This window comes from Mesoplodon mirus (genome assembly GCF_964341445.2).
Source record: "Mesoplodon mirus genome assembly, chromosome: 8".
NCBI lineage: Eukaryota > Metazoa > Chordata > Mammalia > Artiodactyla > Ziphiidae > Mesoplodon > Mesoplodon mirus.
Window position 1 is genome coordinate 117,408,720 of NC_138984.1, and position 288,358 is coordinate 117,697,077.

The window sequence follows — 288,358 nt, forward strand, 5'->3', positions numbered from 1 at the left end:
CTTACTACAAGTCACGTGATTACTTCTAGACTCATCTACGGTGCTGCAAATGGCATTGTGTCCTTTTTTCCCTTGGCTTCTCTTCTGCCTTAGCGGGGTCCATTTTCAACAATGTGATTCCCTGAGGGTTGTGGATTAGCTGACCTGGGCCGCCTTACCCTGCCGGCCCGCCCTCCCCAGGTGTGCCTCGTTGAGGTCAATATAAACAGCGCTCCAGGCAGCAATAGCCCCTGAACCTGTGCCTGACTCCATATTCTCTGCCACATCAGCAGTCTCGGGGCTGTGCTGGTGGGAGGGAGTGAGGGGCCACAGCTTTGTGGGAGGCCCGGTGTGAGTGGGGTTCTGCTGGCCTTTCTGCAGGAGTTGCCAGGCTGACGCCTGTAAAGAAGAGGATGTGTCACCCATACCTTCCGCTGGACTTTCTCTCCGGACAGAGGTGAGGAAGGAAAAAAGCAGTGGGGGCCGGGACAGGAGGGGTATCTCAGGCAGGGCAATGGAAAGCTTCTGGAAGAGTGCCCGGGGCCAGGACCACCCTGGCTGGCCTGCAGTCACCAAGTTGGCCTGCGTGCTGTCGCTGGTGTGGCTCCACGGTCCTTCCTCTAGGCTTTCAAGCCCTTGTACATATTCAGGTGTTATACCTGGAAAGGGTGGGAACAGTTCAGCAGCAGCTGGCCTGGGGCTCAGCTCACGTTTACTCACAGATGCCTCGGCACGGTCCCCCAGCTTTGCAATGAGGACGCTCCTTGCATGGGGGGTGGTTTGCTGGCTGTATGGGAGATGATTCCCCACCTCTGACCAATTTCAGAATTGTTTACCACTGGAGCAAGTGCCCTGATAGGGTTTTCCTCTGTATAACTCGTGGGTTCAGGTTTTTTTTTTCTTTTATGGTTCAAGTTAGATTTTATTCCTCTTTTATGTATTTATAGATATAAGCATGGAAATAATTCATTCCTATAAATACATCTGTGTGACGGGAAGAATTTATTCTGTTTTATTTTTAAATTTTATTTTTTAAAATTTTGAAATTTAATTTTATTTATGTTTTTATACAGCAGGTTATTATTAGTTATGTATTTTATGCATATACATGTATACAGGTCAATCCCAATCTCCCAACTCATCCCACCACCACCACCCCATGGCTTCTCACACTTGGTGTCCATACGTTTGTTCTCTACCTCTGTGTCTCTATTTCTTCCCTGCAAACCAGTTCATCTGTACCATTTTTTTAGGTTCCACATATATGCATTAATATACAATATGTGTTTTCCTCTTTCTGACTTACTTCATTCTGTATGACAGTCTCTCGATCCATCGATGTCTCTACAAATGACCCAGTTTCATTCCTTTTTATGGCCGAGTAATATTCCATTTTATATATGTACCACATCTTTATCCATTCATCTGTCTGTGGGCATTTAAGTTTCTTCCATTACCTGGCTATTGTAAATAGTGCTGCAACGAACATTGTGGTGAATGTGCCTTTTTGATTTACGGTTTACTCTGGGTATATGCCCAGAAGTGGGATTGCTGGATCAGATGGTAATTCTATTTCTAATTTTTTTAAGGAAACTCCATACTGTTCTCCATAGTGACTGTATCAATTTACATTCCCACCAATAGTGGAAGAGGGCTCCTTTTGTCCACACCCTCCCCAGAATTGGTTGTTTGTAGATTTTCTGATGATGCCGATTCTAACAGGTGTGAGGTGATACCTCATTGTAGTTTTGATTTGCATTTCTCTAATAATTAGTGCTGTTGAGCAGCTTTTCATTTGCGTCTTGGCCATCTCTGTGTCTCCTTTGAAGAAACGTCTCTTTAGATCTTCTGCCCATTTTTTGGGGGGTTGTTTGTTTTTGTAATATTAAGCAGCATGAGCTGTTTATATATATTGGAGATTAAACCTCTGTCCATTGATTCGTTTGCAATGATTTTCGCCCATTCTGAGGGATGCCTTTTTCCATTCCCGTTTTTTTTAACAAAAAAGGAAAGAAAGGAAAAGAAGCAGAACACTAATGTGCCTAAAATATGCCTTTTGAAATGGTCGTTTTGAAATATGGACGTCCTTTAAATTTTTGGTCGATATGTGACCCCAGGATTTGTTTTCAGGTCAGGTGTCATTTACAGGCCTGCAATGATTTTGAATATCAACTGACCATTAGCGTTGGGATTAAAGCTGCTGTTGTGAGAAACGGCCACAAGGTGGCAGCAGTTCACCCTTACCAAATCTGGTTACTAGGGCAAGAGAGCCTCAGTGGAAGTGGTGTTCTAGATTGGAGTTTAGAATGGAATGTGCCAGGAGAAAGCCCCTCACGTTTGTCTCACTACTTCTTGTTCGTGTTTTTAATTTTATTTTTTATTACAGCAAGTTTGATTACAATGTTTGGCTTGTTGTAGGTGTGGAAGATGTGGTTCTTTTACACATATACAGATGACTGTTCTTCCTGGGATCCTTTTCCCATGTACGTTATGACAGAATGTTGAGTAGTCCTCTCTTGGTATTCTGTAGGTCTTTGGTGATTATATATGTCACCTGTGTTTGTATATGTCTGTTAACCCCGATATCGTAATGAAACCAATCCTCACACCTTTCCATTGGTGAACCATAAGTTTGTTTAATGAATCTGTGATTGCCCTTCTCCGTGGAAATATCTGCCCTGGTATCCATTTTTAGGTAACACCTATAAGTGATATGATATGATATGTGTCTTTCACTTTCTGACTTACTACAAGTCACGTGATTACTTCTAGACTCATCTACGGTGCTGCAAATGGCATTGTGTCCTTTTTTCCCTTGGCTTCTCTTCTGCCTTAGTGGGGTCCATTTTCAACAATGTGATTCACTTAGGGTTGTGGATTAGCTGACCTGGGCAGCCTTACCCTGCCGGTCCGCCCTCCCAAGGTGTGCCTCGTTGAGGTCAATATAAACAGCGCTCCAGGCAGCAATAGCCACTGAAGCTGTGCCTGACTCCATATTCTCTGCCCCGTCAGCAGTCTCGGGGCTGTGCTGGTGGGAGGGAGTGAGGGGCCACAGCTTTGTGGGTGGCCCGGTGTGAGTGGTGTTCTGCTGGCCTTTCTGCAGGAGTTGCCAGGCTGCCGCCTGTAAAGAAGAGGATGTGTCACCCATGCCTTCCGCTGGAATTTCTCTCCGGACAGAGGTGAGGAAGGAAAAAAGCAGTGGGGGCCGGGACAGGATGGGTATCTCAGGCAGGGCAATGGAAAGCTTCTGGAAGAGCGCCCGGGGCCAGGACCACCCTGGCTGGCCTGCAGGCAGAAAATTGGCCTGCATGCTGTCACTGGTGTGGCTCCACGGTCCTTCCTCTAGGCTTTCAAGCCCTTGTACATATTCAGGTGTTTTACCTGGAAAGGGTGGGAACAGTTCAGCAGCAGCTGGCCTGGGGCTCAGCGCACGTTTACTCACAGATGCCTCGGCACGGTCCCCCAGCTTTGCAATGAGGACGCTCCTTGCGGGGGGGGGTGTTGCTGGCTGTATGGGAGATGGTTCCCCACCTCTTACCAATTTCATAATTGTTTACCGCTGGAGCAAGTGCCCTGATAGGGTTTTCCTCTGTATAACTCTTGGGTTCAGGTTTTTTTTTCTTTTATGGTTCAAGTTAGATTTAATTCCTCTTTTATGTATTTATAGATATAAGCATGGAAATAATTCATTCCTATAAATACATCTGTGTGACGGGAAGAACTTTTTTCTGTTTTATTTTTAAATTTTATTTTTTAAAATTTGGAAATTTAATTTTATTTATTTTTTTTATACAGCACGTTATTATTAGTTATGTATTTTATGCATATACATGTACACAGGTCAATCCCAAACTCCCAACTCATCCCACCACCAACACCCCATGGCTTCCCACACTTGGTGTCCATACGTTTGTTCTCTACCTCTGTGTCTCTATTTCTTCCCTGCAAACCAGTTCATCTGTACTATTTTTAGGCTCCACATATATGCATTAATATACAATATTTGTTTTCCTCTTTCTGACTTACTTCATTCTGTATGACAGTCTCTCGATCCATCGATGTCTCTACAAATGACCCAGTTTCATTCCTTTTTATGGCCGAGTAATATTCCATTTTATATATGTACCACATCTTTATCCATTCATCTGTCTGTGGGCATTTAGGTTGCTTCCATTACCTGGCTATTGTAAATAGTGCTGCAATGAATATTGTGGTGAATGTGCCTTTTTGATTTACAGTTTTCTCTGGGTATATGCCCAGAAGTGGGATTGCTGGATCAGATGGTAATTCTATTTCTAGTTTTTTTTTTAAGGAAACTCCATACTGTTCTCCATAGTGACTGTATCAATTTACATTCCCACCAATAGTGGAAGAGGGCTCCTTTTGTCCACACCCTACCCAGAATTTGTTGTTTGTAGATATCCTGATGATGCCGATTCTAACAGGTGTGAGGTGATACCTCATTGTAGTTTTGATTTGCATTTCTCTAATAATTAGTGCTGTTGAGCAGCTTTTCATGTGCGTCTTGGCCATCTCTGTGTCATCTTTGAAGAAACGTCCCTTTAGATCTTCTGCCCATTTTTGTATTGGGATGTTTGTTTTTTTAATATTAAGCTGCATGAGCTGTTTATATATATTGGAGATTAAACCTTTGTCCAATGATTCATTTGCACCGATTTTCGCCCATTCTGAGGGATGCCTTTTTCCATTCCCGTTTTTTTTACAAAAAAAGGAAAGAAAGAAAAAGAAGCAGAACACTAATGTACGTAAAATATGCCTTTTGAAACCGTCGTTTTGAAATATGGACGTGCTTTGAATTTTTTGGTCGATATGTGACCCCAGTATTTCTTTTCAGGGCAGGTGTGATTTACAGGCGTGCAATGATTTTGAATATCAATGGACCATTAGCGCTGGGATTAAAGCTGCTGTTGTGTGAAACGGCCACAAGGTGGCAGCAGTTCTCCCTTACCAAATCTGGTTAAGAGGGCAACAGAGCCTCAATGGAAGTCGTGTTCTAGATTGGAATTTAGAATGGAATGTGCAAGGAGAAAGACGCTCAAGTGTGTCTCACTACAACTTGTTTATGTTTTTAATTTATTTTAATTTATTTTTTATTACAGCAAGTTTGATTACAATGTGTGTCTTGTAGTAGATGTGGAAGATGTGGTTCTTTTACACATATAGAGATGTCTGATCTTCCGGGGGTCCTTTTCCCATGTACGTTATGACAGAATGTTGAGTAGTCTTCTCTTGGTATTCCGTAGGTCTTTGGTGATTATATATGTCACCTGTGTTTGTATATGTCTATTAACCCCGATATCCTAATGAAACCAATCCTCACACCTTTCCATTGGTGAACCATATGTTTGTTTAATGAATCTGTGATTGCCCTTCTCCGTGGAAATATCTGCCCTGGTATCCATTTTTAGGTAACACCTATAAGTGATATGATACGATATGTGCTTTCACTTTCTGACTTTCTACAAGTCACGTGATTAACTCTAGATTCATCTACGGTGCTGCAAATGGCATTGTGTCCTTTTTTCCCTCGGCTTCTCTTCTGCCTTAGTGGGGTCCATTTTCAACAATGTGATTCCCTGAGGGTTGTGGATTAGCTGACCTGGGCAGCCTTACTCTGCGGCCCGCCCTCCCCAGGTGTGCCTCGTTGAGGTCAATATAAACAGCGCTCCAGGCAGCAATAGCCCCTGAAGCTGTGCCTCACTCCATATTCTCTGCCCCGTCAGCAGTCTCCGGGCTGTGCTGGTGGGAGGGAGTGAGTGGCCACAGCTTTGTGGGTGGCCCGGTGTGAGTGGGGTTCTGCTGGCCTTTCTGCAGGAGTTGCCAGGCTGCCGCCTGTAAAGAAGAGGATGTGTCACCCATACCTTCTGCTGGAATTTCTCTCCGGACAGAGGTGAGGAAGGAAAAAAGCAGTGGGGGCCGGGACAGGAGTGATATTTCAGGCAGGGCAATGGAAAGCTTCTGGAAGAGCGCCAGGGTCCAGGACCACCCTGGTTGGCCTGCAGGCACCAAGTTGGCCTGCGTGCTGTCGCTGGTGTGGCTCCACGGTCCTTCCTCTAGGCTTTCAAGCCCTTGTACATATTCAGGTGTTTTACCTGGAAAGGGTGGGAACAGTTCAGCAGCAGCTGGCCTGGGGCTCAGCTCACGTTTACTCACAGATGCCTCGGCACGGTCCCCCAGCTTTGCAATGAGGACGCTCCTTGTGTGGGGGATGGGTTGCTGGCTGTATGGGAGATGGTTCCACACCTCTGACCAATTTCAGAATTGTTTACCGCCGGAGCAAGTGCCCAGATAGGGTTTTCCTCTGTATAACTCGTGGCTTCACTTTTTTTTCTTTTATGGTTCAAGTTAGATTTTATTCCTCTTTTATGTATTTATAGATATAAGCATGGAAATAATTCATTCCTATAAATACATCTGTGTGACGGGAAGAACTTTTTTCTGTTTTATTTTTAAATTTTATTCTTTAAAATTTTGAAATTTAATTTTATTTATTTTTTTTATACAGCACGTTATTATTAGTTATGTATTTTATGCATATACATGTATACAGGTCAATCCCAAACTCCCAACTCATCCCACCACCACCACCCCATGGCTTCCCACACTTGGTGTCCATATGTTTGTTCTCTACCTCTGTGTCTCTATTTCTTCCCTGCAATCCAGTTCATTTGTATCATTTTTAGGCTCCACATATATGCATTAATATACAATATTTGTTTTCCGCTTTCTGACTTACTTCATTCTGTATGACAGTCTCTCGATCCATCGATGTCTCTACAAATGACCCAGTTTCACTACTTTTTATGGCCGAGTAATATTCCATTTCATATATGTACCACATCTTTATCCATTCATCTGTCTTTGGGCATTTAGGTTGCTTCCATTACCTGGCTATTGTAAATAGTGCTGCAATGAACATTGTGGTGAATGTGACTTTTTGATTTACCGTTTTCTCTGGGTATATGCCCAGAAGTGGGATTGCTGGATCAGATGGTAATTCTATTTCTAGTTTTTTAAGGAAAATCCATACTGTTCTCCATAGTGACTGTATCAATTTACATTCCCACAATTAGTGGAAGAGGGCTCCTTTTGTCCACACCCTCCCCAGAATTGGTTGTTTGTAGATTTTCTGATGATGCCGATTCTAACAGGTGTGAGGTGATACCTCATTGTAGTTTTGATTTGCATTTCTCTAATAATTAGTGCTGTTCAGCAGCTTTTCATGTGCGTCTTGGCCATCTCTGTGTCTCCTTTGAAGAAACGTCTCTTTAGATCTTCTGCCCATTTTATTGGGGTTGTTTGTTTTTTTAATATTAAGCTGCATGAGCTGTTTATATATATTGCAGATTAAACCTCTGTCCATTGATTCGTCTGCAACGATTTTCGCCCATTCTGAGGGATGCCTTTTTCCATTCCCGTGTTTTTTAACAAAAAAGGAAAGAAAGGAAAAGAAGCAGAACACTAATGTGCGTAAAATATGCCTTTTGAAACGGTCGTTTTGAAATATGGACGTCCTTTGAATTTTTTGGTCGATATGTGACCCCAGGATTTGTTTTCAGGGCAGGTGTCATTTACAGGCCTGCAATGATTTTGAATATCAACTGACCATTAGCGCTGGGATTAAAGCTGCTGTTGTGTGAAACGGCCACAAGGTCGCAGCAGTTCACCCTTACCAAATCTGGTTACTAGGGCAAGAGAGCCTCAGTGGAAGTGGTGTTCTAGATTGGAGTTTAGAATGGAATGTGCCAGGAGAAAGCCCCTCACGTTTGTCTCACTACTTCCTGTTTGTGTTTTTAATTTAATTTTTTATTTTTTATTACAGCAAGTTTGATTACAATGTTTGGCTTGTTGTAGGTGTGGAAGATGTGGTTCTTTTACACATATACAGATGACTGTTCTTCCTGGGATCCTTTTCCCATGTACGTTATGACAGAATGTTGAGTAGTCCTCTCTTGGTATTCTGTAGGACTTTGGTGATTATATATGTCACCTGTGTTTGTATATGTCTCTTAACCCTGATATCGTAATGAAACCAATCCTCACACCTTTCCATTGGTGAACCATAAGTTTGTTTAATGAATCTGTGATTGCCCTTCTCCGTGGAAATATCTGCCCTGGTATCCATTTTTAGGTAACACCTATAAGTGATATGATATGATATGTGTCTTTCACTTTCTGACTTACTACAAGTCACGTGATTACTTCTAGACTCATCTACGGTGCTGCAAATGGCATTGTGTCCTTTTTTTCCTTGGCATCTCTTCTGGCTTAGCGGGGTCCATTTTCAACAATGTGATTCCCTGAGGGTTGTGGATTAGCTGACCTGGGCAGCCTTACCCTGCCGGCCCACCCTCCCCAGGTGTGCCTCGTTGAGGTCAATATAAACAGAGCTCCAGGCAGCAATAGCCCCTGAAGCTGTGCCTGACACCATATTCTCTGCCCCGTCAGCAGTCTCGGCGCTATGCTGGTGGGAGGGAGTGAGGGGCCACAGATTTGTGGGTGGCCCGTTGTGAGTGGGGTTCTGCTGGCCTTTCTGCAGGAGTTGCCAGGCTGCCGCCTGAAAAGAAGAGGGTATGTCACCCATACCTTCGGCTGGAATTTCTCTCCGGACAGAGGTGAGGAAGGAAAAAAGCAGTGAGGGCCGGGACAGGAGGGGTATCTCAGGCAGGGCAATGGAAAGCTTCTGGAAGAGCGCCAGGGTCCAGGACCACCCTGGCTGGCCTGCAGGCACCAAGTTGGCCTGCGTGCTGTCTCTGGTGTGGCTCCACGGTCCTTCTTCTAGGCTTTCAAGCCCTTGTACATATTCAGGTGTTTTACCTGGAAAGGGTGGGGACAGTTCAGCAGCAGCTGGCCTGGGGCTCAGCTCACGTTTACTCACAGATGCCTCGGCACGGTCCCCCAGCTTTGCAATGAGGACGCTCCTTGCGTGGGGGGTGGGTTGCTGGCTGTATGGGAGATGGTTCCCCACCTCTGACCAATTTCAGAATTGTTTACCGCTGGAGCAAGTGCCGTGATAGGTTTTTCCTCTGTAAAACTCGTTGGTTCACTTTTTTTTCTTTTATGGTTCAAGTTAGATTTTATTCCTCTTTTATGTATTTATAGATATAAGCATGGAAATAATTCATTCCTATAAATACATCTGTGTGACGGGAAGAACTTTTTTCTGTTTTATTTTTCAATTTTATTCTTTAAAATTTTGTAATTTAATTTTATTTATTTTTTTTATACAGCACGTTATTATTAGTTATGTATTTTATGCATATACATGTATACAGGTCAATCCCAAACTCCCAACTCATCCCACCACCACCACCCCATGGCTTCCCACACTTGGTGTCCATATGTTTGTTCTCTACCTCTGTGTCTCTATTTCTTCCCTGCAATCCAGTTCATTTGTACCATTTTTAGGCTCCACATATATGCATTAATATACAATATTTGTTTTCCGCTTTCTGACTTACTTCATTCTGTATGACAGTCTCTCGATCCATCGATGTCTCTACAAATGACCCAGTTTCACTACTTTTTATGGCCGAGTAATATTCCATTTCATATATGTACCACATCTTTATCCATTCATCTGTCTTTGGGCATTTAGGTTGCTTCCATTACCTGGCTATTGTAAATAGTGCTGCAATGAACATTGTGGTGAATGTGACTTTTTGATTTACCGTTTTCTCTGGGTATATGCCCAGAAGTGGGATTGCTGGATCAGATGGTAATTCTATTTCTAGTTTTTTAAGGAAAATCCATACTGTTCTCCATAGTGACTGTATCAATTTACATTCCCACCAATAGTGGAAGAGGGCTCCTTTTGTCCACACCCTCCCCAGAATTGGTTGTTTGTAGATTTTCTGATGATGCCGATTCTAACAGGTGTGAGGTGATACCTCATTGTAGTTTTGATTTGCATTTCTCTAATAATTAGTGCTGTTCAGCAGCTTTTCATGTGCGTCTTGGCCATCTCTGTGTCTCCTTTGAAGAAACGTCTCTTTAGATCTTCTGCCCATTTTATTGGGGTTGTTTGTTTTTTTAATATTAAGCTGCATGAGCTGTTTATATATATTGCAGATTAAACCTCTGTCCATTGATTCATCTGCAACGATTTTCGCCCATTCTGAGGGATGCCTTTTTCCATTCCCGTGTTTTTTAACAAAAAAGGAAAGAAAGGAAAAGAAGCAGAACACTAATGTGCGTAAAATATGCCTTTTGAAACGGTCGTTTTGAAATATGGACGTCCTTTGAATTTTTTGGTCGATATGTGACCCCAGGATTTGTTTTCAGGGCAGGTGTCATTTACAGGCCTGCAATGATTTTGAATATCAACTGACCATTAGCGCTGGGATTAAAGCTGCTGTTGTGTGAAACGGCCACAAGGTCGCAGCAGTTCACCCTTACCAAATCTGGTTACTAGGGCAAGAGAGCCTCAGTGGAAGTGGTGTTCTAGATTGGAGTTTAGAATGGAATGTGCCAGGAGAAAGCCCCTCACGTTTGTCTCACTACTTCCTGTTTGTGTTTTTAATTTAATTTTTTATTTTTTATTACAGCAAGTTTGATTACAATGTTTGGCTTGTTGTAGGTGTGGAAGATGTGGTTCTTTTACACATATACACATGTCTGTTCTTCCTGGGATCCTTTTCCCAGGTACGTTATGACAGAATGTTGAGTAGTCCTCCCTTGGTATTCTGTAGGTCTTTGTTGATTATATATGTCACCTGTGTTTGTATTTGTCTGTTAACCCCGATATCATAATGACCCAATCCTCACACCTTTCCATTGGTGAACCATAAGTTTGTTTAATGAATCTGTGATTGCCCTTCTCCGTGGAAATATCTGCCCTGGTATCCATTTTTAGGTAACACCTATAAGTGATATGATATGATATGTGTCTTTCACTTTCTGACTTACTACAAGTCACGTGATTACTTCTAGACTCATCTACGGTGCTGCAAATGGCATTGTGTCCTTTTTTCCCTTGGCTTCTCTTCTGCCTTAGCGGGGTCCATTTTCAACAATGTGATTCCCTGAGGGTTGTGGATTAGCTGACCTGGGCAGCCTTACACTGCCGGCCCGCCCTCCCCAGGTGTGCCTCGTTGAGGTCAATATAAACAGCGCTCCAGGCAGCAATAGCCCCTGAAGCTGTGCCTGACTCCATCTTCTCTGCCCCGTCAGCAGTCTCGGGGCTGTGCTGGTGGGAGGGAGTGAGGGGCCACAGCTTTGTGGGTGGCCCGGTGTGAGTGGGGTTCTGCTGGCCTTTCTGCAGGAGTTGCCAGGCTGCCGCCTGTAAAGAAGTGGTTGTGTCACCCATACCTTCCGCTGGAATTTCTCTCCGGACAGAGGTGAGGAAGTAAAGAAGCAGTGGGGGCCGGGACAGGAGGGGTATCTCAGGCAGGGCAATGGAAAGCTTCTGGAACAGCGCCCGGTGCCAGGACCACCCTGGATGGCCTGCAGGCACCAAGTTGGCCTGCGTGCTGTCGCTGGTGTGGCTCCACGGTCCTTCCTCTAGGCTTTCAAGCCCTTGTACATATTCAGGTGTTTTACCTGGAAAGGGTGGGAACAGTTCAGCAGCAGCTGGCCTGGGGCTCAGCTCACGTTTACTCACAGATGCCTCGGCATGGTCCCCCAGCTTTGCAATGAGGACGCTCCTTGTGTGGGGGGTGGGTTGATGGCTGTATGGGAGATGCTTCCCCACCTCTGACCAATTTCAGAATTGTTTACCACTGGAGCAAGTGCCCTGATAGGGTTTTCCTCTGTATAACTCGTGGGTTCACTTTTTTTTTTCTTTTATCGTTCAAGTTAGATTTTATTCCTCTTTTATGTATTTATAGATATAAGCATGGAAATAATTCATTCCTATAAATACATCTGTGTGACGGGAAGAACTTTTCTCTGTTTTATTTTTAAATTTTATTTTTTAAAATTTTGAAATTTAATTTTATTTATTTTTTATACAGCACGTTATTATTACTTATGTATTTTATGCATATACATGTACACAGGTCAATCCCAAACTCCCAACTCATCCCACCACCACCACCCCATGGCTTCCCACACTTGGTGTCCATACGTTTGTTCTCTACCTCTGTGTCTCTATTTCTTCCCTGCAAACCAGTTCATCTGTACCATTTCTAGGCTCCACATATATGCATTAATATACAATATTTGTTTTCCTCTTTCTGACTTACTTCATTCTGTATGACAGTCTCTCGATCCATCGATGTCTCTACAAATGACCCAGTTTCATTCCTTTTTATGGCCGAGTAATATTCCATTTCATATATGTACCACATCTTTATCCATTCATCTGTCTGTGGGCATTTAGGTTGCTTCCATTACCTGGCTATTGTAAATAGTGCTGCAACGAATATTGTGGTGAATGTGCCTTTTTGAAATACGGTTTTCTCTTGGTATATGCCAAGAAGTGGGATTGCTGGATCAGATGGTAATTCTATTTCTAATTTTTTTAAGGAAACTCCATACTGTTCTCCATAGTGACTGTATCAATTTACATTCCCACCAATAGTGGAAGAGGGCTCCTTTTGTCCACACCCTCCCCAGAATTGGTTGTTTGTAGATTTCCTGATGATGCCGATTCTAACAGGTGTGAGGTGAAACCTCATTGTAGTTTTGATTTGCATTTCTCTAATAATTAGTGCTGTTGAGCAGCTTTTCATGTGCGTCTTGGCCATCTCTGTGTCTTCTTTGAGGAAATGTCTCTTTAGATCTTCTGCCTATTTTTTATTGGGTTGTTTGTTTTTTTAATATTAAGCTGCATGAGTTGTTTATATATATTGGAGATTAAACCTCTGTCCATTGATTCGTCTGCAACGATTTTCGCCCATTCTGAGGGATGCCTTTTTCCATTCCCGTGTTTTTTAACAAAAAAGGAAAGAAAGGAAAAGAAGCAGAACACTAATGTGCGTAAAATATGCCTTTTGAAATGGGCGTTTTGAAATTTGGACGTCCTTTGAATTTTTTGGTCTATATGTAACCCCAGGATTTGTTTTCAGGGCAGGTGTCATTTACAGGCCTGCAAAGATTTTGAATATCAACTGACCTTTAGCGTTGGGATTAAAGCTGCTGTTGTGTGAAACGGCCACAAGGTCGCAGCAGTTCACCCTTACCAAATCTGGTTACTAGGGCAAGAGAGCCTAAGTGGAAGTGGTGTTCTAGATTGGAGTTTAGAATGGAATGTGCCAGGAGAAAGCCCCTCACGTTTGTCTCACTACTTCCTGTTTGTGTTTTTAATTTAATTTTTTATTTTTTATTACAGCAAGTTTGATTACAATGTTTGGCTTGTTGTAGGTGTGGAAGATGTGGTTCTTTTACACATATACACATGTCTGTTCTTCCTGGGATCCTTTTCCCATGTAAGTTATGACAGAATGTTGAGTAGTCCTCTCTTGGTATTCTGTAGGTCTTTGGTGATTATATATGTCACCTGTGTTTGTATATGTCTGTTAACCCCGATATCGTAATGAAACCAATCCTCACACCTTTCCATTGGTGAACCATAAGTTTGTTTAATGAATCTGTGATTGCCCTTCTCCGTGGAAATATCTGCCCTGGTATCCATTTTTAGGTAACACCTATAAGTGATATGATATGATATGTGTCTTTCAATTTCTGACTTACTACAAGTCACGTGATTACTTCTAGACTCATCTACGGTGCTGCAAATGGCATTGTGTCCTTTTTTCCCTTGGCTTCTCTTCTGCCTTAGCGGGGTCCATTTTCAACAATGTGATTCCCTGAGGGTTGTGGATTAGCTGACCTGGGCAGCCTTACCCTGCCAGCCCGCCCTCCCCAGGTGTGCCTCGTTGAGGTCAATATAAACAGCGCTCCAGGCAGCAATAGCCCCTGAAGCTGTGCCTGACTCCATCTTCTCTGCCCCGTCAGCAGTCTCGGGGCTGTGCTGGTGGGAGGGAGTGAGGGGCCACAGCTTTGTGGGTGGCCCGGTGTGAGTGGGGTTCTGCTGGCCTTTCTGCAGGAGTTGCCAGGCTGCCGCCTGTAAAGAAGAGGATGTGCCACCCATACCTTCCGCTGGAATTTCTCTCCGGACAGTGGTGAGGAAGGAAAAAAGCAGTGTGGGTCGGGACAGGCGGGGTATCTCAGGCAGGGCAATGGAAAGCTTCTGGAAGAGCGCCTGGGTCCAGGACCACCCTGGCTGGCCTACAGGCACCAATTTGGCCTGCGTGCTGTCGCTGGTGTGGCTCCACGGTCCTTCCTCTAGGCTTTCAAGCCCTTGTACATATTCAGGTGTTTTACCTGGAAAGGGTGGGAACAGTTCAGCAGCAGCTGGCCTGGGGCTCAGCTCACGTTTACTCACAGATGCCTCAGCACGGTCCCCCAGCTTTGCAATGAGGACGCTCCTTGCGTGGGGGGTGGGTTGCTGGTTGTATGGGAGATGGTTCCCCACCTCTGACCAATTTCAGAATTGTTTACCACTGGAGCAAGTGCCCTGATAGCGTTTTCCTCTGTATAACTCGTGGGTTAAGGTTTTTTTTTTCTTTTATGGTTCAAGTTAGATTTAATTCCTCTTTTATGTATTTATAGATATAAGCATGGAAATAATTCATTCCTATAAATACATCTGTGTGACGGGAAGAACTTTTTTCTGTTTTATTTTTAAATATTATTTTTTAAAATTTGGAAATTTAATTTTATTTATTTTTTTTATACAGCACGTTATTATTAGTTATGTATTTTATGCATATACATGTATACAGGTCAATCCCAAACTCCCAACTCATCCCACCACCACCACCAATGGCTTCCCACACTTGGTGTCCATACGTTTGTTCTCTACCTCTGTGTCTCTATTTCTTCCCTGCAAACCAGTTCATATGTACCATTTTTAGGCTCCACATATATGCATTAATATACAGTATTTGTTTTCCTCTTTCTGACTTACTTCATTCTGTATGACAGTCTCTCGATCCATCATTGTCTCTACAAATGACCCAGTTTCATTCCTTTTTATGGCCGAGTAATATTCCATTTTATATATGTACCACAGCTTTATCCATTCATCTGTCTGTGGGCATTTAGGTTGCTTCCATTACCTGGCTATTGTAAATAGTGGTGCAACGAACATTGTGGTGAATGTGCCTTTTTGAAATACCGTTTTCTCTGGGTATATGCCCAGAAGTGGGATTGCTGGATCAGATGGTAATTCTATTTCTAGATTTTTTAAGGAAACTCCATACTGTTCTCCATAGTGACTGTATCAATTTACATTCCCACCAATAGTGGAAGAGGGCTCCTTTTGTCCACACCCTCCACAGAATTGGTTGTTTGTAGATTTTCTGATGATGCCGATTCTAACAGGTGTGAGGTGATACCTCATTGTAGTTTTGATTTGCATTTCTCTAATAATTAGTGCTGTTGAGCAGCTTTTCATGGGCGTCTTGGCCATCTCTGTGTCTCCTTTGAAGAAACGTCTCTTTAGATCTTCTGCCCATTTTTTTTGGGTTGTTTGTTTTTTTAATATTAAGCTGCATGAGCTATTTATATATATTGGAGATTAAACCTCTGTCCATTGATTCGTCTGCAATGATTTTCACCCATTCTGATGGATGCCTTTTTCCATTCCCGTGTTTTTTAACAAAAAAGGAAAGAAAGGAAAAGAAGCAGAACACTAATGTGCATAAAACATGCCTTTTGCAATGGTCGTTTTGAAATATGGACGTCCTTTGAAGTTTTTGGTCGATATGTGACCCCAGGATTTGTTTTCAGGGCAGGTGTCATTTACAGGCCTGCAATGATTTTGAATATCAACTGACCATTAGCGTTGGGATTAAAGCTGCTGTTGTGTGAAACGGCCACAAGGTGGCAGCAGTTCACCCTTACCAAATCTGGTTACTAGGGCAAGAGAGCCTCCGTGGAAGTGGTGTTCTAGATTGGAGTTTAGAATGGAATGTGCCAGGAGAAAGACCCTCACGTTTGTCTCACTACATCTTCTTCGTGTTTTTAATTTAATTTTTTTTTATTTTTTATTACAGCAAGTTGATTACAATGTTTGGCTTGTTGTAGGTGTGGAAGATGTGGATCTTTTACACATATACAGATGACTGTTCTTCCTGGGATCCTTTTCCCATGTACCTTATGACAGAATGTTGAGTAGTCCACTCTTGGTATTCTGTAGGTCTTTGGTGATTATATATGTCACCTGTGTTTGTATATGTCTGTTAACCCCGATATCGTAATGAAACCAATCCTCACACCTTTCCATTGGTGAACCATAAGTTTGTTTAATGAATCTGTGATTGCCCTTCTCCGTGGAAATATCTGCCCTGGTATCCATTTTTAGGTAACACCTATAAGTGATATGATAGGATATGTGTCTTTCACTTTCTGACTTACAACAAGTCACGTGATGACTTCAAGACTCATCTACGGTGCTGCAAATGGCATTGTGTCCTTTTTTCCCTTGGCTTCTCTTCTGCCTTAGCGGGGTCCATTTTCAACAATGTGATTCCCTGAGGGTTGTGGATTAGCTGACCTGGGCAGCCTTACACTGACGGCCCGCCCTCCCCAGGTGTGCTTCCTTGAGGTCAATATAAACAGCGCTCCAGGCAGCAATAGCCCCTGAAGCTGTGCCTGACTCCATCTTCTCTGCCCCGTCAGCAGTCTCGGGGCTGTGCTGGTGGGAGGGAGTGAGGGGCCACAGCTTTGTGGGAGGCCCGGTGTGAGTGGGGTTCTGCTGCCCTTTCTGTAGGAGTTGCCAGGCTGCCGCCTGTAAAGAAGAGGTTGTGTCACCCATAGCTTCCGCTGGAATTTCTCTCCGGACAGTGGTGAGGAAAGAAAAAAGCAGTGGGAGCCGGGACAGGAGGGGTATCTCAGGCAGGGCAATGGAAAGCTTCTGGAAGAGCGCCAGGGTCCAGGACCACCCTGGCTGGCCTGCAGGCACCGAGTTGGGCTGCGTGCTGTCGCTGGTGTGGCTCCACGGTCCTTCCTCTAGGCTTTCAAGCCCTTGTACATATTCAGGTGTTTTACCTGGAAAGGGTGGGAACAGTTCAGCAGCAGCTGGCCTGGGGCTCAGCTCACGTTTACTCACAGATGCCTCGGCACGGTCCCCCAGCTTTGCAATGAGGACGCTCCTTGCGTGGGGGGTGGGTTGCTAGCTGTATGGGAGATGGTTCCCCACCTCTGACCAATTTCAGAATTGTTTACCACTGGAGCAAGTGCCCTGATAGGGTTTTCCTCTGTATAACTCGTGGGTTAAGGTTTTTATTTGTTTTATGGTTCAAGTTACATTTTATTCCTCTTTTATGTATTTATAGATATAAGCATGGAAATAATTCATTCCTATAAATACATCTGTGTGACGGGAAGAATTTTTCTGTTTTATTTTTAAATTTTATTTTTTAAAATTTTGAAATTTAATTTTATTTATGTTTTTATACAGCAGGTTATTATTAGTTATGTATTTTATGCATATACATGTATACATGTCAATCCCAATCTCCCAACTCATCCCACCACCACCACCCCATGGCTTCCAACACTTGGTGTCCATACGTTTGTTCTCTACCTCTGTGTCTCTATTTCTTCCCTGCAAAACAGTTCATCTGTACCATTTTTTTAGGTTCCACATGTATGCATTAATATACAATATTTGTTTTCCTCTTTCTGACTTACTTCATTCTGTATGACAGTCTCTCGATCCATCGATGCCTCTGCAAATGACCCAGTTTCATTCCTTTTTATGGCCGAGTAATATTCCATTTTATATATGTACCACATCTTTATCCATTCATCTGTCTGTGGGCATTTAGGTTGCTTCCATTACCTGGCTATTGTAAATAGTGCTGCAATGAACATTGTGGTGAATGTGCATTTTTGATGTACGGTTTTCTCTGGGTATATGCCCAGAAGTGGGATTGCTGGATCAGATGGTAATTCTATTTCTAATTTTTTTAAGGAAACTCCATACTGTTCTCCATAGTGACTGTATCAATTTACATTCCCACCAATAGTGGAAGAGGGCTCCTTTTGTCCACACCCTCCCCAGAATTCGTTGTTTGTAGATTTTCTGATGATGCCGATTCTAACAGGTGTGAGGTGATACCTCATTGTAGTTTTGATTTGCATTTCTCTAATAATTAGTGCTGTTGAGCAGCTTTTCATGTGCGTCTTGGCCATCTCTGTGTCTCCTTTGAAGAAACGTCTCTTTAGATCTTCTGCCCATTTTTTTGGGTTGTTTGTTTTTTTAATATTAAGCTGCATGAGCTGTTTATATATATTGGAGATTAAACCTCTGTCCATTGATTCGTCTGCAACGATTTTCGCCCATTCTGAGGGATGCCTTTTTCCATTCCCGTGTTTTATAACAAAAAAGGAAAGAAAGGAAAAGAAGCAGAACACTAATGTGCGTAAAATATGCCTTTTGAAACGGTCGTTTTGAAATATGGACGTCCTTTGAATTTTTTGGTCGATATGTGACCCCAGGATTTGTTTTCAGGGCAGGTGTCATTTACAGGCTTGCAATGATTTTGAATATCAACTGACCATTAGCGCTGGGATTAAAGCTGCTGTTGTGTGAAACGGCCACAAGGTGGCAGCAGTTCACCCTTAACAAATCTGGTTACTAGGGCAAGAGAGCCTCAGTGGAAGTGGTGTTCTAGATTGGAGTTTAGAATGGAATGTGCCAGGAGAAAGCCCCTCACGTTTGTCTCACTACTTCTTGTTCGTGTTTTTAATTTAATTTTTTATTTTTTATTACAGCAAGTTTGATTACAATGTTTGGCTTGTTGTAGGTGTGGAAGATGTGGTTCTTTTACACATATACAGATGACTGTTCTTCCTGGGATCCTTTTCCCATGTACGTTATGACAGAATGTTGAGTAGTCCTCTCTTGGTATTCTGTAGGTCTTTGTTGATTATATATGTCACCTGTGTTTGTATATGTCTGTTAACCCCATATCGTCATGAAACCAATCCTCACACCTTTCCATTGGTGAACCATAAGTTTGTTTAATGAATCTGTGATTGCCCTTCTCCGTGGAAATATCTGCCCTGGTATCCATTTTTAGGTAACAGCTATAAGTGATATGATATGATATGTGTCTTTCACTTTCTGACTTACTACAAGTCACGTGATTACTTCTAGAATCATCTACGGTGCTGCAAATGGCATTGTGTCCTTTTTTTCCTTGGCTCCTCTTATGCCTTAGCGGGGTCCATTTTCAACAATGTGATTCCCTGAGGGTTGTGGATTAGCTGACCTGGGCAGCCTTACCCTGCCGGCCCGCCCTCCCCAGGTGTGCCTCCTTGAGGTCAATATAAACAGCGCTCCAGGCAGCAATAGCCCCTGAAGCTGTGCCTGACTCCATCTTCTCTGCCCCGTCAGCAGTCTCGGGGCTGTGCTGGTGGGAGGGAGTGAGGGGCCACAGCTTTGTGGGTGGCCCGGTGTGAGTGGGTTTCTGCTGCCCTTTCTGTAGGAGTTGCCAGGCTGCCGCCTGTAAAGAAGAGGTTGTGTCACCCATAGCTTCCGCTGGAATTTCTCTCCGGACAGAGGTGAGGAAAGAAAAAAGCAGTGGGGGCCGGGACAGGAGGGGTATCTCAGGCAGGGCAATGGAAAGCTTCTGGAAGAGCGCCAGGGTCCAGGACCACCATGGCTGGCCTGCAGGCACCAAGTTGGCCTGCGTGCTGTCGCTGGTGTGGCTCCACGGTCCTTCCTCTAGGCTTTCAAGCCCTTGTATATATTCAGGTGTTTTACCTGGAAAGGGTAGGAACAGTTCAGCAGCAGCTGGCCTGGGGCTCAGCTCACGTTTACTCACAGATGCCTCGGCACGGTCCCCCAGCTTTGCAATGAGGACGCTCCTTGCGTGGGGGGTGGGTTGCTAGCTGTATGGGAGATGGTTCCCCACCTCTGACCAATTTCAGAATTGTTTACCACTGGAGCAAGTGCCCTGATAGGGTATTCCTCTGTATAACTCGTGGGTTAAGGTTTTTATTTGTTTTATGGTTCAAGTTAGATTTTATTCCTCTTTTATGTATTTATAGATATAAGCATGGAAATAATTCATTCCTATAAATACATCTGTGTGACGGGAAGAATTTTTTCTGTTTTATTTTTAAATTTTATTTTTTAAAATTTTGAAATTTAATTTTATTTATGTTTTTATACAGCAGGTTATTATTAGTTATGTATTTTATGCATATACATGTATACAGGTCAATCCCAATCTCCCAACTCATCCCACCACCACCACCCCATGGCTTCCAACACTTGGTGTTCATACGTTTGTTCTGTACCTCTGTGTCTCTGTTTCTTCCCTGCAAAACAGTTCATCTGTACCATTTTTTTAGGTTCCACATGTATGCATTAATATACAATATGTGTTTTCCTCTTTCTGACTTACTTCATTCTGTATGACAGTCTCTCGATCCATCGATGTCTCTACAAATGACGCAGTTTCATTCCTTTTTATGGCCGAGTAATATTCCATTTTATATATGTACCACAACTTTATCCATTCATCTGTCTGTGGGCATTTAGGTTGCTTCCATAACCTGGCTATTGTAAATAGTGCTGCAACGAACATTGTGGTGAATGTGCCTTTTTGAAATACGGTTTTCTCTGGGTATATGCCCAGAAGTGGGATTGCTGGATCAGATGGTAATTCTATTTCTAGATTTTTTAAGGAAACTCCATACTGTTCTCCATAGTGACTGTATCAATTTACATTCCCACCAATAGTGGAAGAGGGCTCCTTTTGTCCACACCCTCCCCAGAATTGGTTGTTTGTAGATTTTCTAATGATGCCGATTCTAACAGGTGTGAGGTGATACCTCATTGTAGTTTTGATTTGCATTTCTCTAATAATTAGTGCTGATGAGCAGCTTTTCATGTGCGTCTTGGCCATCTCTGTGTCTCCCTTGAAGAAACGTCTCTTTAGATCTTCTGCCCATTTTTTTGGGTTGTTTGTTTTTTTAATATTAAGCTGCATGAGCTGTTTATATATATTCGAGATTAAACCTCTGTCCATTGATTCGTCTGCAACGATATTCGCCCATTCTGAGGGATGCCTTTTTCCATTCCCGTGTTTTTTAACAAAAAAGGAAAGAAAGGAAAAGAAGCAGAACACTAATGTGCGTAAAATATGCCTTTTGAAACGGTCGTTTTGAAATATGGACGTCCTTTGAATTTTTTGGTCAATATGTGACCCCAGGATTTGTTTTCAGGGCAGGTGTCATTTACAGGCCTGCAATGATTTTGAATATCAACTGACCATTAGCATTGGGATTAAAGCTGCTGTTGTGTGAAACGGCCACAAGGTGGCAGCAGTTCACCCTTACCAAATCTGGTTACTAGGGCAAGAGAGCCTCAGTGGAAGTGGTGTTCTAGATTGGAGTTTAGAATGGAATGTGCCAGGAGAAAGCCCCTCACGTTTGTCTCACTACTTCTTGTTCGTGTTTTTAATTTAATTTTTTATTTTTTATTACAGCAAGTTTGATTACAATGTTTGGCTTGTTGTAGGTGTGGAAGATGTGGTTCTTTTACACATATACAGATGTCTGTTCTTCCTGGGAACCTTTTCCCATGTACGTTATGACAGAATGTTGAGTAGTCCTCTCTTGGTATTCTGTAGGTCTTTGGTGATTATATATGTCACCTGTGTTTGTATATGTCTGTTAACCCCAATATCATAATGAAACCAATCCTCACAACTTTCCATTGGTGAACCATAAGTTTGTTTAATGAATCTGTGATTGCCCTTCTCCGTGGAAATATCTGCCCTGGTATCCATTTTTAGGTAACACCTATAAGTGATATGATATGTGTCTTTCACTTTCTGACTTACTACAAGTCACGTGATTACTTCTAGACTCATCTACGGTGCTGCAAATGGCATTGTGTCCTTTTTTGCCTTGGCTTCTCTTCTGCCTTAGCAGGGTCCATTTTCAACAATGTGATTCCCTGAGGGTTGTGGATTAGCTGACCTGGGCAGCCTTACCCTGCCGGCCCGCCCTCCCCAGGTGTGCCTCGTTGAGGTCAATATAAACAGCGCTCCAGGCAGCAATAGCCCCTGAAGCTGTGCCTGACACCATATTCTCTGCCCCGTCAGCAATCTCTGGGCTGTGCTGGTGGGAGGGAGTGAGGTGCCACAGCTTTGTGGGTGGCCCGGTGTGAGTGGGGTTCTGCTGGCCTTTCTGCAGGAGTTGCCAGGCTGCCGCCTGTAAAGAAGAGGATGTGTCACCCATACCTTCCGCTGGAATTTCTCTCCGGACTGAGGTGAGGAAGGAAAAAAGCAGTGGTGGCCGGGACAGGAGGGGTATCTCAGGCAGGGCAATGGAAAGCTTCTGGAAGAGCGCCCGGGGCCAGGACGACCCTGGCTGGCCTGCAGGCACCAAGTTGGCCTGCGTGCTGTCGCTGGTGTGGCTCCACGGTCCTTCCTCTAGGCTTGCAAGCCCTTGTACATATTCAGGTGTTTTACCTGGAAAGGGTGGGAACAGTTCAGCAGCAGCTGACCAGGGCCTCAGCTCACGTTTACTCACAGATGCCTCGGCACGGTCCCCCAGCTTTGCAATGAGGACGCTCCTTGCGTGGGGGGTGGGTTGCTGGCTGTATGGGAGATGGTTCCCCACCTCTGACCAATTTCAGAATTGTTTACCACTGGAGCAAGTGCCGTGATAGGGATTTCCTCTGTATAACTCATGGGTTCACTTTTTTTTTCTTTTATGGTTCAAGTTAGATTTTATTCCTCTTTTATGTATTTATAAATATAAGCATGGAAATAATTCATTCCTATAAATACATCTGTGTGACGGGAAGAATTTTGTCTGTTTTATTTTTAAATTTTATTTTTTAACATTTTGAAATTTAATTTTATTTATGTTTTTATACAGTAGGTTATTATTAGTTATGTATTTTATGCATATACATGTATACAGGTCAATTCCAATCTCCCAACTCATCCAACCACCACCACTCCATGGCTTCCCACACTTGGTGTCCATACGTTTGTTCTCTATCTCTGTGTCTCTATTTCTTCCCTGCAAACCAGTTCATCTGTACCATTTTTTTAGGTTCCACATATATGCATTAATATACAATATTTGTTTTCCTCTTTCTGACTTACTTCACTTTGTATGACAGTCTCTCGATCCATCGATGTCTCTACAAATGACCCAGTTTCATTCCTTTTTATGGCCGAGTAATATTCCATTTTATATATGTACCACATCTTTATCCATTCATCTGTCTGTGGGCATTTAGGTTGCTTCCATTACCTGGCTATTGTAAATAGTGCTGCAACGAACATTGTGGTGAATGTGCCTTTTTGAAATATGTTTTCTCTGGGTATATGCCCAGAGGTGGGATTGCTGGATCAGACGGTTATTGTATTTCTAATTTTTTTAAGAAAACTCCATACTGCTCTCCATAGTGACTGTATCAATTTACATTCCCACCAATAGTGGAAGAGGGCTCCTTTTGTCCACACCCTCCCCAGAATTGGTTGTTTGTAGATTTTCTGATGATGCCGATTCTAACAGGTGTGAGGTGATACCTCATTGTAGTTTTGATTTGCATTTCTCTAATAATTAGTGCTGTTCAGCAGCTTTTCATGTGCGTCTTGGCCATCTCTGTGTCTCCTTTGAAGAAACGTCTCTTTAGAACTTCTGCCCATTTTTTTGGGTTGTTTGTTTTTTTAATATTAAGCTGCATGAGCTGTTTATATATATTGGAGATTAAAACTCTGTCCATTGATTCGTCTGCAACGATTTTCGCCCATTCTGAGGGATGCCTTTTTCCATTCCAGTTTTTTTTAACAAAAAAGGAAAGAAAGGAAAAGAAGCAGAACCGTAGTGTGCGTAAAATATGCCTTTTGAAACGGTTGTATTGAAATATGGACGTCCTTTGAATTTTTTGGTTGATATGTGACGCCAGGATTTGTTTTCAGGGCAGGTGTCATTTACAGGCCTGCAATGATTTTGAATATCAACTGACCATTAGCGCTGGGATTAAAGCTGCTGTTGTGTGAAACGGCCACAAGGGGGCAGCAGTTCACCCTTAACAAATCTGGTTACTAGGGCAAGAGAGCCTCAGTGGAAGTGGTGTTCTAGATTGGAGTTTAGAATGGAATGTGCCAGGAGAAAGCCCCTCACGTTTGTCTCACTACTTCTTGCTTGTGTTTTTAATTTAATTTTTTATTTTTTATTACAGCAAGTTTGATTACAACGTTTGGCTTGTTGTAGGTGTGGAACATGTGGTTCTTTTACACATATACAGATGTCTGTTCTTCCTGGGATCCTTTTCCCATGTACGTTATAACAGAATGTTGAGTAGTCCTCTCTTGGTATTCTGCAGGTCTTTGGTGATTATATATGTCACCTGTGTTTGTATATGTCTGTTAACCCCGATATCGTAATGAAACCAATCCTCACACCTTTCCATTGGTGAACCATAAGTTTGTTTAATGAATCTGTGATTGCCCTTCTCCGTGGAAATATCTGCCCTGGTATCCTTTTTTAGGTAACACTTATAAGTGATATGATATGATATGTGTCTTTCACTTTCTGACTTACTACAAGTCACGTGATTACTTCTAGACTCATCTACGGTGCTGCAAATGGCATTGTGTCCTTTTTTCCCTTGGCTTCTCTTCTGCCTTAGCGGGGTCCATTTTCAACAATGTGATTCCCTCAGGGTTGTGGATTAGCTGACCTGGGCAGCCTTACCCTGCCGGCCCGCCCTCCCCAGGTGTGCCTCGTTGAGGTCAATATAAACAGCGCTCCAGGCAGCAATAGCCCCTGAAGCTGTGCCTGACTCCATATTCTCTGCCCCGCCAGCAGTCTCGGGGCTGTGCTGGTGGGAGGGTGTGAGGGGCCACATCTTTGTGGGTGGCCCGGTGTGAGTGAGGTTCTGCTGGCCTTTCTGCAGGAGTTGCCAGGCTGCCGCCTGTAAAGAAGAGGATGTGTCACCCATACCTTCCGCTGGAATTTCTCTCCGGACTGAGGTGAGGAAGGAAAAAAGCAGTGGGTTCCGGGACAGGAGGGGTATCTCAGGCAGGGCAATGGAAAGCTTCTGGAAGAGCGCCCGGGGCAAGGACGACCCTGGATGGCCTGCAGGCACCAAGTTGGCCTGCGTGCTGTCACTGGTGTGGCTCCACGGTCCTTCCTCTAGGCTTTCAAGCCCTTGTACATATTCAGGTGTTTTACCTGGAAAGGGTGGGAACAGTTCAGCAGCAGCTGGCCAGGGCCTCAGCTCACGTTTACTCACAGATGCCTCGGCACAGTCCCCCAGCTTTGCAATGAGGACGTTCCTTGCGTGGGGAGTGGGTTGCTGGCTGTATGGGAGATGGTTCCCCACCTCTGACCAATTTCAGAATTGTTTACCACTGGAGCAAGTGCCCTGATAGGGTTTTCCTCTGTATAACTCGTGGGTTCAGGTTTTCTTTTCTTTTATGGTTCAAGTTAGATTTTATTCCTCTTTTATGTATTTATAAATATAAGCATGGAAATAATTCATTCCTATAAATAAATCTGTGTGACGGGAAGAATTTTGTCTGTTTTATTTTTAAATTTTATTTTTTAACATTTTGAAATTTAATTTTATTTATGTTTTTATACAGCAGGTTATTACTAGTTATGTATTTTATGCATATACATGTATACAGGTCAATCCCAATCTCCCAACTCATCCCACCACCACCACCCCATGGCTTCCCACACTTGGTGTCCATACGTTTGTTCTCTACCTCTGTGTCTCTATTTCTATCCTGCAAACCAGTTCATCTGTACCATTTTTTTAGGTTCCACATATATGCATTAATATACAATATTTGTTTTCCTCTTTCTGACTTACTTCACTCTGTATGACAGTCTCGCGATCCATCGATGTCTCTACAAATGACCCAGTTTCATTCCTTTTTATGGCCGAGTAATATTCCATTTTATATATATACCACATCTTTATCCATTCATCTTTCTGTGGGCATTTAGGTTGCTTCCATTACCTGGCTATTGTAAATAGTGCTGCACCGAACTTTGTGGTGAATGTGCCTTTTTGAAATACGGTTTTCTCTGGTATATGCCCAGAAGTGGGATTGCTGGATCAGATGGTAATTCTATTTCTAGTTTTTTTAAGGAAACTCCATACTGTTCTCCATAGTGACTGTATCAATTTACATTCCCACCAATAGTGGAAGAGGGCTCCTTTTGTCCACACCCTCCCCAGAATTGGTTGTTTGTAGATTTTCTGATGATGCCGATTCTAACAGGTGTGAGGTGATACCTCATTGTAGTTTTGATTTGCATTTCTCTAATAATTAGTGCTGTTGAGCAGCTTTTCATGTGCATCATGGCCATCTCTGTGTCTTCTATGAAGAAACGTCTCTTTAGATCTTCTGCCCATTTTTGTATTGGGTTGTTTGTTTTTTTAATATTAAGCTGCATGAGTTGTTTATATATATTGGAGATTAAACCTCTGTCCATTGATTCGTCTGCAACGATTTTCGCCCATTCTGAGGGATGCCTTTTTCCATTCCCGTGTTTTTTAACAAAAAAGGAAAGAAAGGAAAAGAAGCAGAACACTAATGTGCGTAAAATATGCCTTTTGAAACGGTCGTTTTGAAATATGGACGTCCTTTGAATTTTTTGGTCGATATGTGACCCCAGGATTTGTTTTCAGGGCAGGTGTCATTTACAGGCCTGCAATGATTTTGAATATCAACTGACCATTAGCGTTGGGATTAAAGCTGCTGTTGTGTGAAACGGCCACAAGGTGGCAGCAGTTCACCCTTACCAAATCTGGTTACTAGGGCAAGAGTGCCTCAGTGGAAGTGGTGTTCTAGATTGGAGTTTAGAATGGAATGTGCCAGGAGAAAGCCCCTCACGTTTGTCTCCCTACTTCTTGTTCGTGTTTTTAATTTATTTTTTTATTTTTTATTACAGCAAGTTTGATTACAATGTTTGGCTTGCTGTAGGTGTGGAAGATGTGGTTCTTTTACACATATACAGATGTCTGTTCTTCCTGGGATCCTTTTCCCATGTACGTTATGACAGAATGTTGAGTAGTCCTCTCTTGGTATTCTGTAGGTCTTTGGTGATTATATATGTCACCTGTGTTTGTATATGTCTGTTAACCCCGATATCGTAATGAAACCAATCCTCACACCTTTCCATTGGTGAACCATAAGTTTGTTTAATGAATCTGTGATTGCCCTTCTCCGTGGAAATATCTGCCCTGGTATCCATTTTTAGGTAACACCTATAAGTGATATGATAGGATATGTGTCTTTCACTTTCTGACTTACTACAAGTCACGTGATTACTTCTAGACTCATCTACGGTGCTGCAAATGGCATTGTGTCCTTTTTTCCCTTGGCTTCTCTTCTGCCTTAGCGGGGTCCATTTTCAACAATGTGATTCCCTGAGGGTTGTGGATTAGCTGACCTGGGCAGCCTTACCCTGCCGGCCCGCCCTCCCCAGGTGTGCCTCATTAAGGTCAATATAAACAGCGCTCCAGGCAGCAATAGCCCCTGAAACTGTGCCTGCCTCCATATTCTCTGCCCCGTCAGCAGTCTCGGGGCTGTGCTGGTGGGAGGGAGTGAGGGGCCACAGCTTTGTGGGTGGCCCGGTGTGAGTGGGGTTCTGCTGGCCTTTCTGCAGGAGTTGCCAGGCTGCCGCCTGTAAAGAAGAGGTTGTGTCACCCATACCTTCCGCTGGAATTTCTCTCCGGACAGAGGTGAGGATGGAAAAAAGCAGTGGGGGCCGGGACAGGAGGGGTATCTCAGGCAGGGCAATGGAAAGCTTCTGGAAGAGCGCCCGGGGCCAGGACCACCCTGGCTGGCCTGCAGGCACCAAGTTGGCCTGCGTGCTGTCGCTGGTGTGGCACCACGGTCCTTCCTCTAGGCTTTCAAGCCCTTGTACATATTCAGGTGTTTTACCTGGAAAAGGTGGGAACAGTTCAGCAGCAGCTGGCCTGGGGCTCAGCTCACGTTTACTCACAGATGCCTCGGCACGGTCCCCCAGCTTTGCAATGAGGAAGCTCCTTGCGTGGGTGGTGGGTTGCTGGCTGTATGGGAGATGATTCCCCACCTCTGACCAATTTCAGAATTGTTTAACACTGGAGCAAGTGCCCTGATAGGGTTTTCCTCTGTATAACTCGTGGGTTCAGGATTTTTTTTTCTTTTATGGTTCAAGTTAGATTTTATTCCTCTTTTATGTATTTATAGATATAAGCATGGAAATAATTCATTCCTATAAATACATCTGTGTGACGATAAGAACTTTTTTCTGTTTTATTTTTAAATTTTATTTTTTAAAATTTTGAAATTTTATTTTATTTATTTTTTTATACAGCACGTGTTTATTAGTTATGTATTTTATGCATATACATGTATACAGGTCAATCCCAATCTCCCAACTCATCCCACCACCACCACCCCATGGCTTCCCACACTTGGTGTCCATACGTTTGTTCTCTACCTCTGTGTCTCTATTTCTATCCTGCAAACCAGTTCATCTGTACCATTTTTTTAGGTTCCACATATATGCATTAATATACAATATTTGTTTTCCTCTTTCTGACTTACTTCACTCTGTATGACAGTCTCGCGATCCATCGATGTCTCTACAAATGACCCAGTTTCATTCCTTTTTATGGCCGAGTAATATTCCATTTTATATATATACCACTTCTTTATCCATTCATCTGTCTGTGGGCATTTAGGTTGCTTCCATTACCTGGCTATTGTAAATAGTGCTGCAACGAACATTGTGGTGAATGTGCCTTTTTGAAATACGGTTTTCTCTGGGTGTATGCCCAGAAGTGGGATTGCTGGATCAGAAGGTAATTCTATTTCTAGTTTTTCTAAGGAAACTCCATACTGTTCTCCATAGTGACTGTATCAATTTACATTCCCACCAATAGTGGAAGAGGGCTCCTTCTGTCCACAACCTCCCCAGAATTGGTTGTTTGTAGATATTCTGATGATGCCGATTCTAACAGGTGTGAGGTGATACCTCATTGTAGTTTTGATTTGCATTTCTCTAATAATTAGTGCTGTTCAGCAGCTTTTCATGTGTGTCTTGGCCATCTCTGTGTCTCCTTTCAAGAAACGTCTCTTTAGATCTTCTGCCCATTTTTTTTGGGTTGTTTGTTTTTTTTAATATTAAGCTGCATGAGCTGTTTATATATATTGGAGATTAAACCTCTGTCCATTGATTTGTCTGCAACGATTTTCGCCCATTCTGAGGGATGCCTTTTTCCATTCCCGTGTTTTTTAACAAAAAAGGAAAGAAAGGAAAAGAAGCAGAACACTAATATGCGTAATATATGCCTTTTGAAACGGTCGTTTTGAAATATGGACGTCCTTTGAATTTTTTGGTCGATATGTGACCCCAGGATTTGTTTTCAGGGCAGGTGTCATTTACAGGCCTGCAATGATTTTGAATATCAACTGACCATTAGCGTTGGGATTAAAGCTGCTGTTGTGTGAAACGGCCACAAGGTGGCAGCAGTTCACCCTTACCAAATCTGGTTACTAGGGCAAGAGTGCCTCAGTGGAAGTGGTGTTCTAGATTGGAGTTTAGAATGGAATGTGCCAGGAGAAAGCCCCTCACGTTTGTCTCCCTACTTCTTGTTCGTGTTTTTAATTTATTTTTTTATTTTTTATTACAGCAAGTTTGATTACAATGTTTGGCTTGCTGTAGGTGTGGAAGATGTGGTTCTTTTACACATATACAGATGTCTGTTCTTCCTGGGATCCTTTTCCCATGTACGTTATGACAGAATGTTGAGTAGTCCTCTCTTGGTATTCTGTAGGTCTTTGGTGATTATATATGTCACCTGTGTTTGTATATGTCTGTTAACCCCGATATCGTAATGAAACCAATCCTCACACCTTTCCATTGGTGAACCATAAGTTTGTTTAATGAATCTGTGATTGCCCTTCTCCGTGGAAATATCTGCCCTGGTATCCATTTTTAGGTAACACCTATAAGTGATATGATAGGATATGTGTCTTTCACTTTCTGACTTACTACAAGTCACGTGATTACTTCTAGACTCATCTACGGTGCTGCAAATGGCATTGTGTCCTTTTTTCCCTTGGCTTCTCTTCTGCCTTAGCGGGGTCCATTTTCAACAATGTGATTCCCTGAGGGTTGTGGATTAGCTGACCTGGGCAGCCTTACCCTGCCGGCCCGCCCTCCCCAGGTGTGCCTCATTAAGGTCAATATAAACAGCGCTCCAGGCAGCAATAGCCCCTGAAACTGTGCCTGCCTCCATATTCTCTGCCCCGTCAGCAGTCTCGGGGCTGTGCTGGTGGGAGGGAGTGAGGGGCCACAGCTTTGTGGGTGGCCCGGTGTGAGTGGGGTTCTGCTGGCCTTTCTGCAGGAGTTGCCAGGCTGCCGCCTGTAAAGAAGAGGTTGTGTCACCCATACCTTCCGCTGGAATTTCTCTCCGGACAGAGGTGAGGATGGAAAAAAGCAGTGGGGGCCGGGACAGGAGGGGTATCTCAGGCAGGGCAATGGAAAGCTTCTGGAAGAGCGCCCGGGGCCAGGACCACCCTGGCTGGCCTGCAGGCACCAAGTTGGCCTGCGTGCTGTCGCTGGTGTGGCACCACGGTCCTTCCTCTAGGCTTTCAAGCCCTTGTACATATTCAGGTGTTTTACCTGGAAAAGGTGGGAACAGTTCAGCAGCAGCTGGCCTGGGGCTCAGCTCACGTTTACTCACAGATGCCTCGGCACGGTCCCCCAGCTTTGCAATGAGGAAGCTCCTTGCGTGGGTGGTGGGTTGCTGGCTGTATGGGAGATGATTCCCCACCTCTGACCAATTTCAGAATTGTTTAACACTGGAGCAAGTGCCCTGATAGGGTTTTCCTCTGTATAACTCGTGGGTTCAGGATTTTTTTTTCTTTTATGGTTCAAGTTAGATTTTATTCCTCTTTTATGTATTTATAGATATAAGCATGGAAATAATTCATTCCTATAAATACATCTGTGTGACGATAAGAACTTTTTTCTGTTTTATTTTTAAATTTTATTTTTTAAAATTTTGAAATTTTATTTTATTTATTTTTTTATACAGCACGTGTTTATTAGTTATGTATTTTATGCATATACATGTATACAGGTCAATCCCAATCTCCCAACTCATCCCACCACCACCACCCCATGGCTTCCCACACTTGGTGTCCATACGTTTGTTCTCTACCTCTGTGTCTCTATTTCTATCCTGCAAACCAGTTCATCTGTACCATTTTTTTAGGTTCCACATATATGCATTAATATACAATATTTGTTTTCCTCTTTCTGACTTACTTCACTCTGTATGACAGTCTCGCGATCCATCGATGTCTCTACAAATGACCCAGTTTCATTCCTTTTTATGGCCAAGTAATATTCCATTTTATATATATACCACATCTTTATCCATTCATCTTTCTGTGGGCATTTAGGTTGCTTCCATTACCTGGCTATTGTAAATAGTGCTGCAACGAACTTTGTGGTGAATGTGCCTTTTTGAAATACGGTTTTCTCTGGTATATGCCCAGAAGTGGGATTGCTGGATCAGATGGTAATTCTATTTCTAGTTTTTTTAAGGAAACTCCATACTGTTCTCCATAGTGACTGTATCCATTTACATTCCCACCAATAGTGGAAGAGGGCTCCTTTTGTCCACACCCTCCCCAGAATTGGTTGTTTGTAGATTTTCTGATGATGCCGATTCTAACAGGTGTGAGGTGATACCTCATTGTAGTTTTGATTTGCATTTCTCTAATAATTAGTGCTGTTGAGCAGCTTTTCATGTGCGTCTTGGCCATCTCTGTGTCTTCTTTGAAGAAACGTCTCTTTAGATCTTCTGCCCATTTTTGTATTGGGTTGTTTGTTTTTTTAATATTAAGCTGCATGAGTTGTTTATATATATTGGAGATTAAACCTCTGTCCATTGATTCGTCTGCAACGATTTTCGCCCATTCTGAGGGATGCCTTTTTCCATTCCCGTGTTTTTTAACAAAAAAGGAAAGAAAGGAAAAGAAGCAGAACACTAATGTGCGTAAAATATGCCTTTTGAAACGGTCGTTTTGAAATATGGACGTCCTTTGAATTTTTTGGTCGATATGTGACCCCAGGATTTCTTTTCAGGGCAGGTGTCATTTACAGGCCTGCAATGATTTTGAATATCAACTGACCATTAGCGCTGGGATTAAAGCTGCTGTTGTGTGAAACGGCCACAAGGTGGCAGCAGTTCACCCTTACCAAATCTGGTTACTAGGGCAAGAGAGCCTCAGTGGAAGTGGTGTTCTAGATTGGAGTTTAGAATGGAATGTGCCAGGAGAAAGCCCCTCACGTTTGTCTCACTACTTCTTGTTCGTGTTTTTAATTTAATTTTTTATTTTTTATTACAGCAAGTTTGATTACAATGTTTGGCTTTCTGTAGGTGTGGAAGATGTGGTTCTTTTACATATATACAGATGAATGTTCTTCCTGGGATCCTTTTCCCATGTACGTTATGACAGAATGTTGAGTAGTCCTCTCTTGGTATTCTGTAGGTGTTTGTTGACTATATATGTCACCTGTGTTTGTATATGTCTGTTAACCCCGATATCGTAATGAAACCAATCCTCACACCTTTCCATTGGTGAACCATAAGTTTGTTTAATGAATCTGTGATTGCCCTTCTCCGTGGAAATATCTGCCCTGGTATCCATTTTTAGGTAACACCTATAAGTGATATGATATGATATGTGTCTTTCACTTTCTGACTTACTACAAATCACGTGATTATTCTAGACTCATCTACGGTGCTGCAAATGGCATTGTGTCCTTTTTTCCCTTGGCTTCTCTTCTGCCTTAGTGGGGTCCATTTTCAACAATGTGATTCCCTGAGGGTTGTGGATTAGCTGACCTGGGCAGCCTTACCCTGCTGGCCCGCCCTCCCCAGGTGTGCCTCATTGAGGTCAATATAAACAGCGCTCCAGGCAGCAATAGCCCCTGAAGCTGTGCCTGCCTCCATATTCTCTGCCCCGTCAGCAGTCTCGGGGCTCTGCTGGTGGGAGGGAGTGAGGGGCCACAGCTTTGTGGGAGGCCCGGTGTGAGTGGGGTTCTGCTGGCCTTTCTGCAGGAGTTGCCAGGCTGCCGCCTGTAAAGAAGAGGTTGTGTCACCCATACCTTCCGCTGGAATTTCTCTCCGGACAGAGGTGAGGATGGAAAAAAGCAGTGGGGGCCAGGACAGGAGGGGTATCTCAGGCAGGGCAATGGAAAGCTTCTGGAAGAGCGCCCGGGGCCAGGACCACCCTGGCTGGCCTGCAGGCACCAAGTTGTCCTGCGTGCTGTCGCTGGTGTGGCACCACGGTCCTTCCTCTAGGCTTTCAAGCCCTTGTACATATTCAGGTGTTTTACCTGGAAAGGTTGGGAACAGTTCAGCAGCAGCTGGCCTGGGGCTCAGCTCACGTTTACTCACAGATGCCTCGGCACGGTCCCCCAGCTTTGCAATGAGGACGCTCCTTGCTTGGGTGTTGGGTTTCTGGCTGTATGGGAGATGATTCCCCACCTCTGACCAATTTCAGAATTGTTTACCACTGGAGCAAGTGCCCTGATAGGGTTTTCCTCTGTATAACTCGTGGGTTCAGGATTTGTTTTTCTTTTATGGTTGAAGTTAGATTTTATTCCTCTTTTATGTATTTATAGATATAAGCATGGAAATAATTCATTCTTATAAATACATCTGTGTGACGGGAAGAACATTTTTCTGTTTTATTTTTAAATTTTATTTTTTAAAATTTTGAAATTTTATTTTATTTATTTTTTTTATACAGCACGTTATTATTAGTTATGTATTTTATGCATATACATGTATACAGGTCAATCCCAAACTCCCAACTCATCCCACCACCACAACCCCATGGCTTCCCACACTTGGTGTCCATACGTTTGTTCTCTACCTCTGTGTCTCTATTTCTTCCCTGCAAACCAGTTCATCTGTACCATTTTTAGGCTCCACATATATGCGTTAATATACAATATTTGTTTTCCTCTTTCGGACTTACTTCATTCTTTATGACAGTCTCTCGATCCATCGATGTCTCTACAAATGACCCAGTTTCATTCCTTTTTATGGCCGAGTAATATTCCATTTTATATATGCACCACATCTTTATCCATTCATCTGTCTGTGGGCATTTAGGTTGCTTCCATTACCTGGCTATTGTAAATAGTGCTGCAACGAACATTGTGGTGAATGTGCCTTTTTGAAATACGGTTTTCTCTGGGTATATGCCCAGAAGTGGGATTGCTGGATCAGATGGTAATTCTATTTCTAGATTTTTTAAGGAAACTCCATACTGTTCTCCATAGTGACTGTATCAATTTACATTCCCACCAATTGTGGAAAAGGGATCCTTTTGTCCACACCCTCCCCAGAATTGGTTGTTTGTAGATTTTCTAATGATGCCGATTCTAACAGGTGTGAGGTGATACCTCATTGTAGTTTTGATTTGCATTTCTCTAATAATTAGTGCTGTTGAGCAGCTTTTCATGTGCGTCTTGGCCATCTCTGTGTCTCCTTTGAAGAAACGTCTCTTTAGATTTTCTGCCCATTTTTTGGGGGGTTTTTTGTTTATTTTTAATATTAAGCTGCATGAGCTGTTTATATATATTGGAGATTAAACCTCTGTCCATTGATTCGTCTGCAACGATTTTCGCCCATTCTGAGGGATTCCTTTTTCTATTCCCGTGTTTTTTAACAAAAAATGAAAGAAAGGAAAAGAAGCAGAACACTAATGTGTGTAAAATATGCCTTTTGAAACGGTCGTTTTGAAATATGGACGTCCTTTGAATTTTTTGGTCGATATGTGACCCCAGGATTTGTTTTCAGGGCAGGTGTCATTTACAGGCCTGCAATGATTTTGGATATCAACTGACCATTAGCGTTGGGATTAAAGCTGCTGTTGTGTGAAACGGCCACAAGGTGGCAGCAGTTCACCCTTACCAAATCTGGTTACTAGGGCAAGAGAGCCTCAGTGGAAGTGGTGTTCTAGATTGGAGTTTAGAATGGAATGTGCCAGGAGAAAGCCCCTCACGTTTGTCTCACTACTTCTTGTTCGTGATTTTAATTTAATTTTTTTTTTATTACAGCAAGTTTGATTACAATGTTTGGATAGCTGTAGGTGTGGAAGATGTGGTTCTTTTACACATATACAGATGTCTGTTCTTCCTGGGATCCTTTTCCCATGTACGTTATGACAGAATGTTGAGTAGTCCTCTCTTGGTATTCTGTAGGTCTTTGGTGATTATATATGTCACCTGTGTTTGTATATGTCTGTTAACCCCGATATCGTAATGAAACCAATCCTCACACCTTTCCATTGGTGAACCATAAGTTTGTTTAATGAATCTGTGATTGCCCTTCTCCGTGGAAATATCTGCCCTGGTATCCATTTTTAGGTAACACCTATAAGTGATATGATAGGATATGTGTCTTTCACTTTCTGACTTACTACAAGTCACGTGATTACTTCTAGACTCATCTACGGTGCTGCAAATGGCATTGTGTCCTTTTTTCCCTTGGCTTCTCTTCTGCCTTAGCGGGGTCCATTTTCAACAATGTGATTCCCTCAGGGTTGTGGATTAGCTGACCTGGGCAGCCTTACCCTGCCGGCCCGCCCTCCCCAGGTGTGCCTCGTTGAGGTCAATATAAACAGCGCTCCAGGCAGCAATAGCCCCTGAAGCTGTGCCTGACTCCATATTCTCTGCCCCGTCAGCAGTCTCGGGGCTGTGCTGGTGGGAGGGAGTGAGGGGCCACAGCTTTGTGGGTGGCCCGGTGTGAGTGGGGTTCTGCTGGCCTTTCTGCAGGAGTTGCCAGGCTGCCGCCTGTAAAGAAGAGGTTGTGTCACCCATACCTTCCGCTGGAATTTCTCTCCGGACAGAGGTGAGGAAGGAAAAAAGCAGTGGGTGCCGGGACAGGAGGGGTATCTCAGGCAGGGCAATGGAAATCTTGTGAAGAGCGCCCGGGGCCAGGACCACCCTGGCTGGCCTGCAGGCACCAAGTTGGCCTGCGTGCTGTCGCTTGTGTGGCTCCACGGTCCTTCCTCTAGGCTTTCAAGCCCTTGTATATATTCAGGTGTTTTACCTGGAAAGGGTGGGAACAGTTAAGCAGCAGCTGGCCTGGGGCTCAGCTCACGTTTACTCACAGATGCCTCGGCACGGTCCCCCAGCTTTGCAATGAGGACGCTCCTTGAGTGGGGGGTGGGTTGCTGGCTGTATGGGAGATGGTTCCCCACCTCTGACCAATTTCAGAATTGTTTACCACTGGAGCAAGTGCGCTGATAGGGTTTTCCTCTGTATAACTAGTGGGTTCAGGTTTTTTTTTCTTTTATGGTTCAAGTTAGATTTTATTCCTCTTTTATGTATTTATAGATATAAGAATGGAAATAATTCACTCCTATAAATACATCTGTGTGACGGGAAGAACTTTTTTCTGTTTTATTTTTAAATTTTATTTTTTAAAATTTTGAAATTTAATTTTATTTATTTTTTTATACACCACGTTATTATTAGTTATGTATTTTATGCATATACATGTATACAGGTCAATCCATATCTCCCAACTCATTCCACCACCACCACCCCATGGCTTCCCACACTTGGTGTCCATACGTTTGTTCTCTACCTCTGTGTCTATTTCTTCCCTGCAAACCAGTTCATCTGTACCATTTTTAGGCTCCACATATATGCATTAATATACAATAATTGTTTTCCTTTTTCTGACTTACTTCATTCTGTATGACAGTCTCTCGATCCATCGATGTCTCTACAAATGACCCAGTTTCATTCCTTTTTATGGCCGAGTAATATTCCATTTTATATATGTACCACATCTTTATCCTCTCATCTGTCTGTGGGCATTTAGGTTGCTTCCATTACCTGGCTATTGTAAATAGTGCTGCAACGAACATTGTGGTGAATGTGCCTTTTTGAAATACGGTTTTCTCTGGGTATATGCCCAGAAGTGGGATTGCTGGATCAGATGGTAATTCTATTTCTAGTTTTTTTAAGGAAACTCCATACTGTCCTCCATAGTGACTGTATCAATTTACATTCCCACCAATAGTGGAAGAGGGCTCCTTTTGTCCACACCCTCCCCAGAAATTGTTGTTTATAGATTTTCTGATGATGCCGATTCTAACAGGTGTGAGGTGATACCTCATTGTAGTTTTGATTTGCATTTCTCTAATAATTAGTGCTGTTGAGCAGCTTTTCATGTGCGTCTTGGCCATCTCTGTGTCTCCTTTGAAGAAACGTCTCTTTAGATCTTCTGCCCATTTTTTGGGGGTTGTTTGTTTTTTTAATATTAAGCTGCATGAGCTGTTTATATATATTGGAGATTAAACCTCTGTCCATTGATTCGCCTGCAACGATTTTCGCCCATTCTGAGGGATGCCTTTTTCCATTCCCGTGTTTTATAACAAAAAAGGAAAGAAAGGAAAAGAAGCAGAACACTAATGTGCGTAAAATATGCCTTTTGAAACGGTCGTTTTGAAATATGGACGTCCTTTGAATTTTTTGGTCGATATGTGACCCCAGGATTTGTTTTCAGGGCAGGTGTCATTTACAGGCCTGCAATGATTTTGAATATCAACTGACCATTAGCGTTGGGATTAAAGCTGCTGTTGTGTGAAACGGCCACAAGGTGGCAGCAGTTCACCCTTACCAAATCTGGTTACTAGGGCAAGAGAGCCTCAGTGGAAGTGGTGTTCTAGATTGGAGTTGAGAATGGAATGTGCCAGGAGAAAGCCCCTCATGTTTGTCTCACTACTTCTTGTTCGTGTTTTTAATTTAATTTTTTATTTTTTATTACAGCAATTTTGATTACAATGTTTGGCTTGTTGTAGGTGTGGAAGATGTGGTTCTTTTACACATATAGACATGTCTGTTCTTCCTGGGATCCTTTTCCCATGTACCTTATGACAGAATGTTGAGTAGTCCTCTCTTGGTATTCTGTAGGTCTTTGGTGATTATATATGTCACCTGTGTTTGTATATGTCTGTTAACCCCGATATCGTAATGAAACCAATCCTCACACCTTTCCATTGGTGAACCATAAGTTTGTTTAATGAATCTGTGATTGCCCTTCTCCGTGGAAATATCTGCCCTGGTATCCATTTTTAGGTAACACCTATAAGTGATATGATAGGATATGTGTCTTTCACTTTCTGACTTACTACAAGTCACTTGATTACTTCTAGACTCATCTACGGTGCTGCAAATGGCATTGTGTCCTTTTTTCCCTTGGCTTCTCTTCTGCCTTAGCGGGGTCCATTTTCAACAATGTGATTCCCTCAGGGTTGTGGATTAGCTGACCTGGGCAGCTTTACCCTGCCGGCCCGCCCTCCCCAGGTGTGCCTCGTTGAGGTCAATATAAACAGCGCTCCAGGCAGCAATAGCCCCTGAAGCTGTGCCTGACTCCATATTCTCTGCCCCGTCAGCAGTCTCGGGGCTGTGCTGGTGGGAGGGAGTGAGGGGCCACAGCTTTGTGGGTGGCCCGGTGTGAGTGGGGTTCTGCTGGCCTTTCTGCAGGAGTTGCCAGGCTGCCGCCTGTAAAGAAGAGGTTGTGTCACCCATACCTTCCGCTGGAATTTCTCTCCGGACAGAGGTGAGGAAGGAAAAAAGCAGTGGGGGCCGGGACAGGAGGGGTATCTCAGGCAGGGCAATGGAAAGCTTCTGGAAGAGTGCCCGGGGCCAGGACCACCCTGGCTGGCCTGCAGGGACGAAGTTGGCCTGCGTGCTGTCGCTGGTGTGACTCCACGGTCCTTCCTCTAGGCTTTCAAGCCCTTGTACATATTCAGGTGTTTTACCTGGAAAGTGTGGGAACAGTTCAGCAGCAGCTGGCCTGGGGCTCAGCTCACGTTTACTCACAGATGCCTCGGCACGGTCCCCCAGCTTTGCAATGAGGACGCTCCTTGCGTGGGGGGTGGGTTGTTGGCTGTATGGGAGATGGTTCCCCACCTCTGACCAATTTCAGAATTGTTTACCGCTGGAGCAAGGGCCCTGATAGGGTTTTCCTCTGTATAATTAGTGGGTTTACTTTTTTTTTTCTTTTATGTTTCAAGTTAGATTTTATTCCTCATTTATGTATTTATAAATATAAGCATGGAAATAATTCATTCCTATAAATACATCTGTGTGACGGGAAGGATTTTTTCTGTTTTATTTTTAAATTTTATTTTTTAAAATTTTGAAATTTTATTTTATTTATGTTTTTATACAGCAGGTTATTATTAGTTATGTATTTTATGCATATACATTTATACAGGTCAATCCCAATCTCCCAAGTCATCCCACCACCAGCACCCCATGGCTTCCCACACTTGGTGTCCATACGTTTGTTCTCTACCTCTGTGTCTCTATTTCTTCCCTGCAAACCAGTTCATCCGTACCATTTTTTTAGTTTCCACATATATGCATTAATATACAATATTTGTTTTCCTCTTTCTGACTTACTTCATTCAGTATGACAGTCTCTCGATCCATCGATGTCTCTACAGATGACCCAGTTTCATTCCTTTTTATGGCCGAATAATATTCCATTTCATATATGTACCACATCTTTATCCATTCATCTGTCTGTGGGCATTTAGGTTGCTTCCATTACCTTGCTATTGTAAATAGTGCTGCAACGAAGTTTGTGGTGAATGTGCCTTTTTGAAATACGGTTTTCTCTGGGTATATGCCCAGAAGTGGGATTGATGGATCAGATGGTAATTCTATTTCTAGTATATTTAAGGAAACTCCGTACTGTTCTCCATAGAGACTCTATCAATTTACATTCCCACCAATAGTGGAAGAGGGCTCCTTTTGTCCACACCCTCCCCAGAATTGGTTGTTTGTAGATTTTCTGATGATGCCGATTCTAACAGGTGTGAGGTGATACCTCATTGTAGTTTTCTCCTGAATATATTCAGGAGAAAACGCATACGCCCTTTTTGGCCAAGTGCATCATTGTCGAATTTGTGCCCCTCTTCCTGTGCTTTACAGGCGATTCCAACGTACCTCTTGAAATCTGTTTCCTGCTATTCTGCCTCGCTTTCAAGTCCGCCTCGTTGGCTTCCCTCAGCAGATTTTTGGACGATAGTTGTCCTTGATTACTCTGCCAGTTTTTGAATTGATGTGCCCCTGAGCTCCATTTTTCAACTCGTTTTTTGTGAGCTGAACGCAAGTCCAAACTTTTGGTTCAGGACCTATACTGTTTCCCGGTGGGTGGCTGAGACTTTGGTTAATTCTTCTTCCTGCCGGGAAATTAGAGTGACATGTGCCCATCCAAATGCCTAACAGCTACTCTCTCATTGGTTCTCCCTCTTCCCTTTCCTCTTCTGCCAAATTGGCAACCTGTGTGAACCAGGAGCTTAAAGGGGCTGTCTCTCCAAGTTGGGAGATTGATAGTAAAGCTGTTGGAATGTCAAACCGGAGAACCAGGAGAGGGACTCTTTGTTGAGTTTTAGAAACCTTTCGTATTCACAGTGCGTCCATTCTCTAGGATTCCCGTACATGTTATAGCTGTAGTAATATTCCCTTCAACCTGGAGAGTTGGGACCCATGGAATGGTTGCCATGCATTATTGCTTTAAAGGGTCTGCATTTGCTCACCCAATCTCACCAATCCTCTCAGTCCCAAGTGTCCAGCCTCATGCCGCATCCAGCTGTCATCGTAGATAGGGTCATTCCAGGTAGCATCAGAGACCCTGAAGGAATTGTAAAGAATTTCCCTGTTTCTTTGTTCTGTTTTTGAAATTCCTTTTTAGAGTGGGTTTGAGCTGATTCTCGCTGCCATGTTTATGCCAGTCTAGACACACTTGATTCCCTTACGGAGCCATATCAATACATAGGTTTTAAGATTCTTACTAGTCAGATCTATTCCTCTGCGGGAAATATGGGGTTTTGAGTCCCTTTCACTGAGGAAGGTGTAGGTCTTGTCTATTCCATAGTTGGTTTTTGGAACAGTACCTGTGCTTATATCAATCTCTGGTTTGATGCATCACCCCACCTCTCCTTCCCCCTTAAGCAGGCATAAGAGTGTTTTCTAAATGTGAGACTCTGTTCTCTTGCCCAACTCAGTTCATGTGTAGCCATGTTTACAGGATCTTCCTAAGTGATATCTTATGATAAGTTTCTTTTCCTGTGTGACTTCTTTCACTTAGAATCATCGTACCTGAATCCACTCATTTTGCTGCTACTGGTCTTATGACATTGATTTCATGGCTGAGGGATATTCCATCGTGCGTAAGTTCCACGATGTTTGGAACAATTTTTATATTTCCTGGGATATTTCAGGTGTACCCAGGTTGAGGTTCCTGTAAGCAGTGCAGCCCTCAATTTGGGGGTGGCTCTGTCTTATGGATTTTCAGTTTTCCCAAGGTATATTCCCTAGACTGGAAGTGCCCTTGGCTCTGTAGCTCTGTTGTTTACTTGTTTTAGGGAACACAGTGCACTCCTCTAGTGAGGCAGTTGGCAACTTACATCCCGCCCATCAGCATAACAAGGCTCCCTGTTCTCCAGGGCCTGTCTTGCCTTTCTGGTTTTTACACATTTTGTGGATGTCCCTTTTGACCGGTGGGAAGTGATACTTCTTTGTAGTGCAGATTTGCATTGCCCGCTTGCTTGCTTGGCCAAAAAGGGCGTATGCGTTTTCTCCTGAATATATTCAGGAGAAAACGCATACGCCCTTTTTGGCCAAGTGCATCATTGTCGAAGTTGTGCCCCTCTTCCTGTGCTTTACAGGCGATTCCAATGTACATCTTGAAATCTGTTTCCTGCTATTCTGCCTCGCTTTCAAGTCCGCCTCGTTGCCTTCCCTCAACAGATTTTTGGACGATAGTTGGCCTTGATTACTCTGCCAGTTTGTGAATTGCTGTGCCCCTGAGCTCCATTTTTCAATTCGTTTTTTGTGAGCTGAACGCAAGTCCAAACTTTTGGTTCAGGACCTATACTGTTTCCCGGTGGGTGGCTGAGACTTTGGTTAATTCTTCTTCCTGCCGGGAAATTAGAGTGACATGTGCCCATCCAAATGCCTAACAGCTACTCTCTCATTGGTTCTCCCTCTTCCCTTTCCTCTTCTGCCAAATTGGCAACCTGTGTGAACCAGGAGCTTAAAGGGGCTGTCTCTCCAAGTTGGGAGATTGATAGTAAAGCTGTTGGAATGTCAAACCGGAGAACCAGGAGAGGGACTCTTTGTTGAGTTTTAGAAACCTTTCGTATTCACAGTGCGTCCATTCTCTAGGATTCCCGTACATGTTATAGCTGTAGTAATATTCCCTTCAACCTGGAGAGTTGGGACCCATGGAATGGTTGCCATGCATTATTGCTTTAAAGGGTCTGCATTTGCTCACCCAATCTCACCAATCCTCTCAGTCCCAAGTGTCCAGCCTCATGCCGCATCCAGCTGTCATCGTAGATAGGGTCATTCCAGGTAGCATCAGAGACCCTGAAGGAATTGTAAAGAATTTCCCTGTTTCTTTGTTCTGTTTTTGAAATTCCTTTTTAGAGTGGGTTTGAGCTGATTCTCGCTGCCATGTTTATGCCAGTCTAGACACACTTGATTCCCTTACGGAGCCATATCAATACATAGGTTTTAAGATTCTTACTAGTCAGATCTATTCCTCTGCGGGAAATATGGGGTTTTGAGTCCCTTTCACTGAGGAAGGTGTAGGTCTTGTCTATTCCATAGTTGGTTTTTGGAACAGTACCTGTGCTTATATCAATCTCTGGTTTGATGCATCACCCCACCTCTCCTTCCCCCTTAAGCAGGCATAAGAGTGTTTTCTAAATGTGAGACTCTGTTCTCTTGCCCAACTCAGTTCATGTGTAGCCATGTTTACAGGATCTTCCTAAGTGATATCTTATGATAAGTTTCTTTTCCTGTGTGACTTCTTTCACTTAGAATCATCGTACCTGAATCCACTCATTTTGCTGCTACTGGTCTTATGACATTGATTTCATGGCTGAGGGATATTCCATCGTGCGTAAGTTCCACGATGTTTGGAACCATTTTTATATTTCCTGGGATATTTCAGGTGTACCCAGGTTGAGGTTCCTGTAAGCAGTGCAGCCCTCAATTTGGGGGTGGCTCTGTCTTATGGATTTTCAGTTTTCCCAAGGTATATTCCCTAGACTGGAAGTGCCCTTGGCTCTGTAGCTCTGTTGTTTACTTGTTTTAGGGAACACAGTGCACTCCTCTAGTGAGGCAGTTGGCAACTTACATCCCGCCCATCAGCATAACAAGGCTCCCTGTTCTCCAGGGCCTGTCTTGCCTTTCTGGTTTTTACACATTTTGTGGATGTCCCTTTTGACCGGTGGGAAGTGATACTTCTTTGTAGTGCAGATTTGCATTGCCCGCTTGCTTGCTTGGCCAAAAAGGGCGTATGCGTTTTCTCCTGAATATATTCAGGAGAAAACGCATACGCCCTTTTTGGCCAAGTGCATCATTGTCGAAGTTGTGCCCCTCTTCCTGTGCTTTACAGGCGATTCCAATGTACATCTTGAAATCTGTTTCCTGCTATTCTGCCTCGCTTTCAAGTCCGCCTCGTTGCCTTCCCTCAACAGATTTTTGGACGATAGTTGGCCTTGATTACTCTGCCAGTTTGTGAATTGCTGTGCCCCTGAGCTCCATTTTTCAATTCGTTTTTTGTGAGCTGAACGCAAGTCCAAACTTTTGGTTCAGGACCTATACTGTTTTCCGGTGGGTGGCTGAGACTTTGGTTAATTCTTCTTCCTGCCGGGAAATTAGAGTGAAATGTGCCCATCCAAATGCCTAACAGCTACTCTCTCATTGGTTCTCCCTCTTCCCTTTCCTCCTCTGCCAAATTGGCAACCTGTGCGAACCAGGAGCTTAAAGGGGCTGTCTCTCCAAGTTGGGAGATTGATAGGAAAGCAGTTGGAAAGTCAAACCGGAGCACCAGGAGATGGGCTCTTCGTTGAGTTTTAGAAACCTTTCGTATTCACAGTGTGTCCATTCTCTAGGTTTCCCGTACATGTTATAGCTGTGGTAATATTCCCTTCAACCTGGAGAGCTGGGACCCATGGAATGTGTGCCATGCATTATTGCTTTAAAGGGTCTGCATTTGCTCACCCAATCTCACCAATCCTCTCCGTCCCAAGTGTCCAGCCTCATGCCACATCCAGCTGTCATCGTAGATAGGGTCATTCCAGGTTGCATCAGAGACCCTGAAGGAATTGTAAAGAATTTCCCTGTTTCATTGTTCTGTTTTTGAAATTCATTTTTAGAGTGGGTTTGAGCTGATTCTCTCTGCCATGTTTATGCCAATCTAGACACACTTGATTCCCTTACGGAGACATATCAATACATAGGTTTTAAGATTCTTACTAGTCAGATCTATTCCTCTGCGGGAAATATGGGGTTTTGAGTCCCTTTCACTGAGGAAGGTGTAGGTCTTGTCTATTCCATAGTTGGTTTTTGGAACGGTACCTGTGCTTATATCAAACTCTGCTTTGATGCATCACCCCACCTCTCCTTCCCCCTTAAGCAGGCATAAGAGGGTTTTCTAAATGTGAGACTCTGTTCTCTTGCCTAACTCAGTTCATGTGTAGCCATGTTTACAGGATCTTCCTAAGTGATATCTTATGATAAGTTTCTTTTCCTGTGTGACTTCTTTCACTTAGAATCATCGTACCTGAATCCACTCATTTTGCTGCTACTGGTCTTATGACATTGATTTCATGGCTGAGGGATATTCCATCGTACGTAAGTTCCACGATGTTTGGAAACATTTTTATATTTCCTGGGATATTTCAGGTGTACCAAGGTTGAGGTTCCTGTGAGCAGTGCAGCCCTCAATTTGGGGGTGGCTCTGTCTTATGGATTTTCAGTTTTCCCAAGGTATATTCCCTAGACTGGACGTGCCCTTGGCTCTGTAGCTCTGTTGTTTACTTGTTTTAGGGAACACAATGCACTCCTCCTGTGAGGCAGTTGGCAACTTACATCCCGCCCATCAGCATAACAAGGCTCCCTGTTCTCCAGGGCCTGTAGTGCCTTTCTGGTTTTTACACATTTTGTGGATGTCCCTTTTGACCCGTGGGAAGTGATACTCCTTTGTAGTGCAGATTTGCATTGCCCGCTTGCTTGCTTGGCCAAAAAGGGCGTATGCGTTTTCTCCTGAATATATTCAGGAGAAAACGCATACGCCCTTTTTGGCCAAGTGCATCATTGTCGAATTTGTGCCCCTCTTCCTGTGCTTTACATGCGATTCCAACGTACCTCTTGAAATCTGTTTCCTGCTATTCTGCCTCGCTTTCAAGTCCGCCTCGTTCGCTTCCCTCAGCAGATTTTTGGACGATAGTTGTCCTTGATTACTCTGCCAGTTTGTGAATTGATGTGCCCCTGAGCTCCATTTTTCAACTCGTTTTTTGTGACCTGAACGCAAGTCCAAACTTTTGGTTCAGGACCTATACTGTTTCCCGGTGGGTGGCTGAGACTTTGGTTAATTCTTCTTCCTGCCGGGAAATTAGAGTGACATGTGCCCATCCAAATGCCTAACAGCTACTCTCTCATTGGTTCTCCCTCTTCCCTTTCCTCCTCTGCCAAATTGGCAACCTGTGTGAACCAGGAGCTTAAAGGGGCTGTCTCTCCAAGTTGGGAGATTGATAGTAAAGCTGTTGGAATGTCAAACCGGAGAACCAGGAGAGGGACTCTTTGTTGAGTTTTAGAAACCTTTCGTATTCACAGTGCGTCCATTCTCTAGGATTCCCGTACATGTTATAGCTGTAGTAATATTCCCTTCAACCTGGAGAGTTGGGACCCATGGAATGGTTGCCATGCATTATTGCTTTAAAGGGTCTGCATTTGCTCACCCAATCTCACCAATCCTCTCAGTCCCAAGTGTCCAGCCTCATGCCGCATCCAGCTGTCATCGTAGATAGGGTCATTCCAGGTAGCATCAGAGACCCTGAAGGAATTGTAAAGAATTTCCCTGTTTCTTTGTTCTGTTTTTGAAATTCCTTTTTAGAGTGGGTTTGAGCTGATTCTCGCTGCCATGTTTATGCCAGTCTAGACACACTTGATTCCCTTACGGAGCCATATCAATACATAGGTTTTAAGATTCTTACTAGTCAGATCTATTCCTCTGCGGGAAATATGGGGTTTTGAGTCCCTTTCACTGAGGAAGGTGTAGGTCTTGTCTATTCCATAGTTGGTTTTTGGAACAGTACCTGTGCTTATATCAATCTCTGGTTTGATGCATCACCCCACCTCTCCTTCCCCCTTAAGCAGGCATAAGAGTGTTTTCTAAATGTGAGACTCTGTTCTCTTGCCCAACTCAGTTCATGTGTAGCCATGTTTACAGGATCTTCCTAAGTGATATCTTATGATAAGTTTCTTTTCCTGTGTGACTTCTTTCACTTAGAATCATCGTACCTGAATCCACTCATTTTGCTGCTACTGGTCTTATGACATTGATTTCATGGCTGAGGGATATTCCATCGTGCGTAAGTTCCACGATGTTTGGAACCATTTTTATATTTCCTGGGATATTTCAGGTGTACCCAGGTTGAGGTTCCTGTAAGCAGTGCAGCCCTCAATTTGGGGGTGGCTCTGTCTTATGGATTTTCAGTTTTCCCAAGGTATATTCCCTAGACTGGAAGTGCCCTTGGCTCTGTAGCTCTGTTGTTTACTTGTTTTAGGGAACACAGTGCACTCCTCTAGTGAGGCAGTTGGCAACTTACATCCCGCCCATCAGCATAACAAGGCTCCCTGTTCTCCAGGGCCTGTCTTGCCTTTCTGGTTTTTACACATTTTGTGGATGTCCCTTTTGACCGGTGGGAAGTGATACTTCTTTGTAGTGCAGATTTGCATTGCCCGCTTGCTTGCTTGGCCAAAAAGGGCGTATGCGTTTTCTCCTGAATATATTCAGGAGAAAACGCATACGCCCTTTTTGGCCAAGTGCATCATTGTCGAAGTTGTGCCCCTCTTCCTGTGCTTTACAGGCGATTCCAATGTACATCTTGAAATCTGTTTCCTGCTATTCTGCCTCGCTTTCAAGTCCGCCTCGTTGCCTTCCCTCAACAGATTTTTGGACGATAGTTGGCCTTGATTACTCTGCCAGTTTGTGAATTGCTGTGCCCCTGAGCTCCATTTTTCAATTCGTTTTTTGTGAGCTGAACGCAAGTCCAAACTTTTGGTTCAGGACCTATACTGTTTTCCGGTGGGTGGCTGAGACTTTGGTTAATTCTTCTTCCTGCCGGGAAATTAGAGTGAAATGTGCCCATCCAAATGCCTAGCAGCTACTCTCTCATTGGTTCTCCCTCTTCCCTTTCATCCTCTGCCAAATTGGCAACCTGTGCGAACCAGGAGCTTAAAGGGGCTGTCTCTCCAAGTTGGGAGATTGATAGGAAAGCAGTTGGAAAGTCAAACCGGAGCACCAGGAGAGGGGCTCTTCGTTGAGTTTTAGAAACCTGTCGTATTCACAGTGTGTCCATTCTCTAGGTTTCCCGTACACGTTATAGCTGTAGTAATATTCCCTTCAACCTGGAGAGCTGGGACCCATGGAATGGGTGCCATGCATTATTGCTTTAAAGGGTCTGCATTTGCTCACCCAATCTCACCAATCCTCTCAGTCCCAAGTGTCCAGCCTTATGCCACATCCAGCTGTCATTGTAGATAGGGTCATTCCAGGTTGCATCAGAGACCCTGAAGGAATTGTGAAGAATTTCCCTGTTTCTTTGTTCTGTTTTTGAAATTCCTTTTTAGAGTGGGTTTGAGCTGATTCTCGCTGCCCTGTTTATGCCAGTCTAGACACACTTGATTCCCTTACGGAGACATATCAATACATAGGTTTTAAGATTCTTACTAGTCAAATCAATTCCTCTGCGGGAAATATGGGGTTTTGAGTCCCTTTCACTGAGGAAGGTGTAGGTCTTGTCTATTCCATAGTTGGTTTTTGGAACGGTACCTGTGCTTATATCAAAGTCTGGTTTGATGCATCACCCCACCTCTCCTTCCCCCTTAAGCAGGCATAAGAGTGTTTTCTAAATGTGAGACTCTGTTCTCTTTGCTAACTCAGTTCATGTGTAGCCATGTTTACAGGATCTTCCTAATTGATATCTTATGATAAGTTTCTTTTCCTGTGTGACTTCTTTCCCTTAGAATCATCGTACCTGAATCCACTCATTTTGCTGCTACTGGTCTTATGACATTGATTTCGTGGCTGAGGGATATTCCATCGTACGTAAGTTCCACAATGTTTGGAACCATTTTTATATTGCCTGGGATATTTCAGGTGTACCCAGGTTGAGGTTCTTGTAAGCAGTGCAGCCCTCAATTTGGGGGTGGCTCTGTCTTATGGATTTTCAGTTTTCCCAAGGTATATTCCCTAGACTGGAAGTGCCCTTGGCTCTGTAGCTCTGTTGTTTACTTGTTTTAGGGAACACAATGCACTCCTCCAGTGAGGCAGTTGGCAACTTACATCCCGCCCATCAGCATAACAAGGCTCCCTGTTCTCCAGGGCCTGTCTTGCCTTTCTGGTTTTTACACATTTTGTGGATGTCCCTTTTGACCGGTGGGAAGTGATACTTCTTTGTAGTGCAGATTTGCATTGCCCGCTTGCTTGCTTGGCCAAAAAGGGCGTATGCGTTTTCTCCTGAATATATTCAGGAGAAAACGCATACGCCCTTTTTGGCCAAGTGCATCATGGTCGAAGTTGTGCCCCTCTTCCTGTGCTTTACAGGCGATTCCAACGTACCTCTTGAAATCTGTTTCCTGCTATTCTGCCTCGCTTTCAAGTCCGCCTCGTTGCCTTCCCTCAACAGATTTTTGGACGATAGTTGGCCTTGATTACTCTGCCAGTTTGTGAATTGCTGTGCCCCTGAGCTCCATTTTTCAACTCGTTTCTTGTGAGCTGAACGCAAGTCCAAACTTTTGGTTCAGGAACTATACTGGTTCCCGGTGGGTGGCTGAGACTTTGGTTAATTCTTCTTCCTGCCGGGAAATTAGAGTGACATATGCCCATCCAAATGCCTAGCAGCTACTCTCTCATTGGTTCTCCCTCTTCCCTTTCATCCTCTGCCAAATTGGCAACCTGTGCGAACCAGGAGCTTAAAGGGGCTGTCTCTCCAAGTTGGGAGATTGATAGGAAAGCAGTTGGAAAGTCAAACCGGAGCACCAGGAGAGGGGCTCTTCGTTGAGTTTTAGAAACCTGTCGTATTCACAGTGTGTCCATTCTCTAGGTTTCCCGTACACGTTATAGCTGTAGTAATATTCCCTTCAACCTGGAGAGCTGGGACCCATGGAATGGGTGCCATGCATTATTGCTTTAAAGGGTCTGCATTTGCTCACCCAATCTCACCAATCCTCTCAGTCCCAAGTGTCCAGCCTTATGCCACATCCAGCTGTCATTGTAGATAGGGTCATTCCAGGTTGCATCAGAGACCCTGAAGGAATTGTGAAGAATTTCCCTGTTTCTTTGTTCTGTTTTTGAAATTCCTTTTTAGAGTGGGTTTGAGCTGATTCTCGCTGCCCTGTTTATGCCAGTCTAGACACACTTGATTCCCTTACGGAGACATATCAATACATAGGTTTTAAGATTCTTACTAGTCAGATCTATTCCTCTGCGGGAAATATGGGGTTTTGAGTCCCTTTCACTGAGGAAGGTGTAGGTCTTGTCTATTCCATAGTTGGTTTTTGGAACGGTACCTGTGCTTATATCAAACTCGGGTTTGATGCATCCCCCCACCTCTCCTTCCCCCTTAAGCAGGCATAAGAGTGTTTTCTAAATGTGAGACTCTGTTCTCTTGCCTAACTCAGTTCATGTGTAGCCATGTTTACAGGATCTTCCTAAGTGATATCTTATGATAAGTTTCTTTTCCTGTGTGACTTCTTTCACTTAGAATCATCGTACCTGAATCCACTCATTTTGCTGCTACTGGTCTTATGACATTGATTTCGTGGCTGAGGGATATTCCATCGTACGTAAGTTCCACAATGTTTGGAACCATTTTTATATTGCCTGGGATATTTCAGGTGTACCCAGGTTGAGGTTCTTGTAAGCAGTGCAGCCCTCAATTTGGGGGTGGCTCTGTCTTATGGATTTTCAGTTTTCCCAAGGTATATTCCCTAGACTGGAAGTGCCCTTGGCTCTGTAGCTCTGTTGTTTACTTGTTTTAGGGAACACAGTGCACTCCTCCAGTGAGGCAGTTGGCAACTTACATCCCGCCCATCAGCATAACAAGGCTCCCTGTTCTCCAGGGCCTGTCTTGCCTTTCTGGTTTTTACACATTTTGTGGATGTCCCTTTTGACCGGTGGGAAGTGATACTTCTTTGTAGTGCAGATTTGCATTGCCCGCTTGCTTGCTTGGCCAAAAAGGGCGTATGCGTTTTCTCCTGAATATATTCAGGAGAAAACGCATACGCCCTTTTTGGCCAAGTGCATCATGGTCGAAGTTGTGCCCCTCTTCCTGTGCTTTACAGGCGATTCCAACGTACCTCTTGAAATCTGTTTCCTGCTATTCTGCCTCGCTTTCAAGTCCGCCTCGTTGCCTTCCCTCAACAGATTTTTGGACGATAGTTGGCCTTGATTACTCTGCCAGTTTGTGAATTGCTGTGCCCCTGAGCTCCATTTTTCAACTCGTTTCTTGTGAGCTGTACGCAAGTCCAAACTTTTGGTTCAGGACCTATACTGGTTCCCGGTGGGTGGCTGAGACTTTGGTTAATTCTTCTTCCTGCCGGGAAATTAGAGTGACATGTGCCCATCCAAATGCCTAGCAGCTACTCTCTCATTGGTTCTCCCTCTTCCCTTTCATCCTCTGCCAAATTGGCAACCTGTGCGAACCAGGAGCTTAAAGGGGCTGTCTCTCCAAGTTGGGAGATTGATAGGAAAGCAGTTGGAAAGTCAAACCGGAGCACCAGGAGAGGGGCTCTTCGTTGAGTTTTAGAAACCTGTCGTATTCACAGTGTGTCCATTCTCTAGGTTTCCCGTACACGTTATAGCTGTAGTAATATTCCCTTCAACCTGGAGAGCTGGGACCCATGGAATGGGTGCCATGCATTATTGCTTTAAAGGGTCTGCATTTGCTCACCCAATCTCACCAATCCTCTCAGTCCCAAGTGTCCAGCCTTATGCCACATCCAGCTGTCATTGTAGATAGGGTCATTCCAGGTTGCATCAGAGACCCTGAAGGAATTGTGAAGAATTTCCCTGTTTCTTTGTTCTGTTTTTGAAATTCCTTTTTAGAGTGGGTTTGAGCTGATTCTCGCTGCCCTGTTTATGCCAGTCTAGACACACTTGATTCCCTTACGGAGACATATCAATACATAGGTTTTAAGATTCTTACTAGTCAAATCAATTCCTCTGCGGGAAATATGGGGTTTTGAGTCCCTTTCACTGAGGAAGGTGTAGGTCTTGTCTATTCCATAGTTGGTTTTTGGAACGGTACCTGTGCTTATATCAAACTCGGGTTTGATGCATCACCCCACCTCTCCTTCCCCCTTAAGCAGGCATAAGAGTGTTTTCTAAATGTGAGACTCTGTTCTCTTGCCTAACTCAGTTCATGTGTAGCCATGTTTACAGGATCTTCCTAAGTGATATCTTATGATAAGTTTCTTTTCCTGTGTGACTTCTTTCCCTTAGAATCATCGTACCTGAATCCACTCATTTTGCTGCTACTGGTCTTATGACATTGATTTCGTGGCTGAGGGATATTCCATCGTACGTAAGTTCCACAATGTTTGGAACCATTTTTATATTGCCTGGGATATTTCAGGTGTACCCAGGTTGAGGTTCTTGTAAGCAGTGCAGCCCTCAATTTGGGGGTGGCTCTGTCTTATGGATTTTCAGTTTTCCCAAGGTATATTCCCTAGACTGGAAGTGCCCTTGGCTCTGTAGCTCTGTTGTTTACTTGTTTTAGGGAACACAATGCACTCCTCCAGTGAGGCAGTTGGCAACTTACATCCCGCCCATCAGCATAACAAGGCTCCCTGTTCTCCAGGGCCTGTCTTGCCTTTCTGGTTTTTACACATTTTGTGGATGTCCCTTTTGACCGGTGGGAAGTGATACTTCTTTGTAGTGCAGATTTGCATTGCCCGCTTGCTTGCTTGGCCAAAAAGGGCGTATGCGTTTTCTCCTGAATATATTCAGGAGAAAACGCATACGCCCTTTTTGGCCAAGTGCATCATGGTCGAAGTTGTGCCCCTCTTCCTGTGCTTTACAGGCGATTCCAACGTACCTCTTGAAATCTGTTTCCTGCTATTCTGCCTCGCTTTCAAGTCCGCCTCGTTGCCTTCTTTCAACAGATTTTTGGACGATAGTTGGCCTTGATTACTCTGCCAGTTTGTGAATTGCTGTGCCCCTGAGCTCCATTTTTCAACTCGTTTCTTGTGAGCTGAACGCAAGTCCAAACTTTTGGTTCAGGACCTATACTGGTTCCCGGTGGGTGGCTGAGACTTTGGTTAATTCTTCTTCCTGCTGGGAAATTAGAGTGACATGTGCCCATCCAAATGCCTAGCAGCTACTCTCTCATTGGTTCTCCCTCTCCCCTTTCATCCTCTGCCAAATTGGCAACCTGTGCGAACCAGGAGCTTAAAGGGGCTGTCTCTCCAAGTTGGGAGATTGATAGGAAAGCAGTTGGAAAGTCAAACCGGAGCACCAGGAGAGGGGCTCTTCGTTGAGTTTTAGAAACCTGTCGTATTCACAGTGTGTCCATTCTCTAGGTTTCCCGTACACGTTATAGCTGTAGTAATATTCCCTTCAACCTGGAGAGCTGGGACCCATGGAATGGGTGCCATGCATTATTGCTTTAAAGGGTCTGCATTTGCTCACCCAATCTCACCAATCCTCTCAGTCCCAAGTGTCCAGCCTTATGCCACATCCAGCTGTCATTGTAGATAGGGTCATTCCAGGTTGCATCAGAGACCCTGAAGGAATTGTGAAGAATTTCCCTGTTTCTTTGTTCTGTTTTTGAAATTCCTTTTTAGAGTGGGTTTGAGCTGATTCTCGCTGCCCTGTTTATGCCAGTCTAGACACACTTGATTCCCTTACGGAGACATATCAATACATAGGTTTTAAGATTCTTACTAGTCAAATCAATTCCTCTGCGGGAAATATGGGGTTTTGAGTCCCTTTCACTGAGGAAGGTGTAGGTCTTGTCTATTCCATAGTTGGTTTTTGGAACGGTACCTGTGCTTATATCAAACTCGGGTTTGATGCATCCCCCCACCTCTCCTTCCCCCTTAAGCAGGCATAAGAGTGTTTTCTAAATGTGAGACTCTGTTCTCTTGCCTAACTCAGTTCATGTGTAGCCATGTTTACAGGATCTTCCTAAGTGATATCTTATGATAAGTTTCTTTTCCTGTGTGACTTCTTTCACTTAGAATCATCGTACCTGAATCCACTCATTTTGCTGCTACTGGTCTTATGACATTGATTTCGTGGCTGAGGGATATTCCATCGTACGTAAGTTCCACAATGTTTGGAACCATTTTTATATTGCCTGGGATATTTCAGGTGTACCCAGGTTGAGGTTCTTGTAAGCAGTGCAGCCCTCAATTTGGGGGTGGCTCTGTCTTATGGATTTTCAGTTTTCCCAAGGTATATTCCCTAGACTGGAAGTGCCCTTGGCTCTGTAGCTCTGTTGTTTACTTGTTTTAGGGAACACAGTGCACTCCTCCAGTGAGGCAGTTGGCAACTTACATCCCGCCCATCAGCATAACAAGGCTCCCTGTTCTCCAGGGCCTGTCTTGCCTTTCTGGTTTTTACACATTTTGTGGATGTCCCTTTTGACCGGTGGGAAGTGATACTTCTTTGTAGTGCAGATTTGCATTGCCCGCTTGCTTGCTTGGCCAAAAAGGGCGTATGCGTTTTCTCCTGAATATATTCAGGAGAAAACGCATACGCCCTTTTTGGCCAAGTGCATCATGGTCGAAGTTGTGCCCCTCTTCCTGTGCTTTACAGGCGATTCCAACGTACCTCTTGAAATCTGTTTCCTGCTATTCTGCCTCGCTTTCAAGTCCGCCTCGTTGCCTTCCCTCAACAGATTTTTGGACGATAGTTGGCCTTGATTACTCTGCCAGTTTGTGAATTGCTGTGCCCCTGAGCTCCATTTTTCAACTCGTTTCTTGTGAGCTGTACGCAAGTCCAAACTTTTGGTTCAGGACCTATACTGGTTCCCGGTGGGTGGCTGAGACTTTGGTTAATTCTTCTTCCTGCCGGGAAATTAGAGTGACATGTGCCCATCCAAATGCCTAGCAGCTACTCTCTCATTGGTTCTCCCTCTTCCCTTTCATCCTCTGCCAAATTGGCAACCTGTGCGAACCAGGAGCTTAAAGGGGCTGTCTCTCCAAGTTGGGAGATTGATAGGAAAGCAGTTGGAAAGTCAAACCGGAGCACCAGGAGAGGGGCTCTTCGTTGAGTTTTAGAAACCTGTCGTATTCACAGTGTGTCCATTCTCTAGGTTTCCCGTACACGTTATAGCTGTAGTAATATTCCCTTCAACCTGGAGAGCTGGGACCCATGGAATGGGTGCCATGCATTATTGCTTTAAAGGGTCTGCATTTGCTCACCCAATCTCACCAATCCTCTCAGTCCCAAGTGTCCAGCCTTATGCCACATCCAGCTGTCATTGTAGATAGGGTCATTCCAGGTTGCATCAGAGACCCTGAAGGAATTGTGAAGAATTTCCCTGTTTCTTTGTTCTGTTTTTGAAATTCCTTTTTAGAGTGGGTTTGAGCTGATTCTCGCTGCCCTGTTTATGCCAGTCTAGACACACTTGATTCCCTTACGGAGACATATCAATACATAGGTTTTAAGATTCTTACTAGTCAAATCAATTCCTCTGCGGGAAATATGGGGTTTTGAGTCCCTTTCACTGAGGAAGGTGTAGGTCTTGTCTATTCCATAGTTGGTTTTTGGAACGGTACCTGTGCTTATATCAAACTCGGGTTTGATGCATCACCCCACCTCTCCTTCCCCCTTAAGCAGGCATAAGAGTGTTTTCTAAATGTGAGACTCTGTTCTCTTGCCTAACTCAGTTCATGTGTAGCCATGTTTACAGGATCTTCCTAAGTGATATCTTATGATAAGTTTCTTTTCCTGTGTGACTTCTTTCACTTAGAATCATCGTACCTGAATCCACTCATTTTGCTGCTACTGGTCTTATGACATTGATTTCGTGGCTGAGGGATATTCCATCGTACGTAAGTTCCACAATGTTTGGAACCATTTTTATATTGCCTGGGATATTTCAGGTGTACCCAGGTTGAGGTTCTTGTAAGCAGTGCAGCCCTCAATTTGGGGGTGGCTCTGTCTTATGGATTTTCAGTTTTCCCAAGGTATATTCCCTAGACTGGAAGTGCCCTTGGCTCTGTAGCTCTGTTGTTTACTTGTTTTAGGGAACACAATGCACTCCTCCAGTGAGGCAGTTGGCAACTTACATCCCGCCCATCAGCATAACAAGGCTCCCTGTTCTCCAGGGCCTGTCTTGCCTTTCTGGTTTTTACACATTTTGTGGATGTCCCTTTTGACCGGTGGGAAGTGATACTTCTTTGTAGTGCAGATTTGCATTGCCCGCTTGCTTGCTTGGCCAAAAAGGGCGTATGCGTTTTCTCCTGAATATATTCAGGAGAAAACGCATACGCCCTTTTTGGCCAAGTGCATCATGGTCGAAGTTGTGCCCCTCTTCCTGTGCTTTACAGGCGATTCCAACGTACCTCTTGAAATCTGTTTCCTGCTATTCTGCCTCGCTTTCAAGTCCGCCTCGTTGCCTTCTTTCAACAGATTTTTGGACGATAGTTGGCCTTGATTACTCTGCCAGTTTGTGAATTGCTGTGCCCCTGAGCTCCATTTTTCAACTCGTTTCTTGTGAGCTGAACGCAAGTCCAAACTTTTGGTTCAGGACCTATACTGGTTCCCGGTGGGTGGCTGAGACTTTGGTTAATTCTTCTTCCTGCTGGGAAATTAGAGTGACATGTGCCCATCCAAATGCCTAGCAGCTACTCTCTCATTGGTTCTCCCTCTCCCCTTTCATCCTCTGCCAAATTGGCAACCTGTGCGAACCAGGAGCTTAAAGGGGCTGTCTCTCCAAGTTGGGAGATTGATAGGAAAGCAGTTGGAAAGTCAAACCGGAGCACCAGGAGAGGGGCTCTTCGTTGAGTTTTAGAAACCTGTCGTATTCACAGTGTGTCCATTCTCTAGGTTTCCCGTACACGTTATAGCTGTAGTAATATTCCCTTCAACCTGGAGAGCTGGGACCCATGGAATGGGTGCCATGCATTATTGCTTTAAAGGGTCTGCATTTGCTCACCCAATCTCACCAATCCTCTCAGTCCCAAGTGTCCAGCCTTATGCCACATCCAGCTGTCATTGTAGATAGGGTCATTCCAGGTTGCATCAGAGACCCTGAAGGAATTGTGAAGAATTTCCCTGTTTCTTTGTTCTGTTTTTGAAATTCCTTTTTAGAGTGGGTTTGAGCTGATTCTCGCTGCCCTGTTTATGCCAGTCTAGACACACTTGATTCCCTTACGGAGACATATCAATACATAGGTTTTAAGATTCTTACTAGTCAAATCAATTCCTCTGCGGGAAATATGGGGTTTTGAGTCCCTTTCACTGAGGAAGGTGTAGGTCTTGTCTATTCCATAGTTGGTTTTTGGAACGGTACCTGTGCTTATATCAAACTCGGGTTTGATGCATCCCCCCACCTCTCCTTCCCCCTTAAGCAGGCATAAGAGTGTTTTCTAAATGTGAGACTCTGTTCTCTTGCCTAACTCAGTTCATGTGTAGCCATGTTTACAGGATCTTCCTAAGTGATATCTTATGATAAGTTTCTTTTCCTGTGTGACTTCTTTCACTTAGAATCATCGTACCTGAATCCACTCATTTTGCTGCTACTGGTCTTATGACATTGATTTCGTGGCTGAGGGATATTCCATCGTACGTAAGTTCCACAATGTTTGGAACCATTTTTATATTGCCTGGGATATTTCAGGTGTACCCAGGTTGAGGTTCTTGTAAGCAGTGCAGCCCTCAATTTGGGGGTGGCTCTGTCTTATGGATTTTCAGTTTTCCCAAGGTATATTCCCTAGACTGGAAGTGCCCTTGGCTCTGTAGCTCTGTTGTTTACCTGTTTTAGGGAACACAATGCACTCCTCCAGTGAGGCAGTTGGCAACTTACATCCCGCCCATCAGCATAACAAGGCTCCCTGTTCTCCAGGGCCTGTCTTGCCTTTCTGGTTTTTACACATTTTGTGGATGTCCCTTTTGACCGGTGGGAAGTGATACTTCTTTGTAGTGCAGATTTGCATTGCCCGCTTGCTTGCTTGGCCAAAAAGGGCGTATGCGTTTTCTCCTGAATATATTCAGGAGAAAACGCATACGCCCTTTTTGGCCAAGTGCATCATGGTCGAAGTTGTGCCCCTCTTCCTGTGCTTTACAGGCGATTCCAACGTACCTCTTGAAATCTGTTTCCTGCTATTCTGCCTCGCTTTCAAGTCCGCCTCGTTGCCTTCCCTCAACAGATTTTTGGACGATAGTTGGCCTTGATTACTCTGCCAGTTTGTGAATTGCTGTGCCCCTGAGCTCCATTTTTCAACTCGTTTCTTGTGAGCTGTACGCAAGTCCAAACTTTTGGTTCAGGACCTATACTGGTTCCCGGTGGGTGGCTGAGACTTTGGTTAATTCTTCTTCCTGCCGGGAAATTAGAGTGACATGTGCCCATCCAAATGCCTAGCAGCTACTCTCTCATTGGTTCTCCCTCTTCCCTTTCATCCTCTGCCAAATTGGCAACCTGTGCGAACCAGGAGCTTAAAGGGGCTGTCTCTCCAAGTTGGGAGATTGATAGGAAAGCAGTTGGAAAGTCAAACCGGAGCACCAGGAGAGGGGCTCTTCGTTGAGTTTTAGAAACCTGTCGTATTCACAGTGTGTCCATTCTCTAGGTTTCCCGTACACGTTATAGCTGTAGTAATATTCCCTTCAACCTGGAGAGCTGGGACCCATGGAATGGGTGCCATGCATTATTGCTTTAAAGGGTCTGCATTTGCTCACCCAATCTCACCAATCCTCTCAGTCCCAAGTGTCCAGCCTTATGCCACATCCAGCTGTCATTGTAGATAGGGTCATTCCAGGTTGCATCAGAGACCCTGAAGGAATTGTGAAGAATTTCCCTGTTTCTTTGTTCTGTTTTTGAAATTCCTTTTTAGAGTGGGTTTGAGCTGATTCTCGCTGCCCTGTTTATGCCAGTCTAGACACACTTGATTCCCTTACGGAGACATATCAATACATAGGTTTTAAGATTCTTACTAGTCAAATCAATTCCTCTCCGGGAAATATGGGGTTTTGAGTCCCTTTCACTGAGGAAGGTGTAGGTCTTGTCTATTCCATAGTTGGTTTTTGGAACGGTACCTGTGCTTATATCAAACTCGGGTTTGATGCATCACCCCACCTCTCCTTCCCCCTTAAGCAGGCATAAGAGTGTTTTCTAAATGTGAGACTCTGTTCTCTTGCCTAACTCAGTTCATGTGTAGCCATGTTTACAGGATCTTCCTAAGTGATATCTTATGATAAGTTTCTTTTCCTGTGTGACTTCTTTCACTTAGAATCATCGTACCTGAATCCACTCATTTTGCTGCTACTGGTCTTATGACATTGATTTCGTGGCTGAGGGATATTCCATCGTACGTAAGTTCCACAATGTTTGGAACCATTTTTATATTGCCTGGGATATTTCAGGTGTACCCAGGTTGAGGTTCTTGTAAGCAGTGCAGCCCTCAATTTGGGGGTGGCTCTGTCTTATGGATTTTCAGTTTTCCCAAGGTATATTCCCTAGACTGGAAGTGCCCTTGGCTCTGTAGCTCTGTTGTTTACTTGTTTTAGGGAACACAATGCACTCCTCCAGTGAGGCAGTTGGCAACTTACATCCCGCCCATCAGCATAACAAGGCTCCCTGTTCTCCAGGGCCTGTCTTGCCTTTCTGGTTTTTACACATTTTGTGGATGTCCCTTTTGACCGGTGGGAAGTGATACTTCTTTGTAGTGCAGATTTGCATTGCCCGCTTGCTTGCTTGGCCAAAAAGGGCGTATGCGTTTTCTCCTGAATATATTCAGGAGAAAACGCATACGCCCTTTTTGGCCAAGTGCATCATGGTCGAAGTTGTGCCCCTCTTCCTGTGCTTTACAGGCGATTCCAACGTACCTCTTGAAATCTGTTTCCTGCTATTCTGCCTCGCTTTCAAGTCCGCCTCGTTGCCTTCTTTCAACAGATTTTTGGACGATAGTTGGCCTTGATTACTCTGCCAGTTTGTGAATTGCTGTGCCCCTGAGCTCCATTTTTCAACTCGTTTCTTGTGAGCTGAACGCAAGTCCAAACTTTTGGTTCAGGACCTATACTGGTTCCCGGTGGGTGGCTGAGACTTTGGTTAATTCTTCTTCCTGCTGGGAAATTAGAGTGACATGTGCCCATCCAAATGCCTAGCAGCTACTCTCTCATTGGTTCTCCCTCTCCCCTTTCATCCTCTGCCAAATTGGCAACCTGTGCGAACCAGGAGCTTAAAGGGGCTGTCTCTCCAAGTTGGGAGATTGATAGGAAAGCAGTTGGAAAGTCAAACCGGAGCACCAGGAGAGGGGCTCTTCGTTGAGTTTTAGAAACCTGTCGTATTCACAGTGTGTCCATTCTCTAGGTTTCCCGTACACGTTATAGCTGTAGTAATATTCCCTTCAACCTGGAGAGCTGGGACCCATGGAATGGGTGCCATGCATTATTGCTTTAAAGGGTCTGCATTTGCTCACCCAATCTCACCAATCCTCTCAGTCCCAAGTGTCCAGCCTTATGCCACATCCAGCTGTCATTGTAGATAGGGTCATTCCAGGTTGCATCAGAGACCCTGAAGGAATTGTGAAGAATTTCCCTGTTTCTTTGTTCTGTTTTTGAAATTCCTTTTTAGAGTGGGTTTGAGCTGATTCTCGCTGCCCTGTTTATGCCAGTCTAGACACACTTGATTCCCTTACGGAGACATATCAATACATAGGTTTTAAGATTCTTACTAGTCAAATCAATTCCTCTCCGGGAAATATGGGGTTTTGAGTCCCTTTCACTGAGGAAGGTGTAGGTCTTGTCTATTCCATAGTTGGTTTTTGGAACGGTACCTGTGCTTATATCAAACTCGGGTTTGATGCATCACCCCACCTCTCCTTCCCCCTTAAGCAGGCATAAGAGTGTTTTCTAAATGTGAGACTCTGTTCTCTTGCCTAACTCAGTTCATGTGTAGCCATGTTTACAGGATCTTCCTAAGTGATATCTTATGATAAGTTTCTTTTCCTGTGTGACTTCTTTCACTTAGAATCATCGTACCTGAATCCACTCATTTTGCTGCTACTGGTCTTATGACATTGATTTCGTGGCTGAGGGATATTCCATCGTACGTAAGTTCCACAATGTTTGGAACCATTTTTATATTGCCTGGGATATTTCAGGTGTACCCAGGTTGAGGTTCTTGTAAGCAGTGCAGCCCTCAATTTGGGGGTGGCTCTGTCTTATGGATTTTCAGTTTTCCCAAGGTATATTCCCTAGACTGGAAGTGCCCTTGGCTCTGTAGCTCTGTTGTTTACCTGTTTTAGGGAACACAATGCACTCCTCCAGTGAGGCAGTTGGCAACTTACATCCCGCCCATCAGCATAACAAGGCTCCCTGTTCTCCAGGGCCTGTCTTGCCTTTCTGGTTTTTACACATTTTGTGGATGTCCCTTTTGACCGGTGGGAAGTGATACTTCTTTGTAGTGCAGATTTGCATTGCCCGCTTGCTTGCTTGGCCAAAAAGGGCGTATGCGTTTTCTCCTGAATATATTCAGGAGAAAACGCATACGCCCTTTTTGGCCAAGTGCATCATGGTCGAAGTTGTGCCCCTCTTCCTGTGCTTTACAGGCGATTCCAACGTACCTCTTGAAATCTGTTTCCTGCTATTCTGCCTCGCTTTCAAGTCCGCCTCGTTGCCTTCCCTCAACAGATTTTTGGACGATAGTTGGCCTTGATTACTCTGCCAGTTTGTGAATTGCTGTGCCCCTGAGCTCCATTTTTCAACTCGTTTCTTGTGAGCTGTACGCAAGTCCAAACTTTTGGTTCAGGACCTATACTGGTTCCCGGTGGGTGGCTGAGACTTTGGTTAATTCTTCTTCCTGCCGGGAAATTAGAGTGACATGTGCCCATCCAAATGCCTAGCAGCTACTCTCTCATTGGTTCTCCCTCTTCCCTTTCATCCTCTGCCAAATTGGCAACCTGTGCGAACCAGGAGCTTAAAGGGGCTGTCTCTCCAAGTTGGGAGATTGATAGGAAAGCAGTTGGAAAGTCAAACCGGAGCACCAGGAGAGGGGCTCTTCGTTGAGTTTTAGAAACCTGTCGTATTCACAGTGTGTCCATTCTCTAGGTTTCCCGTACACGTTATAGCTGTAGTAATATTCCCTTCAACCTGGAGAGCTGGGACCCATGGAATGGGTGCCATGCATTATTGCTTTAAAGGGTCTGCATTTGCTCACCCAATCTCACCAATCCTCTCAGTCCCAAGTGTCCAGCCTTATGCCACATCCAGCTGTCATTGTAGATAGGGTCATTCCAGGTTGCATCAGAGACCCTGAAGGAATTGTGAAGAATTTCCCTGTTTCTTTGTTCTGTTTTTGAAATTCCTTTTTAGAGTGGGTTTGAGCTGATTCTCGCTGCCCTGTTTATGCCAGTCTAGACACACTTGATTCCCTTACGGAGACATATCAATACATAGGTTTTAAGATTCTTACTAGTCAAATCAATTCCTCTGCGGGAAATATGGGGTTTTGAGTCCCTTTCACTGAGGAAGGTGTAGGTCTTGTCTATTCCATAGTTGGTTTTTGGAACGGTACCTGTGCTTATATCAAACTCGGGTTTGATGCATCACCCCACCTCTCCTTCCCCCTTAAGCAGGCATAAGAGTGTTTTCTAAATGTGAGACTCTGTTCTCTTGCCTAACTCAGTTCATGTGTAGCCATGTTTACAGGATCTTCCTAAGTGATATCTTATGATAAGTTTCTTTTCCTGTGTGACTTCTTTCCCTTAGAATCATCGTACCTGAATCCACTCATTTTGCTGCTACTGGTCTTATGACATTGATTTCGTGGCTGAGGGATATTCCATCGTACGTAAGTTCCACAATGTTTGGAACCATTTTTATATTGCCTGGGATATTTCAGGTGTACCCAGGTTGAGGTTCTTGTAAGCAGTGCAGCCCTCAATTTGGGGGTGGCTCTGTCTTATGGATTTTCAGTTTTCCCAAGGTATATTCCCTAGACTGGAAGTGCCCTTGGCTCTGTAGCTCTGTTGTTTACTTGTTTTAGGGAACACAATGCACTCCTCCAGTGAGGCAGTTGGCAACTTACATCCCGCCCATCAGCATAACAAGGCTCCCTGTTCTCCAGGGCCTGTCTTGCCTTTCTGGTTTTTACACATTTTGTGGATGTCCCTTTTGACCGGTGGGAAGTGATACTTCTTTGTAGTGCAGATTTGCATTGCCCGCTTGCTTGCTTGGCCAAAAAGGGCGTATGCGTTTTCTCCTGAATATATTCAGGAGAAAACGCATACGCCCTTTTTGGCCAAGTGCATCATGGTCGAAGTTGTGCCCCTCTTCCTGTGCTTTACAGGCGATTCCAACGTACCTCTTGAAATCTGTTTCCTGCTATTCTGCCTCGCTTTCAAGTCCGCCTCGTTGCCTTCTTTCAACAGATTTTTGGACGATAGTTGGCCTTGATTACTCTGCCAGTTTGTGAATTGCTGTGCCCCTGAGCTCCATTTTTCAACTCGTTTCTTGTGAGCTGAACGCAAGTCCAAACTTTTGGTTCAGGACCTATACTGGTTCCCGGTGGGTGGCTGAGACTTTGGTTAATTCTTCTTCCTGCCGGGAAATTAGAGTGACATGTGCCCATCCAAATGCCTAGCAGCTACTCTCTCATTGGTTCTCCCTCTCCCCTTTCATCCTCTGCCAAATTGGCAACCTGTGCGAACCAGGAGCTTAAAGGGGCTGTCTCTCCAAGTTGGGAGATTGATAGGAAAGCAGTTGGAAAGTCAAACCGGAGCACCAGGAGAGGGGCTCTTCGTTGAGTTTTAGAAACCTGTCGTATTCACAGTGTGTCCATTCTCTAGGTTTCCCGTACACGTTATAGCTGTAGTAATATTCCCTTCAACCTGGAGAGCTGGGACCCATGGAATGGGTGCCATGCATTATTGCTTTAAAGGGTCTGCATTTGCTCACCCAATCTCACCAATCCTCTCAGTCCCAAGTGTCCAGCCTTATGCCACATCCAGCTGTCATTGTAGATAGGGTCATTCCAGGTTGCATCAGAGACCCTGAAGGAATTGTGAAGAATTTCCCTGTTTCTTTGTTCTGTTTTTGAAATTCCTTTTTAGAGTGGGTTTGAGCTGATTCTCGCTGCCCTGTTTATGCCAGTCTAGACACACTTGATTCCCTTACGGAGACATATCAATACATAGGTTTTAAGATTCTTACTAGTCAAATCAATTCCTCTGCGGGAAATATGGGGTTTTGAGTCCCTTTCACTGAGGAAGGTGTAGGTCTTGTCTATTCCATAGTTGGTTTTTGGAACGGTACCTGTGCTTATATCAAACTCGGGTTTGATGCATCCCCCCACCTCTCCTTCCCCCTTAAGCAGGCATAAGAGTGTTTTCTAAATGTGAGACTCTGTTCTCTTGCCTAACTCAGTTCATGTGTAGCCATGTTTACAGGATCTTCCTAAGTGATATCTTATGATAAGTTTCTTTTCCTGTGTGACTTCTTTCACTTAGAATCATCGTACCTGAATCCACTCATTTTGCTGCTACTGGTCTTATGACATTGATTTCGTGGCTGAGGGATATTCCATCGTACGTAAGTTCCACAATGTTTGGAACCATTTTTATATTGCCTGGGATATTTCAGGTGTACCCAGGTTGAGGTTCTTGTAAGCAGTGCAGCCCTCAATTTGGGGGTGGCTCTGTCTTATGGATTTTCAGTTTTCCCAAGGTATATTCCCTAGACTGGAAGTGCCCTTGGCTCTGTAGCTCTGTTGTTTACCTGTTTTAGGGAACACAATGCACTCCTCCAGTGAGGCAGTTGGCAACTTACATCCCGCCCATCAGCATAACAAGGCTCCCTGTTCTCCAGGGCCTGTCTTGCCTTTCTGGTTTTTACACATTTTGTGGATGTCCCTTTTGACCGGTGGGAAGTGATACTTCTTTGTAGTGAAGATTTGCATTGCCCGCTTGCTTGCTTGGCCAAAAAGGGCATATGCGTTTTCTCCTGAATATATTCAGGAGAAAACGCATACGCCCTTTTTGGCCAAGTGCATCATGGTCGAAGTTGTGCCCCTCTTCCTGTGCTTTACAGGCGATTCCAACGTACCTCTTGAAATCTGTTTCCTGCTATTCTGCCTCGCTTTCAAGTCCGCCTCGTTGCCTTCCCTCAACAGATTTTTGGACGAGAGTTGGCCTTGATTACTCTGCCAGTTTGTGAATTGCTGTGCCCCTGAGCTCCATTTTTCAACTCGTTTTTTGTGAGCTGAACGCAAGTCCAAACTTTTGGTTCAGGACCTCTACTGGTTCCCGGTGGGAGGCTGAGACTTTGGTTCATTCTTCTTCCTGCCGGGAAATTAGAGTGACATGTGCCCATCCAAATGCCTAACAGCTACTCTCTCATTGGTTCTCCCTCTTCCCTTTCATGCTCTGCCAAATTGGCAACCTGTGCGAACCAGGAGCTTAAAGGGGCTGTCTCTCCAAGTTGGGAGATTGATAGGAAAGCAGTTGGAAAGTCAAACCGGAGCACCAGGAGAGGGGCTCTTCGTTGAGTTTTAGAAACCTGTCGTATTCACAGTGTGTCCATTCTCTAGGTTTCCCGTACACGTTATAGCTGTAGTAATATTCCCTTCAACCTGGAGAGCTGGGACCCATGGAATGGGTGCCATGCATTATTGCTTTAAAGGGTCTGCATTTGCTCACCCAATCTCACCAATCCTCTCAGTCCCAAGTGTCCAGCCTTATGCCACATCCAGCTGTCATTGTAGATAGGGTCATTCCAGGTTGCATCAGAGACCCTGAAGGAATTGTGAAGAATTTCCCTGTTTCTTTGTTCTGTTTTTGAAATTCCTTTTTAGAGTGGGTTTGAGCTGATTCTCGCTGCCCTGTTTATGCCAGTCTAGACACACTTGATTCCCTTACGGAGACATATCAATACATAGGTTTTAAGATTCTTACTAGTCAGATCTATTCCTCTGCGGGAAATATGGGGTTTTGAGTCCCTTTCACTGAGGAAGGTGTAGGTCTTGTCTATTCCATAGTTGGTTTTTGGAACGGTACCTGTGCTTATATCAAACTCTGGTTTGATGCATCACCCCACCTCTCCTTCCCCCTTAAGCAGGCATAAGAGTGTTTTCTAAATGTGAGACTCTGTTCTCTTGCCTAACTCAGTTCATGTGTAGCCATGTTTACAGGATCTTCCTAAGTGATATCTTATGATAAGTTTCTTTTCCTGTGTGACTTCTTTCACTTAGAATCATCGTACCTGAATCCACTCATTTTGCTGCTACTGGTCTTATGACATTGATTTCGTGGCTGAGGGATATTCCATCGTACGTAAGTTCCACAATGTTTGGAACCATTTTTATATTGCCTGGGATATTTCAGGTGTACCCAGGTTGAGGTTCTTGTAAGCAGTGCAGCCCTCAATTTGGGGGTGGCTCTGTCTTATGGATTTTCAGTTTTCCCAAGGTATATTCCCTAGACTGGAAGTGCCCTTGGCTCTGTAGCTCTGTTGTTTACTTGTTTTAGGGAACACAATGCACTCCTCCAGTGAGGCAGTTGGCAACTTACATCCCGCCCATCAGCATAACAAGGCTCCCTGTTCTCCAGGGCCTGTCTTGCCTTTCTGGTTTTTACACATTTTGTGGATGTCCCTTTTGACCGGTGGGAAGTGATACTCCTTTGTAGTGCAGATTTGCATTGGCCAAAAAGGGCGTATGCGTTTTCTCCTGAATATATTCAGGAGAAAACGCATACGCCCTTTTTGGCCAAGTGCATCATTGTCGAAGTTGTGCCCCTCTTCCTGTGCTTTACAGGCGATTCCAACGTACCTCTTGAAATCTGTTTCCTGCTATTCTGCCTCGCTTTCAAGTCCGCCTCGTTGCCTTCCCTCAACAGATTTTTGGACGATAGTTGGCCTTGATTAGTCTGCCAGTTTGTGAATTGCTGTGCCCCTGAGCTCCATTTTTCAACTCGTTTTTTGTGAGCTGAACGCAAGTCCAAACTTTTGGTTCAGGACCTCTACTGGTTCCCGGTGGGTGGCTGAGACTTTGGTTCATTCTTCTTCCTGCCGGGAAATTAGAGTGACATGTGCCCATCCAAATGCCTAACAGCTACTCTCTCATTGGTTCTCCCTCTTCCCTTTCATTCTCTGCCAAATTGGCAACCTGTGCGAACCAGGAGCTTAAAGGGGCTGTCTCTCCAAGTTGGGAGATTGATAGGAAAGCAGTTGGAAAGTCAAACCGGAGCACCAGGAGAGGGGCTCTTCGTTGAGTTTTAGAAACCTTTCGTATTCACAGTGTGTCCATTCTCTAGGTTTCCCGTACACGTTATAGCTGTAGTAATATTCCCTTCCACCTGGAGAGCTGGGACCCATGGAATGGGTGCCATGCATTATTGCTTTAAAGGGTCTGCATTTGCTCACCCAATCTCACCAATCCTCTCAGTCCCAAGTGTCCAGCCTTATGCCACATCCAGCTGTCATTGTAGATAGGGTCATTCCAGGTTGCATCAGAGACCCTGAAGGAATTGTAAAGAATTTCCCTGTTTCTTTGTTCTGTTTTTGAAATTCCTTTTTAGAGTGGGTTTGAGCTGATTCTCGCGGCCATGTTTATGCCAGTCTAGACACACTTGATTCCCTTACGGAGACATATCAATACATAGGTTTTAAGATTCTTACTAGTCAGATCTATTCCTCTGCGGGAAATATGGGGTTTTGAGTCCCTTTCACTGAGGAAGGTGTAGGTCTTGTCTATTCCATAGTTGGTTTTTGGAACGGTACCTGTGCTTATATCAAAGTCTGGTTTGATGCATCACCCCACCTCTCCTTCCCCCTTAAGCAGGCATAAGAGTGTTTTCTAAATGTGAGACTCTGTTCTCTTGCCTAACTCAGTTCATGTGTAGCCATGTTTACAGGATCTTCCTAAGTGATATCTTATGATAAGTTTCTTTTCCTGTGTGACTTCTTTCACTTAGAATCATCGTACCTGAATCCACTCATTTTGCTGCTACTGGTCTTATGACATTGATTTCGTGGCTGAGGGATATTCCATCGTACGTAAGTTCCACAATGTTTGGAACCATTTTTATATTTCCTGGGATATTTCAGGTGTACCCAGGTTGAGGTTCCTGTAAGCAGTGCAGCCCTCAATTTGGGGGTGGCTCTGTCTTATGGATTTTCAGTTTTCCCAAGGTATATTCCCTAGACTGGAAGTGCCCTTGGCTCTGTAGCTCTGTTGTTTACTTGTTTTAGGGGACACAATGCACTCCTCCAGTGAGGCAGTTGGCAACTTACATCCCGCCCATCAGCATAACAAGGCTCCCTGTTCTCCAGGGCCTGTCTTGCCTTTCTGGTTTTTTACACATTTTCTGGATGTCCCCTTTGACCGGTGGGTAGTGATACTTCTTTGTAGTGCAGATTTGCATTGCGCGCTTGCTTGCTTGGCCAAAAAGGGCGTATGCGTTTTCTCCTGAATATATTCAGGAGAAAACGCATACGCCGTTTTTGGCCAAGTGCATCATTGTCGAAGTTGTGCCCCTCTTCCTGTGCTTTACAGGCGATTCCAACGTACCTCTTGAAATCTGTTTCCTGCTATTCTGCCTCGCTTTCAAGTCCGCCTCGTTGCCTTCCCACAACAGATTTTTGGACGATAGTTGGCCTTGATTACTCTGCCAGTTTGTGAATTGCTGTGCCACTGAGCTCCATTTTTCAACTCGTTTTTTGTGAGCTGAACGCAAGTCCAAACTTTTGGTTCAGGACCTCTACTGGTTCCCGGTGGGAGGCTGAGACTTTGGTTCATTCTTCTTCCTGCCAGGAAATTAGAGTGACATGTGCCCATCCAAATGCCTAACAGCTACTCTCTCATTGGTTCTCCCTCTTCCCTTGCATCCTCTGCCAAATTGGCAACCTGTGCGAACCAGGAGCTTAAAGGGGCTGTCTCTCCAAGTTGGGAGATTGATAGGAAAGCAGTTGGAAAGTCAAACCGGAGCACCAGGAGAGGGGCTCTTCCTTGAGTTTTAGAAACCTTTCGTATTCACAGTGTGTCCATTCTCTAGGTTTCCCGTACACGTTATAGCTGTAGTAATATTCCCTTCCACCTGGAGAGCTGGGACCCATGGAATGGGTGCCATGCATTATTGCTTTAAAGGGTCTGCATTTGCTCACCCAATCTCACCAATCCTCTCAGTCCCAAGTGTCCAGCCTTATGCCACATCCAGCTGTCATTGTAGATAGGGTCATTCCAGGTTGCATCAGAGACCCTGAAGGAATTGTAAAGAATTTCCCTGTTTCTTTGTTCTGTTTTTGAAATTCCTTTTTAGAGTGGGTTTGAGCTGATTCTCGCGGCCATGTTTATGCCAGTCTAGACACACTTGATTCCCTTACGGAGACATATCAGTACATAGGTTTTAAGATTCTTACTAGTCAGATCTATTCCTCTGCGGGAAATATGGGGTTTTGAGTCCCTTTCACTGAGGAAGGTGTAGGTCTTGTCTATTCCATAGTTGGTTTTTGGAACGGTACCTGTGCTTATATCAAAGTCTGGTTTGATGCATCACCCCACCTCTCCTTCCCCCTTAAGCAGGCATAAGAGTGTTTTCTAAATGTGAGACTCTGTTCTCTTGCCTAACTCAGTTCATGTGTAGCCATGTTTACAGGATCTTCCTAAGTGATATCTTATGATAAGGTTCTTTTCCTGTGTGACTTCTTTCACTTAGAATCATCGTACCTGAATCCACTCATTTTGCTGCTACTGGTCTTATGACATTGATTTCGTGGCTGAGGGATATTCCATCGTACGTAAGTTCCACAATGTTTGGAACCATTTTTATATTTCCTGGGATATTTCAGGTGTACCCAGGTTGAGGTTCCTGTAAGCAGTGCAGCCCTCAATTTGGGGGTGGCTCTGTCTTATGGATTTTCAGTTTTCCCAAGGTATATTCCCTAGACTGGAAGTGCCCTTGGCTCTGTAGCTCTGTTGTTTACTTGTTTTAGGGGACACAATGCACTCCTCCAGTGAGGCAGTTGGCAACTTACATCCCGCCCATCAGCATAACAAGGCTCCCTGTTCTCCAGGGCCTGTCTTGCCTTTCTGGTTTTTACACATTTTGTGGATGTCCCTTTTGACCGGTGGGAAGTGATACTCCTTTGTAGTGCAGATTTGCATTGGCCAAAAAGGGCGTATGCGTTTTCTCCTGAATATATTCAGGAGAAAACGCATACGCCCTTTTTGGCCAAGTGCATCATTGTCGAAGTTGTGCCCCTCTTCCTGTGCTTTACAGGCGATTCCAACGTACCTCTTGAAATCTGTTTCCTGCTATTCTGCCTCGCTTTCAAGTCCGCCTCGTTGCCTTCCCTCAACAGATTTTTGGACGATAGTTGGCCTTGACTACTCTGCCAGTTTGTGAATTGCTGTGCCCCTGAGCTCCATTTTTCAACTCGTTTTATGTGAGCTGAACGCAAGTCCAAACTTTTGGTTCAGGACCTCTACTGGTTCCCGGTGGGTGGCTGAGACTTTGGTTCATTCTTCTTCCTGCCGGGAAATTAGAGTGACATGTGCCCATCCAAATGCCTAACAGCTACTCTCTCATTGGTTCTCCCTCTTCCCTTTCATCCTCTGCCAAATTGGCAACCTGTGCGAACCAGGAGCTTAAAGGGGCTGTCTCTCCAAGTTGGGAGATTGATAGGAAAGCAGTTGGAAAGTCAAACCGGAGCACCAGGAGAGGGGCTCTTCGTTGAGTTTTAGAAACCTTTCGTATTCACAGTGTGTCCATTCTCTAGGTTTCCCGTACACGTTATAGCTGTAGTAATATTCCCTTCCACCTGGAGAGCTGGGACCCATGGAATGGGTGCCATGCATTATTGCTTTAAAGGGTCTGCATTTGCTCACCCAATCTCACCAATCCTCTCAGTCCCAAGTGTCCAGCCTTATGCCACATCCAGCTGTCATTGTAGATAGGGTCATTCCAGGTTGCATCAGAGACCCTGAAGGAATTGTAAAGAATTTCCCTGTTTCTTTGTTCTGTTTTTGAAATTCCTTTTTAGAGTGGGTTTGAGCTGATTCTCGCGGCCATGTTTATGCCAGTCTAGACACACTTGATTCCCTTACGGAGACATATCAGTACATAGGTTTTAAGATTCTTACTAGTCAGATCTATTCCTCTGCGGGAAATATGGGGTTTTGAGTCCCTTTCACTGAGGAAGGTGTAGGTCTTGTCTATTCCATAGTTGGTTTTTGGAACGGTACCTGTGCTTATATCAAAGTCTGGTTTGATGCATCACCCCACCTCTCCTTCCCCCTTAAGCAGGCATAAGAGTGTTTTCTAAATGTGAGACTCTGTTCTCTTGCCTAACTCAGTTCATGTGTAGCCATGTTTACAGGATCTTCCTAAGTGATATCTTATGATAAGTTTCTTTTCCTGTGTGACTTCTTTCACTTAGAATCATCGTACCTGAATCCACTCATTTTGCTGCTACTGGTCTTATGACATTGATTTCGTGGCTGAGGGATATTCCATCGTACGTAAGTTCCACAATGTTTGGAACCATTTTTATATTTCCTGGGATATTTCAGGTGTACCCAGGTTGAGGTTCCTGTAAGCAGTGCAGCCCTCAATTTGGGGGTGGCTCTGTCTTATGGATTTTCAGTTTTCCCAAGGTATATTCCCTAGACTGGAAGTGCCCTTGGCTCTGTAGCTCTGTTGTTTACTTGTTTTAGGGGACACAATGCACTCCTCCAGTGAGGCAGTTGGCAACTTACATCCCGCCCATCAGCATAACAAGGCTCCCTGTTCTCCAGGGCCTGTCTTGCCTTTCTGGTTTTTTACACATTTTCTGGATGTCCCCTTTGACCGGTGGGTAGTGATACTTCTTTGTAGTGCAGATTTGCATTGCGCGCTTGCTTGCTTGGCCAAAAAGGGCGTATGCGTTTTCTCCTGAATATATTCAGGAGAAAACGCATACGCCCTTTTTGGCCAAGTGCATCATTGTCGAAGTTGTGCCCCTCTTCCTGTGCTTTACAGGCGATTCCAACGTACCTCTTGAAATCTGTTTCCTGCTATTCTGCCTCGCTTTCAAGTCCGCCTCGTTGCCTTCCCACAACAGATTTTTGGACGATAGTTGGCCTTGATTACTCTGCCAGTTTGTGAATTGCTGTGCCCCTGAGCTCCATTTTTCAACTCGTTTTTTGTGAGCTGAACGCAAGTCCAAACTTTTGGTTCAGGACCTCTACTGGTAACCGGTGGGAGGCTGAGACTTTGGTTCATTCTTCTTCCTGCCAGGAAATTAGAGTGACATGTGCCCATCCAAATGCCTAACAGCTACTCTCTCATTGGTTCTCCCTCTTCCCTTGCATCCTCTGCCAAATTGGCCACCTGTGCGAACCAGGAGCTTAAAGGGGCTGTCTCTCCAAGTTGGGAGATTGATAGGAAAGCAGTTGGAAAGTCAAACCGGAGCACCAGGAGAGGGGATCTTCCTTGAGTTTTAGAAACCTTTCGTATTCACAGTGTGTCCATTCTCTAGGTTTCCCGTACACGTTATAGCTGTAGTAATATTCCCTTCCACCTGGAGAGCTGGGACCCATGGAATGGGTGCCATGCATTATTGCTTTAAAGGGTCTGCATTTGCTCACCCAATCTCACCAATCCTCTCAGTCCCAAGTGTCCAGCCTTATGCCACATCCAGCTGTCATTGTAGATAGGGTCATTCCAGGTTGCATCAGAGACCCTGAAGGAATTGTAAAGAATTTCCCTGTTTCTTTGTTCTGTTTTTGAAATTCCTTGTTAGAGTGGGTTTGAGCTGATTCTCGCGGCCATGTTTATGCCATTCTAGACACACTTGATTCCCTTACGGAGACATATCAATACATAGGTTTTAAGATTCTTACTATCCAAATCTATTCCTCTGCGGGAAATATGGGGTTTTGAGTCCCTTTCACTGAGGAAGGTGTAGGTCTTGTCTATTCCATAGTTGGTTTTTGGAACGGTACCTGTGCTTATATCAAAGTCTGGTTTGATGCATCACCCCACCTCTCCTTCCCCCTTAAGCAGGCATAAGAGTGTTTTCTAAATGTGAGACTCTGTTCTCTTGCCTAACTCAGTTCATGTGTAGCCATGTTTACAGGATCTTCCTAAGTGATATCTTATGATAAGTTTCTTTTCCTGTGTGACTTCTTTCACTTAGAATCATCGTACCTGAATCCACTCATTTTGCTGCTACTGGTCTTATGACATTGATTTCATGGCTGAGGGATATTCCATCGTACGTAAGTTCCACAATGTTTGGAACCATTTTTATATTTCCTGGGATATTTCAGGTGTACCCAGGTTGAGGTTCCTGTAAGCAGTGCAGCCCTCAAATTGGGGGTGGCTCTGTCTTATGGATTTTCAGTTTTCCCAAGGTATATTCCCTAGACTGGACGTGCCCTTGGCTCTGGAGCTCTGTTGTTTACTTGTTTTAGGGAACACAATGCACTCCTCCAGTGAGGCAGTTGGCAACTTACATCCCGCCCATCAGCATAACAAGGCTCCCTGTTCTCCAGGGCCTGTCTTGCCTTTCTGGTTTTTACACATTTTGTGGATGTCCCTTTTGACCGGTGGGAAGTGATACTTCTTTGTAGTGCAGATTTGCATTGCCCGCTTGCTTGCTTGGCCAAAAAGGGCGTATGCGTTTTCTCCTGAATATATTCAGGAGAAAACACATACGCCCTTTTTGGCCAAGTGCATCATTGTCGAAGTTGTGCCCCTCTTCCTGTGCTTTACAGGCGATTCCAACGTACCTCTTGAAATCTGTTTCCTGCTATTCTGCCTCGCTTTCAAGTCCGCCTCGTGGCCTTCCCTCAACAGATTTTTGGACGATAGTTGGCCTTGATTACTCTGCCAGTTTGTGAATTGCTGTGCCCCTGAGCTCCATTTTTCAACTCGTTTTTTGTGAGCTGAACGCAAGTCCAAACTTTTGGTTCAGGACCTCTACTGGTTCCCGGTGGGAGGCTGAGACTTTGGTTCATTCTTCTTCCTGCCGGGAAATTAGAGTGACATGTGCCCATCCAAATGCCTAACAGCTACTCTCTCATTGGTTCTCCCTCTTCCCTTTCATCCTCTGCCAAATTGGCAACCTGTGCGAACCAGGAGCTTAAAGGGGCTGTCTCTCCAAGTTGGGAGATTGATAGGAAAGCAGTTGGAAAGTCAAACCGGAGCACTAGGAGAGGGGCTCTTCGTTGAGTTTTAGAAACCTGTCGTATTCACAGTGTGTCCATTCTCTAGGTTTCCCGTACACGTTATAGCTGTAGTAATATTCCCTTCCACCTGGAGAGCTGGGACCCATGGAATGGGTGCCATGCATTATTGCTTTAAAGGGTCTGCATTTGCTCACCCAATCTCACCAATCCTCTCAGTCCCAAGTGTCCAGCCTTATGCCACATCCAGCTGTCATTGTAGATAGGGTCATTCCAGGTTGCATCAGAGACCCTGAAGGAATTGTAAAGAATTTCCCTGTTTCTTTGTTCTGTTTTTGAAATTCCTTTTTAGAGTGGGTTTGAGCTGATTCTCGCTGCCCTGTTTATGCCAGTCTAGACACACTTGATTCCCTTACGGAGACATATCAATACATAGGTTTTAAGATTCTTACTAGTCAGATCTATTCCTCTGCGGGAAATATGGGGTTTTGAGTCCCTTTCACTGAGGAAGGTGTAGGTCTTGTCTATTCCATAGTTGGTTTTTGGAACGGTACCTGTGCTTATATCAAAGTCTGGTTTGATGCATCACCCCACCTCTCCTTCCCCCTTAAGCAGGCATAAGAGTGTTTTCTAAATGTGAGACTCTGTTCTCTTGCCTAACTCAGTTCATGTGTAGCCATGTTTACAGGATCTTCCTAAGTGATATCTTATGATAAGTTTCTTTTCCTGTGTGACTTCTTTCACTTAGAATCATCGTACCTGAATCCACTCATTTTGCTGCTACTGGTCTTATGACATTGATTTCGTGGCTGAGGGATATTCCATCGTACGTAAGTTCCACAATGTTTGGAACCATTTTTATATTTCCTGGGATATTTCAGGTGTACCCAGGTTGAGGTTCCTGTAAGCAGTGCAGCCCTCAATTTGGGGGTGGCTCTGTCTTATGGATTTTCAGTTTTCCCAAGGTATATTCCCTAGACTGGAAGTGCCCTTGGCTCTGTAGCTCTGTTGTTTACTTGTTTTAGGGGACACAATGCACTCCTCCAGTGTGGCAGTTGGCAACTTACATCCCGCCCATCAGCATAACAAGGCTCCCTGTTCTCCAGGGCCTGTCTTGCCTTTCTGGTTTTTACACATTTTGTGGATGCCCCTTTTGACCGGTGGGAAGTGATACTTCTTTGTAGTGCAGATTTGCATTGCCCGCTTGCTTGCTTGGCCAAAAAGGGCGTATGCGTTTTCTCCTGAATATATTCAGGAGAAAACGCATACGCCCTTTTTGGCCAAGTGCATCATTGTCGAAGTTGTGCCCCTCTTCCTGTGCTTTACAGGCGATTCCAACGTACCTCTTGAGCTCTGTTTCCTGCTATTCTGCCTCGCTTTCAAGTCCGCCTCGTTGCCTTCCCTCAACAGATTTTTGGACGATAGTTGGCCTTGATTACTCTGCCAGTTTGTGAATTGCTGTGCCCCTGAGCTCCATTTTTCAACTCGTTTTTTGTGAGCTGAACGCAAGTCCAAACTTTTGGTTCAGGACCTCTACTGGTTCCCGGTGGGTGGCTGAGACTTTGGTTCATTCTTCTTCCTGCCGGGAAATTAGAGTGACATGTGCCCATCCAAATGCCTAACAGCTACTCTCTCATTGGTTCTCCCTCTTCCCTTTCATCCTCTGCCAAATTGGGAACATGTGCGAACCAGGAGCTTAAAGGGGCTGTCTCTCCAAGTTGGGAGATTGAGAGGAAAGCAGTTGGAAAGTCAAACTGGAGCACCAGGAGAGGGGCTCTTCGTTGAGTTTTAGAAACCTTTCGTATTCACAGTGTGTCCATTCTCTAGGTTTCCCGTACACGTTATAGCTGTAGTAATATTCCCTTCCACCTGGAGAGCTGGGACCCATGGAATGGGTGCCATGCATTATTGCTTTAAAGGGTCTGCATTTGCTCACCCAATCTCACCAATCCTCTCAGTCCCAAGTGTCCAGCCTTATGCCACATCCAGCTGTCATTGTAGATAGGGTCATTCCAGGTTGCATCAGAGACCCTGAAGGAATTGTAAAGAATTTCCCTGTTTCTTTGTTCTGTTTTTGAAATTCCTTTTTAGAGTGGGTTTGAGCTGATTCTCGCTGCCATGTTTATGCCAGTCTAGACACACTTGATTCCCTTACAGAGACATATCAGTACATAGGTTTTAAGATTCTTACTAGTCAGATCTATTCCTCTGCGGGAAATATGGGGTTTTGAGTCCCTTTCACTGAGGAAGGTGTAGGTCTTGTCTATTCCATAGTTGGTTTTTGGAACGGTACCTGTGCTTATATCAAAGTCTGGTTTGATGCATCACCCCACCTCTCCTTCCCCCTTAAGCAGGCATAAGAGTGTTTTCTAAATGTGAGACTCTGTTCTCTTGCCTAACTCAGTTCATGTGTAGCCATGTTTACAGGATCTTCCTAAGTGATATCTTATGATAAGTTTCTTTTCCTGTGTGACTTCTTTCACTTAGAATCATCGTACCTGAATCCACTCATTTTGCTGCTACTGGTCTTATGACATTGATTTCGTGGCTGAGGGATATTCCATCGTACGTAAGTTCCACAATGTTTGGAACCATTTTTATATTTCCTGGGATATTTCAGGTGTACCCAGGTTGAGGTTCCTGTAAGCAGTGCAGCCCTCAATTTGGGGGTGGCTCTGTCTTATGGATTTTCAGTTTTCCCAAGGTATATTCCCTAGACTGGAAGTGCCCTTGGCTCTGTAGCTCTGTTGTTTACTTGTTTTAGGGGACACAATGCACTCCTCCAGTGAGGCAGTTGGCAACTTACATCCCGCCCATCAGCATAACAAGGCTCCCTGTTCTCCAGGGCCTGTCTTGCCTTTCTGGTTTTTTACACATTTTCTGGATGTCCCCTTTGACCGGTGGGTAGTGATACTTCTTTGTAGTGCAGATTTGCATTGCGCGCTTGCTTGCTTGGCCAAAAAGGGCGTATGCGTTTTCTCCTGAATATATTCAGGAGAAAACGCATACGCCCTTTTTGGCCAAGTGCATCATTGTCGAAGTTGTGCCCCTCTTCCTGTGCTTTACAGGCGATTCCAACGTACCTCTTGAAATCTGTTTCCTGCTATTCTGCCTCGCTTTCAAGTCCGCCTCGTTGCCTTCCCACAACAGATTTTTGGACGATAGTTGGCCTTGATTACTCTGCCAGTTTGTGAATTGCTGTGCCCCTGAGCTCCATTTTTCAACTCGTTTTTTGTGAGCTGAACGCAAGTCCAAACTTTTGGTTCAGGACCTCTACTGGTAACCGGTGGGAGGCTGAGACTTTGGTTCATTCTTCTTCCTGCCGGGAAATTAGAGTGACATGTGCCCATCCAAATGCCTAACAGCTACTCTCTCATTGGTTCTCCCTCTTCCCTTGCATCCTCTGCCAAATTGGCCACCTGTGCGAACCAGGAGCTTAAAGGGGCTGTCTCTCCAAGTTGGGAGATTGATAGGAAAGCAGTTGGAAAGTCAAACCGGAGCACCAGGAGAGGGGATCTTCCTTGAGTTTTAGAAACCTTTCGTATTCACAGTGTGTCCATTCTCTAGGTTTCCCGTACACGTTATAGCTGTAGTAATATTCCCTTCCACCTGGAGAGCTGGGACCCATGGAATGGGTGCCATGCATTATTGCTTTAAAGGGTCTGCATTTGCTCACCCAATCTCACCAATCCTCTCAGTCCCAAGTGTCCAGCCTTATGCCACATCCAGCTGTCATTGTAGATAGGGTCATTCCAGGTTGCATCAGAGACCCTGAAGGAATTGTAAAGAATTTCCCTGTTTCTTTGTTCTGTTTTTGAAATTCCTTGTTAGAGTGGGTTTGAGCTGATTCTCGCGGCCATGTTTATGCCATTCTAGACACACTTCATTCCCTTACGGAGACATATCAATACATAGGTTTTAAGATTCTTACTATCCAAATCTATTCCTCTGCGGGAAATATGGGGTTTTGAGTCCCTTTCACTGAGGAAGGTGTAGGTCTTGTCTATTCCATAGTTGGTTTTTGGAACGGTACCTGTGCTTATATCAAAGTCTGGTTTGATGCATCACCCCACCTCTCCTTCCCCCTTAAGCAGGCATAAGAGTGTTTTCTAAATGTGAGACTCTGTTCTCTTGCCTAACTCAGTTCATGTGTAGCCATGTTTACAGGATCTTCCTAAGTGATATCTTATGATAAGTTTCTTTTCCTGTGTGACTTCTTTCACTTAGAATCATCGTACCTGAATCCACTCATTTTGCTGCTACTGGTCTTATGACATTGATTTCATGGCTGAGGGATATTCCATCGTACGTAAGTTCCACAATGTTTGGAACCATTTTTATATTTCCTGGGATATTTCAGGTGTACCCAGGTTGAGGTTCCTGTAAGCAGTGCAGCCCTCAATTTGGGGGTGGCTCTGTCTTATGGATTTTCAGTTTTCCCAAGGTATATTCCCTAGACTGGAAGTGCCCTTGGCTCTGGAGCTCTGTTGTTTACTTGTTTTAGGGAACACAATGCACTCCTCCAGTGAGGCAGTTGGCAACTTACATCCCGCCCATCAGCATAACAAGGCTCCCTGTTCTCCAGGGCCTGTCTTGCCTTTCTGGTTTTTACACATTTTGTGGATGTCCCTTTTGACCGGTGGGAAGTGATACTTCTTTGTAGTGCAGATTTGCATTGCCCGCTTGCTTGCTTGGCCAAAAAGGGCGTATGCGTTTTCTCCTGAATATATTCAGGAGAAAACACATACGCCCTTTTTGGCCAAGTGCATCATTGTCGAAGTTGTGCCCCTCTTCCTGTGCTTTACAGGCGATTCCAACGTACCTCTTGAAATCTGTTTCCTGCTATTCTGCCTCGCTTTCAAGTCCGCCTCGTTGCCTTCCCTCAACAGATTTTTGGACGATAGTTGGCCTTGATTACTCTGCCAGTTTGTGAATTGCTGTGCCCCTGAGCTCCATTTTTCAACTCGTTTTTTGTGAGCTGAACGCAAGTCCAAACTTTTGGTTCAGGACCTCTACTGGTTCCCGGTGGGAGGCTGAGACTTTGGTTCATTCTTCTTCCTGCCGGGAAATTAGAGTGACATGTGCCCATCCAAATGCCTAACAGCTACTCTCTCATTGGTTCTCCCTCTTCCCTTTCATCCTCTGCCAAATTGGCAACCTGTGCGAACCAGGAGCTTAAAGGGGCTGTCTCTCCAAGTTGGGAGATTGATAGGAAAGCAGTTGGAATGTCAAACCGGAGCACTAGGAGAGGGGCTCTTCGTTGAGTTTTAGAAACCTGTCGTATTCACAGTGTGTCCATTCTCTAGGTTTCCCGTACACGTTATAGCTGTAGTAATATTCCCTTCCACCTGGAGAGCTGGGACCCATGGAATGGGTGCCATGCATTATTGCTTTAAAGGGTCTGCATTTGCTCACCCAATCTCACCAATCCTCTCAGTCCCAAGTGTCCAGCCTTATGCCACATCCAGCTGTCATTGTAGATAGGGTCATTCCAGGTTGCATCAGAGACCCTGAAGGAATTGTAAAGAATTTCCCTGTTTCTTTGTTCTGTTTTTGAAATTCCTTTTTAGAGTGGGTTTGAGCTGATTCTCGCTGCCCTGTTTATGCCAGTCTAGACACACTTGATTCCCTTACGGAGACATATCAATACATAGGTTTTAAGATTCTTACTAGTCAGATCTATTCCTCTGCGGGAAATATGGGGTTTTGAGTCCCTTTCACTGAGGAAGGTGTAGGTCTTGTCTATTCCATAGTTGGTTTTTGGAACGGTACCTGTGCTTATATCAAAGTCTGGTTTGATGCATCACCCCACCTCTCCTTCCCCCTTAAGCAGGCATAAGAGTGTTTTCTAAATGTGAGACTCTGTTCTCTTGCCTAACTCAGTTCATGTGTAGCCATGTTTACAGGATCTTCCTAAGTGATATCTTATGATAAGTTTCTTTTCCTGTGTGACTTCTTTCACTTAGAATCATCGTACCTGAATCCACTCATTTTGCTGCTACTGGTCTTATGACATTGATTTCGTGGCTGAGGGATATTCCATCGTACGTAAGTTCCACAATGTTTGGAACCATTTTTATATTTCCTGGGATATTTCAGGTGTACCCAGGTTGAGGTTCCTGTAAGCAGTGCAGCCCTCAATTTGGGGGTGGCTCTGTCTTATGGATTTTCAGTTTTCCCAAGGTATATTCCCTAGACTGGAAGTGCCCTTGGCTCTGTAGCTCTGTTGTTTACTTGTTTTAGGGGACACAATGCACTCCTCCAGTGTGGCAGTTGGCAACTTACATCCCGCCCATCAGCATAACAAGGCTCCCTGTTCTCCAGGGCCTGTCTTGCCTTTCTGGTTTTTACACATTTTGTGGATGCCCCTTTTGACCGGTGGGAAGTGATACTCCTTTGTAGTGCAGATTTGCATTGCCCGCTTGCTTGCTTGGCCAAAAAGGGCGTATGCGTTTTCTCCTGAATATATTCAGGAGAAAACGCATACGCCCTTTTTGGCCAAGTGCATCATTGTCGAAGTTGTGCCCCTCTTCCTGTGCTTTACAGGCGATTCCAACGTACCTCTTGAGCTCTGTTTCCTGCTATTCTGCCTCGCTTTCAAGTCCGCCTCGTTGCCTTCCCTCAACAGATTTTTGGACGATAGTTGGCCTTGATTAGTCTGCCAGTTTGTGAATTGCTGTGCCCCTGAGCTCCATTTTTCAACTCGTTTTTTGTGAGCTGAACGCAAGTCCAAACTTTTGGTTCAGGACCTCTACTGGTTCCCGGTGGGTGGCTGAGACTTTGGTTCATTCTTCTTCCTGCCGGGAAATTAGAGTGACATGTGCCCATCCAAATGCCTAACAGCTACTCTCTCATTGGTTCTCCCTCTTCCCTTTCATGCTCTGCCAAATTGGCAACCTGTGCGAACCAGGAGCTTAAAGGGGCTGTCTCTCCAAGTTGGGAGATTGATAGGAAAGCAGTTGGAAAGTCAAACCGGAGCACCAGGAGAGGGACTCTTCGTTGAGTTTTAGAAACCTTTCGTATTCACAGTGTGTCCATTCTCTAGGTTTTCCGTACACGTTATAGCTGTAGTAATATTCCCTTCCACCTGGAGAGCTGGGACCCATGGAATGGGTGCCATGCATTATTGCTTTAAAGGGTCTGCATTTGCTCACCCAATCTCACCAATCCTCTCAGTCCCAAGTGTCCAGCCTTATGCCACATCCAGCTGTCATTGTAGATAGGGTCATTCCAGGTTGCATCAGAGACCCTGAAGGAATTGTAAAGAATTTCCCTGTTTCTTTGTTCTGTTTTTGAAATTCCTTGTTAGAGTGGGTTTGAGCTGATTCTCGCTGCCATGTTTATGCCAGTCTAGACACACTTGATTCCCTTACGGAGACATATCAGTACATAGGTTTTAAGATTCTTACTAGTCAGATCTATTCCTCTGCGGGAAATATGGGGTTTTGAGTCCCTTTCACTGAGGAAGGTGTAGGTCTTGTCTATTCCATAGTTGGTTTTTGGAACGGTACCTGTGCTTATATCAAAGTCTGGTTTGATGCATCACCCCACCTCTCCTTCCCCCTTAAGCAGGCATAAGAGTGTTTTCTAAATGTGAGACTCTGTTCTCTTGCCTAACTCAGTTCATGTGTAGCCATGTTTACAGGATCTTCCTAAGTGATATCTTATGATAAGTTTCTTTTCCTGTGTGACTTCTTTCACTTAGAATCATCGTACCTGAATCCACTCATTTTGCTGCTACTGGTCTTATGACATTGATTTCATGGCTGAGGGATATTCCATCGTACGTAAGTTCCACAATGTTTGGAACCATTTTTATATTTCCTGGGATATTTCAGGTGTACCCAGGTTGAGGTTCCTGTAAGCAGTGCAGCCCTCAATTTGGGGGTGGCTCTGTCTTATGGATTTTCAGTTTTCCCAAGGTATATTCCCTAGACTGGAAGTGCCCTTGGCTCTGGAGCTCTGTTGTTTACTTGTTTTAGGGAACACAATGCACTCCTCCAGTGAGGCAGTTGGCAACTTACATCCCGCCCATCAGCATAACAAGGCTCCCTGTTCTCCTGGGCCTGTCTTGCCTTTCTGGTTTTTACACATTTTGTGGATGTCCCTTTTGACCGGTGGGAAGTGATACTTCTTTGTAGTGCAGATTTGCATTGCCCGCTTGCTTGCTTGGCCAAAAAGGGCGTATGCGTTTTCTCCTGAATATATTCAGGAGAAAACACATACGCCCTTTTTGGCCAAGTGCATCATTGTCGAAGTTGTGCCCCTCTTCCTGTGCTTTACAGGCGATTCCAACGTACCTCTTGAAATCTGTTTCCTGCTATTCTGCCTCGCATTCAAGTCCGCCTCGTTGCCTTCCCTCAACAGATTTTTGGACGATAGTTGGCCTTGATTACTCTGCCAGTTTGTGAATTGCTGTGCCCCTGAGCTCCATTTTTCAACTCGTTTTTTGTGAGCTGAACGCAAGTCCAAACTTTTGGTTCAGGACCTCTACTGGTTCCCGGTGGGAGGCTGAGACTTTGGTTCATTCTTCTTCCTGCCGGGAAATTAGAGTGACATGTGCCCATCCAAATGCCTAACAGCTACTCTCTCATTGGTTCTCCCTCTTCCCTTTCATCCTCTGCCAAATTGGCAACCTGTGCGAACCAGGAGCTTAAAGGGGCTGTCTCTCCAAGTTGGGAGATTGATAGGAAAGCAGTTGGAAAGTCAAACCGGAGCACCAGGAGAGGGGCTCTTCCTTGAGTTTTAGAAACCTTTCGTATTCACAGTGTGTCCATTCTCTAGGTTTCCCGTACACGTTATAGCTGTAGTAATATTCCCTTCCACCTGGAGAGCTGGGACCTATGGAATGGGTGCCATGCATTATTGCTTTAAAGGGTCTGCATTTGCTCACCCAATCTCACCAATCCTCTCAGTCCCAAGTGTCCAGCCTTATGCCACATCCAGCTGTCATTGTAGATAGGGTCATTCCAGGTTGCATCAGAGACCCTGAAGGAATTGTAAAGAATTTCCCTGTTTCTTTGTTCTGTTTTTGAAATTCCTTTTTAGAGTGGGTTTGAGCTGATTCTCGCTGCCCTGTTTATGCCAGTCTAGACACACTTGATTCCCTTACGGAGACATATCAATACATAGGTTTTAAGATTCTTACTAGTCAGATCTATTCCTCTGCGGGAAATATGGGGTTTTGAGTCCCTTTCACTGAGGAAGGTGTAGGTCTTGTCTATTCCATAGTTGCTTTTTGGAACGGTACCTGTGCTTATATCAAAGTCTGGTTTGATGCATCACCCCACCTCTCCTTCCCCCTTAAGCAGGCATAAGAGTGTTTTCTAAATGTGAGACTCTGTTCTCTTGCCTAACTCAGTTCATGTGTAGCCATGTTTACAGGATCTTCCTAAGTGATATCTTATGATAAGTTTCTTTTCCTGTGTGACTTCTTTCACTTAGAATCATCGTACCTGAATCCACTCATTTTGCTGCTACTGGTCTTACGACATTGATTTCGTGGCTGAGGGATATTCCATCGTACGTAAGTTCCACAATGTTTGGAACCATTTTTATATTTCCTGGGATATTTCAGGTGTACCCAGGTTGAGGTTCCTGTAAGCAGTGCAGCCCTCAATTTGGGGGTGGCTCTGTCTTATGGATTTTCAGTTTTCCCAAGGTATATTCCCTAGACTGGAAGTGCCCTTGGCTCTGTAGCTCTGTTGTTTACTTGTTTTAGGGGACACAATGCACTCCTCCAGTGTGGCAGTTGGCAACTTACATCCCGCCCATCAGCATAACAAGGCTCCCTGTTCTCCAGGGCCTGTCTTGCCTTTCTGGTTTTTACACATTTTGTGGATGCCCCTTTTGACCGGTGGGAAGTGATACTTCTTTGTAGTGCAGATTTGCATTGCCCGCTTGCTTGCTTGGCCAAAAAGGGCGTATGCGTTTTCTCCTGAATATATTCAGGAGAAAACGCATACGCCCTTTTTGGCCAAGTGCATCATTGTCGAAGTTGTGCCCCTCTTCCTGTGCTTTACAGGCGATTCCAACGTACCTCTTGAGCTCTGTTTCCTGCTATTCTGCCTCGCTTTCAAGTCCGCCTCGTTGCCTTCCCTCAACAGATTTTTGGACGATAGTTGGCCTTGATTAGTCTGCCAGTTTGTGAATTGCTGTGCCCCTGAGCTCCATTTTTCAACTCGTTTTTTGTGAGCTGAACGCAAGTCCAAACTTTTGGTTCAGGACCTCTACTGGTTCCCGGTGGGTGGCTGAGACTTTGGTTCATTCTTCTTCCTGCCGGGAAATTAGAGTGACATGTGCCCATCCAAATGCCTAACAGCTACTCTCTCATTGGTTCTCCCTCTTCCCTTTCATGCTCTGCCAAATTGGCAACCTGTGCGAACCAGGAGCTTAAAGGGGCTGTCTCTCCAAGTTGGGAGATTGATAGGAAAGCAGTTGGAAAGTCAAACCGGAGCACCAGGAGAGGGACTCTTCGTTGAGTTTTAGAAACCTTTCGTATTCACAGTGTGTCCATTCTCTAGGTTTTCCGTACACGTTATAGCTGTAGTAATATTCCCTTCCACCTGGAGAGCTGGGACCCATGGAATGGGTGCCATGCATTATTGCTTTAAAGGGTCTGCATTTGCTCACCCAATCTCACCAATCCTCTCAGTCCCAAGTGTCCAGCCTTATGCCACATCCAGCTGTCATTGTAGATAGGGTCATTCCAGGTTGCATCAGAGACCCTGAAGGAATTGTAAAGAATTTCCCTGTTTCTTTGTTCTGTTTTTGAAATTCCTTGTTAGAGTGGGTTTGAGCTGATTCTCGCTGCCATGTTTATGCCAGTCTAGACACACTTGATTCCCTTACGGAGACATATCAGTACATAGGTTTTAAGATTCTTACTAGTCAGATCTATTCCTCTGCGGGAAATATGGGGTTTTGAGTCCCTTTCACTGAGGAAGGTGTAGGTCTTGTCTATTCCATAGTTGGTTTTTGGAACGGTACCTGTGCTTATATCAAAGTCTGGTTTGATGCATCACCCCACCTCTCCTTCCCCCTTAAGCAGGCATAAGAGTGTTTTCTAAATGTGAGACTCTGTTCTCTTGCCTAACTCAGTTCATGTGTAGCCATGTTTACAGGATCTTCCTAAGTGATATCTTATGATAAGTTTCTTTTCCTGTGTGACTTCTTTCACTTAGAATCATCGTACCTGAATCCACTCATTTTGCTGCTACTGGTCTTATGACATTGATTTCATGGCTGAGGGATATTCCATCGTACGTAAGTTCCACAATGTTTGGAACCATTTTTATATTTCCTGGGATATTTCAGGTGTACCCAGGTTGAGGTTCCTGTAAGCAGTGCAGCCCTCAATTTGGGGGTGGCTCTGTCTTATGGATTTTCAGTTTTCCCAAGGTATATTCCCTAGACTGGAAGTGCCCTTGGCTCTGGAGCTCTGTTGTTTACTTGTTTTAGGGAACACAATGCACTCCTCCAGTGAGGCAGTTGGCAACTTACATCCCGCCCATCAGCATAACAAGGCTCCCTGTTCTCCTGGGCCTGTCTTGCCTTTCTGGTTTTTACACATTTTGTGGATGTCCCTTTTGACCGGTGGGAAGTGATACTTCTTTGTAGTGCAGATTTGCATTGCCCGCTTGCTTGCTTGGCCAAAAAGGGCGTATGCGTTTTCTCCTGAATATATTCAGGAGAAAACACATACGCCCTTTTTGGCCAAGTGCATCATTGTCGAAGTTGTGCCCCTCTTCCTGTGCTTTACAGGCGATTCCAACGTACCTCTTGAAATCTGTTTCCTGCTATTCTGCCTCGCATTCAAGTCCGCCTCGTTGCCTTCCCTCAACAGATTTTTGGACGATAGTTGGCCTTGATTACTCTGCCAGTTTGTGAATTGCTGTGCCCCTGAGCTCCATTTTTCAACTCGTTTTTTGTGAGCTGAACGCAAGTCCAAACTTTTGGTTCAGGACCTCTACTGGTTCCCGGTGGGAGGCTGAGACTTTGGTTCATTCTTCTTCCTGCCGGGAAATTAGAGTGACATGTGCCCATCCAAATGCCTAACAGCTACTCTCTCATTGGTTCTCCCTCTTCCCTTTCATCCTCTGCCAAATTGGCAACCTGTGCGAACCAGGAGCTTAAAGGGGCTGTCTCTCCAAGTTGGGAGATTGATAGGAAAGCAGTTGGAAAGTCAAACCGGAGCACCAGGAGAGGGGCTCTTCCTTGAGTTTTAGAAACCTTTCGTATTCACAGTGTGTCCATTCTCTAGGTTTCCCGTACACGTTATAGCTGTAGTAATATTCCCTTCCACCTGGAGAGCTGGGACCTATGGAATGGGTGCCATGCATTATTGCTTTAAAGGGTCTGCATTTGCTCACCCAATCTCACCAATCCTCTCAGTCCCAAGTGTCCAGCCTTATGCCACATCCAGCTGTCATTGTAGATAGGGTCATTCCAGGTTGCATCAGAGACCCTGAAGGAATTGTAAAGAATTTCCCTGTTTCTTTGTTCTGTTTTTGAAATTCCTTTTTAGAGTGGGTTTGAGCTGATTCTCGCTGCCCTGTTTATGCCAGTCTAGACACACTTGATTCCCTTACGGAGACATATCAATACATAGGTTTTAAGATTCTTACTAGTCAGATCTATTCCTCTGCGGGAAATATGGGGTTTTGAGTCCCTTTCACTGAGGAAGGTGTAGGTCTTGTCTATTCCATAGTTGCTTTTTGGAACGGTACCTGTGCTTATATCAAAGTCTGGTTTGATGCATCACCCCACCTCTCCTTCCCCCTTAAGCAGGCATAAGAGTGTTTTCTAAATGTGAGACTCTGTTCTCTTGCCTAACTCAGTTCATGTGTAGCCATGTTTACAGGATCTTCCTAAGTGATATCTTATGATAAGTTTCTTTTCCTGTGTGACTTCTTTCACTTAGAATCATCGTACCTGAATCCACTCATTTTGCTGCTACTGGTCTTATGACATTGATTTCGTGGCTGAGGGATATTCCATCGTACGTAAGTTCCACAATGTTTGGAACCATTTTTATATTTCCTGGGATATTTCAGGTGTACCCAGGTTGAGGTTCCTGTAAGCAGTGCAGCCCTCAATTTGGGGGTGGCTCTGTCTTATGGATTTTCAGTTTTCCCAAGGTATATTCCCTAGACTGGAAGTGCCCTTGGCTCTGTAGCTCTGTTGTTTACTTGTTTTAGGGGACACAATGCACTCCTCCAGTGTGGCAGTTGGCAACTTACATCCCGCCCATCAGCATAACAAGGCTCCCTGTTCTCCAGGGCCTGTCTTGCCTTTCTGGTTTTTACACATTTTGTGGATGCCCCTTTTGACCGGTGGGAAGTGATACTTCTTTGTAGTGCAGATTTGCATTGCCCGCTTGCTTGCTTGGCCAAAAAGGGCGTATGCGTTTTCTCCTGAATATATTCAGGAGAAAACGCATACGCCCTTTTTGGCCAAGTGCATCATTGTCGAAGTTGTGCCCCTCTTCCTGTGCTTTACAGGCGATTCCAACGTACCTCTTGAGCTCTGTTTCCTGCTATTCTGCCTCGCTTTCAAGTCCGCCTCGTTGCCTTCCCTCAACAGATTTTTGGACGATAGTTGGCCTTGATTACTCTGCCAGTTTGTGAATTGCTGTGCCCCTGAGCTCCATTTTTCAACTCGTTTTTTGTGAGCTGAACGCAAGTCCAAACTTTTGGTTCAGGACCTCTACTGGTTCCCGGTGGGTGGCTGAGACTTTGGTTCATTCTTCTTCCTGCCGGGAAATTAGAGTGACATGTGCCCATCCAAATGCCTAACAGCTACTCTCTCATTGGTTCTCCCTCTTCCCTTTCATCCTCTGCCAAATTGGGAACCTGTGCGAACCAGGAGCTTAAAGGGGCTGTCTCTCCAAGTTGGGAGATTGAGAGGAAAGCAGTTGGAAAGTCAAACCGGAGCACCAGGAGAGGGGCTCTTCGTTGAGTTTTAGAAACCTTTCGTATTCACAGTGTGTCCATTCTCTAGGTTTCCCGTACACGTTATAGCTGTAGTAATATTCCCTTCCACCTGGAGAGCTGGGACCCATGGAATGGTTGCCATGCATTATTGCTTTAAAGGGTCTGCATTTGCTCACCCAATCTCACCAATCCTCTCAGTCCCAAGTGTCCAGCCTTATGCCACATCCAGCTGTCATTGTAGATAGGGTCATTCCAGGTTGCATCAGAGACCCTGAAGGAATTGTAAAGAATTTCCCTGTTTCTTTGTTCTGTTTTTGAAATTCCTTTTTAGAGTGGGTTTGAGCTGATTCTCGCGGCCATGTTTATGCCAGTCTAGACACACTTGATTCCCTTACGGAGACATATCAATACATAGGTTTTAAGATTCTTACTATCCAAATCTATTCCTCTGCGGGAAATATGGGGTTTTGAGTCCCTTTCACTGAGGAAGGTGTAGGTCTTGTCTATTCCATAGTTGGTTTTTGAAACGGTACCTGTGCTTATATCAAAGTCTGGTTTGATGCATCACCCCACCTCTCCTTCCCCCTTAAGCAGGCATAAGAGTGTTTTCTAAATGTGAGACTCTGTTCTCTTGCCTAACTCAGTTCATGTGTAGCCATGTTTACAGGATCTTCCTAAGTGATATCTTATGATAAGTTTCTTTTCCTGTGTGACTTCTTTCACTTAGAATCATCGTACCTGAATCCACTCATTTTGCTGCTACTGGTCTTATGACATTGATTTCGTGGCTGAGGGATATTCCATCGTACGTAAGTTCCACAATGTTTGGAACCATTTTTATATTTCCTGGGATATTTCAGGTGTACCCAGGTTAAGTTTCCTGTAAGCAGTGCAGCCCTCAATTTGGGGGTGGCTCTGTCTTATGGATTTTCAGTTTTCCCAAGGTATATTCCCTAGACTGGAAGTGCCCTTGGCTCTGTAGCTCTGTTGTTTACTTGTTTTAGGGGACACAATGCACTCCTCCAGTGAGGCAGTTGGCAACTTACATCCCGCCCATCAGCATAACAAGGCTCCCTGTTCTCCAGGGCCTGTCTTGCCTTTCTGGTTTTTACACATTTTGTGGATGTCCCTTTTGACCGGTGGGAAGTGATACTCCTTTGTAGTGCAGATTTGCATTGCCCGCTTGCTTGCTTGGCCAAAAAGGGCGTATGCGTTTTCTCCTGAATATATTCAGGAGAAAACGCATACGCCCTTTTTGGCCAAGTGCATCATTGTCGAAGTTGTGCCCCTCTTCCTGTGCTTTACAGGCGATTCCAACGTACCTCTTGAAATCTGTTTCCTGCTATTCTGCCTCGCTTTCAAGTCCGCCTCGTTGCCTTCCCTCAACAGATTTTTGGACGATAGTTGGCCTTGATTACTCTGCCAGTTTGTGAATTGCTGTGCCCCTGAGCTCCATTTTTCAACTCGTTTTTTGTGAGCTGAACGCAAGTCCAAACTTTTGGTTCAGGACGAATACTGGTTCCCGGTGGGTGGCTGAGACTTTGGTTGATTCTTCTTCCTGACGGGAAATTAGAGTGACATGTGCCCATCCAAATGCCTAACAGCTACTCTCTCATTGGTTCTCCCTCTTTCCTTTCATCCTCTGCCAAATTGGCAACCTGTGCGAACCAGGAGCTTAAAGGGGCTGTCTCTCCAAGTTGGGAGATTGATAGGAAAGCAGTTGGACAGTCAAACCGGAGCACCACGAGAGGGGCTCTTCGTTGAGTTTTAGAAACCTTTCGTATTCACAGTGTGTCCATTCTCTAGGTTTCCCGTACACGTTATAGCTGTAGTAATATTCCCTTCAACCTGGAGAGCTGGGACCCATGGAATGGGTGCCATGCATTAATGCTTTAAAGGGTCTGCATTTGCTCACCCAATCTCACCAATCCTCTCAGTCCCAAGTGTCCAGCCTTATGCCACATCCAACTGTCATTGTAGATAGGGTCATTCCAGGTTGCATCAGAGACCCTGAAGGAATTGTAAAGAATTTCCCTGTTTCTTTGTTCTGTTTTTGAAATTCCTTTTTAGAGTGGGTTTGAGCTGATTCTCGCTGCCATGTTTATGCCAGTCTAGACACACTTGATTCCCTTACGGAGACATATCAATACATAGGTTTTAAGATTCTTACTAGCCAGATCTATTCCTCTGTGGGAAATATGGGGTTTTGAGTCCCTTTCACTGAGGAAGGTGTACGTCTTGTCTATTCCATAGTTGGTTTTTGGAACGGTACCTGTGCTTATATCAAAGTCTGGTTTGATGCATCACCCCACCTCTCCTTCCCCCTTAAGCAGGCATAAGAGTGTTTTCTAAATGTGAGACTCTGTTCTCTTGCCTAACTCAGTTCATGTGTAGCCATGTTTACAGGATCTTCCTAAGTGATATCTTATGATAAGTTTCTTTTCCTGTGTGACTTCTTTCACTTAGAATCATCGTACCTGAATCCACTCATTTTGCTGCTACTGGTCTTATGACATTGATTTCGTGGCTGAGGGATATTCCATCGTACGTAAGTTCCACAATGTTTGGAACCATTTTTATATTTCCTGGGATATTTCAGGTGTACCCAGGTTGAGGTTCTTGTAAGCAGTGCAGCCCTCAATTTGGGGGTGGCTCTGTCTTATGGATTTTCAGTTTTCCCAATGTATATACCCTAGACTGGAAGTGCCCTTGGCTCTGTAGCTCTGTTGTTTACTTGTTTTAGGGAACACAATGCACTCCTCCAGTGAGGCAGTTGGCAACTTACATCCCGCCCATCAGCATAATAAGGCTCCCTGTTCTCCAGGGCCTGTCTTGCCTTTCTGGTTTTTACACATTTTGTGGATGTCCCTTTTGACCGGTGGGAAGTGATACTCCTTTGTAGTGCAGATTTGCATTGCCCGCTTGCTTGCTTGGCCAAAAAGGGCGTATGCGTTTTCTCCTGAATATATTCAGGAGAAAACGCATACGCCCTTTTTGGCCAAGTGCATCATTGTCGAAGTTGTGCCCCTCTTCCTGTGCTTTACAGGCAATTCCAACGTACCTCTTGAAATCTGTTTCCTGCTATTCTGCCTCGCTTTCAAGTTCGCCTCGTTGCCTTCCCTCAACAGATTTTTGGACGATAGTTGGCCTTGATTACTCTGCCAGTTTGTGAATTGCTGTGCCCCTGAGCTCCATTTTTCAACTCGTTTTTTGTGAGCTGAACGCAAGTCCAAACTTTTGGTTCAGGACCTATACTGGTTCCCGGTGGGTGGCTGAGACTTTGGTTCATTCTTCTTCCTGCCGGGAAATTAGAGTGACATGTGCCCATCCAAATGCCTAACAGCTACTCTCTCATTGGTTCTCCCTCTTCCCTTTCATCTTCTGCCAAATTGGCAACCTGTGCGAACCAGGAGCTTAAAGGGGCTGTCTCTCCAAGTTGGGAGATTGATAGGAAAGCAGTTGGAAAGTCAAACCGGAGCACCACGAGAGGGGCTCTTCGTTGAGTTTTAGAAACCTTTCGTATTCAAAGTGTGTCCATTCTCTAGGTTTCCCGTACACGTTATAGCTGTAGTAATATTCCCTTCAACCTGGAGAGCTGGGACCCATGGAATGGGTGCCATGCATTAATGCTTTAAAGGGTCTGCATTTGCTCACCCAATCTCACCAATCCTCTCAGTCCCAAGTGTCCAGCCTTATGCCACATCCAACTGTCATTGTAGATAGGGTCATTCCAGGTTGCATCAGAGACCCTGAAGGAATTGTAAAGAATTTCCCTGTTTCTTTGTTCTGTTTCTGAAATTCCTTTTTAGAGTGGGTTTGAGCTGATTCTCGCTGCCATGTTTATTCCAGTCTAGACACACTTGATTCCCTTACGGAGACATATCAATACATAGGTTTTAAGATTCTTACTAGTCAGATCAATTCCTCTGCGGGAAATATTGGATTTTGAGTCCCTTTCACTGAAGGAAGGTGTAGGTCTTGTCTATTCCATAGTTGGTTTTTGGAACGGTACCTGTGCTTATATCAAACTCGGGTTTGATGCATCACCCCACCTCTCCTTCCCCCTTAAGCAGGCATAAGAGTGTTTTCTAAATGTGAGACTCTGTTCTCTTGCCTAACTCAGTTCATGTGTAGCCATGTTTACAGGATCTTCCTAAGTGATATCTTATGATAAGTTTCTTTTCCTGTGTGACTTCTTTCACTTAGAATCATCGTACCTGAATCCACTCATTTTGCTGCTACTGGTCTTATGACATTGATTTCGTGGCTGAGGGATATTCCATCGTACGTAAGTTCCACAATGTTTGGAACCATTTTTATATTTCCTGGGATATTTCAGGTGTACCCAGGTTGAGGTTCCTGTAAGCAGTGCAGCCCTCAAAGTGGGGGTGGCTCTGTCTTATGGATTTTCAGTTTTCCCAAGGTATATTCCCTAGACTGGAAGTGCCCTTGGCTCTGGAGCTCTGTTGTTTACTTGTTTTAGGGAACACAATGCACTCCTCCAGTGAGGCAGTTGGCAACGTACATTCCGCCCATCAGCATAACAAGGCTCCCTGTTCTCCAGGGCCTGTCTTGCCTTTCTGGTTTTTACACATATTGTGGATGTCCCTTTTGACCGGTGGGAAGTGATACTCCTTTGTAGTGCAGATTTGCATTGCCCGCTTGCTTGCTTGGCCAAAAAGGGCGTATGCGTTTTCTCCTGAATATATTCAGGAGAAAACGCATACGCCCTTTTTGGCCAAGTGCATCATTGTCGAAGTTGTGCCCCTCTTCCTGTGCTTTACAGGCGATTCCAACGTACCTCTTGAAATCTGTTTCCTGCTATTCTGCCTCGCTTTCAAGTCCGCCTCGTTGCCTTCCCTCAACAGATTTTTGGACGATAGTTGGCCTTGATTACTCTGCCAGTTTGTGAATTGCTGTGCCCCTGAGCTCCATTTTTCAACTCGTTTTTTGTGAGCTGAACGCAAGTCCAAACTTTTGGTTCAGGACCTATACTGGTTCCCGGTGGGTGGCTGAGACTTTGGTTCATTCTTCTTCCTGCCAGGAAATTAGAGTGACATGTGCCCATCCAAATGCCTAGCCGCTACTCTCTCATTGGTTCTCCCTCTTCCCTTTCATCCTCTGCCAAATTGGCAACCTGTGCGAACCAGGAGCTTAAAGGGGCTGTCTCTCCAAGTTGGGAGATTGATAGGAAAGCAGTTGGAAAGTCAAACCAGAGCACCAGGAGAGGGGCTCTTCGTTGAGTTTTAGAAACCTGTCGTATTCACAGTGTGTCCATTCTCTAGGTTTCCCGTACACGTTATAGCTGTAGTAATATTCCCTTCCACCTGGAGAGCTGGGACCCATGGAATGGGTGCCATGCATTATTGCTTTAAAGGGTCTGCATTTGCTCACCCAATCTCACCAATCCTCTCAGTCCCAAGTGTCCAGCCTTATGCCACATCCAGCTGTCATTGTAGATAGGGTCATTCCAGGTTGCATCAGAGACCCTGAAGGAATTGTAAAGAATTTCCCTGTTTCTTTGTTCTGTTTTTGAAATTCCTTTTTAGAGTGGGTTTCAGCTGATTCTCGCTGCCCTGTTTATGCCAGTCTAGACACACTTGATTCCCTTACGGAGACATATCAGTACATAGGTTTTAAGATTTTTACTAGTCAGATCTATTCCTCTGCGGGAAATATGGGGTTTTGAGTCCCTTTCACTGAGGAAGGTGTAGGTCTTGTCTATTCCATAGTTGGTTTTTGGAACGGTACCTGTGCTTATATCAAAGTCTGGTTTGATGCATCACCCCACCTCTCCTTCCCCCTTAAGCAGGCATAAGAGTGTTTTCTAAATGTGAGACTCTGTTCTCTTGCCTAACTCAGTTCATGTGTAGCCATGTTTACAGGATCTTCCTAAGTGATATCTTATGATAAGTTTCTTTTCCTGTGTGACTTCTTTCACTTAGAATCATCGTACCTGAATCCACTCATTTTGCTGCTACTGGTCTTATGACATTGATTTCGTGGCTGAGGGATATTCCATCGTACGTAAGTTCCACAATGTTTGGAACCATTTTTATATTTCCTGGGATATTTCAGGTGTACCCAGGTTGAGGTTCCTGTAAGCAGTGCAGCCCTCAATTAGGGGGTGGCTCTGTCTTATGGATTTTCAGTTTTCCCAAGGTATATTCCCTAGACTGGAAGTGCCCTTGGCTCTGTAGCTCTGTTGTTTACTTGCTTTAGGGAACACAATGCACTCCTCCAGTGAGGCAGTTGGCAACTTACATCCCGCCCATCAGCATAACAGGGCTCCCTGTTCTCCAGGGCCTGTCTTGCCTTTCTGGTTTTTTACACATTTTGTGGATGTCCCTTTTGACCGGTGGGAAGTGATACTTCTTTGTAGTGCAGATTTGCATTGCCCGCTTGCTTGCTTGGCCAAAAACGGCGTATGCGTTTTCTCCTGAATATATTCAGGAGAAAACGCATACGCCCTTTTTGGCCAAGTGCATCATTGTCGAAGTTGTGCCCCTCTTCCTGTGCTTTACAGGCGATTCCAACGTACCTCTTGAAATCTGTTTCCTGCTATTCTGCCTCGCTTTCAAGTCCGCCTCGTTGCCTTCCCTCAACAGATTTTTGGACGATAGTTGGCCTTGATTACTCTGCCAGTTTGTGAATTGCTGTGCCCCTGAGCTCCATTTTTCAACTCGTTTCTTGTGAGCTGAACGCAAGTCCAAACTTTTGGTTCAGGACCTATACTGGTTCCCGGTGGGTGGCTGAGACTTTGGTTAATTCTTCTTCCTGCCGGGAAATTAGAGTGACATGTGCCCATCCAAATGCCTAGCAGCTACTCTCTCATTGGTTCTCCCTCTTCCCTTTCATCCTCTGCCAAATTGGCAACCTGTGCGAACCAGGAGCTTGAAGGGGCTGTCTCTCCAAGTTGGGAGATTGATAGGAAAGCAGTTGGAAAGTCAAACCGGAGCACCAGGAGAGGGGCTCTTCGTTGAGTTTTAGAAACCTGTCGTATTCACAGTGTGTCCATTCTCTAGGTTTCCCGTACACGTTATAGCTGTAGTAATATTCCCTTCCACCTGGAGAGCTGGGACCCATGGAATGGGTGCCATGCATTATTGCTTTAAAGGGTCTGCATTTGCTCACCCAATCTCACCAATCCTCTCAGTCCCAAGTGTCCAGCCTTATGCCACATCCAGCTGTCATTGTAGATAGGGTCATTCCAGGTTGCATCAGAGACCCTGAAGGAATTGTAAAGAATTTCCCTGTTTCTTTGTTCTGTTTTTGAAATTCCTTTTTAGAGTGGGTTTGAGCTGATTCTCGCTGCCCTGTTTATGCCAGTCTAGACACACTTGATTCCCTTACGGAGACATATCAGTACATAGGTTTTAAGATTCTTACTAGTCAGATCTATTCCTCTGCGGGAAATATGGGGTTTTGAGTCCCTTTCACTGAGGAAGGTGTAGGTCTTGTCTATTCCATAGTTGGTTTTTGGAACGGTACCTGTGCTTATATCAAAGTCTGGTTTGATGCATCACCCCACCTCTCCTTCCCCCTTAAGCAGGCATAAGAGTGTTTTCTAAATGTGAGACTCTGTTCTCTTGCCTAACTCAGTTCATGTGTAGCCATGTTTACAGGATCTTCCTAAGTGATATCTTATGATAAGTTTCTTTTCCTGTGTGACTTCTTTCACTTAGAATCATCGTACCTGAATCCACTCATTTTGCTGCTACTGGTCTTATGACATTGATTTCGTGGCTGAGGGATATTCCATCGTACGTAAGTTCCACAATGTTTGGAACCATTTTTATATTTCCTGGGATATTTCAGGTGTACCCAGGTTGAGGTTCCTGTAAGCAGTGCAGCCCTCAATTTGGGGGTGGCTCTGTCTTATGGATTTTCAGTTTTCCCAAGGTATATTCCCTAGACTGGAAGTGCCCTTGTCTCTGTAGCTCTGTTGTTTACTTGTTTTAGGGGACACAATGCACTCCTCCAGTGAGGCAGTTGGCAACTTACATCCCGCCCATCAGCATAACAAGGCTCCCTGTTCTCCAGGGCCTGTCTTGCCTTTCTGGTTTTTTACACATTTTGTGGATGTCCCCTTTGACCGGTGGGAAGTGATACTTCTTTGTAGTGCAGATTTGCATTGCCCGCTTGCTTGCTTGGCCAAAAAGGGCGTATGCGTTTTCTCCTGAATATATTCAGGAGAAAACGCATACGCCCTTTTTGGCCAAGTGCATCATTGTCGAAGTTGTGCCCCTCTTCCTGTGCTTTACAGGCGATTCCAACGTACCTCTTGAAATCTGTTTCCTGCTATTCTGCCTCGCTTTCGAGTCCGCCTCGTTGCCTTCCCACAACAGATTTTTGGACGATAGTTGGCCTTGATTACTCTGCCAGTTTGTGAATTGCTGTGCCCCTGAGCTCCATTTTTCAACTCGTTTTTTGTGAGCTGAACGCAAGTCCAAACTTTTGGTTCAGGACCTCTACTGGTTCCCGGTGGGAAGCTGAGACTTTGGTTCATTCTTCTTCCTGCCGGGAAATTAGAGTGACATGTGCCCATCCAAATGCCTAACAGCTACTCTCTCATTGGTTCTCCCTCTTCCCTTTCATCCTCTGCCAAATTGGCAACCTGTGCGAACCAGGAGCTTAAAGGGGCTGTCTCTCCAAGTTGGGAGATTGATAGGAAAGCAGTTGGAAAGTCAAACCGGAGCACCAGGAGAGGGGCTCTTCGTTGAGTTTTAGAAACCTTTCATATTCACAGTGTGTCCATTCTCTAGGTTTCCCGTACACGTTATAGCTGTAGTAATATTCCCTTCCACCTGGAGAGCTGGGACCCATGGAATGGGTGCCATGCATTATTGCTTTAAAGGGTCTGCATTTGCTCACCCAATCTCACCAATCCTCTCAGTCCCAAGTGTCCAGCCTTATGCCACATCCAGCTGTCATTGTAGATAGGGTCATTCCAGGTTGCATCAGAGACCCTGAAGGAATTGTAAAGAATTTCCCTGTTTCTTTGTTCTGTTTTTGAAATTCCTTTTTAGAGTGGGTTTGAGCTGATTCTCGCGGCCATGTTTATGCCAGTCTAGACACACTTGATTCCCTTACGGAGACATATCAATACATAGGTTTTAAGATTCTTACTAGTCAGATCTATTCCTCTGCGGGAAATATGGGGTTTTGAGTCCCTTTCACTGAGGAAGGTGTAGGTCTTGTCTATTCCATAGTTGGTTTTTGGAACGGTACCTGTGCTTATATCAAAGTCTGGTTTGATGCATCACCCCACCTCTCCTTCCCCCTTAAGCAGGCATAAGAGTGTTTTCTAAATGTGAGACTCTGTTCTCTTGCCTAACTCAGTTCATGTGTAGCCATGTTTACAGGATCTTCCTAAGTGATATCTTATGATAAGTTTCTTTTCCTGTGTGACTTCTTTCACTTAGAATCATCGTACCTGAATCCACTCATTTTGCTGCTACTGGTCTTCTGACATTGATTTCATGGCTGAGGGATATTCCATCGTACGTAAGTTCCACAATGTTTGGAACCATTTTTATATTTCCTGGGATATTTCAGGTGTACCCAGGTTGAGGTTCCTGTAAGCAGTGCAGCCCTCAATTTGGGGGTGGCTCTGTCTTATGGATTTTCAGTTTTCCCAAGGTATATTCCCTAGACTGGAAGTGCCCTTGGCTCTGTAGCTCTGTTGTTTACTTGTTTTAGGGAACACAATGCACTCCTCCAGTGAGGCAGTTGGCAACTTACATCCTGCCCATCAGCATAACAAGGCTCCCTGTTCTCCAGGGCCTGTCTTGCCTTTCTGGTTTTTACATATTTTGTGGATGTCCCCTTTGACCGGTGGGAAGTGATACTTCTTTGTAGTGCAGATTTGCATTGCCCGCTTGCTTGCTTGGCCAAAAAGGGCGTATGCGTTTTCTCCTGAATATATTCAGGAGAAAACACATACGCCCTTTTTGGCCAAGTGCATCATTGTCGAAGTTGTGCCCCTCTTCCTGTGCTTTACAGGCGATTCCAACATACCTCTTGAAATCTGTTCCCTGCTATTCTGCCTCGCTTTCAAGTCCGCCTCGTTGCCTTCCCACAACAGATTTTTGGACGATAGTTGGCCTTGATTACTCTGCCAGTTTGTGAATTGCTGTGCCCCTGAGCTCCATTTTTCAACTCGTTTCTTGTGAGCTGAACGCAAGTCCAAACTTTTGGTTCAGGACCTCTACTGGTTCCCGGTGGGAGGCTGAGACTTTGGTTCATTCTTCTTCCTGCCGGGAAATTAGAGTGACATGTGCCCATCCAAATGCCTAACAGCTACTCTCTCATTGGTTCTCCCTCTTCCCTTTCATCCTCTGCCAAATTGGCAACCTGTGCGAACCAGGAGCTTAAAGGGGCTGTCTCTCCAAGTTGGGAGATTGATAGGAAAGCAGTTGGAAAGTCAAACCGGAGCACCAGGAGAGGGGCTCTTCGTTGAGTTTTAGAAACCTTTCGTATTCACAGTGTGTCCATTCTCTAGGTTTCCCGTACACGTTATAGCTGTAGTAATATTCCCTTCCACCTGGAGAGCTGGGACCCATGGAATGGGTGCCATGCATTATTGCTTTAAAGGGTCTGCATTTGCTCACCCAATCTCACCAATCCTCTCAGTCCCAAGTGTCCAGCCTTATGCCACATCCAGCTGTCATTGTAGATAGGGTCATTCCAGGTTGCATCAGAGACCCTGAAGGAATTGTAAAGAATTTCCCTGTTTCTTTGTTCTGTTTTTGAAATTCCTTTTTAGAGTGGGTTTGAGCTGATTCTCGCGGCCATGTTTATGCCAGTCTAGACACACTTGATTCCCTTACGGAGACATATCAATACATAGGTTTTAAGATTCTTACTAGTCAGATCTATTCCTCTGCGGGAAATATGGGGTTTTGAGTCCCTTTCACTGAGGAAGGTGTAGGTCTTGTCTATTCCATAGTTGGTTTTTGGAACGGTACCTGTGCTTATATCAAACTCGGATTTGATGCATCACCCCACCTCTCCTTCCCCCTTAAGCAGGCATAAGAGTGTTTTCTAAATGTGAGACTCTGTTCTCTTGCCTAACTCAGTTCATGTGTAGCCATGTTTACAGGATCTTCCTAAGTGATATCTTATGATAAGTTTCTTTTCCTGTGTGACTTCTTTCACTTAGAATCATCGTACCTGAATCCACTCATTTTGCTGCTACTGGTCTTATGACATTGATTTCGTGGCTGAGGGATATTCCATCGTACGTAAGTTCCACAATGTTTGGAACCATTTTTATATTTCCTGGGATATTTCAGGTGTACCCAGGTTGAGGTTCCTGTAAGCAGTGCAGCCCTCAATTTGGGGGTGGCTCTGTCTTATGGATTTTCAGTTTTCCCAAGGTATATTCCCTAGACTGGAAGTGCCCTTGGCTCTGTAGCTCTGTTGTTTACTTGTTTTAGGGAACACAATGCACTCCTCCAGTGAGGCAGTTGGCAACTTACATCCCGCCCATCAGCATAACAAGGCTCCCTGTTCTCCAGGGCCTGTCTTGCCTTTCTGGTTTTTACACATTTTGTGGATGTCCCCTTTGACCGGTGGGAAGTGATACTTCTTTGTAGTGCAGATTTGCATTGCCCGCTTGCTTGCTTGGCCAAAAAGGGCGTATGCGTTTTCTCCTGAATATATTCAGGAGAAAACGCATACGCCCTTTTTGGCCAAGTGCATCATTGTCGAAGTTGTGCCCCTCTTCCTGTGCTTTACAGGCGATTCCAACATACCTCTTGAAATCTGTTTCCTGCTATTCTGCCTCGCTTTCAAGTCCGCCTCGTTGCCTTCCCACAACAGGTTTTTGGACGATAGTTGGCCTTGATTACTCTGCCAGTTTGTGAATTGCTGTGCCCCTGAGCTCCATTTTTCAACTCGTTTCTTGTGAGCTGAACGCAAGTCCAAACTTTTGGTTCAGGACCTATACTGGTTCCGGTTGGTGGCTGAGACTTTGGTTCATTCTTCTTCCTGCCGGGAAATTAGAGTGACATGTGCCCATCCAAATGCCTAACAGCTACTCTCTCATTGGTTCTCCCTCTTCCCTTTCATCCTCTGCCAAATTGGCAACCTGTGCGAACCAGGAGCTTAAAGGGGCTGTCTCTCCAAGTTGGGAGATTGATAGGAAAGCAGTTGGAAAGTCAAACCGGAGCACCAGGAGAGGGGCTCTTCGTTGAGTTTTAGAAACCTTTCGTATTCACAGTGTGTCCATTCTCTAGGTTTCCCGTACACGTTATAGCTGTAGTAATATTCCCTTCCACCTGGAGAGGTGGGACCCAAGGAATGGGTGCCATGCATTATTGCTTTAAAGGGTCTGCATTTGCTCACCCAATCTCACCAATCCTCTCAGTCCCAAGTGTCCAGCCTTATGCCACATCCAGCTGTCATTGTAGATAGGGTCATTCCAGGTTGCATCAGAGACCCTGAAGGAATTGTAAAGAATTTCCCTGTTTCTTTGTTCTGTTTTTGAAATTCCTTTTTAGAGTGGGTTTGAGCTGATTCTCGCGGCCATATTTATGCCAGTCTAGACACACTTGATTCCCTTACGGAGACATATCAATACATAGGTTTTAAGATTCTTACTAGTCAGATCTATTCCTCTGCGGGAAATATGGGGTTTTGAGTCCCTTTCACTGAGGAAGGTGTAGGTCTTGTCTATTCCATAGTTGGTTTTTGGAACGGTACCTGTGCTTATATCAAAGTCTGGTTTGATGCATCACCCCACCTCTCCTTCCCCCTTAAGCAGGCATAAGAGTGTTTTCTAAATGTGAGACTCTGTTCTCTTGCCTAACTCAGTTCATGTGTAGCCATGTTTACAGGATCTTCCTAAGTGATATCTTATGATAAGTTTCTTTTCCTGTGTGACTTCTTTCTCTTAGAATCATCGTACCTGAATCCACTCATTTTGCTGCTACTGGTCTTATGACATTGATTTCGTGGCTGAGGGATATTCCATCGTACGTAAGTTCCACAATGTTTGGAACCATTTTTATATTTCCTGAGATATTTCAGGTGTACCCAGTTTGAGGTTCTTGTAAGCAGTGCAGCCCTCAATTTGGGGGTGGCTCTGTCTTATGGATTTTCAGTTTTCCCAAGGTATATTCCCTAGACTGGAAGTGCCCTTGGCTCTGTAGCTCTGTTCTTTACTTGTTTTAGGGAACACAATGCACTCCTCCAGTGAGGCAGTTGGCAACTTACATCCCGCCCATCAGCATAACAAGGCTCCCTGTTCTCCAGGGCCTGTCTTGCCTTTCTGGTTTTTTACACATTTTGTGGATGTCCCTTTTGACCGGTGGGAAGTGATACTTCTTTGTAGTGCAGATTTGCATTGCCCGCTTGCTTGCTTGGCCAAAAACGGCGTATGCATTTTCTCCTGAATATATTCAGGAGAAAACACATACGCCCTTTTTGGCCAAGTGCATCATTGTCGAAGTTGTGCCCCTCTTCCTGTGCTTTACAGGCGATTCCAACGTACCTCTTGAAATCTGTTTCCTGCTATTCTGCCTCGCTTTCAAGTCTGCCTCGTTGCCTTCCCTCAACAGATTTTTGGACGATAGTTGGCCTTGATTACTCTGCCAGTTTGTGAATTGCTGTGCCCCTGAGCTCCATTTTTCAACTCGTTTCTTGTGAGCTGAACGCAAGTCCAAACTTTTGGTTCAGGACCTATACTGGTTCCCAGTGGGTGGCTGAGACTTTGGTTCATTCTTCTTCCTGCCGGGAAATTAGAGTGACATGTGCCCATCCAAATGCCTAACAGCTACTCTCTCATTGGTTCTCCCTCTCCCCTTTCATCCTCTGCCAAATTGGCAACCTGTGCGAACCAGGAGCTTAAAGGGGCTGTCTCTCCAAGTTGGGAGATTGATAGGAAAGCAGTTGGAAAGTCAAACCGGAGCACCAGGAGAGGGGCTCTTCGTTGAGTTTTAGAAACCTTTCGTATTCACAGTGTGTCCATTCTCTAGGTTTCCCGTACACGTTATAGCTGTAGTAATATTCCCTTCCACCTGGAGAGGTGGGACCCATGGAATGGGTGCCATGCATTATTGCTTTAAAGGGTCTGCATTTGCTCACCCAATCTCACCAATCCTCTCAGTCCCAAGTGTCCAGCCTTATGCCACATCCAGCTGTCATTGTAGATAGGGTCATTCCAGGTTGCATCAGAGACCCTGAAGGAATTGTAAAGAATTTCCCTGTTTCTTTGTTCTGTTTTTGAAATTCCTTTTTAGAGTGGGTTTGAGCTGATTCTCGCGGCCATGTTTATGCCAGTCTAGACACACTTGATTCCCTTACGGAGACATATCAGTACATAGGTTTTAAGATTCTTACTAGTCAGATCTATTCCTCTGCGGGAAATATGGGGTTTTGAGTCCCTTTCACTGAGGAAGGTGTAGGTCTTGTCTATTCCATAGTTGGTTTTTGGAACGGTACCTGTGCTTATATCAAAGTCTGGTTTGATGCATCACCCCACCTCTCCTTCCCCCTTAAGCAGGCATAAGAGTGTTTTCTAAATGTGAGACTCTGTTCTCTTGCCTAACTCAGTTCATGTGTAGCCATGTTTACAGGATCTTCCTAAGTGATATCTTATGATAAGTTTCTTTTCCTGTGTGACTTCTTTCACTTAGAATCATCGTACCTGAATCCACTCATTTTGCTGCTACTGGTCTTATGACATTGATTTCGTGGCTGAGGGATATTCCATCGTACATAAGTTCCACAATGTTTGGAACCATTTTTATATTTCCTGGGATATTTCAGGTGTACCCAGGTTGAGGTTCCTGTAAGCAGTGCAGCCCTCAATTTGGGGGTGGCTCTGTCTTATGGATTTTCAGTTTTCCCAAGGTATATTCCCTAGACTGGAAGTGCCCTTGGCTCTGTAGCTCTGTTGTTTACTTGTTTTAGGGGACACAATGCACTCCTCCAGTGAGGCAGTTGGCAACTTACATCCCGCCCATCAGCATAACAAGGCTCCCTGTTCTCCAGGGCCTGTCTTGCCTTTCTGGTTTTTTACACATTTTGTGGATGTCCCTTTTGACCGGTGGGAAGTGATACTTCTTTGTAGTGCAGATTTGCATTGCCCGCTTGCTTGCTTGGCCAAAAAGGGCGTATGCGTTTTCTCCTGAATATATTCAGGAGAAAACGCATACGCCCTTTTTGGCCAAGTGCATCATTGTCGAAGTTGTGCCCCTCTTCCTGTGCTTTACAGGCGATTCCAACGTACCTCTTGAAATCTGTTTCCTGCTATTCTGCCTCGCTTTCAAGTCCACCTCGTTGCCTTCCCACAACAGATTTTTGGACGATAGTTGGCCTTGATTACTCTGCCAGTTTGTGAATTGCTGTGCCCCTGAGCTCCATTTTTCAACTCGTTTTTTGTGAGCTGAACGCAAGTCCAAACTTTTGGTTCAGGACCTCTACTGGTTCCCGGTGGGAGGCTGATACTTTGGTTCATTCTTCTTCCTGCCGGGAAATTAGAGTGACATGTGCCCATCCAAATGCCTAACAGCTACTCTCTCATTGGTTCTCCCTCTTCCCTTTCATCCTCTGCCAAATTGGCAACCTGTGCGAACCAGGAGCTTAAAGGGGCTGTCTCTCCAAGTTGGGAGATTGATAGGAAAGCAGTTGGAAAGTCAAACCGGAGCACCAGGAGAGGGGCTCTTCGTTGAGTTTTAGAAACCTTTCGTATTCACAGTGTGTCCATTCTCTAGGTTTCCCGTACACGTTATAGCTGTAGTAATATTCCCTTCCACCTGGAGAGCTGGGACCCATGGAATGGGTGCCATGCATTATTGCTTTAAAGGGTCTGCATTTGCTCACCCAATCTCACCAATCCTCTCAGTCCCAAGTGTCCAGCCTTATGCCACATCCAGCTGTCATTGTAGATAGGGTCATTCCAGGTTGCATCAGAGACCCTGAAGGAATTGTAAAGAATTTCCCTGTTTCTTTGTTCTGTTTTTGAAATTCATTTTTAGAGTGGGTTTGAGCTGATTCTCGCGGCCATGTTTATGCCAGTCTAGACACACTTGATTCCCTTACGGAGACATATCAATACATAGGTTTTAAGATTCTTACTAGTCAGATCTATTCCTCTGCGGGAAATATGGGGTTTTGAGTCCCTTTCACTGAGGAAGGTGTAGGTCTTGTCTATTCCATAGTTGGTTTTTGGAACGGTACCTGTGCTTATATCAAACTCTGGTTTGATGCATCACCCCACCTCTCCTTCCCCCTTAAGCAGGCATAAGAGTGTTTTCTAAATGTGAGACTCTGTTCTCTTGCCTAACTCAGTTCATGTGTAGCCATGTTTACAGGATCTTCCTAAGTGATATCTTATGATAAGTTTCTTTTCCTGTGTGACTTCTTTCACTTAGAAACATCGTACCTGAATCCACTCATTTTGCTGCTACTGGTCTTATGACATTGATTTCGTGGCTGAGGGATATTCCATCGTACGTAAGTTCCACAATGTTTGGAACCATTTTTATATTTCCTGGGATATTTCAGGTGTACCCAGGTTGAGGTTCCTGTAAGCAGTGCAGCCCTCAATTTGGGGGTGGCTCTGTCTTATGGATTTTCAGTTTTCCCAAGGTATATTCCCTAGACTGGAAGTGCCCTTGGCTCTGTAGCTCTGTTGTTTACTTGTTTTAGGGAACACAATGCACTCCTCCAGTGAGGCAGATAGCAACTTACATCCCGCCCATCAGCATAACAAGGCTCCCTGTTCTCCAGGGCCTGTCTTGCCTTTCTGGTTTTTACACATTTTCTGGATGTCCCTTTTGACCGGTGGGAAGTGATACTTCTTTGTAGTGCAGATTTGCATGGCCCGCTTGCTTGCTTTGCCAAAAAGGGCGTATGCGTTTTCTCCTGAATATATTCAGGAGAAAACGCATACGCCCTTTTTGGCCAAGTGCATCATTGTCGAAGTTGTGCCCCTCTTCCTGTGCCTTACAGGCGATTCCAACGTACCTCTTGAAATCTGTTTCCTGCTATTCTGCCTCGCTTTCAAGTCTGCCTCGTTGCCTTCCCTCAACAGATTTTTGGACGATAGTTGGCCTTGATTACTCTGCCAGTTTGTGAATTGCTGTGCCCCTGAGCTCCATTTTTCAACTCGTTTCTTGTGAGCTGAACGCAAGTCCAAACTTTTGGTTCAGGACCTATACTGGTTCCCAGTGGGTGGCTGAGACTTTGGTTCATTCTTCTTCCTGCCGGGAAATTAGAGTGACATGTGCCCATCCAAATGCCTAACAGCTACTCTCTCATTGGTTCTCCCTCTCCCCTTTCATCCTCTGCCAAATTGGCAACCTGTGCGAACCAGGAGCTTAAAGGGGCTGTCTCTCCAAGTTGGGAGATTGATAGGAAAGCAGTTGGAAAGTCAAACCGGAGCACCAGGAGAGGGGCTCTTCGTTGAGTTTTAGAAACCTTTCGTATTCAAAGTGTGTCCATTCTCTAGGTTTCCCGTACACGTTATAGCTGTAGTAATATTCCCTTCCACCTGGAGAGGTGGGACCCATGGAATGGGTGCCATGCATTATTGCTTTAAAGGGTCTGCATTTGCTCACCCAATCTCACCAATCCTCTCAGTCCCAAGTGTCCAGCCTTATGCCACATCCAGCTGTCATTGTAGATAGGGTCATTCCAGGTTGCATCAGAGACCCTGAAGGAATTGTAAAGAATTTCCCTGTTTCTTTGTTCTGTTTTTGAAATTCCTTTTTAGAGTGGGTTTGAGCTGATTCTCGCGGCCATGTTTATGCCAGTCTAGACACACTTGATTCCCTTACGGAGACATATCAGTACATAGGTTTTAAGATTCTTACTAGTCAGATCTATTCCTCTGCGGGAAATATGGGGTTTTGAGTCCCTTTCACTGAGGAAGGTGTAGGTCTTGTCTATTCCATAGTTGGTTTTTGGAACGGTACCTGTGCTTATATCAAAGTCTGGTTTGATGCATCACCCCACCTCTCCTTCCCCCTTAAGCAGGCATAAGAGTGTTTTCTAAATGTGAGACTCTGTTCTCTTGCCTAACTCAGTTCATGTGTAGCCATGTTTACAGGATCTTCCTAAGTGATATCTTATGATAAGTTTCTTTTCCTGTGTGACTTCTTTCACTTAGAATCATCGTACCTGAATCCACTCATTTTGCTGCTACTGGTCTTATGACATTGATTTCGTGGCTGAGGGATATTCCATCGTACATAAGTTCCACAATGTTTGGAACCATTTTTATATTTCCTGGGATATTTCAGGTGTACCCAGGTTGAGGTTCCTGTAAGCAGTGCAGCCCTCAATTTGGGGGTGGCTCTGTCTTATGGATTTTCAGTTTTCCCAAGGTATATTCCCTAGACTGGAAGTGCCCTTGGCTCTGTAGCTCTGTTGTTTACTTGTTTTAGGGGACACAATGCACTCCTCCAGTGAGGCAGTTGGCAACTTACATCCCGCCCATCAGCATAACAAGGCTCCCTGTTCTCCAGGGCCTGTCTTGCCTTTCTGGTTTTTTACACATTTTGTGGATGTCCCTTTTGACCGGTGGGAAGTGATACTTCTTTGTAGTGCAGATTTGCATTGCCCGCTTGCTTGCTTGGCCAAAAAGGGCGTATGCGTTTTCTCCTGAATATATTCAGGAGAAAACGCATACGCCCTTTTTGGCCAAGTGCATCATTGTCGAAGTTGTGCCCCTCTTCCTGTGCTTTACAGGCGATTCCAACGTACCTCTTGAAATCTGTTTCCTGCTATTCTGCCTCGCTTTCAAGTCCACCTCGTTGCCTTCCCACAACAGATTTTTGGACGATAGTTGGCCTTGATTACTCTGCCAGTTTGTGAATTGCTGTGCCCCTGAGCTCCATTTTTCAACTCGTTTTTTGTGAGCTGAACGCAAGTCCAAACTTTTGGTTCAGGACCTCTACTGGTTCCCGGTGGGAGGCTGATACTTTGGTTCATTCTTCTTCCTGCCGGGAAATTAGAGTGACATGTGCCCATCCAAATGCCTAACAGCTACTCTCTCATTGGTTCTCCCTCTTCCCTTTCATCCTCTGCCAAATTGGCAACCTGTGCGAACCAGGAGCTTAAAGGGGCTGTCTCTCCAAGTTGGGAGATTGATAGGAAAGCAGTTGGAAAGTCAAACCGGAGCACCAGGAGAGGGGCTCTTCGTTGAGTTTTAGAAACCTTTCGTATTCACAGTGTGTCCATTCTCTAGGTTTCCCGTACACGTTATAGCTGTAGTAATATTCCCTTCCACCTGGAGAGCTGGGACCCATGGAATGGGTGCCATGCATTATTGCTTTAAAGGGTCTGCATTTGCTCACCCAATCTCACCAATCCTCTCAGTCCCAAGTGTCCAGCCTTATGCCACATCCAGCTGTCATTGTAGATAGGGTCATTCCAGGTTGCATCAGAGACCCTGAAGGAATTGTAAAGAATTTCCCTGTTTCTTTGTTCTGTTTTTGAAATTCCTTTTTAGAGTGGGTTTGAGCTGATTCTCGCGGCCATGTTTATGCCAGTCTAGACACACTTGATTCCCTTACGGAGACATATCAATACATAGGTTTTAAGATTCTTACTAGTCAGATCTATTCCTCTGCGGGAAATATGGGGTTTTGAGTCCCTTTCACTGAGGAAGGTGTAGGTCTTGTCTATTCCATAGTTGGTTTTTGGAACGGTACCTGTGCTTATATCAAACTCTGGTTTGATGCATCACCCCACCTCTCCTTCCCCCTTAAGCAGGCATAAGAGTGTTTTCTAAATGTGAGACTCTGTTCTCTTGCCTAACTCAGTTCATGTGTAGCCATGTTTACAGGATCTTCCTAAGTGATATCTTATGATAAGTTTCTTTTCCTGTGTGACTTCTTTCACTTAGAATCATCGTACCTGAATCCACTCATTTTGCTGCTACTGGTCTTATGACATTAATTTCGTGGCTGAGGGATATTCCATCGTACGTAAGTTCCACAATGTTTGGAACCATTTTTATATTTCCTGGGATATTTCAGGTGTACCCAGGTTGAGGTTCCTGTAAGCAGTGCAGCCCTCAATTTGGGGGTGGCTCTGTCTTATGGATTTTCAGTTTTCCCAAGGTATATTCCCTAGACTGGAAGTGCCCTTGGCTCTGTAGCTCTGTTGTTTACTTGTTTTAGGGAACACAATGCACTCCTCCAGTGAGGCAGTTGGCAACTTACATCCCGCCCATCAGCATAAAAAGGCTCCCTGTTCTCCAGGGCCTGTCTTGCCTTTCTGGTTTTTACACATTTTGTGGATGTCCCCTTTGACCGGTGGGAAGTGATACTTCTTTGTACTGCAGATTTGCATTGCCCGCTTGCTTGCTTGGCCAAAAAGGGCGTATGCGTTTTCTCCTGAATATATTCAGGAGAAAACGCATACGCCCTTTTTGGCCAAGTGCATCATTGTCGAAGTTGTGCCCCTCTTCCTGTGCCTTACAGGCGATTCCAACGTACCTCTTGAACTCTGTTTCCTGCTATTCTGCCTCGCTTTCAAGTCCGCCTCGTTGCCTTCCCACAACAGATTTTTGGACGATAGTTGGCCTTGATTACTCTGCCAGTTTGTGAATTGCTGTGCCCCTGAGCTCCATTTTTCAACTCGTTTTTTGTGAGCTGAACGCAAGTCCAAACTTTTGGTTCATGACCTCTACTGGTTCCTGGTGGGAGGCTGAGACTTTGGTTCATTCTTCTTCCTGCTGGGAAATTAGAGTGACATGTGCCCATCCAAATGCCTAACAGCTACTCTCTCATTGGTTCTCCCTCTTCCCTTTCATCCTCTGCCAAATTGGCAACCTGTGCGAACCAGGAGCTTAAAGGGGCTGTCTCTCCAAGTTGGGAGATTGATAGGAAAGCAGTTGGAAAGTCAAACCGGAGCACCAGGAGAGGGGCTCTTCGTTGAGTTTTAGAAACCTGTCGTATTCACAGTGTGTCCATTCTCTTGGTTTCCCGTACACGTTATAGCTGTAGTAATATTCCCTTCCACCTGGAGAGCTGGGACCCATGGAATGGGTGCCATGCATTATTGCTTTAAAGGGTCTGCATTTGCTCACCCAATCTCACCAATCCTCTCAGTCCCAAGTGTCCAGCCTTATGCCACATCCAGCTGTCATTGTAGATAGGGTCATTCCAGGTTGCATCAGAGACCCTGAAGGAATTGTAAAGAATTTCCCTGTTTCTTTGTTCTGTTTTTGAAATTCCTTTTTAGAGTGGGTTTGAGCTGATTCTCGCGGCCATGTTTATGCCAGTCTAGACACACTTGATTCCCTTATGGAGACATATCAATACATAGGTTTTAAGATTCTTACTAGTCAGATCTATTCCTCTGCAGGAAATATGGGGTTTTGATTCCCTTTCACTGAGGAAGGTGTAGGTCTTGTCTATTCCATAGTTGGTTTTTGGAACGGTACCTGTGCTTATATCAAAGTCTGGTTTGATGCATCACCCCACCTCTCCTTCCCCCTTAAGCAGGCATAAGAGTGTTTTCTAAATGTGAGACTCTGTTCTCTTGCCTAACTCAGTTCATGTGTAGCCATGTTTACAGGATCTTCCTAAGTGATATCTTATGATAAGTTTCTTTTCCTGTGTGACTTCTTTCACTTAGAATCATCGTACCTGAATCCACTCATTTTGCTGCTACTGGTCTTATGACATTGATTTCGTGGCTGAGGGATATTCCATCGTACGTAAGTTCCACAATGTTTGGAACCATTTTTATATTTCCTGGGATATTTCAGGTGTACCCAGGTTGAGGTTCCTGTAAGCAGTGCAGCCCTCAATTTGGGGGTGGCTCTGTCTTATGGATTTTCAGTTTTCCCAAGGTATATTCCCTAGACTGGAAGTGCCCTTGGCTCTGTAGCTCTGTTGTTTACTTGTTTTAGGGAACACAATGCACTCCTCCACTGAGGCATTTGGCAACTTACATCCCGCCCATCAGCATAACAAGGCTCCCTGTTCTCCAGGGCCTGTCTTGCCTTTCTGGTTTTTACACATTTTGTGGATGTCCCCTTTGACCGGTGGGAAGTGATACTTCTTTGTACTGCAGATTTGCATTGCCCGCTTGCTTGCTTGGCCAAAAAGGGCGTATGCGTTTTCTCCTGAATATATTCAGGAGAAAACACATACGCCCTTTTTGGCCAAGTGCATCATTGTCGAAGTTGTGCCCCTCTTCCTGTGCTTTACAGGCGATTCCAACGTACCTCTTGAACTCTGTTTCCTGCTATTCTGCCTCGCTTTCAAGTCCGCCTCGTTGCCTTCCCACAACAGATTTTTGGACGATAGTTGGCCTTGATTACTCTGCCAGTTTGTGAATTGCTGTGCCCCTGAGCTCCATTTTTCAACTCGTTTCTTGTGAGCTGAACGCAAGTCCAAACTTTTGGTTCAGGACCTCTACTGGTTCCCGGTGGGAGGCTGAGACTTTGGTTAATTCTTCTTCCTGCCGGGAAATTAGAGTGACATGTGCCCATCCAAATGCCTAACAGCTACTCTCTCATTGGTTCTCCCTCTTCCCTTTCATCCTCTGCCAAATTGGCAACCTGTGCGAACCAGGAGCTTAAAGGGGCTGTCTCTCCAAGTTGGGAGATTGATAGGAAAGCAGTTGGAAAGTCAAACCGGAGCACCAGGAGAGGGGCTCTTCCTTGAGTTTTAGAAACCTTTCGTATTCACAGTGTGTCCATTCTCCAGGTTTCCCGTACACGTTATAGCTGTAGTAATATTCCCTTCCACCTGGAGAGCTGGGACCCATGGAAAGGGTGCCATGCATTATTGCTTTAAAGGGTCTGCATTTGCTCACCCAATCTCACCAATCCTCTCAGTCCCAAGTGTCCAGCCTTATGCCACATCCAGCTGTCATTGTAGATAGGGTCATTCCAGGTTGCATCAGAGACCCTGAAGGAATTGTAAAGAATTTCCCTGTTTCTTTGTTCTGTTTTTGAAATTCCTTTTTAGAGTGGGTTTGAGCTGATTCTCGCGGCCATGTTTATGCCAGTCTAGACACACTTGATTCCCTTACGGAGACATATCAATACATAGGTTTTAAGATTCTTACTAGTCAGATCTATTCCTCTGCGGGAAATATGGGGTTTTGAGTCCCTTTCACTGAGGAAGGTGTAGGTCTTGTCTATTCCATAGTTGGTTTTTGGAACGGTACCTGTGCTTATATCAAACTCGGGTTTGTTGCATCACCCCCCCTCTCCTTCCCCCTTAAGCAGGCATAAGAGTGTTTTCTAAATGTGAGACTCTGTTCTCTTGCCTAACTCAGTTCATGTGTAGCCATGTTTACAGGATCTTCCTAAGTGATATGTTATGATAAGTTTCTTTTCCTGTGTGACTTCTTTCACTTAGAATCATCGTACCTGAATCCACTCATTTTGCTGCTACTGGTCTTATGGCATTGATTTCATGGCTGAGGGATATTCCATCGTACGTAAGTTCCACAATGTTTGGAACCATTTTTATATTTCCTGGGATATTTCAGGTGTACCCAGGTTGAGGTTCTTGTAAGCAGTGCAGCCCTCAATTTGTGGGTGGCTCTGTCTTATGGATTTTCAGTTTTCCCAAGGTATATTCCCTAGACTGGAAGTGCCCTTGGCTCTGTAGCTCTGTTGTTTACTTGTTTTAGGGAACACAATGCACTCCTCCAGTGAGGCAGTTGGCAACTTACATCCCGCCCATCAGCATAACAAGGCTCCCTGTTCTCCAGGGCCTGTCTTGCCTTTCTGGTTTTTACACATTTTGTGGATGTCCCCTTTGACCGGTGGGAAGTGATACTTCTTTGTACTGCAGATTTGCATTGCCCGCTTGCTTGCTTGGCCAAAAAGGGCGTATGCGTTTTCTCCTGAATATATTCAGGAGAAAACGCATATGCCCTTTTTGGCCAAGTGCATCATTGTCGAAGTTGTGCCCCTCTTCCTGTGCTTTACAGGCGATTCCAACGTACCTCTTGAACTCTGTTTCCTGCTATTCTGCCTCGCTTTCAAGTCCGCCTCGTTGCCTTCCCACAACAGATTTTTGGACGATAGTTGGCCTTGATTACTCTGCCAGTTTGTGAATTGCTGTGCCCCTGAGCTCCATTTTTCAACTCGTTTCTTGTGAGCTGAACGCAAGTCCAAACTTTTGGTTCAGGACCTCTACTGGTTCCCGGTGGGAGGCTGAGACTTTGGTTCATTCTTCTTCCTGCCGGGAAATTAGAGTGACATGTGCCCATCCAAATGCCTAACAGCTACTCTCTCATTGGTTCTCCCTCTTCCCTTTCATCCTCTGCCAAATTGGCAACCTGTGCGAACCAGGAGCTTAAAGGGGCTGTCTCTCCAAGTTGGGAGATTGATAGGAAAGCAGTTGGAAAGTCAAACCGGAGCACTAGGAGAGGGGCTCTTCGTTGAGTTTTAGAAAGCTGTCGTATTCACAGTGTGTCCATTCTCTAGGTTTCCCGTACACGTTATAGCTGTAGTAATATTCCCTTCCACCTGGAGAGCTGGGACCCATGGAATGGGTGCCATGCATTATTGCTTTAAAGGGTCTGCATTTGCTCACCCAATCTCACCAATCCTCTCAGTCCCAAGTGTCCAGCCTTATGCCACATCCAGCTGTCATTGTAGATAGGGTCATTCCAGGTTGCATCAGAGACCCTGAAGGAATTGTAAAGAATTTCCCTGTTTCTTTGTTCTGTTTTTGAAATTCCTTTTTAGAGTGGGTTTGAGCTGATTCTCGCGGCCATGTTTATGCCAGTCTAGACACACTTGATTCCCTTACGGAGACATATCAATACATAGGTTTTAAGATTCTTACTAGTCAGATCTATTCCTCTGCGGGAAATATGGGGTTTTGAGTCCCTTTCACTGAGGAAGGTGTAGGTCTTGTCTATTCCATAGTTGGTTTTTGGAACGGTACCTGTGCTTATATCAAACTCTGGTTTGATGCATCACCCCACCTCTCCTTCCCCCTTAAGCAGGCATAAGAGTGTTTTCTAAATGTGAGACTCTGTTCTCTTGCCTAACTCAGTTCATGTGTAGCCATGTTTACAGGATCTTCCTAAGTGATATCTTATGATAAGTTTCTTTTCCTGTGTGACTTCTTTCACTTAGAATCATCGTACCTGAATCCACTCATTTTGCTGCTACTGGTCTTATGACATTGATTTCGTGGCTGAGGGATATTCCATCGTACGTAAGTTCCACAATGTTTGGAACCATTTTTATATTTCCTGGGATATTTCAGGTGTACCCAGGTTGAGGTTCCTGTAAGCAGTGCAGCCCTCAATTTGGGGGTGGCTCTGTCTTATGGATTTTCAGTTTTCCCAAGGTATATTCCCTAGACTGGAAGTGCCCTTGGCTCTGTAGCTCTGTTGTTTACTTGTTTTAGGGAACACAATGCACTCCTCCAGTGAGGCAGTTGGCAACTTACATCCCGCCCATCAGCATAACAAGGCTCCCTGTTCTCCAGGGCCTGTCTTGCCTTTCTGGTTTTTACACATTTTGTGGATGTCCCCTTTGACCGGTGGGAAGTGATACTTCTTTGTAGTGCAGATTTGCATTGCCCGCTTGCTTGCTTGGCCAAAAAGGGCGTATGCGTTTTCTCCTGAATATATTCAGGAGAAAACGCATACGCCCTTTTTGGCCAAGTGCATCATTGTCGAAGTTGTGCCCCTCTTCCTGTGCTTTACAGGCGATTCCAACGTACCTCTTGAAATCTGTTTCCTGCTATTCTGCCTCGCTTTCAAGTCCGCCTCGTTGCCTTCCCACAACAGATTTTTGGACGATAGTTGGCCTTGATTACTCTGCCAGTTTGTGAATTGCTGTGCCCCTGAGCTCCATTTTTCAAATCGTTTCTTGTGAGCTGAACGCAAGTCCAAACTTTTGGTTCAGGACCTATACTGGTTCCGGTGGGTGGCTGAGACTTTGGTTCATTCTTCTTCCTGCCGGGAAATTAGAGTGACATGTGCCCATCCAAATGCCTAACAGCTACTCTCTCATTGGTTCTCCCTCTTCCCTTTCATCCTCTGCCAAATTGGCAACCTGTGCGAACCAGGAGCTTAAAGGGGCTGTCTCTCCAAGTTGGGAGATTGATAGGAAAGCAGTTGGAAAGTCAAACCGGAGCACCAGGAGAGGGGCTCTTCGTTGAGTTTTAGAAACCTGTCGTATTCACAGTGTGTCCATTCTCTAGGTTTCCCGTACACGTTATAGCTGTAGTAATATTCCCTTCCACCTGGAGAGCTGGGACCCATGGAATGGGTGCCATGCATTATTGCTTTAAAGGGTCTGCATTTGCTCACCCAATCTCACCAATCCTCTCAGTCCCAAGTGTCCAGCCTTATGCCACATCCAGCTGTCATTGTAGATAGGGTCATTCCAGGTTGCATCAGAGACCCTGAAGGAATTGTGAAGATTTTCCCTGTTTCTTTGTTCTGTTTTTGAAATTCCTTTTTAGAGTGGGTTTGAGCTGATTCTCGCGGCCATGTTTATGCCAGTCTAGACACACTTGATTCCCTTACGGAGACATATCAATACATAGGTTTTAAGATTCTTACTAGCCAGATCTATTCCTCTGCGGGAAATATGGGGTTTTGAGTCCCTTTCACTGAGGAAGGTGTAGGTCTTGTCTATTCCATAGTTGGTTTTTGGAACGGTACCTGTGCTTATATCAAACTCGGGTTTGATGCATCACCCCACCTCTCCTTCCCCCTTAAGCAGGCATAAGAGTGTTTTCTAAATGTGAGACTCTGTTCTCTTGCCTAACTCAGTTCATGTGTAGCCATGTTTACAGGATCTTCCTAAGTGATATCTTATGATAAGTTTCTTTTCCTGTGTGACTTCTTTCACTTAGAATCATCGTACCTGAATCCACTCATTATGCTGCTACTGGTCTTATGGCATTGATTTCGTGGCTGAGGGATATTCCATCGTACGTAAGTTCCACAATGTTTGGAACCATTTTTATATTTCCTGGGATATTTCAGGTGTACCCAGGTTGAGGTTCCTTTAAGCAGTGCAGCCCTCAATTAGGGGGTGGCTCTGTCTTATGGATTTTCAGTTTTCCCAAGGTATATTCCCTAGACTGGAAGTGCCCTTGGCTCTGTAGCTCTGTTGTTTACTTGTTTTAGGGAACACAATGCACTCCTCCAGTGAGGCAGTTGGCAACTTACATCCCGCCCATCAGCATAACAAGGCTCCCTGTTCTCCAGGGCCTGTCTTGCCTTTCTGGTTTTTACACATTTTGTGGATGTCCCCTTTGACCGGTGGGAAGTGATACTTCTTTGTACTGCAGATTTGCATTGCCCGCTTGCTTGCTTGGCCAAAAAGGGCGTATGCGTTTTCTCCTGAATATATTCAGGAGAAAACGCATACGCCCTTTTTGGCCAAGTGCATCATTGTCGAAGTTGTGCCCCTCTTCCTGTGCTTTACAGGCGATTCCAACGTACCTCTTGAACTCTGTTTCCTGCTATTCTGCCTCGCTTTCAAGTCCGCCTCGTTGCCTTCCCACAACAGATTTTTGGACGATAGTTGGCCTTGATTACTCTGCCAGTTTGTGAATTGCTGTGCCCCTGAGCTCCATTTTTCAACTCGTTTCTTGTGAGCTGAACGCAAGTCCAAACTTTTGGTTCAGGACCTCTACTGGTTCCCGGTGGGAGGCTGAGACTTTGGTTCATTCTTCTTCCTGCCGGGAAATTAGAGTGACATGTGCCCATCCAAATGCCTAACAGCTACTCTCTCATTGGTTCTCCCTCTTCCCTTTCATCCTCTGCCAAATTGGCAACCTGTGCGAACCAGGAGCTTAAAGGGGCTGTCTCTCCAAGTTGGGAGATTGATAGGAAAGCAGTTGGAAAGTCAAACCGGAGCACCAGGAGAGGGGCTCTTCGTTGAGTTTTAGAAACCTGTCGTATTCACAGTGTGTCCATTCTCTAGGTTTCCCGTACACGTTATAGCTGTAGTAATATTCCCTTCCACCTGGAGAGCTGGGACCCATGGAATGGGTGCCATGCATTATTGCTTTAAAGGGTCTGCATTTGCTCACCCAATCTCACCAATCCTCTCAGTCCCAAGTGTCCAGCCTTATGCCACATCCAGCTGTCATTGTAGATAGGGTCATTCCAGGTTGCATCAGAGACCCTGAAGGAATTGTAAAGAATTTCCCTGTTTCTTTGTTCTGTTTTTGAAATTCCTTTTTAGAGTGGGTTTGAGCTGATTCTCGCGGCCATGTTTATGCCAGTCTAGACACACTTGATTCCCTTACGAAGACATATCAATACATAGGTTTTAAGATTCTTACTAGTCAGATCTATTCCTCTGCGGGAAATATGGGGTTTTGAGTCCCTTTCACTGAGGAAGGTGTAGGTCTTGTCTATTCCATAGTTGGTTTTTGGAACGGTACCTGTGCTTATATCAAACTCGGGTTTGATGCAACACCCCACCTCTCCTTCCCCCTTAAGCAGGCATAAGAGTGTTTTCTAAATGTGAGACTCTGTTCTCTTGCCTAACTCAGTTCATGTGTAGCCATGTTTACAGGAACTTCCTAAGTGATATCTTATGATAAGTTTCTTTTCCTGTGTGACTTCTTTCACTTAGAATCATCGTACCTGAATCCACTCATTTTGCTGCTACTGGTCTTATGACATTGATTTCGTGGCTGAGGGATATTCCATCGTACGTAAGTTCCACAATGTTTGGAACCATTTTTATATTTCCTGGGATATTTCAGGTGTACCCAGGTTGAGGTTCCTGTAAGCAGTGCAGCCCTCAATTTGGGGGTGGCTCTGTCTTATGGATTTTCAGTTTTCCCAAGGTATATTCCCTAGACTGGAAGTGCCCTTGGCTCTGTAGCTCTGTTGTTTACTTGTTTTAGGGAACACAATGCACTCCTCCAGTGAGGCAGTTGGCAACTTACATCCCGCCCATCAGCATAACAAGGCTCCCTGTTCTCCAGGGCCTGTCTTGCCTTTCTGGTTTTTACACATTTTGTGGATGTCCCCTTTGACCGGTGGGAAGTGATACTTCTTTGTACTGCAGATTTGCATTGCCCGCTTGCTTGCTTGGCCAAAAAGGGCGTATGCGTTTTCTCCTGAATATATTCAGGAGAAAACGCATACGCCCTTTTTGGCCAAGTGCATCATTGTCGAAGTTGTGCCCCTCTTCCTGTGCTTTACAGGCGATTCCAACGTACCTCTTGAACTCTGTTTCCTGCTATTCTGCCTCGCTTTCAAGTCCGCCTCGTTGCCTTCCCACAACAGATTTTTGGACGATAGTTGGCCTTGATTACTCTGCCAGTTTGTGAATTGCTGTGCCCCTGAGCTCCATTTTTCAACTCGTTTCTTGTGAGCTGAACGCAAGTCCAAACTTTTGGTTCAGGACCTCTACTGGTTCCCGGTGGGAGGCTGAGACTTTGGTTCATTCTTCTTCCTGCCGGGAAATTAGAGTGACATGTGCCCATCCAAATGCCTAACAGCTACTCTCTCATTGGTTCTCCCTCTTCCCTTTCATCCTCTGCCAAATTGGCAACCTGTGCGAACCAGGAGCTTAAAGGGGCTGTCTCTCCAAGTTGGGAGATTGATAGGAAAGCAGTTGGAAAGTCAAACCGGAGCACCAGGAGAGGGGCTCTTCCTTGAGTTTTAGAAACCTGTCGTATTCACAGTGTGTCCATTCTCTAGGTTTCCCGTACACGTTATAGCTGTAGTAATATTCCCTTCCACCTGGAGAGCTGGGACCCATGGAATGGGTGCCATGCATTATTGCTTTAAAGGGTCTGCATTTGCTCACCCAATCTCACCAATCCTCTCAGTCCCAAGTGTCCAGCCTTATGCCACATCCAGCTGTCATTGTAGATAGGGTCATTCCAGGTTGCATCAGAGACCCTGAAGGAATTGTAAAGAATTTCCCTGTTTCTTTGTTCTGTTTTTGAAATTCCTTTTTAGAGTGGGTTTGAGCTGATTCTCGCGGCCATGTTTATGCCAGTCTAGACACACTTGATTCCCTTACGGAGACATATCAATACATAGGTTTTAAGATTCTTACTAGTCAGATCTATTCCTCTGCGGGAAATATGGGGTTTTGAGTCCCTTTCACTGAGGAAGGTGTAGGTCTTGTCTATTCCATAGTTGGTTTTTGGAACGGTACCTGTGCTTATATCAAAGTCTGGTTTGATGCATCACCCCACCTCTCCTTCCCCCTTAAGCAGGCATAAGAGTGTTTTCTAAATGTGAGACTCTGTTCTCTTGCCTAACTCAGTTCATGTGTAGCCATGTTTACAGGATCTTCCTAAGTGATATCTTATGATAAGTTTCTTTTCCTGTGTGACTTCTTTCACTTAGAATCATCGTACCTGAATCCACTCATTTTGCTGCTACTGGTCTTATGACATTGATTTCGTGGCTGAGGGATATTCCATCGTACGTAAGTTCCACAATGTTTGGAACCATTTTTATATTTCCTGGGATATTTCAGGTGTACCCAGGTTGAGGTTCTTGTAAGCAGTGCAGCCCTCAATTTGGGGGTGGCTCTGTCTTATGGATTTTCAGTTTTCCCAAGGTATATTCCCTAGACTGGAAGTGCCCTTGGCTCTGTAGCTCTGTTGTTTACTTGTTTTAGGGAACACAATGCACTCCTCCAGTGAGGCAGTTGGCAACTTACATCCCGCCCATCAGCATAACAAGGCTCCCTGTTCTCCAGGGCCTGTCTTGCCTTTCTGGTTTTTACACATTTTGTGGATGTCCCCTATGACCGGTGGGAAGTGATACTTCTTTGTACTGCAGATTTGCATTGCCCGCTTGCTTGCTTGGCCAAAAAGGGCGTATGAGTTTTCTCCTGAATATATTCAGAAGAAAACGCATACGCCCTTTTTGGCCAAGTGCATCATTGTCGAAGTTGTGCCCCTCTTCCTGTGCTTTACAGGCGATTCCAACGTACCTCTTGAACTCTGTTTCCTGCTATTCTGCCTCGCTTTCAAGTCCGCCTCGTTGCCTTCCCACAACAGATTTTTGGACGATAGTTGGCCTTGATTACTCTGCCAGTTTGTGAATTGCTGTGCCCCTGAGCTCCATTTTTCAACTCGTTTTTTGTGAGCTGAACGCAAGTCCAAACTTTTGGTTCAGGACCTCTACTGGTTCCCGGTGGGAGGCTGAGACTTTGGTTCATTCTTCTTCCTGCCGTTAAATTAGAGTGACATGTGCCCATCCAAATGCCTAACAGCTACTCTCTCATTGGTTTTCAATCTTCCCTTTCATCCTCTGCCAATTTGGCAACTTGTGCGAACCAGGAGCTTAAAGGGGCTGTCTCTCCAAGTTGGGAGATTGATAGGAAAGCAGTTGGAAAGTCAAACCGGAGCACCAGGAGAGGGGCTCTTCGTTGAGTTTTAGAAACCTTTCGTATTCACAGTGTGTCCATTCTCTAGGTTTCCCGTACACGTTATAGCTGTAGTAATATTCCCTTCCACCTGGAGAGCTGGGACCCATGGAATGGGTGCCATGCATTATTGCTTTAAAGGGTCTGCATTTGCTCACCCAATCTCACCAATCCTCTCAGTCCCAAGTGTCCAGCCTTATGCCACATCCAGCTGTCATTGTAGATAGGGTCATTCCAGGTTGCATCAGAGACCCTGAAGGAATTGTAAAGAATTTCCCTGTTTCTTTGTTCTGTTTTTGAAATTCCTTTTTAGAATGGGTTTGAGCTGATTCTCGCGGCCATGTTTATGCCAGTCTAGACACACTTGATTCCCTTACGGAGACATATCAATACATAGGTTTTAAGATTCTTACTAGTCAGATCTATTCCTCTGCGGGAAATATGGGGTTTTGAGTCCCTTTCACTGAGGAAGGTGTAGGTCTTGTCTATTCCATAGTTGGTTTTTGGAACGGTACCTGTGCTTATATCAAAGTCTGGTTTGATGCATCACCCCACCTCTCCTTCCCCCTTAAGCAGGCATAAGAGTGTTTTCTAAATGTGAGACTCTGTTCTCTTGCCTAACTCAGTTCATGTGTAGCCATGTTTACAGGATCTTCCTAAGTGATATCTTATGATAAGTTTCTTTTCCTGTGTGACTTCTTTCACTTAGAATCATCGTACCTGAATCCACTCATTTTGCTGCTACTGGTCTTATGACATTGATTTCGTGGCTGAGGGATATTCCATCGTACGTAAGTTCCACAATGTTTGGAACCATTTTTATATTTCCTGGGATATTTCAGGTGTACCCAGGTTGAGGTTCCTGTAAGCAGTGCAGCCCTCAATTTGGGGGTGGCTCTGTCTTATGGATTTTCAGTTTTCCCAAGGTATATTCCCTAGACTGGAAGTGCCCTTGGCTCTGTAGCTCTGTTGTTTACTTGTTTTAGGGAACACAATGCACTCCTCCAGTGAGGCAGTTGGCAACTTACATCCCGCCCATCAGCATAACAAGGCTCCCTGTTCTCCAGGGCCTGTCTTGCCTTTCTGGTTTTTACACATTTTGTGGATGTCCCCTTTGACTGGTGGGAAGTGATACTTCTTTGTAGTGCAGATTTGCATTGCCCGCTTGCTTGCTTGGCCAAAAAGGGCGTATGCGTTTTCTCCTGAATATATTCAGGAGAAAACGCATATGCCCTTTTTGGCCAAGTGCATCATTGTCGAAGTTGTGCCCCTCTTCCTGTGCTTTACAGGCGATTCCAACGTACCTCTTGAACTCTGTTTCCTGCTATTCTGCCTCGCTTTCAAGTCCGCCTCGTTGCCTTCCCACAACAGATTTTTGGACGATAGTTGGCCTTGATTACTCTGCCAGTTTGTGAATTGCTGTGCCCCTGAGCTCCATTTTTCAACTCGTTTCTTGTGAGCTGAACGCAAGTCCAAACTTTTGGTTCAGGACCTCTACTGGTTCCCTGGTGGGAGGCTGAGACTTTGGTTCATTCTTCTTCCTGCCGGGAAATTAGAGTGACATGTGCCCATCCAAATGCCTAACAGCTACTCTCTCATTGGTTCTCCCTCTTCCCTTTCATCCTCTGCCAAATTGGCAACCTGTGCGAACCAGGAGCTTAAAGGGGCTGTCTCTCCAAGTTGGGAGATTGATAGGAAAGCAGTTGGAAAGTCAAACCGGAGCACCAGGAGAGGGGCTCTTCGTTGAGTTTTAGAAACCTGTCGTATTCACAGTGTGTCCATTCTCTAGGATTCCCGTACACGTTATAGCTGTAGTAATATTCCCTTCCACCTGGAGAGCTGGGACCCATGGAATGGGTGCCATGCATTATTGCTTTAAAGGGTCTGCATTTGCTCACCCAATCTCACCAATCCTCTCAGTCCCAAGTGTCCAGCCTTATGCCACATCCAGCTGTCATTGTAGATAGGGTCATTCCAGGTTGCATCAGAGACCCTGAAGGAATTGTAAAGAATTTCCCTGTTTCTTTGTTCTGTTTTTGAAATTCCTTTTTAGAGTGGGTTTGAGCTGATTCTCGCGGCCATGTTTATGCCAGTCTAGACACACTTGATTCCCTTACGAAGACATATCAATACATAGGTTTTAAGATTCTTACTAGTCAGATCTATTCCTCTGCGGGAAATATGGGGTTTTGAGTCCCTTTCACTGAGGAAGGTGTAGGTCTTGTCTATTCCATAGTTGGTTTTTGGAACGGTACCTGTGCTTATATCAAACTCTGGTTTGATGCATCACCCCACCTCTCCTTCCCCCTTAAGCAGGCATAAGAGTGTTTTCTAAATGTGAGACTCTGTTCTCTTGCCTAACTCAGTTCATGTGTAGCCATGTTTACAGGATCTTCCTAAGTGATATCTTATGATAAGTTTCTTTTCCTGTGTGACTTCTTTCACTTAGAATCATCGTACCTGAATCCACTCATTTTGCTGCTACTGGTCTTATGACATTGATTTCGTGGCTGAGGGATATTCCATCGTACGTAAGTTCCACAATGTTTGGAACCATTTTTATATTTCCTGGGATATTTCAGGTGTACCCAGGTTGAGGTTCCTGTAAGCAGTGCAGCCCTCAATTTGGGGGTGGCTCTGTCTTATGGATTTTCAGTTTTCCCAAGGTATATTCCCTAGACTGGAAGTGCCCTTGGCTCTGTAGCTCTGTTGTTTACTTGTTTTAGGGAACACAATGCACTCCTCCAGTGAGGCAGTTGGCAACTTACATCCCGCCCATCAGCATAACAAGGCTCCCTGTTCTCCAGGGCCTGTCTTGCCTTTCTGGTTTTTACACATTTTGTGGATGTCCCCTTTGACCGGTGGGAAGTGATACTTCTTTGTACTGCAGATTTGCATTGCCCGCTTGCTTGCTTGGCCAAAAAGGGCGTATGCGTTTTCTCCTGAATATATTCAGGAGAAAACGCATACGCCCTTTTTGGCCAAGTGCATCATTGTCGAAGTTGTGCCCCTCTTCCTGTGCTTTACAGGCGATTCCAACGTACCTCTTGAACTCTGTTTCCTGCTATTCTGCCTCGCTTTCAAGTCCGCCTCGTTGCCTTCCCACAACAGATTTTTGGACGATAGTTGGCCTTGATTACTCTGCCAGTTTGTGAATTGCTGTGCCCCTGAGCTCCATTTTTCAACTCGTTTCTTGTGAGCTGAACGCAAGTCCAAACTTTTGGTTCAGGACCTCTACTGGTTCCCGGTGGGAGGCTGAGACTTTGGTTCATTCTTCTTCCTGCCGGGAAATTAGAGTGACATGTGCCCATCCAAATGCCTAACAGCTACTCTCTCATTGGTTCTCCCTCTTCCCTTTCATCCTCTGCCAAATTGGCAACCTGTGCGAACCAGGAGCTTAAAGGGGCTGTCTCTCCAAGTTGGGAGATTGATAGGAAAGCAGTTGGAAAGTCAAACCGGAGCACCAGGAGAGGGGCTCTTCCTTGAGTTTTAGAAACCTGTCGTATTCACAGTGTGTCCATTCTCTAGGTTTCCCGTACACGTTATAGCTGTAGTAATATTCCCTTCCACCTGGAGAGCTGGGACCCATGGAATGGGTGCCATGCATTATTGCTTTAAAGGGTCTGCATTTGCTCACCCAATCTCACCAATCCTCTCAGTCCCAAGTGTCCAGCCTTATGCCACATCCAGCTGTCATTGTAGATAGGGTCATTCCAGGTTGCATCAGAGACCCTGAAGGAATTGTAAAGAATTTCCCTGTTTCTTTGTTCTGTTTTTGAAATTCCTTTTTAGAGTGGGTTTGAGCTGATTCTCGCGGCCATGTTTATGCCAGTCTAGACACACTTGATTCCCTTACGGAGACATATCAATACATAGGTTTTAAGATTCTTACTAGTCAGATCTATTCCTCTGCGGGAAATATGGGGTTTTGAGTCCCTTTCACTGAGGAAGGTGTAGGTCTTGTCTATTCCATAGTTGGTTTTTGGAACGGTACCTGTGCTTATATCAAACTCGGGTTTGATGCATCACCCCACCTCTCCTTCCCCCTTAAGCAGGCATAAGAGTGTTTTCTAAATGTGAGACTCTGTTCTCTTGCCTAACTCAGTTCATGTGTAGCCATGTTTACAGGATCTTCCTAAGTGATATCTTATGATAAGTTTCTTTTCCTGTGTGACTTCTTTCACTTAGAATCATCGTACCTGAATCCACTCATTTTGCTGCTACTGGTCTTATGACATTGATTTCGTGGCTGAGGGATATTCCATCGTACGTAAGTTCCACAATGTTTGGAACCATTTTTATATTTCCTGGGATATTTCAGGTGTACCCAGGTTGAGGTTCTTGTAAGCAGTGCAGCCCTCAATTTGGGGGTGGCTCTGTCTTATGGATTTTCAGTTTTCCCAAGGTATATTCCCTAGACTGGAAGTGCCCTTGGCTCTGTAGCTCTGTTGTTTACTTGTTTTAGGGAACACAATGCACTCCTCCAGTGAGGCAGTTGGCAACTTACATCCCGCCCATCAGCATAACAAGGCTCCCTGTTCTCCAGGGCCTGTCTTGCCTTTCTGGTTTTTACACATTTTGTGGATGTCCCCTTTGACCGGTGGGAAGTGATACTTCTTTGTACTGCAGATTTGCATTGCCCGCTTGCTTGCTTGGCCAAAAAGGGCGTATGAGTTTTCTCCTGAATATATTCAGGAGAAAACGCATACGCCCTTTTTGGCCAAGTGCATCATTGTCGAAGTTGTGCCCCTCTTCCTGTGCTTTACAGGCGATTCCAACGTACCTCTTGAACTCTGTTTCCTGCTATTCTGCCTCGCTTTCAAGTCCGCCTCGTTGCCTTCCCACAACAGATTTTTGGACGATAGTTGGCCTTGATTACTCTGCCAGTTTGTGAATTGCTGTGCCCCTGAGCTCCATTTTTCAACTCGTTTTTTGTGAGCTGAACGCAAGTCCAAACTTTTGGTTCAGGACCTCTACTGGTTCCCGGTGGGAGGCTGAGACTTTGGTTCATTCTTCTTCCTGCCGGGAAATTAGAGTGACATGTGCCCATCCAAATGCCTAACAGCTACTCTCTCATTGGTTTTCAATCTTCCCTTTCATCCTCTGCCAATTTGGCAACCTGTGCGAACCAGGAGCTTAAAGGGGCTGTCTCTCCAAGTTGGGAGATTGATAGGAAAGCAGTTGGAAAGTCAAACCGGAGCACCAGGAGAGGGGCTCTTCGTTGAGTTTTAGAAACCTTTCGTATTCACAGTGTGTCCATTCTCTAGGTTTCCCGTACACGTTATAGCTGTAGTAATATTCCCTTCCACCTGGAGAGCTGGGACCCATGGAATGGGTGCCATGCATTATTGCTTTAAAGGGTCTGCATTTGCTCACCCAATCTCACCAATCCTCTCAGTCCCAAGTGTCCAGCCTTATGCCACATCCAGCTGTCATTGTAGATAGGGTCATTCCAGGTTGCATCAGAGACCCTGAAGGAATTGTAAAGAATTTCCCTGTTTCTTTGTTCTGTTTTTGAAATTCCTTTTTAGAATGGGTTTGAGCTGATTCTCGCGGCCATGTTTATGCCAGTCTAGACACACTTGATTCCCTTACGGAGACATATCAATACATAGGTTTTAAGATTCTTACTAGTCAGATCTATTCCTCTGCGGGAAATATGGGGTTTTGAGTCCCTTTCACTGAGGAAGGTGTAGGTCTTGTCTATTCCATAGTTGGTTTTTGGAACGGTACCTGTGCTTATATCAAAGTCTGGTTTGATGCATCACCCCACCTCTCCTTCCCCCTTAAGCAGGCATAAGAGTGTTTTCTAAATGTGAGACTCAGTTCTCTTGCCTAACTCAGTTCATGTGTAGCCATGTTTACAGGATCTTCCTAAGTGATATCTTATGATAAGTTTCTTTTCCTGTGTGACTTCTTTCACTTAGAATCATCGTACCTGAATCCACTCATTTTGCTGCTACTGGTCTTATGACATTGATTTCGTGGCTGAGGGATATTCCATCGTACGTAAGTTCCACAATGTTTGGAACCATTTTTATATTTCCTGGGATATTTCAGGTGTACCCAGGTTGAGGTTCCTGTAAGCAGTGCAGCCCTCAATTTGGGGGTGGCTCTGTCTTATGGATTTTCAGTTTTCCCAAGGTATATTCCCTAGACTGGAAGTGCCCTTGGCTCTGTAGCTCTGTTGTTTACTTGTTTTAGGGAACACAATGCACTCCTCCAGTGAGGCAGTTGGCAACTTACATCCCGCCCATCAGCATAACAAGGCTCCCTGTTCTCCAGGGCCTGTCTTGCCTTTCTGGTTTTTACACATTTTGTGGATGTCCCCTTTGACCGGTGGGAAGTGATACTTCTTTGTAGTGCAGATTTGCATTGCCCGCTTGCTTGCTTGGCCAAAAAGGGCGTATGCGTTTTCTCCTGAATATATTCAGGAGAAAACGCATACGCCCTTTTTGGCCAAGTGCATCATTGTCGAAGTTGTGCCCCTCTTCCTGTGCTTTACAGGCGATTCCAACGTACCTCTTGAAATCTGTTTCCTGCTATTCTGCCTCGCTTTCAAGTCCGCCTCGTTGCCTTCCCACAACAGATTTTTGGACGATAGTTGGCCTTGATTACTCTGCCAGTTTGTGAATTGCTGTGCCCCTGAACTCCATTTTTCAACTCGTTTCTTGTGAGCTGAACGCAAGTCCAAACTTTTGGTTCAGGACCTATACTGGTTCCGGTGGGTGGCTGAGACTTTGGTTCATTCTTCTTCCTGCCGGGAAATTAGAGTGACATGTGCCCATCCAAATGCCTAACAGCTACTCTCTCATTGGTTCTCCCTCTTCCCTTTCATCCTCTGCCAAATTGGCAACCTGTGCGAACCAGGAGCTTAAAGGGGCTGTCTCTCCAAGTTGGGAGATTGATAGGAAAGCAGTTGGAAAGTCAAACCGGAGCACCAGGACAGGGGCTCTTCGTTGAGTTTTAGAAACCTGTCGTATTCACAGTGTGTCCATTCTCTAGGTTTCCCGTACACGTTATAGCTGTAGTAATATTCCCTTCCACCTGGAGAGCTGGGACCCATGGAATGGGTGCCATGCCTTATTGCTTTAAAGGGTCTGCATTTGCTCACCCAATCTCACCAATCCTCTCAGTCCCAAGTGTCCAGCCTTATGCCACATCCAGCTGTCATTGTAGATAGGGTCATTCCAGGTTGCATCAGAGACCCTGAAGGAATTGTAAAGAAATTCCCTGTTTCTTTGTTCTGTTTTTGAAATTCCTTTTTAGAGTGGGTTTGAGCTGATTCTCGCGGCCATGTTTATGCCAGTCTAGACACACTTGATTCCCTTACGGAGACATATCAATACATAGGTTTTAAGATTCTTACTAGTCAGATCTATTCCTCTGCGGGAAATATGGGGTTTTGAGTCCCTTTCACTGAGGAAGGTGTAGGTCTTGTCTATTCCATAGTTGGTTTTTGGAACGGTACCTGTGCTTATATCAAACTCTGGTTTGATGCATCACCCCACCTCTCCTTCCCCCTTAAGCAGGCATAAGAGTGTTTTCTAAATGTGAGACTCTGTTCTCTTGCCTAACTCAGTTCATGTGTAGCCATGTTTACAGGATCTTCCTAAGTGATATCTTATGATAAGTTTCTTTTCCTGTGTGACTTCTTTCACTTAGAATCATCGTACCTGAATCCACTCATTTTGCTGCTACTGGTCTTATGACATTGATTTCGTGGCTGAGGGATATTCCATCGTACGTAAGTTCCACAATGTTTGGAACCATTTTTATATTTCCTGGGATATTTCAGGTGTACCCAGGTTGAGGTTCCTGTAAGCAGTGCAGCCCTCAATTTGGGGGTGGCTCTGTCTTATGGATTTTCAGTTTTCCCAAGGTATATTCCCTAGACTGGAAGTGCCCTTGGCTCTGTAGCTCTGTTGTTTACTTGTTTTAGGGGACACAATGCACTCCTCCAGTGAGGCAGTTGGCAACTTACATCCCGCCCATCAGCATAGCAAGGCTCCCTGTTCTCCAGGGCCTGTCTTGCCTTTCTGGTTTTTACACATTTTCTGGATGTCCCTTTTGACCGGTGGGAAGTGATACTCCTTTGTAGTGCAGATTTGCATTGCCCGCTTGCTTGCTTGGCCAAAAAGGGCGTATGCGTTTTCTCCTGAATATATTCAGGAGAAAACGCATACGCCCTTTTTGGCCAAGTGCATCATTGTCGAAGTTGTGCCCCTCTTCCTGTGCTTTACAGGCGATTCCAACGTACCTCTTGAAATCTGTTTCCTGCTATTCTGCCTCGCTTTCAAGTCCGCCTCGTTGCCTTCCCACAACAGATTTTTGGACGATAGTTGGCCTTGATTATTCTGCCAGTTTGTGAATTGCTGTGCCCCTGAGCTGCATTTTTCAACTCGTTTTTTGTGAGCTGAACGCAAGTCCAAACTTTTGGTTCAGGACCTCTACTGGTTCCCGGTGGGAGGCTGAGACTTTGGTTCATTCTTCTTCCTGCCGGGAAATTAGAGTGACATGTGCCCATCCAAATGCCTAACAGCTACTCTCTCATTGGTTCTCCCTCTTCCCTTTCATCCTCTGCCAAATTGGCAACCTGTGCGATCCAGGAGCTTAAAGGGGCTGTTTCTCCAAGTTGGGAGATTGATAGGAAAGCAGTTGGAAAGTCAAACCGGAGCACCAGGAGAGGGGCTCTTCCTTGAGTTTTAGAAACCTTTCGTATTCAGAGTGTGTCCATTCTCTAGGTTTCCCGTACACGTTATAGCTGTAGTAATATTCCCTTCCACCTGGAGAGCTGGGACCCATGGAATGGGTGCCATGCATTATTGCTTTAAAGGGTCTGCATTTGCTCACCCAATCTCACCAATCCTCTCAGTCCCAAGTGTCCAGCCTTATGCCACATCCAGCTGTCATTGTAGATAGGGTCATTCCAGGTTGCATCAGAGACCCTGAAGGAATTGTAAAGAATTTCCCTGTTTCTTTGTTCTGTTTTTGAAATTCCTTTTTAGAGTGGGTTTGAGCTGATTCTCGCGGCCATGTTTATGCCAGTCTAGACACACTTGATTCCCTTACGGAGACATATCAATACATAGGTTTTAAGATTCTTACTAGCCAGATCTATTCCTCTGCGGGAAATATGGGGTTTTGAGTCCCTTTCACTGAGGAAGGTGTAGGTCTTGTCTATTCCATAGTTGGTTTTTGGAACGGTACCTGTGCTTATATCAAACTCGGGTTTGATGCATCACCCCACCTCTCCTTCCCCCTTAAGCAGGCATAAGAGTGTTTTCTAAATGTGAGACTCTGTTCTCTTGCCTAACTCAGTTCATGTGTAGCCATGTTTACAGGATCTTCCTAAGTGATATCTTATGATAAGTTTCTTTTCCTGTGTGACTTCTTTCACTTAGAATCATCGTACCTGAATCCACTCATTTTGCTGCTACTGGTCTTATGGCATTGATTTCGTGGCTGAGGGATATTCCATCGTACGTAAGTTCCACAATGTTTGGAACCATTTTTATATTTCCTGGGATATTTCAGGTGTACCCAGGTTGAGGTTCCTTTAAGCAGTGCAGCCCTCAATTTGGGGGTGGCTCTGTCTTATGGATTTTCAGTTTTCCCAAGGTATATTCCCTAGACTGGAAGTGCCCTTGGCTCTGGAGCTCTGTTGTTTACTTGTTTTAGGGAACACAATGCACTCCTCCAGTGAGGCAGTTGGCAACTTACATCCCGCCCATCAGCATAACAAGGCTCCCTGTTCTCCAGGGCCTGTCTTGCCTTTCTGGTTTTTACACATTTTGTGGATGTCCCTTTTGACCGGTGGGAAGTGATACTCCTTTGTAGTGCAGATTTGCATTGCCCGCTTGCTTGCTTGGCCAAAAAGGGCGTATGCGTTTTCTCCTGAATATATTCAGGAGAAAACGCATACGCCCTTTTTGGCCAAGTGCATCATTGTCGAAGTTGTGCCCCTCTTCCTGTGCTTTACAGGCGATTCCAACGTACCTCTTGAACTCTGTTTCCTGCTATTCTGCCTCGCTTTCAAGTCCGCCTCGTTGCCTTCCCTCAACAGATTTTTGGACGATAGTTGGCCTTGATTACTCTGCCAGTTTGTGAATTGCTGTGCCCCTGAGCTCCATTTTTCAACTCGTTTTTTGTGAGCTGAACGCAAGTCCAAACTTTTGGTTCAGGACCTCTACAGGTTCCCGGTGGGTGGCTGAGACTGTGGTTCATTCTTCTTCCTGCCGGGAAATTAGAGTGACATGTGCCCATCCAAATGCCTAACAGCTACTCTCTCATTGGTTCTCCCTCTTCCCTTTCATCCTCTGCCAAATTGGCAACCTGTGCGATCCAGGAGCTTAAAGGGGCTGTTTCTCCAAGTTGGGAGATTGATAGGAAAGCAGTTGGAAAGTCAAACCGGAGCACCAGGAGAGGGGCTCTTCCTTGAGTTTTAGAAACCTTTCGTATTCAGAGTGTGTCCATTCTCTAGGTTTCCCGTACACGTTATAGCTGTAGTAATATTCCCTTCCACCTGGAGAGCTGGGACCCATGGAATGGGTGCCATGCATTATTGCTTTAAAGCGTCTGCATTTGCTCACCCAATCTCACCAATCCTCTCAGTCCCAAGTGTCCAGCCTTATGCCACATCCAGCTGTCATTGTAGATAGGGTCATTCCAGGTTGCATCAGAGACCCTGAAGGAATTGTAAAGAATTTCCCTGTTTCTTTGTTCTGTTTTTGAAATTCCTTTTTAGAGTGGGTTTGAGCTGATTCTCGCGGCCATGTTTATGCCAGTCTAGACACACTTGATTCCCTTACGGAGACATATCAATACATAGGTTTTAAGATTCTTACTAGCCAGATCTATTCCTCTGCGGGAAATATGGGGTTTTGAGTCCCTTTCACTGAGGAAGGTGTAGGTCTTGTCTATTCCATAGTTGGTTTTTGGAACGGTACCTGTGCTTATATCAAACTCGGGTTTGATGCATCACCCCACCTCTCCTTCCCCCTTAAGCAGGCATAAGAGTGTTTTCTAAATGTGAGACTCTGTTCTCTTGCCTAACTCAGTTCATGTGTAGCCATGTTTACAGGATCTTCCTAAGTGATATCTTATGATAAGTTTCTTTTCCTGTGTGACTTCTTTCACTTAGAATCATCGTACCTGAATCCACTCATTTTGCTGCTACTGGTCTTATGGCATTGATTTCGTGGCTGAGGGATATTCCATCGTACGTAAGTTCCACAATGTTTGGAACCATTTTTATATTTCCTGGGATATTTCAGGTGTACCCAGGTTGAGGTTCCTTTAAGCAGTGCAGCCCTCAATTTGGGGGTGGCTCTGTCTTATGGATTTTCAGTTTTCCCAAGGTATATTCCCTAGACTGGAAGTGCCCTTGGCTCTGGAGCTCTGTTGTTTACTTGTTTTAGGGAACACAATGCACTCCTCCAGTGAGGCAGTTGGCAACTTACATCCCGCCCATCAGCATAACAAGGCTCCCTGTTCTCCAGGGCCTGTCTTGCCTTTCTGGTTTTTACACATTTTGTGGATGTCCCTTTTGACCGGTGGGAAGTGATACTCCTTTGTAGTGCAGATTTGCATTGCCCGCTTGCTTGCTTGGCCAAAAAGGGCGTATGCGTTTTCTCCTGAATATATTCAGGAGAAAACGCATACGCCCTTTTTGGCCAAGTGCATCATTGTCGAAGTTGTGCCCCTCTTCCTGTGCTTTACAGGCGATTCCAACGTACCTCTTGAACTCTGTTTCCTGCTATTCTGCCTCGCTTTCAAGTCCGCCTCGTTGCCTTCCCTCAACAGATTTTTGGACGATAGTTGGCCTTGATTACTCTGCCAGTTTGTGAATTGCTGTGCCCCTGAGCTCCATTTTTCAACTCGTTTTTTGTGAGCTGAACGCAAGTCCAAACTTTTGGTTCAGGACCTCTACAGGTTCCCGGTGGGTGGCTGAGACTGTGGTTCATTCTTCTTCCTGCCGGGAAATTAGAGTGACATGTGCCCATCCAAATGCCTAACAGCTACTCTCTCATTGGTTCTCCCTCTTCCCTTTCATCCTCTGCCAAATTGGCAACCTGTGCGAACCAGGAGCTTAAAGGGGCTGTCTCTCCAAGTTGGGAGATTGATAGGAAAGCAGTTGGAAAGTCAAACCGGAGCACCACGAGAGGGGCTCTTCGTTGAGTTTTAGAAACCTTTCGTATTCACAGTGTGTCCATTCTCTAGGTTTCCCATACACGTTATAGCTGTAGTAATATTCCCTTCCACCTGGAGAGCTGGGACCCATGGAATGGGTGCCATGCATTATTGCTTTAAAGGGTCTGCATTTGCTCACCCAATCTCACCAATCCTCTCAGTCCCAAGTGTCCAGCCTTATGCCATATCCAGCTGTCATTGTAGATAGGGTCATTCCAGGTTGTATCAGAGACCCTGAAGGAATTGTAAAGAATTTCCCTGTTTCTTTGTTCTGTTTTTGAAATTCCTTTTTAGAGTGGGTTTGAGCTGATTCTCGCGGCCATGTTTATGCCAGTCTAGACACACTTGATTCCCTTACGGAGACATACCAATACATAGGTTTTAAGATTCTTACTAGTCAGATCTATTCCTCTGCGGGAAATATGGGGTTTTGAGTCCCTTTCACTGAGGAAGGTGTAGGTCTTGTCTATTCCATAGTTGGTTTTTGGAACGGTACCTGTGCTTATATCAAAGTCTGGTTTGATGCATCACCCCACCTCTCCTTCCCCCTTAAGCAGGCATAAGAGTGTTTTCTAAATGTGAGACTCTGTTCTCTTGCCTAACTCAGTTCATGTGTAGCCATGTTTACAGGATCTTCCTAAGTGATATCTTATGATAAGTTTCTTTTCCTGTGTGACTTCTTTCACTTAGAATCATCGTACCTGAATCCACTCATTTTGCTGCTACTGGTCTTATGACATTGATTTCGTGGCTGAGGGATATTCCATCGTACGTAAGTTCCACAATGTTTGGAACCATTTTTATATTTCCTGGGATATTTCAGGTGTACCCAGGTTGAGGTTCCTGTAAGCAGTGCAGCCCTCAATTTGGGGGTGGCTCTGTCTTATGGATTTTCAGTTTTCCCAAGGTATATTCCCTAGACTGGAAGTGCCCTTGGCTCTGGAGCTCTGTTGTTTACTTGTTTTAGGGGACACAATGCACTCCTCCAGTGAGGCAGTTGGCAACTTACATCCCACCCATCAGCATAACAAGGCTCCCTGTTCTCCAGGGCCTGTCTTGCCTTTCTGGTTTTTACACATTTTGTGGATGCCCCTTTTGACCGGTGGGAAGTGATACTTCTTTGTAGTGCAGATTTGCATTGCCCGCTTGCTTGCTTGGCCAAAAAGGGCGTATGCGTTTTCTCCTGAATATATTCAGGAGAAAACACATACGCCCTTTTTGGCCAAGTGCATCATTGTCGAAGTTGTGCCCCTCTTCCTGTGCTTTACAGGCGATTCCAACGTACCCCTTGAACTCTGTTTCCTGCTATTCTGCCTCGCTTTCAAGTCCGCCTCGTTGCCTTCCCTCAACAGATTTTTGGACGATAGTTGGCCTTGATTACTCTGCCAGTTTGTGAATTGCTGTGCCCCTGAGCTCCATTTTTCAACTCGTTTTTTGTGAGCTGAACGCAAGTCCAAACTTTTGGTTCAGGACCTCTACTGGTTCCCGGTGGGTGGCTGAGACTTTGGTTCATTCTTCTTCCTGCCGGGAAATTAGAGTGACATGTGCCCATCCAAATGCCTAGCAGCTACTCTCTCATTGGTTCTCCCTCTTCCCTTTCATCCTCTGCCAAATTGGCAACCTGTGCGAACCAGGAGCTTAAAGGGGCTGTCTCTCCAAGTTGGGAGATTGATAGGAAAGCAGTTGGAAAGTCAAACCGGAGCACCAGGAGAGGGGCTCTTCGTTGAGTTTTAGAAACCTTTCGTATTCACATTGTGTCCATTCTCTAGGTTTCCCGTACACGTTATAGCTGTAGTAATATTCCCTTCCACCTGGAGAGCTGGGACCCATGGAATGGGTGCCATGCATTATTGCTTTAAAGGGTCTGCATTTGCTCACCCAATCTCACCAATCCTCTCAGTCCCAAGTGTCCAGCCTTATGCCACATCCAGCTGTCATTGTAGATAGGGTCATTCCAGGTTGCATCAGAGACCCTGAAGGAATTGTAAAGAATTTCCCTGTTTCTATGTTCTGTTTTTGAAATTCCTTTTTAGAGTGGGTTTGAGCTGATTCTCGCGGCCATGTTTATGCCAGTCTAGACACACTTGATTCCCTTACGGAGACATATCAATACATAGGTTTTAAGATTCTTACTAGCCAGATCTATTCCTCTGCGGGAAATATGGGGTTTTGAGTCCCTTTCACTGAGGAAGGTGTAGGTCTTGTCTATTCCATAGTTGGTTTTTGGAACGGTACCTGTGCTTATATCAAAGTCTGGTTTGATGCATCACCCCACCTCTCCTTCCCCCTTCAGCAGGCATAAGAGTGTTTTCTAAATGTGAGACTCTGTTCTCTTGCCTAACTCAGTTCATGTGTAGCCATGTTTACAGGATCTTCCTAAGTGATATCTTATGATAAGTTTCTTTTCCTGTGTGACTTCTTTCACTTAGAATCATCGTACCTGAATCCACTCATTTTGCTGCTACTGGTCTTATGACATTGATTTCATGGCTGAGGGATATTCCATCGTACGTAAGTTCCACAATGTTTGGAACCATTTTTATATTTCCTGGGATATTTCAGGTGTACCCAGGTTGAGGTTCCTGTAAGCAGTGCAGCCCTCAATTTGGGGGTGGCTCTGTCTTATGGATTTTCAGTTTTCCCAAGGTATATTCCCTAGACTGGAAGTGCCCTTGGCTCTGTAGCTCTGTTGTTTACTTGTTTTAGGGGACACAATGCACTCCTCCAGTGAGGCAGTTGGCAACTTACATCCCGCTCATCAGCATAACAAGGCTTCCTGTTCTCCAGGGCCTGTCTTGCCTTTCTGGTTTTTACACATTTTGTGGATGTCCCTTTTGACCGGTGGGAAGTGATACTCCTTTGTAGTGCAGATTTGCATTGCCCGCTTGCTTGCTTGGCCAAAAAGGGCGTATGCGTTTTCTCCTGAATATATTCAGGAGAAAACGCATACGCCCTTTTTGGCCAAGTGCATCATTGTCGAAGTTGTGCCCCTCTTCCTGTGCTTTACAGGCGATTCCAACGTACCTCTTGAAATCTGTTTCCTGCTATTCTGCCTCGCTTTCAAGTCCGCCTCGTTGCCTTCCCTCAACAGATTTTTGGACGATAGTTGGCCTTGATTACTCTGCCAGTTTGTGAATTGCTGTGCCCCTGAGCTCCATTTTTCAACTCGTTTTTTGTGAGCTGAACGCAAGTCCAAACTTTTGGTTCAGGACCTATACTGGTTCCCGGTGGGTGGCTGAGACTTTGGTTCATTCTTCTTCCTGCCGGGAAATTAGAGTGACATGTGCCCATCCAAATGCCTAGCAGCTACTCTCTCATTGGTTCTCCCTCTTCCCTTTCATCCTCTGCCAAATTGGCAACCTGTGCGAACCAGGAGCTTAAAGGGGCTGTCTCTCCAAGTTGGGAGATTGATAGGAAAGCAGTTGGAAAGTCAAACCGGAGCACCAGGGGAGGGGCTTTTCGTTGAGTTTTAGAAACCTTTCGTATTCACAGTGTGTCCATTCTCTAGGTTTCCCGTACACGTTATAGCTGTAGTACTATTCCCTTCCACCTGGAGAGCTGGGACCCATGGAATGGGTGCCATGCATTATTGCTTTAAAGGGTCTGCATTTGCTCACCCAATCTCACCAATCCTCTCAGTCCCAAGTGTCCAGCCTTATGCCACATCCAGCTGTCATTGTAGATAGGGTCATTCCAGGTTGCATCAGAGACCCTGAAGGAATTGTAAAGAATTTCCCTGTTTCTTTGTTCTGTTTTTGAAATTCCTTTTTAGAGTGGGTTTGAGCTGATTCTCGCTGCCATGTTTATGCCAGTCTAGACACATTTGATTCCCTTACGGAGACATATCAATACATAGGTTTTAAGATTCTTACTAGCCAGATCTATTCCTCTGCGGGAAATATGGGGTTTTGAGTCCCTTTCACTGAGGAAGGTGTACGTCTTGTCTATTCCATAGTTGGTTTTTGGAACGGTACCTGTGCTTATATCAAAGTCTGGTTTGATGCATCACCCCACCTCTCCTTCCCCCTTAAGCAGGCATAAGAGTGTTTTCTAAATGTGAGACTCTGTTCTCTTGCCTAACTCAGTTCATGTGTAGCCATGTTTACAGGATCTTCCTAAGTGATATCTTATGATAAGTTTCTTTTCCCGTGTGACTTCTTTCACTTAGAATCATCGTACCTGAATCCACTCATTTTGCTGCTACTGGTCTTATGACATTGATTTCGTGGCTGAGGGATATTCCATCGTACGTAAGTTCCACAATGTTTGGAACCATTTTTATATTTCCTGGGATATTTCAGGTGTACCCAGGTTGAGGTTCGTGTAAGCAGTGCAGCCCTCAATTTGGGGGTGGCTCTGTCTTATGGATTTTCAGTTTTCCCAAGGTATATACCCTAGACTGGAAGTGCCCTTGGCTCTGTAGCTCTGTTGTTTACTTGTTTTAGGGAACACAATGCACTCCTCCAGTGAGGCAGTTGGCAACTTACATCCCACCCATCAGCATAACAAGGCTCCCTGTTCTCCAGGGCCTGTCTTGCCTTTCTGGTTTTTACACATTTTGTGGATGTCCCTTTTGACCGGTGGGAAGTGATACTCCTTTGTAGTGCAGATTTGCATTGCCCGCTTGCTTGCTTGGCCAAAAAGGTCGTATGCGTTTTCTCCTGAATATATTCAGGAGAAAACGCATACGCCCTTTTTGGCCAAGTGCATCATTGTCGAAGTTGTGCCCCTCTTCCTGTGCTTTACAGGCGATTCCAACGTACCTCTTGAAATCTGTTTCCTGCTATTCTGCCTCGCTTTCAAGTCCGCCTCGTTGCCTTCCCTCAACAGATTTTTGGACGATAGTTGGCCTTGATTACTCTGCCAGTTTGTGAATTGCTGTGCCCCTGAGCTCCATTTTTCAACTCGTTTTTTGTGAGCTGAACGCAAGTCCAAACTTTTGGTTCAGGACCTATACTGGTTCCCGGTGGGTGGCTGAGACTTTGGTTCATTCTTCTTCCTGCCGGGAAATTAGAGTGACATGTGCCCATCCAAATGCCTAGCAGCTACTCTCTCATTGGTTCTCCCTCTTCCCTTTCATCCTCTGCCAAATTGGCAACCTGTGCGAACCAGGAGCTTAAAGGGGCTGTCTCTCCAAGTTGGGAGATTGATAGGAAAGCAGTTGGAAAGTCAAACTGGAGCACCACGAGAGGGGCTCTTCGTTGAGTTTTAGAAACCTTTCGTATTCACAGTGTGTCCATTCTCTAGGTTTCCCGAACACGTTATAGCTGTAGTAATATTCCCTTCAACCTGGAGAGCTGGGACCCATGGAATGGGTGCCATGCATTAATGCTTTAAAGGGTCTGCATTTGCTCACCCAATCTCACCAATCCTCTCAGTCCCAAGTGTCCAGGCTTATGCCACATCCAACTGTCATTGTAGATAGGGTCATTCCAGGTTGCATCAGAGACCCTGAAGGAATTGTAAAGAATTTCCCTGTTTCTTTGTTCTGTTTTTGAAATTCCTTTTTAGAGTGGGTTTGAGCTGATTCTCGCTGCCATGTTTATGCCAGTCTAGACACACTTGATTCCCTTACGGAGACATATCAATACATAGGTTTTAAGATTCTTACTAGTCAGATCAATTCCTCTGCGGGAAATATGGGATTTTGAGTCCCTTTCACTGAAGGAAGGTGTAGGTCTTGTCTATTCCATAGTTGGTTTTTGGAACGGTACCTGTGCTTATATCAAACTCGGGTTTGATGCATCACCCCACCTCTCCTTCCCCCTTAAGCAGGCATAAGAGTGTTTTCTAAATGTGAGACTCTGTTCTCTTGCCTAACTCAGTTCATGTCTAGCCATGTTTACAGGATCTTCCTAAGTGATATCTTATGATAAGTTTCTTTTCCTGTGTGACTTCTTTCACTTAGAATCATCGTACCTGAATCCACTCATTTTGCTGCTACTGGTCTTATGACATTGATTTCGTGGCTGAGGGATATTCCATCGTACGTAAGTTCCACAATGTTTGGAACCATTTTTATATTTCCTGGGATATTTCAGGTGTACCCAGGTTGAGGTTCCTGTAAGCAGTGCAGCCCTCAATGTGGGGGTGGCTCTGTCTTATGGATTTTCAGTTTTCCCAAGGTATATTCCCTAGACTGGAAGTGCCCTTGGCTCTGTAGCTCTGTTGTTTACTTGTTTTAGGGGACACAATGCACTCCTCCAGTGAGGCAGTTGGCAACTTACATCCCGCTCATCAGCATAACAAGGCTTCCTGTTCTCCAGGGCCTGTCTTGCCTTTCTGGTTTTTACACATTTTGTGGATGTCCCTTTTGACCGGTGGGAAGTGATACTCCTTTGTAGTGCAGATTTGCATTGCCCGCTTGCTTGCTTGGCCAAAAAGGGCGTATGCGTTTTCTCCTGAATATATTCAGGAGAAAACGCATACGCCCTTTTTGGCCAAGTGCATCATTGTCGAACTTTTGCCCCTCTTCCTGTGCTTTACAGGCGATTCCAACGTACCTCTTGAAATCTGTTTCCTGTTATTCTGCCTCGCTTTCAAGTCCGCCTCGTTGCCTTCCCTCAACAGATTTTTGGACGATAGTTGGCCTTGATTACTCTGCCAGTTTGTGAATTGCTGTGCCCCTGAGCTCCATTTTTCAACTCGTTTTTTGTGAGCTGAACGCAAGTCCAAACTTTTGGTTCAAGACCTATACTGGTTCCCGGTGGGTGGCTGAGACTTTGGTTCATTCTTCTTCCTGCCGGGAAATTAGAGTGACATGTGCCCATCCAAACGCCTAACAGCTACTCTCTCATTGGTTCTCCCTCTTCCCTTTCATCCTCTGCCAAATTGGCAACCTGTGCGAACCAGGAGCTTAAAGGGGCTGTCTCTCCAAGTTGGGAGATTGATAGGAAAGCAGTTGGAAAGTCAAACCGGAGCACCAGGAGATGGGTTCTTCGTTGAGTTTTAGAAACCTGTCGTATTCACAGTGTGTCCATTCTCTAGGTTTCCCGTACACGTTATAGCTGTAGTAATATTCCCTTCAACCTGGAGAGCTGGGACCCATGGAATGGGTGCCATGCATTAATGCTTTAAAGGGTCTGCATTTGCTCACCCAATCTCACCAATCCTCTCAGTCCCAAGTGTCCAGCCTTATGCCACATCCAGCTGTCATTGTAGATAGGGTCATTCCAGGTTGCATCAGAGACCCTGAAGGAATTGTAAAGTATTTCCCTGTTTCTTTGTTCTGTTTTTGAAATTCCTTTTTAGAGTGGGTTTGAGCTGATTCTCGCGGCCATGTTTATGCCAGTCTAGACACACTTGATTCCCTTACGGAGACATATCAATACATAGGTTTTAAGATTCTTACTAGTCAGATCTATTCCTCTGCGGGAAATATGGGGTTTTGAGTCCCTTTCACTGAGGAAGGTGTAGGTGTTGTCTATTCCATAGTTGGTTTTTGGAACGGTACCTGTGCTTATATCAAACTCGGGTTTGATGCATCACCCCACCTCTCCTTCCCCCTTAAGCAGGCATAAGAGTGTTTTCTAAATGTGAGACTCTGTTCTCTTGCCTAACTCAGTTCATGTGTAGCCATGTTTACAGGATCTTCCTAAGTGATATCTTATGATAAGTTTCTTTTCCTGTGTGACTTCTTTCACTTAGAATCATCGTACCTGAATCCACTCATTTTGCTGCTACTGGTCTTATGACCTTGATTTCGTGGCTGAGGGATATTCCATCGTACGTAAGTTCCACAATGTTTGGAACCATTTTTATATTTCCTGGGATATTTCAGGTGTACCCAGGTTGAGGTTCCTGTAAGCAGTGCAGCCCTCAATTTGGGGGTGGCTCTGTCTTATGGATTTTCAGTTTTCCCAAGGTATATTCCCTAGACTGGAAGTGCCCTTGGCTCTGTAGCTCTGTTGTTTACTTGTTTTAGGGGACACAATGCACTCCTCCAGTGAGGCAGTTGGCAACTTACATCCCGCCCATCAGCATAACAAGGCTCCCTGTTCTCCAGGGCCTGTCTTGCCTTTCTGGTTTTTACACATTTTCTGGATGTCCCTTTTGACCGGTGGGAAGTGATACTCCTTTGTAGTGCAGATTTGCATTGCCCGCTTGCTTGCTTGGCCAAAAAGGGCGTATGCGTTTTCTCCTGAATATATTCAGGAGAAAACGCATACGCCCTTTTTGGCCAAGTGCATCATTGTCGAAGTTGTGCCCCTCTTCCTGTGCTTTACAGGCGATTCCAACGTACCTCTTGAAATCTGTTTCCTGCTATTCTGCCTCGCTTTCAAGTCCGCCTCGTTGCCTTCCCTCAACAGATTTTTGGACGATAGTTGGCCTTGATTACTCTGCCAGTTTGTGAATTGCTGTGCCCCTGAGCTCCATTTTTCAACTCGTTTTTGGTGAGCTGAACGCAAGTCCAAACTTTTGGTTCAGGACCTATACTGGTTCCCGGTGGGTGGCTGAGACTTTGGTTCATTCTTCTTCGTGCCGGGAAATTAGAGTGACATGTGCCCATCCAAATGCATAATAGCTACTCTCTCATTGGTTCTCCCTCTTCCCTTTCATCCTCTGCCAAATTGGCAACCTGTGCGAACCAGGAGCTTAAAGGGGCTGTCTCTCCAAGTTGGGAGATTGATAGGAAAGCAGTTGGAAAGTCAAACCGGAGCACCAGGAGAGGGGCTCTTCGTTGAGTTTTAGAAACCTGTCGTATTCAAAGTGTGTCCATTGTCTAGGTTTCCCGTATACGTTATAGCTGTAGTAATATTCCCTTCAACCTGGAGAGCTGGGACCCATGGAATGGGTGCCATGCATTATTGCTTTAAAGCGTCTGCATTTGCTCACCCTATCTCACCAATCCTCTCAGTCCCAAGTGTCCAGCCTTATGCCACATCCAGCTGTCATTGTAGATAGGGTCATTCCAGGTTGCATCAGAGACCCTGAAGGAATTGTAAAGAATTTCCCTGTTTCTTTGTTCTGTTTTTGAAATTCCTTTTTAGAGTGGGTTTGAGCTGATTCTCGCGGCCATGTTTATGCCAGTCTAGACACACTTGATCCCCTTACGGAGACATATCAGTACATAGGTTTTAAGATTCTTACTAGTCAGATCTATTCCTCTGCGGGAAATATGGGGTTTTGAGTCCCTTTCACTGAGGAAGGTGTAGGTCTTGTCTATTCCATAGTTGGTTTTTGGAACGGTACCTGTGCTTATATCAAACTCGGGTTTGATGCATCACCCCACCTCTCCTTCCCCCTTAAGCAGGCATAAGAGTGTTTTCTAAATGTGAGACTCTGTTCTCTTGCCTAACTCAGTTCATGTGTAGCCATGTTTACAGGATCTTCCTAAGTGATATCTTATGATAAGTTTCTTTTCCTGTGTGACTTCTTTCACTTAGAATCATCGTACCTGAATCCACTCATTTTGCTGCTACTGGTCTTATGACATTGATTTCGTGGCTGAGGGATATTCCATCGTACGTAAGTTCCACAATGTTTGGAACCATTTTTATATTTCCTGGGATATTTCAGGTGTACCCAGGTTGAGGTTCTTGTAAGCAGTGCAGCCCTCAGTTAGGGGGTGGCTCTGTCTTATGGACTTTCAGTATTCCCAAGGTATATTCCCTAGACTGGAAGTGCACTTGGCTCTGTAGCTCTGTTGTTTACTTGCTTTAGGGAACACAATGCACTCCTCCAGTGAGGCAGTTGGCAACTTACATCCCGCCCATCAGCATAACAGGGCTCCCTGTTCTCCAGGGCCTGTCTTGCCTTTCTGGTTTTTTACACATTTTGTGGATGTCCCTTTTGACCGGTTGAAGTGATACTTCTTTGTAGTGCAGATTTGCATTGCCCGCTTGCTTTCTTGGCCAAAAAGGGCGTATGCGTTTTCTCCTGAATATATTCAGGAGAAAACGCATACGCCCTTTTTGGCCAAGTGCATCATTGTCGAAGTTGTGCCCCTCTTCCTGTGCTTTACAGGTGATTCCAACGTACCTCTTGAAATCTGTTTCCTGCTATTCTGCCTCGATTTCAAGTCACCTCGTTGCCTTCCCTCAACAGATTTTTGGACGATAGTTGGCCTTGATTACTCTGCCAGTTTGTGAATTGCTGTGCCCCTGAGCTCCATTTTTCAACTCGTTTTTTGTGAGCTGAACGCAAGTCCAAACTTTTGGTTCAGGACCTATACTGGTTCCCGGTGGGTGGCTGAGACTTTGGTTCATTCTTCTTCCTGCAGGGAAATTAGAGTGACATGTGCCCATCCAAATGCCTAGCAGCTACTCTCTCATTGGTTCTCCCTCTTCCCTTTCATCCTCTGCCAAATTGGCAACCTGTGCGAACCAGGAGCTTAAAGGGGCTGTCTCTCCAAGTTGGGAGATTGATAGGAAAGCAGTTGGAAAGTCAAACCGGAGCACCAGGGGAGGGGCTTTTCGTTGAGTTTTAGAAACCTGTCGTATTCACAGTGTGTCCATTCTCTAGGTTTCCCGTACACGTTATAGCTGTAGTAATATTCCCTTCCACCTGGAGAGCTGGGACCCATGGAATGGGTGCCATGCATTATTGCTTTAAAGGGTCTGCATTTGCTCACCCAATCTCACCAATCCTCTCAGTCCCAAGTGTCCAGCCTTATGCCACATCCAGCTGTCATTGTAGATAGGGTCATTCCAGGTTGCATCAGAGACCCTGAAGGAATTGTAAAGAATTTCCCTGTTTCTTTGTTCTGTTTTTGAAATTCCTTTTTAGAGTGGGTTTGAGCTGATTCTCGCGGCCATGTTTATGCCAGTCTAGACACACTTGATTCCCTTACGGAGACATATCAGTACATAGGTTTTAAGATTCTGACTAGTCAGATCTATTCCTCTGCGGGAAATATGGGGTTTTGAGTCCCTTTCACTGAGGAAGGTGTAGGTCTTGTCTATTCCATAGTTGGTTTTTGGAACGGTACCTGTGCTTATATCAAACTCGGGTTTGATGCATCACCCCACCTCTCCTTCCCCCTTAAGCAGGCATAAGAGTGTTTTCTAAATGTGAGACTCTGTTCTCTTGCCTAACTCAGTTCATGTGTAGCCATGTTTACAGGATCTTCCTAAGTGATATCTTATGATAAGTTTCTTTTCCTGTGTGACTTCTTTCACTTAGAATCATCGTACCTGAATCCACTCATTTTGCTGCTACTGGTCTTATGACATTGATTTCGTGGCTGAGGGATATTCCATCGTACGTAAGTTCCACAATGTTTGGAACCATTTTTATATTTCCTGGGATATTTCAGGTATACCCAGGTTAAGGTTCCTGTAAGGAGTGCAGCCCTCAATTTGGGGGTGGCTCTGTCTTATGGATTTTCAGTTTTCCCAAGGTATATTCCCTAGACTGGAAGTGCCCTTGGCTCTGTAGCTCTGTTGTTTACTTGTTTTAGGGGACACAATGCACTCCTCCAGTGAGGCAGTTGGCAACTTACATCCCGCCCATCAGCATAACAAGGCTCCCTGTTCTCCAGGGCCTGTCTTGCCTTTCTGGTTTTTACACATTTTGTGGATGTCCCTTTTAACCGGTGGGAAGTGATACTCCTTTGTAGTGCAGATTTGCATTGCCCGCTTGCTTGCTTGGCCAAAAAGGGCGTATGCGTTTTCTCCTGAATATATTCAGGAGAAAACGCATACGCCCTTTTTGGCCAAGTGCATCATTGTCGAAGTTGTGCCCCTCTTCCTGTGCTTTACAGGCGATTCCAACGTACCTCTTGAAATCTGTTTCCTGCTATTCTGCCTCGCTTTCAAGTCCGCCTCGTTGCCTTCCCTCAACAGATTTTTGGACGATAGTTGGCCTTGATTACTCTGCCAGTTTGTGAATTGCTGTGCCCCTGAGCTCCATTTTTCAACTCGTTTTTTGTGAGCTGAACGCAAGTCCAAACTTTTGGTTCAGGACCTCTACTGGTTCCCGGTGGGTGGCTGAGACTTTGGTTCATTCTTCTTCCTGCCGGGAAATTAGAGTGACATGTGCCCATCCAAATGCCTAGCAGCTACTCTCTCATTGGTTCTCCCTCTTCCCTTTCATCCTCTGCCAAATTGGCAACCTGTGCGAACCAGGAGCTTAAAGGGGCTGTCTCTCCAAGTTGGGAGATTGATAGGAAAGCAGTTGGAAAGTCAAACCGGAGCACCAGGGGAGGGGCTTTTCGTTGAGTTTTAGAAACCTTTCGTATTCACAGTGTGTCCATTCTCTAGGTTTCCCGTACACGTTATAGCTGTAGTACTATTCCCTTCCACCTGGAGAGCTGGGACCCATGGAATGGGTGCCATGCATTATTGCTTTAAAGGGTCTGCATTTGCTCACCCAATCTCACCAATCCTCTCAGTCCCAAGTGTCCAGCCTTATGCCACATCCAGCTGTCATTGTAGATAGGGTCATTCCAGGTTGCATCAGAGACCCTGAAGGAATTGTAAAGAATTTCCCTGTTTCTTTGTTCTGTTTTTGAAATTCCTTTTTAGAGTGGGTTTGAGCTGATTCTCGCTGCCATGTTTATGCCAGTCTAGACACACTTGATTCCCTTACGGAGACATATCAATACATAGGTTTTAAGATTCTTACTAGTCAGATCAATTCCTCTGCGGGAAATATGGGATTTTGAGTCCCTTTCACTGAAGGAAGGTGTAGGTCTTGTCTATTCCATAGTTGGTTTTTGGAACGGTACCTGTGCTTATATCAAACTCGGGATTGATGCATCACCCCACCTCTCCTTCCCCCTTAAGCAGGCATAAGAGTGTTTTCTAAATGTGAGACTCTGTTCTCTTGCCTAACTCAGTTCATGTGTAGCCATGTTTACAGGATCTTCCTAAGTGATATCTTATGATAAGTTTCTTTTCCTGTGTGACTTCTTTCACTTAGAATCATCGTACCTGAATCCACTCATTTTGCTGCTACTGGTCTTATGACATTGATTTCGTGGCTGAGGGATATTCCATCGTACGTAAGTTCCACAATGTTTGGAACCATTTTTATATTTCCTGGGATATTTCAGGTATACCCAGGTTAAGGTTCCTGTAAGCAGTGCAGCCCTCAATTCGGGGGTGGCTCTGTCTTATGGATTTTCAGTTTTCCCAAGGTATATTCCCTAGACTGGAAGTGCCCTTGGCTCTGTAGCTCTGTTGTTTACTTGTTTTAGGGGACACAATGCACTCCTCCAGTGAGGCAGTTGGCAACTTACATCCCGCCCATCAGCATAACAAGGCTCCCTGTTCTCCAGGGCCTGTCTTGCCTTTCTGGTTTTTACACATTTTGTGGATGTCCCTTTTGACCGGTGGGAAGTGATACTCCTTTGTAGTGCAGATTTGCATTGCCCGCTTGCTTGCTTGGCCAAAAAGGGCGTATGCGTTTTCTCCTGAATATATTCAGGAGAAAACGCATACGCCCTTTTTGGCCAAGTGCATCATGGTCGAAGTTGTGCCCCTCTTCCTGTGCTTTACAGGCGATTCCAACGTACCTCTTGAAATCTGTTTCCTGCTATTCTGCCTCGCTTTCAAGTCCGCCTCGTTGCCTTCCCTCAACAGATTTTTGGACGATAGTTGGCCTTGATTACTCTGCCAGTTTGTGAATTGCTGTGCCCCTGAGCTCCATTTTTCAACTCGTTTTTTGTGAGCTGAACGCAAGTCCAAACTTTTGGTTCAGGACCTATACTGGTTCCCGGTGGGTGGCTGAGACTTTGGTTCATTCTTCTTCCTGCCGGGAAATTAGAGTGACATGTGCCCATCCAAATGCCTAGCAGCTACTCTCTCATTGGTTCTCCCTCTTCCCTTTCATCCTCTGCCAAATTGGCAACCTGTGCGAACCAGGAGCTTAAAGGGGCTGTCTCTCCAAGTTGGGAGATTGATAGGAAAGCAGTTGGAAAGTCAAACCGGAGCACCAGGGGAGGGGCTTTTCGTTGAGTTTTAGAAACCTTTCGTATTCACAGTGTGTCCATTCTCTAGGTTTCCCGTACACGTTATAGCTGTAGTACTATTCCCTTCCACCTGGAGAGCTGGGACCCATGGAATGGGTGCCATGCATTATTGCTTTAAAGGGTCTGCATTTGCTCACCCAATCTCACCAATCCTCTCAGTCCCAAGTGTCCAGCCTTATGCCACATCCAGCTGTCATTGTAGATAGGGTCATTCCAGGTTGCATCAGAGACCCTGAAGGAATTGTAAAGAATTTCCCTGTTTCTTTGTTCTGTTTTTGAAATTCCTTTTTAGAGTGGGTTTGAGCTGATTCTCGCTGCCATGTTTATGCCAGTCTAGACACATTTGATTCCCTTACGGAGACATATCAATACATAGGTTTTAAGATTCTTACTAGCCAGATCTATTCCTCTGCGGGAAAGATGGGGTTTTGAGTCCCTTTCACTGAGGAAGGTGTACGTCTTGTCTATTCCATAGTTGGTTTTTGGAACGGTACCTGTGCTTATATCAAAGTCTGGTTTGATGCATCACCCCACCTCTCCTTCCCCCTTAAGCAGGCATAAGAGTGTTTTCTAAATGTGAGACTCTGTTCTCTTGCCTAACTCAGTTCATGTGTAGCCATGTTTACAGGATCTTCCTAAGTGATATCTTATGATAAGTTTCTTTTCCCGTGTGACTTCTTTCACTTAGAATCATCGTACCTGAATCCACTCATTTTGCTGCTACTGGTCTTATGACATTGATTTCGTGGCTGAGGGATATTCCATCGTACGTAAGTTCCACAATGTTTGGAACCATTTTTATATTTCCTGGGATATTTCAGGTGTACCCAGGTTGAGGTTCCTGTAAGCAGTGCAGCCCTCAATTTGGGGGTGGCTCTGTCTTATGGATTTTCAGTTTTCCCAAGGTATATACCCTAGACTGGAAGTGCCCTTGGCTCTGTAGCTCTGTTGTTTACTTGTTTTAGGGAACACAATGCACTCCTCCAGTGAGGCAGTTGGCAACTTACATCCCACCCATCAGCATAACAAGGCTCCCTGTTCTCCAGGGCCTGTCTTGCCTTTCTGGTTTTTACACATTTTGTGGATGTCCCTTTTGACCGGTGGGAAGTGATACTCCTTTGTAGTGCAGATTTGCATTGCCCGCTTGCTTGCTTGGCCAAAAAGGTCGTATGCGTTTTCTCCTGAATATATTCAGGAGAAAACGCATACGCCCTTTTTGGCCAAGTGCATCATTGTCGAAGTTGTGCCCCTCTTCCTGTGCTTTACAGGCGATTCCAACGTACCTCTTGAAATCTGTTTCCTGCTATTCTGCCTCGCTTTCAAGTCCGCCTCGTTGCCTTCCCTCAACAGATTTTTGGACGATAGTTGGCCTTGATTACTCTGCCAGTTTGTGAATTGCTGTGCCCCTGAGCTCCATTTTTCAACTCGTTTTTTGTGAGCTGAACGCAAGTCCAAACTTTTGGTTCAGGACCTATACTGGTTCCCGGTGGGTGGCTGAGACTTTGGTTCATTCTTCTTCCTGCCGGGAAATTAGAGTGACATGTGCCCATCCAAATGCCTAGCAGCTACTCTCTCATTGGTTCTCCCTCTTCCCTTTCATCCTCTGCCAAATTGGCAACCTGTGCGAACCAGGAGCTTAAAGGGGCTGTCTCTCCAAGTTGGGAGATTGATAGGAAAGCAGTTGGAAAGTCAAACTGGAGCACCACGAGAGGGGCTCTTCGTTGAGTTTTAGAAACCTTTCGTATTCACAGTGTGTCCATTCTCTAGGTTTCCCGAACACGTTATAGCTGTAGTAATATTCCCTTCAACCTGGAGAGCTGGGACCCATGGAATGGGTGCCATGCATTAATGCTTTAAAGGGTCTGCATTTGCTCACCCAATCTCACCAATCCTCTCAGTCCCAAGTGTCCAGGCTTATGCCACATCCAACTGTCATTGTAGATAGGGTCATTCCAGGTTGCATCAGAGACCCTGAAGGAATTGTAAAGAATTTCCCTGTTTCTTTGTTCTGTTTTTGAAATTCCTTTTTAGAGTGGGTTTGAGCTGATTCTCGCTGCCATGTTTATGCCAGTCTAGACACACTTGATTCCCTTACGGAGACATATCAATACATAGGTTTTAAGATTCTTACTAGTCAGATCAATTCCTCTGCGGGAAATATGGGATTTTGAGTCCCTTTCACTGAAGGAAGGTGTAGGTCTTGTCTATTCCATAGTTGGTTTTTGGAACGGTACCTGTGCTTATATCAAACTCGGGTTTGATGCATCACCCCACCTCTCCTTCCCCCTTAAGCAGGCATAAGAGTGTTTTCTAAATGTGAGACTCTGTTCTCTTGCCTAACTCAGTTCATGTCTAGCCATGTTTACAGGATCTTCCTAAGTGATATCTTATGATAAGTTTCTTTTCCTGTGTGACTTCTTTCACTTAGAATCATCGTACCTGAATCCACTCATTTTGCTGCTACTGGTCTTATGACATTGATTTCGTGGCTGAGGGATATTCCATCGTACGTAAGTTCCACAATGTTTGGAACCATTTTTATATTTCCTGGGATATTTCAGGTGTACCCAGGTTGAGGTTCCTGTAAGCAGTGCAGCCCTCAATGTGGGGGTGGCTCTGTCTTATGGATTTTCAGTTTTCCCAAGGTATATTCCCTAGACTGGAAGTGCCCTTGGCTCTGGAGCTCTGTTGTTTACTTGTTTTAGGGAACACAATGCACTCCTCCAGTGAGGCAGTTGGCAACTTACATCCCGCCCATCAGCATAACAAGGATCCCTGTTCTCCAGGGCCTGTCTTGCCTTTCTGGTTTTTACACATTTTGTGGATGTCCCTTTTGACCGGTGGGAAGTGATACTCCTTTGTAGTGCAGATTTGCATTGCCCGCTTGCTTGCTTGGCCAAAAAGGGCGTATGCGTTTTCTCCTGAATATATTCAGGAGAAAACGCATACGCCCTTTTTGGCCAAGTGCATCATTGTCGAACTTGTGCCCCTCTTCCTGTGCTTTAAAGGCGAATCCAACGTACCTCTTGAAATCTGTTTCCTGTTATTCTGCCTCGCTTTCAAGTCCGCCTCGTTGCCTTCCCTCAACAGATTTTTGGACGATAGTTGGCCTTGATTACTCTGCCAGTTTGTGAATTGCTGTGCCCCTGAGCTCCATTTTTCAACTCGTTTTTTGTGAGCTGAACGCAAGTCCAAACTTTTGGTTCAAGACCTATACTGGTTCCCGGTGGGTGGCTGAGACTTTGGTTCATTCTTCTTCCTGCCGGGAAATTAGAGTGACATGTGCCCATCCAAACGCCTAACAGCTACTCTCTCATTGGTTCTCCCTCTTCCCTTTCATCCTCTGCCAAATTGGCAACCTGTGCGAACCAGGAGCTTAAAGGGGCTGTCTCTCCAAGTTGGGAGATTGATAGGAAAGCAGTTGGAAAGTCAAACCGGAGCACCAGGAGATGGGCTCTTCGTTGAGTTTTAGAAACCTGTCGTATTCACAGTGTGTCCATTCTCTAGGTTTCCCGTACACGTTATAGCTGTAGTAATATTCCCTTCAACCTGGAGAGCTGGGACCCATGGAATGGGTGCCATGCATTAATGCTTTAAAGGGTCTGCATTTGCTCACCCAATCTCACCAATCCTCTCAGTCCCAAGTGTCCAGCCTTATGCCACATCCAGCTGTCATTGTAGATAGGGTCATTCCAGGTTGCATCAGAGACCCTGAAGGAATTGTAAAGTATTTCCCTGTTTCTTTGTTCTGTTTTTGAAATTCCTTTTTAGAGTGGGTTTGAGCTGATTCTCGCGGCCATGTTTATGCCAGTCTAGACACACTTGATTCCCTTACGTAGACATATCAATACATAGGTTTTAAGATTCTTACTAGTCAGATCTATTCCTCTGCGGGAAATATGGGGTTTTGAGTCCCTTTCACTGAGGAAGGTGTAGGTGTTGTCTATTCCATAGTTGGTTTTTGGAACGGTACCTGTGCTTATATCAAACTCGGGTTTGATGCATCACCCCACCTCTCCTTCCCCCTTAAGCAGGCATAAGAGTGTTTTCTAAATGTGAGACTCTGTTCTCTTGCCTAACTCAGTTCATGTGTAGCCATGTTTACAGGATCTTCCTAAGTGATATCTTATGATAAGTTTCTTTTCCTGTGTGACTTCTTTCACTTAGAATCATCGTACCTGAATCCACTCATTTTGCTGCTACTGGTCTTATGACCTTGATTTCGTGGCTGAGGGATATTCCATCGTACGTAAGTTCCACAATGTTTGGAACCATTTTTATATTTCCTGGGATATTTCAGGTGTACCCAGGTTGAGGTTCCTGTAAGCAGTGCAGCCCTCAATTTGGGGGTGGCTCTGTCTTATGGATTTTCAGTTTTCCCAAGGTATATTCCCTAGACTGGAAGTGCCCTTGGCTCTGTAGCTCTGTTGTTTACTTGTTTTAGGGGACACAATGCACTCCTCCAGTGAGGCAGTTGGCAACTTACATCCCGCCCATCAGCATAACAAGGCTCACTGTTCTCCAGGGCCTGTCTTGCCTTTCTGGTTTTTACACATTTTCTGGATGTCCCTTTTGACCGGTGGGAAGTGATACTCCTTTGTAGTGCAGATTTGCATTGCCCGCTTGCTTGCTTGGCCAAAAAGGGCGTATGCGTTTTCTCCTGAATATATTCAGGAGAAAACGCATACGCCCTTTTTGGCCAAGTGCATCATTGTCGAAGTTGTGCCCCTCTTCCTGTGCTTTACAGGCGATTCCAACGTACCTCTTGAAATCTGTTTCCTGCTATTCTGCCTCGCTTTCAAGTCCGCCTCGTTGCCTTCCCTCAACAGATTTTTGGACGATAGTTGGCCTTGATTACTCTGCCAGTTTGTGAATTGCTGTGCCCCTGAGCTCCATTTTTCAACTCGTTTTTGGTGAGCTGAACGCAAGTCCAAACTTTTGGTTCAGGACCTATACTGGTTCCCGGTGGGTGGCTGAGACTTTGGTTCATTCTTCTTCGTGCCGGGAAATTAGAGTGACATGTGCCCATCCAAATGCCTAATAGCTACTCTCTCATTGGTTCTCCCTCTTCCCTTTCATCCTCTGCCAAATTGGCAACCTGTGCGAACCAGGAGCTTAAAGGGGCTGTCTCTCCAAGTTGGGAGATTGATAGGAAAGCAGTTGGAAAGTCAAACCGGAGCACCAGGAGAGGGGCTCTTCGTTGAGTTTTAGAAACCTGTCGTATTCAAAGTGTGTCCATTGTCTAGGTTTCCCGTATACGTTATAGCTGTAGTAATATTCCCTTCAACCTGGAGAGCTGGGACCCATGGAATGGGTGCCATGCATTATTGCTTTAAAGCGTCTGCATTTGCTCACCCTATCTCACCAATCCTCTCAGTCCCAAGTGTCCAGCCTTATGCCACATCCAGCTGTCATTGTAGATAGGGTCATTCCAGGTTGCATCAGAGACCCTGAAGGAATTGTAAAGAATTTCCCTGTTTCTTTGTTCTGTTTTTGAAATTCCTTTTTAGAGTGGGTTTGAGCTGATTCTCGCGGCCATGTTTATGCCAGTCTAGACACACTTGATCCCCTTACGGAGACATATCAGTACATAGGTTTTAAGATTCTTACTAGTCAGATCTATTCCTCTGCGGGAAATATGGGGTTTTGAGTCCCTTTCACTGAGGAAGGTGTAGGTCTTGTCTATTCCATAGTTGGTTTTTGGAACGGTACCTGTGCTTATATCAAACTCGGGTTTGATGCATCACCCCACCTCTCCTTCCCCCTTAAGCAGGCATAAGAGTGTTTTCTAAATGTGAGACTCTGTTCTCTTGCCTAACTCAGTTCATGTGTAGCCATGTTTACAGGATCTTCCTAAGTGATATCTTATGATAAGTTTCTTTTCCTGTGTGACTTCTTTCACTTAGAATCATCGTACCTGAATCCACTCATTTTGCTGCTACTGGTCTTATGACATTGATTTCGTGGCTGAGGGATATTCCATCGTACGTAAGTTCCACAATGTTTGGAACCATTTTTATATTTCCTGGGATATTTCAGGTGTACCCAGGTTGAGGTTCTTGTAAGCAGTGCAGCCCTCAATTAGGGGATGGCTCTGTCTTATGGACTTTCAGTATTCCCAAGGTATATTCCCTAGACTGGAAGTGCACTTGGCTCTGTAGCTCTGTTGTTTACTTGCTTTAGGGAACACAATGCACTCCTCCAGTGAGGCAGTTGGCAACTTACATCCCGCCCATCAGCATAACAGGGCTCCCTGTTCTCCAGGGCCTGTCTTGCCTTTCTGGTTTTTTACACATTTTGTGGATGTCCCTTTTGACCGGTTGAAGTGATACTTCTTTGTAGTGCAGATTTGCATTGCCCGCTTGCTTTCTTGGCCAAAAAGGGCGTATGCGTTTTCTCCTGAATATATTCAGGAGAAAACGCATACGCCCTTTTTGGCCAAGTGCATCATTGTCGAAGTTGTGCCCCTCTTCCTGTGCTTTACAGGCGATTCCAACGTACCTCTTGAAATCTGTTTCCTGCTATTCTGCCTCGATTTCAAGTCACCTCGTTGCCTTCCCTCAACAGATTTTTGGACGATAGTTGGCCTTGATTACTCTGCCAGTTTGTGAATTGCTGTGCCCCTGAGCTCCATTTTTCAACTCGTTTCTTGTGAGCTGAACGCAAGTCCAAACTTTTGGTTCAGGACCTATACTGGTTCCCGGTGGGTGGCTGAGACTTTGGTTTATTCTTCTTCCTGCCGGGAAATTAGAGTGACATGTGCCCATCCAAATGCCTAGCAGCTACTCTCTCATTGGTTCTCCCTCTTCCCTTTCATCCTCTGCCAAATTGGCAACATGTGCGAACCAGGAGCTTAAAGGGGCTGTCTCTCCAAGTTGGGAGATTGATAGGAAAGCAGTTGGAAAGTCAAACCGGAGCACCAGGAGAGGGGCTCTTCGTTGAGTTTTAGAAACCTGTCGTATTCACAGTGTGTCCATTCTCTAGGTTTCCCGTACACGTTATAGCTGTAGTAATATTCCCTTCAACCTGGAGAGCTGGGACCCATGGAATGGGTGCCATGCATTATTGCTTTAAAGGGTCTGCATTTGCTCACCCAATCTCACCAATCCTCTCAGTCCCAAGTGTCCAGCCTTATGCCACATCCAGCTGTCATTGTAGATAGGGTCATTCCAGGTTGCATCAGAGACCCTGAAGGAATTGTAAAGAATTTCGCTGTTTCTTTGTTCTGTTTTTGAAATTCCTTTTTAGAGTGGGTTTGAGCTGATTCTCGCTGCCATGTTTATGCCAGTCTAGACACACTTGATTCCCTTACGGAGACATATCAGTACATAGGTTTTAAGATTCTTACTAGTCAGATCTATTCCTCTGCGGGAAATATGGGGTTTTGAGTCCCTTTCACTGAGGATGGTGTAGGTCTTGTCTATTCCATAGTTGGTTTTTGGAACGGTACCTGTGCTTATATCAAACTCGGGTTTGATGCATCACCCCACCTCTCCTTCCCCCTTAAGCAGGCATAAGAGTGTTTTCTAAATGTGAGACTCTGTTCTCTTGCCTAACTCAGTTCATGTGTAGCCATGTTTACAGGATCTTCCTAAGTGATATCTTATGATAAGTTTCTTTTCCTGTGTGACTTCTTTCACTTAGAATCATCGTACCTGAATCCACTCATTTTGCTGCTACTGGTCTTATGATATTGATTTCGTGGCTGAGGGATATTCCATCGTACGTAAGTTCCACAATGTTTGGAACCATTTTTATATTTCCTGGGATATTTCAGGTGTACCCAGGTTGAGGTTCTTGTAAGCAGTGCAGCCCTCAATTAGGGGGTGGCTCTGTCTTATGGATTTTCAGTTTTCCCAAGGTATATTCCCTAGACTGGAAGTGCCCTTGGCTCTGTAGCTCTGTTGTTTACTTGCTTTAGGGAACACAATGCACTCCTCCAGTGAGGCAGTTGGCAACTTACATCCCGCCCATCAGCATAACAGGGCTCCCTGTTCTCCAGGGCCTGTCTTGCCTTTCTGGTTTTTTACACATTTTGTGGATGTCCCTTTTGACCGGTGGGAAGTGATACTTCTTTGTAGTGCAGATTTGCATTGCCCGCTTGCTTGCTTGGCCAAAAACGGCATATGCGTTTTCTCCTGAATATATTCAGGAGAAAACGCATACGCCCTTTTTGGCCAAGTGCATCATTGTCGAAGTTGTGCCCCTCTTCCTGTGCTTTACAGGCGATTCCAACGTACCTCTTGAATTCTGTTTCCTGCTATTCTGCCTCGCTTTCAAATCCGCCTCGTTGCCTTCCCTCAACAGATTTTTGGACGATAGTTGGCCTTGATTACTCTGCCAGTTTGTGAATTGCTGTGCCCCTGAGCTCCATTTTTCAACTCTTTTTTTGTGAGCTGAACGCAAGTCCAAACTTTTGGTTCAGGACCTATACTGGTTCCCGGTGGGTGGCTGAGACTTTGGTTCATTCTTCTTCCTGCCGGGAAATTAGAGTGACATGTGCCCATCCAAATGCCTAACAGCTACTCTCTCATTGGTTCTCCCTCTTCCCTTTCATCCTCTGCCAAATTGGCAACCTGTGCGAACCAGGAGCTTAAAGGGGCTGTCTCTCCAATTTGGGAGATTGATAGGAAAGCAGTTGGAAAGTCAAACCGGAGCACCAGGAGAGGGGCTCTTCGTTGAGTTTTAGAAACCTGTCGTATTCAAAGTGTGTCCATTCTCTAGGTTTCCCGTACACGTTATAGCTGTAGTAATATTCCCTTCCACCTGGAGAGCTGGGACCCATGGAATGGGTGCCATGCATTAACGCTTTAAAGGGTCTGCATTTGCTCACCCAATCTCACCAATCCTCTCAGTCCCAAGTGTCCAGCCTTATGCCACATCCAGCTGTCATTGTAGATAGGGTCATTCCAGGTTGCATCAGAGACCCTGAAGGAATTGGAAAGAATTTCCCTGTTTCTTTGTTCTGTTTTTGAAATTCCTTTTTAGAGTGGGTTTGAGCTGATTCTCGCTGCCATGTTTATGCCAGTCTAGACACACTTGATCCCCTTACGGAGACATATCAGTACATAGGTTTTAAGATTCTTACTAGTCAGATCTATTCCTCTGCGGGAAATATGGGGTTTTGAGTCCCTTTCACTGAGGAAGGTGTAGGTCTTGTCTATTCCATAGTTGGTTTTTGGAACGGTACCTGTGCTTATATCAAACTCGGGTTTGATGCATCACCCCACCTCTCCTTCCCCCTTAAGCAGGCATAAGAGTGTTTTCTAAATGTGAGACTCTGTTCTCTTGCCTAACTCAGTTCATGTGTAGCCATGTTTACAGGATCTTCCTAAGTGATATCTTATGATAAGTTTCTTTTTCTGTGTGACTTCTTTCACTTAGAATCATCGTACCTGAATCCACTCATTTTGCTGCTACTGGTCTTATGACATTGATTTCGTGGCTGAGGGATATTCCATCGTACGTAAGTTCCACAATGTTTGGAACCATTTTTATATTTCCTGGGATATTTCAGGTGTACCCAGGTTGAGGTTCTTGTAAGCAGTGCAGCCCTCAATTAGAGGGTGGCTCTGTCTTATGGACTTTCAGTTTTCCCAAGGTATATTCCCTAGACTGGAAGTGCCCTTGGCTCTGTAGCTCTGTTGTTTACTTGCTTTAGGGAACACAATGCACTCCTCCAGTGAGGCAGTTGGCAACTTACATCCCGCCCATCAACATAACAGGGCTCCCTGTTCTCCAGGGCCTGTCTTGCCTTTCTGGTTTTTTACACATTTTGTGGATGTCCCTTTTGACCGGTGGGAAGTGATACTTCTTTGTAGTGCAGATTTGCATTGCCCGCTTGCTTGCTTGGCCAAAAAGGGCGTATGCGTTTTCTCCTGAATATATTCAGGAGAAAACGCATATGCCCTTTTTGGCCAAGTGCATCATTGTCGAAGTTGTGCCCCTCTTCCTGTGCTTTACAGGCGATTCCAACGTACCTCTTGAAATCTGTTTCCTGCTATTCTGCCTCGCTTTCAAGTCCGCCTCGTTGCCTTCCCTCAACAGATTTTTGGACGATAGTTGGCCTTGATTACTCTGCCAGTTTGTGAATTGCTGTGCCCCTGAGCTCCATTTTTCAACTCGTTTCTTGTGAGCTGAACGCAAGTCCAAACTTTTGGTTCAAGACCTATACTGGTTCCCGGTGGGTGGCTGAGACTTTGGTTCATTCTTCTTCCTGCCGGGAAATTAGAGTGACATGTGCCCATCCAAATGCCTAGCAGCTACTCTCTCATTGGTTCTCCCTCTTCCCTTTCATCCTCTGCCAAATTGGCAACCTGTGCGAACCAGGAGCTTAAAGGGGCTGTCTCTCCAAGTTGGGAGATTGATAGGAAAGCAGTTGGAAAGTCAAACCGGAGCACCAGGAGAGGGGCTCTTCGTTGAGTTTTAGAAACCTGTCGTATTCACAGTGTGTCCATTCTCTAGGTTTCCCGTACACGTTATAGCTGTAGTAATATTCCCTTCAACCTGGAGAGCTGGGACCCATGGAATGGGTGCCATGCATTATTGCTTTAAAGTGTCTGCATTTGCTCACCCAATCTCACCAATCCTCTCAGTCCCAAGTGTCCAGCCTTATGCCACATCCAGCTGTCATTGTAGATAGGGTCATTCCAGGTTGCATCAGAGACCCTGAAGGAATTGGAAAGAATTTCCCTGTTTCTTTGTTCTGTTTTTGAAATTCCTTTTTAGAGTGGGTTTGAGCTGATTCTCGCTGCCATGTTTATGCCAGTCTAGACACACTTGATCCCCTTACGGAGACATATCAGTACATAGGTTTTAAGATTCTTACTAGTCAGATCTATTCCTCTGCGGGAAATATGGGGTTTTGAGTCCCTTTCACTGAGGAAGGTGTAGGTCTTGTCTATTCCATAGTTGGTTTTTGGAACGGTACCTGTGCTTATATCAAACTCGGGTTTGATGCATCACCCCACCTCTCCTTCCCCCTTAAGCAGGCATAAGAGTGTTTTCTAAATGTGAGACTCTGTTCTCTTGCCTAACTCAGTTCATGTGTAGCCATGTTTACAGGATCTTCCTAAGTGATATCTTATGATAAGTTTCTTTTTCTGTGTGACTTCTTTCACTTAGAATCATCGTACCTGAATCCACTCATTTTGCTGCTACTGGTCTTATGACATTGATTTCGTGGCTGAGGGATATTCCATCGTACGTAAGTTCCACAATGTTTGGAACCATTTTTATATTTCCTGGGATATTTCAGGTGTACCCAGGTTGAGGTTCTTGTAAGCAGTGCAGCCCTCAATTAGAGGGTGGCTCTGTCTTATGGACTTTCAGTTTTCCCAAGGTATATTCCCTAGACTGGAAGTGCCCTTGGCTCTGTAGCTCTGTTGTTTACTTGCTTTAGGGAACACAATGCACTCCTCCAGTGAGGCAGTTGGCAACTTACATCCCGCCCATCAACATAACAGGGCTCCCTGTTCTCCAGGGCCTGTCTTGCCTTTCTGGTTTTTTACACATTTTGTGGATGTCCCTTTTGACCGGTGGGAAGTGATACTTCTTTGTAGTGCAGATTTGCATTGCCCGCTTGCTTGCTTGGCCAAAAAGGGCGTATGCGTTTTCTCCTGAATATATTCAGGAGAAAACGCATATGCCCTTTTTGGCCAAGTGCATCATTGTCGAAGTTGTGCCCCTCTTCCTGTGCTTTACAGGCGATTCCAACGTACCTCTTGAAATCTGTTTCCTGCTATTCTGCCTCGCTTTCAAGTCCGCCTCGTTGCCTTCCCTCAACAGATTTTTGGACGATAGTTGGCCTTGATTACTCTGCCAGTTTGTGAATTGCTGTGCCCCTGAGCTCCATTTTTCAACTCGTTTCTTGTGAGCTGAACGCAAGTCCAAACTTTTGGTTCAGGACCTATACTGGTTCCCGGTGGGTGGCTGAGACTTTGGTTCATTCTTCTTCCTGCCGGGAAATTAGAGTGACATGTGCCCATCCAAATGCCTAGCAGCTACTCTCTCATTGGTTCTCCCTCTTCCCTTTCATCCTCTGCCAAATTGGCAACCTGTGCGAACCAGGAGCTTAAAGGGGCTGTCTCTCCAAGTTGGGAGATTGATAGGAAAGCAGTTGGAAAGTCAAACCGGAGCACCAGGAGAGGGGCTCTTCGTTGAGTTTTAGAAACCTGTCGTATTCACAGTGTGTCCATTCTCTAGGTTTCCCGTACACGTTATAGCTGTAGTAATATTCCCTTCAACCTGGAGAGCTGGGACCCATGGAATGGGTGCCATGCATTATTGCTTTAAAGTGTCTGCATTTGCTCACCCAATCTCACCAATCCTCTCAGTCCCAAGTGTCCAGCCTTATGCCACATCCAGCTGTCATTGTAGATAGGGTCATTCCAGGTTGCATCAGAGACCCTGAAGGAATTGTAAAGAATTTCCCTGTTTCTTTGTTCTGTTTTTGAAATTCCTTTTTAGAGTGGGTTTTAGCTGATTCTCGCTGCCCTGTTTATGCCAGTCTAGACACACTTGATCCCCTTACGGAGACATATCAGTACATAGGTTTTAAGATTCTTACTAGTCAGATCTATTCCTCTGAGGGAAATATGGGGTTTTGAGTCCCTTTCACTGAGGAAGGTGTAGGTCTTGTCTATTCCATAGTTGGTTTTTGGAACGGTACCTGTGCTTATATCAAACTCGGGTTTGATGCATCACCCCACCTCTCCTTCCCCCTTAAGCAGGCATAAGAGTGTTTTCTAAATGTGAGACTCTGTTCTCTTGCCTAACTCAGTTCATGTGTAGCCATGTTTACAGGATCTTCCTAAGTGATATCTTATGATAAGTTTCTTTTCCTGTGTGACTTCTTTCACTTAGAATCATCGTACCTGAATCCACTCATTTTGCTGCTACTGGTCTTATGACATTGATTTCGTGGCTGAGGGATATTCCATCGTACGTAAGTTCCACAATGTTTGGAACCATTTTTATATTTCCTGGGATATTTCAGGTGTACCCAGGTTGAGGTTCTTGTAAGCAGTGCAGCCCTCAATTAGGGGGTGGCTCTGTCTTATGGATTTTCAGTTTTCCCAAGGTATATTCCCTAGACTGGAAGTGCCCTTGGCTCTGTAGCTCTGTTGTTTACTTGCTTTAGGGAACACAATGCACTCCTCCAGTGAGGCAGTTGGCAACTTACATCCCGCCCATCAGCATAACAGGGCTCCCAGTTCTCCAGGGCCTGTCTTGCCTTTCTGGTTTTTTACACATTTTGTGGATGTCCCTTTTGACCGGTGGGAAGTGATACTTCTTTGTAGTGCAGATTTGCATTGCCCGCTTGCTTGCTTGGCCAAAAAGGGCGTATGCGTTTTCTCCTGAATATATTCAGGAGAAAACGCATACGCCCTTTTTGGCCAAGTGCATCATTGTCGAAGTTGTGCCCCTCTTCCTGTGCTTTACAGGCGATTCCAACGTACCTCTTGAAATCTGTTTCCTGCTATTCTGCCTCGCTTTCAAGTCCGCCTCGTTGCCTTCCCTCAACAGATTTTTGGACGATAGTTGGCCTTGATTACTCTGCCAGTTTGTGAATTGCTGTGCCCCTGAGCTCCATTTTTCAACTCGTTTCTTGTGAGCTGAACGCAAGTCCAAACTTTTGGTTCAGGACCTATACTGGTTCCCGGTGGGTGGCTGAGACTTTGGTTCATTCTTCTTCCTGCCGGGAAATTAGAGTGACATGTGCCCATCCAAATGCCTAGCAGCTACTCTCTCATTGGTTCTCCCTCTTCCCTTTCATCCTCTGCCAAATTGGCAACCTGTGCGAACCAGGAGCTTAAAGGGGCTGTCTCTCCAAGTTGGGAGATTGAGAGGAAAGCAGTTGGAAAGTCAAACCGGAGCACCAGGAGAGGGGCTCTTCGTTGAGTTTTAGAAACCTGTCGTATTCACAGTGTGTCCATTCTCTAGGTTTCCCGTACACGTTATAGCTGTAGTAATATTCCCTTCCACCTGGAGAGCTGGGACCCATGGAATGGGTGCCATGCATTATTGCTTTAAAGGGTCTGCATTTGCTCACCCAATCTCACCAATCCTCTCAGTCCCAAGTGTCCAGCCTTATGCCACATCCAGCTGTCATTGTAGATAGGGTCATTCCAGGTTGCATCAGAGACCCTGAAGGAATTGTAAAGAATTTCCCTGTTTCTTTATTCTGTTTTTGAAATTCCTTTTTAGAGTGGGTTTGAGCTGATTCTCGCTGCCCTGTTTATGCCAGTCTAGACACACTTGATTCCCTTACGGAGACATATCAGTACATAGGTTTTAAGATTCTTACTTGTCAGATCTTTTCCTCTGCGGGAAATATGGGGTTTTGAGTCCCTTTCACTGAGGATGGTGTAGGTCTTGTCTATTCCATAGTTGGTTTTTGGAACGGTACCTGTGCTTATATCAAAGTCTGGTTTGATGCATCACCCCACCTCTCCTTCCCCCTTAAGCAGGCATAAGAGTGTTTTCTAAATGTGAGACTCTGTTCTCTTGCCTAACTCAGTTCATGTGTAGTCATGTTTACAGGATCTTCCTAAGTGATATCTTATGATAAGTTTCTTTTCCTGTGTGACTTCTTTCACTTAGAATCATCGTACCTGAATCCACTCATTTTGCTGCTACTGGTCTTATGACATTGATTTCGTGGCTGAGGGATATTCCATCGTACGTAAGTTCCACAATGTTTGGAACCATTTTTATATTTCCTGGGATATTTCAGGTGTACCCAGGTTGAGGTTCTTGTAAGCAGTGCAGCCCTCAATTAGGGGGTGGCTCTGTCTTATGGATTTTCAGTTTTCCCAAGGTATATTCCCTAGACTGGAAGTGCCCTTGGCTCTGTAGCTCTGTTGTTTACTTGCTTTAGGGAACACAATGCACTCCTCCAGTGAGGCAGTTGGCAACTTACATCCCGCCCATCAGCATAACAGGGCTCCCTGTTCTCCAGGGCCTGTCTTGCCTTTCTGGTTTTTTACACATTTTGTGGATGTCCCTTTTGACCGGTGGGAAGTGATACTTCTTTGTAGTGCAGATTTGCATTGCCCGCTTGCTTGCTTGGCCAAAAAGGGCGTATGCGTTTTCTCCTGAATATATTCAGGAGAAAACGCATACGCCCTTTTTGGCCAAGTGCATCATTGTCGAAGTTGTGCCCCTCTTCCTGTGCTTTACAGGCGATTCCAACGTACCTCTTGAAATCTGTTTCCTGCTATTCTGCCTCGCTTTCAAGTCCGCCTCGTTGCCTTCCCTCAACAGATTTTTGGACGATAGTTGGCCTTGATTACTCTGCCAGTTTGTGAATTGCTGTGCCCCTGAGCTCCATTTTTCAACGCGTTTCTTGTGAGCTGAACGCAAGTCCAAACTTTTGGTTCAGGACCTATACTGTTTCCCGGTGGGTGGCTGAGACTTTGGTTAATTCTTCTTCCTGCCGGGAAATTAGAGTGACATGTGCCCATCCAAATGCCTAGCAGCTACTCTCTCATTGGTTCTCCCTCTTCCCTTTCATCCTCTGCCAAATTGACAACCTGTGCGAACCAGGAGCTTAAAGGGGCTGTCTCTCCAAGTTGGGACATTGATAGGAAAGCAGTTGGAAAGTCAAACCGGAGCACCAGGAGAGGGGCTCTTCATTGAGTTTTAGAAACCTGTCGTATTCACAGTGTGTCCATTCTCTAGGTTTCCCGTACACGTTATAGCTGTAGTAATATTCCCTTCAACCTGGAGAGCTGGGACCCATGGAATGGGTGCCATGCATTATTGCTTTAAAGGGTCTGCATTTGCTCACCCAATCTCACCAATCCTCTCAGTCCCAAGTGTCCAGCCTTATGCCACATCCAGCTGTCATTGTAGATAGGGTCATTCCAGGTTGCATCAGAGACCCTGAAGGAATTGTAAAGAATTTCCCTGTTTCTTTGTTCTGTTTTTGAAATTCCTTTTTAGAGTGGGTTTTAGCTGATTCTCGCTGCCCTGTTTATGCCAGTCTAGACACACTTGATTCCCCTACGGAGACATATCAGTACATAGGTTTTAAGATTCTTACTAGTCAGATCTATTCCTCTGCGGGAAATATGGGGTTTTGAGTCCCTTTCACTGAGGATGGTGTAGGTCTTGTCTATTCCATAGTTGGTTTTTGGAACGGTACCTGTGCTTATATCAAACTCAGGTTTGATGCATCACCCCACCTCTCCTTCCCCCTTAAGCAGGCATAAGAGTGTTTTCTAAATGTGAGACTCTGTTCTCTTGCCTAACTCAGTTCATGTGTAGCCATGTTTACAGGATCTTCCTAAGTGATATCTTATGATAAGTTTCTTTTCCTGTGTGACTTCTTTCACTTAGAATCATCGTACCTGAATCCACTCATTTTGCTGCTACTGGTCTTATGACATTGATTTCGTGGCTGAGGGATATTCCATCGTACGTAAGTTCCACAATGTTTGGAACCATTTTTATATTTCCTGGGATATTTCAGGTGTACCCAGGTTGAGGTTCTTGTAAGCAGTGCAGCCCTCAATTAGGGGGTGGCTCTGTCTTATGGATTTTCAGTTTTCCCAAGGTATATTCCCTAGACTGGAAGTGCCCTTGGCTCTGTAGCTCTGTTGTTTACTTGCTTTAGGGAACACAATGCACTCCTCCAGTGAGGCAGTTGGCAACTTACATCCCGCCCATCAGCATAACAGGGCTCCCAGTTCTCCAGGGCCTGTCTTGCCTTTCTGGTTTTTTACACATTTTGTGGATGTCCCTTTTGACCGGTGGGAAGTGATACTTCTTTGTAGTGCAGATTTGCATTGCCCGCTTGCTTGCTTGGCCAAAAAGGGCGTATGCGTTTTCTCCTGAATATATTCAGGAGAAAACGCATACGCCCTTTTTGGCCAAGTGCATCATTGTCGAAGTTGTGCCCCTCTTCCTGTGCTTTACAGGCGATTCCAACGTACCTCTTGAAATCTGTTTCCTGCTATTCTGCCTCGCTTTCAAGTCCGCCTCGTTGCCTTCCCTCAACAGATTTTTGGACGATAGTTGGCCTTGATTACTCTGCCAGTTTGTGAATTGCTGTGCCCCTGAGCTCCATTTTTCAACTCGTTTCTTGTGAGCTGAACGCAAGTCCAAACTTTTGGTTCAGGACCTATACTGGTTCCCGGTGGGTGGCTGAGACTTTGGTTCATTCTTCTTCCTGCCGGGAAATTAGAGTGACATGTGCCCATCCAAATGCCTAGCAGCTACTCTCTCATTGGTTCTCCCTCTTCCCTTTCATCCTCTGCCAAATTGGCAACCTGTGCGAACCAGGAGCTTAAAGGGGCTGTCTCTCCAAGTTGGGAGATTGAGAGGAAAGCAGTTGGAAAGTCAAACCGGAGCACCAGGAGAGGGGCTCTTCGTTGAGTTTTAGAAACCTGTCGTATTCACAGTGTGTCCATTCTCTAGGTTTCCCGTACACGTTATAGCTGTAGTAATATTCCCTTCCACCTGGAGAGCTGGGACCCATGGAATGGGTGCCATGCATTATTGCTTTAAAGGGTCTGCATTTGCTCACCCAATCTCACCAATCCTCTCAGTCCCAAGTGTCCAGCCTTATGCCACATCCAGCTGTCATTGTAGATAGGGTCATTCCAGGTTGCATCAGAGACCCTGAAGGAATTGTAAAGAATTTCCCTGTTTCTTTGTTCTGTTTTTGAAATTCCTTTTTAGAGTGGGTTTGAGCTGATTCTCGCTGCCATGTTTATGCCAGTCTAGACACACTTGATTCCCTTACGGAGACATATCAGTACATAGGTTTTAAGATTCTTACTTGTCAGATCTTTTCCTCTGCGGGAAATATGGGGTTTTGAGTCCCTTTCACTGAGGATGGTGTAGGTCTTGTCTATTCCATAGTTGGTTTTTGGAACGGTACCTGTGCTTATATCAAAGTCTGGTTTGATGCATCACCCCACCTCTCCTTCCCCCTTAAGCAGGCATAAGAGTGTTTTCTAAATGTGAGACTCTGTTCTCTTGCCTAACTCAGTTCATGTGTAGTCATGTTTACAGGATCTTCCTAAGTGATATCTTATGATAAGTTTCTTTTCCTGTGTGACTTCTTTCACTTAGAATCATCGTACCTGAATCCACTCATTTTGCTGCTACTGGTCTTATGACATTGATTTCGTGGCTGAGGGATATTCCATCGTACGTAAGTTCCACAATGTTTGGAACCATTTTTATATTTCCTGGGATATTTCAGGTGTACCCAGGTTGAGGTTCTTGTAAGCAGTGCAGCCCTCAATTAGGGGGTGGCTCTGTCTTATGGATTTTCAGTTTTCCCAAGGTATATTCCCTAGACTGGAAGTGCCCTTGGCTCTGTAGCTCTGTTGTTTACTTGCTTTAGGGAACACAATGCACTCCTCCAGTGAGGCAGTTGGCAACTTACATCCCGCCCATCAGCATAACAGGGCTCCCTGTTCTCCAGGGCCTGTCTTGCCTTTCTGGTTTTTTACACATTTTGTGGATGTCCCTTTTGACCGGTGGGAAGTGATACTTCTTTGTAGTGCAGATTTGCATTGCCCGCTTGCTTGCTTGGCCAAAAAGGGCGTATGCGTTTTCTCCTGAATATATTCAGGAGAAAACGCATACGCCCTTTTTGGCCAAGTGCATCATTGTCGAAGTTGTGCCCCTCTTCCTGTGCTTTACAGGCGATTCCAACGTACCTCTTGAAATCTGTTTCCTGCTATTCTGCCTCGCTTTCAAGTCCGCCTCGTTGCCTTCCCTCAACAGATTTTTGGACGATAGTTGGCCTTGATTACTCTGCCAGTTTGTGAATTGCTGTGCCCCTGAGCTCCATTTTTCAACTCGTTTCTTGTGAGCTGAACGCAAGTCCAAACTTTTGGTTCAGGACCTATACTGGTTCCCGGTGGGTGGCTGAGACTTTGGTTCATTCTTCTTCCTGCCGGGAAATTAGAGTGACATGTGCCCATCCAAATGCCTAGCAGCTACTCTCTCATTGGTTCTCCCTCTTCCCTTTCATCCTCTGCCAAATTGGCAACCTGTGCGAACCAGGAGCTTAAAGGGGCTGTCTCTCCAAGTTGGGAGATTGATAGGAAAGCAGTTGGAAAGTCAAACCGGAGCACCAGGAGAGGGGCTCTTCGTTGAGTTTTAGAAACCTGTCGTATTCACAGTGTGTCCATTCTCTGGGTTTCCCGTACACGTTATAGCTGTAGTAATATTCCCTTCCACCTGGAGAGCTGGGACCCATGGAATGGGTGCCATGCATTATTGCTTTAAAGGGTCTGCATTTGCTCACCCAATCTCACCAATCCTCTCAGTCCCAAGTGTCCAGCCTTATGCCACATCCAGCTGTCATTGTAGATAGGGTCATTCCAGGTTGCATCAGAGACCCTGAAGGAATTGTAAAGAATTTCCCTGTTTCTTTGTTCTGTTTTTGAAATTCCTTTTTAGAGTGGGTTTGAGCTGATTCTCGCTGCCCTGTTTATGCCAGTCTAGACACACTTGATTCCCTTACGGAGACATATCAGTACATAGGTTTTAAGATTCTTACTAGTCAGATCTATTCCTCTGCGGGAAATATGGGGTTTTGAGTCCCTTTCACTGAGGATGGTGTAGGTCTTGTCTATTCCATAGTTGGTTTTTGGAACGGTACCTGTGCTTATATCAAACTCAGGTTTGATGCATCACCCCACCTCTCCTTCCCCCTTAAGCAGGCATAAGAGTGTTTTCTAAATGTGAGACTCTGTTCTCTTGCCTAACTCAGTTCATGTGTAGCCATGTTTACAGGATCTTCCTAAGTGATATCTTATGATAAGTTTCTTTTCCTGTGTGACTTCTTTCACTTAGAATCATCGTACCTGAATCCACTCATTTTGCTGCTACTGGTCTTATGACATTGATTTCGTGGCTGAGGGATATTCCATCGTACGTAAGTTCCACAATGTTTGGAACCATTTTTATATTTCCTGGGATATTTCAGGTGTACCCAGGTTGAGGTTCTTGTAAGCAGTGCAGCCCTCAATTAGGGGGTGGCTCTGTCTTATGGATTTTCAGTTTTCCCAAGGTATATTCCCTAGACTGGAAGTGCCCTTGGCTCTGTAGCTCTGTTGTTTACTTGCTTTAGGGAACACAATGCACGCCTCCAGTGAGGCAGTTGGCAACTTACATCCCGCCCATCAGCATAACAGGGCTCCCTGTTCTCCAGGGCCTGTCTTGCCTTTCTGGTTTTTTACACATTTTGTGGATGTCCCTTTTGACCGGTGGGAAGTGATACTTCTTTGTAGTGCAGATTTGCATTGCCCGCTTGCTTGCTTGGCCAAAAACGGTGTATGCGTTTTCTCCTGAATATATTCAGGAGAAAACGCATACGCCCTTTTTGGCCAAGTGCATCATTGTCGAAGTTGTGCCCCTCTTCCTGTGCTTTACAGGCGATTCCAACGTACCTCTTGAAATCTGTTTCCTGCTATTCTGCCTCGCTTTCAAGTCCGCCTCGTTGCCTTCCCTCAACAGATTTTTGGACGATAGTTGGCCTTGATTACTCTGCCAGTTTGTGAATTGCTGTGCCCCTGAGCTCCATTTTTCAACTCGTTTCTTGTGAGCTGAACGCAAGTCCAAACTTTTGGTTCAGGACCTATACTGGTTCCCGGTGGGTGGCTGAGACTTTGGTTAATTCTTCTTCCTGCCGGGAAATTAGAGTGACATGTGCCCATCCAAATGCCTAGCAGCTACTCTCTCATTGGTTCTCCCTCTTCCCTTTCATCCTCTGCCAAATTGGCAACCTGTGCGAACCAGGAGCTTAAAGGGGCTGTCTCTCCAAGTTGGGAGATTGATAGGAAAGCAGTTGGAAAGTCAAACCGGAGCACCAGGAGAGGGGCTCTTCGTTGAGTTTTAGAAACCTGTCGTATTCACAGTGTGTCCATTCTCTGGGTTTCCCGTACACGTTATAGCTGTAGTAATATTCCCTTCCACCTGGAGAGCTGGGACCCATGGAATGGGTGCCATGCATTATTGCTTTAAAGGGTCTGCATTTGCTCACCCAATCTCACCAATCCTCTCAGTCCCAAGTGTCCAGCCTTATGCCACATCCAGCTGTCATTGTAGATAGGGTCATTCCAGGTTGCATCAGAGACCCTGAAGGAATTGTAAAGAATTTCCCTGTTTCTTTGTTCTGTTTTTGAAATTCCTTTTTAGAGTGGGTTTGAGCTGATTCTCGCTGCCCTGTTTATGCCAGTCTAGACACACTTGATTCCCTTACGGAGACATATCAGTACATAGGTTTTAAGATTCTTACTAGTCAGATCTATTCCTCTGCGGGAAATATGGGGTTTTGAGTCCCTTTCACTGAGGATGGTGTAGGTCTTGTCTATTCCATAGTTGGTTTTTGGAACGGTACCTGTGCTTATATCAAACTCAGGTTTGATGCATCACCCCACCTCTCCTTCCCCCTTAAGCAGGCATAAGAGTGTTTTCTAAATGTGAGACTCTGTTCTCTTGCCTAACTCAGTTCATGTGTAGCCATGTTTACAGGATCTTCCTAAGTGATATCTTATGATAAGTTTCTTTTCCTGTGTGACTTCTTTCACTTAGAATCATCGTACCTGAATCCACTCATTTTGCTGCTACTGGTCTTATGACATTGATTTCGTGGCTGAGGGATATTCCATCGTACGTAAGTTCCACAATGTTTGGAACCATTTTTATATTTCCTGGGATATTTCAGGTGTACCCAGGTTGAGGTTCTTGTAAGCAGTGCAGCCCTCAATTAGGGGGTGGCTCTGTCTTATGGATTTTCAGTTTTCCCAAGGTATATTCCCTAGACTGGAAGTGCCCTTGGCTCTGTAGCTCTGTTGTTTACTTGCTTTAGGGAACACAATGCACGCCTCCAGTGAGGCAGTTGGCAACTTACATCCCGCCCATCAGCATAACAGGGCTCCCTGTTCTCCAGGGCCTGTCTTGCCTTTCTGGTTTTTTACACATTTTGTGGATGTCCCTTTTGACCGGTGGGAAGTGATACTTCTTTGTAGTGCAGATTTGCATTGCCCGCTTGCTTGCTTGGCCAAAAACGGTGTATGCGTTTTCTCCTGAATATATTCAGGAGAAAACGCATACGCCCTTTTTGGCCAAGTGCATCATTGTCGAAGTTGTGCCCCTCTTCCTGTGCTTTACAGGCGATTCCAACGTACCTCTTGAAATCTGTTTCCTGCTATTCTGCCTCGCTTTCAAGTGCGCCTCGTTGCCTTCCCTCAACAGATTTTTGGACGATAGTTGGCCTTGATTACTCTGCCAGTTTGTGAATTGCTGTGCCCCTGAGCTCCATTTTTCAACTCGTTTCTTGTGAGCTGAACGCAAGTCCAAACTTTTGGTTCAGGACCTATACTGGTTCCCGGTGGGTGGCTGAGACTTTGGTTCATTCTTCTTCCTGCCGGGAAATTAGAGTGACATGTGCCCATCCAAATGCCTAGCAGCTACTCTCTCATTGGTTCTCCCTCTTCCCTTTCATCCTCTGCCAAATTGGCAACCTGTGCGAACCAGGAGCTTAAAGGGGCTGTCTCTCCAAGTTGGGAGATTGATAGGAAAGCAGTTGGAAAGTCAAACCGGAGCACCAGGAGAGGGGCTCTTCGTTGAGTTTTAGAAACCTGTCGTATTCACAGTGTGTCCATTCTCTGGGTTTCCCGTACACGTTATAGCTGTAGTAATATTCCCTTCCACCTGGAGAGCTGGGACCCATGGAATGGGTGCCATGCATTATTGCTTTAAAGGGTCTGCATTTGCTCACCCAATCTCACCAATCCTCTCAGTCCCAAGTGTCCAGCCTTATGCCACATCCAGCTGTCATTGTAGATAGGGTCATTCCAGGTTGCATCAGAGACCCTGAAGGAATTGTAAAGAATTTCCCTGTTTCTTTGTTCTGTTTTTGAAATTCCTTTTTAGAGTGGGTTTGAGCTGATTCTCGCTGCCCTGTTTATGCCAGTCTAGACACACTTGATTCCCTTACGGAGACATATCAGTACATAGGTTTTAAGATTCTTACTAGTCAGATCTATTCCTCTGCGGGAAATATGGGGTTTTGAGTCCCTTTCACTGAGGAAGGTGTAGGTCTTGTCTATTCCATAGTTGGTTTTTGGAATGGTACCTGTGCTTATATCAAACTCGGGTTTGATGCATCACCCCACCTCTCCTTCCCCCTTAAGCAGGCATAAGAGTGTTTTCTAAATGTGAGACTCTGTTCTCTTGCCTAACTCAGTTCATGTGTAGCCATGTTTACAGGATCTTCCTAAGTGATATCTTATGATAAGTTTCTTTTCCTGTGTGACTTCTTTCACTTAGAATCATCGTACCTGAATCCACTCATTTTGCTGCTACTGGTCTTATGACATTGATTTCGTGGCTGAGGGATAATCCATCGTACGTAAGTTCCACAATGTTTGGAACCATTTTTATATTTCCTGGGATATTTCAGGTGTACCCAGGTTGAGGTTCCTGTAAGCAGTGCAGCCCTCAATTAGGGGGTGGCTCTGTCTTATGGATTTTCAGTTTTCCCAAGGTATATTCCCTAGACTGGAAGTGCCCTTGGCTCTGTAGCTCTGTTGTTTACTTGCTTTAGGGAACACAATGCACTCCTCCAGTGAGGCAGTTGGCAACTTACATCCCGCCCATCAGCATAACACGGCTCCCTGTTCTCCAGGGCCTGTCTTGCCTTTCTGGTTTTTTACACATTTTGTGGATGTCCCTTTTGACCGGTGGGAAGTGATACTTCTTTGTAGTGCAGATTTGCATTGCCCGCTTGCTTGCTTGGCCAAAAAGGGCGTATGCGTTTTCTCCTGAATATATTCAGGAGAAAACGCATACGCCCTTTTTGGCCAAGTGCATCATTGTCGAAGTTGTGCCCCTCTTCCTGTGCTTTACAGGCGATTCCAACGTACCTCTTGAAATCTGTTTCCTGCTATTCTGCCTCGCTTTCAAGTCCGCCTCGTTGCCTTCCCTCAACAGATTTTTGGACGATAGTTGGCCTTGATTACTCTGCCAGTTTGTGAATTGCTGTGCCCCTGAGCTCCATTTTTCAACTCGTTTCTTGTGAGCTGTACGCAAGTCCAAACTTTTGGTTCAGGACCTATACTGGTTCCCGGTGGGTGGCTGAGACTTTGGTTCATTCTTCTTCCTGCCGGGAAATTAGAGTGACATGTGCCCATCCAAATGCCTAGCAGCTACTCTCTCATTGGTTCTCCCTCTTCCCTTTCATCCTCTGCCAAATTGGCAACCTGTGCGAACCAGGAGCTTAAAGGGGCTGTCTCTCCAAGTTGGGAGATTGATAGGAAAGCCGTTGGAAAGTCAAACCGGAGCACCAGGAGAGGGGCTCTTCGTTGAGTTTTAGAAACCTGTCGTATTCACAGTGTGTCCATTCTCTACGTTTCCGGTACACGTTATAGCTGTAGTAATATTCCCTTCAACCTGGAGAGCTGGGACCCATGGAATGGGTGCCATGCATTATTGCTTTAAAGGGTCTGCATTTGCTCACCCAATCTCACCAATCCTCTCAGTCCCAAGTGTCCAGCCTTATGCCACATCCAGCTGTCATTGTAGATAGGGTCATTCCAGGTTGCATCAGAGACCCTGAAGGAATTGTAAAGAATTTCCCTGTTTCTTTGTTCTGTTTTTGAAATTCCTTTTTAGAGTGGGTTTGAGCTGATTCTCGCTGCCCTGTTTATGCCAGTCTAGACACACTTGATTCCCTTACGGAGACATATCAGTACATAGGTTTTAAGATTCTTACTAGTCAGATCTATTCCTCTGCGGGAAATATGGGGTTTTGAGTCCCTTTCACTGAGGAAGGTGTAGGTCTTGTCTATTCCATAGTTGGTTTTTGGAACGGTACCTGTGCTTATATCAAACTCGGGTTTGATGCATCACCCCACCTCTCCTTCCCCCTTAAGCAGGCATAAGAGTGTTTTCTAAATGTGAGACTCTGTTCTCTTGCCTAACTCAGTTCATGTGTAGCCATGTTTACAGGATCTTCCTAAGTGATATCTTATGATAAGTTTCTTTTCCTGTGTGACTTCTTTCACTTAGAATCATCGTACCTGAATCCACTCATTTTGCTGCTACTGGTCTTATGACATTGATTTCGTGGCTGAGGGATATTCCATCGTACGTAAGTTCCACAATGTTTGGAACCATTTTTATATTTCCTGGGATATTTCAGGTGTACCCAGGTTGAGGTTCTTGTAAGCAGTGCAGCCCTCAATTAGGGGGTGGCTCTGTCTTATGGATTTTCAGTTTTCCCAAGGTATATTCCCTAGACTGGAAGTGCCCTTGGCTCTGTAGCTCTGTTGTTTACTTGCTTTAGGGAACACAATGCACTCCTCCAGTGAGGCAGTTGGCAACTTACATCCCGCCCATCAGCATAACAGGGCTCCCTGTTCTCCAGGGCCTGTCTTGCCTTTCTGGTTTTTTACACATTTTGTGGATGTCCCTTTTGACCGGTGGGAAGTGATACTTCTTTGTAGTGCAGATTTGCATTGCCCGCTTGCTTGCTTGGCCAAAAACGGCGTATGCGTTTTCTCCTGAATATATTCAGGAGAAAACGCATACGCCCTTTTTGGCCAAGTGCATCATTGTCGAAGTTGTGCCCCTCTTCCTGTGCTTTACAGGCGATTCCAACGTACCTCTTGAAATCTGTTTCCTGCTATTCTGCCTCGCTTTCAAGTCCGCCTCGTTGCCTTCCCTCAACAGATTTTTGGACGATAGTTGGCCTTGATTACTCTGCCAGTTTGTGAATTGCTGTGCCCCTGAGCTCCATTTTTCAACTCGTTTTTTGTGAGCTGAACGCAAGTCCAAACTTTTGGTTCAGGACCTATACTGGTTCCCGGTGGGTGGCTGAGACTTTGGTTCATTCTTCTTCCTGCCGGGAAATTAGAGTGACATGTGCCCATCCAAATGCCTAGCAGCTACTCTCTCATTGGTTCTCCCTCTTCCCTTTCATCCTCTGCCAAATTGGCAACCTGTGCGAACCAGGAGCTTAAAGGGGCTGTCTCTCCAAGTTGGGAGATTGATAGGAAAGCAGTTGGAAAGTCAAACCGGAGCACCAGGAGAGGGGCTCTTCGTTGAGTTTTAGAAACCTGTCGTATTCACAGTGTGTCCATTCTCTAGGTTTCCCGTACACGTTATAGCTGTAGTAATATTCCCTTCAACCTGGAGAGCTGGGACCCATGGAATGGGTGCCATGCATTATTGCTTTAAAGGGTCTGCATTTGCTCACCCAATCTCACCAATCCTCTCAGTCCCAAGTGTCCAGCCTTATGCCACATCCAGCTGTCATTGTAGATAGGGTCATTCCAGGTTGCATCAGAGACCCTGAAGGAATTGTGAAGAATTTCCCTGTTTCTTTGTTCTGTTTTTGAAATTCCTTTTTAGAGTGGGTTTGAGCTGATTCTCGCTGCCCTGTTTATGCCAGTCTAGACACACTTGATTCCCTTACGGAGACATATCAGTACATAGGTTTTAAGATTCTTACTAGTCAGATCTATTCCTCTGCGGGAAATATGGGGTTTTGAGTCCCTTTCACTGAGGAAGGTGTAGGTCTTGTCTATTCCATAGTTGGTTTTTGGAACGGTACCTGTGCTTATATCAAACTCGGGTTTGATGCATCACCCCACCTCTCCTTCCCCCTTAAGCAGGCATAAGAGTGTTTTCTAAATGTGAGACTCTGTTCTCTTGCCTAACTCAGTTCATGTGTAGCCATGTTTACAGGATCTTCCTAAGTGATATCTTATGATAAGTTTCTTTTCCTGTGTGACTTCTTTCACTTAGAATCATCGTACCTGAATCCACTCATTTTGCTGCTACTGGTCTTATGACATTGATTTCGTGGCTGAGGGATAATCCATCGTACGTAAGTTCCACAATGTTTGGAACCATTTTTATATTTCCTGGGATATTTCAGGTGTACCCAGGTTGAGGTTCCTGTAAGCAGTGCAGCCCTCAATTAGGGGGTGGCTCTGTCTTATGGATTTTCAGTTTTCCCAAGGTATATTCCCTAGACTGGAAGTGCCCTTGGCTCTGTAGCTCTGTTGTTTACTTGCTTTAGGGAACACAATGCACTCCTCCAGTGAGGCAGTTGGCAACTTACATCCCGCCCATCAGCATAACACGGCTCCCTGTTCTCCAGGGCCTGTCTTGCCTTTCTGGTTTTTTACACATTTTGTGGATGTCCCTTTTGACCGGTGGGAAGTGATACTTCTTTGTAGTGCAGATTTGCATTGCCCGCTTGCTTGCTTGGCCAAAAAGGGCGTATGCTTTTTCTCCTGAATATATTCAGGAGAAAACGCATACGCCCTTTTTGGCCAAGTGCATCATTGTCGAAGTTGTGCCCCTCTTCCTGTGCTTTACAGGCGATTCTAACGTACCTCTTGAAATCTGTTTCCTGCTATTCTGCCTCGCTTTCAAGTCCGCCTCGTTGCCTTCCCTCAACAGATTTTTGGACGATAGTTGGCCTTGATTACTCTGCCAGTTTGTGAATTGCTGTGCCCCTGAGCTCCATTTTTCAACTCGTTTTTTTGAGCTGAACGCAAGTCCAAACTTTTGGTTCAGGACCTATACTGGTTCCCGGTGGGTGGCTGAGACTTTGGTTCATTCTTCTTCCTGCCGGGAAATTAGAGTGGCATGTGCCCATCCAAATGCCTAGCAGCTACTCTCTCATTGGTTCTCCCTCTTCCCTTTCATCCTCTGCCAAATTGGCAACCTGTGCGAACCAGGAGCTTAAAGGGGCTGTCTCTCCAAGTTGGGAGATTGATAGGAAAGCAGTTGGAAAGTCAAACCGGAGCACCAGGAGAGGGGCTCTTCGTTGAGTTTTAGAAACCTGTCGTATTCACAGTGTGTCCATTCTCTAGGTTTCCCGTACACGTTATAGCTGTAGTAATATTCCCTTCAACCTGGAGAGCTGGGACCCATGGAATGGGTGCCATGCATTATTGCTTTAAAGGGTCTGCATTTGCTCACCCAATCTCACCAATCCTCTCAGTCCCAAGTGTCCAGCCTTATGCCACATCCAGCTGTCATTGTAGATAGGGTCATTCCAGGTTGCATCAGAGACCCTGAAGGAATTGTGAAGAATTTCCCTGTTTCTTTGTTCTGTTTTTGAAATTCCTTTTTAGAGTGGGTTTGAGCTGATTCTCGCTGCCCTGTTTATGCCAGTCTAGACACACTTGATTCCCTTACGGAGACATATCAGTACATAGGTTTTAAGATTCTTACTAGTCAGATCTATTCCTCTGCGGGAAATATGGGGTTTTGAGTCCCTTTCACTGAGGAAGGTGTAGGTCTTGCCTATTCCATAGTTGGTTTTTGGAACGGTACCTGTGCTTATATCAAACTCGGGTTTGATGCATCACCCCACCTCTCCTTCCCCCTTAAGCAGGCATAAGAGTGTTTTCTAAATGTGACACTCTGTTCTCTTGCCTAACTCAGTTCATGTGTAGCCATGTTTACAGGATCTTCCTAAGTGATATCTTATGATAAGTTTCTTTTCCTGTGTGACTTCTTTCACTTAGAATCATCGTACCTGAATCCACTCATTTTGCTGCTACTGGTCTTATGACATTGATTTCGTGGCTGAGGGATATTCCATCGTACGTAAGTTCCACAATGTTTGGAACCATTTTTATATTTCCTGGGATATTTCAGGTGTACCCAGGTTGAGGTTCCTGTAAGCAGTGCAGCCCTCAATTAGGGGGTGGCTCTGTCTTATGGATTTTCAGTTTTCCCAAGGTATATTCCCTAGACTGGAAGTGCCCTTGGCTCTGTAGCTCTGTTGTTTACTTGCTTTAGGGAACACAATGCTCTCCTCCAGTGAGGCAGTTGGCAACTTACATCCCGCCCATCAGCATAACAGGGCTCCCTGTTCTCCAGGGCCTGTCTTGCCTTTCTGGTTTTTTACACATTTTGTGGATGTCCCTTTTGACCGGTGGTAAGTGATACTTCTTTGTAGTGCAGATTTGCATTGCCCGCTTGCTTGCTTGGCCAAAAAGGGCGTATGCTTTTTCTCCTGAATATATTCAGGAGAAAACGCATACGCCCTTTTTGGCCAAGTGCATCATTGTCGAAGTTGTGCCCCTCTTCCTGTGCTTTACAGGCGATTCCAACGTACCTCTTGAAATCTGTTTCCTGCTATTCTGCCTCGCTTTCAAGTCCGCCTCGTTGCCTTCCCTCAACAGATTTTTGGACGATAGTTGGCCTTGATTACTCTGCCAGTTTGTGAATTGCTGTGCCCCTGAGCTCCATTTTTCAACTCGTTTCTTGTGAGCTGAACGCAAGTCCAAACTTTTGGTTCAGGACCTATACTGGTTCCCGGTGGGTGGCTGAGACTTTGGTTAATTCTTCTTCCTGCCGGGAAATTAGAGTGACATGTGCCCATCCAAATGCCTAGCAGCTACTCTCTCATTGGTTCTCCCTCTTCCCTTTCATCCTCTGCCAAATTGGCAACCTGTGCGAACCAGGAGCTTAAAGGGGCTGTCTCTCCAAGTTGGGAGATTGATAGGAAAGCAGTTGGAAAGTCAAACCGGAGCACCAGGAGAGGGGCTCTTCGTTGAGTTTTAGAAACCTGTCGTATTCACAGTGTGTCCATTCTCTAGGTTTCCCGTACACGTTATAGCTGTAGTAATATTCCCTTCAACCTGGAGAGCTGGGACCCATGGAATGGGTGCCATGCATTATTGCTTTAAAGGGTCTGCATTTGCTCACCCAATCTCACCAATCCTCTCAGTCCCAAGTGTCCAGCCTTATGCCACATCCAGCTGTCATTGTAGATAGGGTCATTCCAGGTTGCATCAGAGACCCTGAAGGAATTGTGAAGAATTTCCCTGTTTCTTTGTTCTGTTTTTGAAATTCCTTTTTAGAGTGGGTTTGAGCTGATTCTCGCTGCCCTGTTTATGCCAGTCTAGACACACTTGATTCCCTTACGGAGACATATCAGTACATAGGTTTTAAGATTCTTACTAGTCAGATCTATTCCTCTGCGGGAAATATGGGGTTTTGAGTCCCTTTCACTGAGGAAGGTGTAGGTCTTGTCTATTCCATAGTTGGTTTTTGGAACGGTACCTGTGCTTATATCAAACTCGGGTTTGATGCATCACCCCACCTCTCCTTCCCCCTTAAGCAGGCATAAGAGTGTTTTCTAAATGTGAGACTCTGTTCTCTTGCCTAACTCAGTTCATGTGTAGCCATGTTTACAGGATCTTCCTAAGTGATATCTTATGATAAGTTTCTTTTCCTGTGTGACTTCTTTCACTTAGAATCATCGTACCTGAATCCACTCATTTTGCTGCTACTGGTCTTATGACATTGATTTCGTGGCTGAGGGATATTCCATCGTACGTAAGTTCCACAATGTTTGGAACCATTTTTATATTTCCTGGGATATTTCAGGTGTACCCAGGTTGAGGTTCCTGTAAGCAGTGCAGCCCTCAATTAGGGGGTGGCTCTGTCTTATGGATTTTCAGTTTTCCCAAGGTATATTCCCTAGACTGGAAGTGCCCTTGGCTCTGTAGCTCTGTTGTTTACTTGCTTTAGGGAACACAATGCACTCCTCCAGTGAGGCAGTTGGCAACTTACATCCCGCCCATCAGCATAACAGGGCTCCCTGTTCTCCAGGGCCTGTCTTGCCTTTCTGGTTTTTTACACATTTTGTGGATGTCCCTTTTGACCGGTGGGAAGTGATACTTCTTTGTAGTGCAGATTTGCATTGCCCGCTTGCTTGCTTGGCCAAAAACGGCGTATGCGTTTTCTCCTGAATATATTCAGGAGAAAACGCATACGCCCTTTTTGGCCAAGTGCATCATTGTCGAAGTTGTGCCCCTCTTCCTGTGCTTTACAGGCGATTCCAACGTACCCCTTGAAATCTGTTTCCCGCTATTCTGCCTCGCTTTCAAGTCCGCCTCGTTGCCTTCCCTCAACAGATTTTTGGACGATAGTTGGCCTTGATTACTCTGCCAGTTTGTGAATTGCTGTGCCCCTGAGCTCCATTTTTCAACTCGTTTTTTGTGAGCTGAACGCAAGTCCAAACTTTTGGTTCAGGACCTATACTGGTTCCCGGTGGGTGGCTGAGACTTTGGTTCATTCTTCTTCCTGCCGGGAAATTAGAGTGACATGTGCCCATCCAAATGCCTAGCAGCTACTCTCTCATTGGTTCTCCCTCTTCCCTTTCATCCTCTGCCAAATTGGCAACCTGTGCGAACCAGGAGCTTAAAGGGGCTGTCTCTCCAAGTTGGGAGATTGATAGGAAAGCAGTTGGAAAGTCAAACCGGAGCACCAGGAGAGGGGCTCTTCGTTGAGTTTTAGAAACCTGTCGTATTCACAGTGTGTCCATTCTCTAGGTTTCCCGTACACGTTATAGCTGTAGTAATATTCCCTTCAACCTGGAGAGCTGGGACCCATGGAATGGGTGCCATGCATTATTGCTTTAAAGGGTCTGCATTTGCTCACCCAATCTCACCAATCCTCTCAGTCCCAAGTGTCCAGCCTTATGCCACATCCAGCTGTCATTGTAGATAGGGTCATTCCAGGTTGCATCAGAGACCCTGAAGGAATTGTGAAGAATTTCCCTGTTTCTTTGTTCTGTTTTTGAAATTCCTTTTTAGAGTGGGTTTGAGCTGATTATCGCTGCCCTGTTTATGCCAGTCTAGACACACTTGATTCCCTTACGGAGACATATCAGTACATAGGTTTTAAGATTCTTACTAGTCAGATCTATTCCTCTGCGGGAAATATGGGGTTTTGAGTCCCTTTCACTGAGGAAGGTGTAGGTCTTGTCTATTCCATAGTTGGTTTTTGGAACGGTACCTGTGCTTATATCAAACTCGGGTTTGATGCATCACCCCACCTCTCCTTCCCCCTTAAGCAGGCATAAGAGTGTTTTCTAAATGTGAGACTCTGTTCTCTTGCCTAACTCAGTTCATGTGTAGCCATGTTTACAGGATCTTCCTAAGTGATATCTTATGATAAGTTTCTTTTCCTGTGTGACTTCTTTCACTTAGAATCATCGTACCTGAATCCACTCATTTTGCTGCTACTGGTCTTATGACATTGATTTCGTGGCTGAGGGATATTCCATCGTACGTAAGTTCCACAATGTTTGGAACCATTTTTATATTTCCTGGGATATTTCAGGTGTACCCAGGTTGAGGTTCCTGTAAGCAGTGCAGCCCTCAATTAGGGGGTGGCTCTGTCTTATGGATTTTCAGTTTTCCCAAGGTATATTCCCTAGACTGGAAGTGCCCTTGGCTCTGTAGCTCTGTTGTTTACTTGCTTTAGGGAACACAATGCACTCCTCCAGTGAGGCAGTTGGCAACTTACATCCCGCCCATCAGCATAACAGGGCTCCCTGTTCTCCAGGGCCTGTCTTGCCTTTCTGGTTTTTTACACATTTTGTGGATGTCCCTTTTGACCGGTGGTAAGTGATACTTCTTTGTAGTGCAGATTTGCATTGCCCGCTTGCTTGCTTGGCCAAAAAGGGCGTATGCTTTTTCTCCTGAATATATTCAGGAGAAAACGCATACGCCCTTTTTGGCCAAGTGCATCATTGTCGAAGTTGTGCCCCTCTTCCTGTGCTTTACAGGCGATTCCAACGTACCTCTTGAAATCTGTTTCCTGCTATTCTGCCTCGCTTTCAAGTCCGCCTCGTTGCCTTCCCTCAACAGATTTTTGGACGATAGTTGGCCTTGATTACTCTGCCAGTTTGTGAATTGCTGTGCCCCTGAGCTCCATTTTTCAACTCGTTTCTTGTGAGCTGAACGCAAGTCCAAACTTTTGGTTCAGGACCTATACTGGTTCCCGGTGGGTGGCTGAGACTTTGGTTCATTCTTCTTCCTGCCGGGAAATTAGAGTGACATGTGCCCATCCAAATGCCTAGCAGCTACTCTCTCATTGGTTCTCCCTCTTCCCTTTCATCCTCTGCCAAATTGGCAACCTGTGCGAACCAGGAGCTTAAAGGGGCTGTCTCTCCAAGTTGGGAGATTGATAGGAAAGCAGTTGGAAAGTCAAACCGGAGCACCAGGAGAGGGGCTCTTCGTTGAGTTTTAGAAACCTGTCGTATTCACAGTGTGTCCATTCTCTAGGTTTCCCGTACACGTTATAGCTGTAGTAATATTCCCTTCAACCTGGAGAGCTGGGACCCATGGAATGGGTGCCATGCATTATTGCTTTAAAGGGTCTGCATTTGCTCACCCAATCTCACCAATCCTCTCAGTCCCAAGTGTCCAGCCTTATGCCACATCCAGCTGTCATTGTAGATAGGGTCATTCCAGGTTGCATCAGAGACCCTGAAGGAATTGTGAAGAATTTCCCTGTTTCTTTGTTCTGTTTTTGAAATTCCTTTTTAGAGTGGGTTTGAGCTGATTCTCGCTGCCCTGTTTATGCCAGTCTAGACACACTTGATTCCCTTACGGAGACATATCAGTACATAGGTTTTAAGATTCTTACTAGTCAGATCTATTCCTCTGCGGGAAATATGGGGTTTTGAGTCCCTTTCACTGAGGAAGGTGTAGGTCTTGTCTATTCCATAGTTGGTTTTTGGAACGGTACCTGTGCTTATATCAAACTCGGGTTTGATGCATCACCCCACCTCTCCTTCCCCCTTAAGCAGGCATAAGAGTGTTTTCTAAATGTGAGACTCTGTTCTCTTGCCTAACTCAGTTCATGTGTAGCCATGTTTACAGGATCTTCCTAAGTGATATCTTATGATAAGTTTCTTTTCCTGTGTGACTTCTTTCACTTAGAATCATCGTACCTGAATCCACTCATTTTGCTGCTACTGGTCTTATGACATTGATTTCGTGGCTGAGGGATAATCCATCGTACGTAAGTTCCACAATGTTTGGAACCATTTTTATATTTCCTGGGATATTTCAGGTGTACCCAGGTTGAGGTTCCTGTAAGCAGTGCAGCCCTCAATTAGGGGGTGGCTCTGTCTTATGGATTTTCAGTTTTCCCAAGGTATATTCCCTAGACTGGAAGTGCCCTTGGCTCTGTAGCTCTGTTGTTTACTTGCTTTAGGGAACACAATGCACTCCTCCAGTGAGGCAGTTGGCAACTTACATCCCGCCCATCAGCATAACACGGCTCCCTGTTCTCCAGGGCCTGTCTTGCCTTTCTGGTTTTTTACACATTTTGTGGATGTCCCTTTTGACCGGTGGGAAGTGATACTTCTTTGTAGTGCAGATTTGCATTGCCCGCTTGCTTGCTTGGCCAAAAAGGGCGTATGCGTTTTCTCCTGAATATATTCAGGAGAAAACGCATACGCCCTTTTTGGCCAAGTGCATCATTGTCGAAGTTGTGCCCCTCTTCCTGTGCTTTACAGGCGATTCCAACGTACCTCTTGAAATCTGTTTCCTGCTATTCTGCCTCGCTTTCAAGTCCGCCTCGTTGCCTTCCCTCAACAGATTTTTGGACGATAGTTGGCCTTGATTACTCTGCCAGTTTGTGAATTGCTGTGCCCCTGAGCTCCATTTTTCAACTCGTTTCTTGTGAGCTGAACGCAAGTCCAAACTTTTGGTTCAGGACCTATACTGGTTCCCGGTGGGTGGCTGAGACTTTGGTTCATTCTTCTTCCTGCCGGGAAATTAGAGTGACATGTGCCCATCCAAATGCCTAGCAGCTACTCTCTCATTGGTTCTCCCTCTTCCCTTTCATCCTCTGCCAAATTGGCAACCTGTGCGAACCAGGAGCTTAAAGGGGCTGTCTCTCCAAGTTGGGAGATTGATAGGAAAGCAGTTGGAAAGTCAAACCGGAGCACCAGGAGAGGGGCTCTTCGTTGAGTTTTAGAAACCTGTCGTATTCACAGTGTGTCCATTCTCTAGGTTTCCCGTACACGTTATAGCTGTAGTAATATTCCCTTCAACCTGGAGAGCTGGGACCCATGGAATGGGTGCCATGCATTATTGCTTTAAAGGGTCTGCATTTGCTCACCCAATCTCACCAATCCTCTCAGTCCCAAGTGTCCAGCCTTATGCCACATCCAGCTGTCATTGTAGATAGGGTCATTCCAGGTTGCATCAGAGACCCTGAAGGAATTGTGAAGAATTTCCCTGTTTCTTTGTTCTGTTTTTGAAATTCCTTTTTAGAGTGGGTTTGAGCTGATTCTCGCTGCCCTGTTTATGCCAGTCTAGACACACTTGATTCCCTTACGGAGACATATCAGTACATAGGTTTTAAGATTCTTACTAGTCAGATCTATTCCTCTGCGGGAAATATGGGGTTTTGAGTCCCTTTCACTGAGGAAGGTGTAGGTCTTGTCTATTCCATAGTTGGTTTTTGGAACGGTACCTGTGCTTATATCAAACTCGGGTTTGATGCATCACCCCACCTCTCCTTCCCCCTTAAGCAGGCATAAGAGTGTTTTCTAAATGTGAGACTCTGTTCTCTTGCCTAACTCAGTTCATGTGTAGCCGTGTTTACAGGATCTTCCTAAGTGATATCTTATGATAAGTTTCTTTTCCTGTGTGACTTCTTTCACTTAGAATCATCGTACCTGAATCCACTCATTTTGCTGCTACTGGTCTTATGACATTGATTTCGTGGCTGAGGGATATTCCATCGTACGTAAGTTCCACAATGTTTGGAACCATTTTTATATTTCCTGGGATATTTCAGGTGTACCCAGGTTGAGGTTCCTGTAAGCAGTGCAGCCCTCAATTAGGGGGTGGCTCTGTCTTATGGATTTTCAGTTTTTCCAAGGTATATTCCCTAGACTGGAAGTGCCCTTGGCTCTGTAGCTCTGTTGTTTACTTGCTTTAGGGAACACAATGCACTCCTCCAGTGAGGCAGTTGGCAACTTACATCCCGCCCATCAGCATAACAGGGCTCCCTGTTCTCCAGGGCCTGTCTTGCCTTTCTGGTTTTTTACACATTTTGTGGATGTCCCTTTTGACCGGTGGTAAGTGATACTTCTTTGTAGTGCAGATTTGCATTGCCCGCTTGCTTGCTTGGCCAAAAAGGGCGTATGCTTTTTCTCCTGAATATATTCAGGAGAAAACGCATTCGCCCTTTTTGGCCAAGTGCATCATTGTCGAAGTTGTGCCCCTCTTCCTGTGCTTTACAGGCGATTCCAACGTACCTCTTGAAATCTGTTTCCTGCTATTCTGCCTCGCTTTCAAGTCCGCCTCGTTGCCTTCCCTCAACAGATTTTTGGACGATAGTTGGCCTTGATTACTCTGCCAGTTTGTGAATTGCTGTGCCCCTGAGCTCCATTTTTCAACTCGTTTCTTGTGAGCTGAACGCAAGTCCAAACTTTTGGTTCAGGACCTATACTGGTTCCCGGTGGGTGGCTGAGACTTTGGTTAATTCTTCTTCCTGCCGGGAAATTAGAGTGACATGTGCCCATCCAAATGCCTAACAGCTACTCTCTCATTGGTTCTCCCTCTTCCCTTTCATCCTCTGCCAAATTGGCAACCTGTGCGAACCAGGAGCTTAAAGGGGCTGTCTCTCCAAGTTGGGAGATTGATAGGAAAGCAGTTGGAAAGTCAAACCGGAGCACCAGGAGAGGGGCTCTTCGTTGAGTTTTAGAAACCTGTCGTATTCACAGTGTGTCCATTCTCTTGGTTTCCCGTACACGTTATAGCTGTAGTAATATTCCCTTCCACCTGGAGAGCTGGGACCCATGGAATGGGTGCCATGCATTATTGCTTTAAAGGGTCTGCATTTGCTCACCCAATCTCACCAATCCTCTCAGTCCCAAGTGTCCAGCCTTATGCCACATCCAGCTGTCATTGTAGATAGGGTCATTCCAGGTTGCATCAGAGACCCTGAAGGAATTGTGAAGAATTTCCCTGTTTCTTTGTTCTGTTTTTGAAATTCCTTTTTAGAGTGGGTTTGAGCTGATTATCGCTGCCCTGTTTATGCCAGTCTAGACACACTTGATTCCCTTACGGAGACATATCAGTACATAGGTTTTAAGATTCTTACTAGTCAGATCTATTCCTCTGCGGGAAATATGGGGTTTTGAGTCCCTTTCACTGAGGAAGGTGTAGGTCTTGTCTATTCCATAGTTGGTTTTTGGAACGGTACCTGTGCTTATATCAAATTCGGGTTTGATGCATCACCCCACCTCTCCTTCCCCCTTAAGCAGGCATAAGAGTGTTTTCTAAATGTGAGACTCTGTTCTCTTGCCTAACTCAGTTCATGTGTAGCCATGTTTACAGGATCTTCCTAAGTGATATCTTATGATAAGTTTCTTTTCCTGTGTGACTTCTTTCACTTAGAATCATCGTACCTGAATCCACTCATTTTGCTGCTACTGGTCTTATGACATTGATTTCGTGGCTGAGGGATATTCCATCGTACGTAAGTTCCACAATGTTTGGAACCATTTTTATATTTCCTGGGATATTTCAGGTGTACCCAGGTTGAGGTTCCTGTAAGCAGTGCAGCCCTCAATTAGGGGGTGGCTCTGTCTTATGGATTTTCAGTTTTCCCAAGGTATATTCCCTAGACTGGAAGTGCCCTTGGCTCTGTAGCTCTGTTGTTTACTTGCTTTAGGGAACACAATGCACTCCTCCAGTGAGGCAGTTGGCAACTTACATCCCGCCCATCAGCATAACAGGGCTCCCTGTTCTCCAGGGCCTGTCTTGCCTTTCTGGTTTTTTACACATTTTGTGGATGTCCCTTTTGACCGGTGGTAAGTGATACTTCTTTGTAGTGCAGATTTGCATTGCCCGCTTGCTTGCTTGGCCAAAAAGGGCGTATGCTTTTTCTCCTGAATATATTCAGGAGAAAACGCATACGCCCTTTTTGGCCAAGTGCATCATTGTCGAAGTTGTGCCCCTCTTCCTGTGCTTTACAGGCGATTCCAACGTACCTCTTGAAATCTGTTTCCTGCTATTCTGCCTCGCTTTCAAGTCCGCCTCGTTGCCTTCCCTCAACAGATTTTTGGACGATAGTTGGCCTTGATTACTCTGCCAGTTTGTGAATTGCTGTGCCCCTGAGCTCCATTTTTCAACTCGTTTCTTGTGAGCTGAACGCAAGTCCAAACTTTTGGTTCAGGACCTATACTGGTTCCCGGTGGGTGGCTGAGACTTTGGTTCATTCTTCTTCCTGCCGGGAAATTAGAGTGACATGTGCCCATCCAAATGCCTAGCAGCTACTCTCTCATTGGTTCTCCCTCTTCCCTTTCATCCTCTGCCAAATTGGCAACCTGTGCGAACCAGGAGCTTAAAGGGGCTGTCTCTCCAAGTTGGGAGATTGATAGGAAAGCAGTTGGAAAGTCAAACCGGAGCACCAGGAGAGGGGCTCTTCGTTGAGTTTTAGAAACCTGTCGTATTCACAGTGTGTCCATTCTCTAGGTTTCCCGTACACGTTATAGCTGTAGTAATATTCCCTTCAACCTGGAGAGCTGGGACCCATGGAATGGGTGCCATGCATTATTGCTTTAAAGGGTCTGCATTTGCTCACCCAATCTCACCAATCCTCTCAGTCCCAAGTGTCCAGCCTTATGCCACATCCAGCTGTCATTGTAGATAGGGTCATTCCAGGTTGCATCAGAGACCCTGAAGGAATTGTGAAGAATTTCCCTGTTTCTTTGTTCTGTTTTTGAAATTCCTTTTTAGAGTGGGTTTGAGCTGATTCTCGCTGCCCTGTTTATGCCAGTCTAGACACACTTGATTCCCTTACGGAGACATATCAGTACATAGGTTTTAAGATTCTTACTAGTCAGATCTATTCCTCTGCGGGAAATATGGGGTTTTGAGTCCCTTTCACTGAGGAAGGTGTAGGTCTTGTCTATTCCATAGTTGGTTTTTGGAACGGTACCTGTGCTTATATCAAACTCGGGTTTGATGCATCACCCCACCTCTCCTTCCCCCTTAAGCAGGCATAAGAGTGTTTTCTAAATGTGAGACTCTGTTCTCTTGCCTAACTCAGTTCATGTGTAGCCATGTTTACAGGATCTTCCTAAGTGATATCTTATGATAAGTTTCTTTTCCTGTGTGACTTCTTTCACTTAGAATCATCGTACCTGAATCCACTCATTTTGCTGCTACTGGTCTTATGACATTGATTTCGTGGCTGAGGGATAATCCATCGTACGTAAGTTCCACAATGTTTGGAACCATTTTTATATTTCCTGGGATATTTCAGGTGTACCCAGGTTGAGGTTCCTGTAAGCAGTGCAGCCCTCAATTAGGGGGTGGCTCTGTCTTATGGATTTTCAGTTTTCCCAAGGTATATTCCCTAGACTGGAAGTGCCCTTGGCTCTGTAGCTCTGTTGTTTACTTGCTTTAGGGAACACAATGCACTCCTCCAGTGAGGCAGTTGGCAACTTACATCCCGCCCATCAGCATAACACGGCTCCCTGTTCTCCAGGGCCTGTCTTGCCTTTCTGGTTTTTTACACATTTTGTGGATGTCCCTTTTGACCGGTGGGAAGTGATACTTCTTTGTAGTGCAGATTTGCATTGCCCGCTTGCTTGCTTGGCCAAAAAGGGCGTATGCGTTTTCTCCTGAATATATTCAGGAGAAAACGCATACGCCCTTTTTGGCCAAGTGCATCATTGTCGAAGTTGTGCCCCTCTTCCTGTGCTTTACAGGCGATTCCAACGTACCTCTTGAAATCTGTTTCCTGCTATTCTGCCTCGCTTTCAAGTCCGCCTCGTTGCCTTCCCTCAACAGATTTTTGGACGATAGTTGGCCTTGATTACTCTGCCAGTTTGTGAATTGCTGTGCCCCTGAGCTCCATTTTTCAACTCGTTTCTTGTGAGCTGAACGCAAGTCCAAACTTTTGGTTCAGGACCTATACTGGTTCCCGGTGGGTGGCTGAGACTTTGGTTCATTCTTCTTCCTGCCGGGAAATTAGAGTGACATGTGCCCATCCAAATGCCTAGCAGCTACTCTCTCATTGGTTCTCCCTCTTCCCTTTCATCCTCTGCCAAATTGGCAACCTGTGCGAACCAGGAGCTTAAAGGGGCTGTCTCTCCAAGTTGGGAGATTGATAGGAAAGCAGTTGGAAAGTCAAACCGGAGCACCAGGAGAGGGGCTCTTCGTTGAGTTTTAGAAACCTGTCGTATTCACAGTGTGTCCATTCTCTAGGTTTCCCGTACACGTTATAGCTGTAGTAATATTCCCTTCAACCTGGAGAGCTGGGACCCATGGAATGGGTGCCATGCATTATTGCTTTAAAGGGTCTGCATTTGCTCACCCAATCTCACCAATCCTCTCAGTCCCAAGTGTCCAGCCTTATGCCACATCCAGCTGTCATTGTAGATAGGGTCATTCCAGGTTGCATCAGAGACCCTGAAGGAATTGTGAAGAATTTCCCTGTTTCTTTGTTCTGTTTTTGAAATTCCTTTTTAGAGTGGGTTTGAGCTGATTCTCGCTGCCCTGTTTATGCCAGTCTAGACACACTTGATTCCCTTACGGAGACATATCAGTACATAGGTTTTAAGATTCTTACTAGTCAGATCTATTCCTCTGCGGGAAATATGGGGTTTTGAGTCCCTTTCACTGAGGAAGGTGTAGGTCTTGTCTATTCCATAGTTGGTTTTTGGAACGGTACCTGTGCTTATATCAAACTCGGGTTTGATGCATCACCCCACCTCTCCTTCCCCCTTAAGCAGGCATAAGAGTGTTTTCTAAATGTGAGACTCTGTTCTCTTGCCTAACTCAGTTCATGTGTAGCCGTGTTTACAGGATCTTCCTAAGTGATATCTTATGATAAGTTTCTTTTCCTGTGTGACTTCTTTCACTTAGAATCATCGTACCTGAATCCACTCATTTTGCTGCTACTGGTCTTATGACATTGATTTCGTGGCTGAGGGATATTCCATCGTACGTAAGTTCCACAATGTTTGGAACCATTTTTATATTTCCTGGGATATTTCAGGTGTACCCAGGTTGAGGTTCCTGTAAGCAGTGCAGCCCTCAATTAGGGGGTGGCTCTGTCTTATGGATTTTCAGTTTTTCCAAGGTATATTCCCTAGACTGGAAGTGCCCTTGGCTCTGTAGCTCTGTTGTTTACTTGCTTTAGGGAACACAATGCACTCCTCCAGTGAGGCAGTTGGCAACTTACATCCCGCCCATCAGCATAACAGGGCTCCCTGTTCTCCAGGGCCTGTCTTGCCTTTCTGGTTTTTTACACATTTTGTGGATGTCCCTTTTGACCGGTGGTAAGTGATACTTCTTTGTAGTGCAGATTTGCATTGCCCGCTTGCTTGCTTGGCCAAAAAGGGCGTATGCTTTTTCTCCTGAATATATTCAGGAGAAAACGCATTCGCCCTTTTTGGCCAAGTGCATCATTGTCGAAGTTGTGCCCCTCTTCCTGTGCTTTACAGGCGATTCCAACGTACCTCTTGAAATCTGTTTCCTGCTATTCTGCCTCGCTTTCAAGTCCGCCTCGTTGCCTTCCCTCAACAGATTTTTGGACGATAGTTGGCCTTGATTACTCTGCCAGTTTGTGAATTGCTGTGCCCCTGAGCTCCATTTTTCAACTCGTTTCTTGTGAGCTGAACGCAAGTCCAAACTTTTGGTTCAGGACCTATACTGGTTCCCGGTGGGTGGCTGAGACTTTGGTTAATTCTTCTTCCTGCCGGGAAATTAGAGTGACATGTGCCCATCCAAATGCCTAACAGCTACTCTCTCATTGGTTCTCCCTCTTCCCTTTCATCCTCTGCCAAATTGGCAACCTGTGCGAACCAGGAGCTTAAAGGGGCTGTCTCTCCAAGTTGGGAGATTGATAGGAAAGCAGTTGGAAAGTCAAACCGGAGCACCAGGAGAGGGGCTCTTCGTTGAGTTTTAGAAACCTGTCGTATTCACAGTGTGTCCATTCTCTTGGTTTCCCGTACACGTTATAGCTGTAGTAATATTCCCTTCCACCTGGAGAGCTGGGACCCATGGAATGGGTGCCATGCATTATTGCTTTAAAGGGTCTGCATTTGCTCACCCAATCTCACCAATCCTCTCAGTCCCAAGTGTCCAGCCTTATGCCACATCCAGCTGTCATTGTAGATAGGGTCATTCCAGGTTGCATCAGAGACCCTGAAGGAATTGTGAAGAATTTCCCTGTTTCTTTGTTCTGTTTTTGAAATTCCTTTTTAGAGTGGGTTTGAGCTGATTATCGCTGCCCTGTTTATGCCAGTCTAGACACACTTGATTCCCTTACGGAGACATATCAGTACATAGGTTTTAAGATTCTTACTAGTCAGATCTATTCCTCTGCGGGAAATATGGGGTTTTGAGTCCCTTTCACTGAGGAAGGTGTAGGTCTTGTCTATTCCATAGTTGGTTTTTGGAACGGTACCTGTGCTTATATCAAATTCGGGTTTGATGCATCACCCCACCTCTCCTTCCCCCTTAAGCAGGCATAAGAGTGTTTTCTAAATGTGAGACTCTGTTCTCTTGCCTAACTCAGTTCATGTGTAGCCATGTTTACAGGATCTTCCTAAGTGATATCTTATGATAAGTTTCTTTTCCTGTGTGACTTCTTTCACTTAGAATCATCGTACCTGAATCCACTCATTTTGCTGCTACTGGTCTTATGACATTGATTTCGTGGCTGAGGGATATTCCATCGTACGTAAGTTCCACAATGTTTGGAACCATTTTTATATTTCCTGGGATATTTCAGGTGTACCCAGGTTGAGGTTCCTGTAAGCAGTGCAGCCCTCAATTAGGGGGTGGCTCTGTCTTATGGATTTTCAGTTTTCCCAAGGTATATTCCCTAGACTGGAAGTGCCCTTGGCTCTGTAGCTCTGTTGTTTACTTGCTTTAGGGAACACAATGCACTCCTCCAGTGAGGCAGTTGGCAACTTACATCCCGCCCATCAGCATAACAGGGCTCCCTGTTCTCCAGGGCCTGTCTTGCCTTTCTGGTTTTTTACACATTTTGTGGATGTCCCTTTTGACCGGTGGTAAGTGATACTTCTTTGTAGTGCAGATTTGCATTGCCCGCTTGCTTGCTTGGCCAAAAAGGGCGTATGCTTTTTCTCCTGAATATATTCAGGAGAAAACGCATACGCCCTTTTTGGCCAAGTGCATCATTGTCGAAGTTGTGCCCCTCTTCCTGTGCTTTACAGGCGATTCCAACGTACCTCTTGAAATCTGTTTCCTGCTATTCTGCCTCGCTTTCAAGTCCGCCTCGTTGCCTTCCCTCAACAGATTTTTGGACGATAGTTGGCCTTGATTACTCTGCCAGTTTGTGAATTGCTGTGCCCCTGAGCTCCATTTTTCAACTCGTTTCTTGTGAGCTGAACGCAAGTCCAAACTTTTGGTTCAGGACCTATACTGGTTCCCGGTGGGTGGCTGAGACTTTGGTTCATTCTTCTTCCTGCCGGGAAATTAGAGTGACATGTGCCCATCCAAATGCCTAGCAGCTACTCTCTCATTGGTTCTCCCTCTTCCCTTTCATCCTCTGCCAAATTGGCAACCTGTGCGAACCAGGAGCTTGAAGGGGCTGTCTCTCCAAGTTGGGAGATTGATAGGAAAGCAGTTGGAAAGTCAAACCGGAGCACCAGGAGAGGGGCTCTTCGTTGAGTTTTAGAAACCTGTCGTATTCACAGTGTGTCCATTCTCTAGGTTTCCCGTACACGTTATAGCTGTAGTAACATTCCCTTCAACCTGGAGAGCTGGGACCCATGGAATGGGTGCCATGCATTATTGCTTTAAAGGGTCTGCATTTGCTCACCCAATCTCACCAATCCTCTCAGTCCCAAGTGTCCAGCCTTATGCCACATCCAGCTGTCATTGTAGATAGGGTCATTCCAGGTTGCATCAGAGACCCTGAAGGAATTGTAAAGAATTTCCCTGTTTCTTTGTTCTGTTTTTGAAATTCCTTTTTAGAGTGGGTTTGAGCTGATTCTCGCTGCCCTGTTTATGCCAGTCTAGACACACTTGATTCCCTTACGGAGACATATCAGTACATAGGTTTTAAGATTCTTACTAGTCAGATCTATTCCTCTGCGGGAAATATGGGGTTTTGAGTCCCTTTCACTGAGGAAGGTGTAGGTCTTGTCTATTCCATAGTTGGTTTTTGGAACGGTACCTGTGCTTATATCAAACTCGGGTTTGATGCATCACCCCACCTCTCCTTCCCCCTTAAGCAGGCATAAGAGTGTTTTCTAAATGTGAGACTCTGTTCTCTTGCCTAACTCAGTTCATGTGTAGCCATGTTTACAGGATCTTCCTAAGTGATATCTTATGATAAGTTTCTTTTCCTGTGTGACTTCTTTCACTTAGAATCATCGTACCTGAATCCACTCATTTTGCTGCTACTGGTCTTATGACATTGATTTCGTGGCTGAGGGATATTCCATCGTACGTAAGTTCCACAATATTTGGAACCATTTTTATATTTCCTGGGATATTTCAGGTGTACCCAGGTTGAGGTTCCTGTAAGCAGTGCAGCCCTCAATTAGGGGGTGGCTCTGTCTTATGGATTTTCAGTTTTCCCAAGGTATATTCCCTAGACTGGAAGTGCCCTTGGCTCTGTAGCTCTGTTATTTACTTGCTTTAGGGAACACAATGCACTCCTCCAGTGAGGCAGTTGGCAACTTACATCCCGCCCATCAGCATAACAGGGCTCCCTGTTCTCCAGGGCCTGTCTTGCCTTTCTGGTTTTTTACACATTTTGTGGATGTCCCTTTTGACCGGTGGGAAGTGATACTTCTTTGTAGTGCAGATTTGCATTGCCCGCTTGCTTGCTTGGCCAAAAAGGGCGTATGCGTTTTCTCCTGAATATATTCAGGAGAAAACGCATACGCCCTTTTTGGCCAAGTGCATCATTGTCGAAGTTGTGCCCCTCTTCCTGTGCTTTACAGGCGATTCCAACGTACCTCTTGAAATCTGTTTCCTGCTCTTCTGCCTCGCTTTCAAGTCCGCCTCGTTGCCTTCCCTCAACAGATTTTTGGACGATAGTTGGCCTTGATTACTCTGCCAGTTTGTGAATTGCTGTGCCCCTGAGCTCCATTTTTCAACTCGTTTCTTGTGAGCTGAACGCAAGTCCAAACTTTTGGTTCAGGACCTATACTGGTTCCCGGTGGGTGGCTGAGACTTTGGTTCATTCTTCTTCCTGCCGGGAAATTAGAGTGACATGTGCCCATCCAAATGCCTAGCAGCTACTCTCTCATTGGTTCTCCCTCTTCCCTTTCATCCTCTGCCAAATTGGCAACCTGTGCGAACCAGGAGCTTAAAGGGGCTGTCTCTCCAAGTTGGGAGATTGATAGGAAAGCAGTTGGAAAGTCAAACCGGAGCACCAGGAGAGGGGCTCTTCGTTGAGTTTTAGAAACCTGTCGTATTCACAGTGTGTCCATTCTCTAGGTTTCCCGTACACGTTATAGCTGTAGTAATATTCCCTTCAACCTGGAGAGCTGGGACCCATGGAATGGGTGCCATGCATTATTGCTTTAAAGGGTCTGCATTTGCTCACCCAATCTCACCAATCCTCTCAGTCCCAAGTGTCCAGCCTTATGCCACATCCAGCTGTCATTGTAGATAGGGTCATTCCAGGTTGCATCAGAGACCCTGAAGGAATTGTAAAGAATTTCCCTGTTTCTTTGTTCTGTTTTTGAAATTCCTTTTTAGAGTGGGTTTGAGCTGATTCTCGCTGCCATGTTTATGCCAGTCTAGACACACTTGATTCCCTTACGGAGACATATCAGTACATAGGTTTTAAGATTCTTACTAGTCAGATCTATTCCTCTGCGGGAAATATGGGGTTTTGAGTCCCTTTCACCGAGGATGGTGTAGGTATTGTCTATTCCATAGTTGGTTTTTGGAACGGTACCTGTGCTTATATCAAACTCGGGTTTGATGCATCACCCCACCTCTCCTTCCCCCTTAAGCAGGCATAAGAGTGTTTTCTAAATGTGAGACTCTGTTCTCTTGCCTAACTCAGTTCATGTGTAGCCATGTTTACAGGATCTTCCTAAGTGATATCTTATGATAAGTTTCTTTTCCTGTGTGAATTCTTTCATTTAGAATCATCGTACCTGAATCCACTCATTTTGCTGCTACTGGTCTTATGACATTGATTTCGTGGCTGAGGGATATTCCATCATACGTAAGTTCCACAATGTTTGGAACCATTTTTATATTTCCTGGGATATTTCAGGTGTACCCAGGTTGAGGTTCTTGTAAGCAGTGCAGCCCTCAATTTGGGGGTGGCTCTGTCTTATGGATTTTCAGTTTTCCCAAGGTATATTCCCTAGACTGGAAGTGCCCTTGGCTCTGTAGCTCTGTTGTTTACTTGTTTTAGGGGACACAATGCACTCCTCCAGTGAGGCAGTTGGCAACTTACATCCCGCCCATCAGCATAACAGGGCTCCCTGTTCTCCAGGGCCTGTCTTGCCTTTCTGGTTTTTTACACATTTTGTGGATGTCCCTTTTGACCGGTGGGAAGTGATACTTATTTGTAGTGCAGATTTGCATTGCCCGCTTGCTTGCTTGGCCAAAAACGGCGTATGCGTTTTCTCCTGATTATATTCAGGAGAAAACGCATACGCCCTTTTTGGCCAAGTGCATCATTGTCGAAGTTGTGCCCCTCTTCCTGTGCTTTACAGGCGATTGCAACGTACCTCTTGAAATCTGTTTCCTGCTATTCTGCCTCGCTTTCAAGTCCGCCTCGTTGCCTTCCCTCAACAGATTTTTGGACGATAGTTGGCCTTGATTACTCTGCCAGTTTGTGAATTGCTGTGCCCCTGAGCTCCATTTTTCAACTCGTTTCTTGTGAGCTGAACGCAAGTCCAAACTTTTGGTTCAGGAACTATACTGGTTCCCAGTGGGTGGCTGAGACTTTGGTTCATTCTTCTTCCTGCCGGGAAATTAGAGTGACATGTGCCCATCCAAATGCCTAGCAGCTACTCTCTCATTGGTTCTCCCTCTTCCCTTTCATCCTCTGCCAAATTGGCAACCTGTGCGAACCAGGAGCTTAAAGGGGCTGTCTCTCCAAGTTGGGAGATTGATAGGAAAGCAGTTGGAATGTCAAACCGGAGCACCAGGAGAGGGGCTCTTCGTTGAGTTTTAGAAACCTGTCGTATTCACAGTGTGTCCATTCTCTAGGTTTCCCGTACACGTTATAGCTGTAGTAATATTCCCTTCAACCTGGAGAGCTGGGACCCATGGAATGGGTGCCATGCATTATTGCTTTAAAGGGTCTGCATTTGCTCACCCAATCTCACCAATCCTCTCAGTCCCAAGTGTCCAGCCTTATGCCACATCCAGCTGTCATTGTAGATAGGGTCATTCCAGGTTGCATCAGAGACCCTGAAGGAATTGTAAAGAATTTCCCTGTTTCTTTGTTCTGTTTTTGAAATTCCTTTTTAGAGTGGGTTTGAGCTGATTCTCGCTGCCCTGTTTATGCCAGTCTAGACACACTTGATTCCCTTACGGAGACATATCAGTACATAGGTTTTAAGATTCTTACTAGTCAGATCTATTCCTCGGCGGGAAATATGGGGTTTTGAGTCCCTTTCACTGAGGAAGGTGTAGGTCTTGTCTATTCCATAGTTGGTTTTTGGAACGGTACCTGTGCTTATATCAAACTCGGGTTTGATGCATCACCCCACCTCTCCTTCCCCCTTAAGCAGGCATAAGAGTGTTTTCTAAATGTGAGACTCTGTTCTCTTGCCTAACTCAGTTCATGTGTAGCCATGTTTACAGGATCTTCCTAAGTGATATCTTATGATAAGTTTCTTTTCCTGTGTGACTTCTTTCACTTAGAATCATCGTACCTGAATCCACTCATTTTGCTGCTACTGGTCTTATGACATTGATTTCGTGGCTGAGGGATATTCCATCGTACGTAAGTTCCACAATGTTTGGAACCATTTTTATATTTCCTGGGATATTTCAGGTGTACCCAGGTTGAGGTTCCTGTAAGCAGTGCAGCCCTCAATTAGGGGGTGGCTCTGTCTTATGGATTTTCAGTTTTCCCAAGGTATATTCCCTAGACTGGAAGTGCCCTTGGCTCTGTAGCTCTGTTGTTTACTTGCTTTAGGGAACACAATGCACTCCTCCAGTGAGGCAGTTGGCAACTTACATCCCGCCCATCAGCATAACAGGGCTCCCTGTTCTCCAGGGCCTGTCTTGCCTTTCTGGTTTTTTACACATTTTGTGGATGTCCCTTTTGACCGGTGGGAAGTGATACTTCTTTGTAGTGCAGATTTGCATTGCCCGCTTGCTTGCTTGGCCAAAAAGGGCGTATGCGTTTTCTCCTGAATATATTCAGGAGAAAACGCATACGCCCTTTTTGGCCAAGTGCATCATTGTCGAAGTTGTGCCCCTCTTCCTGTGCTTTACAGGCGATTCCAACGTACCTCTTGAAATCTGTTTCCTGCTATTCTGCCTCGCTTTCAAGTCCGCCTCGTTGCCTTCCCTCAACAGATTTTTGGACGATAGTTGGCCTTGATTACTCTGCCAGTTTGTGAATTGCTGTGCCCCTGAGCTCCATTTTTCAACTCGTTTCTTGTGAGCTGAACGCAAGTCCAAACTTTTGGTTCAGGACCTATACTGGTTCCCGGTGGGTGGCTGAGACTTTGGTTCATTCTTCTTCCTGCCGGGAAATTAGAGTGACATGTGCCCATCCAAATGCCTAGCAGCTACTCTCTCATTGGTTCTCCCTCTTCCCTTTCATCCTCTGCCAAATTGGCAACCTGTGCGAACCAGGAGCTTAAAGGGGCTGTCTCTCCAAGTTGGGAGATTGATAGGAAAGCCGTTGGAAAGTCAAACCGGAGCACCAGGAGAGGGGCTCTTCGTTGAGTTTTAGAAACCTGTCGTATTCACAGTGTGTCCATTCTCTAGGTTTCCCGTACACGTTATAGCTGTAGTAATATTCCCTTCAACCTGGAGAGCTGGGACCCATGGAATGGGTGCCATGCATTATTGCTTTAAAGGGTCTGCATTTGCTCACCCAATCTCACCAATCCTCTCAGTCCCAAGTGTCCAGCCTTATGCCACATCCAGCTGTCATTGTAGATAGGGTCATTCCAGGTTGCATCAGAGACCCTGAAGGAATTGTAAAGAATTTCCCTGTTTCTTTGTTCTGTTTTTGAAATTCCTTTTTAGAGTGGGTTTGAGCTGATTCTCGCTGCCATGTTTATGCCAGTCTAGACACACTTGATTCCCTTACGGAGACATATCAGTACATAGGTTTTAAGATTCTTACTAGTCAGATATATTCCTCTGTGGGAAATATGGGGTTTTGAGTCCCTTTCACTGCGGATGGTGTAGGTCTTGTCTATTCCATAGTTGGTTTTTGGAACGGTACCTGTGCTTATATCAAACTCGGGTTTGATGCATCACCCCACCTCTCCTTCCCCCTTAAGCAGGCATAAGAGTGTTTTCTAAATGTGAGACTCTGTTCTCTTGCCTAACTCAGTTCATGTGTAGCCATGTTTACAGGATCTTCCTAAGTGATATCTTATGATAAGTTTCTTTTCCTGTGTGACTTCTTTCATTTAGAATCATCGTACCTGAATCCACTCATTTTGCTGCTACTGGTCTTATGACATTGATTTCGTGGCTGAGGGATATTCCATCGTACGTAAGTTCCACAATGTTTGGAACCATTTTTATATTTCCTGGGATATTTCAGGTGTACCCAGGTTGAGGTTCCTGTAAGCAGTGCAGCCCTCAATTTGGGGGTGGCTCTGTCTTATGGATTTTCAGTTTTCCCAAGGTATATTCCCTAGACTGGAAGTGCCCTTGGCTCTGTAGCTCTGTTGTTTACTTGTTTTAGGGAACACAATGCACTCCTCCAGTGAGGCAGTTGGCAACTTACATCCCGCCCATCAGCATAACAGGGCTCCCTGTTCTCCAGGGCCTGTCTTGCCTTTCTGGTTTTTACACATTTTGTGGATGTCCCTTTTGACCGGTGGGAAGTGATACTTCTTTGTAGTGCAGATTTGCATTGCCCGCTTGCTTGCTTGGCCAAAAACGGCGTATGCGTTTTCTCCTGAATATATTCAGGAGAAAATGCATACGCCCTTTTTGGCCAAGTGCATCATTGTCGAAGTTGTGCCCCTCTTCCTGTGCTTTACAGGCGATTCCAACGTACCTCTTGAAATCTGTTTCCTGCTATTCTGCCTCGCTTTCAAGTCCGCCTCGTTGCCTTCCCTCAACAGATTTTTGGACGATAGTTGGCCTTGATTACTCTGCCAGTTTGTGAATTGCTGTGCCCCTGAGCTCCATTTTTCAACTCGTTTCTTGTGAGCTGAACGCAAGTCCAAACTTTTGGTTCAGGACCTCTACTGGTTCCCGGTGGGTGGCTGAGACTTTGGTTCATTCTTCTTCCTGCCGGGAAATTAGAGTGACATGTGCCCATCCAAATGCCTAGCAGCTACTCTCTCATTGGTTCTCCCTCTTCCCTTTCATCCTCTGCCAAATTGGCAACCTGTGCGAACCAGGAGCTTAAAGGGGCTGTCTCTCCAAGTTGGGAGATTGATAGGAAAGCAGTTGGAAAGTCAAACCGGAGCACCAGGAGAGGGGCTCTTCGTTGAGTTTTAGAAACCTGTCGTATTCACAGTGTGTCCATTCTCTAGGTTTCCCGTACACGTTATAGCTGTAGTAATATTCCCTTCCACCTGGAGAGCTGGGACCCATGGAATGGGTGCCATGCATTATTGCTTTAAAGGGTCTGCATTTGCTCACCCAATCTCACCAATCCTCTCAGTCCCAAGTGTCCAGCCTTATGCCACATCCAGCTGTCATTGTAGATAGGGTCATTCCAGGTTGCATCAGAGACCCTGAAGGAATTGTGAAGAATTTCCCTGTTTCTTTGTTCTGTTTTTGAAATTCCTTTTTAGAGTGGGTTTGAGCTGATTATCGCTGCCCTGTTTATGCCAGTCTAGACACACTTGATTCCCTTACGGAGACATATCAGTACATAGGTTTTAAGATTCTTACTAGTCAGATCTATTCCTCTGCGGGAAATATGGGGTTTTGAGTCCCTTTCACTGAGGAAGGTGTAGGTCTTGTCTATTCCATAGTTGGTTTTTGGAACGGTACCTGTGCTTATATCAAACTCGGGTTTGATGCATCACCCCACCTCTCCTTCCCCCTTAAGCAGGCATAAGAGTGTTTTCTAAATGCGAGACTCTGTTCTCTTGCCTAACTCAGTTCATGTGTAGCCATGTTTACAGGATCTTCCTAAGTGATATCTTATGATAAGTTTCTTTTCCTGTGTGACTTCTTTCATTTAGAATCATCGTACCTGAATCCACTCATTTTGCTGCTACTGGTCTTATGACATTGATTTCGTGGCTGAGGGATATTCCATCGTACGTAAGTTCCACAATGTTTGGAACCATTTTTATATTTCCTGGGATATTTCAGGTGTACCCAGGTTGAGGTTCCTGTAAGCAGTGCAGCCCTCAATTAGGGGGTGGCTGTGTCTTATGGATTTTCAGTTTTCCCAAGGTATATTCCCTAGACTGGAAGTGCCCTTGGCTCTGTAGCTCTGTTGTTTACTTGCTTTAGGGAACACAATGCACTCCTCCAGTGAGGCAGTTGGCAACTTACATCCCGCCCATCAGCATAACAGGGCTCCCTGTTCTCCAGGGCCTGTCTTGCCTTTCTGGTTTTTTACACATTTTTTGGATGTCCCTTTTGACCGGTGGGAAGTGATACTTCTTTGTAGTGCAGATTTGCATTGCCCGCTTGCTTGCTTGGCCAAAAAGGGCGTATGCGTTTTCTCCTGAATATATTCAGGAGAAAACGCATACGCCCTTTTTGGCCAAGTGCATCATTGTCGAAGTTGTGCCCCTCTTCCTGTGCTTTACAGGCGATTCCAACGTACCTCTTGAAATCTGTTTCCTGCTATTCTGCCTCGCTTTCAAGTCCGCCTCGTTGCCTTCCCTCAACAGATTTTTGGACGATAGTTGGCCTTGATTACTCTGCCAGTTTGTGAATTGCTGTGCCCCTGAGCTCCATTTTTCAACTCGTTTCTTGTGAGCTGAACGCAAGTCCAAACTTTTGGTTCAGGACCAATACTGGTTCCCGGTGGGTGGCTGAGACTTTGGTTCATTCTTCTTCCTGCCGGGAAATTAGAGTGACATGTGCCCATCCAAATGCCTAGCAGCTACTCTCTCATTGGTTCTCCCTCTTCCCTTTCATCCTCTGCCAAATTGGCAACCTGTGCGAACCAGGAGCTTAAAGGGGCTGTCTCTCCAAGTTGGGAGATTGATAGGAAAGCAGTTGGAAAGTCAAACCGGAGCACCAGGACAGGGGCTCTTCGTTGAGTTTTAGAAACCTGTCGTATTCACAGTGTGTCCATTCTCTAGGTTTCCCGTACACGTTATAGCTGTAGTAATATTCCCTTCAACCTGGAGAGCTGGGACCCATGGAATGGGTGCCATGCATTATTGCTTTAAAGGGTCTGCATTTGCTCACCCAATCTCACCAATCCTCTCAGTCCCAAGTGTCCAGCCTTATGCCACATCCAGCTGTCATTGTAGATAGGGTCATTCCAGGTTGCATCAGAGACCCTGAAGGAATTGTGAAGAATTTCCCTGTTTCTTTGTTCTGTTTTTGAAATTCCTTTTTAGAGTGGGTTTGAGCTGATTCTCGCTGCCCTGTTTATGCCAGTCTAGACACACTTGATTCCCTTACGGAGACATATCAGTACATAGGTTTTAAGATTCTTACTAGTCAGATCTATTCCTCTGCGGGAAATATGGGGTTTTGAGTCCCTTTCACTGAGGAAGGTGTAGGTCTTGTCTATTCCATAGTTGGTTTTTGGAACGGTACCTGTGCTTATATCAAACTCGGGTTTGATGCATCACCCCACCTCTCCTTCCCCCTTAAGCAGGCATAAGAGTGTTTTCTAAATGTGAGACTCTGTTCTCTTGCCTAACTCAGTTCATGTGTAGCCGTGTTTACAGGATCTTCCTAAGTGATATCTTATGATAAGTTTCTTTTCCTGTGTGACTTCTTTCACTTAGAATCATCGTACCTGAATCCACTCATTTTGCTGCTACTGGTCTTATGACATTGATTTCGTGGCTGAGGGATATTCCATCGTACGTAAGTTCCACAATGTTTGGAACCATTTTTATATTTCCTGGGATATTTCAGGTGTACCCAGGTTGAGGTTCTTGTAAGCAGTGCAGCCCTCAATTAGGGGGTGGCTCTGTCTTATGGATTTTCAGTTTTCCCAAGGTATATTCCCTAGACTGGAAGTGCCCTTGGCTCTGTAGCTCTGTTGTTTACTTGCTTTAGGGAACACAATGCACTCCTCCAGTGAGGCAGTTGGCAACTTACATCCCGCCCATCAGCATAACAGGGCTCCCTGTTCTCCAGGGCCTGTCTTGCCTTCCTGGTTTTTTACACATTTTGTGGATGTCCCTTTTGACCGGTGGGAAGTGATACTTCTTTGTAGTGCAGATTTGCATTGCCCGCTTGCTTGCTTGGCCAAAAACGGCGTATGCGTTTTCTCCTGAATATATTCAGGAGAAAACGCATACGCCCTTTTTGGCCAAGTGCATCATTGTCGAAGTTGTGCCCCTCTTCCTGTGCTTTACAGGCGATTCCAACGTACCTCTTGAAATCTGTTTCCTGCTATTCTGCCTCGCTTTCAAGTCCGCCTCGTTGCCTTCCCTCAACAGATTTTTGGACGATAGTTGGCCTTGATTACTCTGCCAGTTTGTGAATTGCTGTGCCCCTGAGCTCCATTTTTCAACTCGTTTCTTGTGAGCTGAACGCAAGTCCAAACTTTTGGTTCAGGACCTATACTGGTTCCCGGTGGGTGGCTGAGACTTTGGTTAATTCTTCTTCCTGCCGGGAAATTAGAGTGACATGTGCCCATCCAAATGCCTAGCAGCTACTCTCTCATTGGTTCTCCCTCTTCCCTTTCATCCTCTGCCAAATTGGCAACCTGTGCGAACCAGGAGCTTGAAGGGGCTGTCTCTCCAAGTTGGGAGATTGATAGGAAAGCAGTTGGAAAGTCAAACCGGAGCACCAGGAGAGGGGCTCTTCGTTGAGTTTTAGAAACCTGTCGTATTCACAGTGTGTCCATTCTCTAGGTTTCCCGTACACGTTATAGCTGTAGTAATATTCCCTTCAAGCTGGAGAGCTGGGACCCATGGAATGGGTGCCATGCATTATTGCTTTAAAGGGTCTGCATTTGCTCACCCAATCTCACCAATCCTCTCAGTCCCAAGTGTCCAGCCTTATGCCACATCCAGCTGTCATTGTAGATAGGGTCATTCCAGGTTGCATCAGAGACCCTGAAGGAATTGTGAAGAATTTCCCTGTTTCTTTGTTCTGTTTTTGAAATTCCTTTTTAGAGTGGGTTTGAGCTGATTCTCGCTGCCCTGTTTATGCCAGTCTAGACACACTTGATTCCCTTACGGAGACATATCAGTACATAGGTTTTAAGATTCTTACTAGTCAGATCTATTCCTCTGCGGGAAATATGGGGTTTTGAGTCCCTTTCACTGAGGAAGGTGTAGGTCTTGTCTATTCCATAGTTGGTTTTTGGAACGGTACCTGTGCTTATATCAAACTCGGGTTTGATGCATCACCCCACCTCTCCTTCCCCCTTAAGCAGGCATAAGAGTGTTTTCTAAATGTGAGACTCTGTTCTCTTGCCTAACTCAGTTCATGTGTAGCCATGTTTACAGGATCTTCCTAAGTGATATCTTATGATAAGTTTCTTTTCCTGTGTGACTTCTTTCACTTAGAATCATCGTACCTGAATCCACTCATTTTGCTGCTACTGGTCTTATGACATTGATTTCGTGGCTGAGGGATATTCCATCGTACGTAAGTTCCACAATGTTTGGAACCATTTTTATATTTCCTGGGATATTTCAGGTGTACCCAGGTTGAGGTTCCTGTAAGCAGTGCAGCCCTCAATTAGGGGGTGGCTCTGTCTTATGGATTTTCAGTTTTTCCAAGGTATATTCCCTAGACTGGAAGTGCCCTTGGCTCTGTAGCTCTGTTGTTTACTTGTTTTAGGGAACACAATGCACTCCTCCAGTGAGGCAGTTGGCAACTTACATCCCGCCCATCAGCATAACAGGGCTCCCTGTTCTCCAGGGCCTGTCTTGCCTTTCTGGTTTTTTACACATTTTGGGATGTCCCTTTTGACCGGTGGGAAGTGATACTTCTTTGTAGTGCAGATTTGCATTGCCCGCTTGCTTGCTTGGCCAAAAACGGCGTATGCGTTTTCTCCTGAATATATTCAGGAGAAAACGCATACGCCCTTTTTGGCCAAGTGCATCATTGTCGAAGTTGTGCCCCTCTTCCTGTGCTTTACAGGCGATTCCAACATACCTCTTGAAATCTGTTTCCTGCTATTCTGCCTCGCTTTCAAGTCCGCCTCGTTGCCTTCCCTCAACAGATTTTTGGACGATAGTTGGCCTTGATTACTCTGCCAGTTTGTGAATTGCTGTGCCCCTGAGCTCCATTTTTCAACTCGTTTCTTGTGAGCTGAACGCAAGTCCAAACTTTTGGTTCAGGACCTATACTGGTTCCCGGTGGGTGGCTGAGACTTTGGTTAATTCTTCTTCCTGCCGGGAAATTAGAGTGACATGTGCCCATCCAAATGCCTAGCAGCTACTCTCTCATTGGTTCTCCCTCTTCCCTTTCATCCTCTGCCAAATTGGCAACCTGTGCGAACCAGGAGCTTGAAGGGGCTGTCTCTCCAAGTTGGGAGATTGATAGGAAAGCAGTTGGAAAGTCAAACCGGAGCACCAGGAGAGGGGCTCTTCGTTGAGTTTTAGAAACCTGTCGTATTCACAGTGTGTCCATTCTCTAGGTTTCCCGTACACGTTATAGCTGTAGTAATATTCCCTTCAAGCTGGAGAGCTGGGACCCATGGAATGGGTGCCATGCATTATTGCTTTAAAGGGTCTGCATTTGCTCACCCAATCTCACCAATCCTCTCAGTCCCAAGTGTCCAGCCTTATGCCACATCCAGCTGTCATTGTAGATAGGGTCATTCCAGGTTGCATCAGAGACCCTGAAGGAATTGTGAAGAATTTCCCTGTTTCTTTGTTCTGTTTTTGAAATTCCTTTTTAGAGTGGGTTTGAGCTGATTCTCGCTGCCCTGTTTATGCCAGTCTAGACACACTTGATTCCCTTACGGAGACATATCAGTACATAGGTTTTAAGATTCTTACTAGTCAGATCTATTCCTCTGCGGGAAATATGGGGTTTTGAGTCCCTTTCACTGAGGAAGGTGTAGGTCTTGTCTATTCCATAGTTGGTTTTTGGAACGGTACCTGTGCTTATATCAAACTCGGGTTTGATGCATCACCCCACCTCTCCTTCCCCCTTAAGCAGGCATAAGAGTGTTTTCTAAATGTGAGACTCTGTTCTCTTGCCTAACTCAGTTCATGTGTAGCCATGTTTACAGGATCTTCCTAAGTGATATCTTATGATAAGTTTCTTTTCCTGTGTGACTTCTTTCACTTAGAATCATCGTACCTGAATCCACTCATTTTGCTGCTACTGGTCTTATGACATTGATTTCGTGGCTGAGGGATATTCCATCGTACGTAAGTTCCACAATGTTTGGAACCATTTTTATATTTCCTGGGATATTTCAGGTGTACCCAGGTTGAGGTTCCTGTAAGCAGTGCAGCCCTCAATTAGGGGGTGGCTCTGTCTTATGGATTTTCAGTTTTTCCAAGGTATATTCCCTAGACTGGAAGTGCCCTTGGCTCTGTAGCTCTGTTGTTTACTTGCTTTAGGGAACACAATGCACTCCTCCAGTGAGGCAGTTGGCAACTTACATCCCGCCCATCAGCATAACAGGGCTCCCTGTTCTCCAGGGCCTGTCTTGCCTTTCTGGTTTTTTACACATTTTGGGATGTCCCTTTTGACCGGTGGGAAGTGATACTTCTTTGTAGTGCAGATTTGCATTGCCCGCTTGCTTGCTTGGCCAAAAACGGCGTATGCGTTTTCTCCTGAATATATTCAGGAGAAAACGCATACGCCCTTTTTGGCCAAGTGCATCATTGTCGAAGTTGTGCCCCTCTTCCTGTGCTTTACAGGCGATTCCAACGTACCTCTTGAAATCTGTTTCCTGCTATTCTGCCTCGCTTTCAAGTCCTCCTCGTTGCCTTCCCTCAACAGATTTTTGGACGATAGTTGGCCTTGATTACTCTGCCAGTTTGTGAATTGCTGTGCCCCTGAGCTCCATTTTTCAACTCGTTTTTTGTGAGCTGAACGCAAGCCCAAACTTTTGGTTCAGGACCTATACTGGTTCCCGGTGGGTGGCTGAGACTTTGGTTAATTCTTCTTCCTGCCGGGAAATTAGAGTGACATGTGCCCATCCAAATGCCTAGCAGCTACTCTCTCATTGGTTCTCCCTCTTCCCTTTCATCCTCTGCCAAATTGGCAACCTGTGCGAACCAGGAGCTTAAAGGGGCTGTCTCTCCAAGTTGGGAGATTGATAGGAAAGCAGTTGGAAAGTCAAACCGGAGCACCAGGAGAGGGGCTCTTCGTTGAGTTTTAGAAACCTGTCGTATTCACAGTGTGTCCATTCTCTAGGTTTCCCGTACACGTTATAGCTGCAGTAATATTCCCTTCCACCTGGAGAGCTGGGACCCATGGAATGGGTGCCATGCATTATTGCTTTAAAGGGTCTGCATTTGCTCACCCAATCTCACCAATCCTCTCAGTCCCAAGTGTCCAGCCTTATGCCACATCCAGCTGTCATTGTAGATAGGGTCATTCCAGGTTGCATCAGAGACCCTGAAGGAATTGTAAAGAATTTCCCTGTTTCTTTGTTCTGTTTTTGAAATTCCTTTTTAGAGTGGGTTTGAGCTGATTCTCGCTGCCCTGTTTATGCCAGTCTAGACACACTTGATTCCCTTACGGAGACATATCAGTACATAGGTTTTAAGATTCTTACTAGTCAGATCTATTCCTCTGCGGGAAATATGGGGTTTTGAGTCCCTTTCACTGAGGAATGTGTAGGTCTTGTCTATTCCATAGTTGGTTTTTGGAACGGTACCTGTGCTTATATCAAACTCGGGTTTGATGCATCACCCCACCTCTCCTTCCCCCTTAAGCAGGCATAAGAGTGTTTTCTAAATGTGAGACTCTGTTCTCTTGCCTAACTCAGTTCATGTGTAGCCATGTTTACAGGATCTTCCTAAGTGATATCTTATGATAAGTTTCTTTTCCTGTGTGACTTCTTTCACTTAGAATCATCGTACCTGAATCCACTCATTTTGCTGCTACTGGTCTTATGACATTGATTTCGTGGCTGAGGGATATTCCATCGTACGTAAGTTCCACAATGTTTGGAACCATTTTTATATTTCCTGGGATATTTCAGGTGTACCCAGGTTGAGGTTCTTGTAAGCAGTGCAGCCCTCAATTTGGGGGTGGCTCTGTCTTATGGATTTTCAGTTTTCCCAAGGTATATTCCCTAGACTGGAAGTGCCCTTGGCTCTGTAGCTCTGTTGTTTACTTGCTTTAGGGAACACAATGCACTCCTCCAGTGAGGCAGTTGGCAACTTACATCCCGCCCATCAGCATAACAGGGCTCCCTGTTCTCCAGGGCCTGTCTTGCCTTTCTGGTTTTTTACACATTTTGTGGATGTCCCTTTTGACCGGTGGGAAGTGATACTTCTTTGTAGTGCAGATTTGCATTGCCCGCTTGCTTGCTTGGCCAAAAACGGCGTATGCGTTTTCTCCTGAATATATTCAGGAGAAAACGCATACGCCCTTTTTGGCCAAGTGCATCATTGTCGAAGTTGTGCCCCTCTTCCTGTGCTTTACAGGCGATTCCAACGTACCTCTTGAAATCTGTTTCCTGCTATTCTGCCTCGCTTTCAAGTCCGCCTCGTTGCCTTCCCTCAACAGATTTTTGGACGATAGTTGGCCTTGATTACTCTGCCAGTTTGTGAATTGCTGTGCCCCTGAGCTCCATTTTTCAACTCGTTTCTTGTGAGCTGAACGCAAGTCCAAACTTTTGGTTCAGGACCTATACTGGTTCCCGGTGGGTGGCTGAGACTTTGGTTAATTCTTCTTCCTGCCGGGAAATTAGAGTGACATGTGCCCATCCAAATGCCTAGCAGCTACTCTCTCATTGGTTCTCCCTCTTCCCTTTCATCCTCTGCCAAATTGGCAACCTGTGCGAACCAGGAGCTTGAAGGGGCTGTCTCTCCAAGTTGGGAGATTGATAGGAAAGCAGTTGGAAAGTCAAACCGGAGCACCAGGAGAGGGGCTCTTCGTTGAGTTTTAGAAACCTGTCGTATTCACAGTGTGTCCATTCTCTAGGTTTCCCGTACACGTTATAGCTGTAGTAATATTCCCTTCCACCTGGAGAGCTGGGACCCATGGAATGGGTGCCATGCATTATTGCTTTAAAGGGTCTGCATTTGCTCACCCAATCTCACCAATCCTCTCAGTCCCAAGTGTCCAGCCTTATGCCACATCCAGCTGTCATTGTAGATAGGGTCATTCCAGGTTGCATCAGAGACCCTGAAGGAATTGTGAAGAATTTCCCTGTTTCTTTGTTCTGTTTTTGAAATTCCTTTTTAGAGTGGGTTTGAGCTGATTCTCGCTGCCCTGTTTATGCCAGTCTAGACACACTTGATTCCCTTATGGAGACATATCAGTACATAGGTTTTAAGATTCTTACTAGTCAGATCTATTCCTCTGCGGGAAATATGGGGTTTTGAGTCCCTTTCACTGAGGAAGGTGTAGGTCTTGTCTATTCCATAGTTGGTTTTTGGAACGGTACCTGTGCTTATATCAAACTCGGGTTTGATGCATCACCCCACCTCTCCTTCCCCCTTAAGCAGGCATAAGAGTGTTTTCTAAATGTGAGACTCTGTTCTCTTGCCTAACTCAGTTCATGTGTAGCCATGTTTACAGGATCTTCCTAAGTGATATCTTATGATAAGTTTCTTTTCCTGTGTGACTTCTTTCACTTAGAATCATCGTACCTGAATCCACTCATTTTGCTGCTACTGGTCTTATGACATTGATTTCGTGGCTGAGGGATATTCCATCGTACGTAAGTTCCACAATGTTTGGAACCATTTTTATATTTCCTGGGATATTTCAGGTGTACCCAGGTTGAGGTTCCTGTAAGCAGTGCAGCCCTCAATTAGGGGGTGGCTCTGTCTTATGGATTTTCAGTTTTTCCAAGGTATATTCCCTAGACTGGAAGTGCCCTTGGCTCTGTAGCTCTGTTGTTTACTTGCTTTAGGGAACACAATGCACTCCTCCAGTGAGGCAGTTGGCAACTTACATCCCGCCCATCAGCATAACAGGGCTCCCTGTTCTCCAGGGCCTGTCTTGCCTTTCTGGTTTTTTACACATTTTGGGATGTCCCTTTTGACCGGTGGGAAGTGATACTTCTTTGTAGTGCAGATTTGCATTGCCCGCTTGCTTGCTTGGCCAAAAACGGCGTATGCGTTTTCTCCTGAATATATTCAGGAGAAAACGCATACGCCCTTTTTGGCCAAGTGCATCATTGTCGAAGTTGTGCCCCTCTTCCTGTGCTTTACAGGCGATTCCAACGTACCTCTTGAAATCTGTTTCCTGCTATTCTGCCTCGCTTTCAAGTCCGCCTCGTTGCCTTCCCTCAACAGATTTTTGGACGATAGTTGGCCTTGATTACTCTGCCAGTTTGTGAATTGCTGTGCCCCTGAGCTCCATTTTTCAACTCGTTTTTTGTGAGCTGAACGCAAGTCCAAACTTTTGGTTCAGGACCTATACTGGTTCCCGGTGGGTGGCTGAGACTTTGGTTAATTCTTCTTCCTGCCGGGAAATTAGAGTGACATGTGCCCATCCAAATGCCTAGCAGCTACTCTCTCATTGGTTCTCCCTCTTCCCTTTCATCCTCTGCCAAATTGGCAACCTGTGCGAACCAGGAGCTTAAAGGGGCTGTCTCTCCAAGTTGGGAGATTGATAGGAAAGCAGTTGGAAAGTCAAACCGGAGCACCAGGAGAGGGGCTCTTCGTTGAGTTTTAGAAACCTGTCGTATTCACAGTGTGTCCATTCTCTAGGTTTCCCGTACACGTTATAGCTGTAGTAATATTCCCTTCCACCTGGAGAGCTGGGACCCATGGAATGGGTGCCATGCATTATTGCTTTAAAGGGTCTGCATTTGCTCACCCAATCTCACCAATCCTCTCAGTCCCAAGTGTCCAGCCTTATGCCACATCCAGCTGTCATTGTAGATAGGGTCATTCCAGGTTGCATCAGAGACCCTGAAGGAATTGTGAAGAATTTCCCTGTTTCTTTGTTCTGTTTTTGAAATTCCTTTTTAGAGTGGGTTTGAGCTGATTCTCGCTGCCCTGTTTATGCCAGTCTAGACACACTTGATTCCCTTACGGAGACATATCAGTACATAGGTTTTAAGATTCTTACTAGTCAGATCTATTCCTCTGCGGGAAATATGGGGTTTTGAGTCCCTTTCACTGAGGAAGGTGTAGGTCTTGTCTATTCCATAGTTGGTTTTTGGAACGGTACCTGTGCTTATATCAAACTCGGGTTTGATGCATCACCCCACCTCTCCTTCCCCCTTAAGCAGGCATAAGAGTGTTTTCTAAATGTGAGACTCTGTTCTCTTGCCTAACTCAGTTCATGTGTAGCCATGTTTACAGGATCTTCCTAAGTGATATCTTATGATAAGTTTCTTTTCCTGTGTGACTTCTTTCACTTAGAATCATCGTACCTGAATCCACTCATTTTGCTGCTACTGGTCTTATGACATTGATTTCGTGGCTGAGGGATATTCCATCGTACGTAAGTTCCACAATGTTTGGAACCATTTTTATATTTCCTGGGATATTTCAGGTGTACCCAGGTTGAGGTTCTTGTAAGCAGTGCAGCCCTCAATTTGGGGGTGGCTCTGTCTTATGGATTTTCAGTTTTCCCAAGGTATATTCCCTAGACTGGAAGTGCCCTTGGCTCTGTAGCTCTGTTGTTTACTTGTTTTAGGGAACACAATGCACTCCTCCAGTGAGGCAGTTGGCAACTTACATCCCGCCCATCAGCATAACAAGGCTCCCTGTTCTCCAGGGCCTGTCTTGCCTTTCTGGTTTTTTACACATTTTGTGGATGTCCCTTTTGACCGGGGGGAAGTGATACTTCTTTGCAGTGCAGATTTGCATTGCCCGCTTGCTTGCTTGGCCAAAAACGGCGTATGCGTTTTCTCCTGAATATATTCAGGAGAAAACGCATACGCCCTTTTTGGCCAAGTGCATCATTGTCGAAGTTGTGCCCCTCTTCCTGTGCTTTACAGGCGATTCCAACGTACCTCTTGAAATCTGTTTCCTGCTATTCTGCCTCGCTTTCAAGTCCGCCTCGTTGCCTTCCCTCAACAGATTTTTGGACGATAGTTGGCCTTGATTACTCTGCCAGTTTGTGAATTGCTGTGCCCCTGAGCTCCATTTTTCAACTCGTTTTTTGTGAGCTGAACGCAAGTCCAAACTTTTGGTTCAGGACCTATACTGGTTCCCGGTGGGTGGCTGAGACTTTGGTTCATTCTTCTTCCTGCCGGGAAATTAGAGTGACATGTGCCCATCCAAATACCTTGCAGCTACTCTCTCATTGGTTCTCCCTCTTCCCTTTCATCCTCTGCCAAATTGGCAACCTGTGCGAACCAGGAGCTTAAAGGGGCTGTCTCTCCAAGTTGGGAGATTGATAGGAAAGCAGTTGGAAAGTCAAACCGGTGCACCAGGAGAGGGGCTCTTCGTTGAGTTTTAGAAACCTGTCGTATTCACAGTGTGTCCATTCTCTAGGTTTCCCGTACACGTTATAGCTGTAGTAATATTCCCTTCAACCTGGAGAGCTGGGACCCATGGAATGGGTGCCATGCATTATTGCTTTAAAGGGTCTGCATTTGCTCACCCAATCTCACCAATCCTCTCAGTCCCAAGTGTCCAGCCTTATGCCACATCCAGCTGTCATTGTAGATAGGGTCATTCCAGGTTGCATCAGAGACCCTGAAGGAATTGTAAAGAATTTCCCTGTTTCTTTGTTCTGTTTTTGAAATTCCTTTTTAGAGTGGGTTTGAGCTGATTCTCGCTGCCATGTTTATGCCAGTCTAGACACACTTGATTCCCTTACGGAGACATATCAGTACATAGGTTTTAAGATTCTTACTAGTCAGATCTATTCCTCTGCGGGAAATATGGGGTTTTGAGTCCCTTTCACTGAGGATGGTGTAGGTCTTGTCTATTCCATAGTTGGTTTTTGGAACGGTACCTGTGCTTATATCAAACTCGGGTTTGATGCATCACCCCACCTCTCCTTCCCCCTTAAGCAGGCATAAGAGTGTTTTCTAAATGTGAGACTCTGTTCTCTTGCCTAACTCAGTTCATGTGTAGCCATGTTTACAGGATCTTCCTAAGTGATATCTTATGATAAGTTTCTTTTCCTGTGTGACTTCTTTCACTTAGAATCATCGTACCTGAATCCACTCATTTTGCTGCTACTGGTCTTATGACATTGATTTCGTGGCTGAGGGATATTCCATCGTACATAAGTTCCACAATGTTTGGAACCATTTTTATATTTCCTGGGATATTTCAGGTGTACCCAGGTTGAGGTTCCTGTAAGCAGTGCAGCCCTCAATTAGGGGGTGGCTCTGTCTTATGGATTTTCAGTTTTCCCAAGGTATATTCCCTAGACTGGAAGTGCCCTTGGCTCTGTAGCTCTGTTGTTTACTTGCTTTAGGGAACACAATGCACTCCTCCAGTGAGGCAGTTGGCAACTTACATCCCGCCCATCAGCATAACAGGGCTCCCTGTTCTCCAGGGCCTGTCTTGCCTTTCTGGTTTTTTACACATTGTGTGGATGTCCCTTTTGACCGGTGGGAAGTGATACTTCTTTGTAGTGCAGATTTGCATTGCCCGCTTGCTTGCTTGGCCAAAAACGGCGTATGCGTTTTCTCCTGAATATATTCAGGAGAAAACGCATACGCCCTTTTTGGCCAAGTGCATCATTGTCGAAGTTGTGCCCCTCTTCCTGTGATTTACAGGCGATTCCAACGTACCTCTTGAAATCTGTTTCCTGCTATTCTGCCTCGCTTTCAAGTCCGCCTCGTTGCCTTCCCTCAACAGATTTTTGGACGATAGTTGGCCTTGATTACTCTGCCAGTTTGTGAATTGCTGTGCCCCTGAGCTCCATTTTTCAACTCGTTTCTTGTGAGCTGAACGCAAGTCCAAACTTTTGGTTCAGGACCTCTACTGGTTCCCGGTGGGTGGCTGAGACTTTGGTTCATTCTTCTTCCTGCCGGGAAATTAGAGTGACATGTGCCCATCCAAATGCCTAGCAGCTACTCTCTCATTGGTTCTCCCTCTTCCCTTTCATCCTCTGCCAAATTGGCAACCTGTGCGAACCAAGATCTTAAAGGGGCTGTCTCTCCAAGTTGGGAGATTGATAGGAAAGCAGTTGGAAAGTCAAACCGGAGCACCAGGAGAGGGGCTCTTCGTTGAGTTTTAGAAACCTGTCGTATTCACAGTGTGTCCATTCTCTAGGTTTCCCGTACACGTTATAGCTGTAGTAATATTCCCTTCCACCTGGAGAGCTGGGACCCATGGAATGGGTGCCATGCATTATTGCTTTAAAGGGTCTGCATTTGCTCACCCAATCTCACCAATCCTCTCAGTCCCAAGTGTCCAGCCTTATGCCACATCCAGCTGTCATTGTAGATAGGGTCATTCCAGGTTGCATCAGAGACCCTGAAGGAATTGTGAAGAATTTCCCTGTTTCTTTGTTCTGTTTTTGAAATTCCTTTTTAGAGTGGGTTTGAGCTGATTATCGCTGCCCTGTTTATGCCAGTCTAGACACACTTGATTCCCTTACGGAGACATATCAGTACATAGGTTTTAAGATTCTTACTAGTCAGATCTATTCCTCTGCGGGAAATATGGGGTTTTGAGTCCCTTTCACTGAGGAAGGTGTAGGTCTTGTCTATTCCATAGTTGGTTTTTGGAACGGTACCTGTGCTTATATCAAACTCGGGTTTGATGCATCACCCCACCTCTCCTTCCCCCTTAAGCAGGCATAAGAGTTTTTTCTAAATGTGAGACTCTGTTCTCTTGCCTAACTCAGTTCATGTGTAGCCATGATTACAGAATCTTCCTAAGTGATATCTTATGATAAGTTTCTTTTCCTGTGTGACTTCTTTCACTTAGAATCATCGTACCTGAATCCACTCATTTTGCTGCTACTGGTCTTATGACATTGATTTCGTGGCTGAGGGATATTCCATCGTACGTAAGTTCCACAATGTTTGGAACCATTTTTATATTTCCTGGGATATTTCAGGTGTACCCAGCTTGAGGTTCCTGTAAGCAGTGCAGCCCTCAATTAGGGGGTGGCTCTGTCTTATGGATTTTCAGTTTTCCCAAGGTATATTCCCTAGACTGGAAGTGCCCTTGGCTCTGTAACTCTGTTGTTTACTTGCTTTAGGGAACACAATGCACTCCTCCAGTGAGGCAGTTGGCAACTTACATCCCGCCCATCAGCATAACAGGGCTCCCTGTTCTCCAGGGCCTGTCTTGCCTTTCTGGTTTTTTACACATTTTGTGGATGTCCCTTTTGACCGGTGGGAAGTGATACTTCTTTGTAGTGCAGATTTGCATTGCCCGCTTGCTTGCTTGGCCAAAAACGGCGTATGCGTTTTCTCCTGAATATATTCAGGAGAAAACGCATACGCCGTTTTTGGCCAAGTGCATCATTCTCGAAGTTGTGCCCCTCTTCCTGTGCTTTACAGGCGATTCCAACGTACCTCTTGAAATCTGTTTCCTGCTATTCTGCCTCGCTTTCAAGTCCGCCTCGTTGCCTTCCCTCAACAGATTTTTGGACGATAGTTGGCCTTGATTACTCTGCCAGTTTGTGAATTGCTGTGCCCCTGAGCTCCATTTTTCAACTCGTTTTTTGTGAGCTGAACGCAAGTCCAAACTTTTGGTTCAGGACCTATACTGGTTCCCGGTGGGTGGCTGAGACTTTGTTTCATTCTTCTTCCTGCCGGGAAATTAGAGTGACATGTGCCCATCCAAATGCCTAGCAGCTACTCTCTCATTGGTTCTCCCTCTTCCCTTTCATCCTCTGCCAAATTGGCAACCTGTGCGAACCAGGAGCTTAAAGGGGCTGTCTCTCCAAGTTGGGAGATTGATAGGAAAGCAGTTGGAAAGTCAAACCGGAGCACCAGGAGAGGGGCTCTTCGTTGAGTTTTAGAAACCTGTCGTATTCACAGTGTGTCCATTCTCTAGGTTTCCCGTACACGTTATAGCTGTAGTAATATTCCCTTCCACCTGGAGAGCTGGGACCCATGGAATGGGTGCCATGCATTATTGCTTTAAAGGGTCTGCATTTGCTCACCCAATCTCACCAATCCTCTCAGTCCCAAGTGTCCAGCCTTATGCCACATCCAGCTGTCATTGTAGATAGGGTCATTCCAGGTTGCATCCGAGACCCTGAAGGAATTGTAAAGAATTTCCCTGTTTCTTTGTTCTGTTTTTGAAATTCCTTTTTAGAGTGGGTTTGAGCTGATTCTCGCTGCCCTGTTTATGCCAGTCTAGACACACTTGATTCCCTTACGGAGACATATCAGTACATAGGTTTTAAGATTCTTACTAGTCAGATCTATTCCTCTGCGGGAAATATGGGGTTTTGAGTCCCTTTCACTGAGGAAGGTGTAGGTCTTGTCTATTCCATAGTTGGTTTTTGGAACGGTACCTGTGCTTATATCAAACTCGGGTTTGATGCATCACCCCACCTCTCCTTCCCCCTTAAGCAGGCATAAGAGTGTTTTCTAAATGTGAGACTCTGTTCTCTTGCCTAACTCAGTTCATGTGTAGCCATGTTTACAGGATCTTCCTAAGTGATATCTTATGATAAGTTTCTTTTCCTGTGTGACTTCTTTCACTTAGAATCATCGTACCTGAATCCACTCATTTTGCTGCTACTGGTCTTATGACATTGATTTCGTGGCTGAGGGATATTCCATCGTACGTAAGTTCCACAATGTTTGGAACCATTTTTATATTTCCTGGGATATTTCAGGTGTACCCAGGTTGAGGTTCTTGTAAGCAGTGCAGCCCTCAATTTGGGGGTGGCTCTGTCTTATGGATTTTCAGTTTTCCCAAGGTATATTCCCTAGACTGGAAGTGCCCTTGGCTCTGTAGCTCTGTTGTTTACTTGTTTTAGGGAACACAATGCACTCCTCCAGTGAGGCAGTTGGCAACTTACATCCCGCCCATCAGCATAACAAGGCTCCCTGTTCTCCAGGGCCTGTCTTGCCTTTCTGGTTTTTTACACATTTTGTGGATGTCCCTTTTGACCGGGGGGAAGTGATACTTCTTTGCAGTGCAGATTTGCATTGCCCGCTTGCTTGCTTGGCCAAAAACGGCGTATGCGTTTTCTCCTGAATATATTCAGGAGAAAACGCATACGCCCTTTTTGGCCAAGTGCATCATTGTCGAAGTTGTGCCCCTCTTCCTGTGCTTTACAGGCGATTCCAACGTACCTCTTGAAATCTGTTTCCTGCTATTCTGCCTCGCTTTCAAGTCCGCCTCGTTGCCTTCCCTCAACAGATTTTTGGACGATAGTTGGCCTTGATTACTCTGCCAGTTTGTGAATTGCTGTGCCCCTGAGCTCCATTTTTCAACTCGTTTTTTGTGAGCTGAACGCAAGTCCAAACTTTTGGTTCAGGACCTCTACTGTTTCCCGGTGGGTGGCTGAGACTTTGGTTCATTCTTCTTCCTGCCGGGAAATTAGAGTGACATGTGCCCATCCAAATGCCTAGCAGCTACTCTCTCATTGGTTCTCCCACTTCCCTTTCATCCTCTGCCAAATTGACAACCTGTGCGAACCAGGAGCTTAAAGGGGCTGTCTCTCCAAGTTGGGAGATTGATAGGAAAGCAGTTGGAAAGTCAAACCGGAGCACAAGGAGAGGGGCTCTTCGTTGAGTTTTAGAAACCTGTCGTATTCACAGTGTGTCCATTCTCTAGGTTTCCCGTACACGTTATAGCTGTAGTAATATTCCCTTCAACCTGGAGAGCTGGGACCCATGGAATGGGTGCCATGCATTATTGCTTTAAAGGGTCTGCATTTGCTCACCCAATCTCACCAATCCTCTCAGTCCCAAGTGTCCAGCCTTATGCCACATCCAGCTGTCATTGAAGATAGGGTCATTCCAGGTTGCATCAGAGACCCTGAAGGAATTGTAAAGAATTTCCCTGTTTCTTTGTTCTGTTTTTGAAATTCCTTTTTAGAGTGGGTTTGAGCTGATTATCGCTGCCATGTTTATGCCAGTCTAGACACACTTGATTCCCTTACGGAGACATATCAGTACATAGGTTTTAAGATTCTTACTAGTCAGATCTATTCCTCTGCGGGAAATATGGGGTTTTGAGTCCCTTTCACTGAGGAAGGTGTAGGTCTTGTCTATTCCATAGTTGGGTTTTGGAACGGTACCTGTGCTTATATCAAACTCGGGTTTGATGCATCACCCCACCTCTCCTTCCCCCTTAAGCAGGCATAAGAGTGTTTTCTAAATGTGAGACTCTATTCTCTTGCCTAACTCAGTTCATGTGTAGCCATGTTTACAGGATCTTCCTAAGTGATATCTTATGATAAGTTTCTTTTCCTGTGTGACTTCTTTCACTTAGAATCATCGTACCTGAATCCACTCATTTTGCTGCTACTGGTCTTATGACATTGATTTCGTGGCTGAGGGATATTCCATCGTACGTAAGTTCCACAATGTTTGGAACCATTTTTATATTTCCTGGGATATTTCAGGTGTACCCAGGTTGAGGTTCTTGTAAGCAGTGCAGCCCTCAATTTGGGGGTGGCTCTGTCTTATGGATTTTCAGTTTTCCCAAGGTATATTCCCTAGACTGGAAGTGCCCTTGGCTCTGTAGCTCTGTTGTTTACTTGTTTTAGGGAACACAATGCACTCCTCCAGTGAGGCAGTTGGCAACTTACATCCCGCCCATCAGCATAACAAGGCTCCCTGTTCTCCAGGGCCTGTCTTGCCTTTCTGGTTTTTTACACATTTTGTGGATGTCCCTTTTGACCGGGGGGAAGTGATACTTCTTTGCAGTGCAGATTTGCATTGCCCGCTTGCTTGCTTGGCCAAAAACGGCGTATGCGTTTTCTCCTGAATATATTCAGGAGAAAACGCATACGCCCTTTTTGGCCAAGTGCATCATTGTCGAAGTTGTGCCCCTCTTCCTGTGCTTTACAGGCGATTCCAACGTACCTCTTGAAATCTGTTTCCTGCTATTCTGCCTCGCTTTCAAGTCCGCCTCGTTGCCTTCCCTCAACAGATTTTTGGACGATAGTTGGCCTTGATTACTCTGCCAGTTTGTGAATTGCTGTGCCCCTGAGCTCCATTTTTCAACTCGTTTTTTGTGAGCTGAACGCAAGTCCAAACTTTTGGTTCAGGACCTATACTGGTTCCCGGTGGGTGGCTGAGACTTTGGTTAATTCTTCTTCCTGCCTGGAAATTAGAGTGACATGTGCCCATCCAAATGCCTAGCAGCTACTCTCTCATTGGTTCTCCCTCTTCCCTTTCATCCTCTGCCAAATTGGCAACCTGTGCGAACCAGGAGCTTAAAGGGGCTGTCTCTCCAAGTTGGGAGATTGATAGGAAAGCAGTTGGAAAGTCAAACCGGAGCACCAGGAGAGGGGCTCTTCGTTGAGTTTTAGAAACCTGTCGTATTCACAGTGTGTCCATTCTCTAGGTTTCCCGTACACGTTATAGCTGTAGTAATATTCCCTTCAACCTGGAGAGCTGGGACCCATGGAATGGGTGCCATGCATTATTGCTTTAAAGGGTCTGCATTTGCTCACCCAATCTCACCAATCCTCTCAGTCCCAAGTGTCCAGCCTTATGCCACATCCAGCTGTCATTGTAGATAGGGTCATTCCAGGTTGCATCAGAGACCCTGAAGGAATTGTGAAGAATTTCCCTGTTTCTTTGTTCTGTTTTTGAAATTCCTTTTTAGAGTGGGTTTGAGCTGATTCTCGCTGCCCTGTTTATGCCAGTCTAGACACACTTGATTCCCTTACGGAGACATATCAGTACATAGGTTTTAAGATTCTTACTAGTCAGATCTATTCCTCTGCGGGAAATATGGGGTTTTGAGTCCCTTTCACTGAGGAATGTGTAGGTCTTGTCTATTCCATAGTTGGTTTTTGGAACGGTACCTGTGCTTATATCAAACTCGGGTTTGATGCATCACCCCACCTCTCCTTCCCCCTTAAGCAGGCATAAGAGTGTTTTCTAAATGTGAGACTCTGTTCTCTTGCCTAACTCAGTTCATGTGTAGCCATGTTTACAGGATCTTCCTAAGTGATATCTTATGATAAGTTTCTTTTCCTGTGTGACTTCTTTCACTTAGAATCATCGTACCTGAATCCACTCATTTTGCTGCTACTGGTCTTATGACATTGATTTCGTGGCTGAGGGATATTCCATCGTACGTAAGTTCCACAATGTTTGGAACCATTTTTATATTTCCTGGGATATTTCAGGTGTACCCAGCTTGAGGTTCCTGTAAGCAGTGCAGCCCTCAATTAGGGGGTGGCTCTGTCTTATGGATTTTCAGTTTTCCCAAGGTATATTCCCTAGACTGGAAGTGCCCTTGGCTCTGTAACTCTGTTGTTTACTTGCTTTAGGGAACACAATGCACTCCTCCAGTGAGGCAGTTGGCAACTTACATCCCGCCCATCAGCATAACAGGGCTCCCTGTTCTCCAGGGCCTGTCTTGCCTTTCTGGTTTTTTACACATTTTGTGGATGTCCCTTTTGACCGGTGGGAAGTGATACTTCTTTGTAGTGCAGATTTGCATTGCCCGCTTGCTTGCTTGGCCAAAAACGGCGTATGCGTTTTCTCCTGAATATATTCAGGAGAAAACGCATACGCCCTTTTTGGCCAAGTGCATCATTCTCGAAGTTGTGCCCCTCTTCCTGTGCTTTACAGGCGATTCCAACGTACCTCTTGAAATCTGTTTCCTGCTATTCTGCCTCGCTTTCAAGTCCGCCTCGTTGCCTTCCCTCAACAGATTTTTGGACGATAGTTGGCCTTGATTACTCTGCCAGTTTGTGAATTGCTGTGCCCCTGAGCTCCATTTTTCAACTCGTTTTTTGTGAGCTGAACGCAAGTCCAAACTTTTGGTTCAGGACCTATACTGGTTCCCGGTGGGTGGCTGAGACTTTGGTTCATTCTTCTTCCTGCCGGGAAATTAGAGTGACATGTGCCCATCCAAATGCCTAGCAGCTACTCTCTCATTGGTTCTCCCTCTTCCCTTTCATCCTCTGCCAAATTGGCAACCTGTGCGAACCAGGAGCTTAAAGGGGCTGTCTCTCCAAGTTGGGAGATTGATAGGAAAGCAGTTGGAAAGTCAAACCGGAGCACCAGGAGAGGGGCTCTTCGTTGAGTTTTAGAAACCTGTCGTATTCACAGTGTGTCCATTCTCTAGGTTTCCCGTACACGTTATAGCTGTAGTAATATTCCCTTCCACCTGGAGAGCTGGGACCCATGGAATGGGTGCCATGCATTATTGCTTTAAAGGGTCTGCATTTGCTCACCCAATCTCACCAATCCTCTCAGTCCCAAGTGTCCAGCCTTATGCCACATCCAGCTGTCATTGTAGATAGGGTCATTCCAGGTTGCATCAGAGACCCTGAAGGAATTGTGAAGAATTTCCCTGTTTCTTTGTTCTGTTTTTGAAATTCCTTTTTAGAGTGGGTTTGAGCTGATTCTCGCTGCCCTGTTTATGCCAGTCTAGACACACTTGATTCCCTTACGGAGACATATCAGTACATAGGTTTTAAGATTCTGACTAGTCAGATCTATTCCTCTGCGGGAAATATGGGGTTTTGAGTCCCTTTCACTGAGGAAGGTGTAGGTCTTGTCTATTCCATAGTTGGTTTTTGGAACGGTACCTGTGCTTATATCAAAGTCTGGTTTGATGCATCACCCCACCTCTCCTTCCCCCTTAAGCAGGCATAAGAGTGTTTTCTAAATGTGAGACTCTGTTCTCTTGCCTAACTCAGTTCATGTGTAGCCATGTTTACAGGATCTTCCTAAGTGATATCTTATGATAAGTTTCTTTTCCTGTGTGACTTCTTTCACTTAGAATCATCGTACCTGAATCCACTCATTTTGCTGCTACTGGTCTTATGACATTGATTTCGTGGCTGAGGGATATTCCATCGTACGTAAGTTCCACAATGTTTGGAACCATTTTTATATTTCCTGGGATATTTCAGGTGTACCCAGGTTGAGGTTCCTGTAAGCAGTGCAGCCCTCAATTAGGGGGTGGCTCTGTCTTATGGATTTTCAGTTTTCCCAAGGTATATTCCCTAGACTGGAAGTGCCCTTGGCTCTGTAGCTCTGTTGTTTACTTGCTTTAGGGAACACAATGCACTCCTCCAGTGAGGCAGTTGGCAACTTACATCCCGCCCATCAGCATAACAGGGCTCCCTGTTCTCCAGGGCCTGTCTTGCCTTTCTGGTTTTTTACACATTTTGTGGATGTCCCTTTTGACCGGTGGGAAGTGATACTTCTTTGTAGTGCAGATTTGCATTGCCCGCTTGCTTACTTGGCCAAAAACGGCGTATGCGTTTTCTCCTGAATATATTCAGGAGAAAACGCATACGCCCTTTTTGGCCAAGTGCATCATTCTCGAAGTTGTGCCCCTCTTCCTGTGCTTTACAGGCGATTCCAACGTACCTCTTGAAATCTGTTTCCTGCTATTCTGCCTCGCTTTCAAGTCCGCCTCGTTGCCTTCCCTCAACAGATTTTTGGACGATAGTTGGCCTTGATTACTCTGCCAGTTTGTGAATTGCTGTGCCCCTGAGCTCCATTTTTCAACTCGTTTTTTGTGAGCTGAACGCAAGTCCAAACTTTTGGTTCAGGACCTATACTGGTTCCCGGTGGGTGGCTGAGACTTTGGTTCATTCTTCTTCCTGCCGGGAAATTAGAGTGACATGTGCCCATCCAAATGCCTAGCAGCTACTCTCTCATTGGTTCTCCCTCTTCCCTTTCATCCTCTGCCAAATTGGCAACCTGTGCGAACCAGGAGCTTAAAGGGGCTGTCTCTCCAAGTTGGGAGATTGATAGGAAAGCCGTTGGAAAGTCAAACCGGAGCACCAGGAGAGGGGCTCTTCGTTGAGTTTTAGAAACCTGTCGTATTCACAGTGTGTCCATTCTCTAGGTTTCCCGTACACGTTAGAGCTGTAGTAATATTCCCTTCAACCTGGAGAGCTGGGACCCATGGAATGGGTGCCATGCATTATTGCTTTAAAGGGTCTGCATTTGCTCACCCAATCTCACCGATCCTCTCAGTCCCAAGTGTCCAGCCTTATGCCACATCCAGCTGTCATTGTAGAGAGGGTCATTCCAGGTTGCATCAGAGACCCTGAAGGAATTGTGAAGAATTTCCCTGTTTCTTTGTTCTGTTTTTGAAATTCCTTTTTAGAGTGGGTTTGAGCTGATTATCGCTGCCCTGTTTATGCCAGTCTAGACACACTTGATTCCCTCACGGAGACATATCAGTACATAGGTTTTAAGATTCTTACTAGTCAGATCTATTCCTCTGCGGGAAATATGGGGTTTTGAGTCCCTTTCACTGAGGAAGGTGTAGGTCTTGTCTATTCCATAGTTGGTTTTTGGAACGGTACCTCTGCTTATATCAAACTCGGGTTTGCTGCATCACCCCACCTCTCCTTCCCCCTTAAGCAGGCATAAGAGTGTTTTCTAAATGTGAGACTCTGTTCTCTTGCCTAAATCAGTTCATGTGTAGCCATGTTTACAGGATCTTCCTAAGTGATATCTTATGATAAGTTTCTTTTCCTGTGTGACTTCTTTCACTTAGAATCATCGTACCTGAATCCACTCATTTTGCTGCTACTGGTCTTATGACATTGATTTCGTGGCTGAGGGATATTCCATCGTACGTAAGTTCCACAATGTTTGGAACCATTTTTATATTTCCTGGGATATTTCAGGTGTACCCAGGTTGAGGTTCCTGTAAGCAGTGCAGCCCTCAATTAGGGGGTGGCTCTGTCTTATGGATTTTCAGTTTTCCCAAGGTATATTCCCTAGACTGGAAGTGCCCTTGGCTCTGTAGCTCTGTTGTTTACTTGCTTTAGGGAACACAATGCACTCCTCCAGTGAGGCAGTTGGCAACTTACATCCCGCCCATCAGCATAACAGGGCTCCCTGTTCTCCAGGGCCTGTCTTGCCTTTCTGGTTTTTTACACATTTTGTGGATGTCCCTTTTGACCGGTGGGAAGTGATACTTCTTTGTAGTGCAGATTTGCATTGCCCGCTTGCTTACTTGGCCAAAAACGGCGTATGCGTTTTCTCCTGAATATATTCAGGAGAAAACGCATACGCCCTTTTTGGCCAAGTGCATCATGGTCGAAGTTGTGCCCCTCTTCCTGTGCTTTACAGGCGATTCCAACGTACCTCTTGAAATCTGTTTCCTGCTATTCTGCCTCGCTTTCAAGTCCGCGTCGTTGCCTTCCCTCAACAGATTTTTGGACGATAGTTGGCCTTGATTACTCTGCCAGTTTGTGAATTGCTGTGCCGCTGAGCTCCATTTTTCAACTCGTTTCTTGTGAGCTGAACGCAAGTCCAAACTTTTGGTTCAGGACCTCTACTGTTTCCCGGTGGGTGGCTGAGACTTTGGTTCATTCTTCTTCCTGCCGGGAAATTAGAGTGACATGTGCCCATCCAAATGCCTAGCAGCTACTCTCTCATTGGTTCTCCCTCTTCCCTTTCATCCTCTGCCAAATTGGCAACCTGTGCGAACCAGGAGCTTAAAGGGGCTGTCTCTCCAAGTTGGGAGATTGATAGGAAAGCAGTTGGAAAGTCAAACCGGAGCACCAGGAGAGGGGCTCTTCGTTGAGTTTTAGAAACCTGTCGTATTCACAGTGTGTCCATTCTCTAGGTTTCCCGTACACGTTATAGCTGTAGTAATATTCCCTTCAACCTGGAGAGCTGGGACCCATGGAATGGGTGCCATGCATTATTGCTTTAAAGGGTCTGCATTTGCTCACCCAATCTCACCAATCCTCTCAGTCCCAAGTGTCCAGCCTTATGCCACATCCAGCTGTCATTGTAGAGAGGGTCATTCCAGGTTGCATCAGAGACCCTGAAGGAATTGTGAAGAATTTCCCTGTTTCTTTGTTCTGTTTTTGAAATTCCTTTTTAGAGTGGGTTTGAGCTGATTATCGCTGCCCTGTTTATGCCAGTCTAGACACACTTGATTCCCTTACGGAGACATATCAGTACATAGGTTTTAAGATTCTTACTAGTCAGATCTATTCCTCTGCGGGAAATATGGGGTTTTGAGTCCCTTTCACTGAGGAAGGTGTAGGTCTTGTCTATTCCATAGTTGGTTTTTGGAACGGTACCTGTGCTTATATCAAACTCGGGTTTGATGCATCACCCCACCTCTCCTTCCCCCTTAAGCAGGCATAAGAGTGTTTTCTAAATGTGAGACTCTGTTCTCTTGCCTAACTCAGTTCATGTGTAGCCATGTTTACAGGATCTTCCTAAGTGATATCTTATGATAAGTTTCTTTTCCTGTGTGACTTCTTTCACTTAGAATCATCGTACCTGAATCCACTCATTTTGCTGCTACTGGTCTTATGACATTGATTTCGTGGCTGAGGGATATTCCATCGTACGTAAGTTCCACAATGTTTGGAACCATTTTTATATTTCCTGGGATATTTCAGGTGTACCCAGGTTGAGGTTCCTGTAAGCAGTGCAGCCCTCAATTAGGGGGTGGCTCTGTCTTATGGATTTTCAGTTTTCCCAAGGTATATTCCCTAGACTGGAAGTGCCCTTGGCTCTGTAGCTCTGTTGTTTACTTGCTTTAGGGAACACAATGCACTCCTCCAGTGAGGCAGTTGGCAACTTACATCCCGCCCATCAGCATAACAGGGCTCCCTGTTCTCCAGGGCCTGTCTTGCCTTTCTGGTTTTTTACACATTTTTTGGATGTCCCTTTTGACCGGTGGGAAGTGATACTTCTTTGTAGTGCAGATTTGCATTGCCCGCTTGCTTGCTTGGCCAAAAAGGGCGTATGCGTTTTCTCCTGAATATATTCAGGAGAAAACGCATACGCCCTTTTTGGCCAAGTGCATCATTGTCGAAGTTGTGCCCCTCTTCCTGTGCTTTACAGGCGATTCCAACGTACCTCTTGAAATCTGTTTCCTGCTATTCTGCCTCGCTTTCAAGTCCGCCTCGTTGCCTTCCCTCAACAGATTTTTGGACGATAGTTGGCCTTGATTACTCTGCCAGTTTGTGAATTGCTGTGCCCCTGAGCTCCATTTTTCAACTCGTTTCTTGTGAGCTGAACGCAAGTCCAAACTTTTGGTTCAGGACCAATACTGGTTCCCGGTGGGTGGCTGAGACTTTGGTTCATTCTTCTTCCTGCCGGGAAATTAGAGTGACATGTGCCCATCCAAATGCCTAGCAGCTACTCTCTCATTGGTTCTCCCTCTTCCCTTTCATCCTCTGCCAAATTGGCAACCTGTGCGAACCAGGAGCTTAAAGGGGCTGTCTCTCCAAGTTGGGAGATTGATAGGAAAGCAGTTGGAAAGTCAAACCGGAGCACCAGGACAGGGGCTCTTCGTTGAGTTTTAGAAACCTGTCGTATTCACAGTGTGTCCATTCTCTAGGTTTCCCGTACACGTTATAGCTGTAGTAATATTCCCTTCAACCTGGAGAGCTGGGACCCATGGAATGGGTGCCATGCATTATTGCTTTAAAGGGTCTGCATTTGCTCACCCAATCTCACCAATCCTCTCAGTCCCAAGTGTCCAGCCTTATGCCACATCCAGCTGTCATTGTAGATAGGGTCATTCCAGGTTGCATCAGAGACCCTGAAGGAATTGTAAAGAATTTCCCTGTTTCTTTGTTCTGTTTTTGAAATTCCTTTTTAGAGTGGGTTTGAGCTGATTCTCGCTGCCCTGTTTATGCCAGTCTAGACACACTTGATTCCCTTACGGAGACATATCAGTACATAGGTTTTAAGATTCTTACTAGTCAGATCTATTCCTCTGCGGGAAATATGGGGTTTTGAGTCCCTTTCACTGAGGAAGGTGTAGGTCTTGTCTATTCCATAGTTGGTTTTTGGAACGGTACCTGTGCTTATATCAAACTCGGGTTTGATGCATCACCCCACCTCTCCTTCCCCCTTAAGCAGGCATAAGAGTGTTTTCTAAATGTGAGACTCTGTTCTCTTGCCTAACTCAGTTCATGTGTAGCCATGTTTACAGGATCTTCCTAAGTGATATCTTATGATAAGTTTCTTTTCCTGTGTGACTTCTTTCACTTAGAATCATCGTACCTGAATCCACTCATTTTGCTGCTACTGGTCTTATGACATTGATTTCGTGGCTGAGGGATATTCCATCGTACGTAAGTTCCACAATGTTTGGAACCATTTTTATATTTCCTGGGATATTTCAGGTGTACCCAGGTTGAGGTTCCTGTAAGCAGTGCAGCCCTCAATTAGGGGGTGGCTCTGTCTTATGGATTTTCAGTTTTTCCAAGGTATATTCCCTAGACTGGAAGTGCCCTTGGCTCTGTAGCTCTGTTGTTTACTTGCTTTAGGGAACACAATGCACTCCTCCAGTGAGGCAGTTGGCAACTTACATCCCGCCCATCAGCATAACAGGGCTCCCTGTTCTCCAGGGCCTGTCTTGCCTTTCTGGTTTTTTACACATTTTGGGATGTCCCTTTTGACCGGTGGGAAGTGATACTTCTTTGTAGTGCAGATTTGCATTGCCCGCTTGCTTGCTTGGCCAAAAACGGCGTATGCGTTTTCTCCTGAATATATTCAGGAGAAAACGCATACGCCCTTTTTGGCCAAGTGCATCATTGTCGAAGTTGTGCCCCTCTTCCTGTGCTTTACAGGCGATTCCAACGTACCTCTTGAAATCTGTTTCCTGCTATTCTGCCTCGCTTTCAAGTCCTCCTCGTTGCCTTCCCTCAACAGATTTTTGGACGATAGTTGGCCTTGATTACTCTGCCAGTTTGTGAATTGCTGTGCCCCTGAGCTCCATTTTTCAACTCGTTTTTTGTGAGCTGAACGCAAGCCCAAACTTTTGGTTCAGGACCTATACTGGTTCCCGGTGGGTGGCTGAGACTTTGGTTAATTCTTCTTCCTGCCGGGAAATTAGAGTGACATGTGCCCATCCAAATGCCTAGCAGCTACTCTCTCATTGGTTCTCCCTCTTCCCTTTCATCCTCTGCCAAATTGGCAACCTGTGCGAACCAGGAGCTTAAAGGGGCTGTCTCTCCAAGTTGGGAGATTGATAGGAAAGCAGTTGGAAAGTCAAACCGGAGCACCAGGAGAGGGGCTCTTCGTTGAGTTTTAGAAACCTGTCGTATTCACAGTGTGTCCATTCTCTAGGTTTCCCGTACACGTTATAGCTGTAGTAATATTCCCTTCCACCTGGAGAGCTGGGACCCATGGAATGGGTGCCATGCATTATTGCTTTAAAGGGTCTGCATTTGCTCACCCAATCTCACCAATCCTCTCAGTCCCAAGTGTCCAGCCTTATGCCACATCCAGCTGTCATTGTAGATAGGGTCATTCCAGGTTGCATCAGAGACCCTGAAGGAATTGTAAAGAATTTCCCTGTTTCTTTGTTCTGTTTTTGAAATTCCTTTTTAGAGTGGGTTTGAGCTGATTCTCGCTGCCCTGTTTATGCCAGTCTAGACACACTTGATTCCCTTACGGAGACATATCAGTACATAGGTTTTAACATTCTTACTAGTCAGATCTATTCCTCTGCGGGAAATATGGGGTTTTGAGTCCCTTTCACTGAGGATGGTGTAGGTCTTGTCTATTCCATAGTTGGTTTTTGGAACGGTACCTGTGCTTATATCAAACTCGGGTTTGATGCATCACCCCACCTCTCCTTCCCCCTTAAGCAGGCATAAGAGTGTTTTCTAAATGTGACACTCTGTTCTCTTGCCTAACTCAGTTCATGTGTAGCCATGTTTACAGGATCTTCCTAAGTGATATCTTATGATAAGTTTCTTTTCCTGTGTGACTTCTTTCACTTAGAATCATCGTACCTGAATCCACTCATTTTGCTGCTACTGGTCTTATGACATTGATTTCGTGGCTGAGGGATATTCCATCGTACGTAAGTTCCACAATGTTTGGAACCATTTTTATATTTCCTGGGATATTTCAGGTGTACCCAGGTTGAGGTTCTTGTAAGCAGTGCAGCCCTCAATTTGGGGGTGGCTCTGTCTTATGGATTTTCAGTTTTCCCAAGGTATATTCCCTAGACTGGAAGTGCCCTTGGCTCTGTAGCTCTGTTGTTTACTTGCTTTAGGGAACACAATGCACTCCTCCAGTGAGGCAGTTGGCAACTTACATCCCGCCCATCAGCATAAGAGGGCTCCCTGTTCTCCAGGGCCTGTCTTGCCTTTCTGGTTTTTTACACATTTTGTGGATGTCCCTTTTGACCGGTGGGAAGTGATACTTCTTTGTAGTGCAGATTTGCATTGCCCGCTTGCTTGCTTGGCCAAAAACGGCGTATGCGTTTTCTCCTGAATATATTCAGGAGAAAACGCATACGCCCTTTTTGGCCAAGTGCATCACTGTCGAAGTTGTGCCCCTCTTCCTGTGCTTTACAGGCGATTCCAACGTACCTCTTGAAATCTGTTTCCTGCTATTCTGCCTCGCTTTCAAGTCCGCCTCGTTGCCTTCCCTCAACAGATTTTTGGACGATAGTTGGCCTTGATTACTCTGCCAGTTTGTGAATTGCTGTGCCCCTGAGCTCCATTTTTCAACTCGTTTCTTGTGAGCTGAACGCAAGTCCAAACTTTTGGTTCAGGACCTATACTGGTTCCCGGTGGGTGGCTGAGACTTTGGTTAATTCTTCTTCCTGCCGGGAAATTAGAGTGACATGTGCCCATCCAAATGCCTAGCAGCTACTCTCTCATTGGTTCTCCCTCTTCCCTTTCATCCTCTGCCAAATTGGCAACCTGTGCGAACCAGGAGCTTGAAGGGGCTGTCTCTCCAAGTTGGGAGATTGATAGGAAAGCAGTTGGAAAGTCAAACCGGAGCACCAGGAGAGGGGCTCTTCGTTGAGTTTTAGAAACCTGTCGTATTCACAGTGTGTCCATTCTCTAGGTTTCCCGTACACGTTATAGCTGTAGTAATATTCCCTTCAAGCTGGAGAGCTGGGACCCATGGAATGGGTGCCATGCATTATTGCTTTAAAGGGTCTGCATTTGCTCACCCAATCTCACCAATCCTCTCAGTCCCAAGTGTCCAGCCTTATGCCACATCCAGCTGTCATTGTAGATAGGGTCATTCCAGGTTGCATCAGAGACCCTGAAGGAATTGTGAAGAATTTCCCTGTTTCTTTGTTCTGTTTTTGAAATTCCTTTTTAGAGTGGGTTTGAGCTGATTCTCGCTGCCCTGTTTATGCCAGTCTAGACACACTTGATTCCCTTATGGAGACATATCAGTACATAGGTTTTAAGATTCTTACTAGTCAGATCTATTCCTCTGCGGGAAATATGGGGTTTTGAGTCCCTTTCACTGAGGAAGGTGTAGGTCTTGTCTATTCCATAGTTGGTTTTTGGAACGGTACCTGTGCTTATATCAAACTCGGGTTTGATGCATCACCCCACCTCTCCTTCCCCCTTAAGCAGGCATAAGAGTGTTTTCTAAATGTGAGACTCTGTTCTCTTGCCTAACTCAGTTCATGTGTAGCCATGTTTACAGGATCTTCCTAAGTGATATCTTATGATAAGTTTCTTTTCCTGTGTGACTTCTTTCACTTAGAATCATCGTACCTGAATCCACTCATTTTGCTGCTACTGGTCTTATGACATTGATTTCGTGGCTGAGGGATATTCCATCGTACGTAAGTTCCACAATGTTTGGAACCATTTTTATATTTCCTGGGATATTTCAGGTGTACCCAGGTTGAGGTTCCTGTAAGCAGTGCAGCCCTCAATTAGGGGGTGGCTCTGTCTTATGGATTTTCAGTTTTTCCAAGGTATATTCCCTAGACTGGAAGTGCCCTTGGCTCTGTAGCTCTGTTGTTTACTTGCTTTAGGGAACACAATGCACTCCTCCAGTGAGGCAGTTGGCAACTTACATCCCGCCCATCAGCATAACAGGGCTCCCTGTTCTCCAGGGCCTGTCTTGCCTTTCTGGTTTTTTACACATTTTGGGATGTCCCTTTTGACCGGTGGGAAGTGATACTTCTTTGTAGTGCAGATTTGCATTGCCCGCTTGCTTGCTTGGCCAAAAACGGCGTATGCGTTTTCTCCTGAATATATTCAGGAGAAAACGCATACGCCCTTTTTGGCCAAGTGCATCATTGTCGAAGTTGTGCCCCTCTTCCTGTGCTTTACAGGCGATTCCAACGTACCTCTTGAAATCTGTTTCCTGCTATTCTGCCTCGCTTTCAAGTCCGCCTCGTTGCCTTCCCTCAACAGATTTTTGGACGATAGTTGGCCTTGATTACTCTGCCAGTTTGTGAATTGCTGTGCCCCTGAGCTCCATTTTTCAACTCGTTTTTTGTGAGCTGAACGCAAGTCCAAACTTTTGGTTCAGGACCTATACTGGTTCCCGGTGGGTGGCTGAGACTTTGGTTAATTCTTCTTCCTGCCGGGAAATTAGAGTGACATGTGCCCATCCAAATGCCTAGCAGCTACTCTCTCATTGGTTCTCCCTCTTCCCTTTCATCCTCTGCCAAATTGGCAACCTGTGCGAACCAGGAGCTTAAAGGGGCTGTCTCTCCAAGTTGGGAGATTGATAGGAAAGCAGTTGGAAAGTCAAACCGGAGCACCAGGAGAGGGGCTCTTCGTTGAGTTTTAGAAACCTGTCGTATTCACAGTGTGTCCATTCTCTAGGTTTCCCGTACACGTTATAGCTGTAGTAATATTCCCTTCCACCTGGAGAGCTGGGACCCATGGAATGGGTGCCATGCATTATTGCTTTAAAGGGTCTGCATTTGCTCACCCAATCTCACCAATCCTCTCAGTCCCAAGTGTCCAGCCTTATGCCACATCCAGCTGTCATTGTAGATAGGGTCATTCCAGGTTGCATCAGAGACCCTGAAGGAATTGTGAAGAATTTCCCTGTTTCTTTGTTCTGTTTTTGAAATTCCTTTTTAGAGTGGGTTTGAGCTGATTCTCGCTGCCCTGTTTATGCCAGTCTAGACACACTTGATTCCCTTACGGAGACATATCAGTACATAGGTTTTAAGATTCTTACTAGTCAGATCTATTCCTCTGCGGGAAATATGGGGTTTTGAGTCCCTTTCACTGAGGAAGGTGTAGGTCTTGTCTATTCCATAGTTGGTTTTTGGAACGGTACCTGTGCTTATATCAAACTCGGGTTTGATGCATCACCCCACCTCTCCTTCCCCCTTAAGCAGGCATAAGAGTGTTTTCTAAATGTGAGACTCTGTTCTCTTGCCTAACTCAGTTCATGTGTAGCCATGTTTACAGGATCTTCCTAAGTGATATCTTATGATAAGTTTCTTTTCCTGTGTGACTTCTTTCACTTAGAATCATCGTACCTGAATCCACTCATTTTGCTGCTACTGGTCTTATGACATTGATTTCGTGGCTGAGGGATATTCCATCGTACGTAAGTTCCACAATGTTTGGAACCATTTTTATATTTCCTGGGATATTTCAGGTGTACCCAGGTTGAGGTTCTTGTAAGCAGTGCAGCCCTCAATTTGGGGGTGGCTCTGTCTTATGGATTTTCAGTTTTCCCAAGGTATATTCCCTAGACTGGAAGTGCCCTTGGCTCTGTAGCTCTGTTGTTTACTTGTTTTAGGGAACACAATGCACTCCTCCAGTGAGGCAGTTGGCAACTTACATCCCGCCCATCAGCATAACAAGGCTCCCTGTTCTCCAGGGCCTGTCTTGCCTTTCTGGTTTTTTACACATTTTGTGGATGTCCCTTTTGACCGGGGGGAAGTGATACTTCTTTGCAGTGCAGATTTGCATTGCCCGCTTGCTTGCTTGGCCAAAAACGGCGTATGCGTTTTCTCCTGAATATATTCAGGAGAAAACGCATACGCCCTTTTTGGCCAAGTGCATCATTGTCGAAGTTGTGCCCCTCTTCCTGTGCTTTACAGGCGATTCCAACGTACCTCTTGAAATCTGTTTCCTGCTATTCTGCCTCGCTTTCAAGTCCGCCTCGTTGCCTTCCCTCAACAGATTTTTGGACGATAGTTGGCCTTGATTACTCTGCCAGTTTGTGAATTGCTGTGCCCCTGAGCTCCATTTTTCAACTCGTTTTTTGTGAGCTGAACGCAAGTCCAAACTTTTGGTTCAGGACCTATACTGGTTCCCGGTGGGTGGCTGAGACTTTGGTTCATTCTTCTTCCTGCCGGGAAATTAGAGTGACATGTGCCCATCCAAATGCCTAGCAGCTACTCTCTCATTGGTTCTCCCTCTTCCCTTTCATCCTCTGCCAAATTGGCAACCTGTGCGAACCAGGAGCTTAAAGGGGCTGTCTCTCCAAGTTGGGAGATTGATAGGAAAGCAGTTGGAAAGTCAAACCGGTGCACCAGGAGAGGGGCTCTTCGTTGAGTTTTAGAAACCTGTCGTATTCACAGTGTGTCCATTCTCTAGGTTTCCCGTACACGTTATAGCTGTAGTAATATTCCCTTCAACCTGGAGAGCTGGGACCCATGGAATGGGTGCCATGCATTATTGCTTTAAAGGGTCTGCATTTGCTCACCCAATCTCACCAATCCTCTCAGTCCCAAGTGTCCAGCCTTATGCCACATCCAGCTCTCATTGTAGATAGGGTCATTCCAGGTTGCATCAGAGACCCTGAAGGAATTGTAAAGAATTTCCCTGTTTCTTTGTTCTGTTTTTGAAATTCCTTTTTAGAGTGGGTTTGAGCTGATTCTCGCTGCCATGTTTATGCCAGTCTAGACACACTTGATTCCCTTACGGAGACATATCAGTACATAGGTTTTAAGATTCTTACTAGTCAGATCTATTCCTCTGCGGGAAATATGGGGTTTTGAGTCCCTTTCACTGAGGATGGTGTAGGTCTTGTCTATTCCATAGTTGGTTTTTGGAACGGTACCTGTGCTTATATCAAACTCGGGTTTGATGCATCACCCCACCTCTCCTTCCCCCTTAAGCAGGCATAAGAGTGTTTTCTAAATGTGAGACTCTGTTCTCTTGCCTAACTCAGTTCATGTGTAGCCATGTTTACAGGATCTTCCTAAGTGATATCTTATGATAAGTTTCTTTTCCTGTGTGACTTCTTTCACTTAGAATCATCGTACCTGAATCCACTCATTTTGCTGCTACTGGTCTTATGACATTGATTTCGTGGCTGAGGGATATTCCATCGTACATAAGTTCCACAATGTTTGGAACCATTTTTATATTTCCTGGGATATTTCAGGTGTACCCAGGTTGAGGTTCCTGTAAGCAGTGCAGCCCTCAATTAGGGGGTGGCTCTGTCTTATGGATTTTCAGTTTTCCCAAGGTATATTCCCTAGACTGGAAGTGCCCTTGGCTCTGTAGCTCTGTTGTTTACTTGCTTTAGGGAACACAATGCACTCCTCCAGTGAGGCAGTTGGCAACTTACATCCCGCCCATCAGCATAACAGGGCTCCCTGTTCTCCAGGGCCTGTCTTGCCTTTCTGGTTTTTTACACATTGTGTGGATGTCCCTTTTGACCGGTGGGAAGTGATACTTCTTTGTAGTGCAGATTTGCATTGCCCGCTTGCTTGCTTGGCCAAAAACGGCGTATGCGTTTTCTCCTGAATATATTCAGGAGAAAACGCATACGCCCTTTTTGGCCAAGTGCATCATTGTCGAAGTTGTGCCCCTCTTCCTGTGATTTACAGGCGATTCCAACGTACCTCTTGAAATCTGTTTCCTGCTATTCTGCCTCGCTTTCAAGTCCGCCTCGTTGCCTTCCCTCAACAGATTTTTGGACGATAGTTGGCCTTGATTACTCTGCCAGTTTGTGAATTGCTGTGCCCCTGAGCTCCATTTTTCAACTCGTTTCTTGTGAGCTGAACGCAAGTCCAAACTTTTGGTTCAGGACCTATACTGGTTCCCGGTGGGTGGCTGAGACTTTGGTTCATTCTTCTTCCTGCCGGGAAATTAGAGTGACATGTGCCCATCCAAATGCCTAGCAGCTACTCTCTCATTGGTTCTCCCTCTTCCCTTTCATCCTCTGCCAAATTGGCAACCTGTGCGAACCAGGATCTTAAAGGGGCTGTCTCTCCAAGTTGGGAGATTGATAGGAAAGCAGTTGGAAAGTCAAACCGGAGCACCAGGAGAGGGGCTCTTCGTTGAGTTTTAGAAACCTGTCGTATTCACAGTGTGTCCATTCTCTAGGTTTCCCGTACACGTTATAGCTGTAGTAATATTCCCTTCCACCTGGAGAGCTGGGACCCATGGAATGGGTGCCATGCATTATTGCTTTAAAGGGTCTGCATTTGCTCACCCAATCTCACCAATCCTCTCAGTCCCAAGTGTCCAGCCTTATGCCACATCCAGCTGTCATTGTAGATAGGGTCATTCCAGGTTGCATCAGAGACCCTGAAGGAATTGTGAAGAATTTCCCTGTTTCTTTGTTCTGTTTTTGAAATTCCTTTTTAGAGTGGGTTTGAGCTGATTATCGCTGCCCTGTTTATGCCAGTCTAGACACACTTGATTCCCTTACGGAGACATATCAGTACATAGGTTTTAAGATTCTTACTAGTCAGATCTATTCCTCTGCGGGAAATATGGGGTTTTGAGTCCCTTTCACTGAGGAAGGTGTAGGTCTTGTCTATTCCATAGTTGGTTTTTGGAACGGTACCTGTGCTTATATCAAACTCGGGTTTGATGCATCACCCCACCTCTCCTTCCCCCTTAAGCAGGCATAAGAGTTTTTTCTAAATGTGAGACTCTGTTCTCTTGCCTAACTCAGTTCATGTGTAGCCATGTTTACAGGATCTTCCTAAGTGATATCTTATGATAAGTTTCTTTTCCTGTGTGACTTCTTTCACTTAGAATCATCGTACCTGAATCCACTCATTTTGCTGCTACTGGTCTTATGACATTGATTTCGTGGCTGAGGGATATTCCATCGTACGTAAGTTCCACAATGTTTGGAACCATTTTTATATTTCCTGGGATATTTCAGGTGTACCCAGCTTGAGGTTCCTGTAAGCAGTGCAGCCCTCAATTAGGGGGTGGCTCTGTCTTATGGATTTTCAGTTTTCGCAAGGTATATTCCCTAGACTGGAAGTGCCCTTGGCTCTGTAACTCTGTTGTTTACTTGCTTTAGGGAACACAATGCACTCCTCCAGTGAGGCAGTTGGCAACTTACATCCCGCCCATCAGCATAACAGGGCTCCCTGTTCTCCAGGGCCTGTCTTGCCTTTCTGGTTTTTTACACATTTTGTGGATGTCCCTTTTGACCGGTGGGAAGTGATACTTCTTTGTAGTGCAGATTTGCATTGCCCGCTTGCTTGCTTGGCCAAAAACGGCGTATGCGTTTTCTCCTGAATATATTCAGGAGAAAACGCATACGCCGTTTTTGGCCAAGTGCATCATTCTCGAAGTTGTGCCCCTCTTCCTGTGCTTTACAGGCGATTCCAACGTACCTCTTGAAATCTGTTTCCTGCTATTCTGCCTCGCTTTCAAGTCCGCCTCGTTGCCTTCCCTCAACAGATTTTTGGACGATAGTTGGCCTTGATTACTCTGCCAGTTTGTGAATTGCTGTGCCCCTGAGCTCCATTTTTCAACTCGTTTTTTGTGAGCTGAACGCAAGTCCAAACTTTTGGTTCAGGACCTATACTGGTTCCCTTTGGGTGGCTGAGACTTTGTTTCATTCTTCTTCCTGCCGGGAAATTAGAGTGACATGTGCCCATCCAAATGCCTAGCAGCTACTCTCTCATTGGTTCTCCCTCTTCCCTTTCATCCTCTGCCAAATTGGCAACCTGTGCGAACCAGGAGCTTAAAGGGGCTGTCTCTCCAAGTTGGGAGATTGATAGGAAAGCAGTTGGAAAGTCAAACCGGAGCACCAGGAGAGGGGCTCTTCGTTGAGTTTTAGAAACCTGTCGTATTCACAGTGTGTCCATTCTCTAGGTTTCCCGTACACGTTATAGCTGTAGTAATATTCCCTTCCACCTGGAGAGCTGGGACCCATGGAATGGGTGCCATGCATTATTGCTTTAAAGGGTCTGCATTTGCTCACCCAATCTCACCAATCCTCTCAGTCCCAAGTGTCCAGCCTTATGCCACATCCAGCTGTCATTGTAGATAGGGTCATTCCAGGTTGCATCCGAGACCCTGAAGGAATTGTAAAGAATTTCCCTGTTTCTTTGTTCTGTTTTTGAAATTCCTTTTTAGAGTGGGTTTGAGCTGATTCTCGCTGCCCTGTTTATGCCAGTCTAGACACACTTGATTCCCTTACGGAGACATATCAGTACATAGGTTTTAAGATTCTTACTAGTCAGATCTATTCCTCTGCGGGAAATATGGGGTTTTGAGTCCCTTTCACTGAGGAAGGTGTAGGTCTTGTCTATTCCATAGTTGGTTTTTGGAACGGTACCTGTGCTTATATCAAACTCGGGTTTGATGCATCACCCCACCTCTCCTTCCCCCTTAAGCAGGCATAAGAGTGTTTTCTAAATGTGAGACTCTGTTCTCTTGCCTAACTCAGTTCATGTGTAGCCATGTTTACAGGATCTTCCTAAGTGATATCTTATGATAAGTTTCTTTTCCTGTGTGACTTTTTTCACTTAGAATCATCGTACCTGAATCCACTCATTTTGCTGCTACTGGTCTTATGACATTGATTTCGTGGCTGAGGGATATTCCATCGTACGTAAGTTCCACAATGTTTGGAACCATTTTTATATTTCCTGGGATATTTCAGGTGTACCCAGGTTGAGGTTCTTGTAAGCAGTGCAGCCCTCAATTTGGGGGTGGCTCTGTCTTATGGATTTTCAGTTTTCCCAAGGTATATTCCCTAGACTGGAAGTGCCCTTGGCTCTGTAGCTCTGTTGTTTACTTGTTTTAGGGAACACAATGCACTCCTCCAGTGAGGCAGTTGGCAACTTACATCCCGCCCATCAGCATAACAAGGCTCCCTGTTCTCCAGGGCCTGTCTTGCCTTTCTGGTTTTTTACACATTTTGTGGATGTCCCTTTTGACCGGGGGGAAGTGATACTTCTTTGCAGTGCAGATTTGCATTGCCCGCTTGCTTGCTTGGCCAAAAACGGCGTATGCGTTTTCTCCTGAATATATTCAGGAGAAAACGCATACGCCCTTTTTGGCCAAGTGCATCATTGTCGAAGTTGTGCCCCTCTTCCTGTGCTTTACAGGCGATTCCAACGTACCTCTTGAAATCTGTTTCCTGCTATTCTGCCTCGCTTTCAAGTCCGCCTCGTTGCCTTCCCTCAACAGATTTTTGGACGATAGTTGGCCTTGATTACTCTGCCAGTTTGTGAATTGCTGTGCCCCTGAGCTCCATTTTTCAACTCGTTTTTTGTGAGCTGAACGCAAGTCCAAACTTTTGGTTCAGGACCTATACTGGTTCCCGGTGGGTGGCTGAGACTTTGGTTCATTCTTCTTCCTGCCGGGAAATTAGAGTGACATGTGCCCATCCAAATGCCTAGCAGCTACTCTCTCATTGGTTCTCCCTCTTCCCTTTCATCCTCTGCCAAATTGACAACCTGTGCGAACCAGGAGCTTAAAGGGGCTGTCTCTCCAAGTTGGGAGATTGATAGGAAAGCAGTTGGAAAGTCAAACCGGAGCACAAGGAGAGGGGCTCTTCGTTGAGTTTTAGAAACCTGTCGTATTCACAGTGTGTCCATTCTCTAGGTTTCCCGTACACGTTATAGCTGTAGTAATATTCCCTTCAACCTGGAGAGCTGGGACCCATGGAATGGGTGCCATGCATTATTGCTTTAAAGGGTCTGCATTTGCTCACCCAATCTCACCAATCCTCTCAGTCCCAAGTGTCCAGCCTTATGCCACATCCAGCTGTCATTGAAGATAGGGTCATTCCAGGTTGCATCAGAGACCCTGAAGGAATTGTAAAGAATTTCCCTGTTTCTTTGTTCTGTTTTTGAAATTCCTTTTTAGAGTGGGTTTGAGCTGATTATCGCTGCCATGTTTATGCCAGTCTAGACACACTTGATTCCCTTACGGAGACATATCAGTACATAGGTTTTAAGATTCTTACTAGTCAGATCTATTCCTCTGCGGGAAATATGGGGTTTTGAGTCCCTTTCACTGAGGAAGGTTTAGGTCTTGTCTATTCCATAGTTGGGTTTTGGAACGGTACCTGTGCTTATATCAAACTCGGGTTTGATGCATCACCCCACCTCTCCTTCCCCCTTAAGCAGGCATAAGAGTGTTTTCTAAATGTGAGACTCTATTCTCTTGCCTAACTCAGTTCATGTGTAGCCATGTTTACAGGATCTTCCTAAGTGATATCTTATGATAAGTTTCTTTTCCTGTGTGACTTCTTTCACTTAGAATCATCGTACCTGAATCCACTCATTTTGCTGCTACTGGTCTTATGACATTGATTTCGTGGCTGAGGGATATTCCATCGTACGTAAGTTCCACAATGTTTGGAACCATTTTTATATTTCCTGGGATATTTCAGGTGTACCCAGGTTGAGGTTCTTGTAAGCAGTGCAGCCCTCAATTTGGGGGTGGCTCTGTCTTATGGATTTTCAGTTTTCCCAAGGTATATTCCCTAGACTGGAAGTGCCCTTGGCTCTGTAGCTCTGTTGTTTACTTGTTTTAGGGAACACAATGCACTCCTCCAGTGAGGCAGTTGGCAACTTACATCCCGCCCATCAGCATAACAAGGCTCCCTGTTCTCCAGGGCCTGTCTTGCCTTTCTGGTTTTTTACACATTTTGTGGATGTCCCTTTTGACCGGGGGGAAGTGATACTTCTTTGCAGTGCAGATTTGCATTGCCCGCTTGCTTGCTTGGCCAAAAACGGCGTATGCGTTTTCTCCTGAATATATTCAGGAGAAAACGCATACGCCCTTTTTGGCCAAGTGCATCATTGTCGAAGTTGTGCCCCTCTTCCTGTGCTTTACAGGCGATTCCAACGTACCTCTTGAAATCTGTTTCCTGCTATTCTGCCTCGCTTTCAAGTCCGCCTCGTTGCCTTCCCTCAACAGATTTTTGGACGATAGTTGGCCTTGATTACTCTGCCAGTTTGTGAATTGCTGTGCCCCTGAGCTCCATTTTTCAACTCGTTTTTTGTGAGCTGAACGCAAGTCCAAACTTTTGGTTCAGGACCTATACTGGTTCCCGGTGGGTGGCTGAGACTTTGGTTCATTCTTCTTCCTGCCGGGAAATTAGAGTGACATGTGCCCATCCAAATGCCTAGCAGCTACTCTCTCATTGGTTCTCCCTCTTCCCTTTCATCCTCTGCCAAATTGGCAACCTGTGCGAACCAGGAGCTTAAAGGGGCTGTCTCTCCAAGTTGGGAGATTGATAGGAAAGCAGTTGGAAAGTCAAACCGGAGCACCAGGAGAGGGGCTCTTCGTTGAGTTTTAGAAACCTGTCGTATTCACAGTGTGTCCATTCTCTAGGTTTCCCGTACACGTTATAGCTGTAGTAATATTCCCTTCAACCTGGAGAGCTGGGACCCATGGAATGGGTGCCATGCATTATTGCTTTAAAGGGTCTGCATTTGCTCACCCAATCTCACCAATCCTCTCAGTCCCAAGTGTCCAGCCTTATGCCACATCCAGCTGTCATTGTAGATAGGGTCATTCCAGGTTGCATCAGAGACCCTGAAGGAATTGTGAAGAATTTCCCTGTTTCTTTGTTCTGTTTTTGAAATTCCTTTTTAGAGTGGGTTTGAGCTGATTCTCGCTGCCCTGTTTATGCCAGTCTAGACACACTTGATTCCCTTACGGAGACATATCAGTACATAGGTTTTAAGATTCTTACTAGTCAGATCTATTCCTCTGCGGGAAATATGGGGTTTTGAGTCCCTTTCACTGAGGAATGTGTAGGTCTTGTCTATTCCATAGTTGGTTTTTGGAACGGTACCTGTGCTTATATCAAACTCGGGTTTGATGCATCACCCCACCTCTCCTTCCCCCTTAAGCAGGCATAAGAGTGTTTTCTAAATGTGAGACTCTGTTCTCTTGCCTAACTCAGTTCATGTGTAGCCATGTTTACAGGATCTTCCTAAGTGATATCTTATGATAAGTTTCTTTTCCTGTGTGACTTCTTTCACTTAGAATCATCGTACCTGAATCCACTCATTTTGCTGCTACTGGTCTTATGACATTGATTTCGTGGCTGAGGGATATTCCATCGTACGTAAGTTCCACAATGTTTGGAACCATTTTTATATTTCCTGGGATATTTCAGGTGTACCCAGCTTGAGGTTCCTGTAAGCAGTGCAGCCCTCAATTAGGGGGTGGCTCTGTCTTATGGATTTTCAGTTTTCCCAAGGTATATTCCCTAGACTGGAAGTGCCCTTGGCTCTGTAACTCTGTTGTTTACTTGCTTTAGGGAACACAATGCACTCCTCCAGTGAGGCAGTTGGCAACTTACATCCCGCCCATCAGCATAACAGGGCTGCCTGTTCTCCAGGGCCTGTCTTGCCTTTCTGGTTTTTTACACATTTTGTGGATGTCCCTTTTGACCGGTGGGAAGTGATACTTCTTTGTAGTGCAGATTTGCATTGCCCGCTTGCTTGCTTGGCCAAAAACGGCGTATGCGTTTTCTCCTGAATATATTCAGGAGAAAACGCATACGCCCTTTTTGGCCAAGTGCATCATTCTCGAAGTTGTGCCCCTCTTCCTGTGCTTTACAGGCGATTCCAACGTACCTCTTGAAATCTGTTTCCTGCTATTCTGCCTCGCTTTCAAGTCCGCCTCGTTGCCTTCCCTCAACAGATTTTTGGACGATAGTTGGCCTTGATTACTCTGCCAGTTTGTGAATTGCTGTGCCCCTGAGCTCCATTTTTCAACTCGTTTTTTGTGAGCTGAACGCAAGTCCAAACTTTTGGTTCAGGACCTATACTGGTTCCCGGTGGGTGGCTGAGACTTTGGTTCATTCTTCTTCCTGCCGGGAAATTAGAGTGACATGTGCCCATCCAAATGCCTAGCAGCTACTCTCTCATTGGTTCTCCCTCTTCCCTTTCATCCTCTGCCAAATTGGCAACCTGTGCGAACCAGGAGCTTAAAGGGGCTGTCTCTCCAAGTTTGGAGATTGATAGGAAAGCAGTTGGAAAGTCAAACCGGAGCACCAGGAGAGGGGCTCTTCGTTGAGTTTTAGAAACCTGTCGTATTCACAGTGTGTCCATTCTCTAGGTTTCCCGTACACGTTATAGCTGTAGTAATATTCCCTTCCACCTGGAGAGCTGGGACCCATGGAATGGGTGCCATGCATTATTGCTTTAAAGGGTCTGCATTTGCTCACCCAATCTCACCAATCCTCTCAGTCCCAAGTGTCCAGCCTTATGCCACATCCAGCTGTCATTGTAGATAGGGTCATTCCAGGTTGCATCAGAGACCCTGAAGGAATTGTGAAGAATTTCCCTGTTTCTTTGTTCTGTTTTTGAAATTCCTTTTTAGAGTGGGTTTGAGCTGATTCTCGCTGCCCTGTTTATGCCAGTCTAGACACACTTGATTCCCTTACGGAGACATATCAGTACATAGGTTTTAAGATTCTGACTAGTCAGATCTATTCCTCTGCGGGAAATATGGGGTTTTGAGTCCCTTTCACTGAGGAAGGTGTAGGTCTTGTCTATTCCATAGTTGGTTTTTGGAACGGTACCTGTGCTTATATCAAAGTCTGGTTTGATGCATCACCCCACCTCTCCTTCCCCCTTAAGCAGGCATAAGAGTGTTTTCTAAATGTGAGACTCTGTTCTCTTGCCTAACTCAGTTCATGTGTAGCCATGTTTACAGGATCTTCCTAAGTGATATCTTATGATAAGTTTCTTTTCCTGTGTGACTTCTTTCACTTAGAATCATCGTACCTGAATCCACTCATTTTGCTGCTACTGGTCTTATGACATTGATTTCGTGGCTGAGGGATATTCCATCGTACGTAAGTTCCACAATGTTTGGAACCATTTTTATATTTCCTGGGATATTTCAGGTGTACCCAGGTTGAGGTTCCTGTAAGCAGTGCAGCCCTCAATTAGGGGGTGGCTCTGTCTTATGGATTTTCAGTTTTCCCAAGGTATATTCCCTAGACTGGAAGTGCCCTTGGCTCTGTAGCTCTGTTGTTTACTTGCTTTAGGGAACACAATGCACTCCTCCAGTGAGGCAGTTGGCAACTTACATCCCGCCCATCAGCATAACAGGGCTCCCTGTTCTCCAGGGCCTGTCTTGCCTTTCTGGTTTTTTACACATTTTGTGGATGTCCCTTTTGACCGGTGGGAAGTGATACTTCTTTGTAGTGCAGATTTGCATTGCCCGCTTGCTTACTTGGCCAAAAACGGCGTATGCGTTTTCTCCTGAATATATTCAGGAGAAAACGCATACGCCCTTTTTGGCCAAGTGCATCATTCTCGAAGTTGTGCCCCTCTTCCTGTGCTTTACAGGCGATTCCAACGTACCTCTTGAAATCTGTTTCCTGCTATTCTGCCTCGCTTTCAAGTCCGCCTCGTTGCCTTCCCTCAACAGATTTTTGGACGATAGTTGGCCTTGATTACTCTGCCAGTTTGTGAATTGCTGTGCCCCTGAGCTCCATTTTTCAACTCGTTTTTTGTGAGCTGAACGCAAGTCCAAACTTTTGGTTCAGGACCTATACTGGTTCCCGGTGGGTGGCTGAGACTTTGGTTCATTCTTCTTCCTGCCGGGAAATTAGAGTGACATGTGCCCATCCAAATGCCTAGCAGCTACTCTCTCATTGGTTCTCCCTCTTCCCTTTCATCCTCTGCCAAATTGGCAACCTGTGCGAACCAGGAGCTTAAAGGGGCTGTCTCTCCAAGTTGGGAGATTGATAGGAAAGCAGTTGGAAAGTCAAACCGGAGCACCAGGAGAGGGGCTCTTCGTTGAGTTTTAGAAACCTGTCGTATTCACAGTGTGTCCATTCTCTAGGTTTCCCGTACACGTTATAGCTGTAGTAATATTCCCTTCAACCTGGAGAGCTGGGACCCATGGAATGGGTGCCATGCATTATTGCTTTAAAGGGTCTGCATTTGCTCACCCAATCTCACCGATCCTCTCAGTCCCAAGTGTCCAGCCTTATGCCACATCCAGCTGTCATTGTAGAGAGGGTCATTCCAGGTTGCATCAGAGACCCTGAAGGAATTGTGAAGAATTTCCCTGTTTCTTTGTTCTGTTTTTGAAATTCCTTTTTAGAGTGGGTTTGAGCTGATTATCGCTGCCCTGTTTATGCCAGTCTAGACACACTTGATTCCCTCACGGAGACATATCAGTACATAGGTTTTAAGATTCTTACTAGTCAGATCTATTCCTCTGCGGGAAATATGGGGTTTTGAGTCCCTTTCACTGAGGAAGGTGTAGGTCTTGTCTATTCCATAGTTGGTTTTTGGAACGGTACCTCTGCTTATATCAAACTCGGGTTTGCTGCATCACCCCACCTCTCCTTCCCCCTTAAGCAGGCATAAGAGTTTTTTCTAAATGTGAGACTCTGTTCTCTTGCCTAAATCAGTTCATGTGTAGCCATGTTTACAGGATCTTCCTAAGTGATATCTTATGATAAGTTTCTTTTCCTGTGTGACTTCTTTCACTTAGAATCATCGTACCTGAATCCACTCATTTTGCTGCTACTGGTCTTATGACATTGATTTCGTGGCTGAGGGATATTCCATCGTACGTAAGTTCCACAATGTTTGGAACCATTTTTATATTTCCTGGGATATTTCAGGTGTACCCAGGTTGAGGTTCCTGTAAGCAGTGCAGCCCTCAATTAGGGGGTGGCTCTGTCTTATGGATTTTCAGTTTTCCCAAGGTATATTCCCTAGACTGGAAGTGCCCTTGGCTCTGTAGCTCTGTTGTTTACTTGCTTTAGGGAACACAATGCACTCCTCCAGTGAGGCAGTTGGCAACTTACATCCCGCCCATCAGCATAACAGGGCTCCCTGTTCTCCAGGGCCTGTCTTGCCTTTCTGGTTTTTTACACATTTTGTGGATGTCCCTTTTGACCGGTGGGAAGTGATACTTCTTTGTAGTGCAGATTTGCATTGCCCGCTTGCTTACTTGGCCAAAAACGGCGTATGCGTTTTCTCCTGAATATATTCAGGAGAAAACGCATACGCCCTTTTTGGCCAAGTGCATCATGGTCGAAGTTGTGCCCCTCTTCCTGTGCTTTACAGGCGATTCCAACGTACCTCTTGAAATCTGTTTCCTGCTATTCTGCCTCGCTTTCAAGTCCGCGTCGTTGCCTTCCCTCAACAGATTTTTGGACGATAGTTGGCCTTGATTACTCTGCCAGTTTGTGAATTGCTGTGCCGCTGAGCTCCATTTTTCAACTCGTTTCTTGTGAGCTGAACGCAAGTCCAAACTTTTGGTTCAGGACCTCTACTGTTTCCCGGTGGGTGGCTGAGACTTTGGTTCATTCTTCTTCCTGCCGGGAAGTTAGAGTGACATGTGCCCATCCAAATGCCTAGCAGCTACTCTCTCATTGGTTCTCCCTCTTCCCTTTCATCCTCTGCCAAATTGGCAACCTGTGCGAACCAGGAGCTTAAAGGGGCTGTCTCTCCAAGTTGGGAGATTGATAGGAAAGCAGTTGGAAAGTCAAACCGGAGCACCAGGAGAGGGGCTCTTCGTTGAGTTTTAGAAACCTGTCGTATTCACAGTGTGTCCATTCTCTAGGTTTCCCGTCCACGTTATAGCTGTAGTAATATTCCCTTCCACCTGGAGAGCTGGGACCCATGGAATGGGTGCCATGCATTATTGCTTTAAAGGGTCTGCATTTGCTCACCCAATCTCACCAATCCTCTCAGTCCCAAGTGTCCAGCCTTATGCCACATCCAGCTGTCATTGTAGAGAGGGTCATTCCAGGTTGCATCAGAGACCCTGAAGGAATTGTGAAGAATTTCCCTGTTTCTTTGTTCTGTTTTTGAAATTCCTTTTTAGAGTGGGTTTGAGCTGATTATCGCTGCCCTGTTTATGCCAGTCTAGACACACTTGATTCCCTTACGGAGACATATCAGTACATAGGTTTTAAGATTCTTACTAGTCAGATCTATTCCTCTGCGGGAAATATGGGGTTTTGAGTCCCTTTCACTGAGGAAGGTGTAGGTCTTGTCTATTCCATAGTTGGTTTTTGGAACGGTACCTGTGCTTATATCAAAGTCTGGTTTGATGCATCACCCCACCTCTCCTTCCCCCTTAAGCAGGCATAAGAGTGTTTTCTAAATGTGAGACTCTGTTCTCTTGCCTAACTCAGTTCATGTGTAGCCATGTTTACAGGATCTTCCTAAGTGATATCTTATGATAAGTTTCTTTTCCTGTGTGACTTCTTTCACTTAGAATCATCGTACCTGAATCCACTCATTTTGCTGCTACTGGTCTTATGACATTGATTTCGTGGCTGAGGGATATTCCATCGTACGTAAGTTCCACAATGTTTGGAACCATTTTTATATTTCCTGGGATATTTCAGGTGTACCCAGGTTGAGGTTCCTGTAAGCAGTGCAGCCCTCAATTAGGGGGTGGCTCTGTCTTATGGATTTTCAGTTTTCCCAAGGTATATTCCCTAGACTGGAAGTGCCCTTGGCTCTGTAGCTCTGTTGTTTACTTGCTTTAGGGAACACAATGCACTCCTCCAGTGAGGCAGTTGGCAACTTACATCCCGCCCATCAGCATAACAGGGCTCCCTGTTCTCCAGGGCCTGTCTTGCCTTTCTGGTTTTTTACACATTTTGTGGATGTCCCTTTTGACCGGTGGGAAGTGATACTTCTTTGTAGTGCAGATTTGCATTGCCCGCTTGCTTGCTTGGCCAAAAACGGCGTATGCGTTTTCTCCTGAATATATTCAGGAGAAAACGCATACGCCCTTTTTGGCCAAGTGCATCATTCTCGAAGTTGTGCCCCTCTTCCTGTGCTTTACAGGCGATTCCAACGTACCTCTTGAAATCTGTTTCCTGCTATTCTGCCTCGCTTTCAAGTCCGCCTCGTTGCCTTCCCTCAACAGATTTTTGGACGATAGTTGGCCTTGATTACTCTGCCAGTTTGTGAATTGCTGTGCCCCTGAGCTCCATTTTTCAACTCGTTTCTTGTGAGCTGAACGCAAGTCCAAACTTTTGGTTCAGGACCTATACTGGTTCCCGGTGGGTGGCTGAGACTTTGGTTCATTCTTCTTCCTGCCGGGAAATTAGAGTGACATGTGCCCATCCAAATGCCTAGCAGCTACTCTCTCATTGGTTCTCCCTCTTCCCTTTCATCCTCTGCCAAATTGGCAACCTGTGCGAACCAGGAGCTTAAAGGGGCTGTCTCTCCAAGTTGGGAGATTGATAGGAAAGCAGTTGGAAAGTCAAACCGGAGCACCAGGAGAGGGGCTCTTCGTTGAGTTTTAGAAACCTGTCGTATTCACAGTGTGTCCATTCTCTAGGTTTCCCGTACACGTTATAGCTGTAGTAATATTCCCTTCAACCTGGAGAGCTGGGACCCATGGAATGGGTGCCATGCATTATTGCTTTAAAGGGTCTGCATTTGCTCACCCAATCTCACCAATCCTCTCAGTCCCAAGTGTCCAGCCTTATGCCACATCCAGCTGTCATTGTAGATAGGGTCATTCCAGGTTGCATCAGAGACCCTGAAGGAATTGTGAAGAATTTCCCTGTTTCTTTGTTCTGTTTTTGAAATTCCTTTTTAGAGTGGGTTTGAGCTGATTATCGCTGCCCTGTTTATGCCAGTCTAGACACACTTGATTCCCTTATGGAGACATATCAGTACATAGGTTTTAAGATTCTTACTAGTCAGATCTATTCCTCTGCGGGAAATATGGGGTTTTGAGTCCCTTTCACTGAGGAAGGTGTAGGTCTTGTCTATTCCATAGTTGGTTTTTGGAACGGTACCTGTGCTTATATCAAACTCGGGTTTGATGCATCACCCCACCTCTCCTTCCCCCTTAAGCAGGCATAAGAGTGTTTTCTAAATGTGAGACTCTGTTCTCTTGCCTAACTCAGTTCATGTGTAGCCATGTTTACAGGATCTTCCTAAGTGATATCTTATGATAAGTTTCTTTTCCTGTGTGACTTCTTTCACTTAGAATCATCGTACCTGAATCCACTCATTTTGCTGCTACTGGTCTTATGACATTGATTTCGTGGCTGAGGGATATTCCATCGTACGTAAGTTCCACAATGTTTGGAACCATTTTTATATTTCCTGGGATATTTCAGGTGTACCCAGGTTGAGGTTCTTGTAAGCAGTGCAGCCCTCAATTAGGGGGTGGCTCTGTCTTATGGATTTTCAGTTTTCCCAAGGTATATTCCCTAGACTGGAAGTGCCCTTGGCTCTGTAGCTCTGTTGTTTACTTGCTTTAGGGAACACAATGCACTCCTCCAGTGAGGCAGTTGGCAACTTACATCCCGCCCATCAGCATAACAGGGCTCCCTGTTCTCCAGGGCCTGTCTTGCCTTTCTGGTTTTTTACACATTTTGTGGATGTCCCTTTTGACCGGTGGGAAGTGATACTTCTTTGTAGTGCAGAATTGCATTGCCCGCTTGCTTGCTTGGCCAAAAACGGCGTATGCGTTTTCTCCTGAATATATTCAGGAGAAAACGCATACGCCCTTTTTGGCCAAGTGCATCATTGTCGAAGTTGTGCCCCTCTTCCTGTGCTTTACAGGCGATTCCAACGTACCTCTTGAAATCTGTTTCCTGCTATTCTGCCTCGCTTTCAAGTCCGCCTCGTTGCCTTCCCTCAATAGATTTTTGGACGATAGTTGGCCTTGATTACTCTGCCAGTTTGTGAATTGCTGTGCCCCTGAGCTCCATTTTTCAACTCGTTTCTTGTGAGCTGAACGCAAGTCCAAACTTTTGGTTCAGGACCTATACTGGTTCCCAGTGGGTGGCTGAGACTTTGGTTCATTCTTCTTCCTGCCGGGAAATTAGAGTAACATGTGCCCATCCAAATGCCTAGCAGCTACTCTCTCATTGGTTCTCCCTCTTCCCTTTCATCCTCTGCCAAATTGGCAACCTGTGCGAACCAGGAGCTTATAGGGGCTGTCTCTCCAAGTTGGAAGATTGATAGGAAAGCAGTTGGAAAGTCAAACCGGAGCACCAGGAGAGGGGCTCTTCGTTGAGTTTTAGAAACCTGTCGTATTCACAGTGTGTCCATTCTCTAGGTTTCCCGTACACGTTATAGCTGTAGTAATATTCCCTTCAACCTGGAGAGCTGGGACCCATGGAATGGGTGCCATGCATTATTGCTTTAAAGGGTCTGCATTTGCTCACCCAATCTCACCAATCCTCTCAGTCCCAAGTGTCCAGCCTTATGCCACATCCAGCTGTCATTGTAGATAGGGTCATTCCAGGTTGCATCAGAGACCCTGAAGGAATTGTGACGAATTTCCCTGTTTCTTTGTTCTGTTTTTGAAATTCCTTTTTAGAGTGGGTTTGAGCTGATTATCGCTGCCCTGTTTATGCCAGTCTAGACACACTTGATTCCCTTACGGAGACATATCAGTACATAGGTTTTAAGATTCTTACTAGTCAGATCTATTCCTCTGCGGGAAATATGGGGTTTTGAGTCCCTTTCACTGAGGAAGGTGTAGGTCTTGTCTATTCCATAGTTGGTTTTTGGAACGGTACCTGTGCTTATATGAAACTCGGGTTTGATGCATCACCCCACCTCTCCTTCCCCCTTAAGCAGGCATAAGAGTGTTTTCTAAATGTGAGACTCTGTTCTCTTGCCTAACTCAGTTCATGTGTAGCCATGTTTACAGGATCTTCCTAAGTGATATCTTATGATAAGTTTCTTTTCCTGTGTGACTTCTTTCACTTAGAATCATCGTACCTGAATGCACTCATTTTGCTGCTACTGGTCTTATGACATTGATTTCGTGGCTGAGGGATATTCCATCGTACGTAAGTTCCACAATGTTTGGAACCATTTTTATATTTCCTGGGATATTTCAGGTGTACCCAGGTTGAGGTTCTTGTAAGCAGTGCAGCCCTCAATTAGGGGGTGGCCCTGTCTTATGGATTTTCAGTTTTCCCAAGGTATATTCCCTAGACTGGAAGTGCCCTTGGCTCTGTAGCTCTGTTGTTTACTTGCTTTAGGGAACACAATGCACTCCTCCAGTGAGGCAGTTGGCAACTTACATCCCACCCATCAGCATAACAGGGCTCCCTGTTCTCCAGGGCCTGTCTTGCCTTTCTGGTTTTTTACACATTTTGTGGATGTCCCTTTTGACCGGTGGGAAGTGATACTTCTTTGTAGTGCAGATTTGCATTGCCCGCTTGCTTGCTTGGCCAAAAACGGTGTATGCGTTTTCTCCTGAATATATTCAGGAGAAAACGCATACGCCCTTTTTGGCCAAGTGCATCATTGTCGAAGTTGTGCCCCTCTTCCTGTGCTTTACAGGCGATTCTAACGTACCTCTTGAAATCTGTTTCCTGCTATTCTGCCTCGCTTTCAAGTCCGCCTCGTTGCCTTCCCTCAACAGATTTTTGGACGATAGTTGGCCTTGATTACTCTGCCAGTTTGTGAATTGCTGTGCCCCTGAGCTCCATTTTTCAACTCGTTTTTTGAGAGCTGAACGCAAGTCCAGACTTTTGGTTCAGGACCTATACTGGTTCCCGGTGGGTGGCTGAGACTTTGGTTAATTCTTCTTCCTGCCGGGAAATTAGAGTGACATGTGCCATCCAAATGCCTAGCAGCTACTCTCGCATTGGTTCTCCCTCTTCCCTTTCATCCTCTGCCAAATTGGCAACCTGTGCGAACCAGGAGCTTGAAGGGGCTGTCTCTCCAAGTTGGGAGATTGATAGGAAAGCAGTTGGAAAGTCAAACCGGAGCACCAGGAGAGGGGCTCTTCGTTGAGTTTTAGAAACCTGTCGTATTCACAGTGTGTCCATTCTCTAGGTTTCCCGTACACGTTATAGCTGTAGTAATATTCCCTTCAACCTGGAGAGCTGGGACCCATGGAATGGGTGCCATGCATTATTGCTTTAAAGGGTCTGCATTTGCTCACCCAATCTCACCAATCCTCTCAGTCCCAAGTGTCCAGCCTTATGCCACATCCAGCTGTCATTGTAGATAGGGTCATTCCAGGTTGCATCAGAGACCCTGAAGGAATTGTAAAGAATTTCCCTGTTTCTTTGTTCTGTTTTTGAAATTCCTTTTTAGAGTGGGTTTGAGCTGATTCTCGCTGCCCTGTTTATGCCAGTCTAGACACACTTGATTCCCTTACGGAGACATATCAGTACATAGGTTTTAAGATTCTTACTAGTCAGATCTATTCCTCTGCGGGAAATATGGGGTTTTGAGTCCCTTTCACTGAGGAAGGTGTAGGTCTTGTCTATTCCATAGTTGGTTTTTGGAACGGTACCTGTGCTTATATCAAACTCGGGTTTGATGCATCACCCCACCTCTCCTTCCCCCTTAAGCAGGCATAAGAGTGTTTTCTAAATGTGAGACTCTGTTCTCTTGCCTAACTCAGTTCATGTGTAGCCATGTTTACAGGATCTTCCTAAGTGATATCTTATGATAAGTTTCTTTTCCTGTGTGACTTCTTTCACTTAGAATCATCGTACCTGAATCCACTCATTTTGCTGCTACTGGTCTTATGACATTGATTTCGTGGCTGAGGGATATTCCATCGTACGTAAGTTCCACAATGTTTGGAACCATTTTTATATTTCCTGGGATATTTCAGGTGTACCCAGGTTGAGGTTCTTGTAAGCAGTGCAGCCCTCAATTAGGGGGTGGCCCTGTCTTATGGATTTTCAGTTTTCCCAAGGTATATTCCCTAGACTGGAAGTGCCCTTGGCTCTGTAGCTCTGTTGTTTACTTGCTTTAGGGAACACAATGCACTCCTCCAGTGAGGCAGTTGGCAACTTACATCCCGCCCATCAGCATAACAGGGCTCCCTGTTCTCCAGGGCCTGTCTTGCCTTTCTGGTTTTTTACACATTTTGTGGATGTCCCTTTTGACCGGTGGGAAGTGATACTTCTTTGTAGTGCAGATTTGCATTGCCCGCTTGCTTGCTTGGCCAAAAACGGTGTATGCATTTTCTCCTGAATATATTCAGGAGAAAACGCATACGCCCTTTTTGGCCAAGTGCATCATTGTCGAAGTTGTGCCCCTCTTCCTGTGCTTTACAGGCGATTCCAACGTACCTCTTGAAATCTGTTTCCTGCTATTCTGCCTCGCTTTCAAGTCCGCCTCGTTGACTTCCCTCAACAGATTTTTGGACGATAGTTGGCCTTGATTACTCTGCCAGTTTGTGAATTGCTGTGCCCCTGAGCTCCATTTTTCAACTCGTTTTTTGAGAGCTGAACGCAAGTCCAGACTTTTGGTTCAGGACCTATACTGGTTCCCGGTGGGTGGCTGAGACTTTGGTTCATTCTTCTTCCTGCCGGGAAATTAGAGTGACATGTGCCCATCCAAATGCCTAGCAGCTACTCTCGCATTGGTTCTCCCTCTTCCCTTTCATCCTCTGCCAAATTGGCAACCTGTGCGAACCAGGAGCTTGAAGGGGCTGTCTCTCCAAGTTGGGAGATTGATAGGAAAGCAGTTGGAAAGTCAAACCGGAGCACCAGGAGAGGGGCTCTTCGTTGAGTTTTAGAAACCTGTCGTATTCACAGTGTGTCCATTCTCTAGGTTTCCCGTACACGTTATAGCTGTAGTAATATTCCCTTCCACCTGGAGAGCTGGGACCCATGGAATGGGTGCCATGCATTATTGCTTTAAAGGGTCTGCATTTGCTCACCCAATCTCACCAATCCTCTCAGTCCCAAGTGTCCAGCCTTATGCCACATCCAGCTGTCATTGTAGATAGGGTCATTCCAGGTTGCATCAGAGACCGTTAAGGAATTGTGAAGAATTTCCCTGTTTCTTTGTTCTGTTTTTGAAATTCCTTTTTAGAGTGGGTTTGAGCTGATTCTCGCTGCCCTGTTTATGCCAGTCTAGACACACTTGATTCCCTTACGGAGACATATCAGTACATAGGTTTTAAGATTCTTACTAGTCAGATCTATTCCTCTGAGGGAAATATGGGGTTTTGAGTCCCTTTCACTGAGGAAGGTGTAGGTCTTGTCTATTCCATAGTTGGTTTTTGGAACGGTACCTGTGCTTATATCAAACTCGGGTTTGATGCATCACCCCACCTCTCCTTCCCCCTTAAGCAGGCATAAGAGTGTTTTCTAAATGTGAGACTCTGTTCTCTTGCCTAACTCAGTTCATGTGTAGCCATGTTTACAGGATCTTCCTAAGTGATATCTTATGATAAGTTTCTTTTCCTGTGTGACTTCTTTCACTTAGAATCATCGTACCTGAATCCACTCATTTTGCTGCTACTGGTCTTATGACATTGATTTCGTGGCTGAGGGATATTCCATCATACGTAAGTTCCACAATGTTTGGAACCATTTTTATATTTCCTGGGATATTTCAGGTGTACCCAGCTTGAGGTTCCTGTAAGCAGTGCAGCCCTCAATTAGGGGGTGGCTCTGTCTTATGGATTTTCAGTTTTCCCAAGGTATATTCCCTAGACTGGAAGTGCCCTTGGCTCTGTAGCTCTGTTGTTTACTTGCTTTAGGGAACACAATGCACTCCTCCAGTGAGGCAGTGGGCAACTTACATCCCGCCCATCAGCATAACAGGGCTCCCTGTTCTCCAGGGCCTGTCTTGCCTTTCTGGTTTTTTACACATTTTGTGGATGTCCCTTTTGACCGGTGGGAAGTGATACTTCTTTGTAGTGCAGATTTGCATTGCCCGCTTGCTTGCTTGGCCAAAAACGGCGTATGCGTTTTCTCCTGAATATATTCAGGAGAAAACGCATACGCCCTTTTTGGCCAAGTGCATCATTGTCGAAGTTGTGCCCCTCTTCCTGTGCTTTACAGGCGATTCCAACGTACCTCTTGAAATCTGTTTCCTGCTATTCTGCCTCGCTTTCAAGTCCGCCTCGTTGCCTTCCCTCAACAGATTTTTGGACGATAGTTGGCCTTGATTACTCTGCCAGTTTGTGAATTGCTGTGCCCCTGAGCTCCATTTTTCAACTCGTTTCTTGTGAGCTGAACGCAAGTCCAAACTTTTGGTTCAGGACCTATACTGGTTCCCGGTGGGTGGCTGAGACTTTGGTTAATTCTTCTTCCTGCCGGGAAATTAGAGTGACATGTGCCCATCCAAATGCCTAGCAGCTACTCTCTCATTGGTTCTCCCTCTTCCCTTTCATCCTCTGCCAAATTGGCAACCTGTGCGAACCAGGAGCTTGAAGGGGCTGTCTCTCCAAGTTGGGAGATTGATAGGAAAGCAGTTGGAAAGTCAAACCGGAGCACCAGGAGAGGGGCTCTTCGTTGAGTTTTAGAAACCTGTCGTATTCACAGTGTGTCCATTCTCTAGGTTTCCCGTACACGTTATAGCTGTAGTAATATTCCCTTCAACCTGGAGAGCTGGGACCCATGGAATGGGTGCCATGCATTATTGCTTTAAAGGGTCTGCATTTGCTCACCCAATCTCACCAATCCTCTCAGTCCCAAGTGTCCAGCCTTATGCCACATCCAGCTGTCATTGTAGATAGGGTCATTCCAGGTTGCATCAGAGACCCTGAAGGAATTGTGAAGAATTTCCCTGTTTCTTTGTTCTGTTTTTGAAATTCCTTTTTAGAGTGGGTTTGAGCTGATTCTCGCTGCCCTGTTTATGCCAGTCTAGACACACTTGATTCCCTTACGGAGACATATCAGTACATAGGTTTTAAGATTCTTACTAGTCAGATCTATTCCTCTGCGGGAAATATGGGGTTTTGAGTCCCTTCAACTGAGGAAGGTGTAGGTCTTGTCTATTCCATAGTTGGTTTTTGGAACGGTACCTGTGCTTATATCAAACTCGGGTTTGATGCATCACCCCACCTCTCCTTCCCCCTTAAGCAGGCATAAGAGTGTTTTCTAAATGTGAGACTCTGTTCTCTTGCCTAACTCAGTTCATGTGTAGCCATGTTTACAGGATCTTCCTAAGTGATATCTTATGATAAGTTTCTTTTCCTGTGTGACTTCTTTCACTTAGAATCATCGTACCTGAATCCACTCATTTTGCTGCTACTGGTCTTATGACATTGATTTCGTGGCTGAGGGATATTCCATCGTACGTAAGTTCCACAATGTTTGGAACCATTTTTATATTTCCTGGGATATTTCAGGTGTACCCAGGTTGAGGTTCTTGTAAGCAGTGCAGCCCTCAATTAGGGGGTGGCTCTGTCTTATGGATTTTCAGTTTTCCCAAGGTATATTCCCTAGACTGGAAGTGCCCTTGGCTCTGTAGCTCTGTTGTTTACTTGCTTTAGGGAACACAATGCACTCCTCCAGTGAGGCAGTTGGCAACTTACATCCCGCCCATCAGCATAACAGGGCTCCCTGTTCTCCAGGGCCTGTCTTGCCTTTCTGGTTTTTTACACATTTTGTGGATGTCCCTTTTGACCGGTGGGAAGTGATACTTCTTTGTAGTGCAGATTTGCATTGCCCGCTTGCTTGCTTGGCCAAAAACGGCGTATGCGTTTTCTCCTGAATATATTCAGGAGAAAACGCATACGCCCTTTTTGGCCAAGTGCATCATTGTCGAAGTTGTGCCCCTCTTCCTGTGCTTTACAGGCAATTCCAACGTACCTCTTGAAATCTGTTTCCTGCTATTCTGCCTCGCTTTCAAGTCCGCCTCGTTGCCTTCCCTCAACAGATTTTTGGACGATAGTTGGCCTTGATTACTCTGCCAGTTTGTGAATTGCTGTGCCCCAGAGCTCCATTTTTCAACTCGTTTCTTGTGAGCTGAACGCAAGTCCAAACTTTTGGTTCAGGACCTATACTGGTTCCCGGTGGGTGGCTGAGACTTTGGTTCATTCTTCTTCCTGCCGGGAAATTAGAGTGACATGTGCCCATCCAAATGCCTAGCAGCTACTCTCTCATTGGTTCTCCCTCTTCCCTTTCATCCTCTGCCAAATTGGCAACCTGTGCGAACCAGGAGCTTAAAGGGGCTGTCTCTCCAAGTTGGGAGATTGATAGGAAAGCAGTTGGAAAGTCAAACCGGAGCACCAGGAGAGGGGCTCTTCGTTGAGTTTTAGAAACCTGTCGTATTCACAGTGTGTCCATTCTCTAGGTTTCCCGTACACGTTATAGCTGTAGTAATATTCCCTTCAACCTGGAGAGCTGGGACCCATGGAATGGGTGCCATGCATTATTGCTTTAAAGGGTCTGCATTTGCTCACCCAATCTCACCAATCCTCTCAGTCCCAAGTGTCCAGCCTTATGCCACATCCAGCTGTCATTGTAGATAGGGTCATTCCAGGTTGCATCAGAGACCCTGAAGGAATTGTAAAGAATTTCCCTGTTTCTTTGTTCTGTTTTTGAAATTCCTTTTTAGAGTGGGTTTGAGCTGATTCTCGCTGCCATGTTTATGCCAGTCTAGACACACTTGATTCCCTTACGGAGACATATCAGTACATAGGTTTTAAGATTCTTACTAGTCAGATCTATTCCTCTGCGGGAAATATGGGGTTTTGAGTCCCTTTCACTGAGGAAGGTGTAGGTCTTGTCTATTCCATAGTTGGTTTTTGGAACGGTACCTGTGCTTATATCAAACTCGGGTTTGATGCATCACCCCACCTCTCCTTCCCCCTTAAGCAGGCATAAGAGTGTTTTCTAAATGTGAGACTCTGTTCTCTTGCCTAACTCAGTTCATGTGTAGCCATGTTTACAGGATCTTCCTAAGTGATATCTTATGATAAGTTTCTTTTCCTGTGTGACTTCTTTCACTTAGAATCATTGTACCTGAATCCACTCATTTTGCTGCTGCTGGTCTTATGACATTGATTTCGTGGCTGAGGGATATTCCATCGTACGTAAGTTCCACAAAGTTTGGAACCATTTTTATATTTCCTGGGATATTTCAGGTGTACCCCGGTTGAGGTTCTTGTAAGCAGTGCAGCCCTCAATTAGGGGGTGGCCCTGTCTTATGGATTTTCAGTTTTCCCAAGGTATATTCCCTAGACTGGAAGTGCCCTTGGCTCTGTAGCTCTGTTGTTTACTTGCTTTAGGGAACACAATGCACTCCTCCAGTGAGGCAGTTGGCAACTTACATCCCGCCCATCAACATAACAGGGCTCCCTGTTCTCCAGGGCCTGTCTTGCCTTTCTGGTTTTTTACACATTTTGTGGATGTCCCTTTTGACCGGTGGGAAGTGATACTTCTTTGTAGTGCAGATTTGCATTGCCCGCTTGCTTGCTTGGCCAAAAACGGTGTATGCATTTTCTCCTGAATATATTCAGGAGAAAACGCATACGCCCTTTTTGGCCAAGTGCATCATTGTCGAAGTTGTGCCCCTCTTCCTGTGCTTTACAGGCGATTCCAACGTACCTCTTGAAATCTGTTTCCTGCTATTCTGCCTCGCTTTCAAGTCCGCCTCGTTGCCTTCCCTCAACAGATTTTTGGACGATAGTTGGCCTTGATTACTCTGCCAGTTTGTGAATTGCTGTGCCCCTGAGCTCCATTTTTCAACTCGTTTTTTGAGAGCTGAACGCAAGTCCAGACTTTTGGTTCAGGACCTATACTGGTTCCCGGTGGGTGGCTGAGACTTTGGTTCATTCTTCTTCCTGCCGGGAAATTAGAGTGACATGTGCCCATCCAAATGCCTAGCAGCTACTCTCGCATTGGTTCTCCCTCTTCCCTTTCATCCTCTGCCAAATTGGCAACCTGTGCGAACCAGGAGCTTGAAGGGGCTGTCTCTCCAAGTTGGGAGATTGATAGGAAAGCAGTTGGAAAGTCAAACCGGAGCACCAGGAGAGGGGCTCTTCGTTGAGTTTTAGAAACCTGTCGTATTCACAGTGTGTCCATTCTCTAGGTTTCCCGTACACGTTATAGCTGTAGTAATATTCCCTTCCACCTGGAGAGCTGGGACCCATGGAATGGGTGCCATGCATTATTGCTTTAAAGGGTCTGCATTTGCTCACCCAATCTCACCAATCCTCTCAGTCCCAAGTGTCCAGCCTTATGCCACATCCAGCTGTCATTGTAGATAGGGTCATTCCAGGTTGCATCAGAGACCGTTAAGGAATTGTGAAGAATTTCCCTGTTTCTTTGTTCTGTTTTTGAAATTCCTTTTTAGAGTGGGTTTGAGCTGATTCTCGCTGCCCTGTTTATGCCAGTCTAGACACACTTGATTCCCTTACGGAGACATATCAGTACATAGGTTTTAAGATTCTTACTAGTCAGATCTATTCCTCTGAGGGAAATATGGGGTTTTGAGTCCCTTTCACTGAGGAAGGTGTAGGTCTTGTCTATTCCATAGTTGGTTTTTGGAACGGTACCTGTGCTTATATCAAACTCGGGTTTGATGCATCACCCCACCTCTCCTTCCCCCTTAAGCAGGCATAAGAGTGTTTTCTAAATGTGAGACTCTGTTCTCTTGCCTAACTCAGTTCATGTGTAGCCATGTTTACAGGATCTTCCTAAGTGATATCTTATGATAAGTTTCTTTTCCTGTGTGACTTCTTTCACTTAGAATCATCGTACCTGAATCCACTCATTTTGCTGCTACTGGTCTTATGACATTGATTTCGTGGCTGAGGGATATTCCATCGTACGTAAGTTCCACAATGTTTGGAACCATTTTTATATTTCCTGGGATATTTCAGGTGTACCCAGCTTGAGGTTCCTGTAAGCAGTGCAGCCCTCAATTAGGGGGTGGCTCTGTCTTATGGATTTTCAGTTTTCCCAAGGTATATTCCCTAGACTGGAAGTGCCCTTGGCTCTGTAGCTCTGTTGTTTACTTGCTTTAGGGAACACAATGCACTCCTCCAGTGAGGCAGTTGGCAACTTACATCCCGCCCATCAGCATAACAGGGCTCCCTGTTCTCCAGGGCCTGTCTTGCCTTTCTGGTTTTTTACACATTTTGTGGATGTCCCTTTTGACCGGTGGGAAGTGATACTTCTTTGTAGTGCAGATTTGCATTGCCCGCTTGCTTGCTTGGCCAAAAAGGGCGTATGCGTTTTCTCCTGAATATATTCAGGAGAAAACGCATACGCCCTTTTTGGCCAAGTGCATCATTGTCGAAGTTGTGCCCCTCTTCCTGTGCTTTACAGGCGATTCCAACGTACCTCTTGAAATCTGTTTCCTGCTATTCTGCCTCGCTTTCAAGTCCGCCTCGTTGCCTTCCCTCAACAGATTTTTGGACGATAGTTGGCCTTGATTACTCTGCCAGTTTGTGAATTGCTGTGCCCCAGAGCTCCGTTTATCAACTCGTTTCTTGTGAGCTGAACGCAAGTCCAAACTTTTGGTTCAGGACCTATACTGGTTCCCGGTGGGTGGCTGAGACTTTGGTTCATTCTTCTTCCTGCCGGGAAATTAGAGTGACATGTGCCCATCCAAATGCCTAGCAGCTACTCTCTCATTGGTTCTCCCTCTTCCCTTTCATCCTCTGCCAAATTGGCAACCTGTGCGAACCAGGAGCTTGAAGGGGCTGTCTCTCCAAGTTGGGAGATTGATAGGAAAGCAGTTGGAAAGTCAAACCGGAGCACCAGGAGAGGGGCTCTTCGTTGAGTTTTAGAAACCTGTCGTATTCACAGTGTGTCCATTCTCTAGGTTTCCCGTACACGTTATAGCTGTAGTAATATTCCCTTCAACCTGGAGAGCTGGGACCCATGGAATGGGTGCCATGCATTATTGCTTTAAAGGGTCTGCATTTGCTCACCCAATCTCACCAATCCTCTCAGTCCCAAGTGTCCAGCCTTATGCCACATCCAGCTGTCATTGTAGATAGGGTCATTCCAGGTTGCATCAGAGACCCTGAAGGAATTGTGAAGAATTTCCCTGTTTCTTTGTTCTGTTTTTGAAATTCCTTTTTAGAGTGGGTTTGAGCTGATTCTCGCTGCCCTGTTTATGCCAGTCTAGACACACTTGATTCCCTTACGGAGACATATCAGTACATAGGTTTTAAGATTCTTACTAGTCAGATCTATTCCTCTGCGGGAAATATGGGGTTTTGAGTCCCTTCAACTGAGGAAGGTGTAGGTCTTGTCTATTCCATAGTTGGTTTTTGGAACGGTACCTGTGCTTATATCAAACTCGGGTTTGATGCATCACCCCACCTCTCCTTCCCCCTTAAGCAGGCATAAGAGTGTTTTCTAAATGTGAGACTCTGTTCTCTTGCCTAACTCAGTTCATGTGTAGCCATGTTTACAGGATCTTCCTAAGTGATATCTTATGATAAGTTTCTTTTCCTGTGTGACTTCTTTCACTTAGAATCATCGTACCTGAATCCACTCATTTTGCTGCTACTGGTCTTATGACATTGATTTCGTGGCTGAGGGATATTCCATCGTACGTAAGTTCCACAATGTTTGGAACCATTTTTATATTTCCTGGGATATTTCAGGTGTACCCAGCTTGAGGTTCTTGTAAGCAGTGCAGCCCTCAATTAGGGGGTGGCTCTGTCTTATGGATTTTCAGTTTTCCCAAGGTATATTCCCTAGACTGGAAGTGCCCTTGGCTCTGTAGCTCTGTTGTTTACTTGCTTTAGGGAACACAATGCACTCCTCCAGTGAGGCAGTTGGCAACTTACATCCCGCCCATCAGCATAACAGGGCTCCCTGTTCTCCAGGGCCTGTCTTGCCTTTCTGGTTTTTTACACATTTTGTGGATGTCCCTTTTGACCGGTGGGAAGTGATACTTCTTTGTAGTGCAGATTTGCATTGCCCGCTTGCTTGCTTGGCCAAAAACGGCGTATGCGTTTTCTCCTGAATATATTCAGGAGAAAACGCATACGCCCTTTTTGGCCAAGTGCATCATTGTCGAAGTTGTGCCCCTCTTCCTGTGCTTTACAGGCAATTCCAACGTACCTCTTGAAATCTGTTTCCTGCTATTCTGCCTCGCTTTCAAGTCCGCCTCGTTGCCTTCCCTCAACAGATTTTTGGACGATAGTTGGCCTTGATTACTCTGCCAGTTTGTGAATTGCTGTGCCCCAGAGCTCCATTTTTCAACTCGTTTCTTGTGAGCTGAACGCAAGTCCAAACTTTTGGTTCAGGACCTATACTGGTTCCCGGTGGGCGGCTGAGACTTTGGTTCATTCTTCTTCCTGCCGGGAAATTAGAGTGACATGTGCCCATCCAAATGCCTAGCAGCTACTCTCTCATTGGTTCTCCCTCTTCCCTTTCATCCTCTGCCAAATTGGCAACCTGTGCGAACCAGGAGCTTAAAGGGGCTGTCTCTCCAAGTTGGGAGATTGATAGGAAAGCAGTTGGAAAGTCAAACCGGAGCACCAGGAGAGGGGCTCTTCGTTGAGTTTTAGAAACCTGTCGTATTCACAGTGTGTCCATTCTCTAGGTTTCCCGTACACGTTATAGCTGTAGTAATATTCCCTTCAACCTGGAGAGCTGGGACCCATGGAATGGGTGCCATGCATTATTGCTTTAAAGGGTCTGCATTTGCTCACCCAATCTCACCAATCCTCTCAGTCCCAAGTGTCCAGCCTTATGCCACATCCAGCTGTCATTGTAGATAGGGTCATTCCAGGTTGCATCAGAGACCCTGAAGGAATTGTAAAGAATTTCCCTGTTTCTTTGTTCTGTTTTTGAAATTCCTTTTTAGAGTGGGTTTGAGCTGATTCTCGCTGCCATGTTTATGCCAGTCTAGACACACTTGATTCCCTTACGGAGACATATCAGTACATAGGTTTTAAGATTCTTACTAGTCAGATCTATTCCTCTGCGGGAAATATGGGGTTTTGAGTCCCTTTCACTGAGGAAGGTGTAGGTCTTGTCTATTCCATAGTTGGTTTTTGGAACGGTACCTGTGCTTATATCAAACTCGGGTTTGATGCATCACCCCACCTCTCCTTCCCACTTAAGCAGGCATAAGAGTGTTTTCTAAATGTGAGACTCTGTTCTCTTGCCTAACTCAGTTCATGTGTAGCCATGTTTACAGGATCTTCCTAAGTGATATCTTATGATAAGTTTCTTTTCCTGTGTGACTTCTTTCACTTAGAATCATTGTACCTGAATCCACTCATTTTGCTGCTGCTGGTCTTATGACATTGATTTCGTGGCTGAGGGATATTCCATCGTACGTAAGTTCCACAAAGTTTGGAACCATTTTTATATTTCCTGGGATATTTCAGGTGTACCCCGGTTGAGGTTCTTGTAAGCAGTGCAGCCCTCAATTAGGGGGTGGCTCTGTCTTATGGATTTTCAGTTTTCCCAAGGTATATTCCCTAGACTGGAAGTGCCCTTGGCTCTGTAGCTCTGTTGTTTACTTGTTTTAGGGAACACAATGCACTCCTCCAGTGAGGCAGTTGGCAACTTACATCCCGCCCATCAGCATAACAAGGCTCCCTGTTCTCCAGGGCCTGTCTTGCCTTTCTGGTTTTTACACATTTTGTGGATGTCCCTTTTGACCGGTGGGAAGTGATACTTCTTTGTAGTGCAGATTTGCATTGCCCGCTTGCTTGCTTGGCCAAAAAGGGCGTATGCGTTTTCTCCTGAATATATTCAGGAGAAAACGCATACGCCCTTTTTGGCCAAGTGCATCATTGTCGAAGTTGTGCCCCTCTTCCTGTGCTTTACAGGCGATTCCAACGTACCTCTTGAAATCTGTTTCCTGCTATTCTGCCTCGCTTTCAAGTCCGCCTCGTTGCCTTCCCTCAACAGATTTTTGGACGATAGTTGGCCTTGATTACTCTGCCAGTTTGTGAATTGCTGTGCCCCTGAGCTACATTTTTCAACTCGTTTTCTGTGAGCTGAACGCAAGTCCAAACTTTTGGTTCAGGACCTATACTGGTTCCTGGTGGGTGGCTGAGACTTTTGTTAATTCTTCTTCCTGCCGGGAAATTAGAGTGACATGTGCCCATCCAAATGCCTAACAGCTACTCTCTCATTGGTTCTCCCTCTTCCCTTTCATCCTCTGCCAAATTGGCAACCTGTGCGAACCAGGAGCTTAAAGGGGCTGTCTCTCCAAGTTGGGAGATTGATAGGAAAGCAGTTGGAAAGTCAAACCGGAGCACCAGGAGAGGGGCTCTTCGTCGAGTTTTAGAAACCTGTCGTATTCACAGTGTGTCCATTCTCTAGGTTTCCCGTACATGTTATAGCTGTAGTAATATTCCCTTCAACCTGGAGAGCTGGGACCCATGGAATGGGTGCCATGCATTATTGCTTTAAAGGGTCTGCATTTGCTCACCCAATCTCACCAATCCTCTCAGTCCCAAGTGTCCAGCCTTATGCCATATCCAGCTGTCATTGTAGATAGGGTCATTCCAGGTTGCATCAGAGACCCTGAAGGAATTGTGAAGAATTTCCCTGTTTCTTTGTTCTGTTTTTGAAATTCCTTTTTAGAGTGGGTTTGAGCTGATTCTCGCTGCCCTGTTTATGCCAGTCTAGACACACTTGATTCCCTTACGGAGACATATCAGTACATAGGTTTTAAGATTCTTACTAGTCAGATCTATTCCTCTGCGGGAAATATGGGGTTTTGAGTCCCTTTCACTGAGGAAGGTGTAGGTCTTGTCTATTCCATAGTTGGTTTTTGGAACGGTACCTCTGCTTATATCAAACTCGGGTTTGATGCATCACCCCACCTCTCCTTCCCCCTTAAGCAGGCATAAGAGTGTTTTCTAAATGTGAGACTCTGTTCTCTTGCCTAACTCAGTTCATGTGTAGCCATGTTTACAGGATCTTCCTAAGTGATATCTTATGATAAGTTTCTTTTCCTGTGTGACTTCTTTCACTTAGAATCATCGTACCTGAATCCACTCATTTTGCTGCTACTGGTCTTATGACATTGATTTCGTGGCTGAGGGATATTCCATCGTACGTAAGTTCCACAATGTTTGGAACCATTTTTATATTTCCTGGGATATTTCAGGTGTACCCAGGTTGAGGTTCCTGTAAGCAGTGCAGCCCTCAATTAGGGGGTGGCTCTGTCTTATGGATTTTCAGTTTTCCCAAGGTATATTCCCTAGACTGGAAGTGCCCTTGGCTCTGTAGCTCTGTTGTTTACTTGCTTTAGGGAACACAATGCACTCCTCCAGTGAGGCAGTTGGCAACTTACATCCCGCCCATCAGCATAACAGGGCTCCCTGTTCTCCAGGGCCTGTCTTGCCTTTCTGGTTTTTTACACATATTGTGGATGTCCCTTTTGACCGGTGGTAAGTGATACTTCTTTGTAGTGCAGATTTGCATTGCCCGCTTGCTTGCTTGGCCAAAAAGGGCGTATGCTTTTTCTCCTGAATATATTCAGGAGAAAACGCATACGCCCTTTTTGGCCAAGTGCATCATTGTCGAAGTTGTGCCCCTCTTCCTGTGCTTTACAGGCGATTCCAACGTACCTCTTGAAATCTGTTTCCTGCTATTCTGCCTCGCTTTCAAGTCCGCCTCGTTGCCTTCCCTCAACAGATTTTTGGACGATAGTTGGCCTTGATTACTCTGCCAGTTTGTGAATTGCTGTGCCCCTGAGCTCCATTTTTCAACTCGTTTTCTGTGAGCTGAACGCAAGTCCAAACTTTTGGTTCAGGACCTATACTGGTTCCTGGTGGGCGGCTGAGACTTTGGTTAATTCTTCTTCCTGCCGGGAAATTAGAGTGACATGTGCCCATCCAAATGCCTAACAGCTACTCTCTCATTGGTTCTCCCTCTTCCCTTTCATCCTCTGCCAAATTGGCAACATGTGCGAACCAGGAGCTTAAAGGGGCTGTCTCTCCAAGTTGGGAGATTGATAGGAAAGCAGTTGGAAAGTCAAACCGGAGCACCATGAGAGGGGCTCTTCGTCGAGTTTTAGAAACCTGTCGTATTCACAGTGTGTCCATTCTCTAGGTTTCCCGTACACGTTATAGCTGTAGTAATATTCCCTTCAACCTGGAGAGCTGGGACCCATGGAATGGGTGCCATGCATTATTGCTTTAAAGGGTCTGCATTTGCTCACCCAATCTCACCAATCCTCTCAGTCCCAAGTGTCCAGCCTTATGCCACATCCAGCTGTCATTGTAGATAGGGTCATTCCAGGTTGCATCAGAGACCCTGAAGGAATTGTGAAGAATTTCCCTGTTTCTTTGTTCTGTTTTTGAAATTCCTTTTTAGAGTGGGTTTGAGCTGATTCTCGCTGCCCTGTTTATGCCAGTCTAGACACACTTGATTCCCTTACGGAGACATATCAGTACATAGGTTTTAAGATTCTTACTAGTCAGATCTATTCCTCTGAGGGAATATGGGGTTTTGAGTCCCTTTCACTGAGGAAGGTGTAGGTCTTGTCTATTCCATAGTTGGTTTTTGGAACGGTACCTGTGCTTATATCAAACTCGGGTTTGATGCATCACCCCACCTCTCCTTCCCCCTTAAGCAGGCATAAGAGTGTTTTCTAAATGTGAGACTATTTTCTCTTGCCTAACTCAGTTCATGTGTAGCCATGTTTACAGGATCTTCCTAAGTGATATCTTATGATAAGTTTCTTTTCCTGTGTGACTTCTTTCACTTAGAATCATCGTACCTGAATCCACTCATTTTGCTGCTACTGGTCTTATGACATTGATTTCGTGGCTGAGGGATATTCCATCGTACGTAAGTTCCACAATGTTTGGAACCATTTTTATATTTCCTGGGATATTTCAGGTGTACCCAGGTTGAGGTTCCTGTAAGCAGTGCAGCCCTCAATTAGGGGGTGGCTCTGTCTTATGGATTTTCAGTTTTCCCAAGGTATATTCCCTAGACTGGAAGTGCCCTTGGCTCTGTAGCTCTGTTGTTTACTTGCTTTAGGGAACACAATGCACTCCTCCAGTGAGGCAGTTGGCAACTTACATCCCGCCCATCAGCATAACAGGGCTCCCTGTTCTCCAGGGCCTGTCTTGCCTTTCTGGTTTTTTACACATTTTGTGGATGTCCCTTTTGACCGGTGGGAAGTGATACTTCTTTGTAGTGCAGATTTGCATTGCCCGCTTGCTTGCTTGGCCAAAAAGGGCGTATGCGTTTTCTCCTGAATATATTCAGGAGAAAACGTATACGCCCTTTTTGGCCAAGTGCATCATTGTCGAAGTTGTGCCCCTCTTCCTGTGCTTTACAGGCGATTCCAACGTACTTCTTGAAATCTGTTTCCTGCTATTCTGCCTCGCTTTCAAGTCCGCCTCGTTGCCTTCCCTCAACAGATTTTTGGACGATAGTTGGCCTTGATTACTCTGCCAGTTTGTGAATTGCTGTGCCCCTGAGCTCCATTTTTCAACTCGGTTTTTGTGAGCTGAACGCAAGTCCAAACTTTTGGTTCAGGACCTATACTGGTTCCCGGTGGGTGGCTGAGACTTTGGTTAATTCTTCTTCCTGCCGGGAAATTAGAGTGACATGTGCCCATCCAAATGCCTAGCAGCTACTCTCTCATTGGTTCTCCCTCTTCCCTTTCATCCTCTGCCAAATTGGCAACCTGTGCGAACCAGGAGCTTAAAGGGGCTGTCTCTCCAAGTTGGGAGATTGATAGGAAAGCAGTTGGAAAGTCAAACCGGAGCACCAGGAGAGGGGCTCTTCGTTGAGTTTTAGAAACCTGTCGTATTCACAGTGTGTCCATTCTCTAGGTTTCCCGTACACTTTATAGCTGTAGTAATATTCCCTTCAACCTGGAGAGCTGGGACCCATGGAATGGGTGCCATGCATTATTGCTTTAAAGGGTCTGCATTTGCTCACCCAATCTCACCAATCCTCTCAGTCCCAAGTGTCCAGCCTTATGCCACATCCAGCTGTCATTGTAGATAGGGTCATTCCAGGTTGCATCAGAGACCCTGAAGGAATTGTAAAGAATTTCCCTGTTTCTTTGTTCTGTTTTTGAAATTCCTTTTTAGAGTGGGTTTGAGCTGATTCTCGCTGCCATGTTTATGCCAGTCTAGACACACTTGATTCCCTTACGGAGACATATCAGTACATAGGTTTTAAGATTCTTACTAGTCAGATCTATTCCTCTGCGGGAAATATGGGGTTTTGAGTCCCTTTCACTGAGGATGGTGTAGGTCTTGTCTATTCCATAGTTGGTTTTTGGAACGGTACCTGTGCTTATATCAAACTCGGGTTTGATGCATCACCCCACCTCTCCTTCCCCCTTAAGCAGGCATAAGAGTGTTTTCTAAATGTGAGACTCTGTTCTCTTGCCTAACTCAGTTCATGTGTAGCCATGTTTACAGGATCTTCCTAAGTGATATCTTATGATAAGTTTCTTTTCCTGTGTGACTTCTTTCACTTAGAATCATCGTACCTGAATCCACTCATTTTGCTGCTACTGGTCTTATGACATTGATTTCGTGGCTGAGGGATATTCCATCATACGTAAGTTCCACAATGTTTGGAACCATTTTTATATTTCCTGGGATATTTCAGGTGTACCCAGGTTGAGGTTCTTGTAAGCAGTGCAGCCCTCAATTAGGGGGTGGCTCTGTCTTATGGATTTTCAGTTTTCCCAAGGTATATTCCCTAGACTGGAAGTGCCCTTGGCTCTGTAGCTCTGTTGTTTACTTGTTTTAGGGAACACAATGCACTCCTCCAGTGAGGCAGTTGGCAACTTACATCCCGCCCATCAGCATAACAGGGCTCCCTGTTCTCCAGGGCCTGTCTTGCCTTTCTGGTTTTTTACACATTTTGTGGATGTCCCTTTTGACTGGTGGGAAGTGATACTTCTTTGTAGTGCAGATTTGCATTGCCCGCTTGGTTGCTTGGCCAAAAAGGGCGTATGCGTTTTCTCTTGAATATATTCAGGAGAAAACGCATACGCCCTTTTTGGCCAAGTGCATCATTGTCGAAGTTGTGCCCCTCTTCCTGTGCTTTACAGGCGATTCCAACGTACCTCTTGAAATCTGTTTCCTGCTATTCTGCCTCGCTTTCAAGTCCGCCTCGTTGCCTTCCCTCAACAGATTTTTGGACGATAGTTGGCCTTGATTACTCTGCCAGTTTGTGAATTGCTGTGCCCCTGAGCTCCATTTTTCAACTCGTTTTCTGTGAGCTGAACGCAAGTCCAAACTTTTGGTTCAGGACCTATACTGGTTCCTGGTGGGTGGCTGAGACTTTGGTTAATTCTTCTTCCTGCCGGGAAATTAGAGTGACATGTGCCCATCCAAATGCCTAACAGCTACTCTCTCATTGGTTCTCCCTCTTCCCTTTCATCCTCTGCCAAATTGGCAACCTGTGCGAACCAGGAGCTTAAAGGGGCTGTCTCTCCAAGTTGGGAGATTGATAGGAAAGCAGTTGGAAAGTCAAACCGGAGCACCAGGAGAGGGGCTCTTCGTCGAGTTTTAGAAACCTGTCGTATTCACAGTGTGTCCATTCTCTAGGTTTCCCGTACACGTTATAGCTGTAGTAATATTCCCTTCAACCTGGAGAGCTGGGACCCATGGAATGGGTGCCATGCATTATTGCTTTAAAGGGTCTGCATTTGCTCACCCAATCTCACCAATCCTCTCAGTCCCAAGTGTCCAGCCTTATGCCACATCCAGCTGTCATTGTAGATAGGGTCATTCCAGGTTGCATCAGAGACCCTGAAGGAATTGTAAAGAATTTCCCTGTTTCTTTGTTCTGTTTTTGAAATTCCTTTTTAGAGTGGGTTTGAGCTGATTCTCGCTGCCATGTTTATGCCAGTCTAGACACACTTGATTCCCTTACGGAGACATATCAGTACATAGGTTTTAAGATTCTTACTAGTCAGATCTATTCCTCTGCGGGAAATATGGGGTTTTCAGTCCCTTTCACTGAGGATGGTGTAGGTCTTGTCTATTCCATAGTTGGTTTTTGGAACGGTACCTGTGCTTATATCAAACTCGGGTTTGATGCATCACCCCACCTCTCCTTCCCCCTTAAGCAGGCATAAGAGTGTTTTCTAAATGTGAGACTCTGTTCTCTTGCCTAACTCAGTTCATGTGTAGCCATGTTTACAGGATCTTCCTAAGTGATATCTTATGATAAGTTTCTTTTCCTGTGTGACTTCTTTCACTTAGAATCATCGTACCTGAATCCACTCATTTTGCTGCTACTGGTCTTATGACATTGATTTCGTGGCTGAGGGATATTCCATCATACGTAAGTTCCACAATGTTTGGAACCATTTTTATATTTCCTGGGATATTTCAGGTGTACCCAGGTTGAGGTTCTTGTAAGCAGTGCAGCCCTCAATTTGGGGGTGGCTCTGTCTTATGGATTTTCAGTTTTCCCAAGGTATATTCCCTAGACTGGAAGTGCCCTTGGCTCTGTAGCTCTGTTGTTTACTTGTTTTAGGGAACACAATGCACTCCTCCAGTGAGGCAGTTGGCAACTTACATCCCGCCCATCAGCATAACAGGGCTCCCTGTTCTCCAGGGCCTGTCTTGCCTTTCTGGTTTTTTACACATTTTGTGGATGTCCCTTTTGACCGGTGGGAAGTGATACTTCTTTGTAGTGCAGATTTGCATTGCCCGCTTGCTTGCTTGGCCAAAAACGGCGTATGCGTTTTCTCCTGAATATATTCAGGAGAAAACGCATACGCCCTTTTTGGCCAAGTGCATCATTGTCGAAGTTGTGCCCCTCTTCCTGTCCTTTACAGGCGATTCCAACGTACCTCTTGAAATCTGTTTCCTGCTATTCTGCCTCGCTTTCAAGTCCGCCTCGTTGCCTTCCCTCAATAGATTTTTGGACGATAGTTGGCCTTGATTACTCTGCCAGTTTGTGAATTGCTGTGCCCCTGAGCTCCATTTTTCAACTCGTTTCTTGTGAGCTGAACGCAAGTCCAAACTTTTGGTTCAGGACCTATACTGGTTCCCGGTGGGTGGCTGAGACTTTGGTTCATTCTTCTTCCTGCCGGGAAATTAGAGTGACATGTGCCCATCCAAATGCCTAGCAGCTACTCTCTCATTGGTTCTCCCTCTTCCCTTTCATCCTCTGCCAAATTGGCAACCTGTGCGAACCAGGAGCTTAAAGGGGCTGTCTCTCCAAGTTGGGAGATTGATAGGAAAGCAGTTGGAAAGTCAAACCGGAGCACCAGGAGAGGGGCTCTTCGTTGAGTTTTAGAAACCTGTCGTATTCACAGTGTGTCCATTCTCTAGGTTTCCCGTACACGTTATAGCTGTAGTAATATTCCCTGCAACCTGGAGAGCTGGGACCCATGGAATGGGTGCCATGCATTATTGCTTTAAAGGGTCTGCATTTGCTCACCCAATCTCACCAATCCTCTCAGTCCCAAGTGTCCAGCCTTATGCCACATCCAGCTGTCATTGTAGATAGGGTCATTCCAGGTTGCATCAGAGACCCTGAAGGAATTGTAAAGAATTTCCCTGTTTCTTTGTTCTGTTTTTGAAATTCCTTTTTAGAGTGGGTTTGAGCTGATTCTCGCTGCCATGTTTATGCCAGTCTAGACACACTTGATTCCCTTACGGAGACATATCAGTACATAGGTTTTAAGATTCTTACTAGTCAGATCTATTCCTCTGCGGGAAATATGGGGTTTTGAGTCCCTTTCACTGAGGAAGGTGTAGGTCTTGTCTATTCCATAGTTGGTTTTTGGAACGGTACCTGTGCTTATATCAAACTCGGGTTTGATGCATCACCCCACCTCTCCTTCCCCCTTAAGCAGGCATAAGAGTGTTTTCTAAATGTGAGACTCTGTTCTCTTGCCTAACTCAGTTCATGTGTAGCCATGTTTACAGGATCTTCCTAAGTGATATCTTATGATAAGTTTCTTTTCCTGTGTGACTTCTTTCACTTAGAATCATCGTACCTGAATCCACTCATTTTGCTGCTGCTGGTCTTATGACATTGATTTCGTGGCTGAGGGATATTCCATCGTACGTAAGTTCCACAAAGTTTGGAACCATTTTTATATTTCCTGGGATATTTCAGGTGTACCCAGGTTGAGGATCTTGTAAGCAGTGCAGCCCTCAATTAGGGGGTGGCTCTGTCTTATGGATTTTCAGTTTTCCCAAGGTATATTCCCTAGACTGGAAGTGCCCTTGGCTCTGTAGCTCTGTTGTTTACTTGTTTTAGGGAACACAATGCACTCCTCCAGTGAGGCAGTTGGCAACTTACATCCCGCCCATCAGCAAAACAAGGCTCCCTGTTCTCCAGGGCCTGTCTTGCCTTTCTGGTTTTTACACATTTTGTGGATGTCCCTTTTGACCGGTGGGAAGTGATACTTCTTTGTAGTGCAGATTTGCATTGCCCGCTTGCTTGCTTGGCCAAAAAGGGCGTATGCGTTTTCTTCTGAATATATTCAGGAGAAAACGCATACGCCCTTTTTGGCCAAGTGCATCATTCTCGAAGTTGTGCCCCTCTTCCTGTGCTTTACAGGCGATTCCAACGTACCTCTTGAAATCTGTTTCCTGCTATTCTGCCTCGCTTTCAAGTCCGCCTCGTTGCCTTCCGTCAACAGATTTTTGGACGATAGTTGGCCTTGATTACTCTGCCAGTTTGTGAATTGCTGTGCCCCTGAGCTCCATTTTTCAACTCGTTTTCTGTGAGCTGAACGCAAGTCCAAACTTTTGGTTCAGGACCTATACTGGTTCCTGGTGGGTGGCTGAGACTTTGGTTAATTCTTCTTCCTGCCGGGAAATTAGAGTGACATGTGCCCATCCAAATGCCTAACAGCTACTCTCTCATTGGTTCTCCCTCTTCCCTTTCATCCTCTGCCAAATTGGCAACCTGTGCGAACCAGGAGCTTAAAGGGGCTGTCTCTCCAAGTTGGGAGATTGATAGGAAAGCAGTTGGAAAGTCAAACCGGAGCACCAGGAGAGGGGATTTTCGTCGAGTTTTAGAAACCTGTCGTATTCACAGTGTGTCCATTCTCTAGGTTTCCCGTACACGTTATAGCTGTAGTAATATTCCCTTCAACCTGGAGAGCTGGGACCCATGGAATGGGTGCCATGCATTATTGCTTTAAAGGGTCTGCATTTGCTCACCCAATCTCACCAATCCTCTCAGTCCCAAGTGTCCAGCCTTATGCCATATCCAGCTGTCATTGTAGATAGGGTCATTCCAGGTTGCATCAGAGACCCTGAAGGAATTGTGAAGAATTTCCCTGTTTCTTTGTTCTGTTTTTGAAATTCCTTTTTAGAGTGGGTTTGAGCTGATTCTCGCTGCCCTGTTTATGCCAGTCTAGACACACTTGATTCCCTTACGGAGACATATCAGTACATAGGTTTTAAGATTCTTACTAGCCAGATCTATTCCTCTGCGGGAAATATGGGGTTTTGAGTCCCTTTCACTGAGGAAGGTGTAGGTCTTGTCTATTCCATAGTTGGTTTTTGGAACGGTACCTGTGCTTATATCAAACTCGGGTTTGATGCATCACCCCACCTCTCCTTCCCCCTTAAGCAGGCATAAGAGTGTTTTCTAAATGTGAGACTCTGTTCTCTTGCCTAACTCAGTTCATGTGTAGCCATGTTTACAGGATCTTCCTAAGTGATATCTTATGATAAGTTTCTTTTCCTGTGTGACTTCTTTCACTTAGAATCATCGTACCTGAATCCACTCATTTTGCTGCTACTGGTCTTATGACATTGATTTCGTGGCTGAGGGATATTCCATCGTACGTAAGTTCCACAATGTTTGGAACCATTTTTATATTTCCTGGGATATTTCAGGTGTACCCAGGTTGAGGTTCCTGTAAGCAGTGCAGCCCTCAATTAGGGGGTGGCTCTGTCTTATGGATTTTCAGTTTTCCCAAGGTATATTCCCTAGACTGGAAGTGCCCTTGGCTCTGTAGCTCTGTTGTTTACTTGCTTTAGGGAACACAATGCACTCCTCCAGTGAGGCAGTTGGCAACTTACATCCCGCCCATCAGCATAACAGGGCTCCCTGTTCTCCAGGGCCTGTCTTGCCTTTCTGGTTTTTTACACATTTTGTGGATGTCCCTTTTGACCGGTGGGAAGTGATACTTCTTTGTAGTGCAGATTTGCATTGCCCGCTTGCTTGCTTGGCCAAAAAGGGCGTATGCGTTTTCTCCTGAATATATTCAGGAGAAAACGCATACGCCCTTTTTGGCCAAGTGCATCATGGTCGAAGTTGTGCCCCTCTTCCTGTGCTTTACAGGCGATTCCAACGTACCTCTTGAAATCTGTTTCCTGCTATTCTGCCTCGCTTTCAAGTCCGCCTCGTTGCCTTCCCTCAACAGATTTTTGGACGATAGTTGGCCTTGATTACTCTGCCAGTTTGTGAATTGCTGTGCCCCTGAGCTCCATTTTTCAACTCGTTTTCTGTGAGCTGAACGCAAGTCCAAACTTTTGGTTCAGGACCTATACTGGTTCCTGGTGGGCGGCTGAGACTTTGGTTAATTCTTCTTCCTGCCGGGAAATTAGAGTGACATGTGCCCATCCAAATGCCTAGCAGCTACTCTCTCATTGGTTCTCCCTCTTCCCTTTCATCCTCTGCCAAATTGGCAACCTGTGCGAACCAGGAGCTTAAAGGGGCTGTCTCTCCAAGTTGGGAGATTGATAGGAAAGCAGTTGGAAAGTCAAACCGGAGCACCAGGAGAGGGGCTCTTCGTCGAGTTTTAGAAACCTGTCGTATTCACAGTGTGTCCATTCTCTATTTTTCCCGTACACGTTATAGCTGTAGTAATATTCCCTTCAACCTGGAGAGCTGGGACCCATGGAATGGGTGCCATGCATTATTGCTTTAAAGGGTCTGCATTTGCTCACCCAATCTCACCAATCCTCTCAGTCCCAAGTGTCCAGCCTTATGCCACATCCAGCTGTCATTGTAGATAGGGTCATTCCAGGTTGCATCAGAGACCCTGAAGGAATTGTGAAGAATTTCCCTGTTTCTTTGTTCTGTTTTTGAAATTCCTTTTTAGAGTGGGTTTGAGCTGATTCTCGCTGCCCTGTTTATGCCAGTCTAGACACACTTGATTCCCTTATGGAGACATATCAGTACATAGGTTTTAAGATTCTTACTAGTCAGATCTATTCCTCTGAGGGAAATATGGGGTTTTGAGTCCCTTTCACTGAGGAAGGTGTAGGTCTTGTCTATTCCATAGTTGGTTTTTGGAACGTTACCTGTGCTTATATCAAACTCGGGTTTGATGCATCACCCCACCTCTCCTTCCCCCTTAAGCAGGCATAAGAGTGTTTTCTAAATGTGAGACTCTGTTCTCTTGCCTAACTCAGTTCATGTGTAGCCATGTTTACAGGATCTTCCTAAGTGATATCTTATGATAAGTTTCTTTTCCTGTGTGACTTCTTTCACTTAGAATCATCGTACCTGAATCCACTCATTTTGCTGCTACTGGTCTTATGACATTGATTTCGTGGCTGAGGGATATTCCATCGTACGTAAGTTCCACAATGTTTGGAACCATTTTTATATTTCCTGGGATATTTCAGGTGTACCCAGGTTGAGGTTCCTGTAAGCAGTGCAGCCCTCAATTAGGGGGTGGCTCTGTCTTATGGATTTTCAGTTTTCCCAAGGTATATTCCCTAGACTGGAAGTGCCCTTGGCTCTGTAGCTCTGTTGTTTACTTGCTTTAGGGAACACAATGCACTCCTCCAGTGAGGCAGTTGGCAACTTACATCCCGCCCATCAGCATAACAGGGCTCCCTGTTCTCCAGGGCCTGTCTTGCCTTTCTGGTTTTTTACACATTTTGTGGATGTCCCTTTTGACCGGTGGGAAGTGATACTTCTTTGTAGTGCAGATTTGCATTGCCCGCTTGCTTGCTTGGCCAAAAAGGGCGTATGCGTTTTCTCCTGAATATATTCAGGAGAAAACGCATACGCGCTTTTTGGCCAAGTGCATCATTGTCGAAGTTGTGCCCCTCTTCCTGTGCTTTACAGGCGATTCCAACGTACCTCTTGAAATCTGTTTCCTGCTATTCTGCCTCGCTTTCAAGTCCGCCTCGTTGCCTTCCCTCAACAGATTTTTGGACGATAGTTGGCCTTGATTACTCTGCCAGTTTGTGAATTGCTGTGCCCCTGAGCTCCATTTTTCAACTCGTTTTCTGTGAGCTGAACGCAAGTCCAAACTTTTGGTTCAGGACCTATACTGGTTCCTGGTGGGCGGCTGAGACTTTGGTTAATTCTTCTTCCTGCCGGGAAATTAGAGTGACATGTGCCCATCCAAATGCCTAGCAGCTACTCTCTCATTGGTTCTCCCTCTTCCCTTTCATCCTCTGCCAAATTGGCAACCTGTGCGAACCAGGAGCTTAAAGGGGCTGTCTCTCCAAGTTGGGAGATTGATAGGAAAGCAGTTGGAAAGTCAAACCGGAGCACCAGGAGAGGGGCTCTTCGTCGAGTTTTAGAAACCTGTCGTATTCACAGTGTGTCCATTCTCTATTTTTCCCGTACACGTTATAGCTGTAGTAATATTCCCTTCAACCTGGAGAGCTGGGACCCATGGAATGGGTGCCATGCATTATTGCTTTAAAGGGTCTGCATTTGCTCACCCAATCTCACCAATCCTCTCAGTCCCAAGTGTCCAGCCTTATGCCACATCCAGCTGTCATTGTAGATAGGGTCATTCCAGGTTGCATCAGAGACCCTGAAGGAATTGTAAAGAATTTCCCTGTTTCTTTGTTCTGTTTTTGAAATTCCTTTTTAGAGTGGGTTTGAGCTGATTCTCGCTGCCATGTTTATGCCAGTCTAGACACACTTGATTCCCTTACGGAGACATATCAGTACATAGGTTTTAAGATTCTTACTAGTCAGATCTATTCCTCTGCGGGAAATATGGGGTTTTGAGTCCCTTTCACTGAGGAAGGTGTAGGTCTTGTCTATTCCATAGTTGGTTTTTGGAACGGTACCTGTGCTTATATCAAACTCGGGTTTGATGCATCACCCCACCTCTCCTTCCCCCTTAAGCAGGCATAAGAGTGTTTTCTAAATGTGAGACTCTGTTCTCTTGCCTAACTCAGTTCATGTGTAGCCATGTTTACAGGATCTTCCTAAGTGATATCTTATGATAAGTTTCTTTTCCTGTGTGACTTCTTTCACTTAGAATCATCGTACCTGAATCCACTCATTTTGCTGCTACTGGTCTTATGACATTGATTTCGTGGCTGAGGGATATTCCATCGTACGTAAGTTCCACAATGTTTGGAACCATTTTTATATTTCCTGGGATATTTCAGGTGTACCCAGGTTGAGGTTCTTGTAAGCAGTGCAGCCCTCAATTAGGGGGTGGCTCTGTCTTATGGATTTTCAGTTTTCCCAAGGTATATTCCCTAGACTGGAAGTGCCCTTGGCTCTGTAGCTCTGTTGTTTACTTGTTTTAGGGAACACAATGCACTCCTCCAGTGAGGCAGTTGGCAACTTACATCCCGCCCATCAGCATAACAGGGCTCCCTGTTCTCCAGGGCCTGTCTTGCCTTTCTGGTTTTTTACACATTTTGTGGATGTCCCTTTTGACCGGTGGGAAGTGATACTTCTTTATAGTGCAGATTTGCATTGCCTGCTTGCTAGCTTGGCCAAAAAGGGCGTATGCGTTTTCTCCTGAATATATTCAGGAGAAAACGCATACGCCCTTTTTGGCCAAGAGCATCATTGTCGAAGTTGTGCCCCTCTTCCTGTGCTTTACAGGCGATTCCAACGTACCTCTTGAAATCTGTTTCCTGCTATTCTGCCTCGCTTTCAAGTCCGCCTCGTTGCCTTCCCTCAATAGATTTTTGGACGATAGTTGGCCTTGATTACTCTGCCAGTTTGTGAATTGCTGTGCCCCTGAGCTCCATTTTTCAACTCGTTTCTTGTGAGCTGAACGCAAGTCCAAACTTTTGGTTCAGGACCTATACTGGTTCCCGGTGGGTGGCTGAGACTTTGGTTCATTCTTCTTCCTGCCGGGAAATTAGAGTGACATGTGCCCATCCAAATGCCTAGCAGCTACTCTCTCATTGGTTCTCCCTCTTCCCTTTCATCCTCTGCCAAATTGGCAACCTGTGCGAACCAGGAGCTTGAAGGGGCTGTCTCTCCAAGTTGGGAGATTGATAGGAAAGCAGTTGGAAAGTCAAACCGGAGCACCAGGAGAGGGGCTCTTCGTTGAGTTTTAGAAACCTGTCGTATTCACAGTGTGTCCATTCTCTAGGTTTCCCGTACACGTTATAGCTGTAGTAATATTCCCTTCAACCTGGAGAGCTGGGACCCATGGAATGGGTGCCATGCATTATTGCTTTAAAGGGTCTGCATTTGCTCACCCAATCTCACCAATCCTCTCAGTCCCAAGTGTCCAGCCTTATGCCACATCCAGCTGTCATTGTAGATAGGGTCATTCCAGGTTGCATCAGAGACCCTGAAGGAATTGTGACGAATTTCCCTGTTTCTTTGTTCTGTTTTTGAAATTCCTTTTTAGAGTGGGTTTGAGCTGATTCTCGCTGCCCTGTTTATGCCAGTCTAGACACACTTGATTCCCTTACGGAGACATATCAGTACATAGGTTTTAAGATTCTTACTAGTCAGATCTATTCCTCTGCGGGAAATATGGGGTTTTGAGTCCCTTTCACTGAGGAAGGTGTAGGTCTTGTCTATTCCATAGTTGGTTTTTGGAACGGTACCTGTGCTTATATCAAACTCGGGTTTGATGCATCACCCCACCTCTCCTTCCCCCTTAAGCAGGCATAAGAGTGTTTTCTAAATGTGAGACTCTGTTCTCTTGCCTAACTCAGTTCATGTGTAGCCATGTTTACAGGATCTTCCTAAGTGATATCTTATGATAAGTTTCTTTTCCTGTGTGACTTCTTTCACTTAGAATCATCGTACCTGAATCCACTCATTTTGCTGCTACTGGTCTTATGACATTGATTTCGTGGCTGAGGGATATTCCATCGTACGTAAGTTCCACAGTGTTTGGAACCATTTTTATATTTCCTGGGATATTTCAGGTGTACCCAGGTTGAGGTTCTTGTAAGCAGTGCAGCCCTCAATTTGGGGGTGGCTCTGTCTTATGGATGTTCAGTTTTCCCAAGGTATATTCCCTAGACTGGAAGTGCCCTTGGCTCTGTAGCTCTGTTGTTTACTTGCTTTAGGGAACACAATGCACTCCTCCAGTGAGGCAGTTGGCAACTTACATCCCGCCCATCAGCATAACAGGGCTCCCTGTTCTCCAGGGCCTGTCTTGCCTTTCTGGTTTTTTACACATATTGTGGATGTCCCTTTTGACCGGTGGGAAATGATACTTCTTTGTAGTGCAGATTTGCATTGCCCGCTTGCTTGCTTGGCCAAAAAGGGCGTATGCGTTTTCTCCTGAATATATTCAGGAGAAAACGCATATGCCCTTTTTGGCCAAGTGCATCATTGTCGAAGTTGTGCCCCTCTTCCTGTGCTTTACAGGCGATTCCAACGTACCTCTTGAAATCTGTTTCCTGCTATTCTGCCTCGCTTTCAAGTCCGCCTCGTTGCCTTCCCTCAACAGATTTTTGGACGATAGTTGGCCTTGATTACTCTGCCAGTTTGTGAATTGCTGTGCCCCTGAGCTCCATTTTTCAACTCGTTTTTTGTGAGCTGAACGCAAGTCCAAACTTTTGGTTCAGGACCTATACTGGTTCCCGGTGGGTGGCTGAGACTTTGGTTAATTCTTCTTCCTGCCGGGAAATTAGAGTGACATGTGCCCATCCAAATGCCTAGCAGCTACTCTCTCATTGGTTCTCCCTCTTCCCATTCATCCTCTGCCAAATTGGCAACCTGTGCGAACCAGGAGCTTAAAGGGGCTGTCTCTCCAAGTTGGGAGATTGATAGGAAAGCAGTTGGAAAGTCAAACCGGAGCACCAGGAGAGGGGCTCTTCGTTGAGTTTTAGAAACCTGTCGTATTCACAGTGTGTCCATTCTCTAGGTTTCCCGTACACGTTATAGCTGTAGTAATATTCCCTTCAACCTGGAGAGCTGGGACCCATGGAATGGGTGCCATGCATTATTGCTTTAAAGGGTCTGCATTTGCTCACCCAATCTCACCAATCCTCTCAGTCCCAAGTGTCCAGCCTTATGCCACATCCAGCTGTCATTGTAGATAGGGTCATTCCAGGTTGCATCAGAGACCCTGAAGGAATTGTGAAGAATTTCCCTGTTTCTTTGTTCTGTTTTTGAAATTCCTTTTTAGAGTGGGTTTGAGCTGATTCTCGCTGCCCTGTTTATGCCAGTCTAGACACACTTGATTCCCTTACGGAGACATATCAGTACATAGGTTTTAAGATTCTGACTAGTCAGATCTATTCCTCTGCGGGAAATATGGGGTTTTGAGTCCCTTTCACTGAGGAAGGTGTAGGTCTTGTCTATTCCATAGTTGGTTTTTGGAACGGTACCTGTGCTTATATCAAAGTCTGGTTTGATGCATCACCCCACCTCTCCTTCCCCCTTAAGCAGGCATAAGAGTGTTTTCTAAATGTGAGACTCTGTTCTCTTTCCTAACTCAGTTCATGTGTAGCCATGTTTACAGGATCTTCCTAAGTGATATCTTATGATAAGTTTCTTTTCCTGTGTGACATCTTTCACTTAGAATCATCGTACCTGAATCCACTCATTTTGCTGCTACTGGTCTTATGACATTGATTTTGTGGCTGAGGGATATTCCATCGTACGTAAGTTCCACAATGTTTGGAACCATTTTTATATTTCCTGGGATATTTCAGGTGTACCCAGGTTGAGGTTCCTGTAAGCAGTGCAGCCCTCAATTTTGGGGGTGGCTCTGTCTTATGGATTTTCAGTTTTCCCAAGGTATATTCCCTAGACTGGAAGTGCCCTTGGCTCTGTAGCTCTGTTGTTTACTTGCTTTAGGGAACACAATGCACTCCACCAGTGAGGCAGTTGGCAACTTACATCACGCCCATCAGCATAACAGGGCTCCCTGTTCTCCAGGGCCTGTCTTGCCTTTCTGGTTTTTTACACATTTTGTGGATGTCCCTTTTGACCGGTGGGAAGTGATACTTCTTTGTAGTGCAGATTTGCATTGCCCGCTTGCTTGCTTGGCCAAAAACGGCGTATGCGTTTTCTCCTGAATATATTCAGGAGAAAACGCATACGCCCTTTTTGGCCAAGTGCATCATGGTCGAAGTTGTGCCCCTCTTCCTGTGCTTTACAGGCGATTCCAACGTACCTCTTGAAATCTGTTTCCTGCTATTCTGCCTCGCCTTCAAGTCCGCCTCGTTGCCTTCCCTCAACAGATTTTTGGACGATAGTTGGCCTTGATTACTCTGCCAGTTTGTGAATTGCTGTGCCCCTGAGCTCCATTTTTCAACTCGTTTCTTGTGAGCTGAACGCAAGTCCAAACTTTTGGTTCAGGACCTATACTGGTTCCCGGTGGGTGGCTGAGACTTTGGTTCATTCTCCTTCCTGCCGGGAAATTAGAGTGACATGTGCCCATCCAAATGCCTAGCAGCTATTCTCTCATTGGTTCTCCCTCTTCCCTTTCATCCTCTGCCAAATTGGCAACCTGTGCGAACCAGGAGCTTAAAGGGGCTGTCTCTCCAACTTGGGAGATTGATAGGAAAGCAGTTGGAAAGTCAAACCGGAGCACCAGGAGAGGGGCTCTTCGTTGAGTTTTAGAAACCTGTCGTATTCACAGTGTGTCCATTCTCTAGGTTTCCCGTACACGTTATAGCTGTAGTAATATTCCCTTCAACCTGGAGAGCTGGGACCCATGGAATGGGTGCCATGCATTATTGCTTTAAAGGGTCTGCATTTGCTCACCCAATCTCACCAATCCTCTCAGTCCCAAGTGTCCAGCCTTATGCCACATCCAGCTGTCATTGTAGATAGGGTCATTCCAGGTTGCATCAGAGACCCTGAAGGAATTGTAAAGAATTTCCCTGTTTCTTTGTTCTGTTTTTGAAATTCCTTTTTAGAGTGGGTTTGAGCTGATTCTCGCTGCCCTGTTTATGCCAGTCTAGACACACTTGATTCCCTTACGGAGACATATCAGTACATAGGTTTTAAGATTCTTACTAGTCAGATCTATTCCTCTGCGGGAAATATGGGGTTTTGAGTCCCTTTCACTGAGGAAGGTGTAGGTCTTGTCTATTCCATAGTTGGTTTTTGGAACGGTACCTGTGCTTATATCAAAGTCTGGTTTGATGCATCACCCCACCTCTCCTTCCCCCTTAAGCAGGCATAAGAGTGTTTTCTAAATGTGAGACTCTGTTCTCTTGCCTAACTCAGTTCATGTGTAGCCATGTTTACAGGATCTTCCTAAGTGATATCTTATGATAAGTTTCTTTTCCTGTGTGACTTCTTTCACTTAGAATCATCGTACCTGAATCCACTCATTTTGCTGCTACTGGTCTTATGACATTGATTTCGTGGCTGAGGGATATTCCATCGTACGTAAGTTCCACAATGTTTGGAACCATTTTTATATTTCCTGGGATATTTCAGGTGTACCCAGGTTGAGGTTCTTGTAAGCAGTGCAGCCCTCAATTAGGGGGTGGCTCTGTCTTATGGATTTTCAGTTTTCCCAAGGTATATTCCCTAGACTGGAAGTGCCCTTGGCTCTGTAGCTCTGTTGTTTACTTGCTTTAGGGAACACAATGCACTCCTCCAGTGAGGCAGTTGGCAACTTACATCCCGCCCATCAGCATAACAGGGCTCCCTGTTCTCCAGGGCCTGTCTTGCCTTTCTGGTTTTTTACACATTTTGTGGATGTCCCTTTTGACCGGTGGGAAGTGATACTTCTTTGTAGTGCAGATTTGCATTGCCCGCTTGCTTGCTTGGCCAAAAACGGCGTATGCGTTTTCTCCTGAATATATTCAGGAGAAAACGCATACGCCCTTTTTGGCCAAGTGCATCATGGTCGAAGTTGTGCCCCTCTTCCTGTGCTTTACAGGCGATTCCAACGTACCTCTTGAAATCTGTTTCCTGCTATTCTGCCTCGCTTTCAAGTCTGCCTCGTTGCCTTCCCTCAACAGATTTTTGGACGATAGTTGGCCTTGATTACTCTGCCAGTTTGTGAATTGCTGTGCCCCTGAGCTCCATTTTTCAACTCGTTTTCTGTGAGCTGAACGCAAGTCCAAACTTTTGGTTCAGGACCTATACTGGTTCCTGGTGGGCGGCTGAGACTTTGGTTAATTCTTCTTCCTGCCGGGAAATTAGAGTGACATGTGCCCATCCAAATGCCTAGCAGCTACTCTCTCATTGGTTCTCCCTCTTCCCTTTCATCCTCTGCCAAATTGGCAACCTGTGCGAACCAGGAGCTTAAAGGGGCTGTCTCTCCAAGTTGGGAGATTGATAGGAAAGCAGTTGGAAAGTCAAACCGGAGCACCAGGAGAGGGGCTCTTCGTTGAGTTTTAGAAACCTGTCGTATTCACAGTGTGTCCATTCTCTATTTTTCCCGTACACGTTATAGCTGTAGTAATATTCCCTTCAACCTGGAGAGCTGGGACCCATGGAATGGGTGCCATGCATTATTGCTTTAAAGGGTCTGCATTTGCTCCCCCAATCTCACCAATCCTCTCAGTCCCAAGTGTCCAGCCTTATGCCACATCCAGCTGTCATTGTAGATAGGGTCATTCCAGGTTGCATCAGAGACCCTGAAGGAATTGTAAAGAATTTCCCTGTTTCTTTGTTCTGTTTTTGAAATTCCTTTTTAGAGTGGGTTTGAGCTGATTCTCGCTGCCATGTTTATGCCAGTCTAGACACACTTGATTCCCTTACGGAGACATATCAGTACATAGGTTTTAAGATTCTTACTAGTCAGATCTATTCCTCTGCGGGAAATATGGGGTTTTGAGTCCCTTTCACTGAGGAAGGTGTAGGTCTTGTCTATTCCATAGTTGGTTTTTGGAACGGTACCTGTGCTTATATCAAACTCGGGTTTGATGCATCACCCCACCTCTCCTTCCCCCTTAAGCAGGCATAAGAGTGTTTTCTAAATGTGAGACTCTGTTCTCTTGCCTAACTCAGTTCATGTGTAGCCATGTTTACAGGATCTTCCTAAGTGATATCTTATGATAAGTTTCTTTTCCTGTGTGACTTCTTTCACTTAGAATCATCGTACCTGAATCCACTCATTTTGCTGCTACTGGTCTTATGACATTGATTTCGTGGCTGAGGGATATTCCATCGTACGTAAGTTCCACAATGTTTGGAACCATTTTTATATTTCCTGGGATATTTCAGGTGTACCCAGGTTGAGGTTCTTGTAAGCAGTGCAGCCCTCAATTAGGGGGTGGCTCTGTCTTATGGATTTTCAGTTTTCCCAAGGTATATTCCCTAGACTGGAAGTGCCCTTGGCTCTGTAGCTCTGTTGTTTACTTGTTTTAGGGAACACAATGCACTCCTCCAGTGAGGCAGTTGGCAACTTACATCCCGCCCATCAGCATAACAGGGCTCCCTGTTCTCCAGGGCCTGTCTTGCCTTTCTGGTTTTTTACACATTTTGTGGATGTCCCTTTTGACCGGTGGGAAGTGATACTTCTTTGTAGTGCAGATTTGCATTTCCCGCTTGCTAGCTTGGCCAAAAACGGCGTATGCGTTTTCTCCTGAATATATTCAGGAGAAAACGCATACGCCCTTTTTGGCCAAGAGCATCATTGTCGAAGTTGTGCCCCTCTTCCTGTGCTTTACAGGCGATTCCAACATACCTCTTGAAATCTGTTTCCTGCTATTCTGCCTCGCTTTCAAGTCCGCCTCGTTGCCTTCCCTCAATAGATTTTTGGACGATAGTTGGCCTTGATTACTCTGCCAGTTTGTGAATTGCTGTGCCCCTGAGCTCCATTTTTCAACTCGTTTCTTGTGAGCTGAACGCAAGTCCAAACTTTTGGTTCAGGACCTATACTGGTTCCCGGTGGGTGGCTGAGACTTTGGTTCATTCTTCTTCCTGCCGGGAAATTAGAGTGACATGTGCCCATCCAAATGCCTAGCAGCTACTCTCTCATTGGTTCTCCCTCTTCCCTTTCATCCTCTGCCAAATTGGCAACCTGTGCGAACCAGGAGCTTAAAGGGGCTGTCTCTCCAAGTTGGGAGATTGATAGGAAAGCAGTTGGAAAGTCAAACCGGAGCACCAGGAGAGGGGCTCTTCGTTGAGTTTTAGAAACCTGTCGTATTCACAGTGTGTCCATTCTCTAGGTTTCCCGTACACGTTATAGCTGTAGTAATATTCCCTTCAACCTGGAGAGCTGGGACCCATGGAATGGGTGCCAAGCATTATTGCTTTAAAGGGTCTGCATTTGCTCACCCAATCTCACCAATCCTCTCAGTCCCAAGTGTCCAGCCTTATGCCACATCCAGCTGTCATTGTAGATAGGGTCATTCCAGGTTGCATCAGAGACCCTGAAGGAATTGTAAAGAATTTCCCTGTTTCTTTGTTCTGTTTTTGAAATTCCTTTTTAGAGTGGGTTTGAGCTGATTCTCGCTGCCCTGTTTATGCCAGTCTAGACACACTTGATTCCCTTACGGAGACATATCAGTACATAGGTTTTAAGATTCTTACTAGTCAGATCTATTCCTCTGCGGGAAATATGGGGTTTTGAGTCCCTTTCACTGAGGAAGGTGTAGGTCTTGTCTATTCCATAGTTGGTTTTTGGAACGGTACCTGTGCTTATATCAAACTCGGGTTTGATGCATCACCCCACCTCTCCTTCCCCCTTAAGCAGGCATAAGAGTGTTTTCTAAATGTGAGACTCTGTTCTCTTGCCTAACTCAGTTCATGTGTAGCCATGTTTACAGGATCTTCCTAAGTGATATCTTATGATAAGTTTCTTTTCCTGTGTGACTTCTTTCACTTAGAATCATCGTACCTGAATCCACTCATTTTGCTGCTACTGGTCTTATGACATTGATTTCGTGGCTGAGGGATATTCCATCGTACGTAAGTTCCACAGTGTTTGGAACCATTTTTATATTTCCTGGGATATTTCAGGTGTACCCAGGTTGAGGTTCTTGTAAGCAGTGCAGCCCTCAATTTGGGGGTGGCTCTGTCTTATGGATGTTCAGTTTTCCCAAGGTATATTCCCTAGACTGGAAGTGCCCTTGGCTCTGTAGCTCTGTTGTTTACTTGCTTTAGGGAACACAATGCACTCCTCCAGTGAGGCAGTTGGCAACTTACATCCCGCCCATCAGCATAACAGGGCTCCCTGTTCTCCAGGGCCTGTCTTGCCTTTCTGGTTTTTTACACATATTGTGGATGTCCCTTTTGACCGGTGGGAAATGATACTTCTTTGTAGTGCAGATTTGCATTGCCCGCTTGCTTGCTTGGCCAAAAACGGCGTATGCGTTTTCTCCTGAATATATTCAGGAGAAAACGCATATGCCCTTTTTGGCCAAGTGCATCATTGTCGAAGTTGTGCCCCTCTTCCTGTGCTTTACAGGCGATTCCAACGTACCTCTTGAAATCTGTTTCCTGCTATTCTGCCTCGCTTTCAAGTCCGCCTCGTTGCCTTCCCTCAACAGATTTTTGGACGATAGTTGGCCTTGATTACTCTGCCAGTTTGTGAATTGCTGTGCCCCTGAGCTCCATTTTTCAACTCGTATTTTGTGAGCTGAACGCAAGTCCAAACTTTGGTTCAGGACCTATACTGGTTCCCGGTGGGTGGCTGAGACTTTGGTTCATTCTTCTTCCTGCCGGGAAATTAGAGTGACATGTGCCCATCCAAATGCCTAGCAGCTACTCTCTCATTGGTTCTCCCTCTTCCCATTCATCCTCTGCCAAATTGGCAACCTGTGCGAACCAGGAGCTTAAAGGGGCTGTCTCTCCAAGTTGGGAGATTGATAGGAAAGCAGTTGGAAAGTCAAACCGGAGCACCAGGAGAGGGGCTCTTCGTTGAGTTTTAGAAACCTGTCGTATTCACAGTGTGTCCATTCTCTAGGTTTCCCGTACACGTTATAGCTGTAGTAATATTCCCTTCAACCTGGAGAGCTGGGACCCATGGAATGGGTGCCATGCATTATTGCTTTAAAGGGTCTGCATTTGCTCACCCAATCTCACCAATCCTCTCAGTCCCAAGTGTCCAGCCTTATGCCACATCCAGCTGTCATTGTAGATAGGGTCATTCCAGGTTGCATCAGAGACCCTGAAGGAATTGTGAAGAATTTCCCTGTTTCTTTGTTCTGTTTTTGAAATTCCTTTTTAGAGTGGGTTTGAGCTGATTCTCGCTGCCCTGTTTATGCCAGTCTAGACACACTTGATTCCCTTACGGAGACATATCAGTACATAGGTTTTAAGATTCTGACTAGTCAGATCTATTCCTCTGCGGGAAATATGGGGTTTTGAGTCCCTTTCACTGAGGATGGTGTAGGTCTTGTCTATTCCATAGTTGGTTTTTGGAACGGTACCTGTGCTTATATCAAACTCGGGTTTGATGCATCACCCCACCTCTCCTTCCCCCTTAAGCAGGCATAAGAGTGTTTTCTAAATGTGAGACTCTGTTCTCTTGCCTAACTCAGTTCATGTGTAGCCATGTTTACAGGATCTTCCTAAGTGATATCTTATGATAAGTTTCTTTTCCTGTGTGACTTCTTTCCCTTAGAATCATCGTACCTGAATCCACTCATTTTGCTGCTACTGGTCTTATGACATTGATTTCGTGGCTGAGGGATATTCCATCGTACGTAAGTTCCACAATGTTTGGAACCATTTTTATATTTCCTGGGATATTTCAGGTGTACCCAGGTTGAGGTTCTTGTAAGCAGTGCAGCCCTCAATTAGGGGGTGGCTCTGTCTTATGGATTTTCAGTTTTCCCAAGGTATATTCCCTAGACTGGAAGTGCCCTTGGCTCTGTAGCTCTGTTGTTTACTTGTTTTAGGGAACACAATGCACTCCTCCAGTGAGGCAGTTGGCAACTTACATCCCGCCCATCAGCATAACAGGGCTCCATGTTCTCCAGGGCCTGTCTTGCCTTTCTGGTTTTTTACACATTTTGTGGATGTCCCTTTTGACCGGTGGGAAGTGATACTTCTTTGTAGTGCAGATTTGCATTGCCCGCTTGCTAGCTTGGCCAAAAAGGGCGTATGCGTTTTCTCCTGAATATATTCAGGAGAAAACGCATACGCCCTTTTTGGCCAAGAGCATCATTGTCGAAGTTGTGCCCCTCTTCCTGTGCTTTACAGGCGATTCCAACGTACCTCTTGAAATCTGTTTCCTGCTATTCTGCCTCGCTTTCAAGTCCGCCTCGTTGCCTTCCCTCAATAGATTTTTAGACGATAGTTGGCCTTGATTACTCTGCCAGTTTGTGAATTGCTGTGCCCCTGAGCTCCATTTTTCAACTCGTTTCTTGTGAGCTGAACGCAAGTCCAAACTTTTGGTTCAGGACCTATACTGGTTCCCGGTGGGTGGCTGAGACTTTGGTTCATTCTTCTTCCTGCCGGGAAATTAGAGTGACATGTGCCCATCCAAATGCCTAGCAGCTACTCTCTCATTGGTTCTCCCTCTTCCCTTTCATCCTCTGCCAAATTGGCAACCTGTGCGAACCAGGAGCTTGAAGGGGCTGTCTCTCCAAGTTGGGAGATTGATAGGAAAGCAGTTGGAAAGTCAAACCGGAGCACCAGGAGAGGGGCTCTTCGTTGAGTTTTAGAAACCTGTCGTATTCACAGTGTGTCCATTCTCTAGGTTTCCCGTACACGTTATAGCTGTAGTAATATTCCCTTCAACCTGGAGAGCTGGGACCCATGGAATGGGTGCCAAGCATTATTGCTTTAAAGGGTCTGCATTTGCTCACCCAATCTCACCAATCCTCTCAGTCCCAAGTGTCCAGCCTTATGCCACATCCAGCTGTCATTGTAGATAGGGTCATTCCAGGTTGCATCAGAGACCCTGAAGGAATTGTAAAGAATTTCCCTGTTTCTTTGTTCTGTTTTTGAAATTCCTTTTTAGAGTGGGTTTGAGCTGATTCTCGCTGCCCTGTTTATGCCAGTCTAGACACACTTGATTCCCTTACGGAGACATATCAGTACATAGGTTTTAAGATTCTTACTAGTCAGATCTATTCCTCTGCGGGAAATATGGGGTTTTGAGTCCCTTTCACTGAGGAAGGTGTAGGTCTTGTCTATTCCATAGTTGGTTTTTGGAACGGTACCTGTGCTTATATCAAACTCGGGTTTGATGCATCACCCCACCTCTCCTTCCCCCTTAAGCAGGCATAAGAGTGTTTTCTAAATGTGAGACTCTGTTCTCTTGCCTAACTCAGTTCATGTGTAGCCATGTTTACAGGATCTTCCTAAGTGATATCTTATGATAAGTTTCTTTTCCTGTGTGACTTCTTTCACTTAGAATCATCGTACCTGAATCCACTCATTTTGCTGCTACTGGTCTTATGACATTGATTTCGTGGCTGAGGGATATTCCATCATACGTAAGTTCCACAGTGTTTGGAACCATTTTTATATTTCCTGGGATATTTCAGGTGTACCCAGGTTGAGGTTCTTGTAAGCAGTGCAGCCCTCAATTAGGGGGTGGCTCTGTCTTATGGATGTTCAGTTTTCCCAAGGTATATTCCCTAGACTGGAAGTGCCCTTGGCTCTGTAGCTCTGTTGTTTACTTGCTTTAGGGAACACAATGCACTCCTCCAGTGAGGCAGTTGGCAACTTACATCCCGCCCATCAGCATAACAGGGCTCCCTGTTCTCCAGGGCCTGTCTTGCCTTTCTGGTTTTTTACACATATTGTGGATGTCCCTTTTGACCGGTGGGAAATGATACTTCTTTGTAGTGCAGATTTGCATTGCCCGCTTGCTTGCTTGGCCAAAAACGGCGTATGCGTTTTCTCCTGAATATATTCAGGAGAAAACGCATATGCCCTTTTTGGCCAAGTGCATCATTGTCGAAGTTGTGCCCCTCTTCCTGTGCTTTACAGGCGATTCCAACGTACCTCTTGAAATCTGTTTCCTGCTATTCTGCCTCGCTTTCAAGTCCGCCTCGTTGCCTTCCCTCAACAGATTTTTGGACGATAGTTGGCCTTGATTACTCTGCCAGTTTGTGAATTGCTGTGCCCCTGAGCTCCATTTTTCAACTCGTTTTTTGTGAGCTGAACGCAAGTCCAAACTTTTGGTTCAGGACCTATACTGGTTCCCGGTGGGTGGCTGAGACTTTGGTTAATTCTTCTTCCTGCCGGGAAATTAGAGTGACATGTGCCCATCCAAATGCCTAGCAGCTACTCTCTCATTGGTTCTCCCTCTTCCCATTCATCCTCTGCCAAATTGGCAACCTGTGCGAACCAGGAGCTTAAAGGGGCTGTCTCTCCAAGTTGGGAGATTGATAGGAAAGCAGTTGGAAAGTCAAACCGGAGCACCAGGAGAGGGGCTCTTCGTTGAGTTTTAGAAACCTGTCGTATTCACAGTGTGTCCATTCTCTAGGTTTCCCGTACACGTTATAGCTGTAGTAATATTCCCTTCAACCTGGAGAGCTGGGACCCATGGAATGGGTGCCATGCATTATTGCTTTAAAGGGTCTGCATTTGCTCACCCAATCTCACCAATCCTCTCAGTCCCAAGTGTCCAGCCTTATGCCACATCCAGCTGTCATTGCAGATAGGGTCATTCCAGGTTGCATCAGAGACCCTGAAGGAATTGTGAAGAATTTCCCTGTTTCTTTGTTCTGTTTTTGAAATTCCTTTTTAGAGTGGGTTTGAGCTGATTCTCGCTGCCCTGTTTATGCCAGTCTAGACACACTTGATTCCCTTACGGAGACATATCAGTACATAGGTTTTAAGATTCTGACTAGTCAGATCTATTCCTCTGCGGGAAATATGGGGTTTTGAGTCCCTTTCACTGAGGAAGGTGTAGGTCTTGTCTATTCCATAGTTGGTTTTTGGAACGGTACCTGTGCTTATATCAAAGTCTGGTTTGATGCATCACCCCACCTCTCCTTCCCCCTTAAGCAGGCATAAGAGTGTTTTCTAAATGTGAGACTCTGTTCTCTTGCCTAACTCAGTTCATGTGTAGCCATGTTTACAGGATCTTCCTAAGTGATATCTTATGATAAGTTTCTTTTCCTGTGTGACATCTTTCACTTAGAATCATCGTACCTGAATCCACTCATTTTGCTGCTACTGGTCTTATGACATTGATTTCGTGGCTGAGGGATATTCCATCGTACGTAAGTTCCACAATGTTTGGAACCATTTTTATATTTCCTGGGATATTTCAGGTGTACCCAGGTTGAGGTTCCTGTAAGCAGTGCAGCCCTCAATTTTGGGGGTGGCTCTGTCTCATGGATTTTCAGTTTTCCCAAGGTATATTCCCTAGACTGGAAGTGCCCTTGGCTCTGTAGCTCTGTTGTTTACTTGCTTTAGGGAACACAATGCACTCCTCCAGTGAGGCAGTTGGCAACTTACATCCCGCCCATCAGCATAACAGGGCTCCCTGTTCTCCAGGGCCTGTCTTGCCTTTCTGGTTTTTTACACATTTTGTGGATGTCCCTTTTGACCGGTGGGAAGTGATACTTCTTTGTAGTGCAGATTTGCATTGCCCGCTTGCTTGCTTGGCCAAAAACGGCGTATGCGTTTTCTCCTGAATATATTCAGGAGAAAACGCATACGCCCTTTTTGGCCAAGTGCATCATGGTCGAAGTTGTGCCCCTCTTCCTGTGCTTTACAGGCGATTCCAACGTACCTCTTGAAATCTGTTTCCTGCTATTCTGCCTCGCCTTCAAGTCCGCCTCGTTGCCTTCCCTCAACAGATTTTTGGACGATAGTTGGCCTTGATTACTCTGCCAGTTTGTGAATTGCTGTGCCCCTGAGCTCCATTTTTCAACTCGTTTCTTGTGAGCTGAACGCAAGTCCAAACTTTTGGTTCAGGACCTATACTGGTTCCCGGTGGGTGGCTGAGACTTTGGTTCATTCTTCTTCCTGCCGGGAAATTAGAGTGACATGTGCCCATCCAAATGCCTAGCAGCTATTCTCTCATTGGTTCTCCCTCTTCCCTTTCATCCTCTGCCAAATTGGCAACCTGTGCGAACCAGGAGCTTAAAGGGGCTGTCTCTCCAAGTTGGGAGATTGATAGGAAAGCAGTTGGAAAGTCAAACCGGAGCACCAGGAGAGGGGCTCTTCGTTGAGTTTTAGAAACCTGTCGTATTCACAGTGTGTCCATTCTCTAGGTTTCCCGTACACGTTATAGCTGTAGTAATATTCCCTTCAAGCTGGAGAGCTGGGACCCATGGAATGGGTGCCATGCATTATTGCTTTAAAGGGTCTGCATTTGCTCACCCAATCTCACCAATCCTCTCAGTCCCAAGTGTCCAGCCTTATGCCACATCCAGCTGTCATTGTAGATAGGGTCATTCCAGGTTGCATCAGAGACCCTGAAGGAATTGTGAAGAATTTCCCTGTTTCTTTGTTCTGTTTTTGAAATTCCTTTTTAGAGTGGGTTTGAGCTGATTCTCGCTGCCACGTTTATGCCAGTCTAGACACACTTGATTCCCTTACGGAGACATATCAGTACATAGGTTTTAAGATTCTTACTAGTCAGATCTATTCCTCTGCGGGAAATATGGGGTTTTGAGTCCCTTTCACTGAGGATGGTGTAGGTCTTGTCTATTCCATAGTTGGTTTTTGGAACGGTACCTGTGCTTATATCAAACTCGGGTTTGATGCATCACCCCACCTCTCCTTCCCCCTTAAGCAGGCATAAGAGTGTTTTCTAAATGTGAGACTCTGTTCTCTTGCCTAACTCAGTTCATGTGTAGCCATGTTTACAGGATCTTCCTAAGTGATATCTTATGATAAGTTTCTTTTCCTGTGTGACTTCTTTCACTTAGAATCATCGTACCTGAATCCACTCATTTTGCTGCTACTGGTCTTATGACATTGATTTCGTGGCTGAGGGATATTCCATCGTACGTAAGTTCCACAATGTTTGGAACCATTTTTATATTTCCTGGGATATTTCAGGTGTACCCAGGTTGAGGTTCTTGTAAGCAGTGCAGCCCTCAATTAGGGGGTGGCTCTGTCTTATGGATTTTCAGTTTTCCCAAGGTATATTCCCTAGACTGGAAGTGCCCTTGGCTCTGTAGCTCTGTTGTTTACTTGCTTTAGGGAACACAATGCACTCCTCCAGTGAGGCAGTTGGCAACTTACATCCCGCCCATCAGCATAACAGGGCTCCCTGTTCTCCAGGGCCTGTCTTGCCTTTCTGGTTTTTTACACATTTTGTGGATGTCCCTTTTGACCGGTGGGAAGTGATACTTCTTTGTAGTGCAGATTTGCATTGCCCGCTTGCTTGCTTGGCCAAAAACGGCGTATGCGTTTTCTCCTGAATATATTCAGGAGAAAACGCATACGCCCTTTTTGGCCAAGTGCATCATTGTCGAACTTGTGCCCCTCTTCCTGTGCTTTACAGGTGATTCCAACGTACCTCTTGAAATCTGTTTCCTGCTATTCTGCCTCGCTTTCAAGTCCGCCTCGTTGCCTTCCCTCAACAGATTTTTGGACGATAGTTGGCCTTGATTACTCTGCCACTTTGTGAATTGCTGTGCCCCTGAGCTCCATTTTTCAACTCGGTTTTTGTGAGCTGAACGTAAGTCCAAACTTTTGGTTCAGGACCTATACTGGTTCCCGGTGGGTGGCTGAGACTTTGGTTCATTCTTCTTCCTGCCGGGAAATTAGAGTGACATGTGCCCATCCAAATGCCTAGCAGCTACTCTCTCATTGGTTCTCCCTCTTCCCTTTCATCCTCTGCCAAATTGGCAACCTGTGCGAACCAGGAGCTTAAAGGGGCTGTCTCTCCAAGTTGGGAGATTGATAGGAAAGCAGTTGGAAAGTCAAACCGGAGCACCAGGAGAGGGGCTCTTCGTTGAGTTTTAGAAACCTGTCGTATTCACAGTGTGTCCATTCTCTAGGTTTCCCGTACACGTTATAGCTGTAGTAATATTCCCTTCAACCTGGAGAGCTGGGACCCATGGAATGGGTGCCATGCATTATTGCTTTAAAGGGTCTGCATTTGCTCACCCAATCTCACCAATCCTCTCAGTCCCAAGTGTCCAGCCTTATGCCACATCCAGCTGTCATTGTAGATAGGGTCATTCCAGGTTGCATCAGAGACCCTGAAGGAATTGTGAAGAATTTCCCTGTTTCTTTGTTCTGTTTTTGAAATTCCTTTTTAGAGTGGGTTTGAGCTGATTCTCGCTGCCATGTTTATGCCAGTCTAGACACACTTGATTCCCTTACGGAGACATATCAGTACATAGGTTTTAAGATTCTTACTAGTCAGATCTATTCCTCTGCGGGAAATATGGGGTTTTGAGTCCCTTTCACTGAGGATGGTGTAGGTCTTGTCTATTCCATAGTTGGTTTTTGGAACGGTACCTGTGCTTATATCAAACTCGGGTTTGATGCATCACCCCACCTCTCCTTCCCCCTTAAGCAGGCATAAGAGTGTTTTCTAAATGTGAGACTCTGTTCTCTTGCCTAACTCAGTTCATGTGTAGCCATGTTTACAGGATCTTCCTAAGTGATATCTTATGATAAGTTTCTTTTCCTGTGTGACTTCTTTCACTTAGAATCATCGTACCTGAATCCACTCATTTTGCTGCTACTGGTCTTATGACATTGATTTCGTGGCTGAGGGATATTCCATCGTACGTAAGTTCCACAATGTTTGGAACCATTTTTATATTTCCTGGGATATTTCAGGTGTACCCAGGTTGAGGTTCTTGTAAGCAGTGCAGCCCTCAATTTGGGGGTGGCTCTGTCTTATGGATTTTCAGTTTTCCCAAGGTATATT